At 42.2% G+C, this 288,358-nt stretch overlaps 8 protein-coding genes and 3 long non-coding RNA genes across 20 annotated transcripts in view; 1 reads left to right on the top strand and 10 right to left on the bottom strand.

Moving 5' to 3' along the window:
• LOC311076087 (uncharacterized protein) overlaps window positions 1-10,395 on the bottom strand; it is an 11,481-nt gene extending 1,086 nt beyond the window's left edge. For both annotated transcript variants that reach the window (XM_084103974.1, XM_084103973.1), the window contains exons 1-7: window positions 10,351-10,395; window positions 10,108-10,164; window positions 9,378-9,734; window positions 9,042-9,279; window positions 8,389-8,643; window positions 2,596-2,695; window positions 2,080-2,125 (exon numbers count right to left, since the gene is read on the bottom strand). In XM_084103974.1, the coding sequence (XP_083960100.1) occupies window positions 2,080-2,125; window positions 2,596-2,695; window positions 8,389-8,643; window positions 9,042-9,045 (405 nt within the window). In that variant the 5' untranslated portion in view covers window positions 9,046-9,279; window positions 9,378-9,734; window positions 10,108-10,164; window positions 10,351-10,395. The remainder of the gene's footprint in view (window positions 1-2,079; window positions 2,126-2,595; window positions 2,696-8,388; window positions 8,644-9,041; window positions 9,280-9,377; window positions 9,735-10,107; window positions 10,165-10,350) is intronic.
• Window positions 10,396-20,632: 10,237 nt separating this feature from the next.
• Window positions 20,633-31,819, bottom strand: LOC311076077 (sialic acid-binding Ig-like lectin 13). Of its 3 annotated transcripts, none has more exons than XM_084103957.1 (9): window positions 31,738-31,819; window positions 29,778-29,834; window positions 28,938-29,303; window positions 28,597-28,839; window positions 25,380-25,634; window positions 22,639-22,729; window positions 22,441-22,495; window positions 21,249-21,499; window positions 20,633-21,019 (listed from the first exon to the last, which is right to left on the bottom strand). In XM_084103957.1, the coding sequence occupies exons 2-9, from the start codon at window positions 29,821-29,823 to the stop codon at window positions 20,962-20,964; spliced, it is 1,365 nt and encodes a 454-aa protein (XP_083960083.1). In that variant the 5' UTR covers window positions 29,824-29,834; window positions 31,738-31,819; the 3' UTR covers window positions 20,633-20,961. The 3 variants fall into 3 exon arrangements, with proteins under 3 accessions (XP_083960083.1, XP_083960084.1, XP_083960085.1); XM_084103958.1 differs by having other exon boundaries at window positions 25,380-25,625; XM_084103959.1 differs by having other exon boundaries at window positions 29,765-29,834; window positions 31,738-31,779.
• Window positions 31,820-51,329: 19,510 nt separating this feature from the next.
• LOC311076953 (B-cell receptor CD22-like) lies at window positions 51,330-55,557 on the bottom strand. Its single transcript, XM_084105463.1, has 10 exons — window positions 55,503-55,557; window positions 55,260-55,316; window positions 54,529-54,888; window positions 54,187-54,432; window positions 53,142-53,423; window positions 52,913-53,003; window positions 52,752-52,797; window positions 51,859-51,942; window positions 51,712-51,771; window positions 51,330-51,502 (listed from the first exon to the last, which is right to left on the bottom strand). Exons 2-10 carry the CDS (start codon window positions 55,312-55,314, stop codon window positions 51,476-51,478), a joined length of 1,251 nt encoding a protein of 416 aa, XP_083961589.1. The 5' UTR covers window positions 55,315-55,316; window positions 55,503-55,557; the 3' UTR covers window positions 51,330-51,475.
• Window positions 55,558-57,018: 1,461 nt separating this feature from the next.
• Window positions 57,019-74,121, bottom strand: LOC311076078 (B-cell receptor CD22-like). The gene is made up of 9 exons (XM_084103960.1): window positions 74,014-74,121; window positions 73,682-73,738; window positions 72,762-73,115; window positions 72,417-72,665; window positions 63,253-63,507; window positions 59,029-59,119; window positions 58,831-58,885; window positions 57,625-57,875; window positions 57,019-57,395 (listed from the first exon to the last, which is right to left on the bottom strand). Exons 2-9 carry the CDS (start codon window positions 73,725-73,727, stop codon window positions 57,338-57,340), a joined length of 1,359 nt encoding a protein of 452 aa, XP_083960086.1. The 5' UTR covers window positions 73,728-73,738; window positions 74,014-74,121; the 3' UTR covers window positions 57,019-57,337.
• Window positions 74,122-76,522: 2,401 nt separating this feature from the next.
• On the bottom strand, window positions 76,523-197,942 carry LOC311076070 (cell adhesion molecule CEACAM5-like). 2 transcript variants are annotated; one of them, XM_084103937.1, is made up of 14 exons: window positions 197,849-197,942; window positions 197,606-197,662; window positions 196,880-197,224; window positions 196,541-196,783; window positions 190,536-190,790; window positions 177,228-177,482; window positions 146,920-147,174; window positions 126,038-126,292; window positions 91,726-91,980; window positions 85,994-86,084; window positions 78,646-78,691; window positions 77,142-77,225; window positions 76,995-77,054; window positions 76,523-76,788 (listed from the first exon to the last, which is right to left on the bottom strand). In XM_084103937.1, exons 2-14 carry the CDS (start codon window positions 197,658-197,660, stop codon window positions 76,762-76,764), a joined length of 2,226 nt encoding a protein of 741 aa, XP_083960063.1. In that variant the 5' UTR covers window positions 197,661-197,662; window positions 197,849-197,942; the 3' UTR covers window positions 76,523-76,761. The 2 variants fall into 2 exon arrangements, with proteins under 2 accessions (XP_083960063.1, XP_083960064.1); XM_084103938.1 differs by lacking the exons at window positions 76,523-76,788; window positions 76,995-77,054; window positions 77,142-77,225; ... (2 more) ...; window positions 91,726-91,980; window positions 126,038-126,292 and adding exons at window positions 140,578-140,960; window positions 141,190-141,440; window positions 142,194-142,248; window positions 142,392-142,482 and having other exon boundaries at window positions 197,849-197,936.
• Window positions 87,182-88,929, top strand: LOC311076775. Its single transcript, XR_014604701.1, has 2 exons — window positions 87,182-87,456; window positions 88,111-88,929. It is a non-coding gene; the product is annotated as an uncharacterized lncRNA (long non-coding RNA).
• Window positions 135,784-137,330, bottom strand: LOC311076091. The gene is made up of 3 exons (XR_014604615.1): window positions 136,978-137,330; window positions 136,817-136,862; window positions 135,784-135,832 (listed from the first exon to the last, which is right to left on the bottom strand). It is a non-coding gene; the product is annotated as an uncharacterized lncRNA (long non-coding RNA).
• A 478-nt stretch (window positions 197,943-198,420) lies between the features above and the next one.
• Window positions 198,421-202,173, bottom strand: LOC311076722. Its single transcript, XR_014604696.1, has 3 exons — window positions 202,132-202,173; window positions 201,889-201,945; window positions 198,421-199,071 (listed from the first exon to the last, which is right to left on the bottom strand). It is a non-coding gene; the product is annotated as an uncharacterized lncRNA (long non-coding RNA).
• A 16,643-nt stretch (window positions 202,174-218,816) lies between these two features.
• Window positions 218,817-281,738, bottom strand: LOC311076074 (sialic acid-binding Ig-like lectin 13). 6 transcript variants are annotated; one of them, XM_084103946.1, is made up of 10 exons: window positions 281,695-281,738; window positions 281,452-281,508; window positions 280,390-280,752; window positions 280,048-280,293; window positions 278,342-278,596; window positions 227,071-227,325; window positions 221,765-221,855; window positions 221,567-221,621; window positions 220,378-220,628; window positions 218,818-220,148 (listed from the first exon to the last, which is right to left on the bottom strand). In XM_084103946.1, the coding sequence occupies exons 2-10, from the start codon at window positions 281,504-281,506 to the stop codon at window positions 220,091-220,093; spliced, it is 1,629 nt and encodes a 542-aa protein (XP_083960072.1). In that variant the 5' UTR covers window positions 281,507-281,508; window positions 281,695-281,738; the 3' UTR covers window positions 218,818-220,090. The 6 variants fall into 6 exon arrangements, with proteins under 6 accessions (XP_083960073.1, XP_083960072.1, XP_083960074.1 ...); XM_084103950.1 differs by lacking the exons at window positions 218,818-220,148; window positions 220,378-220,628; window positions 221,567-221,621; window positions 221,765-221,855; window positions 227,071-227,325 and adding exons at window positions 237,709-237,960; window positions 238,167-238,226; window positions 238,314-238,397; window positions 239,493-239,538; window positions 241,963-242,059; XM_084103949.1 differs by lacking the exons at window positions 218,818-220,148; window positions 220,378-220,628; window positions 221,567-221,621; window positions 221,765-221,855; window positions 227,071-227,325 and adding exons at window positions 271,527-271,759; window positions 271,972-272,020; window positions 276,958-277,044; window positions 277,952-277,997; window positions 278,113-278,203.
• On the bottom strand, window positions 260,175-261,898 carry LOC311076597 (sialic acid-binding Ig-like lectin 14; the record flags this gene model as incomplete). The annotated part of the gene is made up of 3 exons (XM_084104933.1): window positions 261,580-261,898; window positions 261,241-261,483; window positions 260,175-260,461 (listed from the first exon to the last, which is right to left on the bottom strand). Exons 1-3 carry the CDS (start codon window positions 261,851-261,853, stop codon window positions 260,175-260,177), a joined length of 804 nt encoding a protein of 267 aa, XP_083961059.1. The 5' UTR covers window positions 261,854-261,898.
• Window positions 281,739-287,840: 6,102 nt separating the features above from the next.
• The window catches only part of LOC311076086 (uncharacterized protein), a 1,990-nt gene continuing 1,472 nt past the window's right edge, over window positions 287,841-288,358 (bottom strand). Inside the window, exon 4 of the mRNA XM_084103972.1 lies at window positions 287,841-288,119. Coding sequence (XP_083960098.1) covers window positions 287,976-288,119 — 144 coding nt within the window. The 3' untranslated portion in view covers window positions 287,841-287,975. The remainder of the gene's footprint in view (window positions 288,120-288,358) is intronic.

Below are 288,358 nucleotides of genomic sequence, written 5' to 3'. Positions count from 1 at the left end.
CTGAGCGTTTGTCTGTTATTCCCGTGTGCTTGGTTTTGATCTCTGCCTGTCCTTGGATTTTCCTTTTTGCCTGTGACCCCTGTGTCCCCTGTGACCCTTGTGACCCTGTGACCCCTGCGACCCTGTTACCCTGTGTCCCCTGTGACCCCTGTGTACCCTGTGACCCCTGTGACCCTATGTTCCTGTGTCCCTGTTACCCTGTGACTCTGTTACCCTTTGACCCCTGCGACCCTGTTACCCCTGCGACCCTTTTACCCTGCGATCCTGTGTCCCTGTAACCCTGTGTCCCTGTTACCCTGTGACCCCTGCGACCCTGTGTCCCTGTGACCCTGTTACCCTGTGACCCCTGTGTCCCTGTAACCCTGTGACCCCTGCAACCCTGTGTCCCTGTTACCCTGTGACCCCTGCGACCCTGTGTCCCTGTTACCCCGTGACCCCTGCGACCCTGTGTCCCTGTTACCCTGTGACCCCTGCGACCCTGTGTCCCTGTGACCATGTTACCTTGTGACCCTGTGTCCCTGTTACCATGTTACCCTGTGACCCCTGCGACCCTGTGTCCCTGTGTCCCTGTGTCCCTGTTACCCTGTGACCCCTGCGACCCTGTGTCCCTGTGACCCTGTGTTCCTGTTACCCTGCGACCCTGTGTTCCTGTTACCCTGCGACCCTGTGTTCCTGTTACCCTGTTACCCTGTGACCCTGTGACCCCTGCGACCCTGTGACCCTGTGTCCCTGTTACCCTGTGACCCCTGCGACCCTGTGTCCCTGTGACCTTGTTACCCTGTGACCCCTGCGACCCTGTGTCCCTGTGACCCTGTGTTCCTGTTACCCTGTTACCCTGTGACCCCTGCGACCCTGTGTTCCTGTGACCTTGTTACCCTGTGACCCCTGCGACCCTGTGACCCTGTGTTCCTGTTACCCTGTTTACCCTGTGACCCCTGCGACCCTGCGACCCTGTGTTCCTGTTACCCTGTTACCCTGTGACCCCTGTGACCCCTGCGACCCTGCGACCCCTGCGACCCTGTGTCCCTGTGACCTTGATACCCTGTGACCCCTGTGACCCTGTGTCCCTGTGACCCTGTGTTCCTGTTACCCTGTTACCCTGTGACCCCTGTTACCCTGCGACCCTGTGTTCCTGTTACCCTGTTACCCTGTGACCCCTGCGACCCTGTGACCCCTGCGACCCTGTGTCCCTGTTACCCCTGCGACCCTGTGTCCCTGTGACCCTGTTACCCTGTGACCCCTGCGACCCTGTGTCCCTGTGAACCTGTGTTCCTGTTACCCTGCGACCCTGTGTTCCTGTTACCCTGTGACCCCTGCGACCCTGCGACCCTGTGACCCTGTGTCCCTGTTACCCTGTTACCCTGTTACCCTGTGACCCCTGTTATCCTGTTACCCCTGTGACCCCTGTGACCCTGTTACCCTGCTACCCTGTGTCCCTGTTACCCTGTGTCCCTGTTACCCTGTGACCCTGTTACCCTGTGACACCTGTGACCCTGTGTCCCTGTGTCCCTGTTACCCTGTTACCCTGTGACCCCTGTTACCCTGTTACCCTGAGACCCCTGTGACCCCTGCGACCCTGTTACCCTGCGACCCTGTGACCCTGTGTCCCTGTGTCCCTGTTACCCTGTTACCCTGCGACCCTGTGACCCCTGTGACCCTGTTACCCTGTGACCCTGTTACCCTGCGACCCTGCGACCCTGTGTCCCTGTTACCCTGTGACCCCTGCGACCCTGTTACCCTGTTACCCTGTTACCCTGTGACCCTGTTACCCTGTGACCCTGTTACCCTGCGACCCTGCGACCCTGTGACCCTGTGTCCCTGTTACCCTGTGACCCCTGCGACCCTGTGTCCCCTGTGACCCCTGCGACCCTGTTATTGTTTGGACTGATTATCCGGTCTTTTTTGACCTCTTGCCTGTTTTCTGGATTGTCTTTGGATTATCCTCTGTTCAAATAAACTGCATTTGGATCCTCAAGCTTCGTGTCTCAGAGCAGTACGTGACAATATATGTGTTCTACATGTACAAAGAAGCTGTAAATGATTTATTAGTATCATTCTGTGGTTCTTTGGCCATCTCACCTCATACTCGTGTATTGCAGATCTACAGTTTATCCTTTTCTTCCGACTGTTAAAAAAAAAACGGAAACAAGTCATTTAATTGTTTTGTGCAATATTCAAATGTACTTTTGCATTAGTCTAAAAGCAAATTATATTACTATTTGTTGATACATTTTTATTTACATTGCATATAGTATGATGGTGATCATGATAGTGAATATTGCACATGCCACTGCGATCATTACCCAGACGAGCAAACCAACATTACTATGATCTGAAAGAGGGAGAAGATCATAATTAAATCTACAAACTATGAATGACACTAAGACATTCTGTGGTGGGTCTAAAGCAGAAATCACAGTCAATGTTTAGAGGATTTAATGTCACAGTTACTGAACCATCATGAACTCACACATGATGCTTGTGACATTTGTGACGTTTATAATGTTTGTGTATAACGGGCATTTCCACCTGCACTAGTCTGGAAGAGAATTGCATTCACTCATGATGAATGCTAATGATTTTAATCAAACTTACATTATAAACAGAATGATGATGATGATGACGATGACGATGAAGAATCCTAAACACGCCACAGTGATCACCAACCCGACGGGCCAGCCATGACCATAATGCACTGAAAGATGAAGAATTTGAGTTCAGATTAACTCTCAAAGCTGCATAACTGTCTTGAACTCTTTATAAAATAAAACCTTCATCTGTGACAGTTACAGCGTCTGATCTCTGAGATGTTGACTGTGAGCTTGACAGCAGAAGCGTCCACTCTGTATTAGGGATGGGAATCTCTAGGCATCTCACGATTCGATCGTGATTCTGAGGACTGCGATGATAAAACGATTATTGATGCATCTTTTTTTTTCTATACAGATTTTCTTTTTTCTTTTTTACACTTTCGAAACATTGCAGCTGCACTGCGAGCACAACTGAGCGCGAGAGCATCATTGGCTGTGCTGCGGCAGCTGCAGGAACCTCTGGTGAGGTGACTCTGATGCGCAAACCAATCGGGACGCTTGGCGCCCTGGTGCGTCATAGCCCGCCAGTATGGGCGTGGTCAGAGGCTATATATTGGCGAGACTCGCCTAGGCACTTCGCTGACCCCCAGAAGCATCTCGCCGCCATCGACACGACATTCAGCGGGACGGAGCTTCTGAGGACGCCGGCTTCTTCGCCACCTTCAGCAAGCCGTGTCGCTGTGCCATCCGACGCGCATATCCTTTTTCACTGCTTAGTGTGAAGCGCAAGAAAAAGCGCCGCTCACAGAGGGAGCCTGAGCGAGCTGAGACGAGCAAGCTCACGCCGGCCCAGTCCCTGCGTGCCTCTGTCTCTCTCCAGCGTTCTCCCTCACCAGTCCTGTTTACACAGGCCGACCAACGCCCCTCTCTGCGAGCGGCGGACCTTGTGTCGTTCGGGGCTTCGGACGAGGAGGAAGAGGATAAGGACAGCCTTTCCCTTGCGGTTTCGGACCGTTTCCGGCCCCCCGCCATCCACACAAGACAGCGTGAGAGCCAGCGTCGACTCTGAACTGCTTCGTGTGCTCACGAAGGCCGTGGCAGACCTCGGGCTGGACTAGTCTCCACCCGAGCAACCATCACACAGCAGGCTCGATGAATGGTTCCTGCAGGGGCGCTGGCAGACCCCCCAGCAGAGACCCGCTCCCTTCTTCCCCGAAGTCCACGATGAGCTGACTAAGTCGTGGAAGGCACCACATTCAGCTCGCATCAAGCCCTCTTTCTCTTCGGCGCTCTCCAATGTCGACGCCGCTAAAGAGAGACGCTACGAGGCGATCCCACCCCTTGAAGAGGCGGTGGCTGCCCACCTTTGCCCGTCTTTGCCGCGGGATGGAAGACCAAAGCTTCACATCCCTCCAAGCCTTGCCGCACTACATCTGCCCTCGCTGGTCGTGCTTACGCCGCCGCCGGGAAAGCAGCGTCGGCGCTTCATACGATGGCTGTGTTACAAGTCTTCCAGGCCAAACTTCTCTGCTCTCTGGATGAGTCTGGACCTGATCCGGACACTTTTAAAGACTTACTCAGCGCCACTGATCTGGCCCTGCGAGCGACGAAGTCCACAGCCCAAGCCATCGGCAGGAGCATGGCCAACCTGACGGTGCTCGAGCGACACCTGTGGTTGAACCTCACAGAGATGAAGGATGCTGACAGAGTTGCTTTCTTGGACTCTCCCATCTCTACTTCCGGTCTCTTCGGCCCGGCTGTCAAGAGCTTTGCTGAGTGCTACACGGAGGCGCAGAAAGCATTGCAGGCGATGCGCCACTTCCCCCCAAAGCACTCCAGCTCGGCGTCGAGTCACCACAGGAGAAATCCTCCTCCTCAGCAGCCCAAGTCAGCGCCGCCGGTCACCCAGCCCCGCCCAGCGGCTGAAGTCTGTCGCCGCTCCCGCTCTGCTAGACGCGCTCTCCGTTCCCTGAGAGGCGGGGTCCCCGACCTAAGATTGTGTTGGACCCTGAGTCGCGAAAGCCATCCTAGCTACGGGGAGAAAAAGCGAGATTTTGAGTCCCACTGAGGCCGGATCGATCGCTCTAAAATTCTCCAGACATTTTCCAGCTCCCTCATAGGCGGCTGGAAATGTACAGTCAGCAGCAAACGAGTCTGCCGCGAAGCATGCTCGCCTGCAACCAAACGCCGTTTTTACAGTGACACAAATGATACAAGAAAAGAGCTCTTTCCCCCATGTGTCATATGTAGGTCATGTGCCCGCTATAAAGTCTGCATACCTGCACATAAGCACGGTCCCCACAGTAACCAATTCGCCACCACATGCTGCGAATTTGACAAATGTAGAAGGTGTGCCCACCACAAGGCCCGCACCTCCACACTCAAACACTGTACATGCAGTCTCAAACACTGTGCATACAGTCTCAAGCCCCCCGCCAGCTCATGCTGCTCATGTAGTTTAGGTGCCCATTATAACATGTGAGCCTCCACACACAAGCACTTCCAATATGGTGTCATCCTTTTCCCCTATTGGGGAAAGAGGGTAATGAACATAGACCGTGTGCCCACTGCTATGAACGCACCGCAATATGTGAAAACCCACACCATAGGCGCTATAGAGGGCTCGCGCTCACTGAGGCGCGCGCCTCTGTGCATGAACGCCGTTCACACGGGCGGGGAAACACTAGACAGTCAGTTGGCCGGGCCCTTATCTCACAGTGCCCCGTGCCCTGTACTCATCCAACCCCTAGCTATGAGGGCCAAAGCCTGGGAGGTTATCCCCGAAATATCAACTTGGGTGTTGAACGTAATAAAACGAGGTTACTCACTCCAGTTTGCTCGCAGACCTCCGCGCTTTCGTGCCAGGGTCGAGACAATGGTCGAACAGGGCGTGGCCCATGTGTCAAAACTGTTGAGAAAAGGAGCTGTTGAAACAGTCCCTATGTCACAGAGTGAGTCGGGCTTTTACAGCCGCTACTTCCTCGTCCCCAAAAAGGATGGCGGCCTCAGACCCATCCTAGATCTCAGACTCCTGAACAAAGCGCTTATGACGCGCCCGTTCAAGATGTTGACAACCAGACAAATTCTCGCGCAAATTGTTTTTTCTCAGTAGATCTGATGGACGCTTATTTTCACATCCAAATAGCGCCCCATCACAGACCCTTCCTGAGGTTCGCATTTGAAGGACAGGCTTATCAGTACACAGTACTACCCTTCGGCCTGTCTCTAGTGCCCCGTACCTTCACGAAGTGTATGGACACGGCGCTCGCTCCCCTGAGACAGCAGGGAGTACGAGTGTTGAACTACCTCGACGATTGGCTCATCTTAGCCCAATCGGAGGAGTTATTAATAACTCACAGAGCCTGGCTCCTCGAGCACTTAGAATGCCTGGGCCTCAGGGTCAATCTTGCCAAGAGCAAACTATCTCCCAGCTGGAAAATCTCCTTTCTGGGTATAGAAATAGCCTCACAGAGGCGCGCGCTGTCTGTTCGATGCCTAGCGTCATCTTTCAAGGCTCGCACCCCCCTCAAGAAATTTCAGAAGATGCTGGGTCTCAGGGCTTCGGCCTCACCAGTACTCCAGCTAGGGCTGCTGCGAATGCGTCTTCTTCAGCGCTGGCTGATACCACGGGTCCCAGCGCACGCGTGGCGATCTGGCCACTTACGAATCAGGGCGAGTCACGGCTGCATCAAAGCCCTAACTCTCTGGAAAGCGACCGACTGGTATCGGTCTGGCATGAGCTTAGGTGTGATATCGAGGAGAAAAACAATCTCGACAGATGCCTCCAGCTTAGGCTGGGGGGCCCTTTACGAGGGCAGGCCCGCCTCTGGTCTGTGGTCAGACCCAGAGAAGCGCCTACATATAAACTGTCTAGAGATGAAGGTGGTAGCCTTAGCTTTAAAAGCTTTTCTCCCATACTTAAAAGACCACCACGTCCTGGTCCAACAGGGCAGTGATGTCGTACATAAATTGCCAGGGTGGTATCAAGTCACGCAACCTTCACTGCATGGCCGAGAATCTCATTCTCTGGTTTCAGCACAACCTGCGCTCGCTAAGGGAGGCGCATGTACCAGGCGTTCTGAACCAGGCTGCTGATATGTTATCCAGACGCAATGTTCTCCCAGGAGAATGGTCTCTTGACCCACAATAGTTTCAGCTGCTATGGGAAGTCTTCGGCAGGGCGGAGGTCGACCTCTTCGCCTCAGAAGACAACGCTCACTGCCTAACATTTTTTACAAAGAGCAGGAACGCGCTCACCCACGACTGGCCGAGCCACCCTCTGTATGCGTTTCCCCCTGTCACGATGCTACCACAGGTCATCAAAAGGATCAGGGAATGCGGGTGTGCAGTGCTGTTAGTAGCCCCCCTCTGGAGAAGCCAGTTTTGGTACCCAGAGCTCTTACAGATGCTGGAAACAGCCCCTTGGCCGATTCCTCTGAGGAGAGACCTCCTCACGCAGGTGAAGCGAACGATTTCGCACCCCCGTCCAGATTTATGGGCCCTCCATGCATGGCCCCTCAACGGGTACCCGGGCATCTCCCGGATAAGGTGCTAAAGACCATTTCAGAGGCAAGAGCGCCCTCAACGAGGCGCTTATACGCTCAGAAATTGGCGGTGTTTGCTGGTTGGTGCACTGCACAAAACGTAGACCCTCAGACATGTGAAGTACCAAGTGTGCTCACATTTTTGCAAGAGCTGCTGGACGCGGGGCGCACCCCCTCCACGCTCAAAGTCTATGTGGCAGCCATAACAGCGCTTCACGCTCAGATGGCCGACAAACCGTTAGGAAGAAACTAACTCATTGTGCGTTTTCTCAAGGGCGCTAGGAGGCTAAACCCTCCGCGCCCACCGCCTGTGCCTATCTGGGACCTCTCCAAGGTTCTGGAATCCATGAAAGGTCCCCCATTCGAGCCACTCTGGTCTGTGGACCTGAAGTCGCTTTCGCTCAAAATTGCTTTTCTGCTGGCGCTTGCCTCAGTCAAGCGGGTAGGTGACCTACAAGCGCTATCCATAAGCACTTCTTGCCTGGAATTCGAGCCAAATGACTCTAAGGTCGTCCTTAAACTGAGGCACAGTTATGTCCTCTCCACTCCATTTAGAGCACAAGTCATTTCCCTAGCGGATCTCTCCTCACAAAATGATGAGAGTGACACGCATTTACTCTGCCCTGTAAAGGCTCTCAGAATTTAAAGGGGTTCCCATAGTGTAAGCTAGCCTTGCGCAATACGAGAGACCTCTCGAAAGGGAACTACTTGGTTACTAACGTAACCTTAGTTCCTTGAGATGAGGGAACGAGTATTGCGTAGTCTGCCGTGCTACTGTGCTTGGATCAGGGGTTCGCTTCAGTCGTTTAAACCTGAAGTGCCTAGGTTAGTCTCGCCAATATATAGCCTCTGACCACGCCCATACTGGCAGGCTATGGCGCCAGGGCGCCAAGCGTCCCGATTGGTTCGCGCGTCAGAGTCGCCTCGCCATAGGTTCCTGCAGTTGCCGCAGCACAGCCAATGACTGCTCTCGCGCTCAGTTGTGCTCGCAGTGCAGCTGCAATGCGTTTCGAAAGTGTAACTTCAGTATTCTCGAGAAAAGGAGGTTTTCCCATAGCGTAAGCTTACGCAATACTCGTCCCCTCATCTCAGGGAACTGAGGTTACGTTAGTAACCAAGTAGTTATCAATTAACATTTAGAAATTCGATTTTTGATTCAGAATCGTCCACGTCCGCATCGCGATGCATCTAAGAATCGACTTAATCAGAGAATCGAATTATCAGAATTTTTTTTTTTTAAATCTTATTACACATTTTTAAAATTACTAATATGGACTGAATTTACAGAAAATTAGGTTTTATCATGAACTCACACATGATGTTTAAAGTCACAGCATCAGAGTATTTCTCTCCATGTTCATTGCTGGACTTGCACTTGTATTCTCCACTGTCATCAGAGCTGATCTTTGAGATGCTGTAGATTCTTCCAGATCCTACAAGCGTTCCTCCTTTAATCCAGCTGATTTCTGCAGGAGGGTTTGAGTCACTGCTGCAGTTCAGAGTCACTGAATCTCCCTCCACTATTACACCAGATGGACTGATGGAGATCACAGGATTCCCTGGAGGATCTACAGGAGAAATATTTGAAATTTCATTTTTAATCTTCAGACTTCAAACCACAGACTTCATACCCGTCTCAGAATAGCTCAGAAGATAAGGACAGATTGTCCTCTTGTAATCTGCAATTGGTGAGTAGCTACTTTTGTGGCTCAAGCCCCTGATTATTGTCAAATGCCCCTGATATTTGTGAAGATTCACTCATATTATAAATGTCAAATAATATAGATTTTAATATAAATTCTTGCACTTAAAATAAATTCTTCACCCTAGTGAAGTGGTGATGAAAAATTGTTGTTAAAAAAAATAGGTTTGTTATCTTGTTATCTATTGATGCATTTAAAAATGTTCTTAGCACCCCCTCTGAACTGTATAATTTTATTATACTCTAAATAAAATAGACACTCACACATGACATTGAGCTGAACAGCAGATGAGAGTGTGTCCGTCTACAGCACAGCTGTATCTGCCTGAATCCTCTCTTCTCACTGGGTTGAGGAGGAGTGTGTTACTGAGGTTAGTTAATATCATCTGTGAGTTTCTGTACCAGATGAATGTGTCTCTGTCAGTCGGAGCGCAGCTGCTTTTACATCTCAGATTGACTGGATCTCCCTCTGTCACTCTCTCAGGAGACTCCACCTGAAGATCTGAACACAACACACACATTATATCTAGTGCTGCAGTCATACACTGATTATTATTCAACATAATGCACAGAAGAAGAGATGAACCTCATCAGAGTCACCTGTGACAGTAAGAGTCACTCCTGGATAACCAGTATATTTTCCATCAGGTTTATCAGTGATGAATCTGAAATAGTACATGTGTGAATCCTTCAGTGTCACATGACTCAGTCTGACGGTGCAGTTCTTCTGTTTATCTCCCAGATACTGAAGCCTCTGACTGTATTCAGGGTCATAGGACAGATCTGGAGGCTCTTCATCATCTATTACCAGTGTTTTGGTCCAGAACACTTTCATGATCTGATGTTCTCTAGGGTATTTATAAATGCAGCACATCATCACTGTTGAGTCCTTTAGTGCACAGATGTGTGACACATATCTGTATCTCACACCCCAATCAGCAACATCACTGAAAACTCCTGAAACACACATTAAAGGGATAGTTCACACAAAAACGATTGTTTCTTAATTACTGACCCCTCGTGTTCATCACATTCTTCTTCTTTTTTTTACACATTAAACACATTAAAAACATTAATATAATCATTATTGATGCACATGTATTTATTATACATTAATCAGAAGAATTTACACATTTATCTAAAGTTATTATTCTTTTTAATTTTAGCTCTGACTGCCTTTATTTTTTTACTTTATTTGGATGATTTTTCTTTCACAGAAATTTGTTTGTGAAAGGGGTTTTAACAGGGGGTGACGCACTCATGATTTGAAAGAAAGACTTTGAAAAGTGACTAAAGAACAATAAAATCTTCTCCAGCATGAGCGACTCACCGTGAATCATGAGCAGAAACACCAGAGGAAGAGGAGGAGCCTTCATCAGTGACATCACTACAAGAACAACAACACAGGATCACACACACAGTGAGCATTATAAAAACAATCTTTAGCTTTAAAAACATTTCCATAAACAATTTTTCATTGAGAATATTTCCTTTTGATTAGGTGAGTGGTTTCTACAACAGTAAATAGACTATAGACTGACTATATTCACTCAGTAACCAGCGTAACTCTTACCGTGTTCTGGCGAGTCTCTCAGGCGTTACACTGATCAAATTCTCATGGTTAACAGTGTTTATTTCGAAATGTTTGCACAGTAAATGTTTCTTCCTCTTTCTTCACTCATGCCCACACAAGCAACTTTAGACATCATGATGCAATGGCATTTATTGATATCTAAAAAGTCATTAAACCCAACATGTTTAACAATATGAAGAAGTTTGTCCACCACTTTGGTTGGTCTAGTACAAAGATTTATTAACATCTAGGACGTATTTACAGTTTCACTTGAATTTCCACATTTTAAGATTAAAGGGATGTTCAGATATAAATGTAATAATAATAAACGTGTTTTTTTTTTGTTTAACTACGTTTTTATAGCCTTTCATCCTGGAAACATTTTCTGAAGAATTATTTAGTAAGACACTCATTATAGGCAGAACTTATATTGAGTAAGACTGGATGTCGATACTTTGACCATATCAAAATTCTCAAGAATATATATACTTAATGTTAGTCGTTGTTAGGACATCTCTCCTCTAGCTAACTTCCCTCTTCATGCTTCTCTCTCCTCCACCCCCCACACCCCCCTTCATGTGCAAGCACACTAACCCCCCACCCCCACCCCCACACCATTCTTGTTGGTTATTGGCTGGAACACCGTTTGTTATGTTTCGTGGTCCAGGCTGAGCCAGTTTGTTTTTGTTGCTGTTTGTGGAGCCTGGGCTGTCTACAGAGACCGCAATTTTTTACAGTGTGTTCAGGGGACAGGCAGCTAGCGTATAGTGAGGAGATGTTTGCTGGATGTGACAAAAAAAGTTTTGGCCTAAAAAAACGTGTGACATCACTTAGAGCACCTTTAATATAATTGAAACGGATGAGTTTTAGTCCCAATGTGTCATGAAGGGCGTGATCAAAAAGGTTCGAGAACCACTGTTTTAGCATCAAGTTTTCCGAATTTCAACTTTCGTTTGACATTGTATGACCTAACAAAGACTCGTTTTCTGAAATCACGGGACTTGGAGAGTTTAATATACACTTTAAAGCCCAGATTTAAAACAGAATGTTGAATTTTCGGAATAAGAGAAAAATCTGTTACGTGGACCCTTTAATACACAGATAAAATGTATAAATTATTACAGAAACAACTCTAAATTAATTTATTAATTACACATTGACTGTTTATTCATGTCACATGAATATAATCCATTACTTTCTGCAAACTGGAAACTCTTAAAATGCGTTTCATTTTTCATTGGTAGTTGTGAGGTGGATGTGTCCAGCGATGGGACAAAAGTTAAAGTTTAGCTTGTGCTTCATCTTACTGTGGCGGCTTGCTGTGGCTACAACAGAAGTAAGACATTTACATAAATCAACACTACAAATGGTACAAATAATCTCAGAAAAAATTATATATTTCTGCCAGTGAAACGACTCATATAATCCATCTTATAACAGAAAGAAAAGACTTTAGAGTTTAGTATCTGTTGAGTTGATTGACTACTGAGGACATTTTTTTATTTGCTGATGAAATTGAGAAGACTTGAGAAACTTACTGACAGATTCTTATATTCAGAAGAGCCTGAGATGGACTGGGATGGTCTGGGATGGACAGTCTATGGCAAAAACACATTGATTATTTATTATCTGACTTTGGAATGCACAAACTCTTTTGCACATGTAGTTCCCTTTCGAGGGAACTCGAACTGCGTCGAATGACACTTTGGGGGAACGCCCCTCAGCGTAGCGCCTCTGAAGAATGAATGAAACTAAGCCAATCTTAATTGGTGTTGCATCATGACGTAACGTGTGACGGCATAAGCGGAAGCTACAAAAGGACGCCAGCACACAATAGAGTTAGGCCGGTGACACACTGGATGCGTGGCGTAAGCGTCTCAGCTGCGTGGCGTGTCCGTTTTTATTTCGGCTCCCATGTTAACAGGTTAGAGTTTGCACACTGCCTGTGTGAGACGCGCGGAAAACGCGTGCATGCTAGAAATAGAACTGACGCCTATTTTCCACGCGACACGCAAGCGTCTTGGAAGCTTTTCCAAGCAAAATTGAATAGGAAAAGATGTTTATATGACATTTTGACACGAATACATATTAATAAATGTCATTTTGATGTTTGAAAGTGTCTAGGGTTTGACATAAATGCAAATATAAATGCAATTTAAAAAAATATTATCGATTTTCAAATACTGTCACCTAGTAGCAGCAGCGCCGCGTCAGACACGCTTCTGGTGTGCAAAGACCAGTGTTGGGGAAGTTACTTTTAAAAAGTAGTGTTTGCTCGTTACTCGTTACTTTTTAAAAAAAGTAATCCGTTACTTTACTTAGTTACCCCGTTTGGAAAGTAACTTTTTACGTTACTCGTTACTTTTACGTTACTTTTATGTTGCTTGACTTTGGGCAGAACCCAATATCTGTTCCTAAATATGTAGACATAAAGTTATACAATGGAGGACATAACAGGTAATTATTTTGTGCTCTTTATTATAAAAAATAGTATCAATTTCGAAAGAAAAAAAGTCCTTCTCATTGGCGCTGCTGTGTGCGGCAACTTTTATTCTCAGCCGACTCTGCATCATGGGGTAGAGTGCGACACTCCGCGATGAGCTGCGCGCCCGCGCCACTTCTCTCCGCTCCGCTCCCCCTATCCACCGAACTTTAAATTTCGGCAACAGCCAATAAAGCGCTCCTGCTCTCTAACACCGGTGCGAATCGCATCTTGATAGCATAGGACAAAATGATATAGAAGACATAAGCTTAGTTTTCAGACATACGACTCACTCTATCAAGGGAGTAGGAGAAAAAAAAGAGATTTTGAGAGAAAAAAATATATTTTGTTTAAAAGTACACATATTCAAGCTTTCTATATATTTCTCAGGTCTGTGAGACAAGTATAGCTTATCTGAGTTTCGGTTCATTTACAGTATGGAGACGAGCTCCAGTTCACGCGCTGGTGCCGTCATGATTATTTTGCATGCCATATTTACTTATTTATTAAATTCAGGCAATTAATTGGTTGGTAAAACATTGATTAAAATTAAGATACAATTAATACAAAACGAAATTCGTTTTAAAGAAAGTCTTTCTACAAAAACAAACTTAATAAAGTGGTCTAAATCATGTCTGCCCACTCCATTTATCTCCCGATATATTGCACAAAATTATGATCTTACTCATGCTTTTCACTTTTCATATAATCAACATAGATTAAATTATTTATTTATTTATTTTATTTAAACATAAATATGAAACTAAATAGTTTTCTTTAATTTACTTCTTATTAAATTCAGGCAATTGGTTGATAAAACATTGATTAAAATTAAGATACAATTAATACAAAACGAAATTCACTTTAAATACAGGTTTTCTACAAAAACAAACTTAATAAAGTGGTCAAAATCATGTCTCCAAACAAAATTTTTATTTTATTTAATTTAAACATAAATATGAAACTAAATCGTTTTCTTCAGTTCTCAACAGTTCTCTTCTCTCAAGCGCGCAGCTGAGGCAGTGTCGCTGTCAAATATATCCATGGGAAAAGTAACGTTGCGCCGAATTGAAAACGGAACTACGTTTCGTTACCAAATTTTTAGTACTTTGTAACGCGTTACACACAACACTGGCAAAGACATGGAAAACGCCACGCACACGCCACGCAACAGAAACGCCACGCTCACGCCACGCAGCCAGTGTGTCACCGGCCTTAGCTTTCTGTTCTTCAGCAAGCGCTCTCTGTTTTGTATGTCTTATGTGGTGCTGTCTGTCAGTTAAACATCCACAATAAGTAAGAATGGCGAGTGAAAATTACAGGTGGTTTGTGCATCCCTGCCCTCGTTATATCACGGGTGGGGACACACACCAAATGTGCGTGCATTGTTTGTGAGTGCAGCACACGCGGGCAGCTCTCGAGGGGGATGCTTGCGAGGATTGTCAGTCGGTGGCGGTGTGGAAACGCTCTTCATGGGGCTTGCAGATGGATCTGACAGAGGATCTTGAGACTGCTGAGGCACATTCTCCGGATTCCTCTGCCAGTTCTGATTGATTAAACTTTATTGTCCTCAAGGGCAATTCTTTGTGTAGACAGCAGTATACACATACACATATAACACCACATATAACAACACAACACACAAATTACAATAAATCATTTAAAAACCTAATTGCAGCAGGTATAAATGAATTTCTATATCTATTTGATTTACACAAGGGGAGTTTAAATCTCCGTCCTGAAGGAAGTAGTTGAAGATCAACACACAATGGATGAGTGACATCGGAAAGGACTAACTGGCCCTTCCTAGTCGTCCTATGCTCATAAATTTGTGCAATAGTCCTTAATTCGATCCCCACTATCTTACTGCACATTATAACTATGCTTGACAACTTCCTCCTATTCTTAACATTAAGATTACCATACCAACAAATAATAGAAAAACTTAAAACCGCTTCGATAAAACAAGTATAAAACATTTTCATCAAAGAAACATCCATGTTGAAGGATCGAAGTTTCCTTAGAAAATACATACGCTGAAGAGCTTTTCCTCTTATAATATCAGTGTTTGCCTCAAATTGTAATTTATCATCAAGTACAGTCCCTAAATATTTGTACTGGGTAACCACTTCTACCTGATGTCCCTTTATAACAGAAGGCAACACAGGTGCAGAGCTCTTCTTACGGAAATCAATTAACATCTCTTTTGTTTTCGAAGCATTAATATTTAAAAATGAAGCATCACACCATTGGATAAAATGATCTGTCACTGGACCAGAATCTGATTCAAACTCATTAAGAAGAGACACAATCACGGAGTCATCCGCAAATTTAACAATGTGTCTCCCATTAAAAATACTACGACAATCGTCAGTATATAAAGAAAACAAAAGAGGGGACAAAACGCAACCCTGTGGGGTACCTGTGGAAGACAATAGTACATTCGACAACACTCCATTGACACGTACTCTTTGGGCTCTATTGGCTAAAAAATCCACCAACCAACGCACAATGTTTAAATCTAAATGAAAATTATCAATCAATTTCTTTGCCAAGATAAAAGGCTGAACACAATTAAAAGCAGAAGAAAAATTTATAAATAGCAAACGTACATGATTCTTTTTTCCTTCCAAATGTCTTAAAATCATATTCAGTAGGGTACAAGTGGCGTCATCAACTCCTCTACCAGATCTATATGCAAACTGCATAGGGTCAAGTGCTGACTGTGTTGAGGCTAAAATCTCCTTCCTTATTATTTTTTCAAAAGATTTCATAACCAAAGAGGTTAATGCAACAGGCCTATAATCTTTAAGAGAAGGAGAATTTCTTTTTTTCGCAATTGGCACCACAATGGCATCTTTCCATAGACGAGGGACTTTCGAAAGTTGTAATGATTCATTGAAAATAAATGAATAAATCCCTGAAAGCTGCTCTGCACAATTCCTCAACAACCTACCACCAATATGATCAGGGCCTGGACTTTTCCCAACCTTAACCTGACCAAAACAACTACGTACATCAGCCTTATTAATTTGAAATTTAACAGTAGTATTCTGAATCACTGAATTCCCACAATACTCAGATAATTCTTTTGAAAAATCATGATTATCAAAACGTGTGTAAAAGGAGTTAAAATTATCAGCTAATTCATGATCAGATTTCCCTCCTAAAGTAATACATTTATTCTTCTGTTTAATTCCAATTATAGACTTTACTCCATCCCAGGCTACATGAGACTTCCCATTTGTAAACATAGTTTCTATCTTTTCCTTATACCGTAATTTTGCTAATTTCACCTCATTTCTAACTAGTTTGTTAGCCTCTTTGTACCGAATACTATCGCCTTGTTTAAAATAAATATTCCTTCGATTAATCGAGTTTTTGACATGTTTAGTGATCCAAGGCTTATTATTCGGGAAAACTATACAAGATTTCTTTTGAATTACCAAATCTTCACAAAATACAATATAATTAGTCACAGTTTCAGTAAGATCGTCTACATCAGTACACTCGGATTTAAACAGTTCCCAATCGGTACATTCAAAGCATCCCCTCAACTCTTCAATTGAGTCTTCAGACCACACAGAAACTAATCTCTTCTCTGTTTTTTCCCTTTTTAAGGTAGGTTTATAAACAGGGGCCAGATAAACAACATTATGGTCAGACTGGCCCAAAGGGGCTCTCAAAGACGACTTATATGCCCCTTAAATAGACCCATAACACAGATCCAAACATTTTCCATATCTGGTAGGACAGTCCACATATTGATCAAAATGGTTAAGTGATGTCTTCATTTTACAATGATTAAAATCTCCCATCACAATATTGGGTGCATCAGGGGAGATGCTTTGCAGCCGGTGCACCACTTTACATAAAATATCTGATGCATTTTCCACATTAGCCTTTGGGTGAATGTATACAACAGAAATGAATATTTGTGGGAACTCTCGGGGCAAGTAAAAGGGGCGAAGTGATATCGACAACAGTTCAATGTCAGGACTGCACACAGATTCTCTCAGAATCACAGACTTGCACCAACGCTGGTTAACATAGATGCATACGCCTCCACCCAAAGATTTTCCAGTCACAGTGGCATCCCTATCCAACCGCACTGGAACACCGAAGCCCTCGATTTCCAGATCAGAGTCTAAGTCATGTTCTTTAAGCCAAGTCTCAGTCAAGGAAATAACACATGCATTCCTATAATCCGAAAGAAACCGAACATTTGCTTGTAATTCGTCCAGTTTATTCCTGAGAGACTGGCAGTTGGCTAAAATTATTGATGGAAGTGGAATGCGATTCAATCCCCGTTTACGCAGTCTCTGACGCAGTCCCCCCTTCTTTCCCCGTTTTCTCACCTTCTGGCTAGTAGTCTTTTCTGTGCCCGCGGTGGAAAACTCAGTCCTTAAAATTTCTGCCGGCCAGTCGCGGATTTGATCCAACGCGCCGTAGTCAAAAACACGGCACTCCATAAGAAAGTCACGACTATAGTGAAGGCGCCCACGCTGTCCTCTCACAAGATATCCAAAGAGTAGGCAAACGATCAGACGATTCACCAACATGCGATATATCATCTTGATGGTTCAGTGTAGACAATGGAGGGAAGAAAAAACTATAAGTAAAAAACAAAAAACAAACAAACAACGAACAAACAACGTTACTACTTCTACGCTACTGCTTCTACTGGTCGCCACAGTGCAGCGCCCCCCGGAGTTGGTATGTTCTCCCTCCTCGCACCGCACTCTACCACACGATGAGGAGAACCCGATGCTCGAGCTGTCTGCTTCTGAGGAAGTAGACGTGCTCAGTACCGAAGGCGGGGATTTTGGGGATGACTCACCTCCCCATGTCCCCACATATGAGGAGCTGGTAGAGGTTGGAACAGCCGCTTGCCACTTATTTATCCCCCGAATCTGCATCATCCCTGAAAACCCCAGTGGTGCCCACTAAACCGTGCAGGGATACATCATCCTTAATGGGCAGAGCTTATATGGCTGCGGGTCGGGCTGGCGCTTGTCTGCACACAATGGCAGTACTCCAAGCATACCAGGCCAACCTTCTTAAAGATATTGATGAGGGCGAGGGTCCAACTCCCGAAGATATTGCGGAGTTGAGGAAGGCTGCAGACCTGTCTCTCCGAGTCACCAAGGAGACGGCCCGTGCTATCCGCCTTTCCATGGCGGCGATGGTGGTTTCGGAGAGACATCTATGGCTTAATTTATCGGGCATCAGGGAGAAAGACAGGGCTTTCCTCCTTGATGCCCCGATTTCGCCTTCTGGCCTGTTCGGCGACGCCGTAAACACTGTTGTCGGCAGGTTTCAGGAGGCGAAGAAGCAGTCTGCAGCCTCTTAACAATACCTCCCTCGCCGTACCAAATCAAAGAAGCCTGCCCTCAGTAGGCAGCCGCAGCCATTCACCAGCTCCCCCGACTACAGACAGGCGCAAAAAGAGAGTGTCGCGTCTAGAGCCCCCCCTCCGCTTGGGGGCATAGACGGCGCTCTCAGGCAAAGCCTCAGCAGAAGAAGGGCGACCTGAGGGCCGTCCTGCAGGCTATAAAAGGCTTCGTCAAAGAGATCCTAGCCAGCCTAGGCCCTCTGCGGGTGGCCCCACCCATGGTGGAGTGATCAAGGTCGCCTCCTCCACAGAGCCCGCAAGAAATCGATGTCAACTTCCCGCCGTCAAGTATGCTTCGGGACGCATCGGGTTCCAGTGAACGCACGCTGCACTGTCCGCCCCACACCCCAGGCAGCAATCGAAGTTTCTGAGGTTCGCTTTCGGGGGCGAAGAGTACCAATATTGGGTTCTTTCGTTCGGCCTAGCTCTCTCCCCTCGCATATTTACCAAATGCATAGATGCAGCTCTAGCACCGCTGAGGCTCCAGGGCATCAGGGTGCTCAACTATATCGACGACTGGCTGATTTTGGCCCAGTCACAAGAGCTGACAGTTCAGCATCGAGATGTCGTCCTCGCCCACATCCAGAGCTTGGGGTTGAGACTCAACATGAAGAAAAGCGTGTTGGCACCAGTCCAGAGAACCACGTTCCTGGGAGTGGTGTGGGACTCGGTAACGATGCGGGCACAATTATCTCCTGCACGGATCGAATCCATCCTGGCCACAGAGTCCAGGATAAAGCTAGGCCAAGCCATCACTGTCAAACACTTCCAGTGAGTGTTAGGTCTCATGGCAACAGCGTCCAATGTCATTCCATTCGGCCTGCTGCACATGAGGGCCCTGCAGTGGTGGTTGAAAACCAAGGGGTTCTCCCCGAAGGGAAACCATTTCCGCATGCTCAGGGTTACGTGTAGATGCCTCCGTTCCCTATCTATGTGGAAGAAAGCTTGGTTTCTGCCCCAAGGCCCCGTGCTGGGAGCGTCATGTCGCCGGAAAGCCGTTTCAACAGACGCCTCCCTCACGGGTCATGGACGGCCGCTTTATGAGAGGCCTATGGCAGGACCATCATTCCTCCTGGCGCATAAAGGCGTTATGCTGATCAAATTCTCATGGTTAACAGTGTTTATTTCCAAATGCTTGCACAGTTTCACTTCAATTACCCATTTTAAGATTAAAGGGATGTTGAGATATAAATGGAATAACTATGTTTTTATAGCCTTTCTTCCTGGAAACATTTTCTGAAGAAATATTGAGTAAGACACTCAATATAGGCGGAACTTATATTGAGTAAGACTGGATGTCGATACTTTGACCACAGACAGACAAGTTATATTTTGACTCAGTTCACACACACATAAGCGCCAGCCCGTAATGAAGAACACATGCACAGCCCAATGTGTCTCAATGTACATCATCGATCAAAATGAATTCTTAGCTAATATTGCTTAATACAAAACCCCTAAAAGGACATGGAGATTCAAAAGTATGAGATGGGGGGAGAAATTATATTTCAATGCTTGCAAAAGTTGCATGCTGGGTAATGCAAAGGATTTGAGAGAAAACGCAAAAGCATAGAAATATAATTTCCACCACCATGTGACTTTAGGGGCTCCGTAAAATGTTATTTTAGTCAAATGGATTAAACCAACATGGCTGACCTCGTCTTAACACACGTACACAGAAGTTGCTCTACAAATAATCATCACTGGAGACTTTAATAGACTGAGGTGTTCATCAAAGCTTTCATTTTATGACACATTTTTTTGCACATTTCCAGAGTTTGTTAGAATAGCCCAAATATTAAAGCTGCTCTGAGCGATGCTGGGTGAAGTCACTTCTTGTTGACGTTCAAAGTATTGTCAAACAAAACGGAGGCTAGCTTGACCCTCCTCCTCCCTTTGGTCGTGTGTCGGCCATATCAGAATTCTCAAGAATGTACATTTTTAACATTAGTTGTTGTCGTTGTCTAGGACATCTCTCCTCTAGCTAACTTCCCTCCTCATGCTTCTCTCTCCTCCACCCCCCACACCCCCCTTCATGTGCACGCGCACTAACCACCCCCCACCCCCACACCCCCACACCCCCACACCCCCACACCATTCTTGTCAGTTATTGGCTGGAACACTGTTTGTTATGTTTCGTGGTCCAGGCTGGGCCAGTTTGTTTTTGTTGCCGTTTGTGGAGCCTGGGCTGTCTACAGAGACCGCGTTTCTTTACAGTGTGTTCAGGGGACAGGCAGCTAGCGGATAGTGAGGAGATGTTTGCTGGATGTGACAAAAACAATTTTGGCCTAAAAAACGTGTGACATCACTTAGAGCACCTTTAATATTAACCCAGCTATCACATTTAGTAGGTTACTCTGAGTTAGGTCTTCAATGACCCAGAAATGACCACACACAAGCATGAATTTGGTAAAACTGATATGGGCTTTTTATTTGCTTACAGAAAACACATAAAGTCAAAAGTTCAAATGATTTTAAGAAACAAATTACCAAGCCAGTCACATCACAAAATGTTTTTAGTCTCAGTAAACAAGTGTTGTTGGTTCTTGGCTCTTTCATTTGTATTCTGCTCTTGTAATGAGAAAAAGATCACAGACACTGCGTTCCTGACGTCTATTTACCTGATTTAATGAATAATAAATAACTGAGTGAATTAGCATGCTAAATTGACAGCCCTACTCTCAGAATATTGTTTCATTGTTTTGGCCTTTGTCTTCATGATGGTCTCGTTCACTCATTTGACGCGGCTGTAGATCACAGACGCCTCTTCCACAGTCTGCACATTTGATCGCCTAAAGAACATCAAATAAAACAACAATCATGTTATGGATCAGATTGCATGATGATAAAAGTCATTAAACAATTCAGATGTTTCTGAAACATCAGTGGGACACACAGTTGTTAAGAAAAAAAATTCCAGATTTAAAGAACTATAAATGCTCCTTTCATCCACATGAGGGTGAGTAGACGGCAAATGTTTTATTTCTGCGTGAACTGTCTCTTTAAACTCGTTCTTCTCACCTCAGGACAGAATCAGGCTGACCAATCCTGATATTGTTGTAGTGGCTTTCATTCTCCTCTGCTCTCTTCGCCTGTTTGTTTCTGTGATGTTGGACAGTTGCGTACTGGATCTCCTCAGTCTCTCTGCGTTCAGGAGCATTTGCGTCTCTTCTGGGTTTGCTGGAAGTTACACTGGCGTACTGAGCGTCATCACAATCGGCTGATTCAGAAACATGAACGTCTCTCCCTGTTACGGTAGAGTACAGATTGTCCTGAAACAGAAGAAAATTAAAGGGGTGGTTGATTATTATTTCACTTTTCTAACTTTAGTTAGTGTGTAATGTTGCTGTTTGAGCATAAACAACATCTGCAAAGTTACGACGCTCAAAGTTCAAAGCAAAGGGAGATATTTTCTTTAACAGAAATGGCTTTTTAAGGACTACAACAAACGGCTGGTAGAGACTACACAACATTCCTCTCGGGTTAGTGACATCACCAACACTAAAATTTACATAAACCCCACCCCCGGAACACGATTTATAGATTATCATGACAGAGTATGCTAATCAATGACTAGAAGATAACTACACATAAGCTACATAAATTCATCAACTAACCATTCAGAAATATCCTGTTGCTTCTACATGTTGTCACTTCTTCTTGAGTCCGGTTTGAACATAAAAGGCTAAAAGTTTTAAAATTTTCAGTGTGTGTCTGTGTGAGGTAAAAGCTCTTGAAGCTCCGCCCCCTGTGCCGGGAGCTGCAGCTCATTTGCATTTAAAAGGACACACACAAAAACGGTGTGTTTTTGCTCACCCTCAAACAGTGACCATTTTAACATGCTATATAAAAATATCTGTGGGGTATTTTGAACTAAACCTTCACACACACACTCTGGGGACATCAGAGACTTATTTTACATCTTGTGAAAAGGGCCTTATACCACCCCTTTAAATATTATTTATTATTCACATTTAAGGGCTGTACACACAGAACACGCTTTTCCATTTCAGTGCTCTACTTTTCATTGTTTTTCTATGTAAACACGGGCTAGACGGACGTGTTTGACCATTATAAACACGGCACTCAAATTAAAAGGCGGTAAACTTTCTTTGTTTTTTTTTGTCTCTCGTTCCACTGACTTGTTTCTCACGTTCTGTGTGAATGGCCCCGTCTAACTAGACTATTTACATGTTGTGTCCAGAAGATTTACCTGTTTTTCAGTGAGGTCAGTGAGGTCTTCAGCTTTAGCAACTCTTCGTTTTCTCCTGATTTAACAGACATTAAATTTGTAAGCTGCATTTTAAAGATTAATTACTAATCACATCACATGAGGCATTTACACCTGCACTAGTCTGAATGTGAATTGCATTCACTCACTGTAATTGAGAATGATTTTAATCAAACTTACATTATAAACAGAATGATGACGATGACGATGAAGAATCCTAAACACGCCACAGTGATCCCCAACCCGACGGGCCAGCCATGACCACGATGCACTGAAAGATGAAGAATTTGAGTTCAGATTAACTCTCAAAGCTGCATAACTGTCTTGAACTCTTTATAAAATAAAACCTTCATCTGTGACAGTTACAGCGTCTGATCTCTGAGATGTTGATTGTGAGCCTGACAGCAGAAGCGTCCACTCTGTATTAGGGATGGGAATCTCTAGGCATCTCACGATTCGATTCGATCGCGATTCTGAGGACTGCGATGATAAAACAATTATCGATGCATCTTTTTTCTCACTGTGTGACTACTTGGTACTTTTAAAACAAAGTATTTGTAATGATCCATAATGAATTTACTTCCAATATATTTTATTAATTAAACAAATGGAAGTGATTTGGGGACACAGTGGGGAACTCCTTTCCTCAGATTATTGAAGCCAACTATGTAAAACGCATTGCAGCTGCACTGCTAACACAGTGAGTGTCTGGCTCACTCATGGGCTGTGCTGCAGCAACTGCACATCCAATGGCGAGGCGCCTCTCGAGACCGCCAAATTGGGCGTGTCTAAGTCTATATTAGAGTCCAAATTCGCCATTATAGCAGATTTTATCTCCTTCAGCGACAACTTCACGTCTCTGTCTCCTCCGAAGCCATCGCCGTAGGAAACAAGCCTTTTTCAGCTAGAACAAGCCATCCACAGCAGACAGCGCTTTTCACTCACCGGAAGCCGCTCCTCTCCTGTCGCCGTTCTCCTGAGGCCATCCGGCGATCATCATATATATCCTTTTTCTGAAAAAGCTAAGCCTTTCAAATGCCTCGCTCTACTTGCGCCACGTGCGGATCCCATCTACACGAGGCCGACGGGCACACGAAGTGCGTCAAATGCCTGGGTACCGCCCATGCTGAGGCTGCACTTTCTGCTGGTGGCTGCTCCATCTGCGAGGGCATGCCTGTCTCCGTGCTCAGGTGGACCAGCGCCCCCCCCCACCCATGTGGTGGGCGTGGTCTCGTTCGGGAGATCGAGAAGTCAGGAAGTCGGCTGGACGGCTGGTCCCTCGTCATAGACCTGCGCCGTTCTTCCCTGAGGTGCACGACTAGAGGCATGGCCTCGTCATGGGCTTGGTCCTCTGGGTTTCCTATTCAGAATATTTGTGCGGCGGCTGGCTGGTCTTCACCTTCCACATTTGTGAGGTTTTATAACATGGAGGTGCCTTCCCTGCAGGCTAAGGTCCTTTCTGTATGATCTAGACCCGACAATGTCCGGCCTTATCTATGTGTTACTGTTCATAAGCACATTATCCCTTATTATGAAACCCATCTCTGGCTTGGTTCTGATATCCCTTTATACATAATCAGACCCGACGGTGTCTGGTCTTATTGGTATAATATATATATTGGGTATGAGCTTATTGACATCACTCTATATATGATCAGACCCGACGGTGTCCGGTCTGTTCGTTATATACTTGGGTTCTGGCTTGTTTCTGTGAGCTCAGTGTCCTGGGCTCTAGTGTGCAACCAGGTACTTATAGTGCGGCGTTTTACATTGCGTACCCACTGTGTATAGCTACGCAATAAAATATGACCATTCTCGAGAGGGAACGTACTCGGTTACTAACGTAACCTCGGTTCCCTGAGAGTAGGGAACGAGTATTGCGTAGCCTGCCGCACTATGGTAACATGGCAAGTTTGTCGCTTCAGTCAATTTAAACCTCCTATAATGGCGAATTTGGGCTCTAATATAGACTTAGCCACGCCCAAATTGGCGGTCTCTGATGTGTGTCGGTGCACTGATAGCTGATTGGCGCATACGTCAGAGGCGCCTCACCATTGGATGTGCAGTTGCTGCAGCACAGCCAATGAGTGAGCCAGACACTCACTCTGCTAGCAGTGCAGCTGCAATGCGTTTTACATAGTTGGCTTCAATAATCTGAGGAAAGGAGTTCCCCACTGCGTATAGCCACGCAATACTCGTTCCCTACTCTCAGGGAACCAAGGTTACGTTAGTAACCGAGTACGTTTCGTTTCACTTTCGTTTCGTTTTGCCGTTTGATGTTTCTCGTATGTAACAGAAGTTGCAGCTCTTATCAACTGCATAACGTGGTGGTCACACCAGTGCGACTTCTTGTCGCCCATTTGGTCGCAGTCTGGATCTCTACTTGCATAAAGTGTGGCTCTTGTCCAGGTCCTTTTTCCTTTCAACTTCATAAAGCCAAAGTTACACTATTTTAACGCAGAGGGCGCCGGTCGGATTTCACCCTCCACCATCACATGTCTCTGTTATGCGCACACCACAGACTGTCCAGGCGCCTTTGCGTTCTGTCAACATTACATTATCAATTAACATTTAGAAATTAGATTTTTGACAATTGTGATTCGATTCAGAATCGTCCACGTCCGCATCGCGATGCATCTAAAAATCGATCCCCACCCCCCACCCCACACACACACACAGTGCACTGAAACTCTGTCCAGACCCAACAGCTGAGGGTTTATTCTCCCTAAACCAGTCACTGAATCTCCCTCCACTATTACACTAGATCCACTTATCAACACTGAGACGCTCCTGGGAGGATCTAATAACAATTATCAGATATATATATATTTTTAATCTTATTACACATTTTTAAAATTACTAATATGGACTGAATTTATCAACACAGAAAATTTGCATCTTATGTTTTATGATGAACTCACACATGACGTTTAAAGTCACAGCATCAGAGTATTTCTCTCCATGTTCATTGCTGGACTTGCACTTGTATTCTCCACTGTCATCAGAGCTGATCTTTGAGATGCTGTAGATTCTTCCAGATCCTACAAGTGTTCCTCCTTTAATCCAGCTGATTTCTGCAGGAGGGTTTGAGTCACTGCTGCAGTTCAGAGTCACTGAATCTCCCTCCACTATTACACCAGATGGACTGATGGAGATCACAGGATTCCCTGGAGGATCTACAGGAGAAATATATAGCATCACTTCTATTTCTGTTCTTACATACAGTTGATACGGGCAGAATTTAGCATAAACAACAGGAATCCATGGATCCTTGTGACAACAGGTCATGTCACTTATTAAGAAATATCCAATACTTTTGTGTGTGTGTGTGGTAGTCAGTAAATCAGTGCTGGACAGATTACTTACAAACTATAGTCAGTTACTGATTCCAAATTACAAATCAAAATTGTAGTTAGTAACATAATTGTTAGGTGTGGCTGTAGAAAGCGCTAGTGATGTTCGGTTCATGAACGAATCGTTCTTTTGAGCCGGTAGGAAGTAACAGGTCGAGCTGGTTCATTAATCAAACTGAATCGAACTTTAGCTCTGGGTTAATGACGCAAAACACACAAGCCAAAGTAGCATGTCCCACTCAAAAAGACCCGAATGAGCCGGTTCAAACCAGCTGTCGAAGTTTGCAGATGATTTTATGTCAAGCAAAATCAAAAGACTGGTTTATTCTTTCTATATACCTTAGACGTAGAAGATATCCGCAGTGTTTCTGCATGTCTGTAATGTGTGCTGTAGGTGCGAAACTTTTAGGAATCTTATCCAAGATCTAGGCTACTCAATATTGGTCAGTCATATCCGACATAAAGGATCCGCAAATTAAACTGACCACAAACACCATTAAGTTCGGTGAATGAAAGGCAATAATCTGCAATATGCATTCACACAAATAACGTTTTATTTGAATGTTTTGATATGCATTGACACAAATGACTTTATTTGAATGTTTTATTGAAATATTATGGCACTGGCGGCGTAGTGCCATCCTGAATTGCCTCTGATGAAGCGGCGGTTCAAGCTTGCGGTGCTCTCTCGCGCTCGGGGACGCGCGCCTAGCGTATCCAGCTGAACGCTGAGCCGAGGACTATCTAGACCTCGCTCTGGGGGGGCTTGAGACCATTTCGGTAGAAGATGCGGCATCATCTTAGACTGTTTCAAGGTCTCGGCGTACTTCTCCGAAAAAGCCTCAACCGCGACGCCAAAAAGACCCAGCGGGCTTACCGGGGCAACCAGGAGCTGCTGCTTCTCTGCATCGTGCATCTCGGTCAGCGTCAGCCACAGATGGTGGTGCAGAATCACAAGGCTGCCCATACTGCCGCCGTGCACAGCTTCCTGAGGGACTCGGGGTCCGGGCCTTCCTCGTCCAGGGACCCTAAGGGTCGAGTTTGGAAGACCTGCAGGATTGCCATCGTGTGGAGGGCAGATGCTGCATGTCCAGCCGAAATATATGTCTTCTCAGCGATGTGGGCAGTGACTCGACATGGCTTTGAAGGCAATGAGGCAGGTTTTCCATCCAGGAGAAGGACACAGGTGGGCCGCGACGGCGTCCTCGACAGGAGGCGGTCGAGGTTAACCCAATTTCTCCACCCCTTCCACTGTCGTCAGCAGCTGGGAACCCTGTGCATGGGCTCGGGCTAAGTGAGGGGAGCGCCATGACCGGGTGAGCTCCTCGTGGAGCTCAAGGAAAAAAGGCGCGGCGAGGAAGGAGCAGTCCATCCACTTCCTAGACGGCTGTTTTTTGGGGGCTGCCCAGTCCAGCTCCAGGTCCGCTACTGCCTCTATGAGGATAGCCATGAGCTCCGCGTCCAGCGAGGCTGGAGTGGCTTCTGAAGGAGCCTCAGACCAAGCTCCAGGGTTGGAGGCACTCGTGGACATGGTGTCGTCCTCACCATATCGGAAAGAGACAATTTCCTGTGCTTCCTTCGGAGGGCGGTAACTAGCCTCAGCGTAGGTGAGAGGTTCTGACACGTGAGGGCGGCGTGGGCGTTGGGCCGACGCTAACTCCTCAACAGAGTCCATTGACGGAGCTTTCTGCAGTCTCCCGGTCCGCGGCTCGACGGCGGTGGGCGGAGGAGAGGCAGGAGACATAAGGCCACTGCTACAGGTAACGGCCAGCCTTGCGCGAAGGATCTTGTTCCTCACAGGCTCGACAACCTGATCCTTCGAGCGACCCAGACACAGCACACACTGCTCGTGTGCGTCCGGGAAGTTGATTGGACCACCACACATGCAGCAAAGAGACTTTTTTTTTTGGTTTCCTAGCAAAAAATCCGCCGGAACGCGAGAGGGGATAATCCACGGCGAAACCAGGCTCCAGGTGAAGAAGAAAGATTCTGAGGCCATTGGCTATTTGCAAGCAAAAGAGTTATTCAAATCAGGCTTCAGCATTTAGAGGAAAATGGATTTCCCCATACGTAATGTTGAGGGACCGACTCGATAAGGGAACTAACAATTACAGGGAACTCATATAAACAGGATCAGAACCAAAACAAAAAAAACTGAACATAACCCCGAACAGTAATCTATTACATTACACACATTACATTGTTTATCACATTAATTTGAATAAGATATGCTTGGTATGAATACATGTAATTAGTTACTACCCAGCTCTGACTGTATTATGCAACACAGTTTTTTTCAAACATTTGTTTCACAATATTAATTACCACACAAAATTAAAAAAGTATTGTATTTTAGTTTTGTATTCTTTAAAAAAGAGGGAAAAAATGGTGAGGAACTTACTATAGATGTGAATGGGAGCTAATTTTGGAGGATTTAAAGGCATAAATGTGAATCTTATTATTTCATAAAAGCATTTACAATCAGTATTTTGTTCAAATGTGTGCATTATTTGAGCTTTAAAGGTGTTTAACCCATTATTTGAACAGCTGTTTTAGTGTGTTGTGTTTATGGCGTGGCGTTGCCATGACAAGAGAGTTCTAAAATTGAATATAACTGAATATAAACATAAAATGTTAAAATTACACATATTGTTCATGTTTTGTGACTGTACTATTGAAACAGTGAGCATTTAAATGTTTTAAAGATTAGCCCCAATTACTATCATTTCTAAAGAAAAGGAGGGACGAGTGAACTCTACTGGCTTTGGAAAGAAAACACACTCACACATGACATTGAGCTGAACAGCAGGAGAGATGAGAGTGTGTCCGTCTACAGCACAGCTGTATCTGCCTGAATCCTCTCTTCTCACTGGGTTGAGGAGGAGTGTGTTACTGAGATTAGTTAATATCATCTGTGAGTTTCTGTACCAGATGAATGTGTCTCTGCCAGTCGGAGCGCAGCTGCTTTTACATCTCAGATTGACTGGATCTCCCTCTGTCACTCTCTCAGGAGACTCCACCTGAAGATCTGAACACAACACACACATTATATCTAGTGCTGCTGTCATACACTGATTATTATTCAACATAATGCACAGAAGAAGAGATGAACCTCATCAGAGTCACCTGTGACAGTAAGACTCACTCCTGGATAACCAGTGTATTTTCCATCAGGTTTATCAGTGATGAATCTGAAATAGTACATGTGTGAATCCTTCAGTGTCACATGACTCAGTCTGACGCTGCAGTTCTTCTGTTTATCTCCCAGATACTGAAGCCTCTGACGGTATTCAGGGTCCTCAGACAGATCTGGAGGCTCTTCATCATGTATTACCAGTGTTTTGGTCCAGAACACTTTCATGATCTGATGTCCTCTAGGGTATTTATAAGTGCATCTCATTGTCACTGATGAGTCCTTTACTGCACAGATGTGTGAAGGACTGTAACTCACACCCCAATCATTATCATCACCCCACTGGCTACAAACGACTCCTGAAACACAACATTCAAAAGGAAACAATGATACAAACACCTATAGACGGACACACATGCCCATCTGAGAGTTAAAGAGGGCCATAAACGTTTATTAAAACCTTTTTTTTCTTTACAAAACTGTTGTTTATAAATGAAGAATTACACTTATGATGTGATATGTGTGTAAATACAGCCATCAGACAGAAGGTGATGAAACACAGGAAGCAGAACATTGAACACTGACCGTGAAAATCATTCTCTAAATGTTAGCAGCTTCAGAGTTAGCATTAGATCAGCAAAAACCTGAATAATACAATTTACTTTGGAAGCAACAAATAAATCACAGAAATTTCCCTACATTATAGTAGATATTTTACCAGTGCTATATTTCCCTGGGGCTAACAGCAGGGCTAACTGATCCATGCTAACTAGCCAAAACCTTGTTCTCTTAGTCAGTGATGAACTGGTGTGTGATTTACAGGAGAGACTGACCTGGAATCAGGAGCAGAAACACCAGAGCAAGAGTTATCAGGGACATCACCACAGGAACTAAATCATTACACAACAGAACAATATGTCATCTTTCATTTCATAAAAACTATAATAACCAGAGGCGGACAGAGTACACAGCTTCATTACTTGAGTAAAAGTACAGATACCCCTTGCTAAATTTTACTCAAGTACAAGTAAAAGTACTACAGTCAGATGTCTACTTAAGTAAAAGTACTTGAGTATCAAGAGTACATTTTCTAAATATTGCATTACTACTGCCACAGTGCTTACATTGGTAAACACAGCAAACACTTGCAGCGAAAATTATCATTAACTTGTTCAGAAAATGTAAATAGTCTGGCGAGGTGTGGCCACGGGTTGGCACATTCCCGGGATGGACTTCATCCATTGTTTCGTCCATGGTTTCGTCCATGGTTTCGTCTCTTATCTAAATCTGACCATGGAGTTGACTTTGGCGGAAAGCTGAAGGTGATTGCTGATAGGCTGTCCCAATCAGTGGCGCCTGCACAATCCAATCACGTTTGAGAGGGAAACAACAAATTGAGGGTTTCCGAGATTTTTTTTTTTTCCTTTTTTTTTTTTTTTTAGAAGAAGTAACGGGTACTCACAGTTATGGATAGAAATGTAGCGGAGTAAAGAGTACAATATTTCCCTCTCAAATGTACTTGAGTAAAGTCATGAGTACTCCCCAAAAAGTACAGATCCCTCAAAATTGTACTTAAGTACTGTACTCAAGTAAATGTACTCCGTTACTGTCCAGCTCTGATAATAACAGCCGTTTATTGCGTTATAAATACTGCAAAAATGATACAAATACTTTACAATCTTCACTGTTAGTAGATTTCCACAGTTAAAACTCATTTAAAGACAACGTTAGGAACACATGAGCTCTGGATGTTGCATTAATGCACACCTCGGGTGTGCATTATTTTTCTAATAATTCAACGGCCTGAAGTCAGTTATTCCGCTTATACTACAGTTACCACACCTCGAAACATTGTTCAGATTATGTATTTCAAGACGTTTGTAAAGTTTTTGTCATTAAAATGCTCTTGTATGTAGGACTAATTTCTTACGCATCTAATCCCATGCCTCCGTTGCTAATTACAAAACGTCATTTTAGAGTTAGTAACGGAGGTTTGAGCCGCTGATAGCAGACTAATGCTGGGACACACGACTAGCTGACACATCCTCTGACTGTTTTCATCGACTGCAGCAGATTTTAAACACCGACTCTGAACACAGACTGAACGCGCTGAACACGCGTTTGGACATGATCAGTCATAAGTATCAAATTACATTCATTATGCAGTTATTAATGCAGTTATTAGAGAGAGATGTTGCAATAATGAGACAGAAAAGCATGTGCGTCAATATTATTATTTATTAATTAATTCAATTCGTTTTAATTAATTCGTTCATTCTTTTTTTTTCTTTTTTTTCACATTATTGACAGATGACAGTAGACTATAGCCAAATAAATGAAACACAAAGCCCTTTTAACAAGTAGGCCTATCAATAATTATTTATTTGTTATATTATCTGCAATAAAAATCCGTGCTGCAGGACTATCCATTTATTTTGCCTATATTCGGTTTAATTTTCTATTGATTATAGATAGGACTATATACTTTATTTATTAAAATTAAACTGCATGTTTCTATTGATTGTGAAGCTAGACATTGAAAATTGCAGATCAAGCGCATGGGGCTAAATGCTTTTTCTTGTTATGAATTGTATCCTATTTTCCGTTATTACAGTTGACTACGCGAAGTGATATGGAACTGTAATGCGGTCTAGACCTGCCTGGAACTACTTTAGCTGTGCGTTTCCCTGAAAATAATGCACACCTTAGAACGTTCGTCAACCAATCAGATTCAAGCATTCAATGGCCCTGTAGTATAAACAATATTAATGACTGAACAAGTGCATCTCTCACCGTTGTGTAGTTTCAGCCGCTGCAAACAGACTCAAGGAGAGTAAACTGCAAATGCACGCTGATAACTATTTTATAGTTTTTTTCCTTCCTCTTTTTAAAGTATAAGAACTGCCCCATGCCGAGACAGGGACAACCCACATGAAACCACTTGCAAATAGAAAAAGATAAAACAGTCTCTCTAAAGGATTGGTTAAAAATATCTAAAAGCATGACCACAGAGCTTACATAACACATATCAAATAATAAATGAATAAATGAAAATAATAAATGAAAGAGAGAAATAATGAAAGAAAATGATGGATGGTGTAACATTGAGGATGGCCAGACTTTACCTCCACTGGCCTGAAGAGGGAGCTGTTATTCAGATCATACATCTGACACTGTTTGTGATTATCCATGTGCACTAGGGATCTCTCTCTCTTTCTCTCTCTCTCTCTCTCTCTCTCTCTCTCTCTCTCTCTCTCTCATATTTTGGCCCAGACTGGCCCGATCATAAACACCACCCATCTTTGCCCGCCTTTGTATATGTTTTTTGTTCAACTCCTATTCATTAAAACCACTAATGCCATGTAATGAGTGAGTAAATAAGTACAAAATTGTAATTTATTAATACAATTGAACTATACTCCACAGTGATGCATCCAAAAAACAAGCTATAAGCTGCATTGGCATAGCAATACCAGTGTTTCTCACAGGAATTTTGGTAAAACTGTGGTGGGTGGACCTCAGTCCTTCTAGGGGGGTTTGGGGGCATGGTCCCCCTAAGAAAATGTTGTGCATTTTAATGTTACATTCATCAATCTGGTGCAGTTTGAGGGTTCAAAATTAAAAGCTCCAACCCATATTAAGTGTGCAAATATAACAAAGAAAAAATCAAACCTCTTTTAGTAACAGTGTCTGTCTATATTACACTACTACATAATAATAGTTATAATATTAATCTCATGACAGTAGCCTAATAGCCATATATTGTAAAACTAATGCACTGAAAAATAAAGAAAACTTTCATAGTTAGTTTTGTACTAATTTCTAAACTTGAAAGAGATAAGCACATCTTTTATTTTGACGGAAACTGCATCAAGCTTTTATTTTGGCGGAAAACATGGATAAAAACGCGTCTCATTAAACTTCTAGTAAATTTCTGTAATCGTCAACTATGCAGATGTGGAAATAATCTGTAACTGGGTTATGGGTTCCTACACTCATAGCCAAAGTGTTTTGAAAGTAGTTCTGCTTACCGCGGAATCTACACTTTCTCATCTCTCTCCTGATCCTCCTCACTATCCTCCTCATCAGCCACTGGAGCTGATGAAGGTCCTGCTGCTGCAGAAAACATATATATCTTGACACATTTTACAGCGTCTGCTTGAAGGGCCTGTATCTATTTTCCACGCTATTTCTCTGCACATTCCTTGCGTTTCTTCTCTATCTCTCAGACTATTTTGACAGATACACACTTGACACTGCACGCTCACTCAAAGCCCAGAGGGTGAGGTGTTTAAAGATGTGATTGGGCCAGCCCAGTGTCAATCAAGAAAACAACCAATGGGCCGCTGATCTACGCGTTTCATGGGCCAGTGGAAAAAAAACTAACGCTTACTTTTTTTTGACCAATGCATTACACTGGCACTAACCCAGCGCCGTCAATTAAACAAAACAAAACGAATGGGCCGCCGATGTACGAGTTTTATGGGCCGTTAAAAAAAAAAGAAAAAAGTATGAGATGCATCAGCCCAAAAGCACGTCGGCCCACCGGGCATTTGCCCGGTATGCCAGATTACCAGTCCAGCCCTGCAACTAAGTGCCTAACCCGACCCCTGACCCTAAACCGACCCTTAACCTCATTATAACCTTATCCCTAAAGCCAAGTCTTGACCCTCATTCAGGCCTTTAAAGGCTCTCAGGAACTGAGGACCGGCCAACATGTCCTCATTTACTCTCTTTGTCCTCACTCCAGTGGTCTAAAACTCAAACTGGTCCTCACAAAGATAGTTGTACAAGTACACACACACACACACACACACACGGTTTGCTTTTCTCAGTCAACTCATAGTGGGTTTGCATCTACAGAGTGTTACTCCAGGTCATGGTGATGGTGGCTTTGGTGTGTGCTGGCGCTCTGCTTTTCGTGTTTCTGTTTCTGTCTCAAGTCCTCAAGCACAGCAGTCGCAGTAACTCAGGTGAGATACAGCGCTAACAGAACATTTATTTTTCTTCAAAACATCTTCTGTTGAAGTTCTGCAAGAGTTCAATAAATCGATAATTAAATCGTTATGTTCTTATCAGGTTCTGCTCCTCACCAAAGGACAATATCAAACCCAGTGCAGCGACGACAGCAAATCTCATTCAGAATTAATAACGTTTTAACATCAGTGTTATTTTAGAATCATTGAGATACTATTTTTATACACATCAGGGCCATATTCCAGGATGACCATATCAAGATTCATCAGGATCTTGTATTGTATTGATGAGTCCAGCACTCTGTAAAGTCTCCTCCAGCACAACCTAAAGACTTTTAAACTCTGGACTCAGAGGAGCCGATCCATGTGTGGAAATGATTCTTCATGCTCCTCCAAACCATTCTTTCACAATCTGAGCCTGATGAATCTTGACATTGTAATCCTGGAATATGGCCATGATGTGTCTTCATACATGTTTAAAAGGAAAAGCTACAAACTCCATCAATTAGGGTTAGAAAAACTGTTGCCAAACATATAACATCCTAGAAACATAATAATCACTGCGATAATGATCCAATCATAGACTCGTAATATATTTGCCTACTTAAATCCAAACAGCGACTTTTTTTTTTTTGGCCAGGCAGTGTATATTATATATTAGCTGTTATCTGCTTACAATTTATAAATTATATTTATTTTATATAGGATGACTACCAGAGAATAAGGCTTCCAGACTCATCCAAAGCTCAGAGTGATAAAGAGGAATTTTACAGACCCATAAACCTGGATTATACAAACACAGAAGCGATCGACACAGACTCCTACTACAGAGATGTTGTTTCAGCACAAACGTCCTGGTTGCGTATGCAACCCACCGTTCCCTGAAGGAGGGAATGGAGGACGTAGTCGACGTCGACTGAATGGGATCACGCTAGGGAGCCTGTCTTCTTCGAGTATGTAGCGTATGGACAACTCGCGGTGACTTGTCATTTTAAGATTCAGAAATGCTTTTAACTATCGACCTCAGAAATGTAAATCACAGCTTAGCGCCGATGAGTCTGAATCAAATTGCCCCTTTGACACGTTGTGGCCGGGTGGAAGTTTAACAGAGACACCTTCAAAGAGATCTTAATCAACTTAAACCCCTCTCTCTCTGCAAGCACGAAATCCAGGTGGCCAGAAAAGACCTCTGAGATGCCATTACACACACACACACACACAAACGTCCTTTATATCTAACTCAGAATATAAATAATTCTGAAATGTATTTGACATATTCCTGTATGCATGCATGTTTTCCCCCTCATATTGGCATAGTTATGATTTCCCTAGTTGTGTAGTTGAACTCTTAAAGCTGCTCTAAGCAATGCCGGGAGACGTAAATTCTTGTTGACATTCGAATTGTTGTCAAACAAAACGGAGGCTAGCTAGACCCTCCCTCCTCCTCATCCCGTCTCCTCCCTCCTCCCCTCCCTTCCGGCATAAAGGAAAGTCAAAGTAGTCACTAACTTACAAACAAAGTTAAGTTTTACTGATACTTCATTCAATGTGTAATGTCACCAAGTTAGATAAATGCTTTTATATATTGCAGAACAGAATGCAGAAAAAGAGAAACATTATCTTAAAATCGTTTCGCCACCTGAGGTTATAACTATAGCTCCCATACAAGGACGCAATAATAACAAGATAACGTTAGCTTTGCGTTTCCCAGTGAGCATAAACAACAGCGGCGTCGTAAACAAATTTAGTCAAAGTTGTCAACAGCCTATAAATGAACAATCAACTTCTTAACAAACAGAGGGTGAAAACAATCATTCACACAAATTGTCTTGAATTTGCTTGATCATTTACAAATTACAATAGAGATGGATCGCTAGCTGCTAGAAACATATGTTGTATTCACCAAAGTTAACGCTGACTGCATAGTTCTAGCTAATTACATCCGTGTTTTGGTTTGGTGAACATGAACGTCAGTTTAGAAAGAAAAATGGATTTACCTGTTCTGCAAAAACAGAGCAACTGAATGTCGGATTGGAAGCCCTTCTGCCGGCGGAGTTCTCGCCACCTTTCGAAGGTTTTTCCGATGTAAATTCGGTACTTTGCGCGTTCCTTATCCTTGTCCCTCTTCTTTGCAATTTGTTCATCGGAACGTCGTCTCTTTGGTCGTGTGTCGGCCATAATTCAAACTTCCCTCTTCATGCTTCTCTCTCCTCCACACCCCCTTCATGTGTACGCGCACTAACCCCCCAAACCCCACCCTCAAATACTTCTTGCCAGTGATTGGCTGGAACACTGTTTGTTGTGTTTCATGGTGCGGGTGAGCCCAGTTTGTTTTTGTTGCTGTTTGTGGAGCCTGTGGTGTCTAGAGAGACCACGTTTTTTTACAGTGTGTTCAGGGGACAGGCAGCTAGCGGATAGTGAGGAGATGTTTGCTGGATGTGACAAAAAATGTTTTGGCCTAAAAAACGCGTGGCATCGCTTAGAGCACCTTTAAGTGCCTATTTTAAAGAATAAGAATGTATCTCTTTGGTTGTATCTTTCAGATATATCAATCTTGGTATCTAATTAAACCTTTCGGTGTGCCTAAGCTAAATATATGTAGTAGGTTATGATAAAATGTATTATACTGTGTTTACCATCATTTGGAGTAGAAATGACAAAATCTTGACACCGTCATAAACCATGCAAATTAAGCTGTCGAGCTGAGACAAAGAAACTCTTCCCCGCTCAGAATGTCTTGATCCGATTGGTCTAACTACCCCAAAAAGGAGTGGGCTCCGAACTCTTTAAAGACGGACGCACACGCCATCGTGCTCTCTTTTTCTTTTACGACTTCTTGTTTGGTCTTGTCTTGTCTGCTCTCCGTTTTGTTTTGTGTTTTACTTTTGCTTCTTAGTTTTTGTATTAGTCGTATCTCCGGCTCCCTGCCTTGTTTTAGTCTCGTGTTCACTCATCTCTACCTACCAGTGAAACGGACTTTAAGCGAAGTTTCTGGCAACTCTTACAAGCAAACCGTTTGAACTTCCCGCGAACTACACGAGCTCCGGAAGAACCGAAAGAACACGTCCAACTAATGGACACACCGAGAACGGACACTCACACACACGCATTCCTGCTCAGCAACAAAAGATCAATGCAAGTATTATTCTTTTTCAAGGTTTAAATGCGTTACGGTTATATACCCCTGCTTAAGGTGGTTTTGATGTTTTTTTGCTGGTTCTCAAAGGTTCATTGTTTGTGATATGTTTGCCATTCTGTAATCTGCTCTTTCTTTCTTTCTTTACTTTCATTATACTACTCATATATGTATTCTTTGTTAGATGTAGTTGTATGTTTATAGTTTCATTTATTAAAAACCCATTATACGCTTGATTGTCTCTGTTTGCTGCTCACAGAACAAAAGCCTCTTAAATGTGTGATCTTAGCTACAAGCTTAAAGTGTGATCAGCCTACAAGTTAATAATCTTATAAAACAAGAAAGTTATTCTCATGGCCAGAGGAATAGCCTCTCTTGAGAGTTTATAAGAAGAATCCTCCTTAAGAGTTGATAAGAAAATCGCATGATTCGTTTGGCAGAAAAACGAATTATTCAATGTGACATTAATTTCGTAGGCATTCACAAATTTGATATATAGCCCATCTGTATATTCATAATTAATTGTAATTCGTTGTGGTTAATTATTTATATATAGAGATACAAATATATGGGCTTTGTATTCCCCTTTTGGGCGATTTAAAATGTGTAGGTAATGGCTTATAACCAGTATGATTAATTATTGATTATGAATGATTAATTATTAATTATACATTCCCCTCATTTGAGCTGTTTTGCTACAGAACGAGCCAATGCAAATTGGCGTGCGTAATTTGCATGACACACTCCGCCCCCGCGGCGGGGGTATAAATAGGGAAGTGGATGCATGCACTAGTTGCTTTACGCCGAGGAGCCGAGAGTAACTCGGAGTCAATGGTGGTCCAGCTATAGTGGCTAAGGGACTACGTCCTCCGTTCCCTCCTTCAAGGAACAGTGGGTTGCATACGCAACCAGGATGTTCCCTTTCAGTCGAGAACGTCAGACGTAGTTGACATCAACTGAATGGGGTCTTATTATGGAAAGCGCCACTAGAGCTGCCACCTTCCAGTGCCAGCCTCCTGACCCTCCGCAACTCTGAGGCGGAGAAGGGCAAGGGCAAGGCTTAGGCCAGGGAAGTCAACTGCTTTTCCACTGGACCACTGGGAAAGCATACCCTGTCAAGGAAGGAAGGGACGCTGCGGAAACCACATCCTGCCCGAAGGGAGGTAACGTGGAAAATACACATATGGACTGGGCGGAAAACCGGGCAGTACAACATATGGAATGTCACTGGGATGACTCCAGCCTATAACAGGGGGGAGGACCAACCGACAGTGACAGCAGAGGGGACACTGCCGAGGAAAGAGACGGGCTCGCCGCAGGGAGCCGTACCGTGGAAGAATACACATATGGGATCGCCGTAGGGATCACAACATATGGACCCAGCCTAACACGGGTTCCACCAGTGCATACGAGTGATAGGCCTGGCTTCGGACGTTCCGCCACGTCCTTTGCCGAAGGGTATGGAGGACCTCAACAGGGTTTAACCCTCTGAGGTCGGCAAACGCGCGGGCGCGTTTTGCTGGATTTTCTCCACATTGTAGCACTATAAACTTAAATTACTCCGTCATTTATGGTCATACAGAAAAAAGAAATATAAAAAAAGTGTGAAGAATTGTTAAGCTCTTAGGGCTAATAAATACCCGGTGGCAACCACTGAAGATTGTCCGATCAGAACAATAAATTATGTCCGTTTGTGAGGAGACAGATGCACACACCACTCATAGACCACTCATTTCAAGCATGAACAGAATTTACTTAAGTGTGGTTCTAGAAAGTGAAACAACAATGAAAAGGTATAAATATACACAATAATAAACATCAATATGTAATAAATACAATCCGTATTTACATAACATTAACACTGGAAATATGTCAATATAGCAATCGTATATGATTAGCATACAGACACGTGCTACTGAATAGCCTATGTGATAATCAGTTCTTTAGAGACGATTTTACATACACAGTGAAAATACACGGTATACTGATGAAAGATTAACTTACTCTTTGATGCACGCACACATGTGATTACTCAAATCGCTGATGAACTGGCATTATCATCTCGTTTGGTCCATTCGCGCTTGTAACAACAATAGCGCTCGCGCTTCCACTGATATTCGTCAGCATACGGGTCCTAAGCATTGTCGGGTCCTAACAATAGGTAAGTGACTGACTGCCTGACTAAAAACAGGAAATTAACTATGACACATATACGATGAACTGTATGGATATAATTAATAAAGGTAAACATTAATGACTACAAACACTTGACTGGCCCTCATTTTAGTACAGCCGCCCCCAAATGTGTTTGCAGATTTGTATCTCGGGCCAGTACTCCCAGTCATTCAGGAAGTGGAGGGAGCTTAATCAGTCTGACAACAGGTCTGAGGTAGGTTCTGTCTTTGACCTGAATTTCTGCAGCTCTTACTTTATTATCGGCTCCAGCAATGACAGTTTTCACAGTCCCGATAGGCCAGAGTGCTCTGGGGAATTGTGGATCAGCAATCATTACTACTGTCCCTACAAGCAGATTTTCTTTATCTTGTTGCCACTTCTGGCGAGCCTGGAGTCCGGGCAGGTAGTTCCGCAAGTAACAGCTCCAGAACTGGTCTGCCAGTACTTGGCTGTGTCTCCATCGTTTGCGGCTGAGCAACTCTGATGCAGGGTAAACTACCTGCGGCAAGGCAGAGTCCAGCCGGCCCATTAAGAGTGAGTTGGGGGTTATTGGGTCCGGATCAGCTACATCCGAAGATGCATATCCCAACGGCTTTGAATTTAAGATTCCCTCAATCTCAACTAAGACAGTCCTCAGCACTTCCTCTGTGACAGTCTGAGCACCAATGGTTGTATACAATGCAGCTTTAACCGATCGTATTTCTCTTTCCCAGGATCCTCCGAAATGCGGGGAGTTTGGTGGATTGTACTGAAAGTTGATCTGTTGTTTGGCGAGTTCCCTTTGCAATTGAGGGTGAATACTGTTGAAGGCCTCCTTAAGCTCACGATCTCCCCCTTTGAAGTTGGTACCCTGATCAGAGCGTAACTCATAAGGTTTTCCCCTACGGGCAATGAAGCGACGTAGAGACATAAGAAATGAGTCTGAGTCAGCTTGAGAGAGAAGGTCAATGTACACTGCCTTTGTGGTCAAACATTTATAAATGATACCCCAGCGTTTTTCATTTCGACGCCCGATTTTGATAGTAAATGGGCCGAAACAGTCCATGCCTGTGGAGTAAAAAGCTGGCTGGAAGAGTCTTAAGCTGGAAGGGGGCAAGTCAGCCATTTTGGGAATATTGGGCTGGCCACGCCACCTTTGACACTCAGCACAGTGGTGCTGAATTGAACGAACAGCTTGACGACCTCTCAAGATCCAGAAGCGTCTTCTGATTTCAGCAAATACCCTTTGGGTACCAGGGTGTTGGAGCTGTTCATCATATTGTTGAATTAGTAGTTTAGTTACTAGATGGACTGGGTCTAGAACGATTGGGTGAAGAATGTCAGGACTCAGCAGTTGACATCTTCGGAGTCGGCCACCCACTCTGATCAGCTGCATGTCAGAATCAAATTCTGGAGCTAACGTTTTTAGACGACTGTTGGAGGAGATAGGTTTTCCTGCTTGTAGTTGAGCATATTCATCAGGAAAACTCTCCATTTGAGACTGTTGGATGATTCTGAGCTCAGCTTTCTTATAGGTTTCAGCTGCTATCGTGTCTGTAGGACTGGCCGCCCCGTGAAGGGATCTGGCTGTTGCGTCTATAAGCTCTTGGAAGTTGTCATATTGAGATGCATTGACTGCCTGATGGTCATCGTGAGTTATAAGAAGGTGGAAGGATATTGGTTTGCGCAGTTCAGAGGTGTCAGCTGGCTTTAGGTTGGGCAATTTAGGCCATGTTGATGGAGGTTTCTGCAGGAATTCTGGGCCGTTCTTCCAGCGGGTAGGTGTGGCTAGCTGAGTCAGTGACAGGCCACGAGTAATGTCATCAGCAGGGTTGTCATGCGAGTAGACATAGGACCATGATTGTGAATCAGTTAACTCTTGAATCTCCGCAACTCTAGTTCCTACGAATACTTTGAAGTGACATGAATCTGATTGCAGCCAATTAAGGACGGTTGTAGAATCGGTCCAGTATTTGAAACTGCTGATGTTTAGTGTGAGTTCCTTTTTCAGAACTGCTGCCAGTTGTGCTCCAGCTAGAGCAGCACATAACTCAAGTCGAGGAATTGTTTGTTGCCTTTTTGGAGCTACTCGTGATCGCGCTGCCAAGAATGACACCTCTATTTGTCCTTTGTTATTTTCAGTGCGGAGATAGGCTACAGCGCCGTACGCTCGCTCTGAGGCATCGCAGAATGTGTGCACACTTCTTGAGCTGTTCAAGGGATTTACCTTTGTAGTGTAGCATCTAGGCAGTGTGACACTGGAAAGTTGTGGAAGCTCGTCTTCCCATGTGAGCCATGCATTTCTAAGGTCTGCGGGCAGTTCAGGGTCATCCCATTCTCTTTTCTTGTCCCAAAGCCTCTGGACTATAATCTTAGCTCTTGTAGTATATGGGGTGATGAATCCCAATGGATCGTACTGGCTGGAAAGGATGCTGTATATGTATCGCATAGTGGGCTCAGTTTTTACGATATGGCCATGTTTATAACCAAGTGTATCAGATCTGCACTGCCACCTAAGTCCCAGTGTGCGCTCCTGAGGATCTGCTCTGTCTGAACTGAACCAAAGCTCATGGCTATCTGACCTGATTTGCTGTGGTAGGTGTTGCAGGAGTTGGGGAGTGTTACTAGCCCATTGCCGCAGATCAAATCCACCCTCAGCCAGGAGCTGGCGCATATCATCCACTAATTTCCTAGCAGTCTCAAGAGAGGGAACACTTTGCAACCAATTGTCAACATAGAAACAATGCTCTATTGATGCTCGTACCTCACTGTCTGGATGGCTGTGATCAATGACATGTTTCTTAAGGGCAAAAGTTGCACAGCATGGGCTGCACGTAGTGCCAAAGGGTAACACTGACCATTGGTATACATCAGGTGGGTTAGATGTGTTCAGGTCTCGCCACAGGAATCGCAAGAATGCTTGGTCTTCTGACAGGAGGCGCACCTGATGAAACATCCCTTTTATGTCGCTGCTGATGGCTACTGGGTACTCACGGAAACGGAGAAGTACTCCCAGCAAGGTCGCACCCAGAGTTGGCCCAGGAAGGAGATATTCATTCAGGCTCAGCCCTTGAAATTTGAAGGAACAATTGAATACGATCCTGTTCTTTCCGTTGTGGTGGACCATGTGGTGTGGAATGTACCATCCTTGAGTCTGTACGACTGTGGATTGGGGGATTTTTTCCACATAGCCTGCTTCTACCAGCTTGCTTATTTCAGACTTGTACACTTGAGATTTCTCAGAACTCTTTGCCAGCTGACTCTCAGTCCTTCGCAACTGAGGCATTACTGCTTCCTTTGGAGCAGCTAGAGGTGGAGGACTGGTTTTCCACAGGAGGGGGGTAGCGTATCTTTGCACACCTTCGATGTCAACCCTCATCGTCTTATCTTCAAGCATGCGCACAGCTTCTGCATCTTGCTTTGACCTTGTCACAAGCCGTTCATTTCGGTAGGGCAAGATGTCCATCTGCCACAACCTTTCAACTTGACTGAATAGATCATTAGGCGGAAGACTTACAGATGTGAACAGGCACTGTTGTGTGTGAGGGATGTGTTCGAGGAACTTTGCCGGACCTTGGAGTGTCCATCCCAAACGAGTTTTTACAGCTGCTGGACCTCCTGGGGGTCCCAAACGAACTGGTTCAATGGGGGTGACTAGTTGTGGGTAATCTGACCCAATGAGCAGTAACGGTCTTGCATGGTCGATTAACTGCAGTGGTAGGCCTCTGAGATGGCGATATCTCTTTTGGAGCGTTTCAATTAGGTAAGAATGAGGTGCTAGTCCAAGCTCCACAGCTGTAAAGGCTTTGTTTATTGCAAAGATGCAGTCTGGTTGCGTGACAGGACTCACTGAGAAGGAGACGGTGGAACCATGAATACTGCGGATATCCTGACGCACTGTGCGAAGAGACAGGTCTTCAGGCTTACCACGAAGATGGAGTTGCTGAGCTGCCTCATGGAGAAGTATAGTTCGCTCCAAACCATCGTCTAGCAATGCATATGTATCTATTGAAAAGTCTCCATTGCGTATGATGACTCTGCACAGTTTCAGTAGTACTCTACTGCCAGTTGGTCGATCAACGTACAGAGTTTCTATTGTAGTGCTGGTAGACTCTGTGATCTCTGCATTTTCTTTAGTAGCATTAGCACTCACTTCGTTATTGGCCTCGTGCAGAATCTCTAGATGCCTCCTGTGACACTTCTTGCATTTCGCCTTAAGAGTACACTGACTGGCTTGGTGATCACGTCCACATTTCCAACATCTACGATTGGACCTGATCCAGGTCACAATCTGTTCTTTGGTTAGCAGCTTGAAGTTTGAACACTGATTGAGATAGTGCTGAGTTGTATTACAAAAGGGACAGTATTTCTTTGGTTTTTCTTGTGATCTCACCTCAGAAACAGCATTTCTGTGAACCGATTCATCTTTGACAACTGACCTTTGCTCACTTCCATGGAAGATGGCAGTAGGCTTGTGAAATACTTTGGGTACTCTTTGCTGGTCTTTGCGGAAACTCTGCCTCTCTCTGCCAGAATCAACACTGAATTGAGTACCGTCCTCTTGCACCCTCACCTCATACTCCAACCATTCTGCAAACTCAAACAAGGTAGGAATAGGTGTCTTGAGCGGATTGACATACCTCTTAAAGCTTGCGCGAAGATCGTGAGGTAATTTAGAGAGGAGTCGGGTAACGTGAGACCCACAAGTCAGTTCGGTATGTCCAGGTCTTCCCAACTGATCCAGCATTCCGACCAGGGCTCGTACCTTTAGTGCAAAGAGTCTGAATGCTCTGGTGTCACCACTTCTTATGCTGGGTCCATCCATCAGGACGGCTATGCGTTGAAGTGCAAGTTGATGGGGCTGCCCATAGAGTTCTGTTAAAGCCTCCATGGTATGACTGTAAGGGTACCTGCTGTTACTGTAAGAGTCAGCAATGAGCAAGGCTTCCTCAAGCTTTAAGTGATCCATCAATATCTGAAACTTAAAGCGCTCTGTTGCGTCGGCGGGCAGGAGATTGTCAAGAGCTACCTTCAACCTGTTGAACTCACGTGGATCCTCTTTAGTAAAGTGAGGAATGGTAGGGGTTGGACCACGATAAGTGTTCTCTTGACTGGGTGGCGATGAGGGACGAAAAGACACGAATGGTATCTCTGGCCTGACTGTAGGGGTGTAATAGTGCGTGGATGGCTGCCTTAAGGGTTGGTAGCGTTCATCTGCGCGCTCATCTCCCTGGGTTCTTGATGCACGTTCTGGTGTTGGAGAAGACGGTCTGGATAGTTTAGAACTTGCCTTCATCTTCTGCAGCTCAAGGATCATCTCATCGATTCTGTCCCGTTGACGTTCTGAGTACAACTTATCCTCACTGTGTCTAACTGACTCATTTCGTTCATAACGTTGATCTCTTTGATCTCTTGTGGACGTTACTCTCGAGGTTGACAGTGAGGTGGAGATTCGTTCCTCCTTATCGCACGTTGAGTGTCTGGGCAAAAATATAGTTGAGATGGAGACATTGGTCTTGGAGAGTTAGCTGCAGAGTGTTCTCTGAGGTCATGTCTGAGTTTACGGTTCTCCTCTTCCAGATCCTTCAGCCGCTTATGCAGAACTTCAGGAGAGACATGTGGATTTCCCTCGTTGACTGGAACGTGATCAATGCTAGGAGTGGGATGTGGTAATGGACCTCCTGTAGCCCCTATTAGCTGTTCTCCCTCGCTGGAGTGGTCTGAGTGTGTGTGCGCTGATCGGTGCTCTGGCACATAATTCACCTCATAATCTTCGAGGTACTTTGGCATTTGCGTTTGGCGACGAGAGCGAACTGGAGCATCACTATTCTCCTCACTAGGTATAGACATTATGTTATTTCAGAAGTTGCCCAATCCGGCTCGAAGGACCATGTGAAGAATTGTTAAGCTCTTAGGGCTAATAAATACCCGGTGGCAACCACTGAAGATTGTCCGATCAGAACAATAAATTATGTCCGTTTGTGAGGAGACAGATGCACACACCACTCATAGACCACTCATTTCAAGCATGAACAGAATTTACTTAAGTGTGGTTCTAGAAAGTGAAACAACAATGAAAAGGTATAAATATACACAATAATAAACATCAATATGTAATAAATACAATCCGTATTTACATAACATTAACACTGGAAATATGTCAATATAGCAATCGTATATGATTAGCATACAGACACGTGCTACTGAATAGCCTATGTGATAATCAGTTCTTTAGAGACGATTTTACATACACAGTGAAAATACACGGTATACTGATGAAAGATTAACTTACTCTTTGATGCACGCACACATGTGATTACTCAAATCGCTGATGAACTGGCATTATCATCTCGTTTGGTCCGTTCGCGCTTGTAACAACAATAGTGCTCGCGCTTCCACTGATATTCGTCAGCATACGGGTCCTAAGCATTGTCGGGTCCTAACAATAGGTAAGTGACTGACTGCCTGACTAAAAACAGGAAATTAACTATGACACATATACGATGAACTGTATGGATATAATTAATAAAGGTAAACATTAATGACTACAAACACTTGACTGGCCCTCATTTTAGTACAAAAAGAATCTGTGATATTTCTACTTTTGTATGTGTCCACTTACAATCAAATAAAAACATTGTGCTTTTGTAAAATAAAGAAAATAAACAGGGTGTGCGTTCTGCCTCTCCGTCGCCTCTCCGTCGAAAAAAAAAAATTTGTTTCTTGAGCACGTCTATAAACTGAAACAAAACTCAGCGAATACTTGTCACTGTCACAGTCACGTTCTTCTGTCTTCATCTGTGTGTGCACTACACTTCCCATCATCCTCCTTGGTACACCTGCACTCATTCAGCCATCATCATTATCACCGTCACCTGTGTCCCATCACCAGCACTCCCCATATATACTCTCAGTCTCCCTTCAATCAGTGTCTGGTCTCGTCTATACCCGTCTTAACATGACCCACAGACTCCCGAACACTTACCTGGATTCCTACCTGCCATTCATCCTCCCCGTTCCGTCCTGCCTGTCATCCTGTTCTGCCTTCAGCCCGAGATCTTCTGCAAAGAGAAAGACATTACCAACCAGCTAAGCATCCACTGTTATTCTGTGTTACTGTTACTCACCATCTGTCTGCATCTCCGCACTTCCTGCAAATAAAACCATTAACCCTACCATCTTGTCTGCATCCTCTGTGATCCCTGACAGAAGACCAGACCCAAAACACGAAGTAATTTCCAACTTCAGAGTTCAGGATGTGTTGGAACCTGATCGCGGCATTGGCTCACTTTTTGAGTTCACTTTAGGATTTTGTTCTTTGGTGGCTGACTGTGGTCTGAGCGATCATATTATCATTGCCTGTTACCGGATCGGGGCTGAGTACGTTGACCCACGTCCACTCCCTGATCTTTCAGGGCTAGACTGGAGGGAGGCGATATCTGTTTGCTGGGACAGCTTTATTCCTGAGAGTGCGTTTTCAACCAACACCACTCATCTCGTCAAACCAGTCACTCCCACCGAGCTTTTCTCCAGAGATAATGATTTCTCCGTTCTCCCTCCTCTCATCGGCCCATCAGATCCAGATCCCGTTCATCCTGCCAGCCCGCCAGAGCCAGAGCCAGTCGCCTGCCCGCCAGAGCCAGAGCCAGTCGCCTGCCCGCCAGAGCCAGTCGCCTGCCCGCCAGAGCCAGAGCCAGTCGCCTGCCCGCTCGAGTCTGTGAGTGTCGTTCTCCCCGAGCCAGAGCCAAAGTTTCCTAAGCCCTCTTCCTCGCTGGTCCCGTCCAGCATAAAGCCCTCTTCGCTGGTCCCGCCCAGCACAAAGCCCTCATCGCTGGATCTGCCCAGCACAAAGCCCTCATCGCTGGATCTGCCCAGCACAAAGCCCTCATCGCTGGATCTGCCCAGCACAAAGCCCTCATCGCTGGATCTGCCCAGCACAAAGCCCTCACCGCTGGATCTGCCCAGCACAAAGCCCTCATCGATGGATCTGCCCAGCACAAAGCCCTCATCGCTGGATCTGCCCAGCACAAAGCCCTCATCGCTGGATCTGCCCAGCACAAAGCCCTCATCGCTGGATCTGCCCAGCACAAAGCCCTCATCGCTGGATCTGCCCAGCACAGAGCCTTCCCCGCTGGTCCCGTCCAGCACAGAGCCTTCCTCACCGCTGGTCCCGTCCAGCACAGAGCCCTCTTCACCGCTGGTCCTGCCCTCAACGCTGCCCAGCACAGAGCCCTCAACGCTGCCCAGCACAGAGCCCTCAACGCTGCCCAGCACAGAGCCCTATTTCCCGCTGGTTCCGCCCAATTCAGAGCCCTATTCCCCGCTGGTTCCGCCCAGCTCAGAGCCCTCTTCGCCGCTGGTTCCGCCCAGTTCAGAGCCCTATTTCCCGCTGGTTCCGCCCAGCTCAGAGCCCTCTTCCCCGCTGGTTCCGCCCAGCTCAGAGCCCTATTCCCCGCTGGTTCCGCCCAGCTCAGAGCCCTCTTCGCCACTGGTCCCATCCAGCTCAGAGCCCTCTTCGCCACTGGTCCCATTCAGCTCAGAGTCCTCTTCGCCGCTGGTCCAGTCCAGCTCAGAGCCCTCTTCGCCGCTGGTCCCATCCAGCTCAGAGCCCTCTTCGCTACTGGTCCCATTCAGCTCAGAGTCCTCTTCGCCGCTGGTCCTGTCCAGTCCAGAGCCGCCTTCATCACTGGTCCTGTCCTGCCCAGAGCCGCTTTCGCCCCCTGCCTCTTCCAGTCCAGTGTTAAAACCTGATATGTCCCCAAAGGAATTTTGGGGGGGGGGCTATTTGTCGTCCCCGCCATGGCCGCCCGAAGGGTCCGCACCGCCATGGCCGCCCGAAGGGTCCGCACCACCATGGTCCCCTGCTCTGCCTGCACCACCATGGTCCCCTGCTCTGCCTGCACCACCATGGTCCCCTGCTCTGCCTGCACCACCATGGTCCCCTGCTCTGCCTGCACCACCATGGTCCCCTGCTCAGCCTGCACCACCATGGTCCCCTGTTCTGTCTGCACCGTCCTGATCACCTCCTCCTTTGTCTGTCCTGCCACCATCCTGGAGTCCGTACTTCTGAACCGGTTCCACCTTCCCGTCACGGACTCCAGGATGCCCACCCCCCCTCCCGTATGCTGCCTTCTTCGGCGCGGGACGCGCCTTACGGGAGGGGGGAGTAATGTCACGGTCACGTTCTTCTGTCTTCATCTGTGTGTGCACTACACTTCCCATCTTCCTCCTTGGCACACCTGCACACCTGCACTCATTCAGCCATCATAATTATCACCGTCACCTGTGTCCCATCACCAGCACTCCCCATATATACTCTCAGTCTCCCTTCATTCAGTGTCTGGTCTCGTCTATACCTGTCTTAACATGACCCACAGACTCCCGAACACTTACCTGGATTCCTACCTGCCATTCATCCTCTCCGTTCCGTCCTGCCTGTCATCCTGTTCTGCCTTCAGCCCGAGATCTTCTGCAAAGAGAAAGACATTACCAACCAGCTAAGCATCCACTGTTATTCTGTGTTACTGTTACTCACCATCTGTCTGCATCTCCGCACTTCCTGCAAATAAAACCATTAACCCTACCATCTTGTCTGCATCCTCTGTGATCCCTGACAGTCACACATTTATGAGCCATACACCTTTATAAACATTTAAGTGTGTAATTTTAAATGATCGGATTCAAACTGAAAACAAATATTCTCTGTTTAAGTAATTTGTATAAAACCAACAAGATGTCCAGCTTCTCAAACGCTTCCTAATTATTTTTAATTTGACCACGCCCACTCACGCAAAAGAGATTCACATGCAAATCTCCACATGGAACGCGATCGCGCTCATTACCTCAAAAACAAAACACCAAAACACTTCACAAGCCTCTGCTTTTAGACGCGCCTGAGCTTACATTGGATTTACCTCAGAAGAAGAAGAACGCGATTTGAAGACAAGAAAGATGCAAGGTAAGAAATTCTTACATATTAGTTTGTTATTGTTGCATAAATTTCACATTGCAGTTGAACTGTTGCTATATATGCAATATATGGTGAATATTATAATATTAAACCCGTTTACTGTTACTGTGTTTGTGGATATCTGCTCAAACGTAGATATGTATATGGTAACCATAACCATAATGTTTAATATTTGAGCGCGATCGCGTTTGAATGTATCATATTTTGGATCGCGATCTCGTTTGAATGTATCATATTTTGGATTGCGATCGCGTTTGAAAAGCAAAACGCACCAAACGGCTTCATGTTTTTACTATTATCTCATTTCATATCATCATAACGAATGGAAACATTTGAAGTAACATGATAATCAATATATTTTTCTCTAGCTTAGTTGTTACTGAAATCTTTTGGAAGATTTATACTGCTATAGGTTATTGTTATTATTATTTTATCCAGCACTGCGCATAGGAGCTTATGCCTACAAGGCACAACAAACCTGGTGTTCATTATATTATATATTGTTGGAAACATTTGTGTGTGTGTGTGTGTGTGTGTGTGTATTCTGTGAATTTTAAAAAGCAATTTTAACCAGAAAAATCTAAAATTTATTCCCAAAATCGTGCAGGCCTTTCTCTTGATATCAGTATGTTCACTTTTTCTTTTTCAGGGCCCAGATGCCACTGAGTCCTGCTGACTTCAACATTCACATGAGTCTCTGTACATGAACATGGTAAAGTGAAAATCAAACACCTTGGAAATGAATGGTATGTACAATGTTTTTAGGAATGGCACAAAGGTCTCTGTCTTTGGATCACTTTTTTCAATAAGTGCTTTTTCGGCATTTGTTGTGTATCTTTGGACTATGTTGTGTTGTAAATAAATCCAAACAATTTAAAAGCAATTATTTTTTAAATCTCCTCATTTACAGTATTGTGCAAGGTTGCTCAGAATGACAGGGCCTGATAGCTCCTAATAGGGCCGTTAGGGGAGGGTCTTTGTCTTTCTCAGGTGTGAAAAGCTTACATATTAATGACCTCCGCATAAAGCTTTCTCACACAAAACACGTCGTAAAATTTTTTAATCAATATATTGTCTTATCTGAATGAGCAGTCAGGGTGATTTTCACATAGTTTTAGAGCAAATATTCTAGGCTACGTGATACAATTTTCAAAAGTCTTGTGAAGAAATAATAAGTATGGGTTTCATGGCCTTATTTCAGTGAGATTTTTTTTTTGTATTTTCACAAACCACGCATAAATGTCATTATCTCAAAACTACAAACTTTTACATACATGCTGCTGATATATTATTGTAGCAGAGTTTGTGCTGAATACAGTGTATTTAGACTTTAGCCATGAAAATGTCACAAGTAACAGAAATAACCACAAATGTCAGAGCATGTCAGAACACCTCCAGGGCCCAGAAAACAGCTCAGACCCCAGAGGGTTAAAAGGGAACTCAACTGGAGCAAAAATTGCACACATATCCAGTCCATAGGAGGGGAATGGCGCAACAAGCCGACACTTCGAACCGTGCTTACAGTGAAACTGGCTTCATGTGAAGGGAGCCCACGGGAAGCCACGGTTCGACATAGACTAGTTCTCTAGCGAACGTATAGGTGTCGCCCAGCCCCCAACTCTATTTAACATCTGTTCAGCAAGGCACTGTTTGTTATGTTTCGTGGTCCAGGCTGGGCCAGTTTGTTTTTGTTGCTGTTTGTGGAGCCGGGGCTGTCTACAGAGGCTGCATTTATTTACAGTGTGTTCAGGGGACAGGCAGCTAGCGGATAGTGAGGAGATGTTTGCTGGATGTGACAAAAAAAGTTTTGGCCTAAAAAACGTGTGACATCGCTTAGAGCACCTTTAATATAATTGAAACGGATGAGTTATACCCCCCCCCCTGAGTTATAATTCAAAGTTTGAATTTCAACTTTCGTTTGACATTGTATGACCTAACAAAGACTCGTTTTCTGAAATCACGTGACTTGGCCAGTTTAATATACACTTAAAAGCCCAGATTTAAAACAGAATGTTGAATCTTTGTACCTTTTTAATCATTTCATGTTTTATTTGAAAAGGAATAAAGAGAAAAATCACGTGGACCCTTTAATACGCAGATAAAATGTATAAATTATTACAGAAACAACTCTAAACTCATTTATTAATTACACATTGACTGTTTATTCATGTCACATGAATATAATCCATTACTTTCTGCAAAATAGAAACTCTTAAAATGCGTTTCATTTTTCATTGGTAGTTGTGAGGTGGATGTGTCCAGCGATGGGACAAAAGTTAAAGTTTAGCTTGTGCTTCATCTTACTGTGGCGGCTTGCTGTGGCTACAACAGAAATAAGACACACATTTACATAAATCAACACTACAAATGGTACAAATAATCTCAGAAAAAAATATATATTTCTGTCAGTGAAACTCATATAATCCATCTTGTAACAGAAAGAAAAGACTGTTTAGTATCTGTTGAGTTGATTGACTACTGAGGACATTTTTTTATTTGCTGATGAAATTGAGAAGACTTGAGAAACTTACTGACAGATTCTCATATTCAGGAGAGCCCGACTGGGGAATAGCAGGTCTGGGATGGACAGTCTATGGCAAAAACCCATTGATTATTTATTATCTGACTTTTGAATGCACAAACTCTTTTGCACATGTAGTTTTTGATATTTCTCTTACAGTGATTGTGTCGTAGAGGTCAGATGATCTGGACTGGTCAAGAGCTGCATATGTGCCTTCACTGGGATCAGGTCTGGGATCGTTCTACAGGGAAACAGAGAGAAGGACTATCACCATTTTAAATTTAGAAAAGAAAAAAAAAATAATGTAAAAGATTTCAAATTGTTACCATGACAATCAAAAGTGTAATCACTCCACAGTCTCTGCTCATAAAACCATGTACAATCCTGAGTATATATATATATATATGTATGTAACAATCACCAGTGAGAGTGCCTGGGATTACCATCAACCAACCCGGATAATCACCACACATCCACAGACTCCATTCCCCATAATCCTCAGTTCAGACTATCATCCATTATCACTTTCACCTGTGTCTCATTACTTTGTTTACTCACCCTATAATAGCCTGGTTTTCACATTCATTCTCTGCAAAGTCTTGTTTAGTGTTTGTACTGCAATTCTGAGCATTTGTCTGTTATTCCCGTGTTCTTGGTTTTGATCTCTGCCTGTCCTTGGATTTTCCTTTTTGCCTGTGACCCCTGCGACCCCTGTGACCCCTGCGACCCCTGTGTCCCCTGTTTCCCCTGCGACCCTGTGACCTAGTGACCCCTGTGACCCCTGCGACCCTGTGACCCCTGCGACCCTGTGACCCTGTGTCCCTGTGACCCTGTGACCCTGTTATTGTTTGGACTGATTATCCAGTCTTTTTTGACCTCTTGCCTGTTTTCTGGATTATGTCTTTGGATTACCCTCTGTTCAAATAAACTGCATTTGGATCCTCAAGCTTCGTGTCTCAGAGCAGTTCATGACAATATATGTGTTCTACATGTGCAAAGAAGCTGTAATTGATTTATTAGTATCATTCTGTGGTTCTTTGGCCATCTCACCTCATACTCGTGTATTGCAGATCTACAGTTTATCCTTTTCTTCCGACTGTTAAAAAGAAACGGAAACAAGTCATTTCATTGTTTTGTGCAATATTCAAATGTACTTTTGCATTAGTGTAAAAGCAAATTATATTACTATTTGTTGATACATTTTTATTTACATTGCATATAGTATGATGGTGATCATGATAGTGAATATTGCACATGCCACTGCGATCATTACCCAGACGAGCAAACCAACATTACTATGATCTGAAAGAGGGAGAAGATCATAATTAAATCTACGAACTAAGAATGACACTAAGACATTCTGTGGTGGGTCTAAAGCAGAAATCACAGTCAATGTTTAGAGGATTTAATGTCACAGTTACTGAACCATCATGAACTCACACATGATGCTTGTGACGTTTGTGACGTTTGTGACGTTTAAAGTCACAGCATCAGAGTATTTCTCTCCATGTTCATTGCTGGACTTGCACTTGTATTCTCCACTGTCATCAGAGCTGATCTTTGAGACGCTGTAGATTCTTCCAGATCCTACAAGCGTTCCTCCTTTAATCCAGCTGATTTCTGCAGGAGGGTTTGAGTCACTGCTGCAGTTCAGAGTCACTGAATCTCCCTCCACTATTACACCAGATGGACTGATGGAGATCACAGGATTCCCTGGAGGATCTACAGGAGAAATATTTGAAATTTCATTTTTAATCTTCAGACTTCATACCCGTCTCAGAATAGCTCAGAAGATAAGGACAGATTGTCCTCTTGTAATCTGCGATTGGTGAGTAGCTACTTTTGTGGCTCAAGCCCCTGATTATTGTCAAATGCCCCTGATATTTGTGAAGATTCACTCATATTATAAATGTCAAATAATATAGATTTTAATATAAATTCTTGCACTTAATATAAATTCTTCACCCTAGTAAAGTGGTGATGAAAAATAGGTTGTTAACAAAAAATAAAAGGTTTATCTAAACATAATGCATTACACAGACATCTTGATGCCTCGTCTGTTTTTCCAGTTTTTTCATCTTGACACGCTGCGCTCTTTTCTATTTTGTTCACAGTTTTAAAAGCACAAACTCGTTCCTTCATTTAGCTCACTGCAGTTTTAAAGCCCTCATTATCTGTTCCATAGACATAATCAATACATAGATGCATATGTCTATGGGATTGTCAGTCTGCAGGTTTCAATAAACCGTTATTGATTCAAAGCACTGATGAGGAAATAACAAAGATGTTCAGAGAGATTGATAACATCTGCCTAATAACTAATTTACAATGTAACATTTTAAATGCATAGCTTTATGGTTTAATGGAAAATACATAAAATGCAATAAATGCAGGGCATTGAAGTTACTGATGCATTTTAAAATGTTCTTAGCAACCCCTCTGAACTGAATTCTTTTATTATACACTAAATAAAATAGACACTCACACATGACATTGAGCTGAACAGCAGGAGAGATGAGAGTGTGTCCGTCTACAGCACAGCTGTATCTGCCTGAATCCTCTCTTCTCACTGGGTTGAGGAGGAGTGTGTTACTGAGTTTTCTCTTAGTTAATGGCTGTGAGTTTCTGTACCAGATGAATGTGTCTCTGTCAGTCGGAGCGCAGCTGCTTTTACATCTCAGATTGACTGGATCTCCCTCTGTCACTCTCTCAGGAGACTCCACCTGAAGATCTGAACACAACACACACATTATATCTAGTGCTGCTGTCATACACTGATTATTATTCAACATAATGCAGAAGAAGAGATGAAACTCATCAGAGTCACCTGTGACAGTAAGAGTCACTCCTGGATCATCAGTGTATTTTCCATCAGGTTTATCAGTGATGAATCTGAAATAGTACATGTGTGAATCCTTCAGTGTCACATCACTCAGTCTGACGTTGCAGTTCTTCTGTTTATCTCCCAGATACTGAAGCCTCTGATGGTATTCAGGGTCCTCAGACAGATCTGGAGGCTCTTCATCATCTATTACCAGTGTTTTGGTCCAGAACACTTTCTTGATCTTATATACAGAAGGGTATGTATAAGTGCATCTCATTATCACTGTTGAGTCCTTTAGTGCACAGATGTGTGAAGGAATGTAACTCACACCCCACTCAACATCAACCCACGGGCTACAAACTCCTGAAACACATTAAAGGGATAGTTCACACAAAAACGATAGTTTCATAATTACTGACCCCTCGTGTTCATTACATTCTTTTTTTTACACATTAAACACATTAAAAACATTAATATAATCATTATAGATTCACATATTTAATATTGTACATTAATTCCAATCAGAAGAATTTAAACATTTATCTAAAGTTATTATTCTTTTTAATTTTAGCTCTGACTGCCTTTATTTTTTAACTTTATTTGGATGATTTTTCTTTCACAGAAATTTGTTTGTGAAAGGGGTTTTAACAGGGGGTCCGCACTCATGATTTGAAAGAAAGACTTTGAAAAGTGACTAAAGAACAATAAAATCTTCTCCAGCATGAGCGACTCACCGTGAATCATGAGCAGAAACACCAGAGGAAGAGGAGGAGCCTTCATCAGTGACATCACTACAAGAACAACAACACAGGATCACACACACAGTGAGCATTATAAAAACAATCTTTAGCTTTAAAAACATTTCCATAAACAATTTTTCATGGAGAATATTTCCTTTTGATTATGTGAGTGGTTTCTACAACAGTAAATAGACTATAGACTGACTATATTCACTCAGTAACCAGCGTAACTCTTACCGTGTTCTGGCGAGTCTCTCAGGCGTTACACTGATCAAATTCTCATGGTTAACAGTGTTTTCAAAATGCTTGCACAAACAGTAAATGTTTCTTCCTCTTTCTTCACTCATGCCCATACAAGCAACTTAAGACAACTTTTCATCATGATCCAATGGCATTTATTGATATCTAAAAAGTAATTAAACTCAACATGTTTAACAATATGAAGAAGTTTGTCCACCACTTTGATTGGTCTAGTACAAAGATTTATTAACATCTAGGACGTATTTACAGTTTCACTTGAATTCACATTTCATTTCATTCACAATCACATTTTAAGATTAAAGGGATGTTCAGATATAAATGGAATAAAAATAAACGTGTTTTTTTTTTTTTTACTACGTTTTTATAGTCTTTCTTCCTGGAAACATTTTCTGAGGAATTATTGAGCAAGACACTCAATATAGGCGGAACTTATATTGAGTAAGACTGGATGTCGATACTTTGACCACAGACAGACAAGTTATATTTTGACATCCTTGAGGGAATTTTTGCCTTCAGTTTATTGGCGAAAAGAATAGCGACAGGAAGTGGTGGGCAGTCGCGGTGGGAGGGACAGGAAATGACCTCATCCAGAATCAGTTCACACACACATAAGCGCCAGCCCGTAATGAAGAACACATGCACAGCCCAATGTGTCTCAATGTACGAATGTGCATTACTTTGCATTGTCTCAAAGTATTATCAAACAAAACGGAGGCTAGCTCGACCCTCTTCCTCATCCCGTCCCCTCCCTCCTCCCTCCTCCCTCCTCCTCCTCCTCCTCATCCCGTCCCCTCCCCCTCCCCCCGGTGCTTCCTGAAACAGTCATGAACAATTTAGAAAAACCAAACTGGATTTACCCTGTCCAGCAGAAACAGAGCCTCCTGAATGTCGGATCGGAAGCCCTTCTGCCAGCGGAGTTCTCGACACCTTTTGAACGCTTTTCCGATGTAAATTCGGGACTTTGTTCCTTATTTTCTCTCTTCTTTGTTATTTGTTCATCGGAACGTCGTCTCTTTGGTCGTGTGTCTGCCGTATCAAAATTCTCAAGAATATACATTTTAATGTTAGTCGTTGTTAGGACATCTCTCCTCTAGCTAACTTCCCTTTTCATGCTTCTCTCTCCTCCACCCCCCACACCCCCCTTCATGTGCACACGCACTAGCCCCCCACCCCCCACATCATTCTTGTCAGTTATTGGCTGGAACACTGTTTGTTATGTTTCGTGGTCCAGGCTGGGCCAGTTTGTTTTTGTTGCCGTTTGTGGAGCCTGGGCTGTCTACAGAGACCGCGTTTATTTACAGTGTGTTCAGGGGACAGGCAGCTAGCGGATAGTGAGGAGATGTTTGCTGGATGTGACAAAAAATCTTTTGGCCTAAAAAACGTGTGACATCGCTTAGAGCACCTTTAATATTAATCCAGCTATCACATTTAGTAGGCTACTCTGAGTTAGGTCTTCAATGACCCAGAAATGACCACACACAAACATGAATTTGGTAAAACTGATATGGGCTTTTTATTTGCTTACAGAGAACACATAAAGTCAAAAGTTCAAATGATTTTAAGAAACAATTACCAAGCCAGTGACATCACAAAATGTTTTTAGTCTCACTAAACACGTGTTGTTGGTTCTTGGCTCTTTCCTTTGTATTCTGCTCTTGTAATGAGAAAAAGACACTGCGTTCACTGACGTCTATTTACCTGATTTAATGAACAATAAATAACTGAGTGAATTAGCATGCTAAATTGACAGCCCTACTCTCAGAATATTGTTTCATTGTTTTGGCCTTTGTCTTCATGATGGTCTCGTTCACTCATTTGACACGGCTGTAGATCACAGGCGCCTCTTCCACAGTCTGCACATTTGATCGCCTAAAGAACAACAAATAAAACAACAATCATGTTATGGATCAGATTGCATGATGATAAAAGTCATTAAACAATTCAGATGTTTCTGAAACATCAGTGGGACACAAAGTTATTAAGAAAAAAAATTCCAGATTTAAAGAACTATAAATGCTCCTTTCATCCACATGAGGGTGAGTAGACGGCAGATGTTTTATTTCTGCGTGAACTGTCTCTTTAAGCTCGTTCTTCTCACCTCAGGACAGAATCAGGCTGACCAATCCTGATATTGTTGTAGTGGCTTTCATTCTCCTCTGCTCTCTTCGTCTGTTTGTTTCTGTGATGTTGGACAGTTGCGTACTGGATCTTCTCAGTCTCTCTGCATTCAGGAGCATTTGCGGCTCTTCTGGGTTTGCTGGAAGTAACACTGGCGTACTGAGCGTCATCACAATCGGCTGATTCAGAAACATGAACGTCTCTCCCTGTTACGGTAGAGTGCAGATTGTCCTGAAACAGAAGAAAATTAAAGGGGTGGTTGATTATTATTTGATTATTATTTCACTTTTCTAACTTTAGTTAGTGTGTAATGTTGCTGTTTGAGCATAAACAACATCTGCAAAGTTACAACGCTCAAAGTTCAAAGCAAAGGGAGATATTTTCTTTAACAGAAATGGCTTTTTAAGGACTACAACAAACGGCTGGTAGAGACTACACCACATTCCTCTCGGGTTAGTGACATCACCAACCCTAAAATTTACATAAACCCCGCCCCCTGAACACCATTTATAGATTATCATGACAGAATATGCTAATCAATGACTAGAAGATAACTACACATAAGCTACATAAACTCATCAACTAACCATTCAGAAATGTCCTGTTGCTTCTACATGTTGTCACTTCTTCTTGAGTCCGGTTTGAACATAAAAGGCTAAAAGTTAAAAAAATTTCAGTGTGTGTCTATGTGAGGTAAAATGACACCAGCTCTTGAAGCTCCGCCCCCTGTGCCGGGAGCTGCAGCTCATTTGCATTTAAAGGGACACACACAAAAACGGTGCGTTTTTGCTCACCCTCAAACAGTGACAATTTTAACATGCGATATAAAGATATCTGTGGGGTATTTTGAGCTAAACCTTCACACACACACTCTGGGGACATCAGAGACTTATTTTACATCTTGTGAAAAGGGCATTATACCACCCCTTTAAATATTATTTATTATTCACATTTAAGGGCTGTACACACAGAACACGTTTTTCCATTTCAGTGCTCTACTTTTCATTGTTTTTCTATGTAAACACGTGCTAGACGGACGTGTTTGACCATAAACACGGCACTCAAATTAAAAGTCGATAAACTTTCTTTGTTTTTTTTTGTCTCGTTCCACTGACTTGTTTCTCACGTTCTGTGTGAATGGCCCCGTCTAACTAGACTATTTACATGTTGTGTCCAGAAGATTTACCTGTTTTTCAGTGAGGTCAGTGAGGTCTTCAGCTTTAGCAACTCTTCGTTTTCTCCTGATTTAACAGACATTAAACATGTAAGCTGCATTTTAAAGATTAATTACTAATCACATCACATGAGGCATTTACACCTGCACTAGTCTGAAAGAGAATTGCATTCACTCACTGTAATTGAGAATGATTTTAATCAAACTTACATTATAAACAGAATGATGATGATGACGATGAAGAATCCTAAACACGCCACAGTGATCCCCAACCCGACGGGCCAGCCATGACCACGATGCACTGAAAGATGAAGAATTTGAGTTCAGATTAACTCTCAAAACTGCATAACTGTCTTGAACTCTTTATAAAATAAAACCTTCATCTGTGACAGTTACAGCGTCTGATCTCTGAGATGTTGATTGTGAGCCTGACAGCAGAAGCGTCCACTCTGTATTAGGGATGGGAATCGCTAGGCATTTCACGATTCGATTCGATCGCGATTCTGAGGACTGCGATGATAAAATAATTATCGATGCATCTTTTTTTTTTCTATACAGATTTTCTTTTTTACTCACTGTGTGACTACTTGGTACTTTTAAAACAAAGTATTTGTAATGATCCATAATGAATTTACTTCCAATATATTTTATTAATTAAACAAATGGAAGTGATTTGGCAATAAATGTTGCAATAGAGTTTGTAATTCGCTATGCGTTTTCCGAGTTGGGTGAAAGCTTCTAAGGCTGTCCTGGTTTTAACATCAGCGCTGTTTGATCTGACATGTGTGGGTTATAATAGAATTTGAATGCTTCCAATTAGATCTCGCTGCGATATTATTAATTCTGCTGTGAATTCGAACACTTTCTCACTGGATCTCCCAGTGCTGTGTAATAACAGTGTCGCGTGATTGCGATCGGCCCACGAGTAAACCTGTTCTGATCTCGCGCTGCGCTAAACGGTCTGCGCGCCACAGCTCAAACGAATAGCCAGTTTCATTTCACTTTTGGTTCGTTTGCCATTTGATGTTTCTCATATGTAACAGAAGTTGCAGTTCTTATCAACTGGACAACGTGGTGGTCACACCAGTGTGACTTCTTGTTGCCATTTGGTCGCAGTCTGGATCTCTACTTGCATAAAGTGTGGCTCTTGTCCAGGTGCTTTTCCCTTCAACTTCATAAAGCCAAAGTTACCCAGCAAGCAAAAAGTCGTCTATTAGACGTTGAATAGACGTAAATCTTCAACGTCTAATTACGGTCCGCTTAAGGTTGAAAATGAAAATTGAAAAGACATCAAATTTGTCCGACTTTTCAACGTTGAAAACAGTCGATGCCTATTGACAATTGTCAATTCTAAAGTCCCAACACATTAACATGCCAAATAACATTTTAGATTAACATATGAATAAAACAAAGCTTTAAAGAGAGAATAGCTTTATTATACTTAAAACAGCACATTTTAAATAGAATATAGTGCAATAAAACACAGATTTCACATTCCAAGAGTCAACACAAAACACAACTCAGAAAATTTACACTACAAATGTTCACACTTTGCGACCTCCACCTCCAGCTCTCCCGGGAGTGTTTAAGTGTCTCAGCCATAGCAGCCGTGATTTCAACTTCTGTAGCAGTTTTACTCCACTTCATTACTGCAGCTGCAAAAGAAAATATATTAGATGGTGCATAAATAAACCAAAGCTGAAATTAATCTGGCTATCTATGATGTAACATAACTAAAAAATAAATCACAAACAGTTAAACCTTAATGGCTTATTAATATCCGCATTTTGGGAATTTCACACAGATAGATAGGTGTGTACACGTGGTAGCTAGCCGCATAATGTCTAGCTAGTACGTTTACACAAAAAAAATTCAGGTTTGGTTGAAATAAGGTAAACGTTTATAATGTTACACTTATTTTGCCATCATAGCTAATTATTTTATCATAGCTACTTACTTTACACAGCTGCTTTCTGGTGTGAAGAGCTTTCTGGCGGTTGGCTTGATGATGGGTGGAAAAATACAGAGCGCGCACTTCCTCTGCTGCATGCATGTTCGCGCGCGCGCCTCATTTGCTTCTTCTTCTTTCGGTTTTATGGCGGTTGGCAACTAACTTTAATGGTGCATTACTGCCGCCAGCTGGGGTGTGGTCATTCTTTCCAAGTATGAATCCTCATTGCACGTAGTTTCAATGTATTTTTTTATAACTTTGACGGAATATGTAAAACTCTTTAAATTTATTTGAGATAATAATGAACATGGTTTGGTAGTTTGTTTTCTCCGTTGTTTTAGCATGTATGTGGCAGGGCTAATGAAATTCTTCCTGCCTGCATGTAGTTGGTTAGTCCACTCGTTGAGTTTCGTCCTATCAGTGGGCTGTAGCAGCATATATAAATGGGCTGGCTATGGTGTCACGAGTCACCGCCCCTTCCCGGGTCGTCATTCGGTCGCCATCCAGGTATGTTGTGTGATGTTAGCTGGGTTGTCTATGGTATAATGTAGCTAACATTAGCCTATTTTCAGAGTGGCGTGCGAGTTTCCTGCGGCTGGCAGTTTATTGAGGTTGTCCCTCCTCTGGTAGGTGAAGTCATATTGGTTTTACACTTTGTATCCACTTTGTATTGTAGCAACATTTTTGTTGTGTACAGTCAAAGGTTGGAGTGAGAAGTACGGCCAGTATGAGTGTTTACACTTCAATATGGAAGTGCTTAGTTTCCGCTGGCACACGCTGTCCTCCCGATCGACTGGACGAGCCCTCAGTCTGCATGTATGCGTTTATCTGCCTAACTGGTTTGGTTCCCAGGGATCGTACCCATAAGGTATGTGATTTAAGTCATTCTCGCCTGTGTCGCGTGGCGATCTTTTGTCGATTTTAGTAATTGTTCGTAGTTAATTCGTCTGATTGTTAACTTGTAATTTTATAGAAGCATCAAGTACGGATTGGTGGCGTCTGCCTGGCCGATTAGCTTTCTTGCGGATGGACTGCGTGGAACTACTGTCCGAAGGCGCTGTTGCTTTGCTGTTGACAATTGGACCGACATCGTTGTCTTTCGTGTTTGTGTATTACGTGTGTGTGTGTGTATGCGCGTGTGTGGTTGTGGTTTATATATTTTTCTTTTGTATTATTTTTTTTGTATTTTGATTTAGAATTTGTAAGGTTTAAATTGAAAAGTGCGAACACCTCGATTCCATTCGTTGTCTCCGTAAAGTGACAATTTTGAGTGCTTCAATTGTGACAATTCTGAGTGTGTTTCAACTGACAATTCTGAGTGTAACTTCATTCTGTCGTTACAGGAGCTGAGTGCGTAAAGCAGGGGCGGATTGCTGGTGGTCTTTCTCACGAGTGCTGTGTCATGAGTGGTGCCATGTGTACTTGTGTGAGTGTGTGTGTGTGCACAGGTGTACGGGAAAGGTGACTTGTCGTGGAGGCCTTATGGGCCCTTTATCCCCTGCTCTGCCTCGGCTCCTCTGTCGCTGACCTCTCAGGTTGCTCTGTGTGTCTTGTTGAATAGTGACATTGTCGTGTCTATAAGTGTTGTTGATTGTGTTTTGTGAATTTTATATAAAGTATTTATCTTATAAAGATAAATCTATCTTTATAAGATAAATACTTATAAAGTATTTAGATTTATCTTTATAAGATAAATCTTATAAAGATAAATCTTTTATTATTTATTTATAATAAAATTTATATATATTTTCGTATCCACGTCTCCTGCCACTTTACTGTGAACGAACCTGTGTTGTCTTAAAGCAGAAATTCCATTGTATTGTCCCTGGCAAGATTCCAGGGTGGCGTAGTCGCTAGTCGATCTCCTCCGATTTCTCGCCCCGCTACATGTATAACAGGCTATCCTAGCTGTCTTAGATTATCAGTTGAAAACATGTCTTGGATGATCAGTTGAAAACAAGTAGTCAAACAGTCCGGCCGAAACTACTTAGTTGAAATCACGTCGTAAACCAGTCCAAGGCGGACCGACTTATTTTCAACCATATTTCAACGTTGAAAGACGGTAATTGTTTACTGGGTACGCTATTTTAACGCAGAGGGCGCCGGCCGGATTTCTCGCTCCACCATCACGCGTCTCTGTTATGCGCACACCACAGACTGTCCGGGCGCCTTTGCGTTCTGTCAATATTACGTTATCAATTAACATTTAGAAATTCAATTTTTGACAATTGTGATTCGATTCAGAATCGTCCGGATCGCGATGCATCTTAGAATCGATTGTCCAACGATTGAAACTCTGTCCAGAGCTGAGGGTTTATTCTCCTTAAACCAGCTGAAGTTCAGAGTCAGCTGGGGATCTAATAACAATTATTAGATTATTATTATTATTATTTTTTATCTTATTACACATTTAAAAAAATACTAATATGGACTGAATTTATCAAAACAGAAAATTTGCATCTAATGTTTTATCATGAACTCACACATGACGTTTAAAGTCACAGTATCAGAGTATTTCTCTCCATGTTCATTGCTGGACTTGCACTTGTATTCTCCACTGTCATCAGAGCTGATCTTTGAGATGCTGTAGATTCTTCCAGATCCTACAAGTGTTCCTCCTTTAATCCAGCTGATTTCTGCAGGAGGGTTTGAGTCACTGCTGCACTTCAGAGTCACTGAATCTCCCTCCACTATTACACCAGATGGACTGATGGAGATCTCAGCATTCCCTGGAGGATCTACAGGAGAAATATATAGCATCACCCGTCACTCACCCCACCAAACACTTCTATTTCTGTTCTTACATACAGTTAATACGGGCAGAATTTAGCATAAACAACAGGAATCCATGGATCCTTGTGACAACAGGTCATGTCACTTATTAGGAAATATCCAAAACAAAATAAACAGTACTTTTGTGTGTGTGTGGTAGTCAGTAAATCAGTGCTGGATAGATTACTTACAACCTATAGTCAGTTACTGATTCCAAATTCCAAATCAAAAATTGTAGTTAGTAACATAATTGTTAGGTGTGGCTATAGAAAGCGCTAGTGATGTTCGGTTCATGAACGAATTGTTCTTTTGAGCCGGTAGGAAGTAACAGGTCGAGCTGGTTCATTAATCAAACTAAACCTGAACTTTAGTTCCGGGTTAATGACGCAAAACACACAAGCCAAAGTAGCATGTCCCACTCAAAAAGACCCAAATGAGCCGGTTCAAAGATTCGGCTAGTTCGAAAGGTGGATCGGACAGCGCACTGAGCACTAACGATAGGTCCCAAACTGGCATCGGAAGAAGGCGGGGAGGATTAAGCCGCCTCGCCCCCCGGAGAAATTCGATATCAGGGGGTGCTTCCCCACTGAATGGCCATCTAGCATGTCACGAAAGGCGGCGATAGCGGCCACGTATACTTTCACTGTAGACGGGGAGCTGCCAGCGTCCAGGCGTTCCTGCAGGAAGGTCAGAATAGTGGAGATATCACAACCCTTTGGGTCTTCCCGTTTGTCAATACACCAGTTAGCAAACACCTTCCATTTCAGAGCGTATAAGCGTCTCATCGAAGGGGCTCTAGCCTCTGCTATTGTCTGCAGCACTCGCTGTGACTCGCATTGCAGGTCCCACAGCTCTGGGCTGGGGTGCCATATGGGGCCCCTCACCTGGGATAAAAGGTCCCTTCTCAGCGGGACTCGCCACGGGGGGAGCTGCGACATGTTCACCAGTTCCGGGAACCATGGCTGGTTGGGCCACTTGGGCGCTACCAGAATCAACGCACATCTCTCTTTCCTGATCTTTTGCAGCACTAGCGGCATTATTTTGACCGGGGGAAATGAATACTTCCGCCCCTTGGCCCAGCGGCTCGACAGTGCATCCCCTCCCAGAGGAGCCGTTGTCAGTGAGAAGTACAGAGGGCAGTGGGCGTTCTCCTCTGAAGCAAAGAGGTCGATCTCCACCTCACCGAAGAGATTCCAGATCATATTTATAGTTTGAGGGTGTAGTCTCCACTCTCCGTGCACAATGCCAACCTTGGACAGCATGTCCGCGCCACAATTCAAACTGCCCAGTACGTGTACTGCTCGGATCGAAAGAAGTAACCAATCAGTCCATGAGAGCACCTGCCTCGCTAAGCCCTGCAGGGATTGCACTCGGTTTTGCAACCAGTGCTGCAGAGGTCTCATGTGCAGCAAGCCCAGTCTGCAAACGGAGGCTGCGGCTGCCATCAGACTAGGGATGTCCAGATCCGATCACGTGGTTTCAGACTCGATCGGAATAGGACGTTACCTCCCGATCAGGACTCGGATATATATGTATATATTCTCATTATTTTTTAACACATCTATAGTTATGCGGTGGCACAGAGTTAGAATCCACACAGAAACAGCAACGCGTGCGGCATGACATCACTTTGTTGCAAAGACGTATGATGTGTAAACTAACCAAGTGAAAGCGCTCACTGTCTCCTTCAAGCGCTTGCTCTCTGTGGCGTCTGTCGTTGCTATGCAATCATGAACTGCGCTCTCCATGATGACAAGGAAGTATCAGCAAAGTAGATTTCTAGCCCTTGCATTAGCTTTACTGCTAGATATATTTATGGAGATGAAAAATAATAAGTCGCCCTGTACAGCTATGATCAGCTGTTCGGCCGAACATTCAATGTTGTTACGCTGTAAGCTGATCAGTTGGTTCGTTGCTGCCGTACTCTATTACTCGCACACCATAAAGAGCAAAAAAAACCTGATCGGGACATCCCTACATCAGACCCAGTAGCATCTGAAATGTTTTCAAGGGGATGGCCCTGCCTTGAATGAAGAGGGCTAGTGTATTGTGAATGGACTGGATCTGGACTGGATCATCGTGCGCGTGTCCAGAATCATACCCAGGAATGTAATCGACTTCCGTGTCACCTGGTGTCAAATGGGCGAGGAGCCTGCGTCTGTGTTCCTCGAGAGCGCTTCTCGTTTGAGCGATGACTAGCTAGTTGTCGAGATAGTTCAGAATGCACATTCCACTGAGTTCAGGGGTGCGAGCACTGCATTCATGCACATTGTAAACACGCGGGGGGCTAGAGCCAGCCCGAACGGCAACACTTTGAATTGGTATGCGACACCTTCGAATGCAAAACGCAGAAAGCGCCTGTGATGCGGGGCTATCTGAATGTGAAAATATGCATCCTTCAGATCCACTGCAATGAAGTAGTCCTCGGGCTGAATATGCGCAAGGATTTGCTTCACCGTAATCATCTTGAACGTGCGTTTCGCAAGCGCTTTGTTCAGTAATCTCAGATCCAAGATGGGACGCATAGCTCCATCCTTTTTCGAGACTAGAAAATAACAGCTGTAAAACCCGCAATTTCTCTGTTCCCCGGGCACTATCTCTACTGCCTGTTTGGCCAGGAGGGAGGAGATTTCTGCCCGTAGCAGTGGAGCGCTCTGTTCTGATACCTCTGACATAATCACGCCGCCGAAGCAGGGTGGTCTGCGAGCGAACTGAAGCATATAGCCGTATTTTACAGTGTTGATTACCCAATCTGACACAGCTGGGAGTGTCAACCACGCGTTCAGGTGACTCGACAGAGGGGGCATTAACCCCCTGGGGTCGACAATCACGCCGCCGTGATTTGCTCGCTTTTTTTCTTATCAGTTCAAACGAGACTCCAAATACTCTGTTGACTTTGATCTTACAAACCAGTTTCATACATCAATCGATCCTGTTAAGTGTGTATTATTTTTGTTTATACTCACAATAAAAACAAAGTGTTGTGCTTTTTGCCAAATAAAGAAAAATAAACATGATGTGAGTTCTGCTTTCTCTCTGTCAGTGAAGTCAATTCTGAAACGCGTCCGAAAATGAACAATAACTCAGCGAATACTCAGTCAAACAGGCATACAGACACACAGGCATGAAGCTTGAATTCTCTTCTTTTAAATGAAGTATTTTTTATAAAAAACAAATATTCTCAGTTTATGTAATCTGTATGAAAAGAGAGAGATGTCAGTCGTTCTCATCTCAGCTCATTATGTTTTAATCTGACCCCACCCACGGAGAGCGCGCGCTATTCAAACGCAAATGACTGAGGCAATCCATGCAAACTGTGAACGCCCCCATATCAGCTCGCGAAAACACATCAAGTTTATTCAGATCATTGTACTTGTTTACACCGTCTCGCGGCGCTATACTATCGTAATAATAATAATGGAAAATGTACCTCAGAAGTGCTGGTATTTCGAGGAGCAAGGGATCCTGAGCTATGGAATACTGTAGTAAGTTTTTTTCATTCTCAAGTGAATCGTGTTTCTGTGTGTGAATGAATGAACGGCAGAGATGCGTTGTTTACCACAACTCGCAAAAAGACAGTTTAAATTTGAATCGCGTTTCTGTGTGTGAATGAATGATCCGCTTTTAGCAAACTGTATTGCTATACTGAGATGAGTAAAAATCGACTGAAATATGTTGAAATAAAATGTATTTGTATAAGCAACGTATTAAACTGCAAATTAACATTTATATTTCTTATATAAACGAAAACTATGTTACAGACATATGAAAGACAACATTTCGTTGACTAGTTTTGGATAGATTGTACATTTTTACTGTAAAATATCTGCCACCTCAAATAAGCTTTTGTTTGCCAATTTTTGCTCATATGTTAAATATAATATGTTTTGTCAAAAATAAAATAATCAAATAATATGTTATAGTGTTTATTCCAATGTAGCCTAGGCTATATTCAAAGTAATGAATCCTTAACTTTGAAATATGTATGATAAAATGTATACTTTAGTTTTTACAAAGAAAGATTACACTTGAATTGTTGTTGTAATTGTAACCTTTTTAACAAAAAAATATATTTACAAGGTAGATGTAAACAAACTATTAAAAGGTAAATATAAGCCTTTTCTTTAAATCATTTTTATTGCGTTTTATTAGTGACAAATTTGGGGAGAGGATACATATTCCAAAACTGAAAATACAGTATGAGAATTAACTGCACAATTACTAGACATGTTTTCCTTGGATATTATACAATTTGCAAGCACAATTTGTGGAAAAATAAAAAAAAATTAGATGCTTCCAACTGTGAACCAATTTGGTAGAATATATATATATATATATATATATATATATATATACACATATATATACATATATATATACATACATACATATTGCTCTTGCATTCTTTCTTGTGGCTCAGTGACACACCTGAATGAATGGCTCATTAAGTATGCGGGCCCCATTGTCTCCTCAGGTGCGAACCACTAAATATGCATGATGGTGTTGGATCGTTGACGCCCACTCGCATATTGCCTTTCCAAACAGAAAGTGTCTTGCAAAATTTAAATCAATGTATTGTTTTATGTGAATGATTAAGCAGGATGATTTTCAGATCATTTTGAAGAAAAAACTCGACAACATCCATTAGTCAAAAGGCGACAACATCCATTAGTCAAAAGTCTTGTGGACACATATTTAGTATGTGTTTTGTGGCCTTATTTCAGAAACTTTATTTTTTATTTTTTTCAATAACCATGCATAAACATTATTCTCTCAAAAATACAAACATGTACATACATGTTGCTCACATATTATGGTAGCCCTGTTTGTGCTAAATAGAGTGTAATTACACCTTTGCCATTAATATGTTTATAAGTAGGGATGGGACGGTATGAAAATTTAATATCACGATTATAGTGACCAAAATTATCGCGATTATCAATATTATCACGGTTTTGTTAAAACGAGATGAAAGTCTTTCAAAAAGAGTTGATCATCACGCTGAAGACATTTCAACAAGTTTTATATTTGAACATCAACAAACAACAAATAAAACAAGCAGCTCTATGCACTTTTTAAAGCAAGATTCTATTATGTGGCATTTCCTTCCTTATAATGACGGTCGTCAATAGCAACGCATTATAACACCACGCACATCCATTGTAATGGCCGCCTAGTGTTAAATAGTGTTCATGACATGAATGTTGATGTGCCTTTAAGATAACTTCTTCTATGGCGTACGTTATTGTATGCATGCTGTTTTTATGTGACCGCGCACGCACAGTGAGAGTGAGATTGCTCGCGCAACGGAAGATGACTTTTAGAGTGTGTTTTATTTTACCTTTTAACATTTGCTCTTCGACATGTATGTGAAGAGTGTGCTTAACTGAGAGAAAACATCTATAAAAGTCTCGTGGAACTACCAGTTCATTTGCACTGTCTTGTATCTGGGCAGTATTCAAACTCTCTGACAGACGTTACACCATGTATCACAATGGACGCGCTCTCTCGTTTCATTCAAATACAACTTGCCGTCTTGCGTCTCAGTTTTTAATTGTATTGAAAATTAAATCAGAGTTGATTTATTGTTTACAGAGTTTGATCATATTGTTGTGATCATCTTGTCTGAACGATTGTATTGTACGATGTACATAATGGATTTATAAACAGCTAAGATTTAAAACATTAATCTCAATTCAATGTCCCCGTAATTATGTGGTAAAAAAAAAAAAAAATCGGTGTAATAAGTGTATAATGAATATAAATTATTATCCCTTAAATGTCACATAGTCTTGTTTGAACTTGTTTGTTCGTCTTTGGCTCAAAGCCACTTGCTGCGAACTTTTCTTTGCGGAAGCTTCACGTTTATTTCAAGTGATTGATATAAAATAGTTCAACTTAAAACAACATTTTATGCCCAATTATTTCCCTGGTATTGAGGTCAAAGTTAACTTGCCTTGCGTTCGCTATACAACAGTGGGTAATGGTCACACAAGACGACTCGGCTACTTTTTCTTGTGCATGTTAGAGCTGACAGGGTGACCATCCTCGATTAAGTTTCCCTCAGGACTTTTTGTTAAAGCCAAAATATGACCACACCTCAGAATTGGTTTAAAATGCTGAAAAATCTCCCGAGCACAGTCACTGCCTTCCGCAATTCCTTCTTGAATAAAAAAAACAACAACATTGCGCGCTGCGCCTGCGTCAGACTGTTGCTGGCTGAACAGGATCTAAAATCGCGATAATCAAACACGGTTTTAATGATAATTAAATTTTAAACGATATTACTAACCGTCAGTACATTTAATCGTGGTTTATAGTGAAACCGGTAATCGTCCCATCCCTATTTATAAGCAACTGAAAAAAGCACAAATGTCAGGGCATGTCAGAAAATCTCAAGGACCCCAAAAACACCTTAGACCCCAGAGGGTTAATGCATTCTGCGGCGGGGGCTGCGCGTCAGCCGGCGGAGAAGCATTGACAGCTATATTAATGGCCAGTGACTCGTCAGTGGCTCTTTGCACGGGGACACACAGTCACATCCTCGGGTTGTCCCGGGCTTCCGCTCTTTGAAGCGTCTCCCGGAGGAGACGGGTAATAGTTAGGGGAGGAAAAGAGCTCTTTTGCTGAGACATGTAATGCTTTTTGTTTATTGAAACAGAACACAGCGGTTTCATAACATTTACACAAACATTCTCTGCTTTCTCCGTTGGTTGCCGAGGGAACTCTGAGCGGGAACAAGCTGTTTTCGCTGCAGGTCCGCTGTCGTGCACGGACCGTGCTCTTTTCCTCCTGGCACGAATATCAGGAACGCTGCTCCTTGTCTGCCGGTCACCCTTGGCTGCTGGAAGCTGGTTTTGCGACGAAGCGGCGGTTCAGGCTCGTGGCGCTCTCTCGCGCTCTGGGACGCGCGTGCGCCTAGCGTATCCAGCTGAACGCTGAGCTGAGGACGATCTAGACCTCGCTCTAGGGGGGGACCGAGACCATTTTGGTTGAAGATGCGGCATTATCTTAGACTGTTTCAAGGTCTCTGCGTACTTCTCCGAAAAAGCCTCAACCGCGATGCCAAAAAGACCCAGCGGGCTTACCGGGGCGTCCAGGAGCTGCTGCTTCTCTGCATAACGCATCTCGGTCAGCGTCAGCCACAGATGGCGGTGCAGAACCACGAGGCTGATCCGCCGCCGTGCACAGCTTCCTGAGGGACTCGGGGTCCGGGCCTTCCTCGTCCAGGGACCCTAAGAGTTTGGAAGATCTGCAGGATTGCCATCGTGTGGAGGGCAGATGCTGCATGTCCAGCCGAAATATATGCCTTCTCAGCGATGTGGGCAGTGGCTCGACATGGCTTTGAAGGCAATGAGGCGGTTTTCCATCCAGGAGAAGGACACAGGTGGGCCGCGACGGCGTCCTCGACGGGAGGCGGTCGAGTGTAACCCAATTTCCCCGCCCCTTCCACTGTCGTCAGCAGCTGGGTACCCTGTGCATGGGCTCGGGCTGAGGGAGGGGAGCGCCATGACCGGGTGAGCTCCTCGTGGAGATGAGGGAAAAACGTCTTCACGGGGTGTCGTCCTCACCATATCTGAAAGAGACAATTTCCCGCGCTTCCTTCGGAGGGCCGTAACTAGCCTCAGCGTAGGGGAGAGGTTCTGACACGTGAGGGCGGCGTGGGCGTTGGGCCGACGCTAACTCCTCAACAGAGTCCATTGACGGAGCTTTCTGCAGTCTCCCGGTCCGCGGCTCGACGGTGGCGGGCGGAGGAGAGGCAGGAGTCATAAGGCCACCGTTACGGGTAACGGCCAGCCTTGCGTGAAGGATCTTGTTCCTCACAGGCTCGACAACCTGATCCTTCGAGCGACCCAGACACAGCACACACTGCTCGTGTGCGTCCGGGAAGTTGATTGGACCACCACACATGCGGCAAAGAGACATTTTTTGTTTTGTTGGTTTCCTAGCAAAAAATCTGCCGGAACGCGAGAGGGGATAATTCCACGTTGTCCACTCTGTTTGTGTGAATCCACAGCGAAATCAGGCTCCAGGTGGAGAAGAAAGATTCTGAGGTTTTTTGGCGCCCGACATCACCTATATTGGAGGCTGCCAGCCAATCAGGTGAGGGCGCGGGTGCCATTGGCTATTTGCAAGCAAAAGAGTTATTCAATTCAGGCTTCAGCATTTAGAGGAAAATGGATTTCCCCATACGAGGGAGCGACTCGATAAGGGAACTAACAATTACAGGGAACTCATATAAACAGGATCAGAACCAAAAAAAAAGAAACTGAACATAACCCCGAACAGTAATCAATCACATTACTCGCATTACATTGTTTATCACATTAATTTGAATAAGATATGCTTGGTATAAAGTTACTACCCAGCTCTGATTGTATTATGCAACACAGTTCTTTTTTCAAACATTTGTTGCATAATACTGATTACCACACACAATTAAAAGTTGTATTATTGTATTGTATTTTAGTTTTGTTTTCTTTAAAAAAGAGAATAAAAAAATGGCAAGGAACTTACAATAGAAGTGAATGGGGGCTAATTTTGGAGGATTTAAAGACATAAATGTGAATCTTAATATTTAAAGCATTTACAATCAGTATTTGAGCTTTAAAGGTGTTTAAACCATTATTTGAACAGCTGTTTTAGTGTGTTGTGTTTATGGCGTGGCGTTGCCATGACAAGGGAGTTGTAAAATTGAATATAACTGAATATAAACATAAAATGTTACAATCAAACATATTGTTCATGTTTTGTGACTGTACTATTGAAACAGTGAGCATTTAAATGTTTTAAAGATTAGCCCCAATTACTATCATTTCTAAAGAAAAGGAGGGACGAGTGAACTCTACTGGCTTTGGAAAGAAAACACACTCACACATGACATTGAGCTGAACAGCAGGAGAGATGAGAGTGTGTCCGTCTACAGCACAGCTGTATCTGCCTGAGTCCTCTCTTCTCACTGGGTTGAGGAGGAGTGTGTTACTGAGTTTTCTCTTAGTTAATATCATCTGTGAGTTTCTGTACCAGACGAATGTGTCTCTGTCAGTCGGAGCGCAGCTGCTTTTACATCTCAGATTGACTGGATCTCCCTCTGTCACTCTCTCAGGAGACTCCACCTGAAGATCTGAACACAACACACACATTATATCTAGTGCTGCTGTCATACACTGATTATTATTCAACATAATGCAGAAGAAGAGATGAAACTCATCAGAGTCACCTGTGACAGTAAGAGTCACTCCTGGATCACCAGTATATTTTCCATCAGGTTTATCAGTGATGAATCTGAAATAGTACATGTGTGAATCCTTCAGTGTCACATGACTCAGTCTGACGGTGCAGTGCTTCTGTTTATCTCCCAGATACTGAAGCCTCTGACTGTATTCAGGGTCCTCAGACAGATCTGGAGGCTCTTCATCATCTATTACAGGTGTTTTGGTCCAGAACACTTTCTTGATCTGATGTCCTCTAGGGTATGTATAAGTGCATCTCATTATCACTGATGAGTCCTTTAGTGCACAGATGTGTGAAGGACTGTATCTCACACCCCAATCATCATCATCACTGAAAACTCCTGAAACATTAAAGGGATAGTTCACACAAAAATGATTGTTTCATAATTACTGACCCCTCGTGTTCACCCCACACGCTACAAACAACTCCTGAAACACAACATTCACAAGGAAATAATGATAGGAAACAAACACCTATAGATGGACACAAATGCCCATCTGAGAGTTAAAGAGGGCCATAAACATTTATTAAAACCTTTTTTTCTTTACAAAACTGTTGTTTATAAATGAAGAATTACACTTATGATGTGATATGTGTGTAAATACAGCCATCAGACAGAAGGTGATGAAACACAGGAAGCAGAACATTGAACACTGACCGTGAAAATCATTCTCTAAATGTTAGCAGCTTCAGAGTTAGCATTAGATCAGCAAAATCCTGAATAATACAATTTACTTTGGAAGCAACAAATAAATCACAGAAATGTCCCTACATTATAGTAGATATTTTACCAGTGCTATATTTTCCTGGGGCTAACAGCAGGGCTAACTGATCCATGCTAACTAGCCAAAACCGTGTTCTCTTAGTCAGTGATGAACTGGTGTGTGATTTACAGGAGAGACTGACCTGAGATCAGGAGCAGAAACACCAGAGCAAGAGTTATCAGGGACATCACCACAGCAACTAAATCATTACACAACAGAGCAATATGTCATCTTTCATTTCATAAAAACTATAATAACAGCCGTTTATTGCGTTATAAACACTGCAAAACTGATAAAAATACTTTACAATCTTCACTGTTAGTATTTCCACAGTTGAAACTCATTTAAAGACAACGTTAGGAACACACAAGCTCTGGATGTTCAGAGGCTTTTAAGAGAGAAAATCTTTACTAAGTTACTAATGTAACTTCATTAGTTAGACAATATTAATGACTGAACAAGTGCATCTCTCACCGTTGTGTAGTTTCAGCCGCTGCAAACAGACTCAAGGAGAGTAAACTGCAAATGCACGCTGATAACTATTTTATAGTTTTTTCCTTCCTCTTTTTAAAGTATAAGAACTGCCCCATGCCGAGACAGGGACAACCCACATGACACCACTTGCAAATAGAAAAAGATAAAACAGTCTCTCTAAAGCAGGGGTGTCCAAACTCAGTCCTGGAGGGCCACTGACCTGCAGAGTTTAGCTCTAGCCTGCCTCAACACACCTACCTGGAAGTTTCTAGAATGCCTTGATTTTCCTTGATTATCTTGTTCAGGTGTATTTAATTGGGGTTGGAGCTAAACTCTGCAGGACAGTGGCCCTCCGGGAGCAGACATCCCTGCTCTAAAGGATTGGTTAAAAAATATCTAAAAGCACGACCACAGAGCGTACATAACACATATCAAATGCAACTTTCAGTGTGAAGGGAAACTTCCTGTCATGGATGATGGATGAAGGGATGAATGAATGAAAGAAAATGATGGATGGTGTAACATTGAGGATGGCCAGACTTTACCTCCACTGGCCTGAAGAGGGAGCTGTTATTCAGATCATACATCTGACACTGTGTTTGTGATTATTTATGTGCACTAGGGACGTGTAACTCTATAAACACACACACACACACACACACACACACTCTGTCTCGCACACACACACACACAATATTTTCTTCAAAACATCTTCTGTTGAAGTTCTGCAAGAGTTCAATAAATCGATAATTAAATCGTTATGTTCTTATCAGGTTCTGCTCCTCACCGAAGGACAATATCAAACCCAGTGCAGCGACGACAGCAAATCTCATTCAGAATTAATAACGTTGTTTTAACATCAGTGTTATTTTAGAATCATTGAGACACTATTTTTATACACATCAGGGCCATATTCCAGGATGACAATATCAAGATTCATCTTGTCTTGTTTGGTGAGGGGGGTCCACCTGAGAGTGGCATTTCCTTCGCTTCATTTACACCTCAAACTCGACGTCAACGCAGAAAGGGTCACAATAAGAAGTCTGTAAATAAGAATGCCACTGATGAACTGTCTGGTTTACTAAAACATATAACCATCTAAAAATATTGTTCTGAATAAAGAAGTTGCTGTCCATCTCTGTCTCTCTCAAATCACATGAGAGAGCAGTGACAAGGGTCATTGTCCACAAATACAAAGGATCTGTTGTGTCGTCGGAGAACCAGCCACTGACTGGACAGAGTCAGGCTTGTACAGGAATAGCAGGACTACACTTGCTGGGATCAGCAGTTGTACATGTGATATTGAAATAAGCAGTCATGTGCCTTACAGTAAATATGATGAAGACGTCTCAATTCAGACTATAAAAGAAGAGACCTGGACAGGACTCACTCCTTGCAATCTCCAATCCGGAACGCCTGCAGTTTTCGGATGCAAGAAGCTTTAAGCCTAGCTAGTATTTCTCTGTTAGATTAGTGCTCATATTATAATCTGTAACAAGTATTCTTTTCATTTTGATTCTTTTAATAAATATTGTTAAACATTTATTATAATCATCTGACTGGAACTTGGATTTTTGAGTACGTGTCACCTTCTTCTATCTGGATCAAGAAGATCCTAACTGGAGGAAAACGACAGGAGGGTGAGCATTCTTTTTTGATATAAGAATAATCACTGTGAGATTTGATTGATTAAAAAGCCTAGCCAAAGAGGCAGCTTACGACAGGGTATTGTTGTATAGCGAACACGGTTGAAGAGTACCTAAAAAGGTAGACTTATACTACGAAGGGGAAATCTATTATCTTTATAATTTATTATCTTTATAATAGAATACGAATTTGTAGAGACTGATCGCCTAACTCTTAAGGCACGACTAAAGGATAGGCTCTTTAGTTACCGCGGGATTATCTATATGTCCTGGATAGGATATAGGATAATTTGGAACGGTATTAATCGTGAAAACCTTTACAATCTCTTAATGGAAATAAATGTTGTGATGTTTTGGTCAGGATCTTGTATTGTATTGTCGAGTCCAGCACTCTGTAAAGTCTCCTCCAGCACAACCTAAAGACTTTTAAACTCTGGACTCAGAGGAGCCGATCCATGTGTGGAAATGATTCTTCATGCTCCTCCAAACCATTCTTTCACAATCTGAGCCTGATGAATCTTGACATTGTAATCCTGGAATATGGCCATGATGTGTCTTCATACATGTTTAAAAGGAAAAGCTACAAACTCCATCAATTAGGGTTAGAAAAACTGTTGCCAAACATATAACATCCTAGAAACATAATAATCACTGCGATAATGATCCAATCATAGACTCGTAATATATTTGCCTACTTAAATTCAAACAGCGACTTTTTTATTTTTTTGCCAGGCAGTGTATATTATATATTAGCTGTTATCTGCTTATAATTCATAAATTATATTTATTTATTTTAGGATGACTACCAGAGAATAAGGCTTGTGTAGAATAATTGTTCTCATTTAATGTTTTATTTGAAAAGGAATAAAAAGAAAAATCTGTAACGTGGATCCTTTAATACACAGATAAAATGTATAAATTATTACAGAAACAACTCTAAACTCATTTATTAATTACACATTGACTGTTTATTCATGTCACATGAATATAATCCATTACTTTCTGCAAAATGGAAACTCTTACAATGCGTTTCATTTTTCATTGGTAGTTGTGAGGTGGATGTGTCCAGCGATGGGACAAAAGTTAAAGTTTAGCTTGTGCTTCATCTTACTGTGGCGGCTTGCTGTGGCTACAACAGAAATAAGACACACATTTACATAAATCAACACTACAAATGGTACAAATAATCTCAGAAAATATATATTTCTGTCAGTGAAACTCATATAATCCATCTTGTAACAGAAAGAAAAGACTGTTTAGTATCTGTTGAGTTGATTGACTACTGAGGACATTTTTTTATTTTCTGATGAAATTGAGAAGACTTGAGAAACTTACTGACAGATTCTCATATTCAGGAGAGCCCGGCTGGGGAATAGCAGGTCTGGGATGGACAGTCTATGGCAAAAACACATTGATTATTTATTATCTGACTTTTGAATGCACAAACTCTTTTGCACATGTAGTTTTTGATATTTCTCTTACTGTGAGTGTGTCGTAGAGGTCAGATGATCTGGACTGGTCAAGAGCTGCATATGTGCCTTCACTAGGATCAGGTCTGGGATCGTTCTACAGGAGAACAGAGAGAAGGATTCACCATTTTAAATTTAGAAAAAAAAAAAAAAAAAGATTGTAAAAGATTTCAAATTGTTACCATGACAATCAAAAGTGTAATCACTCCACAGTCTCTACTCATAAAACCATGTACAATCCTGAATATATATATGTATATGTATATGTATGTATGTAACGATCACTAGTGAGAGTGCCTGGGATTACCATCAACCAACCCGGACAATCACCACACATCCACAGACTCCATTCCCCATAATCCTCAGTTCAGACTATCATCCATTATCACTTTCACCTGTGTCTCATTACCTTGTTTACTCACCCTATAATAGCCTGGTTTTCACATTCATTCTCTGCAAAGTCTTGTTTAGTGTTTGTACTGCAATTCTGAGCGTTTGTCTGTTATTCCCGTATTCTTGGTTTTGATCTCTGCCTGTCCTTGAATTTTCCTTTTTGCCTGTGACCCCTGTGACCCGTGACCCTGTGACCCCTGCGACCCCTGTGTCGCCTGCGACCCTGTGACCCCTGTTACCCTGTGACCTCTGCGACCGTTACCCTGCGACCCTGTGACCCCTGTGACCTCTGCGACCCTGTGACCCCTGCGACCCTGTGACCCCTGTGACCTCTGCGACCCTGTGACCCTGTAACCCCTGTGACCTCTGCGACCCTGTGACCCTGTAACCGCTGTGACCCTGTTATTGTTTGGACTGATTACCTGGTCTTTTTTGACCTCTTGCCTGTTTTCTGGATTATGTCTTTGGATTACCCTCTGTTCAAATAAACTGCATTTGGATCCTCAAGCTTCGTGTCTCAGAGCAGTTCGTGACAATATAAAGCCCCTTTCACACAGAGATTCCGGAAAATACACGGATAAAGTGACCCGGGTTTTGACCCGGGTTCGTTTGATTTTGGTTCATTCACACTGCCAGTGATTTTCCGGAATCAGAGAGTGCGTTCACACACAACCCGTAAAAATCCCGTAAAGACACGTGACATCGATGTGACTTTAATGTCTCGGCAGCGTCTTCAGTTTGCTCATGAGCTGCGATCTCATGAAACCACGCTTGTGCATTTCTTTCTCTGATTCGATCATAAACTTGCGCATTACCTGCCGTTTCACAGCTGGCGAACGATCCCGGCTTCAGCGTCATCACTACGACACGGCATTATTACGGCTTTTGTTCACACAGCGTGCGTTCCGGGACTGAACACGGCAATGTTACTAGGTCCCCAACCCGGCATCAATCCCGGCATCAATCCCGGATCGTGTTTGTGTTCACACAGAAGGCGTTCTGGCAATTTGCCGGCAATTTGCCGGGTTCAAAGCGCTGTGTGAAAGGGGCTTATGTGTTCTACATGTGCAAAGAAGCTGTAAATGATTTATTAGTATCATTCTGTGGTTCTTTGGCCATCTCACCTCATACTCGTGTATTGCAGATCTACAGTTTATCCTTTTCTTCCGACTGTTAAAAAGAAACGCAAACAAGTCATTTCATTGTTTAGTGCAATATTCTATGGAAGTTTTTTCCTAACATAATTAAAATTAAAATTAAAATGCTTAAAAAGATCAAATAATAAATCAAAGTCTCAAAACAACTGTTTAAATGATAAATCAAATGGTCAAAATATTAAATAATAAATCAAACTCTCAAAATGGCTGCACAAATGATAAATCAAATGCTCAAATGCAATTTTATTTCCTCATTCGGATTTGATTTTTAATTTTCATTATCAACCCAGTATAAACCTGTCATAATTAAATCTATAAGTCAATGCTCAAATCATAAATCAAATGCTCAAATGATAAATCAAATGCTCAAACGGAAGCCGGAAATGATAAATCAAATGCAAATGAGGAATGTCAATAAAGTAGCGTGGGCGGAGTTTGAGACAGAACGGGCCGGGTACCTCAGCCGCTATCTGTGTACTTTACTGTGTTTACCTCATCGACGACATCGATTTTTTTTGTATATAAACAGGGTTCGTACAAGGTGCTTAAAGTGCTTTAAGTACTTGAATTTGACTTTTTGAAATTTAAGTCCTGGAAAACAGCCATATTTTTGCCAATCATTTACCACTGACATTCGACTGAACTACAAAACTTTCCACTGATGTATGTTTAAAGTGATGTGCTCGACCAGCTCGCGCATCTGTGCCGGTGCGCGCTCAATCCACTGCGCGTTTTTCTCTTATCAGCTTGCGCACCACAGCTGTGTTACTATACACCTATAGAGCTGGTAAGTCCCGCCCATCCGTAAAACCCCACTGGACCTCTAGGTTGAAAAATCGTCAATGCAAGTGAATGTGATGTAAGAAAAAATGATGTGGACGTCGAAGATCTCAAAAATGAAGTTTATTACAGCATAGCAGTGGCAAGGTACACAAAGCACCTTGGGTTCACCGGCATCAGAATGAACCCCGAACATACCCAATCCTAAACCTTTTATCCTGGTCTTAATGTAAATGAAGTTGCTCTTCTTGCAACAGCTGTGGTCTGTATGTTAATGAAATTGAGACACCCCATGGTCCCTAGTGTCCCACAGAAGGTTCTCTGTTATTCTTTCAAATAAGAACAGTCAAAGGTTAAAGTGATAAGATTGTTTGAAGTCCCTTTAATCAAGATGGTTCTCGATTGCCCTCTGTCACTCCCAAACTATAGGTGACACCTGTGCCTCTGTGATACTATTTTCATATTACTGAGATTGGATGTAATCGTCTCTATATGATAATTAAGCTATTTTAAGTGAAGGAACATTTTGATATATATATATATTGGAGTTGAAGTGGTTTGGAACAGACCATAATTTCTTATAGACCCCCATTTGATGCTCTTGGCCCAAAGTAGCATCACAACCACTCCCTTTTCATAGATAACACCTCCCGAAACCTGGTGGGCAGGTGCCCCAGTGGCGGTGTAGCCCATGGCTTAGGTCGTTCCCATCTATGGCCATCAGAGAATCTTACCCGTCATAGGATCAAACACCTCCTGCACACTGAGTTATGGCTCTACTTCACTTGAGCAGAATTATCATATTTTGTGTTAAGAAAGAAAATCTTTTTTTTTTTTTTAAGAGGTAATCAAAAACCATCATATCCAATTGGAACATTCAATATTGATCATAGAATTATCTTCAATCTTACATCTCAACTTGGAACAAATAACATTATGCATTGGCAAATAATAAGAAAGATACATACAGCCGTTTTAAATGTGACATTCCAAATTAAACCAGAATAGGTCATATCTCAAAGTGTCCATCAAGCATTTGTTTTCTTTCTTCAAGGCCTTGTTGGGCTCTCACAATGTCTCAATCTTTCCTTTGCCTCAGTGATATTAGCATATTGTTTAGTTTTGATAACTCAAACTATCAACAATCAATAGACAATAAAATGTGCGTGTGTGTACTGTGCACGTGTGTGTTTGTGTCCATTTTCTCCGTGTGGAAATCCTTTATCCACTTGTTTTCCCTCTGTGGAAAGACTGTTGTCCATAGTCTCAGAAATGGTTTGTTTCTGAAATCTCCTTTTCTTTCTCTTCTCATTGTCCATTTTTTTCCACTTGGACCATAAGTCCTTCTAGAAGAAGCAGTCACTGGTGTTGTTCGAGTCTGTGCCTCTTCATCAGTTCCATCCATCCCATGGTGGGTTTCAGGGTTTTTAGGTCTTTTAGGCCTGCAGTTCATGATTTTGCAGGTCTGGAAATCTCTGTATTCTGTAATTTTTCATGAGAAAATCCCCTGGCTCCACTGGTTCTACAGTAGGCTACTTCCTTCTCGTCCTTCAAACGACCACGCCATGTTTCTACATGAGGTTACTCCTTTCAGGCAAACATCTTTATGCTTATCTGAAATGATAATCAAAAAGAAGTTGCCCCACCCCACATCAAACATCATAAAATTTCACTTTACAATTGATGTCATTTAAACATTTATAAAAATTATAACTACATATCAATGCTAAAAAAAAAATCATAATGAATCAAAAATCATAAAGAATCAAAGAATCATAAAGAATCATCCCCCTTTTGATAGTAAACCTTTCTCTACAATGTGTTACTATCAAAAACTTATTCTAATTTGCATCAGCATTTGCTTGTGACTGAGCTACAGTCATGTTGCTGGTGCAGTGATATATTTGACAAGGTGTGAATGACTTCTTTATTTCCTTCCAACAGTGCCAACTGGGTTTCTAAATTGCCTATTTTCTTAAGCAAACAACGATAGTCCATCTTTCTTTTGTGTGAAAATTGACACCGTCTTGCCTTGTGCCCCATCATTCCACAAGCAAAACAAACAACCTCCTTATCTTCCTTTCTTATCTCTAAACAGTGCCTTGCAATGTGACCATCCTTTCCACATGCATGACAGACAAAGTTTTGAAGAGGTCTCTCACTGTCTTGACAATGTCTAGCAATGTGACCAGCTTTTCCACATGCATAGCAAAGAATAACACCCTCTGAATTTATTCTTGCAAATCTCCTTGGTCCCTGATAGAAACCATTAGGCAATGTAATAGAACATTCTCTCTCGCCAAAGGCAGAAACTGGATGTCTAGATTTGGCAGCTTTCATTTGACTATTTGCATGAACATTATTGTTGTAAAACTGTCATTTTAGCAATAATGTCATTATATTCAGATAGTGGTGTCACATGCATTGTCACAGCAGACCGGGTGAGTTTGTCACATTTGTTAATCAAGGCAGACTTGAAAGTGACATCATTCTTAGTAATGTCCGGATTGCCACTGAAAGTTTTAAACATCTCCAGTAATCGTTCTGAAAATGCTGCTGGATGCTCCCCTTTCCTCATGTGCATCTCAGATATTTTATCCCAATTAACTGACATCACACCTAAGACTTCAAGCAGTGCCTTTTTCCTCTCCGACTTATTAGCATTTCTGTCCTTTACTTTCTTAGTTAAGGCTCCAGACAAAGTCTCAGGCAAGCACATTCTTAACAAAACGCACGCATCACCATCAGTAAAATTGTACACTTCAGTATATTCCTCCAAGTTTTTCAGAAAATCTAATGGATCTTGTTTGGCAGGATCAAATTTCCCAATATTCTTGATCACAGCATCTAGTTCAGTTGGATTAAATCCTCGGACTATGGTGGTGGTCATTGGTTCCTCCCTTCCTTCTCTAGCAGGCGTAGTCGTAGTAGAATGAACTGGTGCCATCGGAAATCTAACTCTACAGTCAGAGTATTGGCTACTGAATGACTGATAATCTTGTTCCCAACCCACAGCACTGTCTTCCTGCAAATCTGGCATCTCTGGAACTGGGTTACACAACGTGACACCTAACAATGTCTTACCAGGGTTTTTCTCTGTTGAGCCATTCTTTATCATAAACTTACAAGTCGCCTTCGCTTCCTCCAAATTTTTAGACAATGTTTCCACAGATGATTTAAGCATACTATTGTTAGTTCTAAGAAGTGAAATCTCATTCTGCATCTTGACCTTTTCTTCTTTCCATATCGTTTCATTAGCCAGGTCATTTTTTGTAGAAATTACCCCAACACTGAGTCGCTCATTTTCAGCCTCTAACTCATCTACTCTCCTCCTAGTTACTTTGTATGAAGCAAAAAGTGCTTGAAGCGCATTAGCAATTTTCCCATTTTTGTTCTTAGGCATTTTGGGATCATTTTCAAACTTAGAGATAGCCCACTTGTACGGTTTATCAACAATATTCTCTATTCCGTCAAACATTCCCTGAGATCCGTGTTTAACGATGTATTTAACAATCATTTCTTCCATTTTCAAAAGTCTTATCAAGCTTTAAAATATCTCGTGATCTAATAGTTATTCACAAAGTCTGATTTAAATGACTACACATTAACTAGTTCCTTTAAGATATCCGTTAGTCTAATTATTCACAGCTCCAGTACTTAGGACACAAATGATCAAAATAGCCACACTACCTGAGGCTTCTAAACTTAACCACAGCCACAATCCATTGGACCTTAAATTTCATTACGCAAAACAGTTAAGAAATGTAACACTGTCACAGTACGTCGGGCAAAACCACACTGCTTCGGGTTCTTGTTTTAAACTTCACAGAGTCACAGCGCGTCGGACTCACTAGCCTACACTTTAACACACAATCGTTGTGAAATAATTCTGTGACCACACTGCGTCGGGTCTATTCAATTACTTTAGAATTTCCTCAGAATCATTACCACTTCCCAATCGGTTTCAAGTATGTTAGAAACATATACATTTGTTTCAGTTACTTTAGAAACAACCAATCTGAAATAACTCTGCCACCACAGTACTTCGGGTTTATTCAATTACTTTAGAATCTTAACAGAATTATAAGAGACCAACACCAAATTTCAGTTACTTTAGAAACTTTACACTTAAGCACTTTGTTTCAATTACTTTAGAAACAACAATTCCAATATAACTCTGTCACCACACTGCTTCGGGCTTATTCAGTTACGTTAGAATCTTAAACAAAATTGTACGGAATAGGCTTAAAACTCCTCCTGCTAATACTGAATAAACCAAATTCGATCTCTTCTGTCCTTAATTTGTCTTTTCTAGATTTTTTTAAAACGAGGAATTCCTTGACAAAAACTGCATAAATGAAAGAAAACAGCTTTTTCTTACCTTTTCCCTTTTTTGTTGGAAATCCGTCGACTGGGTCTGGCTCGCCAATGTAAGAAAAAATGATGTGGACGTCGAAGATCTCAAAAATGAAGTTTATTACAGCATAGCAGTGGCAAGGTAGACAAAGCACCTTGGGTTCACCGGCATCAGAATGAACCCCGAACATACCCAATCCTAAACCTTTTATCCTGGTCTTAATGTAAATGAAGTTGCTCTTCTTGCAACAGCTGTGGTCTGTATGTTAATGAAATTGAGACACCCCATGGTCCCTAGTGTCCCACAGAAGGTTCTCTGTTATTCTTTCAAATAAGAACAGTCAAAGGTTAAAGTGATAAGATTGTTTGAAGTCCCTTTAATCAAGATGGTTCTCGATTGCCCTCTGTCACTCCCAAACTATAGGTGACACCTGTGCCTCTGTGATACTATTTTCATATTACTGAGATTGGATGTAATCGTCTCTATATGATAATTAAGCTCTTTTAAGTGAAGGAACATTTTGATATATATATATTGGAGTTGAAGTGGTTTGGAACAGACCATAATTTCTTATAGTGAGAAAATAATTATTTTCTGGTCCTGTTTGAATTGTGCCATGAATGTGAACATATGTTGTCTGTGAATTTTTTATATAATTTTTCATGTTACGAGTTTGACAGTATATTGTATGATTCTTTGGCTAGCAGTTGTGGAAAAGACATAACGAGAAAGACTACATGTCGCCTATGTGACGTCACCCCGTAACACATTTTCCCTCCACTTGTCAAATCACGGTGCTAATGCTGCGATCATCTATGGAGACAGATCGAGATGCCTGTGTGTTTTGTACCCAAATGTCACCATTCAAACCAAATGGGCTGTTCTTTCTTCAGATTCCCGTCTGATGTAAAAACTAGTTGTAGTCCACAAAGTGCTCTCACACAGTCTAACCGTATCAAACTTCTACCCGCTAAATTGTAGCATTCTTCACACGAAAAATTATATTAAAAATTCACAGACAAAATATGTTCACATTATGGCAAAATTCAAACGGGACCAGAAAATAATTATTTTCTCACATTCACTTGCATTGACGATTTTTCAACCTAGAGGTCCAGTGGGGTTAGTGGAAGGGGCGGGACTTACCAGCTCTATAGGCCTATCGGTTGTTGGTATATCGGAGCATTTTCACGCGTACGAGTACATGAGCTCGGCATCGATGCATCTCTATTTTTAATAATTCAAGCACTTTTCAAGTACCTCTTCAAAAATATGCCTGTTTTCAAGGGTTTTCCAGGACTTAAATTTCAAAAAGTCAAATTCAAGTACTTCAAGCACTTTAAGCACCTTGTACGAACCCTGTTTATATACAAAAAAATCGATGTCGTCGATGAGGTAAACACAGTAAAGTACACAGATAGCGGCTGAGGTACCCGGCCCGTTCTGTCTCAAACTCCGCCCACGCTACTTTATTGACATTCCTCATTTGCATTTGATTTATCATTTCCGGCTTCCGTTTGAGCATTTGATTTATAATTTATAATTTGAGCATTTGATTTATGATTTGAGCATTGACTTATAGATTTAATTATGACAGGTTTATACTGGGTTGATAATGAAAATTAAAAATCAAATCCGAATGAGGAAATAAAATTGCATTTGATTTGTCATTTGTGCGGCCATTTTGAGAGTTTGATTTATTATTTGATCTTTTTAAGCATTTTAATTTTAATTTTAATTATGTTAGGAAAAAACTTCCATAATATTCACATGTACTTTTGCATTAGTCTAAAAGCAAATTATATTACTCTTTGTTAATACATTTTTATTTACATTGCATATAGTATGATGGTGATCATGATAGTGAATATTGCATATATCACTGCGATCATTACCTAGACGAGCAAACCAACATTACTATGATCTGAAAGAGGGAGAAGATCATAATTAAATCTACAAACTAAGAATGACATTAAGACATTCTGTGGTGGGTCTAAAGCAGAAATCACAGTCAATGTTTAGAGGATTTAATGTCACAGTTACTGAACCATCATGAACTCACACATGACGTTTGTGACGTTTATAACGTTTGTGTATAACGGGCATTTCCACCTGCACTAGTCTGAAAGAGAACTGCATTCACTCACTGCAATTGAGAATGATTTTAATCAAACTTACATTATAAACAGAATGATGATGATGACGATGAAGAATCCTAAACACGCCACAGTGATCCCCAACCCGACGAGCCAGCCATGACCATGATGCACTGAAAGATGAAGAATTTGAGTTCAGATTAACTCTCAAAGCTGCATAACTGTCTTGAACTCTTTATAAAATAAAACCTTAATCTGTGACAGTTACAGCGTCTGATCTCTGAGATGTTGATTGTGAGCCTGACAGCAGAAGCGTCCACTCTGTATTAGGGATGGGAATCTCTAGGCAAACCTTCGATCGCGATTCTGAGGACTGCGATGATAAAAAGATTATCTTTTTTTTCTATACAGATTTTCTTTTTTCTCACTGTGTGACTACTTGGTACTTTTAAAACAAAGTATTTGTAATGATCCATAATGAATTTACTTCCAATATATTTTATTAATTAAACAAATGGAAGTGATTCGGCAATAAATGTTGCGATAGAGTTTGTAATTGGCTATGCCTTTTCCGAGTTGGGTGAAAGCTTAAGGTTGTCCTGGTTTTAACATTAGCGCTGTTTGATCTGACATGTGTGGGTTATAATAGAATTCTGTGCCGAATTTGGATGCTTCCAATTAGATCTTGCTGCGATATTATTAATTCTGCTGTGAATTCGAACAATTTCTCACTGGATCTCCCAGCGCTGTCCCAGCAAACATTGGTCCGACGGCAACGTCGTGTCCCTGGCCAAAAATAGTCGCGGTATGACGGCATAAATCAGTAAAAATATGTAACACAGAACATTTCCTAAAAATGCATTCAGATACATTTGTACATGTCTACAGTTCTGGGATTGCATGTATAATTGTTATTTTGACTTTTAGCTACGTGTAGTTCAATATATAGTGTATCGGGTGAGAGGACGTCACCTGGCGACGTCTTTTACACGTGCATTTATAGTCCATCATGACCCTCTATGAAATCCTTGTGAAATATGCAAAAGCTGTGCTTAATCCTTGCATGGTTAATACTGCAATAATTAATTTAATTGCCCATAGTAGTTTTTAAGAGGTTGTGAAGACGTCCACTGACGTCCTTTACACGTCTAGTCAAGCAAGACAGAGAAAAAAACAAAAAAAAACAGGAATTATCTTTATGAAATACACGATTTGTATACAAAGTAAATATATTTACTTTATCTTGTTTAAATAAATTTTTCAACCTGTTGTACCTGATGTATTCGTTGATATTTATTTATGGAATGTATGCATACATGTAAAACAGAAATATATCCGGTCACCATTTATGTCTGAGTTGGATGTAATTGCCAAAACTGTGCTGCCAAGATGTAACAAAAGATCTCGCGACATTACAAAATCCTGCGATAGGTTAGATTATCTCGCGAGATGTTAACGCGTTCTCCCCATAGACTCACACTTGGGAACATTGAAGTTTGAACAATCACGAGGAGAGGAGGAATATTATTAGAAATCTACTGTTGGGTACGTACATTTTGTATTATTAGATTAACGTGCTAGAGTTTTATTTGTTTGACATGAATGAACCGAAAGAAATGATGCCCACGTTGTCAACTGAAATTGGCTAACTGAGTTTGGCTAAAATTAGCTAGTAGACTTTGAACTTATACAACGGTATACCATAAAGTATGTTTAATGATAGTCAAAGTTATTACTGTAAATTGTTAATGTAGCCTTTTGAGAGTTTCTTTCAGAAAGTAAATGGTCTGCAATAGAATGAAATGTTTAGCTGGATTTGAACATGTTTTCAGTAACTGCTTTAAAAATATTTTGTAATTTTAGAATTGCTAAACATGTCTATTCAGGGGACATCACAGCCCACCTGTCTTTATCAGAAATGTCCTGTTCACTTTCTCACAGTTACACACCTAGTTAAGGGTCTTTCTCAAGGGCACCACAGTGGTATTCAAGAGGCAGGGGACAAATGCTGTTACCCCCACTCCCCAACACCAATTTAAAGCAGAACATCTTTTATACAATAAAATGTAATGCATGTTGATTACCTTTTTCTAATGTTTCATTCATGATTCATTCATCTTGTTCCATGGTTTTGCATGTCATTTACCTAAATTTTTTATCTCAATTTTTTTTAAAAAGAAATATATTCTCTTCCCTTAGATGCTGTGAAGAGGTGGAGCACAAATGCTACAGACACTGAAACTGATGCAGCAATGGCAGAACACCTGAAACACGCTCCAGGAAGAGCTGGGGGTGGTGGATACAAAAAATGAGCCAAACAATGTGTTTAAGGGATAGTTCACCCAAAAATGAAAATTGTCATAATTTACTCAACCTCATGTTTCAAACCTGTATACCTTTCTATGTTATGCTAAACACAAAGATGTTTGGAAGAATGTGTGTAACCAAGCAGATGTTGCTTCCCATTAACTACCATAATAATTTTTTCTCCAATAATGGTAGTCAGTGGTTGCTCTATTTGCTTGGTTACAAATATTCTTCAAAATATCATCTTTTGTGTTCAGCAGAAGAAAGAAACTCATACAGGTTTGGAACATGAGGGTGAGTAAATGACATAATTGTCATTTTTGGGTGAACTATCCCTTTATATAATAATTCAGTATTTTGTAATTGGTATTTTACTTTGGTTAACAAATCGAGAGCTTGGAATTATAAGGTTCTATCTCCGTTTGGGGTAGTTTATTGAGCATCAAAGTTTTTAAACTCAGTTTATTTTTTTTGAGATGGAACCTTTTTATTTTATTAATAACTGCTAACAAAATATTTTTTTTTTTTACAAAAATAACACCACACAGGCATTAATAAACACCTAATGGATCAGATTGTCAAAAACTCAATTTCGACCAAAAGTGGAGATAGAACCTTATAATTCTAAGCTCACGAAATGTTAAACATTGAAAAAAATAAAAGAGAAATTTTGTCTGTTCAAGATCAATAAAATGTTGTGCTAAATCAGAACATGCTTCTTTTTTGCTTATGTCCACAAATAATGTGTTCTTGTTTGTGATGTACACGTGATTAACACGTTTTATTGACATTCAGGTCTGACTAGACCAATTTTGGACCTTTTTCAAGATGTGTAAACCTCAAGACTTGATTGCCTTTCACGATGTTACACAATAGGTGTGTGATTATTTTATATGCAGGCTTATATATACACTTAAATTATGCAGCAACACGTGGACGTGGAATTCACGGCCAGAAAAGACGTGGAATTCACGGCCAGACGACGTCAAAGACGTCGGTTCAACTTCCATTTTGGAACTATTTTTCAACCATGACGGGACGTCTCTGTCGGACGTCTTGTCAACGGTCATTAAACGTCCAAATGTTTGCTGGGGTGTAATAACAGTATCACGTGATTGCGATCAGCCCACAAGTAAACATATGCATATGTACATATGCTTTTTATGAGCATATGTACAGGCTATATGTATATATATGCTGCTTTTCTTTCTTTATTCCGTTGTATATTTTTGATACCTTGGCATTAATAAAAAAATAAAAAATAAAAAGAAATTGAAGAGAAGAGTACTTATAGGCATGCGCAAACGCACGGGACACAGTCTAAGCACATACACGCTAACTTTAAGCGAAGAGGAGAGATTCGCGATTGCACTGAACACGTTTTAAGTGCAGGCATATTCTCTGAGCGAGCCCAGAGAAAATTCTTACAAGAGCAGCGTGTATCTGAGAGAGATTCGCGCTAGGCACATTATATTCCGCGCACGAGCAGAGAGATTCGCGCTCGCGCATTATATTCCGCGCGCGAGCAGAGAGATTCGCGCTCGCGCATTATATTCCGCGCGCGAGCAGAGAGATATATATATATGAGATATATATTATATATATGTTAAATATTTTATTTTGGATGTGTTCATTGTGATTATATTGACTGGGTTTATAAAAGTTTATAAAATTGAAAGGATCTTTGACTGAGCGGAGTTTTGCCGCTGTAGTGGACACACTACAGCGGCAAAACTCCGCTCAGTGCCGCTGGCAACGCTGTAACGTCTCCGCTTTGGGGTGTGTCTGTTGCGAGTGTGTTTAATCTCATTTTTTTTCAACACACGGACAGTATAATCATCAGCGATGCACGCGATTACATTTAGAAATAGACAAGCTTTGTTTCCAAATGCACCAAGCAAAGATCCTTTCAATTTTATAAACTTTTATAAACCCAGCCAATATAATCACAATGAACACATCCAAAATAAAATCTTTAACATATAACAACTGCAAAGCGTCTAATTTGTAAACAAAATGGTTTAAGCACTAAATCCAGCATAAACTCCGGCACAATTTGCATATTTTTAAACTCTCAAAACAGACGTCACATCCCGAACCTCACAGCAATTGGCTGTCGACCGTGTTTTTTGCTTGATATTTGCATAAAGTCGAGAACTGCCCAACCTTTTGTCCACTGGCACGGTGCGAGCGGAGCGGAGCGAGCGTTTTCAATTCATTCCTATGGAAGTCGAGCTTCACGCTCGCGCAGTGCATTTTGGGATTGATAGCGGACCGGAGAAAGCGTTGAGAGCGTCAAAAGGTTGGGCAGTTCTCGACTTTATGCAAATAAAGTCGAGTTTATAAAACTCGAGCAAATAAAAGTTTATAAAATTGAAAGGATCTTTGCTTGGTGCATTTGGAAACAAAGCTTGTCTATTTCTAAATGTAATATAAATGACGTCATTGTGGTGTGGGTGGTCGTGCGCGTTGGGTTCGCAAGACCCAATTTCGCCTGGCGGTGTGCGCGACATTTTTTGTAACAACGCGCGCGGCGCCACATCCGAAGATGAACGACTTCGAGCCTTCTCATGAACGACTTCGACTTCTCACCACACCGGCACCCAGTTTGCACGTCTTTATGAGTTGCTTACATTTAAAAAATGAGCATACAATAGCATACAAAGTATTTTTTAATGAACATAAAGGTCCATGTTTAATAAAAATGTTCACAAATAATTTAGTTATGTTGTATACACATTCTCATATCCATATATTTTGTTTTATTGTCACGAGTAATAATCTCAGGGTTTACTGGGTTTTATACGATTCTTTTTGTAGTGTGGTATTGGTAGTGGTGTACTAAAATAAACATTGTCACGTGTGTATAGCTTTCTTCTTCTCACCGCTGATTCCTGATGGTTTAGAGGACAATTACTCGAGTCGCCCCCTATCGTTTCAAAGAATAGTACAACGGCGAGCGCGTCAAGTATAAACGCCTCGTCCGTTTGGGGAGGTGCGCGCGCAGTCTGCGGAGACTCGCGCTGCGGAGCCAGGCGAAAGTATAAACAAAGCTTTAGCCTATATTAATGTACTTTCGCGCTACAATAATGCGCTCTCGACATTTGACAGGAAAATAACGCCATGTGCCGGTCGGATTTCTCGCTCCACCATCACGCGTCTCTGTTATGCGCACACCACAGACTGTCCGGGCGCCTTTGCGCTCTGTCAACATTACGTTATCAATTAACTTTTAGAAAATCGATTTTTTACATTTGTGATTCGATTCAGAATCGTCCACGTCCGCATCGCGATGCATCTTAGAATCGATTGTCCAACGATTGAAACTCTGTCCAGAGCTGAGGGTTTATTCTCCTTAAACCAGCTGAAGTTCAGAGTCAGCTGGGGATCTAATAACAATTATCAGATTGTTTTTTTTAAATCTTATTACACATTTTTAAAATTACTAATATGGACTGAATTTATCAAAACAGAAAATTTGCATCTTATGTTTTATCATGAACTCACACATGACGTTTAAAGTCACAGCATCAGAGTATTTCTCTCCATGTTCATTGCTGGACTTGCACTTGTATTCTCCACTGTCATCAGAGCTGATCTTTGAGATGCTGTAGATTCTTCCAGATCCTACAAGCGTTCCTCCTTTAATCCAGCTGATTTCTGCAGGAGGGTTTGAGTCACTGCTGCAGTTCAGAGTCACTGAATCTCCCTCCACTATTACACCAGATGGACTGATGGAGATCTCAGCATTCCCTGGAGGATCTACAGGAGAAATATTTGAAATTTCATTTTTAATCTTAAGACTTCACACCATAGTGTTGCTTTCGTCAACGAAAATTATGACTAAATATCGTCGTCAACGAACCTTTATCACGTGACGAAAACGAGACGAAACGCAACGTAAATGCTGGTCATGTGACGATAACTATAATTAAATGTATAATGCAATATTGTTGACGAATAAAAACGAGACTAAATGTGGTTTACAAAATAAAAATAATAAAATGTCTATTCATTTTCGTTGACCAAAACGAGACGAGACGAAATGTTATGACGTTATTCCGTCTCGTTTAGTCGCATTATTATTATCAGAGCCCGTCTACGGAGAGCCTGGCCACTCCCTATTAAGTCCTATTGTACCGAATTTTGGTTGTAGTTCCACCAGAGCTCCACTGGGGGCGATCACCCATGAGTGCAGAATGAATGGGAGTCTATGGGGCTAGACGGCTAAATGTGTCTCTTTCACCCGATTGCCGTTGAGAAATCTCAGATTTGATTGTAGGTTTTGCAAGTTCAACATGGGTTATAGGTCGAAAGCTGAATGAACGAGTACTTATGTCCTTTCGATTTCTTACAGGTTGAGTTGTTGTTGCCCATAACACGCTAGCATTCTGCTAATGAACGCTGATTGGTCAGTGAAGGACTGATTATGACCAGAGATACCGCTTGATGGCATTGTGTCATCCGAAGCGAGACCAGAAACAAACAAAACAAAAACTCTTCTAGCACGTGTGTTTCCCTGTGTCAGCTGTGTTGTGTGTTTCCCTGTGTCGGCTGTGTTGTGTGTTTGCCTGTGTCGGCTGTGTTGTGTGTTTGCCTGTGTCGGCTGTGTTGTGTGTTTGCCTGTGTCGGCTGTGTTGTGTGTTTGCCTGTGTCGGCTGTGTTGTGTGTTTGCCTGTGTCGGCTGTGTTGTGTGTTTGCCTGTGTCGGCTGTGTTGTGTGTTTGCCTGTGTCAGCTGTGTTGTGTGTTTGCCTGTGTCAGCTGTGTTGTGTGTTTGCCTGTGTCAGCTGTGTTGTGTGTTTCCCTGTGTCAGCTGTGTTGTGTGTTTCCCTGTGTCAGCTGTGTTGTGTGTTTGCCTGTGTCAGCTGTGTTGTGTGTTTGCCTGTGTCAGCTGTGTTGTGTGTTTGCCTGTGTCAGCTGTGTTGTGTGTTTGCCTGTGTCAGCTGTGTTGTGTGTTTGCCTGTGTCAGCTGTGTTGTCGATGCCTCGAGTGAAAAGAAAGTGCAGAGCGCGAAAGCATCAAAGCGACTGAAGGATTGCCGTAAAGCAGCATCTCTGGTCGTACGATGTGTGTGACGTCATTGACACTTTAAAAGACTTTTTAAAGCAAATAAGAGACTCTAAAAAATCTAACACCCAGCAATGTGTAATTTCTTTGCATCTCCTTTCGAATACAACATTCAAATTACTAGACAAAAAATTATATCCTGAGAAAAGTGGATTTTGATGTGTATAGCGCCATAGACCTCCATTCATTCTGCACTCGTCCTGTGAGCGCCCTCATGTGGAGCCAGAGTGGAACTGCACTCGTCCTGTGAGTGCCCTCATGTGGAATCAGTGTGGAACTGCAACCAGTTCAGAAGCCGGAAGTGTACTGAGAGTGAAACTTCTCGCCTTATTAGACACTCTGTTATTATTTTGCAGTATTATTTATTGTATTGTATAGTATTATTTGCAAAAAAAAATATTTAAGATGCAGCTGCGGTGAGTTAGCGTAAACGACAACAAACAAAGTTAAGTCTGACGCCCGTTTCACACACACTCCGTGTGCAGTGTGTATGCAGTGCAGGAGCAGCACGCGCTATAGTGCTTTCACATATGCTGCGTTTGCAGTGCGTAACTGATCCGCGGCTCTACCACAAACACATACTCACTATTTTTATTTCAAATCCAGAAGTTATCAGCTACTTTAAAAAAAAAAAAAGTTTTGTCAGTATTGTGATTCTCTTTGTACAGACATACACTCTTTAATAGACGTAATTCACTTTTAAGCTCAATTTAAACAACGTATTATTCAATGCACTATTTCTATATAGATTTATAAGCAAGTGGTAAAATATTTAGCCATGTAGTTATATTAAAATCGCAAACATTTTAAAATGGACAAAAACAGCCAACTCTCATGCCTTTTCTTTTGCATTTAAATTTTAATACAATAAATCTTGGATGTCGCAAAGAACTTGTTTTTCCACCTCCACGAATGAGACGAGTATTACTTTTCTGTTCGCTATTTTTGCTATTTTTCCATAGTGGTACACTATATTGACTGGGTTAAATAGAATTGCATTACTAAAAAGAGACTAAAATACAATTTTCATTGACTAAAACTACACTAAATGTCATCAGTTTTCGTCGACTAAAACTAGACGAAAATAGTCATGGATAATTCTGACTAAAATAAGACTAAAATGCTCAGACTTTTATTCGACTGAAACTTGACTAGACTAAAAAGAGTATGAACGTGACTAAAACTAATAAAAACTAAAATGACAGCTTGACACAAAGACTAGACTAAAACTAAAATTAAAACAGGCCGCCAGTGGCGGAACTAGAGTTTTATACATGGGGTGTCCAGGGGGTGGCCACTGCTACTTTCGGGGGTACACAGTGCACACACACACACAGTGGAAAAGCTTGTGGAAGGAATTGGGTCACTCTGTTTGTGTCTATAAGTGTTGAACATCCAAAATATTTGCAGAAACCAAAGCTGAAGCACCAAGGAGATAAGATACGGCATGTGTCTGTTATGAACTGCTGTGTTTATTTACATTTTTTTTTTTTTAATTAGATATAGCAGGCATCAAGCAGACATGTCCTTGAAAAATGTAAACAATTTTATTGCCCATCAATATAAAATCTTATCCTAGGAAGATTTAATACAACATAATTCTTTCTTTATAATAATTCTTTCTAATTATAATTATTTAATTTATAATTATTATTATTTTTTTGTGTTCATTTTTTAACTATCCTTTTAATGTGGCAAAATCATCTCAACTTAAATTCCTGAATTGGGTATGTGATTGACTGCCTGTGTCTGGTAGATGCTCTGAGCGGTTGATGGTCCTGAAGTCTGACCACACTGACTCTGACCAGAGCCATAGAGAGAAAGAGTTGCGACACTCATTGATGTCGCCGCTATGGCTGTCACGTGGTTCATGTAAGCCGCAATAGTTCCAAAACATACGCTGGCTGTCATGTTCTTCTATGGGACAGACAGCAGCGATTGCATTATTGAACGGTAAATATAAAATAAAACACACACCCAAGTACTTTTTCAGCTGTTATTGCATTATTGCATTTTGTTAATGTCAGTTTTGCATTTGGAGATAAGTTTTAGGCTATATTTTTGGAGGGAAAAGCATAGTGTTCATGTTCGCATGGGTAGTAGCACTGGCTTTAGCGGCTCTAACTTAACTTTTCCATATCATTCATCTGATGATGGACGTCTCATGATATTTATTTTAGCACAACTGGGCTGTATTAGGCTATTGATTCCCGTGATTTTGCTTATAAATTTTGATTCAGCCATTACACCTTCGTGATCACGCAAAGAGGTCTGCCGTGGCCGTCCGTTCAGAGTTCGCTTAAATATTTTTTATTAAACAATGACAGACAACAAAAATGTGTGCTTGTGTGTGAACAAGAAAAACAAAAACCAGGGGCAGGTGATCCATGAAACAGACAGGACTGGTGATCCCATAACAATCCTAGAGGTCCAGCATTGTTCTCACAAGCCGCTTCACTCAAGACAATAAAACATAATGAAAAGTTAGTATATCCCAAAAAATTAAATTAAATAAAAGTTGCTATAAAGGTGGTAGCGATTCATTACCGAACTCTTACTGTCACAGTGACAGCTGACGAAGTCGCGCTAGCTAACTAGCTAGCGCAGTGCTTGAAAATTGGTTGAAACATCCAACATAAAATATAAATAATTACGCTGTGCATGTACAAATGAAGACCAGTATAAGCATCGCAAAGGGCCTCTGATACAATATAGACAGTTGACAATTCAAAAGAGGTCGATATCTCAACAACTTAACTCTGGAACAACTCGACGCGCTGCAATGTAAGTGAATGGTGTCCAACGCCAAAATGACAGTGTTTGGAACTATTCCGATCTTCTAATCCCGGAAGTAGGCGGTTAAAAGCGCCGCCATTGTTTACAACGGAGGTCTATGGGAGTGTCGCAACTCTTTCTCTCTATGGCTCTGACTCTGACTAGCCAGTGGTGATGCAAGGGCTGGGGTCTGATCTGCCTGTTAGTCCAGTCATTTTAAGACAAAATGGGGGTCAACCTTGAACAAATTGCAACAGAAGCAAACTCAACTGATTTTGTATCCTCAATATGTCCTGAGTAAGGAAAAAAAAGTCCCGAAGAATCCCATTTTCCCCACGTTTCGAAAAAGACCCAAATATAGCCTATTCATACGCCTATTCATTCTTTCTCTCACGTGAATGGGGTAAAAATTTTAACCTTTAGATATCACCATGAAAATTACTGAGTTGATTACTTACATCAAGACAAACAAAAAATGTATTCCAAGTTTTTTTTAATTGTTTGTTAAGATGGAAAAACGGTGCATAATCTAATTATGTATGTGCTAATTTGCATAAATACCACAACAGATATAAACATTGGGTATAGCCAGGTGAACATGTCGTGTTGAATCTTGTTGACACATAACAGTAAAATACTTAATGTTAAGGTCTGAATGGAACCCATTTAGGCTACCCATGAGCATTAATACATAGAGGCAGGAAGTACTTTAGAAACCAGCCTTTATTCATTTTTAAGAGATGGGGTTTGGGGGTTGAGTCTGTGGGACTGTTTTTGGGGGACGAGTCTGAAGGAAGAACAGGAGACAAGGGTAAGGAGAATGCAGAAGACAAAAGGCAGGTAAAATAAAAAGTGAATCCCCAGAAACAGTTTTCGAAACTTTCCCCTAATGGGATTCTTCTGGACTTTTTTTCCTTACTCAGGACATATTGAGGATACAAAATTATTTGAGTTTGCTTCTGTTGCAATTTGTTCAACCTTTTTTCATAAAATGACTGGACTATGTTTGTGCTTATTTAAAAAGAACTCTGATACCTCTCACTTTCTTTTTATGTTTTTAATTGACCCTTCGCAGGGAGCTTGATTGACAGGTGATCTGACCAATCATACTTCGCCATCCGCCATTTTGTCCGACAAAGCAGTCAGGAGAGTTAGTAGATTAACATAGGAGGATTTGAACTTGAAAAACGGAGTGTACTGACGCCTTTCTGTGGTTAAAACAACATTCCTTTTTGTGTTTGTTCATGTTTATTTGAGGCTATAAATTAACTAGAAGGAAGAGATGATCGGTTCACGAGCAGCTTTAACTGATGCTCTACAGCGATCTGTCACGGCACATTAAAGAGCAACAAAACGGTATTTATTGTTAAAATTTCTTTTTAAAAATGACCAAATTTGAAAGGTGAGACTTTGTTTAATATGTTTAATATCAAACGTAACCGAAAAGTAACCTGCTCTGTCCTGTCTGTCAGCGTGTTGTCAGTCTCCTCTCTACTCCGCGATGTATTTTTCACTGCATGAGAACATGGTGTGGCATGAGAACGGCGTAGCTTGTCGGACATAGCGACAGTAACTAAGGGGGGCGGGTCTTTGCGAACGGTCAAATTGACCCTGTTCAAAAATATGACAAATTTAAAATATGATTCCAATCATATTTATATTCTAATCATCATCCAATTACCAACATTTTTATCTTAACTATTCTCCCAGTGTAAAAAAAAAGAAAAAAAAAGAAAAAAAAAAGGTGTTTTTGGTCATTTTCACAATTTCATGGTGTTCAACAATTTCAATAATGTTTTATTCTAGCTTCGTGTGTCTTTTTTTATCAACACTTGAATGTTGGCAAGTTTCATAAAAAGAAACATGAGCAAAAAGCTGAGAAAATCGCGTTTTTATCAAAGACTACATCTAGATCAGATTCATAATGATGATCAAAACACAGTAGATCGAGTCCATCAACACCCTACACCCATAAAGCTTCATAGTCCTATAGTGATCGCATTATGATATCGCTTGTTTCTGCTCTTCTTTGCCTGGATGGATCTCCTATCCTCGCATTGGCTTGAACATTTGTATACTGTAACGTACACACGGCAAGTAGCCTACTGTATGCGTGTATTAGGCCTAATGTAGGCTATTCGGAGCAAACCACCCTGATGCTAAACCTTAAAAACTTACTTCAAATATGATGTTTTATTCGGTGAAGTTCGGTAGCCTATCTTGCAACCATCTCTCGTCCTCTGCTCGTCCGTTTGAAAACTGCGCGCGTGCGCTGCGCTGCCGGCGAACGTAATTATTATTTTTTTTAAATCAGCATCAGCAACTGCCAGTAGCAAATAAAATTTTGGGGTGGCACCCGGGGTGGCCAATCACATGTCAGGGGTGTCCAGTGCCACCCCGGACCCCCCTCTGGCTCCGCCACTGCAGGCCGCCAAAAACAACACTTCAGACCACAGACTTCATACCCGTCTCAGAATAGCTCAGTAGTGATGGGCGATACTGCAAATTTCGGTATCGATCCGATACCAAGTAAATACAGGGCCAGTATCGCCGATATCGATACCGATACCAATACTTTTTTATTTTAAAAGCATGCACTTGAACTTGTATGCACTTTCCTGTGCTAGAGCCATGTGTCATGATTTATGAGGTGAATGCATCATTAATATGCTAAATCTGAATACGTTTTCATAACTACTAGCCCTAAATATTTTGTGATTTGTGCTCTCAACTCGCCTGTAATTAGTCAGTGACTTTTACAAAACTACCCTAATTATAGTACTAGCCTACTACTAGCCTACTGTTCAAAAGTTTGGGGTCTGTAAGATTTTTAATTCTCTTCTGCATTTATTTGATCAAAAATAGCCTACAGTAAAAACTGTAATATTACAATTTAACAAAGGCTATCTGTTTTCTATGCCATAGTAAACTGTAATTTATCCATGTGATCAAAGCTGAATTTTCGGCATCGTTAATCCAGTCATGATGATATTTCATTTCAATATGCTGATTTGTTGCTCAGGAAACATTTCTTATTATTATCAATGTTGAAAACAGTTTCATAATTTTGTGGAAACCATGATACATTTATACAGAAATATTTGATGAACAAAGTTGAAAGAACAGCATTTATATGAAGTAGATTTTTTTTTAACAGTCTACCTTGACTGTCACTTTTGATCAAATTAATGCATCGATCCTTGTTGAATAAAAATATTAATTTCATTAAAAAAAATCTTACTGACGTCAACATTTTGAACCGTTATGTACACTTTTGGTTTGTTTATTGCGAAATAACCCGATTGTTTCTCTGTCATCTAAGCAAGGCTTTGTTTCCCAAACGCACTGGGCCTGTGAGCTCAGCGAAGCACCAGCATCGAACGCTCTTTGTGATTGATTGGTTTCGTCTTGTATCCAGATGACTAGGAGAAAAAGTTCTATCCTACACATAGACAGTATATAAATGATCCTACACAATTATCCGCTAACATTCGATTATTTTTCCACTTAGAAGCTTATTTTATGCACTGAATTGCGTGCTAAATTAATAAAAAATTACTGGTAAAAAAACACACATTTGGATCGATATTTTTATGTGAGGATCGATCCTTTTCGATACCACGTCAGTATCGAAGTATCGATACTTAAGGATCGATCCGCCCATCACTATAGCTCAGAAGATAAGGACAGATTGTCCTCTTGTAATCTGCAATTGGTGAGTAGCTACTTTTGTGGCTCAAGCCCCTGATTATTGTCAAATGCCCCTGATATTTGTGAAGATTCACTCATATTATAAATGTCAAATAATATAGATTTTAATATAAATTCTTGCACTTAATATAAATTCTTGAAAAAAAATTCAAATACCTATGAAAAATAGGTTGTTAACAAAAAAAACAAAAAAACAAAAAAAAAAGGTTTATCTAAACATAATGCATTACACAGACATCTTGATGCCTCGTCTGTTTTTCCAGTTTTTTCATCTTGACACGCTGCGCTCTTTTCTATTTTGTTCACAGTTTTAAAAGCACAAACTCGTTCCTTCATTTAGCTCACTGCAGTTTTAAAGCCCTCATTATCTGTTCCATAGACATAATAAATACATAGATGCATATGTCTATGGGATTGTCAGTCTGCATGTTTCAATAAACCGTTATTGATTCAAAGCACTGATGAGGAAATAACAAAGATGTTCAGAGAGATTGATAACATCTGCCTAATAACTAATTTACAATGTAACATTTTAAATGTATAGCTTTATGGTTTAATGGAAAATACATAAAATGCAATAAATGCAGGGTGTTGAAGTTATTGATGCATTTAAAATGTTCTTAGCAACCCCTCTGAACTGTATAATTTTATTATACACTAAATAAAATAGACACTCACACATGACATTGAGCTGAACAGCAGGAGAGATGAGAGTGTGTCCGTCTACAGCACAGCTGTATCTGCCTGAATCCTCTCTTCTCACTGGGTTGAGGACGAGTGTGTTACTGAGGTTAGTTAATATCATCTGTGAGTTTCTGTACCAGATGAATGTGTCTCCGTCAGTCGGAGCGCAGCTGCTTTTACATCTCAGATTGACTGGATCTCCCTCTGTCACTCTCTCAGGAGACTCCACCTGAAGATCTGAACACAACACACACATTATATCTAGTGCTGCTGTCATACACTGATTATTATTCAACATAATGCAGAAGAAGAGATGAAACTCATCAGAGTCACCTGTGACAGTAAGAGTCACTCCTGGATAACCAGTCCATTTTCCATCAGGTTTATTAGTGATGAATCTGAAATAGTACATGTGTGAATCCTTCAGTGTCACATGACTCAGTCTGACGCTGCAGTTCTTCTGTTTATCTCCCAGATACTGAAGCCTCTGATGGTATTCAGGGTCCTCAGACAGATCTAGAGGCTCTTCATCATCTATTACCGGTGTTTTGGTCCAGAACACTTTCTTGATCTGATGTCCTCTAGGGTATGTATAAGTGCATCTCATTATCACTGATGAGTCCTTTAGTGCACAGATGTGTGAAGGACTGTAACTCACACCCCAATCATTATCATCACCCCACTCAACATCAACACTGAAAACTCCTGAAACACAACATTCACAAGGAAACAATGACAGGAAACAAACACTTCTTTTTAATTTTAGCTCTGACTGCCTTTATTTCTTTACTTTATTTGGATGATTTTTCTTTCACAGAAATGTGTTTGTGAAAGGGGTTTTAACAGGGGGTGACGCACTCATGATTTGAAAGAAAGACTTTGAAAAGTGACTAAAGAACAATAAAATCTTCTCCAGCATGAGCGACTCACCGTGAATCATGAGCAGAAACACCAGAGGAAGAGGAGGAGCCTTCATCAGTGACATCACTACAAGAACAACAACACAGGATCACACACACAGTGAGCATTATAAAAACAATCTTTAGCTTTAAAAACATTTCCATAAACAATTTTTCATGGAGAATATTTCCTTTTGATTATGTGAGTGGTTTCTACAACAGTAAATAGACTATAGACTGACTATATTCACTCAGTAACCAGCGTAACTCTTACCGTGTTCTGGCGAGTCTCTCAGGCGTTACACTGATCAAATTCTCATGGTTAACAGTGTTTATTTCCAAATGTTGCACAAACAGTAAATGTTTCTTCCTCTTTCTTCACTCATGCCCACACAAGCAACTTAAGACAACTTTTCATCATGATCCAATGGCATTTATTGATATCTAAAAGGTCATTAAACTCAACATGTTTAACAATATGAAGAAGTTTGTCCACCACTTTGATTGGTCTAGTACAGGGATTTATTAACATCTAGGACGTATTTACAGTTTCACTTGAATTCACATTTCATTTCATTCACAATCACATTTTAAGATTAAAGGGATGTTCAGATATAAATGGAATAAAAATAAACGTGTTTTTTTATTTTTTTTATTACGTTTTTTATAGTCTTTCTTCCTGGAAACATTTTCTGAGGAATTATTGAGTAAGACACTCAATATAGGCGGAACTTATATTGAGTAAGACTGGATGTGGATACTTTGACCGCAGACAGACAAGTTATATTTTGACTCAGTTCACACACACATAAGCGCCAGCCCGTAATGAAGAACACATGCACAGCCCAATGTGTCTCAATGTACGTCATCGATCAAAATGAATTCTTAGCTAATATTGCTTAATACAAAACCCCTAAAAGGACATGGAGATTCAAAAGTATGAGATGGGGGGAGAAATTATATTTCAATGCTCGCAAAAGTTGCATGCATGGGTAATGCAAAGGATTTGAGAGAAAACGCAAAAGCATAGAAATATAATTTCCACCACTATGTGACTTTAGGGGCTCCGTAAAATGTTATTTTAGTCAAATGGATTAAACCAACATGACTGACCTCGTCTAAACACACGTACACAGAAGTTGCTCTACAAATAATCATCACTGGAGACTTTAATAGACTGAGGTGTTCATCAAAGCTTTAATTTTATCCACTGTTGCACATTTCCAGAGTTTGTTAGAAAAGCCCAAATATTAAAGGTGCTCTAAGCCAGGTGTTCTCAAACTATCTGGAGATAGGGACCCCTCATAGGGCAGAAAAAATTCCAAGGACCCCCTCATAACCGCAACACAAATGTAATAGCTAAATCATGTGTGTGTGTGTGTGTGTGTGTGTGTGTGTGTGTGTGTGTGAGAGAGAGAAAGATGGGAAAGGGGCAGGGGCGTTTCTAGGTTTTAAAAACATCAGGGGCTGAGCCCGAAACATCAGGGGCTGGGGGTGGGTTACAAGATAACATGATTCGATACAGAGAATAATATATATTGTAGGTCTATATGCAGGGGGCAGCCACATCAGCCCACATTACCCCACAGACACGCGCATTCAAATGTGAGGTAGTTAGGGGGGTTCAGGGGCATGCTCCCCCGAGAAAATTTGGATTTCTCGGACCTACATATGTGCATTTTAAGGTGTTTGAAGGCCAACATTTTTTGATAACAATAGCTTTAAAAGCATGTCAGTGGGCAGTAGCAGAAATTATTTGTCAAGCAGATAACAGATTCTTAAACATGAGAATGAGAATAAATGTTGAAATGAATGATCCACAGTACAAAATGGAAATGTAGAATGTTTCTGCTTATTGTTGACAATACACAATCACATATTCCAAACAGGAATGGCCTTAAATGAGAAATCTTTTGGGCAATTCCGCGCAAAACTGTCACATCCATAACGCCAACTAAATACCATGGCATTGTGTTGGCGTTATGGATGTGACAGTTTTGCGTGGAATTGCCCTTTTAAGGATTATTTTGCATATAGATGTTACATTTCAATCAAACACCAGTGCAATCTTTTGTTTGTTTATTTTATAAATATATATTTATGCTTATATTTTGCTTATAGTTTCTGTAATTAGCAAAGAACATCTGTGTTAAATAGGAATACACTGTAATAATGTTAATCAAGCTGCCTAAATCACACGACTGTGCAGCAGTTCCAACACACTCACAATAAAAATGCAATATAATAAAAAAAAAAAAAGACAAGCTCATTATACAAAGGAAATAATATTACAGATCTAGACAAATTGGGTTGCTTATAGTTAAAAGAATGTCAAGAAAATGTTAGAATATTAATAATGAAAAATGACGCAATTTTATTCTCCCTTTTGGTTATTTCAATACTTAGCCTAATTGACGACAGAACACGACGTACATGCTTGTAGTTTATGGGATTAATATCCTGCCATGATTCAAAACTGAAAATAAAGTTCTGAAAGGTTGAAACTAAGTGTTCGAAAACTCAAAATCTTACAAAAAAAAGTTTTGCAAGATCGAAAAATAAGTTTTGCAAGCTTGCAAAATGTAAAAAAAATAAAAAATATCTCTGCAAACATTATGTTGTTTTTGAGATTTCCTTCTTCAGAACTGCAACATTTTTTTACGATGTTGCGCAAACAATTTTTCAGAGTTTCAAATTTGTCACTTTTCTCCCAGTGTATAGTTTGTTTTCCAGATTTGAAACCTTGTAAATGGTGATCTGAAAACTGGTGTGCGAATGTGTGAAAAAAAGTTTTGAAACTCTGAAAACAGAGTTTTGCAGGCTTGCAAAGTGGTAAAAAAAATTAAATCTCTGCAAACATAATATTGTGTTTGAGTTTTCCTTCTTCAGAAGTGCAACACTCTTTTTTTACGGTGTTGTGCAATCATTTTTTCAGAGTTTCGAATTTGTCACTGTTCTCCCAGTGTATAGTTTGTTTTCCAGATTTGAAACCTTGTAAATGGTGATCTGAAAACTGGTGTGCGAATAGGCGAAAAAAAGTTTTGAAACTCTGAAAACTGAGGTTCGAAAGGGCGCAACTTATTACATTACATTACATTTGCACTCCTATTGCAGACTATTTTTTCAGAGCTGAGTTTACAACACCCACTTTGCGGAGATACGCCCTCACAGTTGCGAGCTTGCGACTCACGTAATTTGTGGCAGCGTTGTCACGCAGCTCTGCTCTGAAACTCTGAAACTCAGACTGAGCGAAAATGAAGCTTCGCAACTTCGCAACTTAAAAAAAGCCTGGAGGGAGGGCCTTCTGCTATTGGCCAATGCTTTGCTGTCTGCTGACGTACAGTCCAATCACAAGTCGTATTTACTGGAAAGGTGGGATTGACCGCCTGCTCCGCCAATGACGAAAGCGCACAGGATACGCAAACAGGATGCACGGCTTTTTAAAAAGTTTATTTTATAAATTATCTTTAAAATAGAATATTCTGAAAAAGTGACGTTTCCATTTTTGCTGATTCACATTGGTATCAAAATATGTAAAACACATTTCAAAGTTACATACACCATTATGTTTTTGTAAAGATCACATTAGTTAACTGTAGGCCTATAAATTACAATCAGATTATAACAGATTATTATTTGATAACACCATTCAAAAGAATATTCAACATGAATGCCCCATTATGTTTTATGATTATTATTTGTTTTTTAACTACAATTGTATTCATAAGTTTTATTGGCTTTTTTATTGGCCAGCAGCAGTCCTTAAACAAACATAAAATACACATAATATACACTAAATATTTTTATATTTTTGCCCCATGCATTCATGTTGAATATTTGAGTTTTTTTTTTTTTTATGCTTGTTTTGCATATTAAACTTTTTATAAATGCCACCTCTGATGCAGATTCTGTTTTCTCTGCAGTGGAAACAATTTTTTTGTTGTTGATACTAGTCAATTTGATTGGTAAAAGTAGGCTAATATAGTGACTTAAAATGTATAGAATTTGACTTGAAAGATGACAGTTAGGGGGAAATTGCCTTTATAAATGTTTAAAAAAATGCAATGAGAATCAATTTAAGATTATTGGTTCAGAATAAATGACTTTTACAACACAACAATTGAACAGTTTACTTAAATTAGTTATTGCACCAATACAGTACTTGAGATTTTATTATAATATTAGGCCAATGTACATGACTGAGTCGCTCGCTGTGTGAGGAGAATGATTTGCCAGCTGAGGAAAGTGAGTCGCTCGCTGTGTGAGGAGAGTGAGTCGCCAGCTGAGGAAAGTGAGTCGCCAGCTGAGGAAAGTAAGTCGCTCGCTGTGTGAGGAGAGTGAGTCGCCAGCTGAGGAAAGTGAGTCGCCAGCTGAGGAAAGTAAGTCGCTCGCTGTGTGAGCATAGACTGTGTGTGAGGCGAGTGAGCATGAGAATTTCGAGAGTGAGAATTTCGTCATTGGAGATAGGGTTGGTCAATCCCACCTTTCCAGTAAATACGACTTGTGATTGGACTGTACGTCAGCAGACAGCAAAGCATTGGCCAATAGCAGAAGGCCCTCCCTCCAGGCTTTTTTTTAAGTTGCGAAGTTGCGAAGCTTCATTTTCGCTCAGTCTGAGTTTCAGAGTTTCAGAGCAGAGCTGCGTGACAACGCTGCCACAAATTACGTGAGTCGCAAGCTCGCAACTGTGAGGGCGTATCTCCGCAAAGTGGGTGTTGTAAACTCAGCTCTGAAAAAATAGTCTGCAATAGGAGTGCAAATGTAATGTAATGTAATAAGTTGCGCCCTTTCGAACCTCAGTTTTCAGAGTTTCAAAACTTTTTTTCACCTATTCGCACACCAGTTTTCAGATCACCATTTACAAGGTTTCAAATCTGGAAAACAAACTATACACTGGGAGAACAGTGACAAATTCGAAACTCTGAAAAAATGATTGCACAACACCGTAAAAAAGAGTGTTGCACTTCTGAAGAAGGAAAACTCAAACACAATATTATGTTTGCAGAGATTTTTATTTTTTTTACCACTTTGCAAGCCTGCAAAACTCTATTTTCAGAGTTTCAAAACTTTTTTTCACACATTCGCACACCAGTTTTCAGATCACCATTTACAAGGTTTCAAACCTGGAAAACAAACTAATACAGTGGGAGAACACTGACAAATTTGAAACTCTGAAAAATTGTTTGCGCAACATCGTAAATTTTTTTTGCAGTTCTGAAGAAGGAAATCTCAAAAACAACATAATGTTTGCAGAGATATTTTTTATTTTTTTTACATTTTGCAAGCTTGCAAAACTTATTTTTCGATCTTGCAAAACTTTTTTTATAAGATTTTGAGTTTTCGAACACTTAGTTTCAACCTTTCAGAACTTTATTTTCAGTTTTGAATCATGGCAGGGTATTAATCCCATAGTAGTTTATTTTGCGTGATACAGGGCGCGCTGCATTTGCGCTTGATATTGAAGAGTGCGCGCCGCGAGAACACGGCTGATACGAGTCATACGACAGGAAAGTTTTACTGACATATAGCCTGACAACATCTGGTCTGACAGAGGACTGTGCGGCGGTGCTGACTGCGTTATTTATTCTTTTCTTTTTTTAAATTGCTGTGAGATTGTTTGCTGTTGCGCAAATCCTGGAGATATACTAGGATAGGCTGAAATCACTCACGTGGTGCGTCTGCAGAGACAGATTTCAACAATCACTAGTCAGAGACAGCAGCAAAGCCAAAGCACAATGAAATAAGGCAACTTATGATTTCGGGGGTTTACATAGGCTATTGTCCAGTTTCATTTTTGTCAGTCAACTTTTCAAAAAACAATCGGGGCTACACTCAAAACATTCGGGGCTGAAGACCCGGCAAAATCGTTAACGCATGTGCTGAGGGGGTGCTAGATCATTTACAGGGGGAGCTGCGCAATTATATATATATATATATACACTATTAATAAATTAGCAAAACTTGGCCACTAAATATTTAATATTATTTTAATGATCACAATTAAAGTTTTAATTTTATTCAATTGAACAAGCGCAACATTCAGCATTCAATCAAATATTCTAAAAGATGTATTAATTAATAATAATGTTACATAATATGTGTGCGTGCAACAAGCAAGATGTGCATTTGTAAATCCGGTGACGCGTGCATTGATTTTTATTACAGTGTCTGCTGCAAAGATTAAGTTGACGATCGCCATATTCGTAGTGAACGCGCCTATAGAGAGAAATGCACATCGTGGATTACATAATCAGAGAGTAGCCTTTTTCTTTTCGTTTTGAATTATTTCGTTTTAAGACATTTCAAGCTTTGTGTATTTGATGTATTTCTCATGTCTGTGTGAGGCATACACTGAGTTTCGTGAAGTTAGGATGAGATGCGCTCCAGTTAACGTGCAATGTGTAAGCTGCTCATCCTCAAATAAGGGGAGTTGCAATACTGAGAGCGTCCACCGTGTTTCCTCATGACGCGCTGGGGAAAAGAAACACCTGTGTGGCATTAGTAATTGGGAAACATTATAAATGTATGATGTATTGGTTGTTTGGGGGGTTTTTGCTGGTTGTTGCTGCTGAGTTCCTTGCCAAAGCTGCCGTGCCGGGACGTGGGTTTAAGATTGTTGCGCGAACCGTGCGAATCGATCGGGAGGGATATTTTGCTGGGGTTTTCCCCGTTTAAGTTTGGCGGCCGCCGTTGAGTTCCCTGAACGCGGAACCCACGTCCGGTAGCGGGTAAGAAAGCCAGCAGTACATTTTCCTTTTATTATTGTATTGGGTATTAATGTATGTCCTTGCTGTGTTTGCCGGGGAGGCCCTGATGTATGTGTGACCCTAATGGTCCCCCGGCGCTATTTGTGTGTAGAGTGAGCGCGTGTGTAAGGGGGTGGGCAGGTTATCCTTTTCCATATGCCTCCTATACTGTTGACGACGGCTATGTATTTAGCATGAGTATTATTGATGGTTTGTGTTGATTAATATTTGGTATGTATTTATTGGTGTGGTATTTATGACTTTTAGGTTTGCAGTGTAATGAACTTATGCATGAGCGGTGATCACATGAATTTATTTAATGCATGTATTGAATAACTACTGAAATCTTGTGCTGAGCATATCCTGTTTGTTGTTGCCTTATTATTCTTGAAGTTAACATATTGCTGAAATCATTCATTGCATCTTAATTAAATTGAACCTGTCATGACTGCATTAACCTGCTGCCCCCTGGGTTTTAACATTATGATTGTAAACTAATAAAATTATTATCTGATGAGTTTTGGGTATTTGAGTGTTTTCTTGGTTACTGACCCACTGAAAGTATTTAGTCCAGTAGAGAACCTGTAAATCCTGAGTAGAGAGAGTTTGTGGGGGTTACAACTTGGCGTAGTTTTGGCAGACTGGACTGTGGGCAATAACCAGGAGAATGTCAACTACACAACCAGCAGTAGAGCTACCTTCTTCATCTAGTGGGGCGCAGCAGAGAGTAGATGGTGTACCTGATATGGCTCAGAATCAAGCAACAAATGCAAATATGGTTATGTTTCCATTAATGATGGGGTCACCTTGGTGTTAAAAATTTAATGGAGATCAAATGCCGCAGGGAAATAATTTTCAGGATTGGTATAATATGCAGACATCAACGTTCAATATTTACCCTTTTTCGGAAGTGCAAAAAGTATCTGCTGTAATAAGTAATCTTGACGGGGAAGCAAAGAGGGAAGTGTTAGCTTTGCCAGCAGCACAGCGCATGACAGCTGAACAGATATTGTCATTTTTGAAAAGCATTTATGGAGATATAGTCCCCCTTGAAACCCTTCGTGCCCAATTCTTTACCCGTAAACAAAGGACAGATGAAAATGTCAGGCAGTTTGCCTTGGCACTTCAAGAATTGAGTAATCGGTTGGATAATAGGGGTGATGGTACCATTATGGGTAATGTTTTACGTGACCAATTTATTTTGGGACTTTGTGATGCAGGATTGCGTAGGGAACTTCGGGGTATGGTTAGAGGAGCCCCTGATAGCTCTTTTGTAGAAGTTAAAAAAGAAGCAATTCTACGAGCAGAGGAGTTTGGGGAGGTAAGGCAAGCAGTAGCTGCAACAGTACAGTTGAAGCCAGCCCCAGATACAACAAAATTGGTTGAGGAGATTAAACAAGAAGTCTTTTTGCAGTTAAAAGGAGAAATAAAGGAAATGGTTGCTGGAATGATTAAAGAAGTTCGTGAAGGAGTACAGCACTTATTGCCTAGTAGTGATAATGCAAGACCTAGGTATGAGTTAAGGAGGGGTCGAAGAAGCTCAGATCAATTTGACCAGCAGGGAAGACCTATTTGCAGACGGTGCAAACAAGCTGGGCATATTGAAAGACGTTGTGGGGCTGTAGAGGGAGGACAGGGGCCTTTAAACTTTTAGAACCCACTGTACAGGCCCGATCAGTGGGTACATTGGGTAGTGGCCAATCAGAAAAGAAAGATAATTTAATAGGACAATGCCCAGTTGTGGAGGTGGTGATACAGGGGGTTAAAACACCTTGTTTGATTGATACGGGTTCACAAGTAACCACATTAACCGAAAGCTATTTTAAAAAATATTTTGTGACTAAAGGACCAACAGTGTACCCACCAATACAAAAGTTCAATTTGGTAGCTGCTAATGGGTTAATGATTCCATATATAGGATATATTGAGGTGGACTTGAATATATGTGGGAAAGTTATACCAAAAAGGGGAGTGTTGATTGTTAAAGACTCAAATGGATCTTTGTACCCAGGACTAATCGGCATGAATGTGATTAAGGAGTGTAGAGACTTCCTGATGACACAGACTCGGGATAGTTGTGTAGGAGAAGGTGAAGTGCAGGTTAAGGTGTGGCATCAGATGTTTTCGGTTTGTGAAGATCTGTTAAAGTTTGGTGATGAGTCAGGACAGATAAGTTCAATTTACTGGCCGCAGGGAAGACGAAAGACAATTCCAGCACAGTCAGAGGTGGTGATAGAAGCATGTGCACGTTTACGACCTGACAGGAAGGATTATGTGGGCTTAGTAGAACCTTGTAAAGATGTATTGCCGGGCCAGTTGTTGGTAGCTAGATCACTGAGCACAGTTTCAAAGGGAAGAGTTATGGTCCGAATTCTAAATCTTTCTCCAGTTCCAGTGACTCTTTTTCAGCGCTGTCGAATAGGGCAGATTTTTGATGTTGAGTTGTGTCCAAGTCAGCAAGGAGATGTAGTGCTAAGACCATTGGATGATGAGACTGTAGAAGTGGGGGTGAGGCAGAATACGGTGCAGGATGTAGAACAAGAACAGGTGTTTCGGCCAGTGACTGTTCCTTTAGACCCACTACAATTTAGTACTGAACAACAAGAGATGATTGCTAAATTATTATCTAAGCATCAAAAGGTCTTCTCAGAACATGAGGATTATGGGTACACTGATAGGGTGTTGCATGTGATACCAACAAGCGATGCAGCCCCAATTAGAGAACGGTATAATAGAATTCCACCAAAATTGTATCAGGAAATGAGGGGGCTTTTGAGTAATATGCTTGAAAATGATATTATTAGGGCGAGCTATAGCCCCTGGGCAGCGCCTGTAGTGCTCGTCAGAAAGAAGGACGGCACCCTTCGTTTCTGTGTAGACTACAGGAGATTGAATGGTGTTACTCATAAAGATTCTTACCCCCTCCCCAGAATTGAAGAATCATTGGCTTCATTGAAGAAATCTAGAGTTTTTTCAACATTAGATCTAGCGCATGGGTACTGGCAGGTGGGGGTGCATCCAGCTGACAAGGAGAAGACCGCCTTTGTGACCCCCATGGGGCTATATGAATTTAATCGGATGCCGATGGGGCTGTGCAATGCTCCAGGAACATTTCAGAGACTGGTTGAAAGTTGCTTAGGTGACCAAAATTTTGAAACATTGTTGCTCTATTTGGATGATATAATTGTCTTCTCCCCTTCTTTTGAGGCCCACATTGCCCACCTGGACTTGGTTTTCAGTCGCTTGGAGAACTTTGGCTTGAAAGTGAAACCTACTAAGTGCTTTCTCTTCCAGAATGAAGTCCATTATCTAGGCCATGTGATTGCAGAAGGAGGGGTGTCACCAGACCCAGAGAAGTTGCGAGCAGTGGAGACCTGGTCAACTCCTCAGAATATCACCCAGCTGCATGCTTTCCTGGGCTTAGCAGGTTATTATAGACGTTTTGTTAATAACTTTGCCCAAATTGCAGCACCCCTGAACTCTATGATGTGGGGGACATCAAAACGACGCACCCGACCGGCCAGAGGTAAACAAGACTGCTGGGTATGGGGAGAGGCACAGGACATGGCATTTAAAAACTTAAAGGAGAATCTCCTACAAGCACCCATACTGGCTTATGCAGACTTTCAGTTGCCATTTCTGTTGTACACTGATGCCAGTCAGACAGGCTTGGGGGCAGTGCTGGCACAGGTGCAAGAGGGAAAGGAGAGGGTGATCTCCTATGCAAGCAGAAGCCTTCGTCCAGCAGAAAGAAATGATAAAAACTACAGCTCCTTCAAACTAGAACTGTTGGCGTTGAAATGGGCTATAGTGGAAAAGTTTCGGGAATATCTTGCTGTGTCTCCCTTTACTGTTTTCACAGATAACAATCCATTAGCTCACCTGAATACGGCAAATCTGGGTGCAGTGGAACAGCGATGGGCGGCCCAGCTTGCAGGATTTCAGTTTGAGGTGCGATACAGACCGGGGCGGACAAATGGAAATGCTGACGCCCTCTCCAGGTGGCCTGTGAATGAGACCTCTGCCAGGACTATAGAGGATGGGATTGCCCCATGTGGTGATGGTGGCTTTGTAGCATCTGCAGTGGTCCATGCCTGTGTCCACGCTTTTGTTCCAGTGGTTGAAGAGGTCATACTGGAGGAGGGTCAAAAGATGGATGCAGGAGCAGAAACGAGTTGGCCCCAGCCTGCTGGCCGAGTGGGTGAGTGCACAGCGGGGTTGTCCAGTGGTGTCACGACTGTGGGTCTATATGGACAGAGGAAGAGGGCCCGTTCCAAAAGAGCGAGCAGCTGAAGACCGGCCTACCCAAGTGCTGCTACGACAGTGGGCCCGTCTCTGCGTGGATCAAGGACTGCTGTGCAGGGAGGTATGTGACCCAAAGACATTTGACAAATGGAAACAAGTAATTGTACCTCAGTGTCTGCAGAATCAAGTTCTGGGATGGGTGCATGACCGTGCAGGACACCTGGGCGTGGAAAAGACTCTGGGCTTGGCCCGTCGACGTTTCTTCTGGCCAGGTCTGGCGCGAGGAGTGGAGGAGTGGTGCCGCCAATGTGTCCGCTGCAATCTCCATAAGACTCCAGCCAATAAAGTAAGTGCCCCCCTTGTTGCTATACAATCAGAATACCCTCTCCAGATTGTTTCTGTGGACTTTCTGTCATTGGAGCCTGCACGCAGTGGAATGTGCAATATTTTAGTAATGATGGATCACTTCACTCGCTATGCAGTCGCAGTGCCAACTCTGGACCAAACAGCAGTGACAACCGCCAGAGTGTTGTGGGGACACTTTATACAGCCCTTTGGGGGGTTTGATCAACTGCACTCCGACCAAGGCCCCAATTTTGAATCAAAAGTCATCAAAGAATTATGTTCATTGTACAACATCCATAAGTCGCATACCACTCCCTATCACCCAGCAGGAAATGGACAATGTGAGCGTTTTAATCGGACATTGCTGAGTATGTTGGGGACATTAAGGGATGACCAGAAGGAGAACTGGGATCAGCATGTGGCGGAGTTGGTACAGGCGTACAATAATTCACCCCATCCCTCTATCGGATATACCCCTTATTTCTTAATGTTTGGCCGACATGCGAAATTGCCCATTGATGTGATGCTGGGCCGGGGAAATGAATTCTCAGGCACCGCTGGCAGCTGGGTGTACCACCACCATGAAAAACTATCGACTGCCTATAATCAAGCCAGAAAGCAAGTTCAGAAGGCTCAAGTTCATCAAAAGAGGGGGTTTGACCGTAGGGTCAAGGGGGAACCGTTGTTGGCGGGTCAGAGAGTCATGGTATTAAATAAGAGAGCCAGGGGGCAGGGTAAATTGGACGATAAATGGGAATGGAATGTATATATAGTTACATCACAACCTAATCTTGATATTCCCGTTTATGTGGTTAAGAGGGAGAGGGGTGATGGTGGCGAGAGAGTGTTGCACCGCAATATGTTAAGCCCATGTAAGTTTGAAATGTCCTTGCCCTTAGAGGAGAGAGAAAAAGAGGTTTTACATTCTAATTCTGGTGTTAATCCCATGAACAGTAATTGGTGTGTGTATCCTTGGGTGGGGGGCTGTCTTACAGGTCGGCCGGGACCCACACAGAAGGATGGAGAGACTGTTTGTAATGTGGACATTGAGGAAGCAACATTACAGACCCCACAGGAGGAAAGCCCCTCTTGTTTGAACACTTTACCGGTCAAATGTTCCGAATCCAGACGGTCCACTCGGGCCACGAGGGGCCTGTTGCCTCAACGTTATAGAATGTGAGATATTCGAGTAGGAATGTGCGGACACATTTACAGTAGGGGGGGTGGATGTAAGCTGCTCATCCTCAAATAAGGGGAGTTGCAATACTGAGAGCGTCCACCGTGTTTCCTCATGACGCGCTGGGGAAAAGAAACACCTGTGTGGCGTTAGTAATTAGAGGGAAACATTATAAATGTATGATGTATTGGTTGTTTGGGGTTTTTTTGCTGGTTGTTTCTGCTGAGTTCCTTGCCAAAGCTGCCGTGCCGGGACGTGGGTTTAAGATTGTTGCGCGAACCGTGCGAATCAATCAGGAGGGATATTTTGCTGGGGTTTTCCCCGTTTAAGTTTGGCGGCCGCCGTTGAGTTCCCTGAACGCGGAACCCACGTCCGGTAGCGGGTAAGAAAGCCAGCAGTACATTTTCCTTTTATTATTGTATTGGGTATTAATGTATGTCCTTGCTGTGTTTGCCGGGGAGGCCCTGATGTATGTGTGACCCTAATGGTCCCCCGGCGCTATTTGTGTGTAGAGTGAGCGCGTGTGTAAGGGGGTGGGCAGGTTATCCTTTTCCATATGCCTCCTATACTGTTGACGACGGCTATGTATTTAGCATGAGTATTATTGATGGTTTGTGTTGATTAATATTTGGTATGTATTTATTGGTGTGGTATTTATGACTTTTAGGTTTGCAGTGTAATGAACTTATGCATGAGCGGTGATCACATGAATTTATTTAATGCATGTATTGAATAACTACTGAAATCTTGTGCTGAGCATATCCTGTTTGTTGTTGCCTTATTATTCTTGAAGTTAACATATTGCTGAAATCATTCATTGCATCTTAATTAAATTGAACCTGTCATGACTGCATTAACCTGCTGCCCCCTGGGTTTTAACATTATGATTGTAAACTAATAAAATTATTATCTGATGAGTTTTGGGTATTTGAGTGTTTTCTTGGTTACTGACCCACTGAAAGTATTTAGTCCAGTAGAGAACCTGTAAATCCTGAGTAGAGAGAGTTTGTGGGGGTTACAAATGCAAGTGACCGCGCGGGCGCCTCCATGATTATTGTCTGTTATATTTGCTTCTTATTCATTAATTAAAGTTTAGTGCACAGATGTGTGAAGGACTGTAACTCACACCCCAATCATTAACATCACTCTGACTACAAACTCCTGAAACACAACATTCACAAGGAAACAATGATAGGAAACAAACACCTATAAATGGACACACATGCCCATCTGAGAGTTAAAGAGGGCCATAAACGTTAATTAAAACTAGTTTTTTCTTTACAAAACTGTTGTTTATAAATGAAGAATTACACTTATGATGTGATATGTGTGTAAAACCTACAGCCATCAGACAGAAGGTGATGAAACCAAGTCTTGACCCTCAAACAGGTCTTTAAAGGGCTCTCAGAAACTGAGGAGCGGCCAAAATGTCCTTTACTCTCTTTGTCCAGTGGTCTAAAACTCAAACTGGTCCTCACAAAGATAGTTGTCACTATCTTTGTGAGGCAAGTACACACTCTGTCTCTCTCACACACACACACACATGTGGTTTGCTTTTCTCAGTCAACTCATAGTGGGTTTGCATCTACAGAGTGTTACTCCAGGTCATGGTGATGGTGGCTTTGGTGTGTGCTGGCGCTCTGCTTTTCGTGTTTCTGTCTCAAGTCCTCAAGCACAGCAGTCGCAGTAACTCAGGTGAGATACAGCGCTAACAGAACATGTCTTTTTCTTCAAAACATCTTCTGTTGAAGTTCTGCAAGAGTTCAATAAATCGATAATTAAATCGTTATGTTCTTATCAGGTTCTGCTCCTCACCGAAGGACAATATCAAACCCAGTGCAGCGACGACAGCAAATCTCATTCAGAATTAATAACGTTGTTTTAACATCAGTGTTATTTTAGAATCATTGAGATACTATTTTTATACACATCAGGGCCATATTCCAGGATGACAATATCAAGATTCATCTCTTAATGGAAATAAATGTTGTGATGTTTTGGTCAGGATCTTGTATTGTATTGACGAGTCCAGCACTCTGTAAAGTCTCCTCCAGCACAACCTAAAGACTTTTAAACTCTGGACTCAGAGGAGCCGATCCATGTGTGGAAATGATTCTTCATGCTCCTCCAAACCATTCTTTCACAATCTGAGCCTGATGAATCTTGTGTCAGGATTAGTACAGAGGACCCAAAAGCAGAGGTGAATGCAATAATAGAGTTTATTCTCCGTAACTTGTAACAAAGGAGACTGCCGTCAGCAGACGCAGATCTGTATTCAACACAAAATAATAATGCTTGACTGAAGAACAGCAGGAGCGGAGAATCCAGTGTAAGTGAAGCAGCAACAGTGCACAGTCCCCGAGCCAGGTGGGAGAAACTCTCAGGTGGCTGGTAAGGTGGAGGACCACAAACAGCGGATGAACTGGGCAGAGAACAATGTTAATGCTCCAACAAATAACTCACGACAAGACAAGACAAGACAGGACAGGACAGGACAGGACGAAGTAACTTCTCGTGAGAGATGGTACAGGTGAAATAGCCAACGAAGAGACAGAGCGAAGGCTCAACGTTCAACAATAATCTGGCAAGGAAGCAGAGAAAACTAGAAATAGTAGCAGAGTGAATTAGGGGAAAGAGGGAACAGGTGAGGAAAGGATCAGCTTAAGTGCTGATTACTATGAGGAACAGCTGCGGGTAGAGTGAGCGAGAGAAAACATGAATGGGAGTGAGTATGTGTGTCTGTGCGCAGCGCAAGCGCTGAGATGATGAGGATCAGCTGAGTGTGTGTGTGTGTGTGTGTGCGCGTGTGTGAAAGATGAGGAGGAAAACAGAGAGAAAGAAACCCGGATCATGACATCTTGACACTGTAATCCTGGAATATGGCCATGATGTGTCTTCCTACATGTTTAAAAAAAGGAAAAGCTGCACACTCCATCAATTAGGGTTAGAAAAACTGTTGTCAAACATATAACATCCTAGAAACATAATAATCACTGCGATAATGATCCAATCATAGACTCTTAATATATTTGCCTATAGGCTTAGGGTTAGGGTTAGCCTATAGGCAAATATATTAAGAGTCTATGATTGGATAATTTTTGCAGATTTAAATCCAAATAGTGACGTTTTTTTTTTTTTTTTTTTGACCAGGCAGTGTATATTATATATTAGACATTATCTGCTTATTAAACACAAAGGGACGCACAGCAGCACACAAACATGCCAAATATTTTAAATAAAACCCGCCATGGGCGAGCACAACTGGCATTTAAAGGGAATGGGAGATGAGACTCTGATTGGTTTAACGCACGTAAATCTCAAAACACACCCATTACTCATTAAGAAAATAGGGACAACCCTTTTAGACCATGCGCTGGAGCGCAGACCATTTTTCCCATCGTTAAACTAGCAAAAGTGGATCGTTAAAATAGGGCCCATAATGTTATTCTATGTAGTAGTTTGTTGTCTGTATGAGACTAGCAGTAAGCTAGATCAACATTAGAATAACATAGTGATCATATTCTAACATTTCATCATGCTAAGCTATATAACATTGATTAATTGTATGTACATTTGTTCACCTGTCAAATAAAGCACATGCAGGAGCAGCATCTCTGTCCAGTCGAAGCTAGTCGCGAAGCTCTCGGCATCTCGAAAATGCCACACTGATATTGATCCTCATTTTATTTCTCCTTTTGTCCCAAATTCTGCTTGCCATGGAACAACAACAGCGTGAGCGTGCCGCTAGACGTAATGCAGTTGTCCACGTCTGTTGCCATGGTTACTATGGCAGTATGAGTGGAAACCAGGGATAACGTGGATATTACATTATTAACAGGCGACAAGTTACAAGGGACAGGCACTATTTAAAATTGTGAATTTTTCTGAATTTACAAACTCTTGGAAAAATGTAGGATATTGTAAGTACACAACTGAACTAATATATATAACACTGTGTAAGTGGTTTTTGGATATTTAAATACAAAAATCGTACATATTGTTCCTTTAATATAGAACAGAAAAATTTTAGAATGCGAAAAAGAAAAAGAAAAAAACTCATCTTGAGATGGTATTTAAATGATTGAATTTAATACAGAAATCACTCACATTTGTCTCAGGTATATAGTTTTGAGAAGCAGTAACAGCCTAATAGCTTGTTTACGATATCCAAACAAGAAGTTGGTGAAGCTGGGGACGTTCCATGCAGTATTAGTTTTATTTATATACTTAAGTTCTCTTTTTGGTTTATATCTTATTTGTATGTTATACATGCCAACATCTTACACATTACTGACAAAACCCACAGCATTTTCAGTCAGGATAGGGGATGAGGAGGGGTAACAGCCAAGGTAACATCGTTCGTGTGTTGGTGGTTGGCCCTCTGCCTCTTAAGCGTTAAAAGTCATCGCAAATAAACTGCTATTGTGAACTTGCTGCCCCCCTTCAACAGCGACACTAACACGTGTTCAAACGTCGCTTTGCACTCATAGACTGTAAAAAAAAATATGGAGGTAGTGTCCGCAATGTCACCCGTAGTTTTCTGAAGAGCATTTTTGAAGCCCAAAGTGGGCCGTCGCCATCTTGGCACCGCAATAACCGAAAATGTGCAGCGAGGCGAATTAGCTGAGATGACGTGAAGCTAACACACAGCAGACAAACGGCTAGTAGTGACATTAGCAGCAATCCACCTGTCACTCAAGTGGCCACGCCCTTAATTATGCAGAACTTTAAGGCTTAAAGCGATGCTGGGTGACGTCACTTCTTGTTGACGTTCAAAGTATTGTCAAACAAAACGGAGGCTAGCTCGACCCTCCCTCTTCCTAATTCCATTCCCTCCCGTGCTTCCTGAAACAGTCGTGAACCATTTAGAAAAAACAAACTGGATTTACCCTGTCCAGCAGAAACAGAGTCTCCTGAATGTTGGATCGGAAGCCCTTCTGCCAGCGGAGTTCTCGCCACCTTTTGAACGCTCATGTTGTTTCAAACCTGTATGAATTTATTTCTTCTGCTGAACAGAAAGGAAGATATTTAGAAGAATGGCAGTAACCAGACAGTTTCTGGTATCATTGGCTTCCATATTAGGAAAAAAAAATACTATGGAAGTCAATGGTACCAGAAACTGTCTGGTTACTGACATTCTTCTAAATATCTTCCTTTCTGTTCAGCAGAAGAAATAAATTCATACAGGTTTGAAACAACATGAGGGTGAGTATATGATGACAGAATTTTCATTTTAAAGTGGAGTATCCCTTTAAAACAGGATGTTGAATCTTCGTAATTTTTTTTCATTTAATGTTTTATTTGAAAAGGAATAAAGAGAAAAATCACGTGGACCCTTTAATACACAGATAAAATGTATAAATTATTACAGAAACAACTCTAAATTCATTTATTAATTACACAATGACTGTTTATTCATGTCACATGAATATAATCCATTACTTTCTGCAAAATGGAAACTCTTACAATGCGTTTTATTTTTAATTGGTAGTTGTGAGGTGGATGTGTCCAGTGATGGGACAAAAGTTCAAGTTTAGCTTGTGCTTCATCTTACTGTGGCGGCTTGCTGTGGCTACAACAGAAATAAGACACACATTTACATAAATCAACACTACAAATGGTACAAATAATCTCAGAAAATATATATTTCTGTCAGTGAAACGACTCATATAATCCATCTTGCAACAGAAAGAAAAGACTGTTTAGTATCTGTTGAGTTGATTGACTACTGAGGACATTTTTTATTTGCTGATGAAATTGAGAAGACTTGAGAAACTTACTGACAGATTCTTATATTCAGAAGAGCCCGAATAGCAGATCTGGGATGGACAGTCTATGGCAAAAACACATTGATTATTTATTATCTGACTTTGGAATGCACAAACTCTTTTGCACATGTAGTTCCCTTTCGAGGGAACTCGAACTGCGTCGAATGACACTCACCCTCAGCGTAGCGCCTCTGAAGTATGAATGAAACTAAGCCAGTCTTGATTGGTGTTGCGTCATGACGTAACGTGTGACGGCATAAGCGGAAGCTACAAAAGACGCCGGCACACAACAGAGTTAGCTTTCTGTTCTTCAGCAAGCGCTCTCTGTTTTGTATGTCTTATGTGGTGTTGTCTGTCAGTTACACAACCACAATAAGAAAGAATGGCGAGTGCAAATGACAGGCGGTGTGTGCATCCCTGCCCTCGTTATATCACGGGTGGGGACACACACCAATTGTGCATGCATTGTTTGTGAGTGCAGCACCCGCGGGCAGCTCTCGAGGGGGATGCTTGCGAGGATTGTCAGTCTCTATCGATCCATGTGCTTCACTCCCGCCTGGCCATTTTCAATGAGGATGGCCAGGCTCGCGAGCCCCGTGGTTCGGGACCCGCGTTCGCCGAGGCGGCGCGGAAACGCTCTTCATGGGGCTCGCAGATGGATCTGACAGAGGATCTCGAGACTGCTGAGGCATATTCTCGGGATTCCTCTGCCAGTTCTGATGTTCTCCCTCCTCGCGCAGAAGCCCACTCCACGGCTTCTACTGCACGAGTGGACTACCCGATGCTCGAGCTGTCTGCTTCTGAGGAAGTAGACGTGCTCAGTTTCGAAGGCGGGGATTTTGGGGATGACTCACCTCCTCATGTCCCCGCATATGAGGAGCTGGTAGTAGAGCTCCAGCAGTGTTCAGTCCCGCTCCCGCCCGCTCCCGCAAAGATTTGTCATTTTTAGTCCCGCTCCCGCCCGCATCTGTGATATTATGTCCCGCTCCCGCCCGCAAATGCCCGCAAGATGGCAGGCAGGATGTATGTTCACTTTCTGTCTCACGAAAGGTCTTGGAAAAAAAATGCGATTTGTGTCCGTTGTATGTTAACACCTTTTGGCATTTATCGCAGCAGGCAAAAGGTAGTTGATTCCCCTCTCCATCATGCACAACCGAAAAAGACTGCCAAATGTCTGATTTGAGGTTTCGTGATTTTTTTTTGTGGTAAATGTGCCTTTCTTTAGAGAAGTGCTTACATCTGAAGCGCTTAGGCCTATATCTGAAGCACTAGAGGTGCTCTTTTCCTTGTCCATGCTGTCTATTTTGAACTTGAAGCTTTTGAATTCGAACACGGAGCAGCGGGAAGGAATTGTCTCTAAACAAGTGTGCGTGAGATTAGGCCCCGCCCTACCCCAAACGACAACATCCAAGTTTAGGCTGCTTAAAACGTTTTTATTGCTGCCAAACAGAATCTCCCTCACAACTACAAATTATGTACGCTACTTTAATCATTTATATATTTTACTTTACACTCATATTTAATTTGCGGGAGTGCAGCGTATCATCCCCCCCGCCCGCACCCGCAAGTGCACCTTCATCATCCCGCCCGCTCCCGCAATGACCTTTCAAAATTTGTCCCGCGCCGTTCTGTTTTGCGTCGGGTCCCGCGGGAGTGCAGAACTCTAGCTGGTAGAGGTTGTGTCTACTGCATCATCTGCATCATCCCTGAAAACCCCAGTGGTGCCCACTAAACCGTGCAGGGATACATCATCCTTAATGGGCAGAGCTTATATGGCTGCGGGTCGGGCTGGCGCTTGTCTGCACACAATGGCAGTACTCCAAGCATACCAGGCCGACCTTCTTAAAGATATTGATGAGGGCGAGGGTCCAACTCCCGAAGATATTGCGGAGTTGACGAAGGCTGGAGACCTGTCTCTCCGAGTCACCAAGGAGACGGCCGTTCCATGGCGGCGATGGTGGTCTCGGAGAGACATCTATGGCTTAATTTATCGGGCATCAGGGAGAAAGACAGGGCTTTCCTCCTTGATGCCCCGATTTCGCCTTCTGGCCTGTTCGACGACGCCGTAAACACCACCGTTGGCAGGTTTCAGGAGGCAAAGAAGCAGTCTGCAGCCTTCAAACAATACCTCCCTCGCCGTACCAAATCAAAGGAGCCTGCCCCCAGTAGGCAGCCGCAGCCATTCACCAGCTCCCCCGACTACAGACAGGCGCAAAAAGAGAGCATCGCGTCTAGAGCCCCCCCTCAAGGAGCTGTCTGCCCCACAGGCCTGCGGCCAGGCAGCAATCGCGTCCGCCCATCGAGAATCATTTTCGGTCGAACCCTGCTGGAGATCCGCTTCAGGGGGTCGAAAACGAAACACGATTGATACCCGAGATACTCAAGAGGCTGGTTCCCTTGGTAAAATATTTAGATGCATGGAAAAATTTCACGAATATTTCTCCTTGGGCCCTGCACATCATTCAAAACGGGTACAGACTGCAGTTCGGTTTCCGCCCACCGAAGTTCAACGGGGTGGTCTGGACTGTAGTCGACCCAGAGCAGGGTCGGGTATTGGAACAAGAAGTAAACTCCCTGTTGGTAAAGGAGGCTATAGAACGTATTCCTCCACCAGACTTCAACTTCATAGTTCCTCCACCAGACTCCAACTTCATAGTTCCCGAGAAGAATGGGGGGTTGTGTCCAATAATAGATCTCAGGTACTTGAACCGGTCTCTGAGGAGGTTCAGGTTCAAGATGCTCACCATTCCTATCATCGTGAACCAAAATCAATCCAAGGATTGGTTTGTCACGATAGATCTAAAGGACACATACTTCCACATTTCCTTACTTCCAACTCACAGGAAGTTCCTGAGGTTCGCTTTCAGGGGCGAAGAGTACCAATATCGGGTTCTTCTATTCGGCCTAGCTCTCTCCCCTCGCATATTTACCAAATGCATGGATGCAGCTCTAGCACCGCTGAGGCTCCAGGGCATCAGGGTGCTCAACTATATTGACGACTGGCTGATTTTGGCCCAGTCACAAGAGCTGGCAGTTCAGCATCGAGATGTCGTCCTCGCCCACATCCAGAGCTTGGGGTTGAGACTCAACACAAAGAAAAGTGTGTTGGCACCAGCCCAGAGAACCACGTTCCTTGGAGTGGTGTGGGACTCGGTCACGATGCGGGCACAATTATCTCCTGCATGGATCGAATCCATCCTGGCCACGGAGTCCAGGATAAAGCTAGGCCAAGCCATCACTGTCAAACACTTTGGTTCGGCCCAGTGGAAGTGGATCTATTTGTGTCTCAAGAGACGACCCACTGTCCGCTGTGGTTCTCCCTCACACATCCAGCCCCGCTGCGTCTGTACACATTTCCCCCGATTGCTCTGCTCCTGGGAGTTCTAGAGAGGGACCGTCGCGATGGGATCAGTCTACTATTGGTAGCCCCGTTGTGGCCGGCCCAAGTATAGTTCTCAGACATAATATCGCTCCTGGACGGCCCTCCATGGGAGATTCCCATCAGGAGGGACCTGCTGACACAGGCAGAGGGCTCAATATTTCACCCTCGGCCGGAACTATGGAAACTGTGGGTCTGGCCCCTGAGAGGGCACAGTACCGAGAGGCTGGCCTGTCAGCAGGAGTAGTGGAGACCATACTCAGCTCTAGAGCTCCCTCCACAAGGAAGTTGTACGGCCCAAAATGTTAAGTTTTGACCGTATGGTGTAGAGAGCGTGAGGTGGACCCAGTTAACTGCCCAGTGGCTTCAGTGCTGGAGTTCCTCCAAGATCACTTCTCGGCTGGTCTTACCCCATCCACACCCAAGGTGTATGTGGCTGCCATTTCGCCTTTCCACGCTCCTCTGGGTGATGTGCCTCTGGGGAGACAGCAGTTGGTCGTACGTTTCCTCCGTGGGGCTTGGAGGATGAGACCTGTGGCTTGTACCAGAGTTCCCACTTGGGACCTGGCGGTGGTTCTCGAAGGGTTGGTTTGAGGCCCCCTTCGAACCTCTGGGCTCGGCTGACGCCAAGAACCTTTCCCTAAGATGGCTGTTTTGTTGCCCATTACTTCTCTAGGAGAGTAGGAGATCTTCAGGCGCTCTCTAAATCCAATGGGTGCCTGGAGTTTGCTCCAGGCGACATTAAAACCATCCTACATCCCAGGCCGGGCTATTTGCCTAAGGTGCCATCGAATGTGGCATGGCCTACGGTCCTGCAGGCTTTTCATCCTCCACCTCACGTGATGGCGGATGAGGAGAGACTTCATCTGCTCTGCCCTGTCAGAGCTCTTTAATTATATATTCAGAGGAAGTCAGACCAGTTGCTAGTGTGTTTCGGGTTGCCCAAGCAACTGGATTGTTCAAGCTATATCTATGGCCTACCAGGTGCGCAATTTGCCTTCACCTTTGGCCGTGAGGGCTCATTCGACCAGAGGCATGGCGTCCTCTAGAGCCCTCCTCTCAGGGGCCCCGATCCAAGAAGTCTGCAATGCAGCAGGATGGGCCACCCCTCACACTTTCATTATATTTTATAGCCTGGACATTCCATCTACACCTGGCACCCTTGTGCTCTCGTCCTAAGTGTGCCTGTGCGCAGCTTCACACTGGGACAGTCAGGGCTCGTTGTGGCATAGTGGGTACTCGTTCCCCCAAAACGTCATCTGACGCAGTTTGAGTTCCCTCGAAAGGGAACGTCTCGGGTTACGACTGTAATCCTTGTTCCCTGAGAAAGGGAACGAGAACTGCGTCCCTTCGCCACGCCTTCCCCTGCCTGGGAGCGCTTGCTTCATCACAGAAGCTAACTCTGTTGTGTGCCGGCGTCCTTTTGTAGCTTCCGCTTATGCCGTCACACGTTACGTCATGACGCAACACCAATGGCGCTACGCTGAGGGCATTCCCCCAAAGTGTCATTCGACGCAGTTCTCGTTCCCTTTCTCAGGGAACAAAGGTTACAGTCGTAACCCGAGATGTTTTTGATATTTCTCTTACTGTGAGCGTGTCATAGAGGTCAGATGATCTGGACTTGAGGTCAAGAGCAGCATATGTGCCTTCACTGGGATCAGGTCTGGGATCGTTCTACAGGAGAACAGAGAGAAGGACTATCACCAAAAAAAGATTGTAAAAGATTTTAAATTGTTAACATGATAATCAAAAGTGTAATCACCCCACAGTCTCTACTCATAAAACCATGTACAATCCTGATTATATACATATATATATATAATATGTATGTAACGATCACTAGTGAGAGTGCCTGGGATTACCATCAACAAACCCGGACAATCACCACACATCCACAGACTCCATTCCCCATAATCCTCAGTTCAGACTATCATCCATTATCACTTTCACCTGTGTCTCATTACCTTGTTTACTCACCCTATAATAGCCTGGTTTTCACATTCATTCTCTGCAAAGTCTTGTTTAGTGTTTGTACTGCAATTCTCAGCGTTTGTCTTTTATTCCCGTGTTCTTGGTTTTGATCTCTGCCTGTCCTTGGATTTTCCTTTTTGCCTGTGACCCCTGTGTCCCCTGTGAACCTGTGTCCCTGTTACCCTGTGGCCCCTGTTACCCCGTGGCCCCTGCGACCCTGCAACCCTATGTCCCTGTTACCCTGTGGCCCCTGTGACCCTGTTACCCCGCGACCCTGTGTCCCCTGTGACCCTGTGACCCTGTTACCCTGTGACCCCTGCGACCCTGCAACCCTGTGTCCCTGTTACCCTGCGACCCTGTGACCCCTGTGACCCCTGCGACCCTGCAACCCTGTGACCCCTGTGACCCTGTGACCCCTGTGACCCCTGCGACCCTGTGACCCTGTGTCCCTGTTTTTGTTTGGACTGATTACCTGGTCTTTTTTGACCTCTTGCCTGTTTTCTGGATTATGTCTTTGGATTACCCTCTGTTCAAATAAACTGCATTTGGATCCTCAAGCTTCGTGTCTCAGAGCAGTACGTGACAATATATGTGTTCTACATGTACAAAGAAGCTGTAATTGATTTATTAGTATCATTCTGTGGTTCTTTGGCCATCTCACCTCATACTCGTGTATTGCAGATCTACAGTTTATCCTTTTCTTCCGACTGTTAAAAAGAAACGGAAACAAGCCATTTCATTGTTTAGTGCAATATTCAAATGTACTTTCGCATTAGTGTAAAAGCAAATTATATTACTCTTTGTTGATACATTTTTATTTACATTGCATATAGTATGATGGTGATCATGATAGTGAATATTGCACATGCCACTGCGATCATTACCCAGACGAGCAAACCAACATTACTATGATCTGAAAGAGGGAGAAGATCATAATTAAATCTACAAACTAAGAATGACACTAAGACATTCTGTGGTGGGTCTAAAGCAGAAATCACAGTCAATGTTTAGAGGATTTAATGTCACAGTTACTGAACCATCATGAACTCACACATGACGTTTAAAGTCACAGCATCAGAGTATTTCTCTCCATGTTCATTGCTGGACTTGCACTTGTATTCTCCACTGTCATCAGAGCTGATCTTTGAGATGCTGTAGATTCTTCCAGATCCTACAAGCGTTCCTCCTTTAATCCAGCTGATTTCTGCAGGAGGGTTTGAGTCACTGCTGCAGTTCAGAGTCACTGAATCTCCCTCCACTATTACACCAGATGGACTGATGGAGATCACAGGATTCCCTGGAGGATCTACAGGAGAAATATTTGAAATTTCATTTTTAATCTTCAGACTTCAGACCACAGACTTCAGACCACAGACTTCATACCCGTCTCAGAACAGCTCAGAAGATAAGGACAGATTGTCCTCTTGTAATCTGCAATTGGTGAGTAGCTACTTTTGTGGCTCAAGCCCCTGATTATTGTCTAATGCTCCTGATATTTGTGAAGATTCACTCATATTATAAATGTCAAATAATATAGATTTTAATATAAATTCTTGCACTTAATATAAATTCTTCACCCTAGTGAAGTGGTGATGAAAAATAGGTTAACAAAAAAAAAAGAAAAAAAAAAAAGGTTTATCTAAACATAATGCATTACACAGACATCTTGATGCCTCGTCTGTTTTTCTAGTTTTTTCATCTTGACACGCTGCGCTCTTTTGTATTTTGTTCACAGTTTTAAAAGCACAAACTCGTTCCTTCATTTAGCTCACTGCAGTTTTAAAGCCCTCATTATCTGTTCCATAGACATAATAAATACATAGATGCATATGTCTATGGGATTGTCAGTCTGCAGGTTTCAATAAACCGTTATTGATTCAAAGCACTGATGAGGAAATAACAAAGATGTTCAGAGAGATTGATAACATCTGCCTAATAACTAATTTACAATGTAACATTTTAAATGTATAGCTTTATGGTTTAATCATGGAAAATACATAAAATACAATAAATGCAGGGTGTTGAAGTTATTGATGCATTTAAAAATGTTCTTAGCAACCCCTCTGAACTGTACAATTTTATTATACACTAAATAAAATAGACACTCTGTGATGATGAACTAGGTTAATGACATCATCACTAGAGTGCCAGCCTAGTGCTAGCCAGAAAGTACCATTTTGTTAAGAGGGAAAGAGCCATAAGTGCAATGAGGTGTTAAATGTTTGAATGTGTGTTTGTATGTTATGCATGTTTGTATTATGATTATTGCATGTCAGAAATGAGTTCTTGATTATTTAGGTGCCAATGTTTTGCTGTGTAATTGAGTGTTGAGTGTCACGGGGAAAGGTTCCACCCCGTGACAATGGTTCGTCCCACTGGTGTTTGGCGGGAGACCTGTATATTTAAACCATTGTCTGAGCATGTTTGGGGGAGGTTGCCTCTTGTATATACTGTGCAAATGTTTGAACCTGTCTGAGGTGAGACATATCGATATTTTGTGGATGTGCCACTAGGCATTGTGTAGTGCCAGTTTTGCTGCTCACAGCATTTTTGCTTTATGCTTTTAGCACCCGTGTCTGTTGCATTTAGTGTTTTTTTTGTTTTTTTGTACTTTGTGTACTGCACATTGAGAAATGCTGCTTCTAAAATAAACCACAACTGGCATTTTGAAAACCACTCCTTTGTACTGAGCCTTCCTAAGCTTCTCTCAAGCCTCTCGACAACACTCTACATGACACACTCACACATGACATTGAGCTGAACAGCAGGAGAGATGAGAGTGTGTCCGTCTACAGCACAGCTGTATCTGCCTGAATCCTCTCTTCTCACTGGGTTGAGGAGGAGTGTGTTACTGAGTTTTCTCTTAGTTAATGGCTGTGAGTTTCTGTACCAGATGAATGTGTCTCTGTCAGTCGGAGCGCAGCTGCTTTTACATCTCAGATTGACTGGATCTCCCTCTGTCACTCTCTCAGGAGACTCCACCTGAAGATCTGAACACAACACACACATTATATCTAGTGCTGCTGTCATACACTGATTATTATTCAACATAATGCAGAAGAAGAGATGAAACTCATCAGAGTCACCTGTGACAGTAAGAGTCACTCCTGGATCACCAGTATATTTTCCATCAGGTTTATCAGTGATGAATCTGAAATAGTACATGTGTGAATCCTTCAGTGTCACATGATGCAGTCTGACGTTGCAGTGCTGGTGTTTATCTCCCAGATACCGAAGCCTCTGACGGTATTCAGGGTCCTCAGACAGATCATCATCTATTACCAGTGTTTTGGTCCAGAACACTTTCTTGATCTGATGTCCTCTAGGGTATGTATAAGTGCAGCTCATTGTCACTGATGAGTCCTTTACTGCACAGATGTGTGAACGACTGTAACTCACACCCCAATCATTATCAACACCCCACGGGCTACAAACTCCTGAAACACACATTAAAGGGATAGTTCACACAAAAACGATTGTTTCATAATTACTGACCCCTCTTGTTCATTACATTCTTTTTTTTTAACCTATTAAACACATTAAAAACATTAATATAATCATTATAGATTAACATATTTAATATTGTACATTAATTCCAATCAGAAGAATTTAAACATTTATCTAAAGTTATTATTGAAAGTGAAAGTGAAAGTGACACGTGACGGCCAAGTATGGTAACCCATACTTGGAATTTGACCTCTGCATTTAACCCATCCAAGTTAATGCACACACATTAGGAGCAGAGTAGTGAGTAGTTAACACACACACTGCAAACGTGGATACACACACCCAGAGCAGCGGGCAGCCTTTGTGTGGCGCCCGGGGAGCGATTAGGGGTTAGGTGCCTTGCTCAAGAGCACCTCAGTCATTTCCCACCGGTTCTGGTTCCCACTGGTTCAGCAATCTTTGGGTTACCAGTTCAACTCCCTAACCACTAGGCCATGACTGCCCCTAGTAGTAGTATAATAAAATTATTCTTTTTAATTTTATCTCAATTTTTTTTGGATGAATTTTTTTTTCACAGAAATTTGTTTGTGAAAGGGGTTTTAACAGGGGGTCTGCACTCATGATTTGAAAGAAAGACTTTGAAAAGTGACTAAAGAACAATAAAATCTTCTCCAGCATGAGCGACTCACCGTGAATCATGAGCAGAAACACCAGAGGAAGAGGAGGAGCCTTCATCAGTGACATCACTACAAGAACAACAACACAGGATCACACACACAGTGAGCATTATAAAAACAATCTTTAGCTTTAAAAACATTTCCATAAACAATTTTTCATGGAGAATATTTCCTTTTGATTAGGTGAGTGGTTTCTACAACAGTAAATAGACTATAGACTGACTATATTCACTCAGTAACCAGCGTAACTCTTACCGTGTTCTGGCGAGTCTCTCAGGCGTTACACTGATCAAATTCTCATGGTTAACAGTGTTTTCAAAATGTTTGCACAGTAAATGTTTCTTCCTCTTTCTTCACTCATGCCCACACAAGCTGAAGCAACTTTAGACATCATGATCCAATGGCATTTATTGATATCTAAAAAGTCATTAAACTCAACATGTTTAACAATATGAAGAAGTTTGTCCACCACTTTGATTGGTCTAGTACAAAGATTTATTAACATCTAGGACGTATTTACAGTTTCACTAGAATTTCCACATTTTAAGATTAAAGGGATGTTCAGATATAAATGGAATAAAAATAAACGTGTGTTTGTTTGTTTTTTACTACATTTTTATAGCCTTTTTACCTGGAAACATTTTCTGAAGAATTATTGAGCAAGACACTCAATATAGGCGGAACTTATACTGAGTAAGACTGGATGTCGATACTTTGACCGCAGACAGACAAGTTATATTTTGACATCCTTGAGGGAATTTTTGCCTTCAGTTTATTGGCGAAAAGAATAGCGACAGGAAGTGATGGGCAGTCAAGGTGGGAGGGACAGGAAATGACCTCATCCAGAATCAGTTCACACACACATAAGCGCCAGCCCGTAATGAAGAACACATGCACAGCCCAATGTGTCTCAATGTACGTCATCGATCAAAATGAATTCTTAGCTAATATTGCTTAATACAAAACCCCTAAAAGGACATGGAGATTCAAAAGTATGAGATGGGGGAGAAATTATATTTCAGTGCTCGCAAAAGTTGCATGCATGGGTAATGCAAAGGATTTGAGAGGAAACGCAAAAGCATAGAAATATAATTTCCACCACCATGTGACTTTAGGGGCTCCGTAAAATGTTATTTTAGTCAAACGGATTAAACCAACATGACTGACCTCGTCTTAACACACGTACACAGAAGTTGCTCTACAAATAATCATCACTGGAGACTTTAATAGACTGAGGTGTTCATCAAAGCTTTCATTTTATCCACTGTTGCATATTTCCAGAGTTTGTTAGAAAAGCCCAAATATTAAAGCTGCTCTAAGTGATGCTGGGTGACGTCACTTCTTTTTGACGTTCAAAGCGGAGGCTAGCTCGACCCTCCCTCCTCCTCATCCCGTCCCCTCCTCCCCCTCCATCTCCTCCCCCTCCCTCCTCCTCCTCATCCCGTCCCCTCCCTCTCCCTCCTCCTCCTCCTCCTCCTCATCCTCCCTCTCCCTCCTCCTCCTCATCCCCTCCTCCTCCCTCCTCCTCCCTCCTCCCGTCCCCTCCCTCCTCCCTCCCCCTCCCCCTCTCCCCAAATTTGTCACTAATAAAACACAATAAAAATTATTTAAAGAAAAGGCTTATATTTACCTTTTAATAGTTTGTTTACATCTACCTTGTAAATATTATTTGTTTTATTAAAAAGGTTACAATTACAACAACAATTCAAGTGTAATCTTTCTTTGTAAAAACTAAAGTATACATTTTATCATACATATTTCAAAGTTAAGGATTCATTACTTGAATATAGCCTAGGCTACATTGGAATAAACACTATAACATATTATTTGATTACTTTATTTTTGACAAAACATACTATATTTAACATATGAGCAAAAAATGGCAAACAAAAGCTTATTTGAGGTGGCAGATATTTTACAGTAAAAATGTATTATCTATCCAAAACTAATCAACGAAATGTTGTCTTTCATATGTCTGTAACATAGTATCTTTCGTTTTTATTATAAGAAATATAAATGTTAATTTGCAGTTTAATATTGCTTACACAAATACATTTTATTTCAACATATTTCAGTAGATTTTTACTCAGTATAGCAATATATAGCAATACAGTTTGCTAAAAGCGAAACATTCATTCACACACGTACAGAAATGCGATTCAAATTTAAACCGTCTTTTGCCAGACTTGCAACAACGCATCTCTGCCGTTCATTCATTCACACACAGAAACGCGATTCACTTGAGAATGAAAAAAAACTTACTACAGTATTCCATAGCTCAGGATCTGTTAAAAAATTTTGATCTCCTCGAAATACCAGCACTTCTGAGGTACATTTTCCATTATAGTATTATTCCTCACAGCGCTGCGAGACTGTGTAAACAAGTACAATGATCTGAATAAGCTTGATGTGTTTTCTCGCGCTGATATGGGGGCGTTCACAGGTTGCATGGATTGCCTCAGTCATTTGAATAGCGCGCGCTCTCCGTGGGCGGGGTCACATTAAAAATAATTAGCTGAGATGAGAACGACTGACATCTCGCTCTTTTCATACAGATTGCATAAACTGAGAATATTTGTTTTTTATAAAAATTACTTCATTTAAAAGAAGAGAATTCAAGCTTCATGCCTGTGTGTCTGTATGCCTGTGTGTCTGTATGCCTGTTTGACTGAGTATTCGCTGAGTTATGGTTCATTTTCGGACGCGTTTCAGAATGGACTTCACTGACAGAGAGGAGGCAGAACTCGCTTCGTGTTTATTTTTCTTTATTTGGCAAAAAGCACAACACTTTGTTTTTATTATGAGTATACACAAAAAAAATACACACTTAACAGGATCGATTGATGTATAACACAAGCATATAAGATAAAAATTAATATTAGTATTTTGATTAATTTTTGCACTGATAAGGAAAAAAACGAGCCTATCGCGCCGGCGCGATAGCCGACCTCAGGGGGTTAACAATACCTCCCTCGCCGTACCAACTCAAAGGAGCCTGCCCTCAGTAGGCAGCCGCAGCCATTCACCAGCTCCCCCGCCTACAGACAGGTGCAAAAAGAGAGCGTCACGTCTACAGCCCCCCCTCAACGAGCTTGGGGGCATAGACGGCGCTCTCAGGCAAAGCCTCAGCAGATGAAGGGCGACCTGAGGACCGTCCTGCAGACTAAAAAAGGCTTCGTCAAAGAGATCCTAGCCAGCCTAGGCTCTCTGTGGGTGGCCCCACCCATGGTGGAGTGATCAAGGTCGCCTCCTCCACAGAGCCCGCAAGAAATCGATGTCGACTTCCCACCGTCAAGTACGCTTCGGGCCGCATCGGGTTCCAGTGAACGCACGCTGCACTGTCTGCCCCACAGGCCTGCGGCCAGGCAGCAATCGCGTCCGCCCATCGAGAATCATTTTCGGTCGAACCCTGCCGGAGATCCGCTTCAGGGGGTCGAGAATGAATCCTGATTGATACCCGAAGCCAGCCTCAAGAGGCTGGTTCCCTTGGTAAAATATTTCGATGTGTGGAAAAATCTCATGAATATTTCTCCTTGGACCCTGCGCACCATTCAAAACGGGTACAGAGTGCAGTTCGGTTTCCGCCCACCGAAGTTTAACGGGGTGGTCTGGACTGTAGTCGACCCAGAGCAGGGTCGGGTATTGAAACAAGAAGTAAACTCCTTGTTGGTAAAGGAGGCTATAGAACGTATTCCTCCACCAGACAGGGAGTCCGGGTTTTACAGCCGCTACTTCATAGTTCCCAAGAAGAATGGGGGGTTGCGTCCAATAATAGATCTCAGGCACTTGAACCGGTCTCTGTGGAGGTTCAGGTTCAAGATGCTCACCATTCCTATCATCGTGAACCAAATTCAATCCGAGGATTGGTTTGTCACCATAGATCTAAAGGACACATACTTCCACATTTTCATCCTTCCATCTCACAGCAAGTTCCTGAGGTTCACTTTCGGGGGTGAAGCGTACCAATATTGGGTTCTTCCCAATACCAAATGCCTAGCTCTCTCTCGCATTTACCAAATGCATGGATGCAGCTCTAGCACCGCTGAGGCTCCAGGGCATCAGGGTGCTCAGCTATATCGACGACTGGCTGATTTTGGCCCAGTCACAAGAGCTGGCAGTTCGGCATCGAGATGTCGTCCTCGCCCACATCCAGAGTTTGGGGTTGAGACTCAACACAAAGAAAAGCGTGTTGGCACCAGCCCAGAGAACCACGTTCCTGGGAGTGGTGTGGGACTCGGTCACGATGCGGGCACAATTATCTCCTGCACGGATCGAATCCATCCTGGCCACGGAGTCCAGGATAAAGCTAGGCCAAGCCATCACTGTCAAACACTTCCAGTGAGTGTTAGGTCTCATGGCAGCAGCGTCCAATGTCATTCCATTCGGCCTGCTGCACATGAGGGCTATGCAGTGGTGGTTGAAAACCAAGGGGTTCAAACCCATTCCACATGATCAGGGTTACGCACAGATGCCTTCGTTCCCTATCTATGTGGAAGAAAGCTTGGTTTCTGTCCCAAGGCCCCATGTCGCCGGAAAGCCGTTTCAACAGACGCCTCCCTCACGGGCTGGGGTGCGGTCATGGACGGCCACTTCATGAGAGGCCTATGGCAGGACCATCATTCCTCCTGGCACATAAATTGCCTGGAAATGTTGGTGGTGTGAGGAGCTTCCTGCCAGACCTCAAAGGTCATCATGTCCTTGTGAGGTCAGACAGTATGTCAGTGGTGGCCTATATAAACCATCAGGGGGGTCTGAGGTCTCGCCCTCTATGCAGACTGGCGCATCAGATCCTCCTGTGGTCCCAAGGGAAACTGTTGTCTCTCAGAGCAACATACATCCCGGGGAATCAGAATCAGGGAGCAGACATCCTGTCAAGGCAGGGGCTGAGGCCCAGAGAATGGAGACTCCATCCCGACGTGGTGGAGTCGATATGTCAGAGGTTCGGCCCAGTGGAAGTGGATCTATTTGCATCTCAAGAGACGACCCACTGTCCGCTGTGGTTCTCCCTCACACATCCAGCCCCGCTGGGGTTGGATGCCATGGTACAGACGTGGCCAAGGCTGCGTCTGTACACATTTCCCCCGATTGCTCTGCTCCTGGGAGTTCTAGAGAGGGTCCCCGTTGTGGCCGGCCCGAGTATAGTTCTCAGACATAATATCGCTCCTGGACGGCCCTCCATGGGAGATTCCCATCAGGATGGACCTGCTGACACAGGCAGAGGGCTCAATATTTCACCCTCGGCCGGAACTATGGAAACTGTGGGTCTGGCCCCTGAGGGGGCACAGTACCGAGAGGCTGGCCTGTCAGCAGGAGTAGTGGAGACCATATTCATCTCTAGAGCTCCCTCCACGAGGAAGTTGTATGGCCTAAAATGGAATGTTTTCACCGTATGGTGTAGAGAGCGTGAGGTGGACCCAGTTAACTGCCCAGTGGCTTCAGTGCTGGAGTTCCTCCAAGATCGCTTCTCGGCTGGTCTTACCCCGTCCACACCCAAGGTGCACGTGGCTGCCATTTCGGCTTTCCACGCTCCTCTGGGTTATGGGCCTCTGGGGAGACAGCAGTTGGTTGTACATTTCCTCCGTGGGGCTTGGAGGATGAGACCTGTGGCTCGTTCCAGGGTTCCCACTTGGGACCTGGTGGTGGTTCTCGAAGGGTTGGTTGAGGCCCCCTTCGAACCTCTGGGCTCAGCTGATGCCAAGAACCTTTCCCTAAGATGGCTTTTTTGTTGCCCATTACTTCTCTAGGAGAGTAGGAGATCTTCAGGCGCTCTCTATATCCAATGGGTGCCTGGAGTTTGCTCCAGGCGACATTAAAGTCATCCTACATCCCAGGCCGGGCTATTTGCCTAAGGTGCCATCGAATGTGGCACGGCCTACGGTTCTGCAGGCTTTTCATCCTCCACCTCACGTGACGGCGGATGAGGAGAGACTTCATCTGCTCTGCCCTGTTAGAGCTCTTAAATTATATATTCAGATGAAGTCAGACCAGTTGCTAGTGTGTTTCGGGTTGCCCAAGCAACTGGATTGTTCAAGCTATATCTAAGGCCTACCAGGTGCGCAATTTGCCTTCACCTTTGGCCGTGAGGGCTCATTCGACCAGAGGCATGGCGTCCTCTAGAGCCCTCCTCTCAGGGGCCCTGATCCAAGAAGTCTGCAATGCAGCAGGATGGGCCACCCCTCACACTTTCATTAGATTTTATAGCCTGGACATTCCATCTACACCTGGCACCCTTGTGCTCTCGTCCTAAGTGTGCCTGTGCGCAGCTTCACACTGGGACAGGCAGGGCTCGCTGTGGCATAGTGGGTACTCGTTCCCCCAAAGTGTCATTCAACGCAGTTCGAGTTCCCTCAAAAGGGAACGTCTAGGGTTACGACTGTAATCTTGTTCCCTGAAAAAGGGAATGAGAACTGCGTTGGTTCCCTTCGCCACGCCTTCCCCTGCCTGGGAGTGCTTGCTTCATCACAGAAGCTAACTCTGTTGTGTGCCGGCGTCCTTTTGTAGCTTCCACTTATGCCGTCACACGTTACGTCATGACTCAACACCAATGGCGCTACGCTGAGGGGCATTCCCCCAAAGTGTCATTCGACGCAGTTCTGTTCAGTCGTAACCCGAGACGTTTTTGATATTTCTCTTACTGTGAGTGTGTCATAGAGGTCAGATGATCTGGACTTGAGGTCAAGAGCAGCATATGTGCCTTCACTGGGATCAGGTCTGGGATCGTTCTACAGGAGAACAGAGAGAAGGACTATTACCATTTAAAATTTTGAAGAAAAAAAAATGATTGTAAAAGATTTTAAATTGTTACCATGATAATCAAAAGTGTAATCACTCAACAGTCTCTACTCATAAAACCATGTACAATCCTGAGTGTATATATATATGCATGTAAGGATCACTAGTGAGAGTGCCTGGGATTACCATCAACCAACCCGGACAATCACCACACATCCACAGACTCCATTCCCCATAATCCTCAGTTCAGACTATCATCCATTATCACTTTCACCTGTGTCTCATTTCCTTGTTTACTCACCCTATAATAGCCTGGTTTTCACATTAATTCTCTGCAAAGTCTTGTTTAGTGTTTGTACTGCAATTCTGAGCATTTGTCTGTTATTCCCGTGTTCTTGGTTTTGATCTCTGCCTGTCCTTGAATTTTCCTTTTTGTCTGTGACCCCTGTGACCCTGTGACCCTGTGACCCTGTGACCTAGTGACCCCTGCGACCCCTGTGTCCCCTGTGACCCTGTGACCTAGTGACCCCTGCGACCCCTGTGTCCCCTGTGACCCTTGTGACCCTGCGACCCCTGTGACCCCTGTGACCCCGTGTCCCCTGCGACCCCTGTGTCCCCTGTTACCCTGTGACCCTGTGACCCCTGTGACCCTGTTACCCTGTGACCCTGTTACCCTGCGACCCTGCGACCCTGCGACCCTGTGACCCTGTGTCCCTGTTACCCTGTGACCCCTGTGACCCTGTGACCCCTGCGACCCTGTGACCCTGTTATGGTTTGGACTGATTATCCGGTCTTTTTTGACCTCTTGCCTGTTTTCTGGATTGTCTTTGGATTACCCTCTGTTCAAATAAACTGCATTTGGATCCTCAAGCTTCGTGTCTCAGAGCAGTACGTGACAATATATGTGTTCTACATGTGCAAAGAAGCTGTAATTGATTTATTAGTATCATTCTGTGGTTCTTTGGCCATCTCACCTCATACTCGTGTATTGCAGATCTACAGTTTATCCTTTTCTTCCGACTGTTAAAAAGAAACGGAAACAAGCCATTTCATTGTTTTCTGCAATATTCACATGTACTTTTGCATTAGTCTAAAAGCAAATTATATTACTCTTTGTTGATACATTTTTATTTACATTGCATATAGTATGATGGTGATCATGATAGTGAATATTGCACATGCCACTGCGATCATTACCCAGACGAGCAAACCAGCACCACTATGATCTGAAAGAGGGAGAAGATCATAATTAAATCTACAAACTAAGAATGACACTAAGACATTCTGTGGTGGGTCTAAAGCAGAAATCACAGTCAATGTTTAGAGGATTTAATGTCACAGTTACTGAACCATCATGAACTCACACATGATGTTTGTGACGTTTGTGACGTTTAAAGTCACAGCATCAGAGTATTTCTCTCCATGTTCATTGCTGGACTTGCACTTGTATTCTCCACTGTCATCAGAGCTGATCTTTGAGATGCTGTAGATTCTTCCAGATCCTACAAGCGTTCCTCCTTTAATCCAGCTGATTTCTGCAGGAGGGTTTGAGTCACTGCTGCAGTTCAGAGTCATTGAATCTCCCTCCACTATTACACCAGATGGACTGATGGAGATCTCAGGATTCCCTGGAGGATGAATGCCAAGTTAAAGCTTTAACTCGTCTTGACATGCTGCGCTTTTTAAAATTTTGTTCACATTTTTAAAAGCACAAACATAGATAAATGTGTTTGAATGGTTTCAATAAACCGTTATTGATTCAAAGCACTGATGAGGAAATAACAAAGATGTTCAGAGAGATTGATAACATCTGCCAAATAACTAATTTACAATGTAACATTTTAAATGTATAGCTTTATGGTTTAATGGAAAATACATAAAATGCAATAAATGCAGGGTGTTGAAGTTATTGATGCATTTAAAATGTTCTTAGCACCCCCTCTGAACTGTATAATTTTATTATACACTAAATAAAATAGACACTCACACATGACATTGAGCTGAACAGCAGGAGAGATGAGAGTGTGTCCGTCTACAGCACAGCTGTATCTGCCTGAATCCTCTCTTCTCACTGGGTTGAGGAGGAGTGTGTTACTGAGGTCAGTTAATATCATCTGTGAGTTTCTGTACCAGATGAATGTGTCTCCGTCAGTCGGAGCGCAGCTGCTTTTACATCTCAGATTGACTGGATCTCCCTCTGTCACTCTCTCAGCAGACTCCACCTGAAGATCTGAACACAACACACACATTATATCTAGTGCTGCTGTCATACACTGATTATTATTCAACATAATGCAGAAGAAGAGATGAAACTCATCAGAGTCACCTGTGACAGTAAGAGTCACTCCTGGATCACCAATGTATTTTGCATCAGGTTTATCAGTGATGAATCTGAAATAGTACATGTGTGAATCCTTCAGTGTCACATGACTCAGTCTGACGCTGCAGTTCTTCTGTTTATCTCCCAGATACTGAAGCCTCTGACGGTATTCAGGGTCCTCAGACAGATCTAGAGGCTCTTCATCATCTATTACCGGTGTTTTGGTCCAGAACACTTTCATGATCTGATGTCCTCTAGGGTATTTATAAGTGCATCTCATTATCACTGATGAGTCCTTTACTGCACAGATGTGTGAAGGCCTGTAACTCACACCCCAATCATCATCATCACCCACGGGCTACAAACTCCTGAAACACACATTAAAGGGATAGTTCACACAAAAACGATAGTTTCATAATTACTGACCCCTCGTGTTCATTACATTCTTTTTTCTTTCTTTTTTTTAACACATTAAACACATTAAAAACATTAATATAATCATTATTGATGCACATATTTAATATTGTACATTAATTCTAATCAGAAGAATTTAAACATTTTTTAATTTTAGCTCTGACTGCCTTTATTTTTTTACTTTATTTGGATGATTTTTCTTTCACAGAAATTTGTTTGTGAAAGGGGTTTTAACAGGGGGTCCGCACTCATGATTTGAAAGAAAGACTTTGAAAAGTGACTAAAGAACAATAAAATCTTCTCCAGCATGAGCGACTCACCGTGAATCATGAGCAGAAACACCAGAGGAAGAGGAGGAGCCTTCATCAGTGACATCACTACAAGAACAACAACACAGGATCACACACACAGTGAGCATTATAAAAACAATCTTTAGCTTTAAAAACATTTCCATAAACAATTTTTCATGGAGAATATTTCCTTTTGATTAGGTGAGTGGTTTCTACAACAGTAAATAGACTATAGACTGACTATATTCACTCAGTAACCAGCGTAACTCTTACCGTGTTCTGGCGAGTCTCTCAGGCGTTACACTGATCAAATTCTCATGGTTAACAGTGTTTATTTCCAAATGCGTGCACAGTTTCACTTCAATTACCCATTTTAAGATTAAAGGGATGTTGAGATATAAATGGAATAAAAATAAACATGGGTTTTTATAGTCTTTCTTCCTGGAAACATTTTCTGAGGAATTATTGAGCAAGACACTCAATATAGGCGGAACTTATATTGAGTAAGACTGGATGTCGATACTTTGACCGCAGACAGACAAGTTATATTTTGACATCCTTGAAGGAATTTTTGCCTTCAGTTTATTGGCGAAAAGAATAGCGACAGGAAGTGGTGGGCAGTCGAGGTGGGAGGGACAGGAAATGACCTCATCCAGAATCAGTTCACACACATATAAGCGCCAGCCCGTAATGAAGAACACATGCACAGCCCAATGTGTCTCAATGTACGTCATCGATCAAAATGAATTCTTAGCTAATATTGCTTAATACAAAACCCCTAAAAGGACATGGAGATTCAAAAGTATGAGATGGGGGGAGAAATTATATTTCAGTGCTCGCAAAAGTTGCATGCATGGGTAATGCAAAGGATTTGAGAGGAAACGCGAAAGCATAGAAATATAATTTCCACCACCATGTGATTTTAGGGGCTCCGTAAAATGTTATTTTAGTCAAACGGATTAAACCAACATGACTGACCTCGTCTTAACACACGTACACAGAAGTTGCTCTACAAATAATCATCACTGGAGACTTTAATAGATTGAGGTGTTCATCAAAGCTTTCATTTTATCCACTGTTGCACATTTCCAGAGTTTGTTAGAATAGCCCAAATATTAAAGCTGCTCTAAGCGATGCTGGGTGACGTCACTTCTTGTTGACGTTCAAAGTATTGTCAAACAAAACGGAGGCTAGCTCGACCCTCCTCCTCCTTCTCCCGTCTCCTCCTCATCCCGTCCCCTCCCCCCTCCCTCCCGTGCCTCCTGAAATAGTCATGAACCATTTAGAAAAACCAAACTGGATTTACCCTGTCCAGCAGAAACAGAGCCTCCTGAATGTCGGATTGGAAGCCCTTCTGCCAGCGGAGTTCTCGCCACCTTTTGAACGCTTTTCCGATGTAAATTCGGGACTTCGTGCGTTCCTTCTCCTTTTCCCTCTTCTTTGTTCCTTCCAGGCTGGGCCAGTTTGTTTTTGTTGCTGTTTGTGGAGCCTGGGCTGTCTACAGAGACCGCGTTTCTTTACAGTGTGTTCAGGGGACAGGCAGCTAGCGGATAGTGAGGAGATGTTTGCTGGATGTGACAAAAAATCTTTTGGCCTAAAAAACGTGTGACATCGCTTAGAGCACCTTTAATATTAACCCAGCTATCACATTTAGTAGGTTACTCTGAGTTAGGTCTTCAATGACCCAGAAATGACCACACACAAGCTTGAATTTGGTAAAACTGATATGGGCTTTTTATTTGCTTACAGAAAACATATAAAGTCAAAAGTTCAAATGATTTTAAGAAACAAATTACCAAGCCAGTGACATCACAAAATGTTTTTAGTCTCACTAAACACGTGTTGTTGGTTCTTGGCTCTTTCCTTTGTATTCTGCTCTTGTAATGAGAAAAAGATCACAGACACTGCGTTCCTGACGTCTATTTACCTGATTTAATGAATAATAAATGAGTGAATTAGCACGCTAAACTGACAGCCCTACTCTCAGAATATTGTTTCATTGTTTTGGCCTTTGTCTTCATGATGGTCTCGTTCACTCATTTGACACGGCTGTAGATCACAGACGCCTCTTCCACAGTCTGCACATTTGATCGCCTAAAGAACATCAAATAAAACAACAATCATGTTATGGATCAGATTGCATGATGATAAAAGTCATTAAACAATTCAGATGTTTCTGAAACATCAGTGGGACACAAAGTTATTAAGAAAAAAACTTCCAGATTTAAAGAACTATAAATGCTCCTTTCATCCACATGAGGGTGAGTAGACGGCAAATGTTTTATTTCTGCGTGAACTGTCTCTTTAAGCTCGTTCTTCTCACCTCAGGACAGAATCAGGCTGACCAATCCTGATATTGTTGTAGTGGCTTTCATTCTCCTCTGCTCTCTTCGTCTGTTTGTTTCTGTGATGTTGGACAGTTGCGTACTGGATCTTCTCAGTCTCTCTGCATTCAGGAGCATTTGCGTCTCTTCTGGGTTTGCTGGAAGTTACACTGGCGTTCTGAGCGTCATCACAATCGGCTGATTCAGAAACATGAACGTCTCTCCCTGTTACGGTAGAGTACAGATTGTCCTGAAACAGAAGAAAATTAAAGGGGTGGTTGATTATTATTTGATTATTATTTAACTTCTCTAACTTTAGTTAGTGTGTAATGTTGCTGCTTGAGCATAAACAACATCTGCAAAGTTACGACACTCAAAGTTCAAAGCAAAGGGAGATATTTTCTTTAACAGAAATGGCTTTTTAAGGACTACAACAAACGGCTGGTAGAGACTACACAACATTCCTCTCGGGTTAGTGACATCACCAACCCTAAAATTTACATAAACCCCGCCCCCTGAACACCATTTATAGATTATCATGACAGAGTATGCTAATCAATGACTAGAAGATAATGTAGCACAGTTGTCTAAGTCACTCAGATTTAGCTCTTGAAGCTCCGTCCCCTGTGCCTGTGTAAAAATATCTGTGGGGTATTTTGAGCTAAACCTTCACACACACACACTCTGGGGACATCAGAGACTTATTTTACATCTTGCGAAAAGGGCATTATACCACCCCTTTAAATATTATTTATTATTCACATTTAAGGGCTGTACACACAGAACACGTTTTTCCATTTCAGTGCTCTACTTTTCATTGTTTTTCTATGTAAACACGGGCTAGACGGACGTGTTTGACCGTTATAAACACGGCACTCAAATTAAAAGTCGATAAACTTTCTTTGGGTTTTTTTGTCTCTCGTTCCACTGACTTGTCTCTCACGTTCTGTGTGAATGGCCCCGTCTAACTAGACTATTCACATGTTGTGTCCAGAAGATTTACCTGTTTTTCAGTGAGGTCAGTGAGGTCTTCAGCTTTAGCAACTCTTCGTTTTCTCCTGATTTAACAGACATTAAACTTGTAAGCTGCATTTTAAAGATTAATTACTAATCACATCACATGAGGCATTTACACCTGCACTAGTCTGAAAGAGAATTGCATTCACTCACTGTAATTGAGAATGATTTTAATCAAACTTACATTATAAACAGAATGATGACGATGACGATGAAGAATCCTAAACACGCCACAGTGATCCCCAACCCGACGGGCCAGCCATGACCAGGATGAGCTGAAAGATGAAGAATTTGAGTTCAGATTAACTCTCAAAGCTGCATAACTGTCTTGAACTCTTTATAAAATAAAACCTTCATCTGTGACAGTTACAGCGTCTGATCTCTGAGATGTTGATTGTGAGCCTGACAGTAGAAGCGTCCACTCTGTATTAGGGATGGGAATCGCTAGGCATCTCACGATTCGATTCGATCGCGATTCTGAGGACTGTGATGATAAAACAATTATCGATGCATCTTTTTTTTTCTATACAGATTTTCTTTTTTCTCACTGTGTGACTACTTGGTACTTTTAAAACAAAGTATTTGTAATGATCCATAATGAATTTACTTCCAATATATTTTATTAATTAAACAAATGGAAGTGATTTGGCAATAAATGTTGCGATAGAGTTTGTAATTCGCTATGCGTTTTCCGAGTTGGGTGAAAGCTTCTAATGCTGTCCTGGTTTTAACATCAGCGCTGTTTGATCTGACATGTGTAGGTTATAATAGAATTTGAATGCTTCCAATTAGATCTCGCTGCGATATTATTAATTCTGCTGTGAATTCGAACACTTTCTCACTTGATCTCCCAGCGCTGTGTAATAACAGTGTCACGTGATTGCGATCGGCCCACGAGTAAACCTGTTCTGAGCTCGCGCTGCGCTAAACGGTCCGCGCGCCACAGCTCAAACGAATAGCCAGTTTCGTTTCACTTTCGTTTTGTTTGCCGTTTGATGTTTCTCGTATGTAACAGAAGTTGCAGCTCTTATCAATTGCACAACGTGGTGGTCACACCAGTGCGGCTTCTTTTTGCCATTTGGTCGCAGTCTGGATCTCTACTTGCATAAAGTGTGGCCAAGGCCGCATTAATGCACGGGCTTACCTGGGCTGAAGCCCAGGGGCCTCCCAAGTTCAGGGGCCTCCCATGTTCAGGTTCATGATGAGCTGAAAAGGTCATATTGTTTTAACTTGTCAGATTTTGTCGCTGTATGTCGCTAGTCGCTTGTGGACGTTGCTGTCGCTATAATGTTATTGTTATGGTGCGTTCACACCAAACGCGAATAGAGCGTCTGGCGCGAGTGATTTCAATGTTAAGTCAATGTAAAGACGCGTTTACGCGCGTCTAGAGGTCCCGCGGCGCGAATGAGGCGGACGGTGCGTGTCCACTACAGCGGCAAAAGTCCGCTCAGTGCCGCTGGCAACGCTGTAACGTCTCCGTCTCCGCTTTGGGGTGTGTCTGTTGCGAGTGTGTTTAATCTAAGTTTTTTTCAACGTAAATCAGCAGCGATGCACGCGATTACATTTAGAAATAGACAATCTTTGTTTCCAAATGCACCAAGCAATGATCCTTTCAATTTTATAAACTTTTACAAACCCAGCCAATATAATCACAATGAACACATCCAAAATAAAATCTTTAACGTATATAACAACTGCAAAGCGTCTAATTTGTAAACAAAATGATTTACGCACTAAATCCAGCATAAACTCACTGAGACTGTCGACAGTTTCTTTTCCATGCATCATTTTATTATATCCATGTTTGTGATTAGTTACATATAAAACAGTGAAATCGCCCTCGAACTCTTCTGTCTCCTGCACTCGAGACGGTGACGGGAGCTGAGCTCCACTGAAAGGCTTCTTTCCTATTGGTTGTCGCTCGCGAAAATCGCTTCTCATTTTATAAAGTTGAAATTTAGTTGCTGTGTGTGGTTGTTAAATAAAGTGTCTTGTGTTTATGTGCTCAGTGATATGTTAATAACAATATTAAAATTGAAAACAATATTAAAAAACTCACTGTTGTAGGTCTCGAAAGAAATTAATGCATTCTGTGATGTAGATTTCCTAGATATTACACTTTTTTAAAATGAGACTCTGTAAACCGAGGGGATGGGGGGCCTACAAAACCTCTCAGCCCCAGGGCCTAACATTAGGTTAAGGCGGCTCTGAGTGTGGCTCTTGTCCAGGTCCGTTTTCCCTTTCAACTTCATAAAGCCAAAGTTACACTATTTTAACGCAGAGGGCGCCGGTCGGATTTCACCCTCCACCATCACGTGTCTCTGTTATGCGCACACCACAGACTGTCCGGGCGCCTTTGCGTTCTGTCAACATTACGTTATCAATTAACATTTAGAAAATCGATTTTTGACATTTGTGATTTGATTCAGAATCGTCCACGTCCGCATCGCGATGCATCTAAGAATCGAGTCACTGAATCTCCCTCCACTATTACACCAGATCCACTATTAAATCCAGATGAAACATTGATTCAAATTAAGATACAATTAATAAAAAAACGAAATTCACTTTAAAGAAAGGCTTTGTGCTTTCTGTTTGAGGTCTCTGTGAAAGTCGCTTTCAGTCATGTCCGTAATGGAGAACTGAGCCCGTAACATTTTTTTTTTTTTTTTTCACTCACATAAATGCGAACACGAAAAATAAAATAAAAATAATATTTTATGTTCTGTGGAGGCCGATCTTTATTCATCCGGTGGGTATATATCTTTTGGTTTGCACAGTGTAATTTATAGCCTAGAATTAGGCTACTAAAAAATATTTTGCCACCTAAAAGTTAAAGATTTTTTGTGTCACGTCACATGTGTGTATTTCCCTCATATTAAATATAAAACGCATGTGTAGACTGATATTTTTCTAATGTCTTGACTCCTTTCAGACGTTTCAAAATATTGGTATTAAATGCATTTTCTGAGAATTTATATTTCAAGTTTTGACTGCAAATGTCACGTCCATAACACTGGAATCGCCCAATTTTAACGAATTTACTATTTAGTTTTTGTGGTGTAGGTCTACGTATTTTATTCTGTTAACTTAAATTGCTTTAAACAGGGATGCAAACACATGTATGGTAAAAAAAAAGAGAGAGGTTATCGAAGCCCTCGCCCCGCGGCAAATATCCAGATACTTACATAATTGTGATTAATCCTTTTATCATTTTGCAGTGTAAGATTACCGTTAACACCTTTAAATATTACATAAATGTATTATGTATTTTTATTAAACTAAGTGAGTATATAAATCAGCATCAAAGAGTAATTCTTGAAAAAATCTGCACAGTAATTTGATAAAATCTAAACATGTTAATAAAAACAAATTACTATTAGTAGGCTACTCTTATAAAATTCAATCAGGCAATCATACATTTCACAATTTTATATTTATATATGAATGTCAAGAATTCAGAAGGCTATATATAAATAATATACAATTAAATTATTGTGCAGGCTAGGTATAAAAAATATATGCTTTTAAAAATCTTTCAGTGCGCAAAACCATGATAATATGAAACGCTTCAAAACAGAGCGCACAGAGCGCGTATGTGCATCTGCGCGGGTGCAGAATGATGTGCTCAAAGCAACATGGAGTCACAGTGTGCTGCACAGCAGCACAAGTGCGCATTTAAAAGTTCACTGCACAAAGCGAAGAATGTCGAGCGCGGAAATCCTAGAGTACGTTATATCTGTCCAACAGTTTTTTGATCATTTGTTTCTTCACAGTTTTAAATTACAGTTATTGTGAGTTTGATGCCGATTTATAGTCCTTGTGATGTGTGTGATCTAACAGGCACACGCGAGTCGTTTAACAACAGCAACAAACGTAAAATACAAATACACAAAATAAAGTTATTTTATGCAAATCCAAATTGGAGAGAGTTTTACCGTGCATCCTGTTGTAACCGGACGAGGCGCGCGCGCTGTTTGAATACTGAATGGAGAATGATTGACAGCGCAGAGGGAAAACGAGTTTCCGTAAACTTTAATTTAATGATGTAAATAGACTTCTGTACCTCACATTAAGCTATGGAATGGCTTCAGATGACTTTGTCAAATTATAATCAGACCCTCTCTGACCCAAGTCACCCAAACTGACGTGAAAAAAGCGCGAGGCGCCGAAAAGCGCGCTGTTTGCATCCTTGTTTAAAGCTTTGCCGGGTAAAAATTTCATTGGCATTCTGTTCTGACATGATGCACTTTTTTTTTAAGCGCGAACTGAAGTGCGCACGCACTGTCAAACAGCGCCAAACTGGATTTTAGTTGGGTCAGACCCATCTGATATCGAAGGGGGGCTGATAACGCGAGATCAACATGGAGCTAAATGGAAAAAAATAGCACCAAACAAGCCACTTTCAAATGTTGCTTTTTTCATGAATATAAAAGTTGGGTGACCCTCCCCCTAGACTAAAAAAAGTTGGATGACCCTCCCCTCAACAAAGAATTAAAAGACATGACCCTCCCCTATTTTCCTCCGGTGGCCCCTTCCATAAATACCGAACGGTCCCTTATCAACACTGAGATGCTCCTGGGAGGATCTAATAACAATTATCAGATGTATATATATATATTTTAATCTTATTACACATTTTTAAAATTACTAATATGGACTGAATTTATCAAAACAGAAAATTTGCATCTAATGTTTTATCATGAACTCACACATGACGTTTAAAGTCACAGCATCAGAGTATTTCTCTCCATGTTCATTGTTGGACTTGCACTTGTATTCTCCACTGTCATCAGAGCTGATCTTTGAGATGCTGTAGATTCTTCCAGATCCTACAAGCGTTCCTCCTTTAATCCAGCTGATTTCTGCAGGAGGGTTTGAGTCACTGCTGCACTTCAGAGTCACTGAATCTCCCTCCACTATTACACCAGATGGACTGATGGAGATCACAGCATTCCCTGGAGGATCTACAGGAGAAATATATAGCATCACCCGTCACTCACCCCACCAAACACTTCTATTTCTGTTCTTACATACAGTTGATACGGGCAGAATTTAGCATAAACAACAGGAATCCATGGATCCTTGTGTCAAAAGGTCATGTCACTTATTAGGAAATATCCCAAACGAAATAAACAGTACTTTTGTGTGTGTGTGGTAGTCAGTAAATCAGTGCTGGATAGATTACTTACAAACTATAGTCAGTTACTGATTCCATATTACAAGACAAAATTTGTAGTTAGTAACATAATTGTTAGCTGTGGCTGTAGAAAGCGCTAGTGATGTTCGGTTCATGAACGAATTGTTCTTTTGAGCCGGTAGGAAGTAACAGGTCGAGCTGGTTCATTAATCAAACTAAACCTGAACTTTAGTTCCGGGTTAATGACGCAAAACACACAAGCCAAAGTAGCATGTCCCACTCAAAAAGACCCGAATGAGCCGGTTCAAACCAGCTGTCGAAGTTTGCAGATGATTTTATGTCAAGCAAAATCAAAAGACTGGTTTATTCTTTAGACATGTAGAAACATTAACCACAAACACCATTAACTTCCGTGAATGAAAGGCAATATTCTGCAATATGCATTCACACAAATAACGTTTTATTTGAATGTTTCGATATGCATTGACACAAATGACTTTATTTGAATGTTTTATTGAAATATTATGGCACTGGCGGCGTAGTGCCATCACTGCTTGATGACGTAAGGAACAGATTCATCGTTTTTTTTTTTAAACGAACTGTCCGAATGAACCGGCTCGCGGAAATGACTAGAAAAATGACTTTTCTTTACAAGTAAGAAAATGACTTTTCTTTACAAGTAAGCGCACGACGCAGGAGATTCGGAGAAATAAACAGTCTAGAGAGAAATAAAGCTAGCGCAAGTTCTGCCAGGGAGACTCAATCATTTACGTCACTAATTGCCTCTTCAACTACCCATTCATTTTCTTGCTGTAGCATAAAAGGGCAGCACTTACTCATATCTGAGTCCGCAGATGCTGTTGCTCCAGCCAATCCAGTTGTTAGCACCAGCAGCAGACCTAACCATGTCTCAAGACACGCAATCCATTTGCAATTACTCTGATTCAGATGATGCCGTTCAGCCATCCCCTTCAGTTACACGCCGCAGTACCCGTATTCAAAGCCGATCTTCTGCTTGGACCAGCCGGTCTTCTGAATACATCTTTAACGCTCTAGGAGACGCGGGCATTCCCGTAAGCGATGATATCCAAAGGGAGGATCTATTACTGTTGGCCCAGAACACGCTGGGTAACCCAACAACTTCCACTCCTCCACACTCCAACATCGCCCCAGCTCCTGCACAACCGAAGAAAGCCGGCAGGAAAAGAGCAGCAAAATCTTCACCTCGCCCAGCCAAAAGAACACCGGCACCGACAACACCTCATACACAACTTGCCGATCCTTCGGACACTTCTCAGCTGCTCTTTTCTGCAGTCCAAAATCTAACCCAGACCGTTCAAGGATTACAGGCTAAAATGACGAAAATCGAAAACTCTTTCGTCAACCCCAACTCCAGCTCAGATCACTTCTCAGCTCAACATTCCACCACTAGTAATTTTCCAGCGAACTTACCTTCTACTTCAACCTCATTGCCAGTCTCCACGCTGATGTCTCAGTCACCATTTCAAAGTGTCCCCGCTCCACCGGCTTCTCCTATCTTTAACCTCACCACGGCAACACCAGCTCAAGCATTCGGTAGGCGTTTTGTTCCACCCGTCGCAGCTACAGTATCACCACATCTCAGATCTAATATTATTCAAGGTAAGGACATTAACCTGGCTTCCTTACTCCTCCCTTCACCGGCCGCCGATAGGAAAATGGTGGATTGTGGTGACGTGGCGGTCCTACTCAAAACTTCAGACCCACGCCTGCTTCGCAGTCTTTCGTTCGGCGAGTTCGTTATCGCATTTAGCGTTTATAGGGACACGCTATGCCAAGTTTTTCCAGAAAGGAGGGAAGAACTAGACCTCTATCTTTCAATGATGGCAGACTTTAATCAAAGGTATGGGGGAACCTTATTTTATGAGTATCACAAATCCTTCTCAGCTAAAGCAGCGTCTTACATCACTCTCTATAATTCAAGACTGGACTGGGCTGTCACTGATACCGAATTGTTAGTTCGTCATTTCGGTGGACAAAGAAGCCTGTCGTGTTCTATCTGCAGCGCTCACGGACATTCAGCTGCTTTCTGCCCGAAAGCTTTCTCTAGCAACAGCTTGGGTGCTGTCCGCGGTCCTGAAAATGTAAGACGGAGCTCCTACAGCAGAGGTCGCCCCGCCGCAGAACTTAACGAAAGTCCTATTTGCAATTTGTTTAATGAAGCTGTATGTACCATTAATAATTGCCGTTTTGCTCACATTTGTAGCTTGTGCAAGGATCCACACCCAAAATCAGTCTGCCCACGCCGGTACAAATTTCAAACCAAAAGGAAAGCCCCTTTTCAGAGGAAATTCTAAGCAATCATCCATCTACTCCCATCAACATTTCAAACCTATCCAGCTACCTCTCTTCTCACCCCGATCCATCATTTGTTGACTATCTAATCCCAAGGGTTTCGGGTGGGGATACTTTCACACCTTACTTCATCCTTCTCAGCAAAAAACCTGCAATCAGCCATGATCGAACCCGACGTTGTCTCATTACTGCTTGAGAAAGAAGTTAATAAAGGCTATGTTATCGGACCCTTCGCTTCCCCCCCTTTCTCTCCTTTTAGGATTAACTCTATCGGAGTTGCTACTCGTAAATACTCCGGCAAAAAACGCCTGATATTCGACATGTCCTCTCCCCATTCAAGTAAAATAGCAAGCGTTAATGAATGCATTCCGCTCGAACCTTTTTCCCTTCATTACGCTTCGGTAGACAACGCTATTCATTTAATCAAACTCGCAGGTCAAGGAGCTTGGCTGGCTAAAGCGGATATAACTGACGCGTTCAAAACCATGCCAATACACCCTACCGACTGGCCACTTTTTGGCGTTAAATGGGATTCACAATACTACTTTGCAGTGAGGCTCACCTTCGGGTGTAGAAGCAGCCCCCATATTTTCAACAATCTCTCGGAAGCTCTGTGCTGGATCCTGCTGAACGTCTGCAAGCTTCCATTCGTTTTGCACTTACTCGATGATTTCTTATTAATCGATTTTCCTTCACCCCATTCCCCCGTCCTCGACATATTAAAACAGGTCTTTAACGACGTCGGCGTTCCCCTCTCCCATGAGAAAACTCTCGGCCCCTCCACTAATCTCGAATTCTTAGGTATCTCCCTCGATACGGTCAAAATGCAGGCCTCTCTTCCGCTCGAAAAGCTCATTAGAATCCGATCTTTTCTGGATAATTTTTCCTCAATTCATGTCGTTTCTAAGCGCGATTTATTGTCTCTGCTGGGCCACCTAAATTTCGCTATGAGCATCATCCCGCAAGGCAGAGCTTTCATATCTCGTCTCCTTACGTCGGCTCATTCTGTGCCCGATTTATGTAATCCGGTCCAGTTAGACGAAGGCTGTTGGTCTGACATTTCGTTTTGGTCTCGCTTACTAAATGATTGGAACGGTATTTCTTTCTTTTATAACGAGGCTTTCGAATCTTCCGCCGATTTACAATTATTCACTGACGCAGCTCCGTCCGTTGGCTTCGGGGGTTATTTCCAAGGGCATTGGTTCGCAGAAAGATGGTCGAGCGAATTTCCTAAATCAACATCTAAATCGCTCTCTTCAGCGCTATATGAACTCTATCCCCTAGTCGTCGCTAGTGTAATCTGGGGTCCAGATTGGTCGAGGAAACGCATTCTCATGTTCTGCGACAACGAAGCCGTCGTAGCTATTATTAATAAAGGCAGATCATCTTGCCCAATGATTATGCCTTTTTTGCGTCGGCTAATCTGGCAATCCGTCACCCACAACTTCATCATTAAAGCTGCTCATATTCCGGGGCACTACAATGTTATTGCTGACGCACTCTCTCGCTTTCGCTTTCAGACATTCAGACGGCTCTGCCCAACAGCCGACAAGGATTCAACGCCCTGCCCCCCCCTGTCAGCCACAACATTATACTAGGAGATTTACTTCGTTCAGCCAGATATTACATGTCTAAAGGCGTTGCTTCATCCACTCTTAAAGCTTATACTTCTGCCTGGTATTCATTTTCAATGTTTTGTTTTTCTTTACAAATTCCGTTATTTCCTATTTTAATTTCGACCGTTTGCTCGTTTCTCGTTTTTAATTATGACAAACGTCATCAAAAAATTTCTTCAATTCGTAGACTGCTCGCAGGCATTCAGTTTTATGCCAAATATCACAACCCCGATTTCCCTAGCCTATTCACCGCTTCTCCTATTCGATTAATGATCAAAGGTATAGCTAAATCCTCCGTAGCGGTCCCCGACAAAAGGCTGCCTTTGACGCTACCCTTAATTCATAGGCTAATCATTTCTGTTCGCAATGGCCTTTTTTCCACGTATGTTAACACCTTGCTAGAAGCAGTATTTTTAACAGCTTTCTACGGTTTCATGCGCCCAGGAGAATTCACCTCTCCAACATGCCAATTTGATCCAGCCCGCGGTCTTTCCTTTTCAGACGTAAAATTTTTTCCAAAATTCTTCACTCTTTTTCTCAAACATTCTAAGAACGACTCCAAAGGATCCGGTACTACCTTGACTATTTCAAAAATTAGTAGCGATTTTTGCCCATTTTCCTCTATGCTCAATTTTCTTAAAATTCGCCCTAGACTCCCCGCTATTTCTCCCCTTTTCATCCTTCCAAACGGAGCACCTATCTCCCAAACCTGGTTCAGGTCTCATCTCACTTCCGCTCTTAAAAGCTGCAGCCTATCTCCCTCTCAGTTCACTGGGCATTCCTTCAGGATAGGAGCCGCTACCACAGCGGCCGAGCGAGGTATCTCTCCAGCAGCCATCAAAATCCTGGGCAGATGGTCCTCTTCAGCATTCGAGTCCTACATAAGACCAGATCTTAAATTCATCCTCGAAGCTCAGCAAGCTCTCCAGTAACTGTTAAGGTAAATCCTTATCTAACTTCTGGTGGTGGTGTTGTTGCCTCATGGCTTGATACATCTAAATAGCATAATCTCGTTTATAGCCAGATGGCTAAGTGTCTGCCAAATTCAGGCGTTGTATGCTGTAAATTTAAGCAGATACAGCCCAAACCGCCCGTCCCGCCAAAGCGCTATCTAAGATTACCATAGGCTTCCGTTCCGCTAAAGATGGCCTGTGGCCTATATGTCTGCATTAAAAGATGGCCTGTGGCCATGTGTCTGTATCAAAAGATGGCCTGTGGCCCATGTGTCCGTATCAAAAGATGGCCTGTGGCCCATGTGTCCGTATCAAAAGATGGCCTGTGGCCCATGTGTCCGTATCAAAAGATGGCCTGTGGTCCTCGCGTCCGTATCAAAAGATGGCCTGTGGCCCATGTGTCCGTATCAAAAGATGGCCTGTGGCCCATGTGTCCGTATCAAAAGATGGCCTGTGGCCCATGTGTCCGTATCTAAAGATGGCCTGTGGCCCATGTGTCCGTATCAAAAGTTGGCCTGCGGCCCATGCGTCCGTATTATAAGATGTTCTGCGGCCTATATAACTATAAGCGACGGTAGCTATAAACCTTACGTCCAAAATCGCGATAGCTGATGGTCCGTTCACGTCTCTGCCCAAATAGTTTTCAGGATTCAGGACTGGTAAGTCTCCTCATCAAACCGTTTTTGGGGGGCCCCGTTCTGACGGATCCTCCATCCACCTATTTTTGGGGGTGAGCGGCGCCCCTGCCTTCATCTTCAGTCAGCAGTCGCTGATTCAATACCCCTGGAATTCGAGTCATGAACGGGGCCTCCGCCAAAGAATTTGATTGCTTGCTGAGCTCATTAATAAATGTCTATGCTACAGCATTAATTCTCCCGAGTCTTTCTGGCAGAAATAAAGCTAGCGCAAGTTCTGCCTGGGAGACTCAATCATTTACGTCACTAATTGCCTCTTCAACTACCCATTCATTTTCTTGCTGTAGCATAAAAGGGCAGCACTTACTCATATCTGAGTCCGCAGATGCTGTTGCTCCAGCCACCACCTTCCTCCCCACCACCACTAAGACGGATCTTCTCCTCCATCCCCCCCCATCACGACCACCCAGGTGTCCACCATCACCATCCCCAACATCACTAAATGGGCTCTCCTCTCCAACCTGAAGTCTTCAAGACGCCCTCCCTTCCATCCACCCCACCACCACCAGATGGCCCCCTTCATCGCCTCGGGGGTGAGCGGCGCCCCTGCCTTCATCTTCAGTCAGCAGTCGCTGATTCAATACCCCTGGAATTCGAGTCATGAACGGGGCCTCCGCCAAAGAATTTGATTGCTTGCTGAGCTCATTAATAAATGTCTATGCTACAGCATTAATTCTCCCGAGTCTTTCTGGCAGAACACATCTACATTAAAACATAGACAATACCAGAAAAAGAACTGAATGAGCTGAAGGCTTAAATACACAAGGGAGTAAAATCAACAGAACAGAGAACAGGTGTTTAACTAATTAACAACTATGGAAACGTCTCTGGTTACCTACGTAACCGTAGTTCCCTGAGAGGAGGGAACGAGACATTACGTATGGGGAAATCCATTTTCCTTGAAATGCTGAAGCCTGAATTGAATAACTCTTTTGTTTGCAAATAGCCAATGGCGCCCCAGCCCTCACCTGATTGGCTGGCAGCCTCCAACTTACGTGACGTCGGGCGCCAAAAAAACTCAGAATCTTTCGACTGAACGAGAGCTATTGAGGCTGAAAAGCTTTTCACACGGCAGTTTACATAATGTCTCGTTCCCTCCTCTCAGGGAACTACGGTTACGTGAGTAACCAGAGACGTTCCCTTATTGAGTCGGTTCCTCGACATGTGGAACGTATAAAACCCCCGCCGTGTGAAAAATGGTCTGCCCAGTTCGCAGCACAAGCCCCTGTAGAGCACAAGCACTAAGCCCTCAGACTATAGTACATTAGCTATATGTCAGGTACCGGACCTGGTTGAACACCCCAGGGCCGGCGATTGCTATAGGCGAACTAGGCGGTTGCCTAGGGCGACAAATGTGTTGGGGGCGCGGACGCACTCTAGTGTCGCCCTAGACCTACTTCCCATTAATCATAGAATTAGAACGAAACGCGAAATAAAACATGTTTATTAAACATGTTCATCATAGGGCGCCCCCTCAGCCACACGTTTAATTACTTGTCAACCTGATTATTAGATTGAATTTATGATTTTTGTCAACCATTTCTGGATGGGGGGGCGGGACGGTTGCGTTACGTTACGTTAGGGAAGTGCTCAGCTGCTGGCGCATTGATCGAAAATGAAGCGGTCTAAACCTCTGGTGCACAGGGACGAAAACGGAGAAAGGAAGAAGATAAAAAATAAAGCTCAGTATATAGTAAGTCTTCTCATCTCAGCCATTAAGGTGTCAAATGAAATAAATTTACTTAGTATTGTAGCCTACCTAATATTGGACGTTTCATTGCTGTCACTAAGCTATCACTAGCTAGCTATTTACTTTGAAGGTGAATAGAAATGGCAGAAACAACTGTTCATCTTTTATTATTTGAGATAGTGATAGAACTAAAATAACTTAAATCTTTTAACTTTGTAATGGTACGTACATTATCCATAATAGCACATTTGTTTGTAGAGTATAGTTACTAGAGTAGAGTATAGTAAGCCATTACTATTGTAACTCGTGCTGTCTATACGACCTGGTTGAAACCATGTTAGAACACGCGCCAGTCGGGGCGGATCTCCATGTGACTTAGTCACCCAATGGCTGCTCAGCTCTCTCCTCCTGCACTGACAGAACGTGTGTAAAATCGCGCAGTTATAAAATCTCGCAAACGTGTTGTGAGATGACCAGCCCGCTGTGATGTCCTGAATAGACATGCCTTTCACCCAAGCCCATGACGACGCCAAACTCCTTATGGAGTGAGCGCGCACCCCCATTGGGGTAACCCATAAACTAGTCGCACAGCTTCCATAATCCAGTGTGATAGCCTCTGTTTCGACAGCGCGCTGCCCTTCTTGGTGCCCGCGTAGCAGATGAAAAGCTGCTCCGAAGTTCGAAATTGGCTAGTCCTGTTCACATAAGCATGCAGAGCGCGCATGGGACATAAAGCACACTTCTGTGACACTGAATTAGTGTCTAGTTCAGCGGGGCAAAACGCTTGAATTGTAACCACCTGAGCTCTGAACAGAGTGAACACCTTTGGCGTGTAGCCGCGTCTGGGAACGAGTCTGACCATGCAATCGTCCAGTGCGAACTGCATACACGCACTGTTCACTGACAGGGCATGCAAGTCTCCTACTCATTTCCCGCAGGCTAGCGCGAGCCATAGCGGCGTCTTAACTGGGAGCACTTTAACCCCCTGAGGTCGGAGGTATCGCCGGCGATACCAGCTCGCTTATTTTTTATCAGTGTAAAAGAGACTCATAAATACTCTGTTGACTTTGATTTTCCATAGGAGTTTCATACATCAATCGATTCTGTTAAATGTGTATTATTTTTGTGTATACTCACAATAAAAACAAAGTGTTGTGCTTTTTGCCAAATAAAGAAAAATAAACATGAAGCGAGTTCTGCCTTCTCTCTGCCAGTGAAGTCCATTCTGAAACGCGTCCGAAAATGAACAATAACTAAGCGAATACTCAGTCAAACAGGCATACAGACACACAGGCGTGAAGCTTGAATTCTCTTCTTTTAAATGAAGTAATTTATATAAAAAACAAATATTCTCATCTTGTGAAATCTGTATTAAAAGAGAGCGATTCCAGTCGAGCTCATTACAGCTCATTCAAATGTAATGTGACACGCCCACGGAGAGCGCGCGCTATTCAAACGCAAATGTCTGAGGCAATCCACGCAAACCTGTGAACGCCCCCATATCAGCTCGAGAAAACACAAGTTTATTCAGATCATTACTTGTTTACACCGTCTCGCAGCGCTGTGAGGAATAATAATAATGAAAAATGTCCCTCTGACAGTGGTGGTTCTACATTGAATTACACCCTGGGCGAGACCCCCTTCGAGCGCCCCCCCCTTTTATTAAAAATAAATTTTTATTTATTTCCCCAGAAAACAAGACTTAATATCTTATGTCATTTTACTACTTTAAATAGTAAAATAATGTTATGCATCTTTATTTAAGAAATGTTTCATATTTTGACTGAAAACAAGACAAAAATACTAAGTAAGAAAGCATTTTTGCAGTGTAATAACTGAACTTGTAACAGTTTTGTTGCAAAGCACAATATTATGGTGAAATTAGATCTCGAGTTTGAGTTAAAACCTAATTATTGTTAAGCATAGCAAGCAAAAAGGCTAACAAATAAGAGTTAACTTATACCCACCAATTAATATTGCCCCTTCATTCATGACATGGATACCGTAATCATACAGAGAAAACATAGTTGCATACCTTTATCTTTCGCTCGTTTCTAAATTGGGCACCTGATGGCTTTGACCTTTCTTGTCCATCTCTTATTTGGCACTCGACATCGACAATCAACAGATTTCCCCTGATCCCCATATCAACTGTCACTCACGACGAGTCACGACCAGAAGTCAAGACTAAACCAATTCACCTTGGGGGTGGTGACCAAGTAATCGTTTTGTATTACCTATTTTTATTAGCCATTCAGACAATTCAGAAAAACAAAAATATGTAGGAAATATAGAGGCCTGTATTTATAATATTCTGAATGAAATGTGCATTATTTGAAAGAAAGTCGAGGTGTGACTGACTTAGATAACTATATGGATCCCCCGTCCCCCCCCTGTCCGTTCCATTTGGGAGAGACCCAGGTGAACTGTCATCCGCGCCCGCGCCTCCGCCAATTCCCCACACAGTGAAATGATAGATAATAGAAAACCGCTTCGCGGCGCCGATTTATTTATTTATTTATTTTTTTTGCTCGTGCCGGCGGCTTGACTAGATTTGGGTACAGTTTTTACTGTAGAATATACTGCCACATCAAATAAGCTTTTGTTTAGCAATTTCTATATATATATAAAATACTATTTTTGTCAAAAATAAAGTCATCAACTAAGATGTTAGCTGTTCCAATGTTGGCTATATTCAAACTAATGAATACATAGATAAAATGTAGGCCTATAATCTTTTTTTTTTACAAAGAAAGAGTACACTTGAAATATTGTTGAAATTGTAAATATTGTTGTAATTGTAACCTTTTTAATAAAATAGCAAAACATATTTACAAGATAGATGTAAGCAAAATCTTAAATGGTCAATATAAGTCTTCTTCTAAATATATCTTTTGTCCTTGCATTGTGGCTCAGTCAGTGTCACACCTGAATGAATGGCTCATTATGCAGAGTGGGTGGGACATTGTATTCTCAGGTGTAAACCACTCCTCGTTCACGCCCCCCTTGCATATTGGCTTTCCAAGCAAAACCTGTTTTACATCAATTTAAATCAATGTATTGTTTTATGTGAACGATAAAGCAAGACTATTTTCACATAATTTTGAAGCCAGAACTCGAAGCGACAACATCCATCAGTCAAAAGTCTTATTGACACATATTTATTATGAGTTTTGTGGTCTTATTTCAGCAACTTTCATTTTTATTTTTTTCAATAACCACGCAAAAACATTATTCTCCTAAAAATTCAAAAATATACATGCATGGTGATCACATATTTTGGTAGCCCTGTTTGTGCTATATAGAGTGAATTTACACCTTTGCCATTAACATGTTTATAAATAACTGAAAAAAGCACAAATGTCAGAGCATGTCAGAACACCTCCAGGGCCCAGAAAACCGCTCAGACTCCAGAGGGTTAAGGTCGCTAGATTCGGCTGGTTTGAAAGGTGGATCGGACAGCGCACTGAGCACTAACGATAGGTCCCAAACTGGCATCTGACGAAGCCGTCTCACCCCCTGGAGAAAACTCGATTTCAGGGGGTGCTTCCCCACCGAATGGCCATCTAGCATGTATACTTTCGGTGTAGACGGGGAGCTGCCAGGGTCCAGACGTTCCTGCAGGAAGGTCAGAATAGTGGAGATATCACAACCCTTTGGGTCTTGCCGTTTGTCAATACACCAGTTAGCAAACACCTTTCATTTCAGAGCGTATAAGTGTCTCGTCGAAGGGGTTCTACCCTCTGCTATCGTCTGCAGCACTCGCTGTGACACTCCGCATTGATCTGCCACACATGCAGGTCCCACAGCTCCGGGCTGGGGTGCCATATGGTGCCCCTCACCTGGGATAAAAGGTCCCTTCTCAGCGGGTCTCACCACGGGGGGAGCTGCGACATGTTCACCAGTTCCGGGAACCACGGCTGGTTGGGCCACTTGGGCGCTACCAGAATCAACGCACATCTCTCTTCCCTGATATTTTGCAGCACCAGCGGCATTATTTTGACCGGGGGAAATGAATACTTCCGCCCCTTGGCCCAGCGGCTCGACAGCGCGTCCCCTCCCAGAGGAGCCGTTGTCAGTGAGAAGTACAGCGGGCAGTGGGCGTTCTCCTCTGAAGCAAAGAGATCTCCGCCTCGCCAAAGAGATTCCAGATCATATTTATAGTTTGAGAGTGTAGTCTCCACTCTCCGTGCAAAATGCCATCCCTAGACAGCATGTCCGCGCCGCAATTCAAACTGCCGGTAGGTGTACTGCTCTGTTTGAAAGAAGTAGCTGATCTGTCCACAACAGCAGCTGCCTCGCTAAGCCCTGCAGGGATCGCAACCCTCCCTGGCAATTGATGTACGCCACCACCGCCGTGTTATAAGTTCTGATGAGAACATGACGGTCTTTCACGAATGGAAAGAAGCTCTGCAGAGCTAGATGAACCGCTTCCATATCCAAGCAGTTTATATGCCAGCGCTTCTGGTCCCCCGCCCACGTACCGAACGCTGGTCTGCCACGGCAGAGGGCTGATAGAGATGCATCCGTAGTGACCACTACCCACCTGACCACTCTGCCCATAGCAGCACCCTGTTCGTACGTGGTCGTGCCGGACCAAGGTGCCAGAGTCTTGAGACATGAACGCGTTATGATAAAGGCCTTCTGACTAGAGGTCTGCATTCCCGCGGCTGTCCCGCGGTACCCGGTACTACATTTTTATTTTCTCTGTGAAAATGTACATGTGAAATTCTGGGAGATCTATATTAAGCGGGATGGTCGGGTCGGGAAGAAAATTATTCTAAGCAGACAGCGGGTGAACAAATAGTGTATATATAGCGGGAACGGGTGGGTGCGGGATATAACCCCAGCTGGAGCGGGCGGGAGCGGGATTTAAAAAACAGTCCCGCGCAGACCTCTAGTTCTGACCACACCTGCGGCTGCACTCGGTTTTGCAACCAGTGCTGCAGCGGTCTCATGTGCAGCAAGCCCAGTCTGCAAACAGAGGCTGCGGCTGCCATCAGACCCAGTAGCATCTGAAACGTTTTCAAGGGGATGGCTCTGCTTTGAACGCAGGGCTAGTGTATTGTGAATGTACTGGATCCTCGGCTCTGATAAGCGCGCGATCATCGTGCGCGAGTCCAGAACCATACCCAGGAATGTAATCGACTGACACGGCTGAAGCGTGCTCTTCTGTATGTTCACAGACAGTCCCAGGCATGTCAAATGGGCGAGGAGCCTGCGTCTGTGTTCCTCAAGAGCGCTTCTAGTTTGAGCGATGACTTGCCAGTTGTAGAGATAGTTGTAGATAATGCACAGTCCACTGAGCTTCAGGGGTGCGAGTGCTGCATTCATGCACATTGTAAAAACGCGGGGGGCTAGAGCCAGCCCGAATGGCAACAATTTGAATTGGTATGCGACACCTTCGAATACAAAACGCGGAAAGCACCTGTGATGCGGTGCTATCTGAATGTGAAAATATGCATCCTTCAGATTCACTGCAATGAAATAGTCCTTGGGCTGAATATGCGCGAGGATTAGCTTTACCGTAATCATCTTGAACGTGCGTTTCGCTAGCGCTTTGTTCAGTAATCTCAGATCCAAGGTGGGCCGCATACCTCCGTCCTTTATCGGGACTAGAAAATAACGGCTGTAAAACCCGCAATTTCTCTGTTCCCCGGGCACCATCTCTGCTGCCTGTTTGGCCAGGAGGAAGGAGATTTCTGCCCGTAGCAGTGGAGCGCTCTGTTCTGATACCTCTGACATAATCACGCCGCCGAAGCGGGGTGGTCTGCGAGTGAACTGAAGCGTATAGCCGCATTTTACAATGTTGATTACCCAATCTGACGCCGCTGGGAGCGTCGACCACTCGCTCAGGTGACTCGACAGAGGGGCCATTAATGGATTCTGCGGCGGGGGCTGCGCGTCAGCCGGCGGAGAAGCAATGACAGCTATATGAATGGCCAGTGACTCGTTTTGCTAAGACATGTAATGCTTTTTGTTTATTGAAACAGAACACAGCGGTTTCATAACATTTACACAAACATTCTCAGCTTTCTCTGTTGGTTGCTGAGGGAACTCTGAGCGGGAACAAGCTCTTTTCGCCGCAGGTCCGCTGTCGTGCACGGACGTGCTCTTAATTGCCTCTAATGAAGCGGCGGTTCAGGCTCGCGGCGCTCTCTCGCGCTCGGGGACGCGCACCTAGCGTATCCAGCTTGCCGCCATACATATGTCTTGCAAGGAAATCCCGCTAGACCAAGCCCACGAAGAGGCGATGCCTCTCGTGGAGTGCGCTCTGACACCCAACGGGCACTGTAAGCCCTTGGCAGTGTACGCCAGCGCTATGGCGTCAACTATCCATCTGGATAGGCTCTGTTTCGAAACAGCCAGTCCCTTGGAACGTCCACTGAACGAAACAAATAGCTGCTCTGTTTGTCTGAAAACAGACGAGCGAGACACATAAGCTCTTAGCGCCCTTACTGGACAAAGAAAGCTTGCGTCCCCTTCCTCGCCTGACACCGGCAGGGCGGACAGGGAGATGACCTGAGCCCGAAACGGCGTGTTGAGGGATTTTGGAACGTAACCATGTCTAGGTTTGAGTATGACTCTTGAGTCGCTTGGTCCAAACTCTAAGCACGTCGCGCTCACCGAGAGCACGTGCAGATCACCTACGCGCTTCACTGAAGCGAGAGCCAACAAAAACACTGTTTTGAAAGACAAGTGTTTGAGGCTAATCGATTGGATAGGCTCGAAAGGGTCACCTTTCATGGCTTCCAAAACCGTAGAGAGGTCCCACATAGGGACCGAAGGAGGTCTGGGAGGATTCAGCCTCCTAGCTCCCCTGAGGAAGCGGATGACTAAATCGTTCCTTCCTATTTACTGGTCGAGCGTTGACTTAGAAAACGCTGCAATAGCCGCCACATAGACTTTGAGCGTGGAGGGGGCTCTGCCCTTATCCAGCAGCTCTTGCAGGAAGGAGAGAACCTCCGTCACCCCACAGTCGAAGGGTGAAAAACCCCGAGCTGTGCACCAGCCGGAGAATACCGACCACTTCGAGGCATACAGCCGTCTGGTAGACGGAGCTCTAGCCTGAGTGATAGTATTTAGCACTCCCACTGAGAGGTCAGCGGGTACCCGTTGAGCGCCCACACATGAAGGGACCACAACTCCGGGTGAGGATGCCAAATCGAACCCCTGGCCTGAGAGACGAGGTCCCTCCTCAAAGGCACTGGCCATGGGGCAGTGTCTGCTAACTGCATCAGAACTGGGAACCACGGTTGGTTCTTCCAGAGCGGTGCTACGAGCAGCACTGAGCATTTTATTTCCCTGATACGTTCTATCACCTGAGGCAGGAGAGAGACGGGGGGAAACGCATAGAGCGGGCAGCGCGGCCACGTTTGGGACAGCGTGCTCTCGCTCTTGGAAAAGAACACAGGGCAGTGAGCGTTTTCGTGAGACGCGAACAGGTCTACTTATGCTCTGCCGAATCTCTCCCACAAGAGCTGGACTGTTTGTGGGTGTAGAGACCATTCGCTCGCCGGAATGTTGTTCCTGGACAGTCTGTCTGGCCCCAAATTCTGAAGCCCAGGCACGTGCACTGCTCTCAGCGAGCGCAGGTTGCGCTGAGCCCATACCAGGAGGCGTTCCGCCAACCTGTATAATTTTCGGGATCTGAGACCGCCTTGGCGATTTATGTAGGACATAACACTGACATGTTGTCCGAGCGGACTAAGACGTGGTGGCCCTTTATTTGAGGACGAAAACGCGTCAGTGCGTTGTCCACTGCCAACATTTCCAGGCAGTTGATATGTTGAAGCTTCTCCCGTTCTGACCACTGGCCGAAGAACGGTCTGCCCTCGAGCAGCGCTCCCCATCCCGAGGTGGAGGCATCTGTCGACACCACTTTCACTCTCGAGGAAGTCCCCAGGCTTACACCTGATTGGCACCGCTTGCTTTCCAAGGTTTCAGAGCTGCAGCGCAACTCTGATCGACCCTGAGACGCAGCTGACCGGATGCCCACGCTCTGCGCGGTACTCGTGCTTTCAACCAGAACTGCAGAGGGCGCATACGGAGCAGGCCCAGCTGAAGAACTGATGATGCTGAGGCCATAAGACCGAGCATCCTTTGAAATTTCCTGAGAGGGACGCTCGCTGCGCGCTGAATGTCTAGCACACGCTGTGATGACAGCCGCGCTATCATAGACTGCGAGTCCAGAACTGTGCCCAGAAACGATATCGTTTGACTGGGGTTCAGAGAGCTCTTCGCCCAATTGACTCTGAGACCAAGATTCTCGAGGTGATCGAGTAAAATGGTCCTGTGCTCCACGAGCTCTGATCGTGATTGAGCTAGAATCAGCCAGTCGTCCAAATAGTTCAGCACTCGCATGCCTCGGAGTCTGAGAGGTGCGAGCGCTGCATCCATGCACCTCGTAAATGTACGGGGCGCTAGGGACAAACCGAATGGTAGGACTGTGTACTGATATGCCTGGCCCTCGAAGGCGAATCTCAAGTATCGCCTGTGACGTGACGCTATCTGTATTTGAAAATATGCGTCCTTCAGATCTATCGACATAAACCAGTCTCCTCTGCGAATGTGCGCGAGGATTTTTCTGGTCGTGAGCATTTTGAAACTGCGTTTCTCCAATGCTTTGTTCAGCTGTCTTAGATCCAGTATGGGTCTGAGACCCCCGTCTTTTTTCGGTACCAGGAAATATCTGCTGTACAGCCCCCCTTCGCTTTGAGCTTGAGATAAAGGCTCTATAGCCCCCTTTGCTCAACAGTTTTGATATTTCGGCTCGAATTAGGTGTGCTACTTCTGAATTCACCGTAGTTTCGACGCGCGCTGTGAAGCGGCGAGGGCGTCCACAAAACTGTAGCGAGTAGCCTCTCTTTATAATGTCTAGCACCCATTCCGAAACCGAGCGAGCACACACACACACACAAAGAACAGTTTTTTTGTAAAGGATATAGGCGCCGGATAGTGCAGCGGGAGCGGCGGTAGAAGGCGGCGTGGCCAGCAGCTTCAGATGATGGCTCGTCCCGCTGAAAAGCTTCTTCAGACGGCGTGGATTCTCTCGGGATCCAACGATGCGTGAGCTTCGCTGAAGAGATGAAAAATCAGGGGATCAGCTGTCCCGAGCCTTCCTTTATAGGGCTAAGCCACGCCCGTTTCGGCGGGACGTGACGCGGAGGGCACAAAGCGCCCTCATTGGCCTTACGTCACCTCAGGCCTCGCTCGATAGGCTGATGCAGTTGCCGCAGAGCAGCCAATGGGAGCGCGAGCTGTCTCGCCCATGGCCGCGTGCTGCTGCAACGCGTTTTGCAATAATTCAAAATTATAAGGATAATTTTTTGGCTTCAATATCTCGTGGAAAAGAGGTTTTCCCCTAGCGCAAAATATCTTACGCAGTACGAGAGACCTCTCGTAAGAGAACTGAATATAACTGAGTATAACATAAAATATTACAATCAAAACATATTGTTCATGTTTTGTGACTGTACTACTGAAACAGTGAGCATTTAAATGTTTTAAAGATTAGCCTCAATTACTATCATTTCTAAAGAAAAGGAGGGACGAGTGAACTCTACTGGCTTTGGAAAGAAAACACACTCACACATGACATTGAGCTGAACAGCAGGAGAGATGAGAGTGTGTCCGTCTACAGCACAGCTGTATCTGCCTGAGTCCTCTCTTCTCACTGGGTTGAGGAGGAGTGTGTTACTGAGATTTCTCTTAGTTAATATCATCTGTGAGTTTCTGTACCAGATGAATGTGTCTCTGTCAGTCGGAGCGCAGCTGCTTTTACATCTCAGATTGACTGGATCTCCCTCTGTCACTCTCTCAGGAGACTCCACCTGAAGATCTGAACACAACACACACATTATATCTAGTGCTGCTGTCATACACTGATTATTATTCAACATAATGCAGAAGAAGAGATGAAACTCATCAGAGTCACCTGTGACAGTAAGAGTCACTCCTGGATAACCAGTGTATTTTCCACCAGGTTTATCAGTGATGAATCTGAAATAGTACATGTGTGAATCCTTCAGTGTCACATAACTCAGTCTGACGGTGCAGTGCTTCTGTTCATCTCCCATATACCGAAGCCTCTGACGGTATTCAGGGTCATCAGACAGATCTGGAGGCTCTTTATTATCTTTTACAGGTGTTTTGGTCCAGAACACTTTCTTGATCTTATGTTCATCAGGGTATGTAAAAGTGCAGCTCATTATCACTGTTGAGTTCTTTACTGCACAGATGTGTGAAAGACTGTATCTCACACCCCAACCATCATCATCAACCCACCAGCTACAAACAACTCCTGAAACACAACATTCACAAGGAAACAATGATAGGAAACAAACACATATAGATGGACACACATGCCCATCTGAGAGTTAAAGAGGGCCATAAACAAAGCATTTCTTTACAAAACTGTTGTTTATAAATGAAGAATTACACTTATGATGTGATATGTGTGTAAATACAGCCATCAGACAGGAGGTGATGAAACACAGGAAGCAGAACATTGAACACTGACCGTGAAAACCATTCTCTAAATGTTAGCAGCTTCAGAGTTAGCATTAGATCAGCAAAATCCTGAATAATACAATTTACTTTGGAAGCAACAAATAAATCACAGACATTTCCCTACATTATAGTAGATATTTTACCAGTGCTATATTTTCCTGGGGCTAACAGCAGGGCTAACTGATCCATGCTAACTAGCCAAAACCTTGTTCTTTTAGTCAGTGATGAAGTGGTGTGTGATTTACAGGAGAGACTGACCTGGGATCAGGAGCAGAAACACCAGAGCAAGAGTTATCAGTGACATCACCACAGCAACTAAATCATTACACAACAGAACAATATGTCATCTTTCATTTCATAAAAACTATAATAACAGCCGTTTATTGCGTTATAAACACTGCAAAACTGATACAAATACTTTACAATCTTCACTGTTAGTAGATTTCCACGGTTGAAACTCATTTAAAGACAACGTTAGGAACACACGAGCTCTGGATGTTCAGAGGTTTTTAAGAGAGAAAATCTTTACTAAGTTACTAATATAACTTCATTAGTTAGACAATATTAATGACTGAACAAGTGCATCTCTCACCGTTGTGTAGTTTCAGCCGCTTCAAACAGACTCAAGGGGCCCTATTTTAACGATCTGAAACGCAAGTGTCAAAGCGCAAAGCGCAAGTAACTTTGTGGGCGGGTCTTGGCGCTGTTGCTATTTTCCCAGCGGGATAAATGACTCTTGCGCCAGGCGCAAATCTAAAATGGGTTGGTCTGAAGTAGCTTCATTATTCATAGGTGTGGTTTGGGCGTATCGTGAAATAAACCAATCAGAGCGACATCTCACATTCCCTTTAAGAGCAGGCGCGCTTTGTTCTAAAGCGGATTCCTATTATAACGGCGGATTTGCCAGACGCGCGCCAGGAGCGGTTCACAGCCGAGGAGAGCAACGCTCTTGTCAGGGACGTTGGGGATGGAGAAACCCACCCAAATTAACTTCGGTTAAAAAGGCGTATGATAATTTGGGTAAATGTGTAAGCTAGATGTATGCTTTTATAACAAATTGTCTATCTATATTTCTATCTATCTATCTATCTATCTATCTATCTATCTATCTATCTATCTATCTATCTATCTATCGTAATAATATATGATTTGCAAAAATGAAAACTGCTGCTTCTGTGTAGATGAGAGAATCATAAACATTGATTATGGCCAAGCATGCGCCCTTAAAATAGCATATGAATAACATGCGCAACCCGCCACTGACTTTAAACTATTTTTTCCTGGTTAGTGGCGCAATTGTTTTCTAAACCTGCAAAATAGCATGAAGGAACGTTTGCGCCGGAACACGCCTCCTTTTTTGCGCTGAACCGCCCAGGGAGCGCAAGTTCATTCCCTAGTTTAGCGACGTGCTTTTGTGGAGGGAAAAGCGCGCTGTGCACGGTTGCAAAATAGGAATGATACATGCGTCGGTGTACAAAGTCAATTGCGCTGGGTGCAAGATAGGGCCCATGGAGAGTAAACTGCAAATGCACGCTGATAACTATCTGATAACTATCTTATAGTTTTTTTCCTTCCTGTTTTTAAAGTATAAGAACTGCCTCATGCCAAGACAGAGACAACCCACAAAACCACTTGCAAATAGATAAAGATAAAAGAGTCTCTCTAAAGGATTGGTTAAAAAATATCTAAAAGCACGACCACAGAGCTTACATAACACATATCAAATGCAACTTTCAGTGTGAAGGGAAACATTCATTGACACAATGCGATCTCTAGCCGCTTACCCTAACCTTACCCATCACAACTAAGTGCCTAACCCGACCCCTGACCCTAAACCGACCCTTAACCTCATTATAACCTTATCCCTAAAACCAAGTCTTGACCCTCAAACAGGCCTTTAAAGGCTCTCAGAAACTGAGGACTGGCCAACATGTCCTCACTTTACTCTCTCTGTCCTCACTCCACTGGTCTAAAACTCAAACTGGTCCTCACAGAGATAGTTGTACAAGTACACACACACACACACACACACACACACACAAATGTGGTTTGCTTTTCTCAGTCAACTCATAGTGGGTTTGCATCTACAGAGTGTTTCTCCAGGTCATGGTGATGGTGGCTTTGGTGTGTGCTGGCGCTCTGCTTTTCGTGTTTCTGTTTCAAGTCCTCAAGCACAGCAGTCGCAGTAACTCAGGTGAGATACAGCGCTAACACAACATGTCTTTTTCTTCAAAACATCTTCTGTTGAAGTTCTGCAAGAGTTCAATAAATCGATAATTAAATCGTTATGTTCTTATCAGGTTCTGCTCCTCACCGAAGGACAATATCAAACCCAGTGCAGCGACGACAGCAAATCTCATTCATAATTAATAACGTTTTAACATCAGTGTTATTTTAGAATCATTGAGATACTATTTTTATACACATCAGGGCCATATTCCAGGATGACCATATCAAGATTCATCAGGATCTTGTATTGTATTGTCGAGTCCAGCACTCTATAAAGTCTCCTCCAGCACAACCTAAAGACTCTTAAACTCTGGACTCAGAGGAGCCGATCCATGTGTGGAAATGATTCTTCATGCTCCTCCAAACCATTCTTTCACAATCTGAGCCTGATGAATCTTGACACTGTAATCCTGGAATATGGCCATGATGTGTCTTCCTACATGTTTAAAAAAAGAAAAAGCTACAAACTCCATCAATTAGGGTTAGAAAAACTGTCGCCAAACATATAACATCCTAGAAACATAATAATCACTGCGATAATGATCCAATCATAGACTCGTAATATATTTGCCTACTTAAATCCAAACAGCGACTTTTTTTTTTTTTGCCAGGCAGTGTATATTATATTACCCGTTATCTGCTTATAATTTATAAATTATATGTATTTATTTTAGGATGACTACCAGAGAATAAGGCTTGTGTAGAATAATTTTTCTCATTTAATGTTTTATTTGAAAAGGAATAAAGAGAAAAATATGTCACATGGACCTTTAATACACAGATAAAATGTATAAATTATTACAAAAACAACTCTAAACTCATTTATTAATTACACATTGACTGTTTATTCATGTCACATGAATATAATCCATTACTTTCTGCAAAATGGAAACTCTTACAATGCGTTTCATTGTTCATTGGTAGTTGTGAGGTGGATGTGTCCAGCGATGGGACAAAAGTTAAAGTTTAGCTTGTGTAAGCTCGCGCTCGATCGGCCCAGAACCGGCATCCGACCAGCGCGGAAGGTCTTTGCGTGTTACTGTTACTGTGTTACCATTTGCCAGGAGATTACCTTCCTTTGTATGTCAGTAATCTTTAAACTCTTAAAAACCTTATTACCTTTTGTTTTACTTATTTAGAAATGAGACATTTGTACCAGTCGCACTGTGACATTTTAAATGATACCAAACCAAAAAAGTATGATAATCATTCACATTAAACTATACATTTTCTTGGGTGAATTCTGAGAGATTCTGAGAGAGAGGGGGTGAGAGAAGGGGGAAAGAGATGTAGATTAGGATGACTCGGAGGTGAGACTTTGCCTCACAAATGGTGAGTTTAAATGCTAATTTCCAGAGAGGTCCTTTGTCCTCTCTCAGGGTCTGGTCGCTCTTCAACCAGACTGTCCGGCATTTCCTAATTGATCAATTCTTACACTTGTGCTTCATCTTACTGTGGCGTCTTGCTGTGGCTACAACAGAAATAAGACATTTACATAAATCAACACTACAAATGGTACAAATAATCTCAGAAAAAATATATATTTTTCTGTCAGTGAAACAACTCATATAATCCATCTTGTAACAGAAAGAAAAGACTGTTTAGTATCTGTTGACTAGTTGATTGACTACTGAGGATATTTTTTTTATTTGCTGATGAAATTGAGAAGACTTGAGAAACTTACTGACAGATTCTCATATTCAGAAGAGCCCGACTGGGGAATAGCAGGTCTGGGATGGACAGTCTATGGCAAAAACACATTGATTATTTATTATCTGACTTTTGAATGCAGAAACTCGTTTGCACATGTAGTTTTTGATATTTCTCTTACTGTGAGTGTGTCGTAGACGTCAGATGATCTGGACTTGAGGTCAAGAGCTGCATATGTGCCTTCACTGGGATCAGGTCTGGGATCGCTCTACAGTACAACAGAGAGAAGGACTATCACCATTTAAAATTTTGGGAAAAAAGGGGAAAAAAATTCATGTTAAAAATGATAAATTGTTACCATGACAATGAAAAGTGTAATCACTCCACAGTCTCTACTCATCAAACTATGTACAATCCTGAGTATATGTATATATATACTCGACCTCATTGCTGCATTTGACACTGTCGATCATAACATACTTCTTGACAGGCTGGAAAACTGGGTGGGGCTTTCTGGGATAGTCCTAAAATGGTTCAGGTCATACTTAGATGGGAGAGGTTATTATGTGAGTATAGGAGATAATAAGTCTGAGTGGACATCCATGACATGCGGAGTCCCTCAAGGCTCAATTCTTGCGCCACTCCTGTTCAACCTGTATATGCTCCCAATGAGCCAAATAATGAGAAAGAACCAAATTGCTTACCACAGCTATGCAGACGACACACAGATCTACTTAGCCCTATCGCCTAACGATTACAGCCCCATTGACTCCCTGTGCCAATGCATTGATGAAGTCAACAGTTGGATGTGTCAAAACTTTCTTCAGTTAAACAAAGACAAAACTGAAGTCATTGCGTTTGGAAACAAAGATGAAGTTCTCAAGGTGAACGCATACCTTCACTCTAGGGGTCAAACAACTAAAAATCAAGTCAGGAATCTTGGTGTGACACTAGAGTCAGACCTTAGTTTCAGTAGTCATGTCAAAGCAATAACTAAATCAGCATACTATCATCTGAAAAATATTTTGCAGCTCAACAGTTGCAGCTCATACAGACCGCTGCCGCCAGGATTCTGAGCAGAACCAGAAAATATGAACATATCACACCAGTCTTCAGGTCTTTACACTGGCTCCCAGTTAAATTTAGGATTGATTTTAAAGTATTATTACTGGTATATAAATCATTCAATGGCCTAGGACCTCAATACATTGCAGATATGCTCACTGAATATAAACCCAACAGATCACTCAGATCACTAGGATCATATCAGCTGGAAATACCAAGGGGTCACTCTAAGCATGGCGAGTCCGCTTTTAGCTATTATGCCAGCCGCAGCTGGAACCAGCTTCCAGAAGAGATCAGACGTGCTCCTACAGTAGTCACTTTCAAATCCAGACTCAAAACACATCTGTTTAGCTGTGCATTTAATGAATGAGCACTGTGCCAATGTTCGTCCGACTGTTTGTACTGTACTGTATTTTATTTTTTATTTTTCTAAACTGTTTTAATTATTCTTATTTCTTTTTATTATTTTAATTTCTTCTATGTAAAGCACTTTGAATTGCCATTGTGTATGAAATGTGCTATATAAATAAACTTGCCTTGCCTTGCCTATATATAACGATCACCAGTGAGAGTGCCTGGGATTACCATCAACCAACCCGGACAATCACCACACATCCACAGACTCCATTCCCCATAATCATCATCCATTATCACTTTCACCTGTGTCTCATTACCTTGTTTACTCACCCTATAATAGCCTGGTTTTCACATTCATTCTCTGCAAAGTCTTGTTTAGTGTTTGACCTGCAATTCTGAGCATTTGTCTGTTATTCCCGTGTTCTTGGTTTTGATCTCTGCCTGTCCTTGGATTTTCCTTTTTGCCTGTGTCCCCTGTGACCCTGTTACCCTGTGTCCCTGTTACCCTGTGACCCTGTGACCCTGTTACCCTGTGACCCTGTTACCCCTGTGACCCTGCGACCCCTTTGACCCTGTGTCCCTGTGACCCCTGTGTCCCCTGTGACCCTGTTACCCATTACCCTGTGTCCCTGTTACCCTGTGACCCTGCGACCCCTGTGACCCTGTGACCCTGTGTCCCTGTTACCCTGTGACCTCTGTGAACCCTGTGACCCTGTGACCCTGTTATTGTTTGGACTGATTACCTGGTCTTTTTTTACCTCTTGCCTGTTTTCTGGATTACGTCTTTGGATTACCCTCTGTTCAAATAAACTGCATTTGGATCCTCAAGCTTCGTGTCTCAGAGCAGTACGCAACAATATATGTGTTCTACATGTACAAAGAAGCTGTGATTGATTTATTAGTATCATTCTGTGGTTCTTTGGCCATCTCACCTCATACTCGTGTATTGCAGATCTACAGTTTATCCTTTTCTTCTGACTGTTAAAAAGAAATGGAAACAAGTCATTTAATTGTTTTGTGCAATATTCAAATGTACTTGTAATGGTCATCAGCTGGAGTGCCCTTGAGAGCCACCTGAGGGCATTCCACTTCAGACTATCATTATTCACTCACAACTACATTTCCCATAATTCACTGCCCGGACTCATCATCCCTGATTATCATATTCACCTGTGTCTCATTATATTGTTTAGTTCACCCCATATAAGCCCGGTTCACCTCATCATTCCCTGCAAAGTCTTATACGTTATTCCACTGCATTTCTGAGCATTTCCTTTGTTGTCATTGTTCCTGGTTCTTGATCTCTGCCCGTGTCCTGGTTTTCCCGTTCCTGCCTCACCCTCCTGGACTGTTTTCCTGAGGAGCGTCTGGAATCCGCTCCTTAAAGGGGTTGGGGGTATGGGGGGGGGCTATGTCATGATTCCTGTCTTGTGTTCCTCTTGTCTTGTGTGGACTTGTTATTTCCTGTTCTGTGCCATGTTTTGTAGTCCTTTGTAACTTTTCTTGTTTATTAGTCTTCCCAGGTGTTTCTAATTAGCCACACCCCCTTGCTTTCCTGTTTAGCTTGTTTGCCTGTGTATTTAAGCCCTGTGTCTAGTCTCAGTCTTTGTGAGTTCTTGTTATTGTATGTTGGCTGTTTGGTTCCTGTGTCCTGTTTCCCTAGTCTGAGTTTGTCTAGTTTTGGGTTTATTTAATAAAGTTTGCTGCACGTGGATCCTGCTTCCTCCTATCATTCAACCACAGCGTTACAGAAGACTTCGTCAACATGGATCTAGCAGTTTGTCTCTTCCACCTCCGCCAAGGTAACCGTCCGATTGAGGATTTTGTCAAAGAGTTTTGTGAGCTAGCCATGGGGTTAACTTTAATGATGCTGTCTTAAAGGTTGCATTGCATGGATTATTTTATTATTTTAGAATGTTTCCTGGGGTGCCCTTATAATGTTAGTATGTTTTTTAGATCAAAAGCTGTTATAATTTAGAAATAAAAGGCATATTTCCTAGCCTGATTTTAGCCTCTGATTTGAACGCTCTGTTTGAAGGGGCGTGTCTGTGTGAGACTTCAGTGAAAACGCCCACTGCTGTGATTGGCTGACATGCTTGCATATGAAATATCTCGCATTACATGTGGAACTCTCTCGAAAACTTTTACTATTACAACTATTATACGTTTTTACTAAAACAACTATCGGGATTAATGAATCGTGAGAAGTTTTTAAGTATTTAGATCTATTCCCATCACATAAAAGGTTGCAGTGATGAGCACTGAGCAGATGACAGTCTGTTGATCATGTGAATGAAGATCTTATCATTGCAACGCAGTTTCTGCACTCTCACTAATGATTTCACCAATGCAAACATGAGGTAAGTACAGTAAGAGCTTCATTGTGCAGAGTAACAGCGTCATTGATTTCATAACGAGTTTTGGAAAGTGTCCAGATAAACTGCCGCTGTGTGATTAACAGCTTGGGCGATTGGAAAGGGATTTTTCTTTGATCGCTTTCTCTATATAATTTAATCACAGTTTAAATAAGATTATTTTCATCCTACTAAGAGAAACGACGTGAAGTTGATCGTTTAGTCACTGGCTTGATTTACTGATGCATAAACAGTATTGAACGACTTTGAGAGAAAGATTATCTTTCTGAACTTGAACAATTACACATCAGACATTCCCATAACCCACTGGTTCTTCAGAGGCTCGGACGAAGGAACTAAAACAATACTTTTGTGTTCATTTGTACATCCAAACACTGAGCAACTGCCATGATCCGCTCGTTTGCAAGCCATGATGTCTCTCGAGGAAAAACCAATATCGCGCTTGCGTATATTCTCATTTTCTCAAGGGCGGGCCAAATACTCTTTGCGGGCAAAGAAGAGAAAGGGGAGGTGACCTTTCACCTTATGACGACATAAAGGGAAGATTCTAGATTCGCCCGTCTGAGCTTTCATTTTCTCAAAAATACCCAGGGCTTGGTTTACACCCATCAGAACGTCTAGCCACTGGGGGACCACAGGCAGTCTAGGGGAACTCATATTAAGGTTAAAAAACCTCATAAAGTGGAATTTTCATGCAATGGGACCTTTAAAGGACATTTTTCGCCATGGACTTAATGACCTTCTTAACTACCTCATGCCTGACAATACCCCTCACTGGACTCTAGCTCAATATATTGACCTTGTCCTTTTGCTGAGTGGCTCATCATTTACTGTGGGCTTTACGGATGAGGAGCCTTGCAAACCCACGGTATCCTCTAATAAGCCTGAGCCACTTCACATCCATGTCACACCAGAGCCTCACCCCGCCATGGCCGCTGCCGAGCCTGAGCTTCTTCACGTCAGTCCTGCCGATCCAGAGTCTATTCACGTCACGTCCACCGAGCCAGTGTCTCCGGACAAGATGGCGTCTGCCGAGCCAGTGTCTCCGGACAAGATGTAGTCTGCCGAGCCAGTGTCTCCGGATAAGATGGCCGCCGACAAGCCAGTGTCTCCGGACAAGATGGCCGCCGCCACGCTGTCGGGCTCCTGTTCCTGAGCCGGTGCCTGTTCCTGAGCATAACCCCATAGCTGCCCTCAAGAAAATTGTTGTGGGGGGCAATGTGTACCTTGATAGGGTCATGGAGGCCGTGCCTCAATGGCCACCTGCACTGCCTGCTTCGCCCTGGCCTTCAGTCCTGCCGCAGTCTCCAGGTCCTCTTCCACTCCACGGGCCTGGCCCTCCATCCCGCCCTTGGGTCCGCCTCCGCTCCACCCTCCTGGAAAATTTTAGGAGCATCTGGAAGCTGCTCCTTTGAGGGGGGGCTATGTAATGGTCATCAGCTGGAGTGCCCTTAAGAGCCACCTGAGGGCACTCCACTTCAGACTATCAATATTCACTCACAATTACATTTCCCATAATTCACTGCCCGGACTCATCATCCCTGATTATCACATTCACCTGTGTCTCATTATATTGTTTAGTTCACCCCATATAAGCCTGGTTCACCTCATCATTCCCTGCGAAGTCTTGTACGTTATTCCACTGCATTTCTGAGCGTTTCCTTTGTTGTCATTGTTCCTGGTTCTTGATCTCTGCCCGTGTCCTGGTTTTCCCGTTCCTGCCTCACCCTCTGGGTTTGTCTGTTTGTTTGGATTGCCTGCCTGTGTATGACCTTTGCCTGGATTCTGATTACGATTTTGATTTACTTTAATAAAACTACATTTGGATCCTCAACCTTCCTGTCTCGGAGCAGTTCATAACAGTACTTTTGCATTAGACTAAAAGCAAATTATATTACTCTTTGTTGATACATTTTTATTTCACTGCGATCACTACCCAGACGAGTTATTACAACTCTATCACAACATTTATTGCCAAATCACTTCCATTTGTTTAATTAATAAAATATATTGGAAGTAAATTTATTATGTATCATTACAAATACTTTGTTTTAAAAGTACCAAGTAGTCACACAGTGAGAAAAAAGAAAATCTGTATAGAAAAAAAAAAGACGCATCGATAATCGTTTTATCATCGCAGTCCACAGAATCGCGAGCGAATCGAATCGTGAGATGCCTAGAGATTCCCAGCCCTAATACAGAGTGGACGCTTCTGCTGTCAGGCTCACAGTCAACATCTCAGAGATCAGACGCTGTAACTGTCACAGATTAAGGTTTTATTTTATTAAGAGTTCAAGACAGTTATGCAGCTTTGAGAGTTAATCTGAACTCAAATTCTTCATCTTTCAGTGCATCATGGTCATGGCCGGCTCGTCGGGTTGGGGATCATTGTGGCGTGTTTAGGACTCTTCATCGTCATCATCATTCTGTTTATAATGTAAGTTTGATTAAAATCATTCTCAATTACAGTGAGTGAATGCAGTTCTCTTTCAGACTAGTGCAGGTGTAAATGCCCGTTATACACAACTTTATAAACGTCACAAACGTCATGTGTGAGTTCATGATGGTTCAGTAACTGTGACATTAAATCCTCTAAACATTGACTGTGATTTCTGCTTTAGACCCACCACAGAATGTCTTAGTGTCATTCATAGTTTGTAGATTTAATTATGATCTTCTCCCTCTTTCAGATCATAGTAACGTTGGTTTGCTCGTCTGGGTAGTGATCGCAGTGAAATAAAAATGTATCAACAAAGAGTAATATAATTTGCTTTTAGTCTAATGCAAAAGTACTGTTATGAACTGCTCCGAGACAGGAAGGTTGAGGATCCAAATGTAGTTTTATTAAAGTAAATCAAAATCGTAATCAGAATCCAGGCAAAGGTCATACACAGGCAGGCAATCCAAACAAACAGACAAACCCAGAGGGTGAGGCAGGAACGGGAAAACCAGGACACGGGCAGAGATCAAGAACCAGGAACAATGACAACAAAGGAAACGCTCAGAAATGCAGTGGAATAACGTACAAGACTTCGCAGGGAATGATGAGGTGAACCGGGCTTATATGGGGTGAACTAAACAATATAATGAGACACAGGTGAATGTGATAATCAGGGATGATGAGTCCGGGCAGTGAATTATGGGAAATGTAATTGTGAGTGAATATTGATAGTCTGAAGTGGAGTGCCCTCAGGTGGCTCTTAAGGGCACTCCAGCTGATGACCATTACATAGCCCCCCCTCAAAGGAGCAGCTTCCAGATGCTCCTAAAATTTTCCAGGAGGGTGGTGGAGCGGAGGCGGACCCAAGGGCGGGATGGAGGGCCAGGCCCGTGGAGTGGAAGAGGACCTGGAGACTGCGGCAGGACTGAAGGCCAGGGCGAAGCAGGCAGTGCAGGTGGCCATTGAGGCACGGCCTCCATGACCCTATCAAGGTACACATTGCCCCCCACAACAATTTTCTTGAGGGCCGCTATGGGGTTATGCTCACAAGTAATAATCTCAGGGTTTACTGGGTGTTACACGATTCTTTTTGAAGTGTGGTATTGGTGGTGGTGTACTAAAATAAACATTGTCACGTGTGTATAGCTTTCTTCTTCTCACCGCCGTTGTACTATTCTTTGAAACGACAGGGGGCAACTCGAGTAATTGTCCTCTAAACCACCAGGAATCAGCGGTGAGAAGAAGAAAGCTATACACACGTGACAATGTTTATTTTAGTACACCACCACCAATACCACACTTCAAAAAGAATCGTATAAAACCCAGTAAACCCTGAGATTATTACTTGTGACAATAAAACAAAATATATGGATATGAGAATGTGTTTACAACATAACTAAATTAACGATCTCTTACATATTTTCTAATTTCACTAAACATTTCATTAAGTTTCGTGAACATTTTTATTAAACATGGACCTTTATGTTCATTAAAAATACTTTTTATGCTATTGTATGCTCATTTTTTAAATGTGGTATTGGTGGCGTACTAAAATAAACATTGTCACGTGTGTATAGCTTTCTTCTTCTCACCTCTGATTCCTGATGGTTTAGAGGACAATTACTCGAGTCGCCCCCTGTCGTTTCAAAGAATAGTACAACGGCGAGCGCGTCAAGTATAAACGCCTCGTCCATTTGGGGAGGTGCGCGCACAGTCTGCCGAGACAGGCGAAAGTATAAACAAGGCTTTACGCTATTTTAATGCAGTGCACTGAAACTCTGTCCAGATCCAACAGCTGAGGGTTTATTCTCCTTAAACCAGCTGAATTTCAGAGTCAGCTCGAGGATCTAATAACAATTATCAGATTTTTTTTTTAAATCTCTTACACATTTTTTTAAATTACTAATATGGACTGAATTGATCAAAACAGAAAATTTGCATCTTATGTTTTATCATGAACTCACACATGACGTTTAAAGTCACAGCATCAGAGTATTTCTCTCCATGTTCATTGCTGGACTTGCACTTGTATTCTCCACTGTCATCAGAGCTGATCTTTGAGATGCTGTAGATTCTTCCAGATCCTACAAGTGTTCCTCCTTTAATCCAGCTGATTTCTGCAGGAGGGTTTGAGTCACTGCTGCACTTCAGAGTCACTGAATCTCCCTCCACTATTACACCAGATGGACTGATGGAGATCACAGGATTCCCTGGAGGATCTACAGGAGAAATATTTGAAATTTCATTTTTAATCTTCAGACTTCAGACCCGTCTCAGAATAGCTCAGAAGATAAGGACAGATTGTCCTCTTGTAATCTGCGATTGGTGAGTAGCTACTTTTGTGGCTCAAGCCCCTGATTATTGTCAAATGCCCCTGATATTTGTGAAGATTCACTCATATTATAAACGTCAAATAATACAGATTTTAATATAAATTCTTGCACTTAATATAAATTCTTCACCCTAGTAAAGTGGTGATGAAAAATAGGTTGTTAAAAAATAAATAAAAGGTTTATCTAAACATAATGCATTACACAGACATCTTGATGCCTCGTCTGTTTTTTCAGTTTTTTCATCTTGACACGCTGCGCTCTTTTCTATTTTGTTCACAGTTTTAAAAGCAGAAACTCCTTCATTTAGCTCACTGCAGTTTTAAAGCCCTCATTATCTGTTCCATAGACATAATAAATACATAGATGCATATGTCTATGGGATTGTCAGTCTGCAGGTTTCAATAAACCGTTATTGATTCAAAGCACTGATGAGGAAATAACAAAGATGGAAAATACATAAAATGCAATAAATGTAGGGTGTTAAAGTTATTGATGCATTTAAAATGTTCTTAGCACCCCCTCTGAACAGTATAATTTTATTATACACTAAATAAAATAGACACTCACACATGACATTGAGCTGAACAGCAGGAGAGATGAGAGTGTGTCCGTCTACAGCACAGCTGTATCTGCCTGAATCCTCTCTTCTCACTGGGTTGAGGAGGAGTGTGTTACTGAGGTCAGTTAATATCATCTGTGAGTTTCTGTACCAGATGAATGTGTCAGTCGGAGCGCAGCTGCTTTTACATCTCAGATTGACTGGATCTCCCTCTGTCACTCTCTCAGGAGACTCCACCTGAAGATCTGAACACAACACACACATTATATCTAGTGCTGCTGTCATGCACTGATTATTATTCAACATAATGCAGAAGAAGAGATAAAACTCATCAGAGTCACCTGTGACAGTAAGAGTCACTCCTGGATAACCAATGTATTTCCCATCAGGTTTATCAGTGATGAATCTGAAATAGTACATGCGTGAATCCTTCAGTGTCACATGATGCAGTCTGACGTTGCAGTGCTGGTGTTTATCTCCCAGATACTGAAGCCTCTGACGGTATTCAGGGTCCTCAGACAGATCTTCATTATCTATTACTGGTGTTTTGGTCCAGAACACTTTCTTGATCTTATATACAGGAGGGTATGTATAAGTGCATCTCATAATGACTGTTGAGTCCTTTAGTGCACAGATGTGTGAAGGACTGTATCTCACACCCCAATCATCATCATCATTCCACTGGCTACAAACTCCTGAAACACACATTAAAGGGATAGTTCACACAAAAACGACAGTTTCATAATTACTGACCCCTCGTGTTCATTACATTCTTTTTTTTTACACATTAAACACATTAAAAACATGAATATAATCATTATTTGATGCACATATTAAATATTGTACATTAATTCCAATCAGAAGAATTTAAACATTTATCTAAAGTTATTATTCTTTTTAATTTTAGCTCTGACTGGCTTTATTTTTTTACTTTATTTGGATGATTTTTCTTTCACAGAAATTTGTTTGTGAAAGGGGTTTTAACAGGGGGTCCGCACTCATGATTTGAAAGAAAGACTTTGAAAAGTGACTAAAGAACAATAAAATCTTCTCCAGCATGAGCGACTCACCGTGAATCATGAGCAGAAACACCAGAGGAAGAGGAGGAGCCATCATCAGTGACATCACTACAAGAACAACAACACAGGATCACACACACAGTGAGCATTATAAAAACAATCTTTAGCTTTAAAAACATTTCCATAAACAATTTTTCATTGAGAATATTTCCTTTTGATTAGGTGAGTGGTTTCTACAACAGTAAATAGACTATAGACTGACTATATTCACTCAGTAACCAGCGTAACTCTTACCGTGTTCTGGCGAGTCTCTCAGGCGTTATACTGATCAAACTGATCATTACTTTGACCGCAGACAGACAAGTTATATTTTGACATCCTTGAGAGAATTTTTGCATTCAGTTTATTGGCGAAAAGAATAGCGACAGGAAGTGGTGGGCAGTCGAGGTGGGAGGGACAGGAAATGACCTCATCCAGAATCATTTATAATTTCCACCACCATGTGACTTTAGGGGCTCCGTAAAATGTTATTTTAGTCAAACGGATTAAACCAACATGACTGACCTCGTCTTAACACACGTACACAGAAGTTGCTCTACAAATAATCATCACTGGAGACTTTAATAGACTGAGGTGTTCATCAAAGCTTTCATTTTATCCACTGTTGCACATTTCCAGAGTTTGTTAATAGCCCAAATAGACTTAGACTTTACTTTATTGTCATTTTCACAACACGGATGAGGGGAACGAAATAAGAACTCAGGTCTCGGTGTTGACCAACTACTTCAGTGATTAATAAATACTTTAAAAAAATTAAATAAAAAACATTTCCTTCATAAACCCTGTCATACTTAAGACATCTCCAATTAAAATAAAATAATTTACAAAGACAATATCAAAATAGCAGCAAGTTAATAAATAAAGTGCAGTGCAGGGGGGTAGCAGTGCCCTTCTCAGGAAAATCCAGTATTCAGAATGAGGTTGTTCTCCTTGCACCACAGCTCTACTACATCCACCTCCTGCCTGTATGCTAACTCGTTCCCTTTAGTGATGAGCCCAACCACCGCAGTGTCGTCTGCAAACTTCACTATGAGGTTGCTGTCGTAGTGAGCTCTGCAGTCATGCGTGAGCAGTGTGTAGAGCAACGGGCTGAGGATGCAGCCCTGGGGGGAGCCAGTGTTGAGGATGATGTATGATGATGTAATATTATTAACTCTTACAGACTGGGGTCTGTTGGTCAAGAAGTCCAAAATCCAGTTGCAGACTGATGGAGCTAGACCTAGTGCTGCCAGTTTTTTCACCTGTGTCTGTGGAATGATTGTGTTAAATGCAGAACTAAAGTCCAAGACGAGCAACCTCACATAGGAATCCTTGTTCTCCAGGTGTGTGAGGGACTTGTGGACCACAGCAGCGATGGCGTCAGCCGGCGAGCCGTTTCCCCGTAGGCATCCTGGTGATGGTCAGCTGTTACGTTGATGGACTTTTTTATGTGTGACATAACCAGCATCTCAAAGCACTTCATTGCAATTGGTGTGAGAGCAATCGGGCGGTAGTCATTTAGACAGGACACTGTGGCGGCCTTTGGCACTGGGACGATGGTAGATGTCTTCAAGCATGTTGGTACTGTGGTACTGTGGAGAGTGAGATGTTGAAAATATCCGTCATGACGCAAGAGAACTCGCCCCTCAAGCTGGCAGACGGAGTCCGGGATGTTGCTATGGAGCCAGGTCTCTGTCAATACAAAGACACAGCAATTCCTCATCTCCCTCTGGCACAGTCTCAGTTTTAGTATGTCCATCTTGTTATCCAACGCTCGAACATTGGACAAGAAGAGTAATGGGATGGCCGGTCTGATGGTCTTCTTTAACTTAGCAAGCAGCTCCGCTCTTTTTTCCCTCTTCTGTTTCCTTGTACACCGCCTCCTCTTTCCCATGTAGTGGAGTAGTCTGTTCCTCCATGCACTGCCATCTTTGAAAGTGGCGAAAAGACCACTTAAAGAAGTCACTTCTTGTTGATGTTCATAGTATTGTCAAACAAAACAGAGGCCCCCCCCCGTGCTTCCTGAAACAGTCGTGAACCATTTAGAAAAAACAAACTGGATTTACCCTGTCCAGCAGAAACAGAGCCTCCTGAATGTCGGATCGGAAGCCCTTCTGCCGGCGGAGTTCTCGCCACCTTTTGATTGCTTTTCCGATGTAAATTTGGGACTTCGCATGTTCCTTCTGCTTTTCTTTCTTCTTTGTTATTTGTTCATCGGAACGTCGTCTCTTTGGTCGTGTGTCGGCCATTTCAAAATTCACAAGAATATACATTTTAAGGTTAGTTGTTGTCATTGTCTAGGACATCTCTCCTCTAGCTAACTTCCCTCTTCATGCTTCTCTCTCCTCCACCCCCCACCCCCCCTTCATGTGCACGCGCACTAATCCTAAAACTTTGGTAATCGGTAACTTACTCCTCTGCTTTTCATCAAGTTTGGAAGACTGTTGTGTGCTGTGCTGTGCTGTTTCACTTGGATTTACCTCAGAAGAATTAGAAGAACGCGATTTGAAGATGTGAAGATTTTTAAGGTAAGACATGTTAAACTGGTGGTGCCAGATTATGTTATGTATGTTATGAAATGAGATTGAAGTAAAAACATGAACTAAGCCTAATATCGTACATGTATATGTATCTATAAATAGACAACATGTTGAAATGTGAACTAGACTGCTAGGCAATACATGTCCGACACAAGGATGTTTTTATATTCTATAATAAAACACAGCATGATAAAAGTAGGCTAGTATGAGTGTATACTATGGTGAATATTATAATGTTTAGAACCGTGTTTACTGTTAAATACTGTGTTTATGGATATCTGCTGAAACGGTCACTGTGATTTTGCCAAGTAAGACATGTTCCTGGATCAACATATTTTGTTGATCCTGGATTAACATTCCTGCCCCAAAATTTAGTCCTAACCCTATCCCTACCCCTAAACCTAACCCTACCCAAACTTTTCCCTAAAATCTGAGGGAAATGACAGGTGAATAACACTGATGTTGAAGCACCTCACCCTGGTTTTAAGTCTAAACTTGACATAAACTGTAAACTTGTTCCTCAAATCTGATTGGTTGATTGGAAAGTTGTTCCAGGATCAACAAAGATGTTGATCCAGGAACATGTAGTACTTGGTGAAATCACGTTCACCCTGCTGAAACATAGATGTAACAATAATTAGTTTAATAGTTTTGAGCGGCTTGATCGCTTCAGTAAATGTTCTCTGCACACGTTTGGAAAGCAAAATGCGCCAAACAGTCGGCATCATTTTTTTTTTACTCCAAATGTTTATTTTCGTTATGACATTATGAAATGAGATTGAAGTAACATTTGATTATCAATATATGTTTCTCTAGTGCAGTGAAGTGTTGAAGTGTTCCTTTTTAACGATTTATAGGCTATTGTTATTATTATTTTATGCAGCACAGTAGGTTACATAGCTTATGCCTACAAGGCACAACAAACCTGGTGTTCATTTTATATATATACTGTATATGTGTGTGTGTGTGTGTGTGTGTGTGTGTGTATGTGTGTTCTGTACAAAAGAACTGTTTAAAAAGCAATTTTAACCTGAAAAATCTAAAATGTATTCCCCAAATCATGTTTATGGATATCTGCTCAAACGTAGATATATGGTAACCATAATGTTTTATATTTGAGTGCGATCGCGTTTGAATGTATCATATTTTGGATCGCGATCGCGTTTGAAAAGCAAAAAACACCAAACGGCTTCATGTTTTTACTATTATATCATTTCATATCATCATAACGAATGGAAACATTTGAAGTAACATGATAATCAATATATTTTTCTCTAGCTTAGTTGTTACTGAAATCTTTTGGAAGATTTATATATGCTATAGGTTATTGTTATTATTATTTTATCCAGCACTGCGCATAGCCTATGCCTACAAGGCACAACAAACCTGGTGTTCATTATATTATATATTGTTGGAAACATTTGTGTGTGTGTGTATTCTGTGAATTTTAAAAAGCAATTTTAACCAGAAAAATGTAAAATTTATTCCCAAAAACGTGCAGGCCTTACTCTTGATGTCAGTATGTTCTTTTTTTTTTCTTTCAGGGCCCACTGCCACTGAGTCCAGCTGACTTCAACATTCACATGAGTCTCTGTACATGAACATGGTAGTGAAAATCAAACACCTTGGAAATGAAAGGTATGTACAATGTTTTTAGGAATGGCACAAAGTAGTGAACAGATGAACTGTCTTTGGATCATTTTTTTCAATAAGTGCTTTTTTGTCATTTGTTGTGTATCTTTGGATTATGTTGTGTTGTAAATAAATCCAAACCATCTAAAAGCCATTCTTTTTTAAATCTCCTCATTCTTTGTGCAAGGTTGCTCAGAATGACAGGGCCTTATAGCTCCTAATAGGGCCGTTAGGGGAGGGTCTTTGTCTTTCTCAGGTGTGAAAAGCTTACATATTAATGACCTTCCGCATAAAGCTTTCTCACACAAAACACGTCGTAAAATTTTTAAATCAATATATTGTCTTATCTGAATGAGCAGTCAGAGTGATTTTCACATAGTTTTAGAGCAAATATTCTAGGCTACGTGATACAATTTTCAAAAGTCTTGTGAAGAAATAATCAGTATGGGTTTCATGGCCTTATTTCAGTGAGAATTTTTTTTTGTATTTTCACAAACCACGCATAAATGTCATTATCTCAAAACTACAAACTTTTACATACATGCTGCTGATATATTATTGTAGCAGAGTTTGTGCTGAATACAGTGTAATTAGACTTTAGCCATGGAAATGTCACAAGTAACAGAAATAACCACAAATGTCAGAGCATGTCAGAACACCTCCAGGGCCCAGAAAACAGCTCAGACCCCAGAGGGTTAATGTTTTATTTATATAGAGAGAAAAATCTGTCACGTGGACCCTTTAATACACAGATAAAATGTATAAATTATTACAGAAACAATTCTAAACTCATTTATTAATTACACATTGACTGTTTATTGTAGCAAATTAGCAAATTAATATTTGGATCAGTTAATATAATTAACTTAATGTCGTAAATTAATATTACAATCAATTAACCTGTTTGTCCCGTGAACACTCAGGATTAATTGTTTATTAACTCTAAGAAATGTACATTTCCGGGGCATGGGAAATGTCTTTCTTAATTTACAGTACTACTAAGAGCAGTAGCCAAAATCTATATGATTAGTGACTCCAGTTATGAGCTTGAGACACGGACAACTTTATGTGTGACATGAACTAAACACTTAAACTACTCTAACATACACACACACATGCATACAGTTTACCAAGGGAAAGAGAGCTGAAGCAGAATACAGGAAAGCAAGAAGTTATAGCAATGTTTGAAATTCAGCAGATCAACAGCCTTGAGCAAACCATCAGTTTAGTCCTAACACGCCCTTCTTTAAAGGGGTAAGGATACTTAATGTATCAAATAATGAGACTAGTTAGATACTTGCATGTCTCGCCCATTTGAATTAAACTGTCCTGATGCAATTTGTTGAGGCTCCAGTTGATCTTTGCTGATGTGGTCTTGATGAGAGAGAACCAGTGGTAGTCAGAGTATCTTTGGTGAATGGAAAGACAAGGCCGCAGCTTGGCACACGCTTGGGGGTCCTAAGAAACTTCTAGTTCAGCATCATCTTCACGTCAGCATTCCAGAAAAATAAGAGAGAGTTGATCTTGTGATCAGTGACTTTTAAAGCGTGAAGATGTCACACCCTCTGGAGGTGTAAGAGCCAATAAGACGTGTTTTCCTTTGGAGGGAAATTCTTTTACGACCCATTGTTCAAGGAGGCCTTTGAACATGTAATTTGATTGGATGTTTAACACAAGAATCTTTAAGATGCTTATAATACTAATGCGTCACAAAGTTAGCAAAATGTAATGTAAATTAACAAATGGGAAACGAATATTGGAGTTTATAGAGACCAAACATGCCACACATATGATTTTAGTTCATATGTAACCCAATAGAGTTTACAAGAATACAAAAGCCAAACCACATAAAAGAAAAATCATGAGGTGGGAAAATTAGATACATGTTTACACATTTCTCAAGTGGTTATATATAGAATATATAGGATTAACAGGGTTTATTTATCCTTCTCAGTGAGAATTAAGTAAGAGTCACAGCTCTCTGGAATTTTCTTTTGGGGTCATAAAACTCTTATCAGTCTCAGTGTGTTCTGTAACAAAACACTGCATTCTGCCAGTGTGTTAGCTTCATTTGGGATGTTAGTTTTTGCGGGAAGTTTCACAGGCCTTTGTTGGGAGAGTGAGTTTGCTGGATTATTCATAAAAAAAAAAAGAATAATTTGTGTGTGTCTGATTGGTCCAGACGCTACATTATTCAAGTCACATGAATATAATCCATTACTTTCTGCAAAATACAAACGCTTACAATGCATTTCATTTTTCATTGGTAGTTGTGAGGTGGATGTGTCCAGCGATGGGACAAAAGTTAAAGTTTAGCTTGTGCTTCATCTTACTGTGGCGTCTTGCTGTGGCTACAACAGAAATAAGACACACATTTACATAAATCAACACTACAAATGGTACAAATAATCTCAGAAAAAAATATATATTTCTGTCATTTAATCCATCTTGTAACAGAAAGAAAAGACTGTTTAGTATCTGTTGACTAGTTGATTGACTACTGAGGACATTTTTTTATTTGCTGATGAAATTGAGAAACTTACTGACTGATTCTCATATTCAGAAGAGCCCGACTGGGGAATAGCAGGTCAGGGGTGGACAGTCTATGGCAAAAACACATTTATTATTTATTATCTGACTTTTGAATGCACAAACTCTTTTGGACATGTAGTTTTTGATATTTCTCTTACTGTGAGTGTGTCGTAGAGGTCAGATGATCTGGACTTGTGGTCAAGAGCTGCATATGTGCCTTCACTGGGATCAGGTCTGGTTTCGTTCTACAGGGAAACAGAGAGAAGGATTCACCATTTTAAATTTAGAAAAAAAATGCATGTAAAAGATTTCAAATAGTTAACATGACAATCAAAAGTGTAATCACTCCACAGTCTCTATTCATAAAACCATGTACAATCCTGAGTATATATGTATATATATATGTATGTAACGATCACCAGTGAGAGTGCCTGGGATTACCATCAACCAACATCCACAGACTCCATTCCCCATAATCCTCAGCTCAGACTATCATCCATTATCACTTTCACTTGTGTCTCATTACCTTGTTTACTCACCATATAATAGCCTGGTTTTCACATTCATTCTCTGCAAAGTCTTGTTTAGTGTTTGTACTGCAATTTGTCTTTTATTCCCGTGTTCTTGGATTTGATCTCTGCCTGTCCTTGGATTTTCCTTTTTGCCTGTGTCCCCTGTGACCCCTGCGACCCCTGCGACACTGTGACCCTGTGTTCCTGTTATCCTGTGACCCCTGCGACCCCTGTGACCCCTGTGTCCCTGTGACCCTGTGACCCCTGTGACCCCTGCGACCTCTGTGATCCCTGCGACCCTGTGTCCGTCACCCTGTGACCCCTGCAACCCTGTTAACCTGCGACCCATGCAACCCTGTTACCCTGTGTCTCCTGTGTCCCTGTTACCCTGTGACCCCTGTGGACCCTGCGACCCTGCAACACTGTGTCCCTGTTACCCTGTGACCCTGCAACTATGTGTCCCTGTTACCCTGTGGACCCTGTGACCCTGTGACCCTGCAATCCTGCAACCCTGTGACCCTGCAACCCTGTGAGCCCTGCAACCCCATGTGACCCCTGTTACCGTGATTCCTGTTACCCTGCGACCCTGTGTCCCATGACCCTGTGTCCCTGTTACTCTGTGACCCTGTTACCCTGTGACCCCTGCGACCCTGCAACCCACTGTCCCTGTTACCCTGCGACCCTGTGACCCTCTGTCCCTGTTATCCTGTGACCCCTGTGTCCCCTGTGACCCTTGCGACCCCTGTGACCCCTGCGACACTGTGACCCTGTGTTCCTGTTACCCTGTGACCCTGTGTCCCCTGTGACCCCTGTGACCCTGTTACCCTGCAACCCTGTGTCCCTGTTATCCTGTGACCCCTGCAACCCCTGCGACCCTGTGTCCCTGTTACCTTTTGACCCTGTGTCCCCTGCGACCTCTGTGATCCCTGCGACCCTGTGTCCGTCACCCTGTGACCCCTGCAACCCTGTTAACCTGCGACCCTGTGACCCATGCGACCCTGTTACCCTGTGTCTCCTGTGTCCCTGTTACCCTGTGACCCTTGTGGACCCTGCGACACTGTGTCCCTGTTACCCTGTGACCCTGCAACTCTGTGTCCCTGTTACCCTGTGGACCCTGTGACCCTGCAATCCTGCAACACTGTGACCCCTGTGACCCTGCAACCCTGTGAGCCCTGCAACCCCTGTTACCGTGATTCCTGTTACCGTGGTTCCTGCATTTGGATCCTCAAGCTCCGTGTCTCAGAGCAGTCCGTGACAATATATGTGTTCTACATGTACAAAGAAGCTGTAATTGATTTATTAGTATCATTCTGGGGAATAGCAGGTCTGGGATGGACAGTCTATGGCAAAAACACATTGATTATTTATTATCTGACTTTTGAATGCACAAACTCTTTTGCACATGTAGTTTTTGATATTTCTCTTACTGTGAGTGTGTCGTAGAGGTCAGATGATCTGGACTGGTCTAGAGCTGCATATGTGCCTTCACTGGGATCAGGTCTGGGATTGTTCTACAGGGAAACAGAGAGAAGGATTCACCATTTTAAATTTAGAAAAAAAAAATGTATGTAAAAGATTTCAAATAGTTACCATGACAATCAAAAGTGTAATCACTCCACAGTCTCTACTCACAAAACCATGTACAATCCTTAGTATATATGTATATATGTATGTATGTAACGATCACCAGTGAGAGTGCCTGGGATTACCATCAACCAACCTGGACAATCGCCACACATCCACAGACTCCATTCCCCATAATCATCATCCATTATCACTTTCACCTGTGTCTCATTACCTTGTTTACTCACCCTATAATAGCCTGGTTTTCACATTCATTCTCTGCAAAGTCTCGTTTAGAGTTTGACCTGCAATTCTGAGCGTTTGTCTGTTATTCCTGTGTTCTTGGATTTGATCTCTGCCTGTCCTTGGATTTTCCTTTTTGCCTGTGTCCCCTTTGACCCCTGCGACCCCTGCGGCCCTGTGACCCCTGCGACCCCTGTGATCCCTACGGCCCTGTGACCCTTGCGACCCCTGTGACCCCTGCGGCCCTGTGACCCCTGCGACCCTGTGTCCCCTGCGACCCTGTGACCCCTGCGGCCCTGTTATTGTTTGGACTGATTACCCAGTCTTTTTTGACCTCTTGTCTGTTTTCTGGATTATGTCTTTGGATTACCCTCTGTTCAAATAAACTGCATTTGGATCCTCAAGCTTCGTGTCTCAGAGCAGTACATGACAATATATGTGTTCTACATGTACAAAGAAGCTGTAATTGATTTATTAGTATCATTCTGTGGTTCTTTGGCCATCTCACCTCATACTCGTGTATTGCAGATCTACAGTTTATCCTTTTCTTCCGACTGTTAAAAAGAAATGGAAACAAGTCATTTAATTGTTTAGTGCAATATTCACATGTACTTTTGCATTAGTCTAAAAGCAAATTATATTACTCTTTGTTGATACATTTTTATTTACATTGCATATAGTATGATGGTGATCATGATAGTGAATATTGCATACATCACTGCGATCATTACCCAGACGAGCAAACCAACATTACTATGATCTGAAAGAGGCAGAATATCATAATTAAATCTACAAACTAAGAATGACACTAAGACATTCTGTGGTGGGTCTAAAGCAGAAATCACAGTCAATGTTTAGAGGATTTAATGTCACAGTTACTGAACCATCATGAACTCACACATGATGCTTGTGACGTTTATAATGTTTGTGTATAACGGGCATTTCCACCTGCACTAGTCGGAAAGTGAATTGCATTCACTCACTGCAATTGAGAATGATTTTAATCAAACTTACATTATAAACAGAATGATGATGATGACGATGACGATGAAGAATCCTAAACACGCCACAGTGATCCCCAACCCGACGGGCCAGCCATGACCATGATGCACTGAAAGATGAAGAATTTGAGTTCAGATTAACTCTCAAAGCTGCATAACTGTCTTGAACTCTTTATAAAATAAAACCTTCATCTGTGACAGTTACAGCGTCTGATCTCTGAGATGTTGATTATGAGCCTGACAGCAGAAGCGTCCACTCTGTATTAGGGCTGGGAATCTCTAGGCATCTCACGATTCGATTCGATCGCGATTCTGTGGACTGTGGTGACTACTTGGTACTTTTAAAACAAAGTATTTGTAATGATCCATAATGAATTTACTTCCAATATATTTTATTAATTAAACAAATGGAAGTGTTTTGGCAATAAATGTTGTGATAGAGTTGGGTGAAAGCTTCTAAGGTTGTCCTGGTTTTAACATCAGCGCTGTTTGATCTGACATGTGTGGGTAATAATAGAATTCTGTGCCTAGTTTGAATGCTTCCAATTAGATCTATCTGCGATATTATTAATTCTGCTGTGAATTCCAACACTTTCTCACTGGATCTCCCAGCGCTGTGTAATAACAGTGTCACGTGATTGCGATCGGCCCACGAGTAAACCTGTTCTGAGGTTGCGCTGCGCTAAACGGTCTGTGCGCCACAGCTCAAACGAATAGCGCAGTTTCGTTTCGTTTGCCGTTTGATGTTTCTCGTATGTAACAGAAGTTGCAGCTCTTATCAACTGGACAACGTGGTGGTCACACCTCTTGTCGCCCATTTGGTTGCAGTCTGGATCTCTACTTGCATAAAGTGTGACTCTTGTCCAGGTCCGTTTTCCCTTCATCTTCATAAAGCCAAAGTTAAGCTATTTTAAGGGTGCTGGTCGGATTTCTCGCTCGACCATCATATGTGTCTCTGTTATGCGCACACCACAGACTGTCCAGGCGCCTTTGCACTCTGTCAACATTACGTTATCAATTAACTTTTAGAAAATCAATTTTTTACATTTGTGATTCGATTCAGAATCGTCCATGTCCGCATCGCGATGCATCTAAGAATCGATTGTCCAATGATTGAAACTCTGTCCAGAGCAGAGGGTTTATTCTCCTTAAACCAGCTGCAGTTCAGAGTCAGCTGGGGATCTTATAACAATTATCAAATTGTTTTTTAAAATCTTATTACACATTTTTAAAATGACTAATATGGACTGAATTTATCAAAACAGAAAATTTGCATCTTATGTTTTATCATGAACTCACACATGACGTTTAAAGTCACAGCATCAGAGTATTTCTCTCCATGTTCATTGCTGGACTTGCACTTGTATTCTCCACTGTCATCAGAGCTGATCTTTGAGATGCTGTAGATTCTTCCAGATCCTACAAACGTTCCTTCTTTAATCCAGCTGATTTCTGCAGGAGGGTTTGAGTCACTGCTGCACTTCAGAGTCACTGAATCTCCCTCCACTATTACACCAGATGGACTGATGGAGATCACAGGATTCCCTGGAGGATCTACAGGAGAAATATTTGAAATTTCATTTTTCTTCAAACTTCAGACTAGTGTTGCTTTCGTCAACGAAAATTATGACTAAATATCGTCGTCAACGAACCTTTATCACGTGACGAAAACGAGACGAGATGCAACGTAAATGCTGGTCATGTGACGATAACTATTATTAAATGTATAATGCAATAATGTTGACGAATAAAAACGAGACTAAATGTGGTTTACAAAATAAAAATAATAAAATGTCTCTTCATTTTCGTTGACCAAAACGAGACAAGACAAAATGTTATGACGTTATTCCGTCTCGTTTAGTCGCATTATTATTATTTTGCAGTATTTCTGTTCCCGTGTCTCACTTCAGGGGCTGCATCAGGTCGCACTGCGCAGTGCGCATTACCACTCGTGCATTAAAGCCCCACTCGTGGCATTATTTAAGATGCAGCTGCGGTGAGTTAGCGTATACGACAAAAAACAAAGTTAAGTCTGACACCCGTTTCACACACTCCGTGTGCAGTGTGTATGCAGTGCAGGAGCAGCTCGCGCTTTAGTGCTTTCACATATGCTGCGTTTGCAGTGCGTAACTGATCCACGGCTGTACCACAAACACATACTCACTATTTTTATTTCAAATCCAGAAGTTATCAGCTACTTTAAAAAAAAAAGTAGCATTGTTTTGTCAGCATTGCAATTCTCTTTGTACACATATACACTCTTTAATAGACGTAATTCACTTTTAAGCACAATTTAAACAACGTATTATTAAATGCACTACTTCTATATAGATTTATAAGCAAGTGGTAAAATATTTAGCCATGTAGTTATATTAAAATCCCCGTGAACCGTAAGTTGCAAACGACTTTTCTCCAGTGTTGTGACGTATTTCCCAGTGAAACAGAATATTGAACAGAGGGCAGGGTTTTACTCTAGCGCTCCTCCTCTCCATCTCTCGCTCATTACAGACTAACGGTTTGAGGGGAGTGGTTAAGCGTTTCCCAAACCAAGCCATCAAACCTACATCATCAGAGAAGGAACGCCATTCCAGACCGGAAGTAACTTTTCAGACTTTGATTAAAGATTACGACGGCAAACAATTTTTTTCTGTGTATTAATTTGCATGGATAAATTTCTCACCACAAGACTAGTAATATGCTCCACGAATGAGACGAGTGTTACTGTCAGGGTTCACATGAGGAAGCAGACAAGATGGTAAGTTTAACTCTTTTATTGCAGAATGAACGGAGATGCAACACAGATAATCAGAGAAAGCTTAGCTGGTTGGTAAAGTCTCTCTTTCTTTCCTTCTTGTAGGTGACAAAGGATGGAAGATTGAAGAAGATGGCAGGCTGGCAGATGGATGGTGATGCATCTTGGGGAAGAATCCAGGTAAGTGATCAGGGAGTCTGTGAGTCATGAAATGACGGGTATAGACGAGACCAGACAAGGAGTGAAGGGAGAGTGCTGAATATAAAGGGTGAGACTGATGAGGGGGTGCAGGTGATGCAGTAGATTAGTGATTGCGTGAGTGAGTGCAGGTGTGCGCCACGGAGGATTCTGGGGAATGAAGTGCACACACAGATGAAGGCAGAAGAACGTGACCGTGACATAACTCCCCCCTCCCGCAAGGTGCGTCCCGCGCCGTAAACGGCAGAGTACGGGAGGGGGGGTGGGCATCCTGGAGTCCGAGACTGGAGGATGAACAGGAAGACGGACTCCAGGATGGCTCAGGTGACCTAGGTGGAGCTGGCTGAGGAGGTGGCCACGGCGGAGAGGACCCTTCGGGCGGCCATGGCGGAGAGGACCCTTCGGGCGGCCATGGCGGTGAGGACCCGTCGGGCGGCCATGGCGGAGAGGACCCTTCGGGCGGCCATGGCGGTGAGGACCCTTCGGGCGGCCATGGCGGTGAGGACCCTTCGGGCGGCCATGGCGGTGAGGACCCTTCGGGCGGCCATGGCGGGGACGACTGATAGCCCCCCCCCCAAAATTCCTTTGGGGAAATATCAGGCTTTAACACTGGACTGGAAGAGGCAGGGGGCGAAAGCGGCTCTGGGCTGGACAGGACCAGTGATGAAGGCGGCTCTGGACTGGACAGGACCAGCGGCGAAGAGGACTCTGAGCTGGACAAGACCAGCGGCGAAGAGGGCTTTGAGCTGTGCGGGACCATTGGCGAAGAGGGCTCAGAGCTGGACTGGACCAGCGGCGAAGAGGGCTTTGAGCTGTGCGGGACCATCGGCGAAGAGGGCTCGGAGCTGGACTGGACCAGCGGCGAGGAGGGCTCTGAGCTGGGCGGAACCAGCGGCGAAGAGGGCTCTGAGCTGGGCGGAACCAGCGGCGAAGAGGGCTCTGAGCTGGGCGGAACCAGCGGCGAAGAGGGCTCTGAGCTGGGCAGCGACGAGGGCTCTGTGCTGGGCAGCGACGAGGTCTCTGTGCTGGGCAGCGACGAGGGTTCTGTGCTGGGCAGCGACGAGGGCTCTGCGCTGGGCAGCGACGAGGGCTCTGTGCTGGGCAGAACCAGCTGTGAAGAGGGCGTTGAGCTGGACAGGACCAGCTGTGAAGAGGGCGTTGAGCTGAACGGGACCAACGGTGAAGGCTCTGTGCTGGACGGGATCAGCGGTGAAGAGGGCTCTGTGCTGGACGGAACCAGAGGTGAAGGGGGCTCAGTGCTGGACGGGACCAGCGGTGAAGAAGGCTCTGTGCTGGACGGGACCAGCGGTGAAGAAGGCTCTGTGCTGGACGGGACCAGCGGTGAAGAGGGCTCTGTGCTGGACGGGACCAGCGGTGAAGAGGGCTCTGTACTGGACGGAACCAGCGGTGAAGGGGGCTCAGTGCTGGACGGGACCAGCGGTGAAGAAGGCTCTGTGCTGGACGGGACCAGAGGTGAAGAAGACTCTGTGCTGGACGGAACCAGCGGTGAAGAGGGCTCTGTACTGGACGGAACCAGCGGTGAAGGGGGCTCAGTGCTGGACGGGACCAGCGGTGAAGAAGGCTCTGTGCTGGACGGGACCAGAGGTGAAGAAGACTCTGTGCTGGACGGAACCAGCGGTGAAGAGGGCTCTGTGCTGGACGGGACCAGTGGTGAAGAGGGCTCTGTGCTGGACGGGACCAGCGGTGAAGAGGAGTCTGTGCTGGATGGGACCAGCGGTGAAGAGGGCTCTGTACTGGACGGAACCAGCGGTGAAGGGGGCTCAGTGCTGGACGGGACCAGCGGTGAAGAAGGCTCTGTGCAGGATGGGACCAGCGGTGAAGAAGGCTCTGTGCTGGACGGGACCAGCGGTGAAGAGGGCTCTGTGCTGGACGGGACCAGCGGTGAAGAGGAGTCTGTGCTGGACGGGACCAGCGGCGAAGAGGGCTCTGTGCTGGACGGGACCAGCGGTGAAGAGGAGTCTGTGCTGGACGGGACCAGCGGCGAAGAAGGCTCTGTGCTGGACGGGACCAGCGGCGAAGAAGGCTCTGTGCTGAACGGGACCAGCGGTGAAGAGGGCTCTTTGCTGGACGGGACCAGCGGTGAAGAGGGCTCTGTGCTGGACGGAACCAGCGGTGAAGAGGGCTCTGTGCTGGACGGGACCAGCGGTGAAGAGGGCTCTGTACTGGACGGAACCAGCGGTGAAGGGGGCTCAGTGCTGGACGGAACCAGCGGTGAAGAGGGCTCTGTGCTGGACGGGACCAGCGGTGAAGAGGAGTCTGTGCTGGACAGGACCAGCGGTGAAGAGGAGTCTGTGCTGGACGGGACTAGCGGTGAAGAGGGCTCTGTACTGGATGGAACCAGCGGTGAAGGGGGCTCAGTGCTGGACGGGACCAGCGGTGAAGAAGGCTCTGTGCTGGATGGGACCAGCGGTGAAGAAGGCTCTGTGCTGGACGGGACCAGCTGTGAAGAAGGCTCTGTGCTGGACGGGACCAGTGGTGAAGAAGGCTCTGTGCTGGACGGGACCAGCGGTGAAGAGGGCTTAGTGCTGGATGGGACCAGCGATGAAGAGGGCTTTGAAAACTTTGGCTCTGGCTCGGGGAGAACGACACTCACAGACTCGAGCGGGCAGGCGACTGGCTCTGGCTCTGGCGGGCAGGCGACTGGCTCTGGCTCTGGCTCTGGCGGGCAGGCGACTGGCTCTGGCTCTGGCTCTGGCTCTGGCTCTGGCTCTGGCGGGCTGGCAGGATGCCTGGCCGGCTGTCCTGAGCCAGCGCCGCGATCAGGTTCCAACACATCCTGGGCACTGAAGCTGGATATTACTATGTGTGTGGTCTGGTCTTCTGTCAGGGTTCACAGAGGAAGCAGACAAGATGGTAAGTTTAACTCTTTAATTGCAGAATGAACGGAGATGCAGATAAATGGTGAGTATCAGCAACACAGATAATCAGAGAAAGCTTAGCTGGTTGGTAAAGTCTCTCTTTCTTTCCTTCTTGTAGGTGATGAAGGATGGAAGATTGAAGAAGATGGCAGGCTGGCAGATGGATGGTGATGCGTCGTAGGTAAGAATCCAGGTAAGTGATCAGGGAGTCTGTGAGTCATGAAATGACGGGTATAGACGAGACCAGACAAGGAGTGAAGGGAGAGTGCTGAATATAAAGGGTGAGACTGATGAGGGGGTGCAGGTGATGCAGTAGATTAGTGATTGCGTGAGTGAGTGCAGGTGTGCGCCACGGAGGATTCTGGGGAATGAAGTGCACACACAGATGAAGGCAGAAGAACGTGATCGTGACAGTTACTTTTCTGTTCGCTATTTTTGCTATTTTTCCATAGGCTACACTATATTGACTGGGTTAAATAGAATTGCATTACTAAATAGAGACTAAAATACAATTTTCATTGACTAAAACTAGACTAAATGTCATCAGTTTTCATTGACTAAAACTAGACGAAAATAGTCATGGATAATTCTGACTAAAATAAGACTAAAACGCTCAGACTTTTAGTTGACTGAAACTTGGCTAGACTAAAAAGAGTATGAACGTGACTAAAACTAATAAAAACTAAAATGACAGCTTGACACAAAGAATAGACTAAAACTCAAATTAAAACAGGCCGCCAAAAACAACACTTCAGACCACAGACTTCATACCATCTCAGAATAGCTCAGAAGATAAGGACAGATTGTCCTCTTGTAATCTGCAATTGGTGAGTAGCTACTTTTGTGGCTCAAGCCCCTGATTATTGTCAAATGCTCCTGATATTTGTGAAGATTCACTCGTATTATAAATGTCAAATAATACAGATTTTAATATAAATTCTTGCACTTAATATAAATTTTTCACCCTAGTGAAGTGGTGATGAAAAATAGGTTGTTAACAAAAAAAAAAAAAAGGCAACATAATGCATTACACACACATCTTGATGCCTCGTCTGTTTTTTCAGTTTTTTCATCTTGACACGCTGCGCTCTTTTCCATTTTGTTCACAGTTTTAAAAGCAGAAACTCCTTCATTTAGCTCACTGCAGTTTTAAAGCCCTCATTATCTGTTCCATAGACATAATAAATACATAGATGCATATGTCTATGGGATTGTCAGTCTGCAGGTTTCAATAAACCGTTATTGATTCAAAGCACTGATGAGGAAATAACAAAGATGTTCAGAGAGATTGATAACATCTGCCTAATAACTAATTTACAATGTAACATTTTAAATGTATAGCTTTATGGTTTAATGGAAAATACATAAAATGCAATAAATGCAGGGTGTTGAAGTTATTGATGCATTTAAAATGTTCTTAGCAACCCCTCTGAACTGTACAATTTTATTATACACTAAATAAAATAGACACTCACACGTGACATTGAGCTGAACAGCAGGAGAGATGAGAGTGTGTCCGTTTACAGCACAGCTGTATCTGCCTGAATCCTCTCTTCTCACTGGGTTGAGGAGGAGTGTGTTACTGAGGTTAGTTAATATCATCTGTGAGTTTCTGTACCAGATGAATGTGTCTCTGTCAGTCGGAGCGCAGCTGCTTTTACATCTCAGATTGACTGGATCTCCCTCTGTCACTCTCTCAGGAGACTCCACCTGAAGATCTGAACACAACACACACATTATATCTAGTGCTGCTGTCATACACTGATTATTATTCAACATAATGCAGAAGAAGAGATGAAACTCATCAGAGTCACCTGTGACAGTAAGAGTCACTCCTGGATCACCAGTCCATCTTCCAAAAGGTCTATCAGTGATGAATCTGAAATAGTACATGTGTGAATCCTTCAGTGTCACATGACTCAGTCTGACGTTGCAGTTCTTCTGTTTATCTCCCAGATACTGAAGCCTCTGACGGTATTCAGGGTCCTCAGACAGATCTTCATTATCTATTACCGGTGTTTCGGTCCAGAACACTTTCTTGATCTTATGTTCATCAGGGTATGTATAAGTGCATCTCATAATCACTGGTGAGTCCTTTAGTGCACAGATGTGTGAAGGAATGTAACTCACACCCCAATCATTATCAACACTGAAAACTCCTGAAACACACATTAAAGGGATAGTTCACACAAAAACGATAGTTTCATATTTACTGACCCCTCGTGTTCATCACATTATTTATTTTTTACACATTAAACACATTAAAAACATGAATATAATCATAATTGATGCACATATTTAATATTGTACATTAATTAATTCTAATCAGAAGAATTTAAACATTTATCTAAAGTTATTATTCTTTTTAATTTTAGCTCTGACTGCCTTTATTTTTTTACTTTATTTGTATGATTTTTTTTTTCCACAGAAATGTGTTTGTGAAAGGGGTTTTAACAGGGGGTCCGCACTCATGATTTGAAAGAAAGACTTTGAAAAGTGACTAAAGAACAATAAAATCTTCTCCAGCATGAGCGACTCACCGTGAATCATGAGCAGAAACACCAGAGGAAGAGGAGGAGCCTTCATCAGTGACATCACTACAAGAACAACAACACAGGATCACACACACAGTGAACATTATAAAAACAATCTTTAGCTTTAAAAACATTTCCATAAACAATTTTTCATTGAGAATATTTCCTTTTGATTAGGTGAGTGGTTTCTACAACAGTAAATAGACTATAGACTGACTATATTCACTCAGTAACCAGCGTAACTCTTACCGTGTTCTGGCGAGTCTCTCAGGCGTTACACTGATCAAATTCTCATGGTTAACAGTGTTTATTTCCAAATGTTGCACAAACAGTAAATGTTTCTTCCTCTTTCTTCACTCGTGCCCACGCAAGCAATTTTTCTTCATGATTGTGGTTTTTGGTTATACAGTTTTCAACAACAAAAAGTAGAATAAGGCACTTATCTCATCACTGTCCAAAAGTGGTTATTTGATGTTAATAGATTATATTCGTTAACATTCTCTCTTGCCACATATCGGACTTTCTGAATTTTGTTTTTTAAAATACATTATGGGGATTTTTTTTTTTTTTAAGACACAGACATCAAGAATCAGCATATGACTATTATTATTTTTCTTATTAACAGTTCAGACATTTAAATAAATGACAGAATGCTAGCTATGTTTTGTGGGTACTTAGTATAAATATTAATTGGTTGTCTAGCCTTGACTAAAGAACAGTGTAATCACAAATCTTAATGTAATCAATCAAACGCCTTAATTCATATAATAATATTTTATTTTAAAGAAATAACATTTTTAGGTATGTTTTGTGACTAAGTTATTTGTTATTAAGCAATAGGGCATAATTATTATTTTTTATTACAAGCATGTCATTTGTGTACTAATGCATATGATTTATGTCATAATTAATTCTTAAAACAGAACATCATACAATAACATTTAATGTAATAAAATTAGTGAACCAAAACTTATATAAAAATGTAATTAAATTACACAATACAATACATAATGAATTCAACTGAATTATGAGATGTAATATATTACATTTTTATTAACAAGCAAAATGCACATAGTTTTAGGACATTTATAGAGCTTTTTAAAATACACAACAATATAAAGCAGCTTTAAACAGACATACTCTAATATGTCTTTACTCTCCTAAATGCTTTTGTGATATTCCTCTGGCTATTCATTGTGAAGATTAAAAAACAATTAATGTTGAGTTAGCTGTGTTAAAATGAACTGTAAGGTTAAAGTTTTTTGAGAGCTAATGAGACACAAATACAAGCAGTGTCTTTTGCTGTATGTAAAGTCAAATCTTTAGTTTGAAGTAAATTCATGTTGTATGTGCAGTCAATTCTTTGTGGAACCAAGATGATGCAGTCAGTCAATTTCCCCTTTGCATGGTGTGGTCGTGACCTGGTAGGCGAGGAGGCTGGACTTGGTGTCATGGACTGGCTTGAGGGAACTCTGCAAAAACACACAAACATGCTGCAACACGTCACGTGCAACTGTACACTTGCAAAGTCTTTAGTGCTATGGAACATCACTCACTGTTTTTACTTTGATGGGCAAACTAGAAGGCGCAACGCAGCAGACGTTGGTAGCTCGTTGAACCTGGGATGTTGTGGCATTAAAAGGCTATTTTAATGACACACACTCCACAATATACAGTGAGGAAAATAAGTATTTGAACACCCTGCTATTTTGCAAGTTCTCCCACTTGGAAATCATGGAGGGGTCTGAAATTGTCATCGTAGGTGCATGTCCACAGTGAGAGACATAATCTAAAAAAAAAAATCCAGAAATCACAATATATGATTTTTTAACTATTTATTTGTATGATACAGCTGCAAATAAGTATTTGAACACCTGTCTATCAGCTGGAATTCTGACCCTCAAAGACCTGTAAGTCTGCCTTTAAAATGTCCACCTCCACTCCATTTATTATCCTAAATTAGATGCACCTGTTTGAGGTCGTTAGCTGCATAAAGACACCTGTCCACCCCATACAATCAGTAAGAATCCAACTACTAACATGGCCAAGACCAAAGAGCTGTCCAAAGACAAAATTGTACACCACCACAAGGCTGGAAAGGGCTACGGGGAAATTGCCAAGCAGCTTGGTGAAAAAAGGTCCACTGTTGGAGCAATCATTAGAAAATGGAAGAAGCTAAACATGACTGTCAATCTCCCTCGGACTGGGGCTCCATGCAAGATCTCACCTCGTGGGGTCTCAATGATCCTAAGAAAGGTGAGAAATCAGCCCAGAACTACACGGGAGGAGCTGGTCAATGACCTGAAAAGAGCTGGGACCACCGTTTCCAAGGTTACTGTTGGTAATACACTAAGACGTCATGGTTTGAAATCATGCATGGCACGAAAGGTTCCCCTGCTTAAACCAGCACATGTCAAGGCCCGTCTTAAGTTTGCCAATGACCATTTGGATGATCCAGAGGAGTCATGGGAGAAAGTCATGTGGTCAGATGAGACCAAAATAGAACTTTTTGGTCATAATTCCACTAAACGTGTTTGGAGGAAGAAGAATGATGAGTACCATCCCAAGAACACCATCCCTACTGTGAAGCATGGGGGTGGTAGCATCATGCTTTGGGGGTGTTTTTCTGCACATGGGACAGGGCGACTGCACTGTATTAAGGAGAGGATGACCGGGGCCATGTATTGCGAGATTTTGGGGAACAACCTCATTCCCTCAGTTAGAGCATTGAAGATGGGTCGAGGCTGGGTCTTCCAACATGACAATGACCCGAAGCACACAGCCAGGATAACCAAGGAGTGGCTCTGTAAGAAGCATATCAAGGTTCTGGCGTGGCCTAGCCAGTCTCCAGACCTAAACCCAATAGAGAATCTTTGGAGGGAGCTCAAACTCCGCAAACAAAGGCTACTGTACCAAATATTAACATTGATTTTCTCAGGTGTTCAAATACTTATTTGCAGCTGGTCCCAGCTCTTTTCAGGTCATTGACCAGCTCCTCCCGTGTAGTTCTGGGCTGATTTCTCACCTTTCTTAGGATCATTGAGACCCCACGAGGTGAGATCTTGCATGGAGCCCCAGTCCGAGGGAGATTGACAGTCATGTTTAGCTTCTTCCATTTTCTAATGATTGCTCCAACAGTGGACCTTTTTTCACCAAGCTGCTTGGCAATTTCCCCGTAGCCCTTTCCAGCCTTGTGGAGGTGTACAATTTTGTCTTTGGACAGCTCTTTGGTCTTGGCCATGTTAGTAGTTGGATTCTTACTGATTGTATGGGGTGGACAGGTGTCTTTATGCAGCTAACGACCTCAAACAGGTGCATCTAATTTAGGATAATAAATGGAGTGGAGGTGGACATTTTAAAGGCAGACTAACAGGTCTTTGAGGGTCAGAATTCTAGCTGATAGACAGGTGTTTAAATACTTATTTGCAGCTGTATTATACAAATAAATAGTTCAAAAATATATATTGTGATTTCTGGATTTTTTTTTTTAGATTATGTCTCTCACAGTGGACATGCACCTACGATGACAATTTCAGACCCCTCCATGATTTCCAAGTGGGAGAACTTGCAAAATAGCAGGGTGTTCAAATACTTATTTTCCTCACTGTACCTACAAAATGAAGTGGTTTCCCTTTTCAGGGCTCTGTCCACCAACAATACTTGGAATAAGGACTGTGTCATTCTCATCAAGGTCCTTTAAAATATTTATAAGTAAATAAGTAAATGTGTCCCCTGGCCCTGAAATTTATTTAATAGATTTTCATTTACCTTCAGACAAGAAATGTCTTAGATTTATTACTAATTGTAAAGCTCGCAGCCACCACTGTGAGCTGTACTCTCGTGTAGGGTGGTCTGCTTTGGCCACACGGAGGCTTTGTCATTGGTACACATTTATATATAAGGCTATTCTTGGTGTGCTTCCATCCTATTTATGTTCACTTCTTATGAAAAAAAGTGCTGGTCATTACTCTCTCCGTTCTCAGGCTGTTGTCTTGCTTTCTGTCCCACATGTCAGTACTGAGCTGGGTAAAAAGGCCTTTGTTTATTCTGCTCCCTTTACATGGAATTTGCTGCAGAACAACTTAAAACTTAGTAAATTGATTCCTTTGAGTGTTTTTAAGTTAAGAATGCGATGTTTTGAGTTGGACTCCCTCACATGTCAATGTTTTTAATTGAGATTTCATTGTAAGTACATAATTGGCTTTCAAACTGTTTCTATTAATTTATTTGTCTTTATTTTCATGTTTTTGTGTGTCTTTGTACGTATGTAATGATGTGATGTAATTCACCGTGAATCATGAGCAGAAACACCAGAGGAAGAGGAGGAGCCATCATCAGTGACATCACTACAAGAACAACAACACAGGATCACACACACAGTGAACATTATAAAAACAATCTTTAGCTTTAAAAACATTTCCATAAACAATTTTTCATTGAGAATATTTCCTTTTGATTAGGTGAGTGGTTTCTACAACAGTAAATAGACTATAGACTGACTATATTCACTCAGTAACCAGCGTAACTCTTACCGTGTTCTGGCGAGTCTCTCAGGCGTTACACTGATCAAATTCTCATGGTTAACAGTGTTTATTTCCAAATGTTGCACAAACAGTAAATGTTTCTTCCTCTTTCTTCACTCGTGCCCACGCAAGCAATTTTTCTTCATGATTGTGGTTTTTGGTTATACAGTTTTCAACAACAAAAAGTAGAATAAGGCACTTATCTTATCACTGTCCAAAAGTGGTTATTTGATGTTAATAGATTATATTCGTTAACATTCTCTCTTGCCACATATCGGACTTTCTGAATTTTGTTTTTTAAAATACATTATGGGGATTTTTTTTTTTTTTAAGACACAGACATCAAGAATCAGCATATGACTATTATTATTTTTCTTATTAACAGTTCAGACATTTAAATAAATGACAGAATGCTAGCTATGTTTTGTGGGTACTTAGTATAAATATTAATTGGTTGTCTAGCCTTGACTAAAGAACAGTGTAATCACAAATCTTAATGTAATCAATCAAACGCCTTAATTCATATAATAATATTTTATTTTAAAGAAATAACATTTTTAGGTATGTTTTGTGACTAAGTTATTTGTTATTAAGCAATAGGGCATAATTATTATTTTTTATTACAAGCATGTCATTTGTGTACTAATGCATATGATTTATGTCATAATTAATTCTTAAAACAGAACATCATACAATAACATTTAATGTAATAAAATTAGTGAACCAAAACTTATATAAAAATGTAATTAAATTACACAATACAATACATAATGAATTCAACTGAATTATGAGATGTAATATATTACATTTTTATTAACAAGCAAAATGCACATAGTTTTAGGACATTTATAGAGCTTTTTAAAATACACAACAATATAAAGCAGCTTTAAACAGACATACTCTAATATGTCTTTACTCTCCTAAATGCTTTTGTGATATTCCTCTGGCTATTCATTGTGAAGATTAAAAAACAATTAATGTTGAGTTAGCTGTGTTAAAATGAACTGTAAGGTTAAAGTTTTTTGAGAGCTAATGAGACACAAATACAAGCAGTGTCTTTTGCTGTATGTAAAGTCAAATCTTTAGTTTGAAGTAAATTCATGTTGTATGTGCAGTCAATTCTTTGTGGAACCAAGATGATGCAGTCAGTCAATTTCCCCTTTGCATGGTGTGGTCGTGACCTGGTAGGCGAGGAGGCTGGACTTGGTGTCATGGACTGGCTTGAGGGAACTCTGCAAAAACACACAAACATGTTGCAACACGTCACGTGCAACTGTACACTTGCAAAGTCTTTAGTGCTATGGAACATCACTCACTGTTTTTACTTTGATGGGCAAACTAGAAGGCGCAACGCAGCAGACGTTGGTAGCTCGTTGAACCTGGGATGTTGTGGCATTAAAAGGCTATTTTAATGACACACACTCCACAATATACAGTGAGGAAAATAAGTATTTGAACACCCTGCTATTTTGCAAGTTCTCCCACTTGGAAATCATGGAGGGGTCTGAAATTGTCATCGTAGGTGCATGTCCACAGTGAGAGACATAATCTAAAAAAAAAAATCCAGAAATCACAATATATGATTTTTTAACTATTTATTTGTATGATACAGCTGCAAATAAGTATTTGAACACCTGTCTATCAGCTGGAATTCTGACCCTCAAAGACCTGTTAGTCTGCCTTTAAAATGTCCACCTCCACTCCATTTATTATCCTAAATTAGATGCACCTGTTTGAGGTAGTTAGCTGCATAAAGACACCTGTCCACCCCATACAATCAGTAAGAATCCAACTACTAACATGGCCAAGACCAAAGAGCTGTCCAAAGACAAAATTGTACACCTCCACAAGGCTGGAAAGGGCTACGGGGAAATTGCCAAGCAGCTTGGTGAAAAAAGGTCCACTGTTGGAGCAATCATTAGAAAATGGAAGAAGCTAAACATGACTGTCAATCTCCCTCGGACTGGGGCTCCATGCAAGATCTCACCTCGTGGGGTCTCAATGATCCTAAGAAAGGTGAGAAATCAGCCCAGAACTACACGGGAGGAGCTGGTCAATGACCTGAAAAGAGCTGGGACCACCGTTTCCAAGGTTACTGTTGGTAATACACTAAGACGTCATGGTTTGAAATCATGCATGGCACGGAAGGTTCCCCTGCTTAAACCAGCACATGTCAAGGCCCGTCTTAAGTTTGCCAATGACCATTTGGATGATCCAGAGGAGTCATGGGAGAAAGTCATGTGGTCAGATGAGACCAAAATAGAACTTTTTGGTCATAATTCCACTAAACGTGTTTGGAGGAAGAAGAATGATGAGTACCATCCCAAGAACACCATCCCTACTGTGAAGCATGGGGGTGGTAGCATCATGCTTTGGGGGTGTTTTTCTACACATGGGACAGGGCGACTGCACTGTATTAAGGAGAGGATGACCGGGGCCATGTATTGCGAGATTTTGTGGAACAACCTCCTTCCCTCAGTTAGAGCATTGAAGATGGGTCGAGGCTGGGTCTTCCAACATGACAATGACCCGAAGCACACAGCCAGGATAACCAAGTGGCTCCGTAAGAAGCATATCAAGGTTCTGGCGTGGCCTAGCCAGTCTCCAGACCTAAACCCAATAGAGAATCTTTGGAGGGAGCTCAAACTCCGTGTTTCTCAGCGACAGCCCAGAAACCTGACTGATCTAGAGAAGATCTGTGTGGAGGAGTGGGCCAAAATCCCTCCTGCAGTGTGTGCAAACCTGGTGAAAAACTACAGGAAACGTTTTGACCTATGTAATTGCAAACAAAGGCTACTGTACCAAATATTAACATTGATTTTCAAGTATTTGAACACCCTGCTATTTTGCAAGTTCTCCCACTTAGAAATCATGGAGGGGTCTGAAATTGTCATCGTAGGTGCATGTCCACTGTGAGAGACATAATCTAAAAAAAAAAATCCAGAAATCACAATGTATGATTTTTTTAACTATTTATTTGTAGGATACAGCTGCAAATAAGTATTTGAACACCTGAGAAAATCAATGTTAATATTTGGTACAGTAGCCTTTGTTTGCGGAGTTTGAGCTCCCTCCAAAGATTCTCTATTGGGTTTAGGTCTGGAGACTGGCTAGGCCACGCCAGAACCTTGATATGCTTCTCACGGAGCCACTCCTTGGTTATCCTGGCTGTGTGCTTCGGGTCATTGTCATGTTGGAAGACCCAGCCTCGACCCATCTTCAATGCTCTAACTGAGGGAAGGAGGTTGTTCCCCAAAATCTCGCAATACATGGCCCCGGTCATCCTCTCCTTAATACAGTGCAGTCGCCCTGTCCCATGTGCAGAAAAACACCCCCAAAGCATGATGCTACCACCCCCATGCTTCACAGTAGGGATGGTGTTCTTGGGATGGTACTCATCATTCTTCTTCCTCCAAACACGTTTAGTGGAATTATGACCAAAAAGTTCTATTTTGGTCTCATCTGACCACATGACTTTCTCCCATGACTCCTCTGGATCATCCAAATGGTCATTGGCAAACTTAAGACGGGCCTTGACATGTGCTGGTTTAAGCAGGGGAACCTTCCGTGCCATGCATGATTTCAAACCATGACGTCTTAGTGTATTACCAACAGTAACCTTGGAAACGGTGGTCCCAGCTCTTTTCAGGTCATTGACCAGCTCCTCCCGTGTAGTTCTGGGCTGATTTCTCACCTTTCTTAGGATCATTGAGACCCCACGAGGTGAGATCTTGCATGGAGCCCCAGTCCGAGGGAGATTGACAGTCATGTTTAGCTTCTTCCATTTTCTAATGATTGCTCCAACAGTGGACCTTTTTTCACCAAGCTGCTTGGCAATTTCCCCGTAGCCCTTTCCAGCCTTGTGGAGGTGTACAATTTTGTCTTTGGACAGCTCTTTGGTCTTGGCCATGTTAGTAGTTGGATTCTTACTGATTGTATGGGGTGGACAGGTGTCTTTATGCAGCTAACGACCTCAAACAGGTGCATCTAATTTAGGATAATAAATGGAGCGGAGGTGGACATTTTAAAGGCAGACTAACAGGTCTTTGAGGGTCAGAATTCTAGCTGATAGACAGGTGTTTAAATACTTATTTGCAGCTGTATCATACAAATAAATAGTTCAAAAATATATATATATTTTTTTTTAGATTATGTCTCTCACAGTGGACATGCACCTACGATGACAATTTCAGACCCCTCCATGATTTCCAAGTGGGAGAACTTGCAAAATAGCAGGGTGTTCAAATACTTATTTTCCTCACTGTACCTACAAAATGAAGTGGTTTCCCTTTTCAGGGCTCTGTCCACCAACAATACTTGTAATAAGGACTGTGTCATTCTCATCAAGGTCCTTTAAAATATTTATAAGTAAATAAGTAAATGTGTCCCCTGGCCCTGAAATTTATTTAATAGATTTTCATTTACCTTCAGACAAGAAATGTCTTAGATTTATTACTAATTGTAAAGCTCGCAGCCACCACTGTGAGCTGTACTCTCGTGAAGGGTGGTCTGCTTTGGCCACACGGAGGCTTTGTCATTGGTACACATTTATATATAAGGCTATTCTTGGTGTGCTTCCATCCTATTTATGTTCACTTCTTATGAAAAAAAGTGCTGGTCATTACTCTCTCCGTTCTCAGGCTGTTGTCTTGCTTTCTGTCCCACATGTCAGTACTGAGCTGGGTAAAAAGGCCTTTGTTTATTCTGCTCCCTTTACATGGAATTTGCTGCAGAACAACTTAAAACTTAGTAAATTGATTCCTTTGAGTGTTTTTAAGTTAAGAATGCGATGTTTTGAGTTGGACTCCCTCACATGTCAATGTTTTTAATTGAGATTTCATTGTAAGTGCATAATTGGCTTTCAAACTGTTTCTATTAATTTATTTGTCTTTATTTTCATGTTTTTGTGTGTCTTTGTACGTATGTAATGATGTGATGTAATTCAGCTGCCTATCTTGGCCAGGTCTCCCTTGCAAAAGAGATTTTTAATCTCAATGGGCTTCTCCTGGTTAAATAAAGGATAAATAAAAAAAAATAAAAAAAAATAAAAAATGTGACTCTCATCCACATGTTTCTTGATAGTGTAGGATCGCCACCAGAGAACGAACGTGTGCACCTGTAAAGCAGTTCCACCATGTGCTTTACAGAGCTGTGCAATCCTTGTGTCAAGAATCTAAAAGAAATAGTAGATTTCAATAAAATGTTGTTGAATAATATAAGTACATATAGGAGGTTCGTGTACAAACGCCCATACAAATAAGCTGCCATTGGACGCATATGGAGGGCTCGCCTGAGTCCGTAGCACTAAGTTTCATCCCAAAATTCCTCCAATCATGCAATCATGTCTATGTCTCAGCACCCTCTAACAGAATCCAAGGTTTCGAGAATATCCGAGAAACTTTATTTTTCGACCCAAAAAATCTATAAGGTATGTTGTTACTGAGACATAGACATGATTGCAAGATTGGAGGCTCTAGAGCCTTCCAGAGCTGAGATATGGAGATCCCACAAAGCATTTATTCCATTGTGGCAAATAGAGACTCGCAGACAGTGAAATTTTGGGATGAAACTTGGCGCTTTTTCAGCTTTTTGTTTGGATGTTTTCTGGAAACCGGGACTAACTAGAGATATTACAAATATGTCTCAAAAATTTTATCAAATTGAAATTCTAACGTCGTCATTCAGCTATGGGAAACTTTTCTTCTGTGGACAAAGTGTCTCAAAATCTTCAACTGTGGCCTGGCATCTCGAAAACTGAATGAGTGGCCGCTTTCTGTCGGTTTCCTCACTCAAAATTCTCATATACATTTCCTAGAAAAAAAATAATGCTTTGTAATTGTCTTACATATATAATATAATATAATATAATATAATATAATATATAACAGACTTCCTTTAATTTGACATCTTACCTCTTTTAGCTCCAAGATTTGAAAGCGATTCACTGAAAACTGAACAATTTCTGTAAACACGTTTGGATCAGTCACAAATCTTTGCCAAAGTTACTTATTGTACATGTTTACATATAAATAAGAAATGCACAAATTTAACTCTAATATCAAAATCAAATAAAGCATACCTGTGCATGATGCATCAAACTCCTGCCATGTCTGTGTGTCTTCAGGCAGTAATAATCATGGTCATCATGAATATTCACTGAAAAAGGTTGTATATGTAATATTTTAAATTTGCCATAAACATTCACTTTAAAAAGTGGACCATCTACTGTAATGTACTGCCTTTCTCACCACCCAGGTTACTGTCACGCCGCAGGAATGGTTTGAGTTGGGACACATTGGTTTTCTGGTCTCCTTTTGAGCCTTTGCCAGTGATGCTTGATTTCTTTCAAGACAACATACTCTGAAATACTTCCAATCCCATACATGAAAAAAAAATACATGACGTGTTGGTGATATCATATTTTATATATATTAAAATATTCTTACATAGGCTATATAAAATAAAATGACACAACCCTGTCTATTTTTGTTAAATTTCAGTTTTATTGATCAATAATAGCCATTATAAAAGTATAAGTAGCCTAAAAGGTGTAAGAAGCTATACAAGTCAAGAAATAAAGTAAGTTAAACGATTCAGTCAAACATAAGTCAGCAGGCTACAACATTAAAGATAAATTGCCTAATAATTTATATAAAGTTATGAAACTAAACTTTGCCCTCAGCCAAAACGATTTGCCAGGGAACAAATTATAGATTAATGAGATGACGAATTATATCTCATGTTTAACCACTAGACTAGAGACATCAGAGGCAGCGGCAAACGTCAGCAGCACTAGCCGAGGTAAGGCTGTTCCAGGCGGGGTACATGAGTGCTGAGCGCCCGGTGATCGCCTGGATCTCACAACTCCGAAAACATCAGATCAAAATTTGAAATAGGTGCTATCTGTATAAATAAACAACATATTTGACCTTCAAACAACTACACTCTTGACTGAAAAACTCTTAAAACTACATTTCGTGACACAATAACAGTATTTTTTTTAATTTTCGCGGGTTTTCTCCTCTGCTATTGACACAACTTGAGATTTTAAATATTAGCTATAGAATATACACAATTTACATATACAATATACAATTTAATTACCTTGCATATAGCAGCAGGATTTAGCATTCTACATAAAGCTACCACATAATAACACTAAAACGGTCAGGTCACAGATTTAGATCAGGTATACTACTGGCATACAAATGGGGTCCTAAGCTCGGACTCATCTCTTCAATCGGACTCAATTGTTCACCACACCGGTGCGATGGTGGACCCAAGCAATCCGATTGGTTCAAAGCACGTTTTATGGGTAATCGCTTTAGTGCCTGGTTACAAATCATACAAAGTGTATTTTTAATGTATTTTAAATTATACGTTTCATATACTAGTATTTAACCGAAGCTATAGATTGTGAAATTAAACATTTCTCGTTGTTAGTGTGTTTTTTAGCTAGCTTAGATAGTAGCATAGCATACAGCTAACGTTATCCGATGATCGTGCTATGAGTGTCACATGCCTGTCCTGTCTTGTGCTGCACATGGGTGTTTTGTTATTTTGGGCCATGTGCTCAGGTCATTGTCTGATCCCTCCCCCTTGTTATCTGATTATTGTTTGAGTTCTTCCACCTGTTCCCTTCTGATTAGTTTCCCTTTATAAGTCCCTTCTTGTTTGCAGTCTGTGTTGGTACGTTGTCTAATGTTTCTTGTTCACTGTGATCCTCCAGAAAGTTCTTGTGCTGTGCTGTGCTGTGCTGTGCTGTGCTGTGCTGTGCTGTGCTGTGCTGTGCTGTGCTGTGCTGTGCTGTGCTGGTATTTATTAGTTATGTTTTCCCCCTCGTGGGTTTTGTTTTGGGTTTAGTGTTTCTTTTATAAATAAACTTAATTTCTCTGCACTTGAGTCCTCGCACTTTTTTGCATTTATCCCACCGTGACATAACGTACCGACCACATGAGGACTCAGCAGAGAGAAGCATTTGATTGGGTTAGTTTTGGGGCAATGGTGGATGATTTCATTCGCGATCGGGAGAGAATTGCCAGGGAGGTGGTCCCAGTTCCGGTGGTCCCGAGTCCGGTGGTCCCGAGTCCGGTGGTCCCAGGTCCGGTGGTCCCAGTTCCGGTGGTCCCGAGTCCAGTGGTCCCGAGTCTGGTGGTCCCAGTTCCGGTGGTCCCGAGTACGGTGGTCTCAGGTCCGGTGGTCCCGAGTACGGTGGTCCCAGTTCCGGTGGTCCGAGTTCCGGTGGTCCCGAAACGGAGGAGGAGAAGGAAGACTCCCTCCGTGACTGTGCCGGTGGTCCCAGTTCCGGTGGTCCAGAGTCTGGTGATCTCGAGTCCGGTGCCCGCGCCACCCAGGCGCCCTACCCTGCCGGCTCCGCCCGAGCTGCTCGCCCTGCCGGCGCCACCCCAGCGACCTGGCACGTCTGTCGATCCAGAGACTGTTCACGTCACGTCCGCCGAGCCTGTGTCTCCGGACAAGATGGCCGCCGCCGAGCTTTGCGAGCCGCCCTGGTCTCCCGAACCCTGCGGGCCGTTCTGGCGTCCCAAATGTTTTTCTCCTGTCCCGCCCGTCCTGTCCCGTCAAGCCCTGGTCTTATGGAGCGTCTGGTAGCCGCTCCGTAGGGAGGGGGTAATGTCACATGCCTGTCCTGTCTTGTGCTGCACATGGGTGTTTTGTTATTTTGGGCCATGTGCTCAGGTCATTGTCTGATCCCTCCCACTTGTTATCTGATTATTGTTTGAGTTCTTCCACCTGTTCCCTTCTGATTAGTTTCCCTTTATAAGTCCCTTCTTGTTTGCAGTCTGTGTCGGTACGTTGTCTAATGTTTCTTGTTCACCGTGATCCTCCAGAAAGTTCTTGTTCTGTTCTGTTTTGGTTTGGTATTTATTAGTTATGTTTTCCCCCTCGTGGGTTTTGTTTTGGGTTTAGTGTTTCTTTTATAAATAAACTTCATTTCTCTGCACTTGAGTCCTCGCACCTTTTTGCATTTATCCCACCGTGACAATGAGCTTTACCTGATATTACTGCACTGATACTGCCTTACTGTATCGCGAGAACAGATTTAGATCAGGCATACTACTGGCATACTAATTGGGTCCTAAGCCCGGACTCATCTCTTCAGCCGGACCCGATTGTTCACCACACCGGTAATGCGTTCCAGTTGCAGTGCATACCATAGATATCATATATGAATGATAGATGTCTCGTCCGCGCTGCTGGCCAATAGAGGTCGACGTACGCACGTGGCGGCCATCTTGCCACAGTGTGCTCGCTCACTCGTTTAATGGTGCATGTACTTTTAAATAACCAGAACTTGCTCAATTTGCTACCGATTTTCAAACGGTTTGGTTTGTTATAAACGTCAGAGATGTAGTTATGACACTGCATACATATGAATAATTGTAACATACATGTTCAAGCATTCGGAATTATAGCCACATTAATAACGTTTGTAAGAAACCAAACCGTTTGTAAATCCGTCAAGATTTCAGCGAGATAAGAGGATTTGTGTGCGTGCTGATCACTCACCTTAATTCACAGCTTCACTGTGACAAGATGGCCGCCGGTGATGCCGGAAGTGACTCCGCCATAATGCTGCGTTCACACCAAACGCGAATATGCGTCTGGCGCGAGTGATTTCAATGTTAAGTCAATGGTAAGACGCGTTTACGCGCGTCTGGAGGTCTTGCGGCGCGAATGAGGCGTTTAGCGCGGCGCGGTAGACGCGAATTCGCCTCATTCGCGCGAACTAGACGCGAATTGAGCGTCTGGCGCGTTTCGCGCGTTAAGCGCGGATTGTGCTTTTTGTGCATCACGCGTTTGACGCGAATTCGCGTCTGCCGCCCGAGTTGAAAAATCTGAACTTCTGCGTCAATTCGCGCCGCGTTAACCAATCAGGAGCCTGCCTGCTTGCTGCTGTCACGTGGTGAACTGACAGTTTAATGTTATTTTATGTTTGGCCTCAATAAATTATTTTGTAATATGACTAAAATGCACAACAAAGCAAATCTTTCACATAAAAACTCGATTTCAATATGAGAGATAGCCTACTCATTTGTATTGAATGCTATTTATTCCATATCTATTCTAGATTAGCCTATATGAAACTTTATTAATCTAATGTAAAGACACCAAACACAATTAAGTGTATAAAAACTTTTCAAAAAAAATAACAGGACAGGTTTCACTTTTGGAGGCTGCCTCCATTTATTATCAAAACAAAAATAAATGACAGATTAGGTGCGGGAGAGGGTGAACCTCGCGCCGGGCTTTACAGCGCGGGCTCGTCAGGCAGCGACCACTCGAGGCCGAGGCTTTATACGGCCTACGCTGTCCTCGTCAGCGTCCTCACCGTTAGGTCCACCAAACCTACCTCCTGGAGCAAATTGTGAAACTCCTGAAACCCTCCGGAGGTTTTGGTGGACCCGAGTACAGCGACGATGTCCCCTACGCAGCTGTTTCTGCTCTTCAGATCATATAAGAGCGGTGACTCTCTCGATTAATGCTATTGCTAATGCTCGATAAACATCTAAAAAAGATGGCCGCCAACAGCTTAGAAACTTTCGCCTTTGACGCGCGTAAATTTCGCTTCAAACTTTTGATTTTACGCGCGTCAATTTCACTCTTGACGCGCGAATGCACACAAAGTGGTCACGCGTATAACTAGACGCGGCAGGCGCGAATTTTGACGCAGATTCGCGTTTGGTGTGAACGCAGCATTAGACATCTAGCGTTTATATATGATATCTATGGTGCGTATGCAGTGATCGTTTCCACACGAGTCTATTTCTGCTGTGCTGCACGCGCTGAATTAAAGTTGACAGCGCATGGTTCGTGGTCAAAATGAACACAGATTGACATGAAATATAATAATCTCACCATAAATGCATTTAATTAAATAAAATTTAGTAATTTCACCATAAATGTATTTAATCAAATACTACTATTTTTCACAGTCATCTTTTTACTTTGAGACCGGGGTAAAAAAGTAAGGAAAACTACAATTTACCTCAACAAGGCAACATAATGAACAACACTTGTCTCATTCTTGGAGGTGGAAAAACAAGTTCTTTGTGACATATAATATTGTATTAAAATTTAAATGCAAAAGAAAAGGCATGAGAATCAGCTGTTTTTGTAAATTTTAAGTTTTAATTTAAAATGTTTGCAATTTTAATATAAGTACATGGTTAAATATTTGACCACTTGCTTGAGCAACGAAGTAATGCATTGAATAATAGGCCTACGTTGTTTAAATTGTGTTTAAACGTGAACACGTCTATTAAAGGAGAACTCCGGTCAATTTTAACATTGAGCTAATTTTTTTGTCAATTTGGAGTGCTGTCAATACAGAGAACAACGACAAAAATCGGTGTTGCCTACACCGTGTTATTCTTTTTTTAAAATTTGCACCCTGTTGACTTCAATGGGGCAATATTTAAACCTGCTTTTAGCCTCTTAACATCCTTGATGTGTCATTAGAAGTGCACAGCCAATGTGAGTGATTCCTTCAGAGTGAACACGAGTGAATCTGACTGCAGTAGATGTGAAAGATATGGATAAAAATGAAGTTATTTAAGCCAGCGCAAATACCTGTATTTACATCCTGTTTTCGGTTGAAGTCCAAAGTAGTCGATTGCCGAGTTCACGCGCGTGATCATAGGTAACTAAACTAAACCCAAACCTCAAATCATAAATCAAATGCTCAAATGATAAATCAAATGCTCAAACGGAAGCCGGAAATGATAAATCAAATGCAAATGAGGAATGTCAATAAAGTAGCGTGGGCGGAGTTTTGAGACAGAACGGGCCGGGTACCTCAGCCGCTATCTGTGTACTTTACTGTGTTTACCTCATCGACGACATCGATTTTTTTTGTATATAAACAGGGTTCGTACAAGGTGCTTAAAGTGCTTGAAGTACTTGAATTTGACTTTTTGAAATTTAAGTCCTGGAAAACCCTTGAAAACAGCCATATTTTTGAAGAGGTACTTGAAAAGTGCTTGAATTATTAAAAATAGGGATGCATCGATGCCGAGCTCATGTACTCGTACGCGTGAAAATGCTCCGATATACCAACAACCGATAGGCCTATAGAGCTGGTAAGTCCCGCCCCTTCCGCTAACCCCACTGGACCTCTAGGTTGAAAAATCGTCAATGCAAGTGAATGTGAGAAAATAATTATTTTCTGGTCCCGTTTGAATTTTGCCATGAATGTGAACATATTTTGTCTGTGAATTTTTAATATAATTTTTCGTGTGAAGAATGCTACAATTTAGCGGGTAGAAGTTTGATACGGTTAGACTTTGTGTGAGAGCACTTTGTGGACTACAACTAGTTTTTACATCAGACGGGAATCTGAAGAGAGAACAGCCCATTTGGTTTGAATGGTGACATTTGGGTACAAAACACACAGGCATCTCGATCTGTCTCCATAGATGATCGCAGCATTAGCACTGTGATTTGACAAGTGGAGGGAAAATGTGTTATGGGGTGACGTCACATAGGCGACATGTAGTCTTTCTCGTTATGTCTTTTCCACAACTGCTAGCCAAAGAATCATACAATATACTGTCAAACTCGTAACATGAAAAATTATATAAAAAATTCACAGACAACATTATGTTCACATTCATGGCACAATTCAAACGGGACCAGAAAATAATTATTTTCTCACTATAAGAAATTATGGTCTGTTCCAAACCACTTCAACTCCAATATATATATATCAAAATGTTCCTTCACTTAAAAGAGCTTAATTATCATATAGAGACGATTACATCCAATCTCAGTAATATGAAAATAGTATCACAGAGGCACAGGTGTCACCTATAGTTTGGGAGTGACAGAGGGCAATCGAGAACCATCTTGATTAAAGGGACTTCAAACAATCTTATCACTTTAACCTTTGACTGTTCTTATTTGAAAGAATAACAGAGAACCTTCTGTGGGACACTAGGGACCATGGGGTGTCTCAATTTCATTAACATACAGACCACAGCTGTTGCAAGAAGAGCAACTTCATTTACATTAAGACCAGGATAAAAGGTTTAGGATTGGGTATGTTCGGGGTTCATTCTGACGCCGGTGAACCCAAGGTGCTTTGTGTACCTTGCTGTGTTGTGTGTTTACCTGTGTCAGCTGTGTTGTGTGTTTGCCTGTGTCAGCTGTGTTGTGTGTTTACCTGTGTCAGCTGTGTTGTGTGTCAGCTGTGTTGTGTGTTTGCCTGTGTCAGCTGTGTTGTGTGTTTCCCTGTGTCGGCTGTATTGTGTGTTTGCCTGTGTCAGCTGTGTTGTGTGTTTGCCTGTGTCAGCTGTGTTGTGTGTTTGCCTGTGTCAGCTGTGTTGTGTGTTTGCCTGTGTCAGCTGTGTTGTGTGTTTGCCTGTGTCAGCTGTGTTGTGTGTTTGCCTGTGTCAGCTGTGTTGTCGATGCCTCGAGAGAAAAGAAAGTGCAGAGCGCGAAAGCATCAAAGCGACTGAAGGATTGCCGTAAAGCAGTATCTCTGGTCATACGATGTGTATGACGTCATTGACACTTTAAAAGACTTTTTAAAGCAAATAAGTGACTCTAAAAAATCTAACACCCAGCAATGTGCAATTTCTTTGCATCTCCTTTCGAATATAACATTCAAATTACTAGACAAAAAATTATATCCTGAGAAAAGTGGATTTTGATGTGTATAGCGCCATAGACCTCCATTCATTCTGCACTCGTCCTGTGAGCGCCCTCATGTGGAGCCAGAGTGGAACTGCACTCGTCCTGTGAGCGCCCTCATGTGGAGCCAGAGTGGAACTGCACTCGTCCTGTGAGCGCCCTCATGTGGAATCAGAGTGGAACTGCAACCAGTTCAGAAGCCGGAAGTGTACTGAGAGTGAAACTTCTCGCCTTATTAGACACTCTGTTATTATTTTGCAGTATTATTTATTGTATTGTATAGTATTATTTGCAAAAAAAATTATTTAAGATGCAGCTGCGGTGAGTTAGCGTAAACGACAACAAACAAAGTTAAGTCTGACGCCCGTTTCACACACACTCCGTGTGCAGTGTGTATGCAGTGCAGGAGCAGCACGCGCTATAGTGCTTTCACATATGCTGCGTTTGCAGTGCGTAACTGATCCGCGGCTCTACCACAAACACATACTCACTATTTTTATTTCAAATCCAGAAGTTATCAGCTACTTTAAAAAAAAAAAAGTTTTGTCAGTATTGTGATTCTCTTTGTACACACATACACTCTTTAATAGACGTAATTCACTTTTAAGCTCAATTTAAACAACGTATTATTCAATGCACTACTTCTATATAGATTTATAAGCAAGTGGTAAAATATTTAGCCATGTAGTTATATTAAAATCGCAAACATTTTAAAATTGACAAAAACAGCCAACTCTCATGCCTTTTCTTTTGCATTTAAATTTTAATACAATAAATCTTGGATGTCGCAAAGAACTTGTTTTTCCACCTCCACGAATGAGACGAGTATTACTTTTCTGTTCGCTATTTTTGCTATTTTTCCATAGTGGTACACTATATTGACTGGGTTAAATAGAATTGCATTACTAAAAAGAGACTAAAATACAATTTTCATTGACTAAAACTAGACTAAATGTCATCAGTTTTCGTCGACTAAAACTAGACGAAAATAGTCATGGATAATTCTGACTAAAATAAGACTAAAATGCTCAGACTTTTAGTTGACTGAAACTTGACTAGACTAAAACGAGTATGAACGTGACTAAAACTAATAAAAACTAAAATGACAGCTTGACACAAAGAATAGACTAAAACTCAAATTAAAACAGGCCGCCAAAAACAACACTTCAGACCACAGACTTCATACCATCTCAGAATAGCTCAGAAGATAAGGACAGATTGTCCTCTTGTAATCTGCAATTGGTGAGTAGCTACTTTTGTGGCTCAAGCCCCTGATTATTGTCAAATGCCCCTGATATTTGTGAAGATTCACTCATATTATAAATGTCAAATAATATAGATTTTAATATAAATTCTTGCACTTAATATACATTTTTCACCCTAGTGAAGTGGTGATGAAAAATAGGTTGTTAACAAAAAAAAAGAACAAAAAAACATTAGGTTTGTTATCTAAACATAATGCATTACACACACATCTTGATGCCTCGTCTGTTTTTTCAGTTTTTTCATCTTGACACGCTGCGCTCTTTTCCATTTTGTTCACAGTTTTAAAAGCACAAACTCGTTCCTTCATTTAGCTCACTGCAGTTTTAAAGCCCTCATTATCTGTTCCATAGACATAATAAATACATAGATGCATATGTCTATGGGATTGTCAGTCTGCAGGTTTCAATAAACCGTTATTGATTCAAAGCACTGATGAGGAAATAATAAAGATGTTCAGAGAGATTGATAACATCTGCCTAATAACTAATTTACAATGTAACATTTTAAATGCATAGCTTTATGGTTTAATGGAAAATACATAAAATGCAATAAATGCAGGGTGTTGAAGTTATTGATGCATTTTAAAATGTTCTTAGCACCCCCTCTGAACTGAATAATTTTATTATACACTAAACAAAATAGACACTCACACATGACATTGAGCTGAACAGCAGGAGAGATGAGAGTGTGTCCGTCTACAGCACAGCTGTATCTGCCTGAATCCTCTCTTCTCACTGGGTTGAGGAGGAGTGTGTTACTGAGGTCAGTTAATATCATCTGTGAGTTTCTGTACCAGATGAATGTGTCTCTGTCAGTCGGAGCGCAGCTGCTTTTACATCTCAGATTGACTGGATCTCCCTCTGTCACTCTCTCAGGAGACTCCACCTGAAGATCTGAACACAACACACACATTATATCTAGTGCTGCTGTCATACACTGGTTATTATTCAACATAATGCAGAAGAAGAGATGAAACTCATCAGAGTCACCTGTGACAGTAAGACTCACTCACAATGTATTTTCCACCATCAGTGATGAATCTGAAATAGTACATGTGTGAATCCTTCAGTGTCACATGACTCAGTCTGACGGTGCAGTTCTTCTGTTTATCTCCCAGATAATGAAGCCTCTGACTGTGGCCCTCCAGGACCGAAGTTGCCCATCCCTGGTCTAGTACAAAGATTTTTTATCATCTAGGACGTATTTACAGTTTCACTTGAATTCACATTTCATTTCATTCACAATCACATTTTAAGATTAAAGGGATGTTCAGATATAAATGGAATAAAAATAAACGTGTTTTTTTTCTTTTCTTTTTTTTTACTACGTTTTTATAGTCTTTCTTCCTGGAAACATTTTCTGAGGAATTATTGAGCAAGACACTCAATATAGGCGGAACTTATATTGAGTAAGACTGGATGTCGATACTTTGACCACAGACAGACAAGTTATATTTTGACTCAGTTCACACACACATAAGCGCCAGCCCGTAATGAAGAACACATGCACAGCCCAATGTGTCTCAATGTACGTCATCGATCAAAATGAATTCTTAGCTAATATTGCTTAATACAAAACCCCTAAAAGGACATGGAGATTCAAAAGTATGAGATGGGGGAGAAATTATATTTCAATGCTCGCAAAAGTTGCATGCATGGGTAATGCAAAGGATTTGAGAGGAAACGCAAAAGCATCGTGGAAATATAATTTCCACCACCATGTGACTTTAGGGGCTCTGTACAATATTTGGTGTTTGGCTGGTTAAGGATGAGTGCTACCAGAATGGTGTGTCGATTAGAACACAGGAATGAGTCCAGAAGTTACTTCTCAATTGATTTATTGCCATTTGCTTTCTTTCTTTATTGTCCCATTTCATTAATGTGGCTTTACAATTGCTGCATATTGCTGGTGTCTACAATCAAACAAAGTTAACTTTACTGATACAAATCATTATAATAATAAGTATACATTCACATAACCATAAAGAAAATCTTTAACCAAATTAAACAAATCAACAGTTATCAAATTAATATCAATACAAAAGGTTTAAATAAATTTACAAAGTCATAGACGCAGCAAACACATGCAGCAAGCAGAGGAGCAAACAGTCAGCACAAAGAGAGGCACACTAGTGAGGCTGATTGGTAATTATCCTCAGGTGAAGAAAGTTCCAGGAAGTGGGCGTGTCTCCCAATATGAGTGACAGGAGAGTGACTAATTGGGATTTTTAACAGCCGCCCCCAAATATGACAACATATTTGTCCAAAGAAATCCCACTCATACAGTAGGATTAGTGGGAAAGGCAGGAAGAACGATTAATCGGCTAACTGGATGGATAAATTGTTTGCCATTTATGATGATCTCAGCCACTCAAATGCGGCCATCAGAACTGGGCAGGACCTTAGTGACTGTCCCTATGGGCCAGGAACTACGAGGGAGCTGGGGAACCATCACCATGACAACAGCAAAAGTTGCATGCATGGGTAATGTCAGAATAAATTCGGGACATTGCGCGTTCCTTCTCCTTTTCCCTCTTCTTTGTTATTTGTTCATCGGAACGTCGTCTCTTTGGTCGTGTGTCGGCCATATCAAAATTCTCAAGAATATACATTTTTAATGTTAGTTGTTGTCATTGTCTAGGACATCTCTCCTCTAGCTAACTTCCCTCTTCATGCTTCTCTCTCCTCCACCCCCACACCCCCCTTCATGTGCACACGCACTATAATAATGAATTTGGTAAAACTGATATGGTCTTTTTATTTGCTTACAGAAAACAAATAAAGTCAAAAGTTCAAATGATTTTAAGAAACAATTACCAAGCCAGTCACATCACAAAATGTTTTTAGTCTCACTAAACACGTGTTGTTGGTTCTTGGCTCTTTCCTTTGTATTCTGCTCTTGTAATGAGAAAAAGACACTGCGTTCCTGACGTCTATTTACCTGATTTAATGAATAATAAATGAGTGAATTAGCATGCTAAACTGACAGCCCTACTCTCAGAATATTGTTTCATTGTTTTGGCCTTTGTCTTCATGATGGTCTCGTTCACTCATTTGACACGGCTGTAGATCACAGACGCCTCTTCCACAGTCTGCACATTTGATCGCCTAAAGAACATCAAATAAAACAACAATCATGTTATGGATCAGATTGCATGATGATAAAAGTCATTAAACAATTCAGATGTTTCTGAAACATCAGTGGGACACAAAGTTATTAAGAAAAAAACTTCCAGATTTAAAGAACTATAAATGCTCCTTTCATCCACATGAGGGTGAGTAGACGGCAAATGTTTTATTTCTGCGTGAACTGTCTCTTTAAGCTCGTTCTTCTCACCTCAGGACAGAATCAGGCTGACCAATCCTGATATTGTTGTAGTGGCTTTCATTCTCCTCTGCTCTCTTCGTCTGTTTGTTTCTGTGATGTTGGACAGTTGCGTACTGGATCTTCTCAGTCTCTCTGCATTCAGGAGCATTTGCGTCTCTTCTGGGTTTGCTGGAAGTAACACTGGCGTACTGAGCGTCATCACAATCGGCTGATTCAGAAACATGAACGTCTCTCCCTGTTACGGTAGAGTGCAGATTGTCCTGAAACAGAAGAAAATTAAAGGGGTGGTTGATTATTATTTAACTTTTCTAACTTTAGTTAGTGTGTAATGTTGCTGTTTGAGCATAAACAACATCTGCAAAGTTACAACGCTCAAAGTTCAAAGCAAAGGGAGATATTTTCTTTAACAGAAATGGCTTTTTAAGGACTGCAACAAACGGCTCTCGGGTTAGTGACATCACCAACCCTAAAATTTACATAAACCCCACCCCCTGAACACCATTTATAGATTATCATGACAGAATATGCTAATCAATGACTAGAAGATAACTACACATCAGCTACATAAACTCATCAACTAACCATTCAGAAATGTCCTGTTGCTTCTACATGTTGTCACTTCTTCTTGAGTCTCTCCATCATTGTCTGACTCCGGTTTGAACATAAAAGGCTAAAAGTTGTAAAATTTTCAGTGTGTGTCTGTGTGAGGTAAAAGCTCTTGAAGCTCCGCCCCCTGTGCCGGGAGCTGCAGCTCATTTGCATTTAAAGGGACACACACAAAAACGGTGCGTTTTTGCTCACCCTCAAACAGTGACAATTTTAACATGCTATATAAAAATATCTGTGGGGTATTTTGAGCTAAACCTTCACACACACACTCTGGGGACATCAGTGACTTATTTTACATCTTGTGAAAAGGGCATTATACCACCCCTTTAAATATTATTTATTATTCACATTTAAGGGCTGTACACACAGAACACGTTTTTCCATTTCAGTGCTCTACTTTTCATTGTTTTTCTATGTAAACACGTGCTAGACGGTCGTGTTTGACCATTATAAACACGGCACTCAAATTAAAAGTCGATAAACTTTCTTTGGGTTTTTTTGCCTCTCGTTCCACTGACTTGTCTCTCACGTTCTGTGTGAATGGCCCCGTCTAACTAGAGTATTCACATGTTGTGTCCGGAAGATTTACCTGTTTTTCAGTGAGGTCAGTGAGGTCTTCAGCTTTAGCAACTCTTCGTTTTCTCCTGATTTAACAGACATTAAACTTGTAAGCTGCATTTTAAAGATTAATTACTAATCACATCACATGAGGCATTTACACCTGCACTAGTCTGAAAGTGAATTGCATTCACTCACTGTAATTGAGAATGATTTTAATCAAACTTACATTATAAACAGAATGATGACGATGACGATGAAGAATCCTAAACACGCCACAGTGATCCCCAACCCGACGGGCCAGCCATGATCAGGATGCACTGAAAGATGAAGAATTTGAGTTCAGATTAACTCTCAAAGCTGCATAACTGTCTTGAACTCTTTATAAAATAAAACCTTCATCTGTGACAGTTACAGCGTCTGATCTCTGAGATGTTGATTGTGAGCCTGACAGCAGAAGCGTCCACTCTGTATTAGGGATGGGAATCGCTAGGCATCTCACGATTCGATTCGATCGCGATTCTGAGGACTGCGATGATAAAATAATTATCGATGCATCTTTTTTTTTTCTATACAGATTTTCTTTTTTCTCACTGTGTGACTACTTGGTACTTTTAAAACAAAGTATTTGTAATGATCCATAATGAATTTACTTCCAATATATTTTATTAATTAAACAAATGGAAGTGATTTGGCAATAAATGTTGCAATAGAGTTTGTAATTCGCTGTAATTCCGAGTTGGGTGAAAGCTTCTAAGGCTGTCCTGGTTTTAACATCAGCGCTGTTTGATCTGACATGTGTGGGTTATAGAATTTGGATGCTTCCAATTAGATCTCGCTGCGATATTATTAATTCTGCTGTGAATTCGAACACTTTCTCACTGGATCTCCCAGCGCTGTGTAATAACAGTATCACATGATTGAGATCGGCCCACGAGTAAACCTGTTCTGAGCTTGCGCTGCGCTAAACGGTCTGCGCGCCACAGCTCAAACAAATAGCCAGTTTCGTTTCACTTTTGATCGTTTGCCATTTGATGTTTCTCGTATGTAACAGAAGTTGCAGCTCTTATCAACTGCATAACGTGGTGGTCACACCAGTGCGGCTTCTTGTTGCCATTTGGTCGCAGTCTGGATCTCTACTTGCATAAAGTGTGGCTCTTGTCCAGGTGCTTTTCCCCTTCAACTTCATAAAGCCAAAGTTACCCAGCAAGCAAAAAGTCGTCTATTAGACGTTGAATAGACGTAAATCTTCAACGTCTAATTACGGTCCACTGAAGGTTGAAAATGAAAATTGAAAAGACGTCAAATTTGTCCGACTTTTCAACGTTAAAACAGTTGATGCCTATTGACAATTGTCAATTCTAAAGTCCCAACACATTAACATGCCAAATAACATTTTAGATTAACATATGAATAAAACAAAGCTTTAAAGAGAGAATAGCTTTATTATACTTAAAACAGCACATTTTAAATAAAATATAGTGCAATAAAACACAGATTTCACATTCCAAGAGTCAACACAAAACACAACTCAGAAAATCTACACTACAAATGTTCACACTTTGCGACCTCCACCTCCAGCTCTCCCGGGAGTGTTTAAGTGTCTCAGCCATAGCAGCCGTGATTTCAACTTCTGTAGCAGTTTTACTCCACTTCATTACTGCAGCTGCAAAAGAAAATATATTAGATGGTGCATAAATAAACCAAAGCTGAAATTAATCTGGCTATCTACGATGTACCATAACTAAAAAATAAATCACAAACAGTTAAACCTTAATGGCTTATTAATATCCGCATTTTGGGAATTTCACACAGATAGATAGGTGTGTACACGTGGTAGCTAGCCGCATAATGTCTAGCTAGTACGTTTACAACAAAAAAAAGTCAGGTTTGGTTGAAATAAGGTAAACGTTTATAATGTTACACTTATTTTGCCATCATAGCTAATTATTTTATCATAGCTACTTACTTTACACAGCTGCTTTCTGGTGTGAAGAGCTTTCTGGCGGTTGGCTTGATGATGGGTGGAAAAATACAGAGCGCGCACTTCCTCTGCTGCATGCATGTTCGCGCGCGCGCCTCATTTGCTTCTTCTTCTTTCGGTTTTATGGCGGTTGGCAACTAACTTTAATGGTGCATTACTGCCGCCAGCTGGGGTGTGGTCATTCTTTCCAAGTATGATGCTCATTGCACGTACAGTTTCAATGTATTTTTTTATAACTTTGACGGAATATGTAAAACTCTTTAAATTTATTTGAGATAATAATGAACATGGTTTGGTAGTTTGTTTTCTCCGTTGTTTTAGCATGTATGTGGCAGGGCTAATGAAATTCTTCCTGCCTGCATGTAGTTGGTTAGTCCACTCGTTGAGTTTCGTCCTATCAGTGGGCTGTAGCAGCATATATAAACGGGCTGGCTATGGTGTCACGAGTCACCGCCCCTTCCCGGGTCGTCATTCGGTCGCCATCCAGGTATGTTGTGTGATGTTAGCTGGGTTGTCTATGGTATAATGTAGCTAACATTAGCCTATTTTCAGAGTGGCGTGCGAGTTTCCTGCGGCTGGCAGTTTATTGAGGTTGTCCCTCCTCTGGTAGGTGAAGTCATATTGGTTTTACACTTTGTATCCACTTGTATTGTAGCGACATTTTTGTTGTGTACAGTCAAAGGTTGGAGTGAGAAGTACGGCCAGTATGAGTGTTTACACTTCAATATGGAAGTGCTTAGTTTCCACTGGCACACGCTGTCCTCCCGATCGACTGGACGAGCCCTCAGTCTGCATGTATGCGTTTATCCAGGGGCGTCATGCAAGCCAAAATTCTGGGGGGGGGCACAATCTGAGACGTTGAAATTGTTTTCTGACGGGTGATATGGATCATGTTCGGAGGGGTCAGGGGGTTTCTCCCCCTGAAAATTTTTAAATTCTGGCTGCTAAACATACCATTTCAATGCAGTTTGGGAGGGACAGAAATACCTTAACGGAGCTAGCAGCAACCCTCCTCTATCTGAGGACTAAGTTAAAGTATCTATTTTGTAAGTTTCTGTAAAAGACAGGTTGATGAAAGAACTGTAAGCTCAAATTCAAAAGCTTTTGAAGTCTACTTCATTAAAGCATGTTTACACACACACTTACTGTACACTTAGGCCTACTACACATGATTTTAAAAACAGTACCATTGCAGTTTTTATGTTATGATTTTAAATTGGTATGTGACCTAAGAACGATCTTACATTAAAGGTACATAAAGGTGCTGAGGTCTGACTTTGTGGTGCTCTGAAATTAAGTTATTTTAATATTAATATGTGATGAAGGACTTTGAAAGAAGTTTGACAGATTTCAGTGCTGAATAAGGTTAACACTACCCCGTTTATTTGAAAATGGTTAATATTTGACAGAAATGTAAAAAAGTAATCAAATCAAATGTAATATGTAACATTACTTTAGTAAAATCATTGAAATACTGTAGTTACACTGCTCATTATTATATTTTATAATAACACAACTTAAGTTAATGCTCTGAATTCGCAGCTAATATCAAATCCACAACTTTTTGATCAAGTTAAAATTTCCAGGTCAACCACAAATAATCCCACTACCTTTTAATATCATCCGATAACTAATTCAATGCCGATTTGTTGCTTTGCCCACTTACCACTTCAAGACCATCTGTAAAACATTGCCAGCTCAACGTGCGAGACGAGTGAGTTGCTTGAACATACACAGCAAAGATTCTAGAGCGCTACGCGCGTAGCGCTCTAGATTTGATATACACAGACACCATATTAGGAAAAAGGGGCGGGCTGATGCTGACCGATTTATTACACATCCAGAAGAATACATTTGAGTCGTTATAGGCTCTGGTATATTATGGAGCATAATAGGAATAAAGTTGTGACAAAAAAAATATCAGGGAGGAAAAATCTGAGGGGGCACGTGCCCCCTCACTTTGAATGGGCATGACGCCACTGCGTTTATCTGCCTAACTGGTTTGGTTCCCAGGGATCGTACCCATAAGGTATGTGATTTAAGTCATTCTCGCCTGTGTCGCGTGGCGATCTTTTGTCGATTTTAGTAATTGTTCGTAGTTAATTCGTCTGATTGTTAACTTGTAATTTTATAGATGCATCAAGTACGGATTGGTGGCGTCTGCCTGGCCGATTAGCTTTCTTGCGGATGGACTGCGTGGAACTACTGTCCGAAGGCGCTGTTGCTTTGCTGTTGACAATTGGACGGACATCGTTGTCTTTCGTGTTTGTGTATTACGTGTGTGTGTGTGTATGCGCGTGTGTGGTTGTGGTTTATATATTTTTCTTTTGTATTATTTTTTTTGTATTTTGATTTAGAATTTGTAAGGTTTAAATTGAAAAGTGCGAACACCTCGATTCCATTCGTTGTCTCCATAAAGTGACAATTTTGAGTGCTTCAATTGTGACAATTCTGAGTGTGTTTCAACTGACAATTCTGAGTGTAACTTCATTCTGTCGTTACAGGAGCTGAGTGCGTAAAGCAGGGGCGGATTGCTGGTGGTGGTCTTTCTCACGAGTGCTGTGTCATGAGTGGTGCCATGTGTACTTGTGTGAGTGTGTGTGTGTGTGTGCACAGGTGTACGGGAAAGGTGACTTGTCGTGGAGGCCTTATGGGCCCTTTATCCCCTGCTCTGCCTCAGCTCCTCTGTCGCTGACCTCTCAGGTTGCTCTGTGTGTCTTGTTGAATAGTGACATTGTCGTGTCTATAAGTGTTGTTGATTGTGTTTTGTGAATTTTATATAAAGTATTTATCTTGAATAAAATTTATATATATTTTCGTATCCACGTCTCCTGCCACTTTACTGTGAACGAACCTGTGTTGTCTTAAAGCAGAAATTCCATTGTATTGTCCCTGGCAAGATTCCAGGGTGGCGTAGTCGCTAGTCGATCTCCTCCGATTTCTCGCCCCGCTACATGTATAACAGGCTATCCTAGCTGTCTTAGATTATCAGTTGAAAACATGTCTTGGATGATCAGTTGAAAACATGTAGTCAAACAGTCCGGCCGAAACTACTTAGTTGAAATCACGTCGTAAACCAGTCCAAGGCGGACCGACTTATTTTCAACCATATTTCAACGTTGAAAGACGGTAATTGTTTACTGGGTACGCTATTTTAACGCAGAGGGCGCCGGCCGGATTTCTCGCTCCACCATCACGCGTCTCTGTTATGCGCACACCACAGACTGTCCGGGCGCCTTTGCGTTCTGTCAATATTACGTTATCAATTAACATTTAGAAATTCGATTTTTGACAATTGTGATTCGATTCAGAATCGTCCGCATCGCGATGCATCTTAGAATCGATTGTCCAACGATTGAAACTCTGTCCAGAGCTGAGGGTTTATTCTGCTTAAACCAGCTGAAGTTCAGAGTCAGCTGGGGATCTAATAACAATTATCAGATTATTATTTTATTTTATTTTTTATCTTATTACACATTTAAAAAAATACTAATATGGACTGAATTTATCAAAACAGAAAATTTGCATCTAATGTTTTATCATGAACTCACACATGATGTTTAAAGTCACAGCATCAGAGTATTTCTCTCCATGTTCATTGCTGGACTTGCACTTGTATTCTCCACTGTCATCAGAGCTGATCTTTGAGATGCTGTAGATTCTTCCAGATCCTACAAGCGTTCCTCCTTTAATCCAGCTGATTTCTGCAGGAGGGTTTGAGTCACTGCTGCAGTTCAGAGTCACTGAATCTCCCTCCACTATTACACCAGATGGACTGATGGAGATCACAGCATTCCCTGGAGGATCTACAGGAGAAATATATAGCATCACCCGTCACTCACCTACCAAACACTTCTATTTCTGTTCTTACATACAGTTAATACGGGCAGAATTTAGCATAAACAACAGGAATCCATGGATCCTTGTGACAACAGGTCATGTCACTTATTAGGAAATATCCAAAACAAAATAAACAGTACTTTTGTGTGTGTGTGGTAGTCAGTAAATCAGTGCTGGATAGATTACTTACAACCTATAGTCAGTTACTGATTCCAAATTCCAAATCAAAAATTGTAGTTAGTAACATAATTGTTAGCTGTGGCTGTAGAAAGCGCTAATGATGTTCGGTTCATGAACGAATTGTTCTTTTGAGCCGGTAGGAAGTAACAGGTCGAGCTGGTTCATTAATCAAACTAAATCGAACTATAGTTCCGGGTTAATGACGCAAAACACACAAGCCAAAGTAGCATGTCCCACTCAAAAAGACCCAAATGAGCCGGTTCAAAGATTCGGCTGGTTCGAAAGGTGTATCGGACAGAGCACTGAGCACTAACGATAGGTCCCAAACTGGCATCGGAAGAAGGCGGGGAGAATTAAGCCGCCTCGCCCCCCGGAGAAATTCGATATCAGGGTGTGCTTCCCCACTGAATGGCCATCTAGCATGTCACGAAAGGCGGCGATAGCGACCACGTATACTTTCACTGTAGACGGGGAGCTGCCAGCGTCCAGGCGTTCCTGCAGGAAGGTCAGAATAGTGGAGATATCACAACCCTTTGGGTCTTCCCGTTTGTCAATACACAAGTTAGCAAACACCTTCCATTTCAGAGCGTATAAGCGTCTCATCGAAGGGGTCTAGCCTCTGCTATTGTCTGCAGCACTCGCTGTGACTTGCATTGCAGGTCCCACAGCTCCGGGCTGGGGTGCCATATGGGGCCCCTCACCTGGGATAAAAGGTCCCTTCTCAGCGAGACTCGCCACGGGGGGAGCTGCGACATCTTCACCAGTTCCGGGAACCATGGCTGGTTGGGCCACTTGGGCGCTACCAGAATCAACGCACATCTCTCTTTCCTGATCTTTTGCAGCACTAGCGGCATTATTTTGACCGGGGGAAATGAATACTTCCGCCCCTTGGCCCAGCGGCTCGACAGCGCATCCCCTCCCAGAGGAGCCGTTGTCAATGAGAAGTACAGCGGGCAGTGGGCGTTCTCCTCTGAAGCAAAGAGGTCGATCTCCACCTCACCGAAAAGATTCCAGATCATATTTATAGTTTGAGGGTGTAGTCTCCACTCTCCGTGCACAATGCCATCCTTGGACAGCATGTCCGCGCCACAATTCAAACTGCCCGGTAAGTGTACTGCTCGGATCGAAAGAAGTAACCAATCAGTCCATGAGAGCACCTGCCTCGCTAAGCCCTGCAGGGATTGCACTCGGTTTTGCAACCAGTGCTGCAGCGGTCTCATGTGCAGCAAGCCCAGTCTGCAAACGGAGGCTGCGGCTGCCATCAGACCCAGTAGCATCTGAAATGTTTTCAAGGGGATGGCTCTGCCTTGAATGAAGAGGGCTAGTGTATTGTGAATGGACTGGATCTGGACTGGATCATCGTGCGCGTGTCCAGAATCATACCCAGGAATGTAATCGACTGACACGGCTGAAGCGTGCTCTTCTGTATGTTCACAGACAGTCCCAGGCATGTCAAATGGGCGAGGAGCCTGCGTCTGTGTTCCTCAAGAGCGCTTCTCGTTTGAGCGATGACTAGCTAGTTGTCGAGATAGTTCAGAATGCACATTCCACTGAGTTCAGGGGTGCGAGCGCTACATTCATGCACATTGTAAACACGCGGGGGGCTAGAGCCAGCCCGAACGGCAACACTTTGAATTGGTATGCGACACCTTCGAATGCAAAACGCAGAAAGCGCCTGTGATGCGGGGCTATCTGAATGTGAAAATATGCATCCATCAGATCCACTGCAATGAAGTAGTCCTCGGGCTGAATATGCGCAAGGATTTGCTTCACCGTAATCATCTTGAACGTGCGTTTCGCAAGCGCTTTGTTCAGTAATCTCAGATCCAAGATGGCGCATACCTACGTCCTTTTTCGAGACTAGAAAATAACAGCTGTAAAACCCGCAATTTCTCTGTTCCCCGGGCACTATCTCTACTGCCTGTTTGGCCAGGAGGGAGGAGATTTCTGCCCGTAGCAGTGGAGCGCTCTGTTCTGATACCTCTGACATAATCACGCCGCCGAAGCAGGGTGGTCTGCGAGCGAACTGAAGCATATAGCCGTATTTTACAGTGTTGATTAACCAATCTGACGCAGCTGGGAGTGTCAACCACGCGTTCAGGTGACTCGACAGAGGGGGCATTAACCCCCTGGGGTCGACAATCACGCCGGCGTGATTTGCTCGCTTTTTTTCTTATAAGTTCAAACGAGACTCCAAATACTCTGTTGACTTTGATCTTACAAACCAGTTTCATACATCAATCGATCCTGTTAAGTGTGTATTATTTTTGTGTATACTCACAATAAAAACAAAGTGTTGTGCTTTTTGCCAAATAAAGAAAAATAAACATGATGTGAGTTCTGCTTTCTCTCTGTCAGTGAAGTCAATTCTGAAACGCGTCCGAAAATGAACAATAACTCAGCGAATACTCAGTCAAACAGGCATACAGACACACAGGCATGAAGCTTGAATTCTCTTCTTTTAAATGAAGTATTTTTTATAAAAAACAAATATTCTCAGTTTATGTAATCTGTATGAAAAGAGAGAGATGTCAGTCGTTCTCATCTCAGCTCATTATGTTTTAATCTGACCCCACCCACGGAGAGCGCGCGCTATTCAAATGCAAATGACTGAGGCAATCCATGCAAACTGTGAACGCCCCCATATCAGCTCGCGAAAACACATCAAGTTTATTCAGATCATTGTACTTGTTTACACCGTCTCGCGGCGCTATACTATCGTAATAATAATAATGGAAAATGTACCTCAGAAGTGCTGGTATTTCGAGGAGCAAGGGATCCTGAGCTATGGAATACTGTAGTAAGTTTTTTTCATTCTCAAGTGAATCGTGTTTCTGTGTGTGAATGAATGAACGGCAGAGATGCGTTGTTTACCACAACTCGCAAAAAGACAGTTTAAATTTGAATCGCGTTTCTGTACGTGTGAATGAATGATCCGCTTTTAGCAAACTGTATTGCTATACTGAGTAAAAATCGACTGAAATATGTTGAAATAAAATGTATTTGTATAAGCAACGTATTAAACTGCAAATTAACATTTATATTTCTTATATAAACGAAAACTATGTTACAGACATATGAAAGACAACATTTCGTTGACTAGTTTTGGATAGATTGTACATTTTTACTGTAAAATATCTGCCACCTCAAATAAGCTTTTGTTTGCCAATTTTTGCTCATATGTTAAATATAATATGTTTTGTCAAAAATAAAGTAATCAAATAATATGTTATAGTGTTTATTCCAATGTAGCCTAGGCTATATTCAAAGTAATGAATCCTTAACTTTGAAATATGTATGATAAAATGTATACTTTAGTTTTTACAAAGAAAGATTACACTTGAATTGTTGTTGTAATTGTAACCTTTTTAACAAAAAAATATATTTACAAGGTAGATGTAAACAAACTATTAAAAGGTAAATATAAGCCTTTTCTTTAAATAATTTTTATTGTGTTTTATTAGTGACAAATTTGGGGAGAGGATACATATTCCAAAACTGAAAATACAGTATGAGAATTAACTGCACAATTACTAGACATGTTTTCCTTGGATATTATACAATTTGTGAAAAAAAAAAAAAAAAATGAGATGCTTCCAACTGTGAACCAATTTGGTAGAATATATATATATATATATATATATATATATATATATATACATACATACATATTGCTCTTGCATTCTTTCTTGTGGCTCAGTGACACACCTGAATGAATGGCTCATTAAGTATGCGGCCCCATTGTCTCTTCAGGTGCGAACCACTAAATATGCATGATGGTGTTGGATCGTTGACGCCCACTCGCATATTGCCTTTCCAAACAGAAAGTGTCTTGCAAAATTTAAATCAATGTATTGTGTTAAGTGAATGATTAAGCAGGATGATTTTCAGATCATTTTGAAGAAAAAACTCTAGGCGACAACATCCATTAGTCAAAAGTCTTGTGGACACATATTTAGTATGTGTTTTGTGGCCTTATTTCAGAAACTTTATTTTTTATTTTTTTCAATATCCATGCATAAACATTATTCTCTCAAAAATACAAACATGTACATTAGGGGTGTCCCCGACTATGGATTTTCATAGTCGAATCAGAATCGTCATGTCTTGCTTATGGTCGACTAATAGTCGAATCATGTGTATGGGGGCGGGGCTTTAACATTTCAAAGCCGCGATGTACAGAAAAATCACACAAAGATATAGAAGAAAATGTATAAAAACATTTTGGATCAATAAAACTAAGAAATAACATAAATAACTCCAGAAAGGCCACAGACAGGATTTGCATTTCACATACAAATCAAATTAAATCGGCTCTATACACCACAACATGATAAACCGAAAAAATAAACAATTAATTTACTAAATTAAATTAGAACAGAATATACCTTTCTAATAAATAAAAATACAAAACGAAATAAATAAGAATCAAGTCACAAGATGAGCAAATGTGTGCAAAATGCCTAAAGTGCAGGGGAACATATATTCAAAACACAAGCCACAAATAGTTAGATTAGATAACCCTGACAGATCAATAAATAAAATAAAAATAAATAAATGATTAAAATAACGACAGTAGCCAATTTTCAACTTTGTCTTTTTAACTGCAGAAACAACAATAAATGCTAAACTGGAGTGGCAGTCTTTTTAGCTAAAAATGTTCACACTCACAGCATCTAAAAATCAAATTAGAACTGTCTGAAAAGTTTTGAAATCACTTGTAGCCTACCCTACCTGATCGAGAGAACAAATCCAGTCTTTCACTCTGTCTGTGTCCGTTGGAGTCTTTTCAAATTGTGCGCGCGGATAAAATACATTCTAACGTGAAACTTGTTAAAGTTGGCCGGCAGAAGTGCGATCATGGTTTTCCTGATGCTAAATCCAGCCTTGGAGAATATCCTTTCTGACGGTGTACATCCACACTTTATATTTTCTTATCCCAGACATTGTTATTTTAAAGATTTAAATCCTTGCCGCCAAGACGCTCCTCTGTCGGTTACGGATTGAAAGTGAAACTTAAATCTGTCACGTGGACGCGGGGTGTTTGGATTTATTCAGGCACGTTAAAAAATATTTATTAAAAGCTTATTTCTTTGCACATTTTTATATACAGCATTATCATAATAGGCTGAATATTAACATATTGACAGAAAACCGGTAGTTCTATGTGAAGTCAGACATTGAGCGCCCTCATATTGCCAAAGTGGCATGATCCTCGTTTCATAACACCTCTGCGAAGATTCGACCATGAGATCGGTAGTCGAATCAGGCTCCTCCAATCGAAGCATCGAATCTTCGACTATTTGGGGTCACCCCTAATGTACATACATGTTGCTCACATATTATGGTAGCCCTGTTTGTGCTAAATAGAGTGTAATTACACCTTTGCCATGTTTATAAGCAACTGAAAAAAGCACAAATGTCAGGGCATGTCAGAAAATCTCAAGGACCCCAAAAACACCTTAGACCCCAGAGGGTTAATTCATTCTGCGGCGGGGGCTGCGCGTCAGCCGGCGGAGAAGCATTGACAGCTATATTAATGGCCAGTGACTCGTCAGTGGCTCTTTGCACGGGGACACACATAGTCACATCCTCGGGTTGTCCCGGGCTTCCGCTCTTTGAAGCGTCTCCCGGAGGAGAGGTTTCGCTTATGTCGCGGGTAATAGTTAGGGGAGGAAAAGAGCTCTTTTGCTGAGACATGTAATGCTTTTTGTTTATTGAAACAGAACACAGCGGTTTCATAACATTTACACAAACATTCTCTGCTTTCTCTGTTGGTTGCCGAGGGAACTCTGAGCGGGAACAAGCTGTTTTCGAAGCTGCTTTGAACCCTGTGCATGGGCTCGGGCTGAGGGAGGGGAGCGCCATGACCGGGTGAGCTCCTCGTGGAGATGAGGGAAAAACGTCCTCACGGGGTGTCGTCCTCACCATATCCGAGAGAGACAATTTCCCGCGCTTCCTTCGGAGGGCCATAACTAGCCTCAGCGTAGGGGAGAGGTTCTGACACGTGAGGGCGGCGTGGGCGTTGGGCCGACACTAACTCCTCAACAGAGTCCATTGACGGAGCTTTCTGCAGTCTCCCGGTCCGCGGCTCGACGGTGGCGGGCGGAGGAGAGGCAGGAGTCATAAGGCCACCGTTACGGGTAACGGCCAGCCTTGCGTGAAGGATCTTGTTCCTCACAGGCTCGACAACCTGATCCTTAGAGCGACCCAGACACAGCACACACTGCTCGTGTGTGTCCGGGAAGTCGATTGGACCACCACACATGCAGCAAAGAGACATTTTTTGTTTTGTTGGTTTCCTAGCAAAAAATCCGCCGGAACGCGAGAGGGGATAATTCCACCTTGTCCACTCTGTTTGCGTGAATCCACAGCGAAATCAGGCTCCAGGTGGAGAAGAAAGATTCTGAGGTATTTTGGCGCCCGACGTCACCTATATTGGAGGCTGCCAGCCAATCAGCATTTAGAGGAAAATGGATTTCCCCATAAGTAATGTCGAGGGACCGACTCGATAAGGGAACTAACAATTACAGGGAACTCAGATAAACAGGATCAGAACCAAAAAAAAAAAAACTGAACATAACCCCGAACAGTAATTATTACATTACACACATTACATTGTTTATCACATTAATTTGAATAAGATATGCTTGGTATAAAGTTACTACCCAGCTCTGATTGTATTATGCAACACAGTTCTTTTTTCAAACATTTGTTGCATAATACTGATTACCACACACAATTAAAAGTATTGTATTTTAGTTTTGTTTTCTTTAAAAAAGAGAATAAAAAAATGGCAAGGAACTTACAATAGAAGTGAATGGGGGCTAATTTTGGAGGATTTAAAGACATAAATGTGAATCTTATTATTTAAAGCATTTACAATCAGTATTTGAGCTTTAAAGGTGTTTAACCCATTATTTGAACAGCTGTTTTAGTGTGTTGTGTTTATGGCGTGGCGTTGCCATGACAAGGGAGTTGTAAAATTGAATATATCTGAATATAAACATAAAATGTTACAATCAAACATATTGTTCATGTTTTGTGACTGAACTATTGAAACAGTGAGCATTTAAATGTTTTAAAGATTAGCCCCAATTACTATCATTTCTAAAGAAAAGGAGGGACGAGTGAACTCTACTGGCTTTGGAAAGAAAACACACTCACACGTGACATTGAGCTGAACAGCAGGAGAGATGAGAGTGTATCCGTTTACAGCACAGCTGTATCTGCCTGAATCCTTTCTTCTCACTGGGTTGAGGAGGAGTGTGTTACTGAGTGTGTTACTCACAGCCCCTGTTAATGGCTGTGAGTTTCTGTACCAGACGAATGTGTCTCTGTCAGTCGGAGCGCAGCTGCTTTTACATCTCAGATTGACTGGATCTCCCTCTGTCACTCTCTCAGGAGACTCCACCTGAAGATCTGAACACAACACACACATTATATCTAGTGCTGCTGTCATACACTGATTATTATTCAACATAATGCAGAAGAAGAGATGAAACTCATCAGAGTCACCTGTGACAGTAAGAGTCACTCCTGGATCACCAATGTATTTTCCATCAGGTTTATCAGTGATGAATCTGAAATAGTACATGTGTGAATCCTTCAGTGTCACATGACTCAGTCTGACGTTGCAGTGATGGTGTTTATCTCCCATATACTGAAGCCTCTGACTGTATTCAGGGTCCTCAGACAGATCTGGAGGCTCTTCATCATCTATTACAGGTGTTTTGGTCCAGAACTCTTTCTTGATCTGATGTCCTCTAGGGTATTTATAAGTGCATCTCATTATCACTGATGAGTCCTTTACTGCACAGATGTGTGAACGACTGTAACTCACACCCCAATCATTATCATCACCCCACTGGCTACAAACAACTCCTGAAACACAACATTCAAAAGGAAACAATGATACAAACACCTATAGACGGACACACATGCCCATCTGAGAGTTAAAGAGGGTCATAAACATTTATTAAAACCTTTTTTTCTTTACAAAACTGTTGTTTATAAATGAAGAATTACACTTATGATGTGATATGTGTGTAAATACAGCCATCAGACAGAAGGTGATGAAACACAGGAAGCAGAACATTGAACACTGACCGTGAAAATCATTCTCTAAATGTTAGCAGCTTCAGAGTTAGCATTAGATCAGCAAAATCCTGAATAATACAATTTACTTTGGAAGCAACAAATAAATCACAGAAATGTCCCTACATTATAGTAGATATTTTACCAGTGCTATATTTCCCTGGGGCTAACAGCAGGGCTAACTGATCCATGCTAACTAGCCAAAACCTTGTTCTCTTAGTCAGTGATGAACTGGTGTGTGATTTACAGGAGAGACTGACCTGGAATCAGGAGCAGAAACACCAGAGCAAGAGTTATCAGGGACATCACCACAGGAACTAAATCATTACACAACAGAACAATATTTCATCTTTCATTCCATAAAAACTATAATAACAGCCGTTTATTGCGTTATAAACACTGCAAAACTGATAAAAATACTTTACAATCTTCACTGTTAGTAGATTTCCACGGTTGAAACTCATTTAAAGACAACATTAGGAACACATGAGCTCTGGATGTTCAGAGGCTTTTAAGAGAGAAAATGTTTACTAAGTTACTAATATAACTTCATTAGTTAGACAATATTAATGACTGAACAAGTGCATCTCTCACCGTTGTGTAGTTTCAGCCGCTGCAAACAAACTCAAGGAGAGTAAACTGCAAATGCACGCTGATAACTATTTTATAGTTTTATCCTTCCTCTTTTTAAAGTATAAGAACTGCCCCATGCCGAGACAGGGACAACCCACATGACACCACTTGCAAATAGAAAAAGATAAAACAGTCTCTCTAAAGCAGGGGTGTCCAAACTCAGTCCTGGAGGGCCACTGACCTGCAGAGTTTAGCTCTAGCCTGCCTCAACACACCTACCTGGAAGTTTCTAGAATGCCTTGATTATCCTTGATTACCTTGATTATCTTGTTCAGGTGTATTTAATTGGGGTTGGAGCTAAACTCTGCAGGACAGTGGCCCTCCGGGAGCAGACATCCCTGCTCTAAAGGATTGGTTAAAAAATATCTAAAAGCACGACCACAGAGCGTACATAACACATATCAAATGCAACTTTCAGTGTGAAGGGAAACTTCCTGTCATGGATGATGGATGAAGGGATGAATGAATAAATGAAAGAAAATGATGTAACATTGAGGATGGCCAGACTTTACCTCCACTGGCCTGAAGAGGGAGCTGTTATTCAGATCATACATCTGACACTGTGTTTGTGATTATTTATGTGCACTAAGGACGTGTAACTCTATAAACACACACACACACACACACACAGACACACAATATTTTCTTCAAAACATCTTCTGTTGAAGTTCTGCAAGAGTTCAATAAATCGATAATTAAATCGTTATGTTCTTATCAGGTTCTGCTCCTCACCGAAGGACAATATCAAACCCAGTGCAGCGACGACAGCAAATCTCATTCAGAATTAATAACGTTGTTTTAACATCAGTGTTATTTTAGAATCATTGAGATACTATTTTTATACACATCAGGGCCATATTCCAGGATGATCATATCAAGATTCATCTCTTAATGGAAATAAATGTTGTGATGTTTTGGTCAGGATCTTGTATTGTATTGACGAGTCCAGCACTCTGTAAAGTCTCCTCCAGCACAACCTAAAGACTTTTAAACTCTGGACTCAGAGGAGCCGATCCATGTGTGGAAATGATTCTTCATGCTCCTCCAAACCATTCTTTCACAATCTGAGCCTGATGAATCTTGACACTGTAATCCTGGAATTTGGCCATGATGTGTCTTCATACATGTTTAAAAGGAAAAGCTACAAACTCCATCAATTAGGGTTAGAAAAACTGTTGCCAAACATATAACATCCTAGAAACATAATAATCACTGCGATAATGATCCAATCATAGACTCGTAATATATTTGCCTACTTAAATCCAAACAGCGACTTTTTTTTTTTTTTTGCCAGGCAGTGTATATTATATATTAGCTGTTATCTGCTTATAATTCATAAATTATATTTATTTATTTTAGGATGACTACCAGAGAATAAGGCTTGTGTAGAATAATTTTTCTCATTTAATGTTTTATTTGAAAAGGAATAAAGAGAAAAATCTGTCACGTGGACCCTTTAATACACAGATAAAATGTATAAATTATTACAGAAACAACTCTAAACTCATTTATTAATTACACATTGACTGTTTATTCATGTCACATGAATATAATCCATTACTTTCTGCAAAATGGAAACTCTTACAATGCGTTTCATTTTTCATTGGTAGTTGTGAGGTGGATGTGTCCAGCGATGGGACAAAAGTTCAAGTTTAGCTTGTGCTTCATCTTACTGTGGCGGCTTGCTGTGGCTACAACAGAAATAAGACACACATTTACATAAATCAACACTACAAATGGTACAAATAATCTCAGAAAATATATATTTCTGTCAGTGAAACTCATATAATCCATCTTGTAACAGAAAGAAAAGACTGTTTAGTATCTGTTGAGTTGATTGACTACTGAGGACATTTTTTTATTTTCTGATGAAATTGAGAAGACTTGAGAAACTTACTGACAGATTCTCATATTCAGGAGAGCCCGGCTGGGGAATAGCAGGTCTGGGATGGACAGTCTATGGCAAAAACACATTGATTATTTATTATCTGACTTTTGAATGCACAAACTCTTTTGCACATGTAGTTTTTGATATTTCTCTTACTGTGAGTGTGTCGTAGAGGTCAGATGATCTGGACTGGTCAAGAGCTGCATATGTGCCTTCACTGGGATCAGGTCTGGGATCGTTCTACAGGAGAACAGAGAGAAGGATTCACCATTTTAAATTTAGAAAAAAAGAAAAAAAAAAGATTGTAAAAGATTTCAAATTGTTACCATGACAATCAAAAGTGTAATCACTCCACAGTCTCTACTCATAAAACCATGTACAATCCTGAGTATATATATATATGTAATGATAACCAGTGAGAGTGCCTAGGATTACCATCAACCAACCCAGACAATCACCACACATCCACAGACTCCATTCCCCATAATCCTCAGTTCAGACTATCATCCATTATCACTTTCACCTGTGTCTCATTTCCTTGTTTACTCACCCTATAATAGCCTGGTTTTCACATTCATTCTCTGCAAAGTCTTGTTTAGTGTTTGTACTGCAATTCTGAGCGTTTGTCTGTTATTCCCGTGTTCTTGGTTTTGATCTCTGCCTGTCCTTGGATTTTCCTTTTTGCCTGTGACCCCTGTGACCCTGTGACCCCTGTGACCCCTGCGACCCCTGTGTCCCCTGCGACCCTGTGTCCCTGTTACCCTGCGACCCTGCAACCCCTGTGACCCTGTAACCCCTGTGACCCTGTGTCCCCTGTGACCCTGTGTCCCCTGTGACCCTGTAACCCCTGTGACCCCTGTTACCCTGTGACCCCTGTGTCCCCTGTGACCCCTGTGACCCTGTGTCCCCTGTAACCTCTGCGACCCTGTTACCCTGCGACCCTGTGACCCCTGTGTCCCCTGTGACCCCTGTGTCCCCTGCGACCCCTGTTACCCTGTGACCCCTGCGACCCTGTGACCCTGCGACCCCTGTGACCCTGTAACCCCTGTGACCCCTGTGTCCCCTGTGACCTCTGCGACCCTGTGACCCTGTAACCCCTGTGACCCTGTGACCCTGTGTCCCCTGTGACCCTGTTATTGTTTGGACTGATTATCCGGTCTTTTTTGACCTGTTTTCTGGATTACGTCTTTGGATTACCCTCTGTTCAAATAAACTGCATTTGGATCCTCAAGCTTCGTGTCTCAGAGCAGTACGTGACAATATATGTGTTCTACATGTACAAAGAAGCTGTAAATGATTTATTAGTATCATTCTGTGGTTCTTTGGCCATCTCACCTCATACTCGTGTATTGCAGATCTACAGTTTATCCTTTTCTTCCGACTGTTAAAAAAAAACGCAAACAAGCCATTTCATTGTTTAGTGCAATATTCTATGGAAGTTTTTTCCTAACATAATTAAAATTAAAATTAAAATGCTTAAAAAGATCAAATAATAAATCAAAGTCTCAAAACAACTGTTTAAATGATAAATCAAATGGTCAAAATATTAAATAATAAATCAAACTCTCAAAATGGCTGCACAAATGATAAATCAAATGCTCAAATGCAATTTTATTTCCTCATTCGGATTTGATTTTTAATTTTCATTATCAACCCAGTATAAACCTGTCATAATTAAATCTATAAGTCAATGCTCAAATCATAAATCAAATGCTCAAATTATAAATTATAAATCAAATGCTCAAACGGAAGCCGGAAATGATAAATCAAATGCAAATGAGGAATGTCAATAAAGTAGCGTGGGCGGAGTTTGAGACAGAACGGGCCGGGTACCTCAGCCGCTATCTGTGTACTTTACTGTGTTTACCTCATCGACGACATCGATTTTTTTGTATATAAACAGGGTTCGTACAAGGTGCTTAAAGTGCTTGAAGTACTTGAATTTGACTTTTTGAAATTTAAGTCCTGGAAAACAGCCATATTTTTGCCAATCATTTACCACTGACATTCGACTGAACTACAAAACTTTCCACTGATGTATGTTTAAAGTGATGTGCTCGACCAGCTCGCGCATCTGTGCCGGTGCGCGCTCAATCCACTGCGCGTTTTTCTCTTATCAGCTTGCGCACCACAGCAATGTGTTCTAGACCTATAGAGCTGGTAAGTCCCGCCCATCCGTAAAACCCCACTGGACCTCTAGGTTGAAAAATCGTCAATGCAAGTGAATGTGAGAAAATAATTATTTTCTGGTCCCGTTTGAATTGTGCCATGAATGTGAACATACGTTGTCTGTGAATTTTTTATATAATTTTTCATGTTACGAGTTTGACAGTATATTGTATGATTCTTTGGCTAGCAGTTGTGGAAAAGACATAACGAGAAAGACTACATGTTGCCTATGTGACGTCACCCCATAACACATTTTCCCTCCACTTGTCAAATCACGGTGCTAATGCTGCGATCATCTATGGAGACAGATCGAGATGCCTGTGTGTTTTGTACCCAAATGTCACCATTCAAACCAAATGGGCTGTTCTTTCTTCAGATTCCCGTCTGATGTAAAAACTAGTTGTAGTCCACAAAGTGCTCTCACACAAAGTCTAACCGTATCAAACTTCTACCCGCTAAATTGTAGCAGTCTTCACACGAAAAATTATATTAAAAATTCACAGACAAAATATGTTCACATTCATGGCAAAATTCAAACGGGACCAGAAAATAATTATTTTCTCACATTCACTTGCATTGACGATTTTTCAACCTAGAGGTCCAGTGGGGTTAGCGGAAGGGGCGGGACTTACCAGCTCTATAGGCCTATCGGTTGTTGGTATATCGGAGCATTTTCACGCGTACGAGTACATGAGCTCGGCATCGATGCATCCCTATTTTTAATAATTCAAGCACTTTTCAAGTACCTCTTCAAAAATATGCCTGTTTTCAAGGGTTTTCCAGGACTTAAATTTCAAAAAGTCAAATTCAAGTACTTCAAGCACTTTAAGCACCTTGTACGAACCCTGTTTATATACAAAAAAATCGATGTCGTCGATGAGGTAAACACAGTAAAGTACACAGATAGCGGCTGAGGTACCCGGCCCGTTCTGTCTCAAACTCCGCCCACGCTACTTTATTGACATTCCTCATTTGCATTTGATTTATCATTTCCGGCTTCCGTTTGAGCATTTGATTTATAATTTATAATTTGAGCATTTGATTTATGATTTGAGCATTGACTTATAGATTTAATTATGACAGGTTTATACTGGGTTGATAATGAAAATTAAAAATCAAATCCGAATGAGGAAATAAAATTGCATTTGAGCATTTGATTTATCATTTGTGCAGCCATTTTGAGACTTTGATTTATTATTTGATCTTTTTAAGCATTTTAATTTTAAGCATGACTAATTTCTTTTGCATTAGTCTAAAAGCAAATTATATTACTCTTTGTTAATATATTTTTATTTACATTGCATATAGTATGATGGTGATCATGATAGTGAATATTGCACATGCCACTGCGATCATTACCCAGACGAGCAAACCAACATTACTATGATCTGAAAGAGGGAGAAGATCATAATTAAATCTACAAACTAAGAATGACATTAAGACATTCTGTGGTGGGTCTAAAGCAGAAATCACAGTCAATGTTTAGAGGATTTAATGTCACAGTTACTGAACCATCATGAACTCACACGTGACGTTTGTGACGTTTATAACGTTTGTGTATAACGGGCATTTCCACCTGCACTAAAGAGAACTGCATTCACTCACTGCAATTGAGAATGATTTAAATCAAACTTACATTATAAACAGAATGATGATGATGATGATGACGATGAAGAATCCTAAACACGCCACAGTGATCACCAACCCGACGAGCCAGCCATGACCATGATGCACTGAAAGATGAAGAATTTGACTTCAGATTAACTCTCAAAGCTGCATAACTGTCTTGAACTCTTAATAAAATAAAACCTTCATCTGTGACAGTTACAGCGTCTGATCTCTGAGATGTTGATTGTGAGCCTGACAGCAGAAGCGTCCACTCTATAGCCTATAGCCCCTTTCACACAGAGATTCCGGAAAATACACGGATAAAGTGACCCGGGATTTGACCCGGGTTCGTTTGATTTTGGTTCATTCACACTGCCAGTGATTTTCCGGAATCAGAGAGTGCGTTCACACACAACCCGTAAAAATCCCGTAAAGACACGTGACATCGATGTGACTTTAATGTCTCGGCAGCGTCTTCAGTTTGCTCATGAGCTGCGATCTCATGAAACCACGCTTGTGCATTTCTTTCTCTGATTCGATCATAAACTTGCGCATTACCTGCCGTTTCACAGCTGGCGAACGATCCCGGCTTCAGCGTCATCACTACGACACGGCAATGTTACTAGGTCCCCAACACGGCATCAATCCCGGCATCAATCCCGGGTCGTGTTTGCGTTCACACAGAAGGCGTTCTGGCAATTTGCCGGGTTCAAAGCGCTGTGTGAAAGGGGCTTATTAGGGCTGGGAATCTCTAGGCAAACCTTCGATCACGATTCTGAGGACTGCGATGATAAAAAGATGATCTTTTTTTTCTATACAGATTTTCTTTTTTCTCACTGTGTGACTACTTGGTACTTTTAAAACAAAGTATTTGTAATGATCCATAATGAATTTACTTCCAATATATTTTATTAATTAAACAAATGGAAGTGATTCGGCAATAAATGTTGCGATAGAGTTTGTAATTGGCTTTGCCTTTTCCGAGTTGGGTGAAAGCTTAAGGTTGTCCTGGTTTAAACATCAGCGCTGTTTGATCTGACATGTGTGGGTTATAATAGAATTCTGTGCCGAATTTGGATGCTTCCAATTAGATCTTGCTGCGATATTATTAATTCTGCTGTGAATTCGAACAATTTCTCACTGGATCTCCCAGCGCTGTGTAATAACAGTATCACGTGATTGCGATCAGCCCACGAGTAAACATATGCATATGTAGTACATATGCTTTTTATGAGCATATGTACAGGCTATATGTATATATATGCTGCTTTGCTTTCTTTATTCCGTTGTATATTTTTGATACCTTGGCATTAATAAAAAAATTTAAATAAAAAGAAATTGAAGAGAAGAGTACTTAGGCATGCGCGAACGCACGGGACACAGTCTAAGCACATACACGCTAACTTTAAGCAAAGAGGAGAGATTCACGATTGCACTGAACACGTTTTAAGTGCAGGCATATTCTCTGAGCGAGCCCAGAGAAAAGTCTTACAAGAGCAGCGTGTATCTGAGAGAGATTCGCGCTAGGCACATTATATTCCGCGCGCGAGCAGAGAGATTCGCGCTCGCGCATTATATTAATGTACTTTCGCGCTACAATAATGCGCTCTCGACATTTGACAGGAAAATAACGCCATATGCCGGTCGGATTTCTCGCTCCACCATCAGGCGGCTCTGTTATGCGCACACCACAGACTGTCCGGGCGCCTTTGCGCTCTGTCAACATTACGTTAACTTTTAGAAAATCGATTTTTTACATTTGTGATTCGATTCAGAATCGTCCACATCCTTATAGTGCTTTCACATATGCTGCGTTTGCAGTGCGTAACTGATCCGCGGCTCTACCACAAACACATACTCACTATTTTTATTTCAAATCCAGAAGTTATCAGCTACTTTAAAAAAAAAAAAAAGTTTTGTCAGTATTGTGATTCTCTTTGTACACACATACACTCTTTAATAGACGTAATTCACTTTTAAGCTCAATTTAAACAATGTATTATTCAATGCACTACTTCTATATAGATTTTTAAGCAAGTGGTAAAATATTTAGCCATGTAGTTATATTAAAATAGCAAACATTTTAAATTAAAACTTAAAATTGACAAAAACAGCCAACTCTCATGCCTTTTCTTTTGCATTTAAATTTTAATACAATAAATCTTGGATGTCGCAAAGAACTTGTTTTTCCACCTCCACGAATGAGACGAGTATTACTTTTCTGTTCGCTATTTTTTGCTATTTTTCCATAGTGGTACACTATATTGACTGGGTTAAATAGAATTGCATTACTAAAAAGAAACTAAAATACAATTTTCATTGACTAAAACTAGACTAAATGTCATCAGTTTTCGTCGACTAAAACTAGACGAAAATAGTCATGGATAATTCTGACTAAAATAAGACTAAAATGCTCAGACTTTTAGTTGACTGAAACTTGAATAGACTAAAAAGAGTATGAACGTGACTAAAACTAATAAAAACTAAAATGACAGCTTGACACAAAGACTAGACTAAAACTAAAATTAAAACAGGCCGCCAAAAACAACACTTCAGACCACAGACTTCATACCCGTCTCAGAATAGCTCAGAAGATAAGGACAGATTGTCCTCTTGTAATCTGCAATTGGTGAGTAGCTACTTTTGTGGCTCAAGCCCCTGATTATTGTCAAATGCCCCTGATATTTGTGAAGATTCACTCATATTTTAAATGTCAAATAATATAGATTTTAATATAAATTCTTGCACTTAATATACATTTTTCACCCTAGTGAAGTGGTGATGAAAAATAGGTTGTTAACAAAAAAAAAGAACAAAAAAACATTAGGTTTGTTTTCTAAACATAATGCATTACACACACATCTTGATGCCTCGTCTGTTTTTTCAGTTTTTTCATCTTGACACGCTGCGCTCTTTTCCATTTTGTTCACAGTTTTAAAAGCACAAACTCGTTCCTTCATTTAGCTCACTGCAGTTTTAAAGCCCTCATTATCTGTTCCATAGACATAATCAATACATAGATGCATATGTCTATGGGATTGTCAGTCTGCAGGTTTCAATAAACCGTTATTGATTCAAAGCACTGATGAGGAAATAACAAAGATGTTCAGAGAGATTGATAACATCTGCCTAATAACTAATTTACAATGTAACATTTTAAATGTATAGCTTTATGGTTTAATGGAAAATACATAAAATGCAATAAATGCAGGGTGTTGAAGTTATTGATGCATTTTAAAATGTTCTTAGCACCCCCTCTGAACTGAATAATTTTATTATACACTAAATAAAATAGACACTCACACATGACATTGAGCTGAACAGCAGGAGAGATGAGAGTGTGTCCGTCTACAGCACAGCTGTATCTGCCTGAATCCTCTCTTCTCACTGGGTTGAGGAGGAGTGTGTTACTGAGGTCAGTTAATATCATCTGTGAGTTTCTGTACCAGATGAATGTGTCTCTGTCAGTCGGAGCGCAGCTGCTTTTACATCTCAGATTGACTGGATCTCCCTCTGTCACTCTCTCAGGAGACTCCACCTGAAGATCTGAACACAACACACACATTATATCTAGTGCTGCTGTCATACACTGATTATTATTCAACATAATGCAGAAGAAGAGATGAACCTCATCAGAGTCACCTGTGACAGTAAGAGTCACTCCTGGATAACCAGTATATTTTCCATCAGGTTTATCAGTGATGAATCTGAAATAGTACATGTGTGAATCCTTCAGTGTCACATGACTCAGTCTGACGTTGCAGTGCTGGTGTTTATCTCCCAGATAATGAAGCCTATGACTGTATTCAGGGTCCTCAGACAGATCTGGAGGCTCTTCATCATCTATTACCGGTGTTTTGGTCCAGAACACTTTCATGATCTGATGTCCTCTAGGGTATGTATAAGTGCATCTCATTATCACTGATGAGTCCTTTACTGCACAGATGTGTGAAGGACTGTAACTCACACCCCACTCAACATCAACACTGAAAACTCCTGAAACACAACATTCACAAGGAAACAATGATAGGAAACAAACACCTATATTATTCTTTTTAATTTTAGCTCTGAATGCCTTTATTTTTTTACTTTATTTGGATGATTTTTCTTTCACAGAAATTTGTTTGTGAAAGGGGTTTTAACAGGGGGTCCGCACTCATGATTTGAAAGAAAGACTTTGAAAAGTGACTAAAGAACAATCTGTAATTCTCCAGCATGAGCGACTCACCGTGAATCATGAGCAGAAACACCAGAGGAAGAGGAGGAGCCTTCATCAGTGACATCACTACAAGAACAACAACACAGGATCACACACACAGTGAGCATTATAAAAACAATCTTCAGCTTTAAAAACATTTCCATAAACAATTTTTCATTGAGAATATTTCCTTTTGATTATGTGAGTGGTTTCTACAACAGTAAATAGACTATAGACTGACTATATTCACTCAGTAACCAGCGTAACTCTTACCGTGTTCTGGCGAGTCTCTCAGGCGTTACACTGATCAAATTCTCATGGTTAACAGTGTTTTCAAAATGTTTGCACAAACAGTAAATGTTTCTTCCTCTTTCTTCACTCATGTCCACGCAAGCTGAAGCAACTTTAGACATCATGATCCAATGGCATTTATTGATATCTAAAAAGTCATTAAACTCAACATGTTTAACAATATGAAGAAGTTTGTCCACCACTTTGATTGGTCTAGTACAAAGATTTATTAACATCTAGGACGTTTTACAGTTTCACTTGAATTCACATTTCATTTAATTCACAATCACATTTTAAGATTAAAGGGATGTTCAGATATAAATGGAATAAAAATAAACGTGTTTTTTTGTTTTTTTTACTACGTTTTTTATAGTCTTTCTTCCTGGAAACATTTTCTGAGGAATTATTGAGTAAGACACTCAATATAGGCAGAACTTATATTGAGTAAGACTGGATGTCGATACTTTGACCACAGACAGACAAGTTATATTTTGACTCAGTTCACACACACATAAGCGCCAGCCCGTAATGAAGAACACATGCACAGCCCAATGTGTCTCAATGTACGTCATCGATCAAAATGAATTCTTAGCTAATATTGCTTAATACAAAACCCCTAAAAGGACATGGAGATTCAAAAGTATGAGATGGGGAGAGAAATTATATTTCAATGCTTGCAAAAGTTGCATGCATGGGTAATGCAAAGGATTTGAGAGGAAACGCAAAAGCATAGAAATATAATTTCCACCACTATGTGACTTTAGGGGCTCCGTAAAATGTTATTTTAGTCAAACGGATTAAACCAACATGATTGACCTCGCCTTAACACACGTACACAGAAGTTGCTCTACAAATAATCATCACTGGAGACTTTAATAGACTGAGGTGTTCATCAAAGCTTTCATTTTATGCACTGTTGCACATTTCCAGAGTTTGTTAGAAAAGTGCTTTCTTCTAGCACTAGGGTGGATTTAAATGCGCATGTCCAAGATGGCCGCATGTGTTTGTCTCTATTCATTTGTCTAAGTTTGCCATAGTCGTTATTGGTGTTTATACTTTTATATTTTTGGTTTTTACTTAATTAACCCTAGACCATCCCATGCTGTAAAAATGTGGGTATATATGCCGTTATGCCTACTTTGTTCCGTGGTATGGAAGTTGCCTATGGTTGGTGTGAGCGACGTATCGTCTGCTGTCGAGCAGGAGGGACGTTCATCTGCGCCGTATCTGTGGGCTGCGTGTGCTGATGCCGCTGTCGGGCGGATTGGGGAGCCGTTCGCGGTTGGTGTGGATGTCGTGTCGTTTGTTGGCGGTTGGGAAAGACACACACCTGGATTATGTCTGTGGGCTTCGTGTGCTGAGACGGCTGTGGAACAGACCGGAGTTTGGGTTGTGTCATCATTGAGGGGTCTTGACATTTCCTCTTGGTGGTCTGTTTGGTTACGAGATTCACCACAGAGGTTTTATTGCCTACTGGTAAGAGGAAATGGAAAACTGACTCATCATGCTACATCTATTTGCGACGACAGCAATCCGAGTCGCGGTGTGGCGAGGAGAAAGTGGTTCGTGCTTCTGCTGTTGCTTTCAGGTATTCACCCCAACCCAGGCCCAGAGTTGGCCCAGCTTCAAACACCAGAGGAACTTAAATCAAGTAATGGCATACGATTCTTTCATCTTAATGTGAGAAGTTTGGTAAATAAGATGGATACAGTGCGAATCTGGGTAGATTCGACTGATGCTGACATCATAATTCTCACGGAGACTTGGCTGAAAAAATCAATTACAGATGATATGATACACATTAATGGATATAATGTTTTTAGAGCTGATCGTAGTAAAAAAGGAGGAGGGGTTGCAGTTTACACTAAAGTAAATATGAATTGTGTTTGTAGTCAGTCAGTTAGTTTCTTAAAGTGTTTTGAACTGTTAGCTATTAAAGTATCTTTACCTAATGGGTCTGATATGATGGTGGTCGGTTGTTACCGCCCACCTTCAGCTTCAAGTGAGGCAACTTCATTGCTTACGGATATGCTTCACAATTGGACTAACTGTGATTTAGTCATAATGGGGGACTTAAACTGGGACTGGTTGTCTCCGTCATCAGATTATTTTAAGGATGTTTGTAATTCTTTTTGTTTAGAGCAATTGATAAATTCACCAACTCGCCTAAATGGAAAGGATATGAGTAAATCATCATTGATTGATGTTATTTTAACTAATATACCCCATGTTTTCTCTGCAATAGGAATTTTTTGTAATGATGTTAGTGATCATTGTGCAATATCTTGTGTGAGAAATTTTAAGATGCCTAAGAGTTCACCCAGATTTATATTTAAACGTCAATTTAAAAACTTTAATGTACAAGCTTTTTTGCATGATGTATATAATAGCGATTTACAACTAGTTTCAATTATACCTGATGTGGTTGATGCTTGGGATTATTTCAAATCTATCTTTCTAGAAATTTGTGATAAACATGCTCCGTTACGTAGATTTCGGGTGAGAGGAAGAAATAATCCTTGGTTTAATGAATCCGTCTCTAATCTTATTAAGCAAAGAAATATGGCTTGGTCTAAAGCAAAGAAAACAAATGGTGAGGAGGATTGGTCTCAATATAGATTATTACGAAATAAGTGTACAAAATTGATAAAAAGTGCGAAGAGTCAGTATTATTTAAATTTGATTAATGATAATGTGAATGATCCTTCTAAATTTTGGAAATTAACGAAATCTCTTATTGGATTAAAAACATCTACTAATTTTCCAAAAGCTTTAAAACTGAACCAAAGATTAATTACAGATAAGGTTGATATTATTAATATGTTTAATAGTCATTTTATTTCAGCTAGCTCGATAACAGACAACTCACTGGTCATTGATGAACAGGGAACTGATGAGTTGACTAATAGTGAATCAGATCTGTTTTCCTTTGCCCCTGTATTGCCGCCCCAAGTTCATAAACTACTTTTAAATTTAGACTGTAAGAAATCAGGCGGGTCAGATAAAATTGAACCAATTTTTTTAAAAGTCGCTGCAGATATTATTGCTGAACCTATTGCATCTATTTTTAATTTAAGTCTATCGACTAATGTAATTCCGCCAACTTGGAAATCGGCTATGGTTATGCCATTACTAAAAGGAGGCGATCCTTCCGATTTGAATAATTATCGTCCTATTTCTAAATTACCGGTTGTAGCAAAAGTTTTTGAATCGATTATAAATGATCAAATGAAAGAGTATCTTCTTAGTCATAATATTCTAAACGCATTTCAGTCAGGATTTAGAGCGGGCCATAGTACGATAACAGCTACTACTTTAGTTACTAATGATTTAATCACTGCTCTCGATAAGAGACAGCACTGTGCGGCCTTATTTGTTGATTTGACAAAAGCGTTTGACTTGGTAGATCATGCCCTGTTGTTGCAGAGGCTTAGAAGTATAGGCTTCGGTAATTCGGCTGTGAGTTGGTTTAAAAACTATTTATCAAATAGAACACAATGTGTTGCTGTAGAAAATTACACCTCAGCCTTGGTAATAGTTAAGAAGGGTGTCCCGCAAGGTTCTTTACTGGCACCACTTCTTTTTTCTATTTTTATTAATGAATTGGGGCAGGGAATACAATCGGCAAAGCTACATTTTTATGCTGACGATACAATTATTTATTCCACTGCATCCTCTGTGTCTCAGGCTATTGAAATTCTTAAGGATTCTTTTTATACTTTTCAGCTTGCTTTGCTAAAATTGAAATTAGTCTTAAATGTAAATAAAACAAAGTATATTATTTTTACACGCAGCCGTTCTATGTCCACTGTCCCGCCTATTCTGACTATTGAAGACTTACATATAGAAAGAGTACCAACTTATAAATATTTAGGAATATGGCTTGATGAGAAGTTAGCCTTTGATGTTCATATTAATTACTTGGTGAAAAGGCTTAAACCAAGATTGGGTTTTCTTTTTCGGGAAAAAAAATGTTTTTCCTTTACAGCTAGAAAGAGAATTATACAGAGTACTTTGTTACCTATTTTAGATTATGGTGATATTGTTTATATGCACGCTTCTACATATTTATTGAAAAGACTGGATGGTGTTTATCATGCTGCATTGCGTTTTATAACCAATTCTTGTTCACGTACTCATCATTGTTTGTTGTACAACTATTTGGGTTGGTCCTCTTTATTTCAAAGGAGGAAATCACATATGTTAGTATTTATTGTAAAGACATTGATGGGTATGCTTCCAAATTACATCACTAGTCTTCTATGTTTATGTAGAAAGAACTATAGCACCAGATCATCTAATGGGATTAAATTAGTAGTACCTAGGGTACATTCAGAGCATGGAAAATCATCTTTCGCTTACTATGCCCCATGGCTGTGGAATGAATTTCAAGCTATTGTTCCATTAGAAACAATTCCTCCTTTGAATATATTTAAAAATTTACTGCAGTCTAAAATGAATGAATCATGTTGCTGTTTTACTTAATTTATTGATTTATGATGAATGTTGTACTTTGACTGTCTAGAATGTTTTATGTGTCATATGTTTGTAAATGTGTGACTTGTAGTATGGCCATCTTGGCCAGGACTCCCTGGAGGAAGAGATTTCTTTAATCTCAATGGGACCTTCCTGGAAAAATAAAGGATAATAAATAATAAAAAAAGCCCAAATATTAAAGCTGCTCTAAGCGATGCTGGGTGACGTCACTTCTTGTTGACGTTCAAAGCGGAGGCTAGCTCGACCCTCCCTCCTCCTCATCCCGTCCCCTCCCTCCTCCCTCCTCCCTCCTCCCTCCTCCCTCCTCCCTCCTCCCTCCTCCCTCCTCATCCCGTCCCCTCCCCCTCCCCCTCCCTCCTCCATCTCCTCCATCTCCTCCATCTCCTCCCCCTCCCTCCTTCCTCCTCCTCATCCCGTCCCCTCCCTCTCCCGCTCAGGATCTGTTGCTCCTCGAAATACCAGCACTTCTGAGGTACATTTTCCATTATAGTATTATTCCTCACAGCGCTTCTTGTTGACGTTCAAAGTATTGTCAAACAAAACTCCCTCCTGTCCCCTCCTCCTCCCTCCTCCTCCCTCCTCCTCCCTCCTCCTCCCTCCTCCTCCTCCTCCTCCTCCTCCTCCTCCTCCTCCTCCTCATCCCGTCCCCTCCCCCCCGTGCCTCCTGAAATAGTCGTGAACCATTTAGAAAAACCAAACTGGATTTACCCTGTCGTTTCTTTGGTCGTGTGTCGGCCATATCAAAATTCTCAAGAATATACATTTTTAATGTTAGTTGTTGTCATTGTCTAGGACATCTCTTCTCTAGCTAACTTCCCTCTTCATGCTTCTCTCTCCTCCACCCCCCCCCCGCCCCCCCCCCCCCTTCATGTGCACGTGCACTAACCTGAAATCACGTGACTTGGTCAGTTTAATATACACTTTAAAGCACAGATTTAAAGGGATACTCCACTTTAAAATGAAAATTCTGTCATCATATACTCACCCTCATGTTGTTTCAAACCTGTATGAATTTCTTTCTTCTGCTGAACAGAAAGGAAGATATTTAGAAGAATGTCAGTAACCAGACAGTTTCTGGTACCATTGACTTCGATAGTATATATTTTTTCCTACTATGGAAGTCAATGGTACCAGAAACTGTCTGGTTACTGACATTCTTCTAAATGTCTTCCTTTCTGTTCATCAGAAGAAAGAAATTCATGACAGAATTTTCATTTTAAAGTGGAGTATCCCTTTAAAACAGAATGTTGAATCTTCGTAATTTTTTATCATTTAATGTTTTATTTGAAAAGGAATAAAGAGAAAAATCACGTGGACCCTTTAATACACAGATAAAATGTATAAATTATTACAGAAACAACTCTAAATTCATTTATTAATTACACATTGACTGTTTATTCATGTCACATGAATATAATCCATTACTTTCTGCAAAATGGAAACTCTTAAAATGCGTTTCATTTTTCATTGGTAGTTGTGAGGTGGATGTGTCCAGCGATGGGACAAAAGTTAAAGTTTAGCTTGTGCTTCATCTTACTGTGGCGGCTTGCTGTGGCTACAACAGAAATAAGACACACATTTACATAAATCAACACTACAAATGGTACAAATAATCTCAGAAAAAATATATTTCTGTCAGTGAAACGACTCATATAATCCATCTTGTAGCAGAAAGAAAAGACTGTTTAGTATCTGTTGAGTTGATTGACTACTGAGGACATTTTTTTATTTTCTGATGAAATTGAGAAGACTTGAGAAACTTACTGACAGATTCTTATATTCAGGAGAGCCCGAATAGCAGGTCTGGGATGGACAGTCTATGGCAAAAACACATTGATTATTTATTATCTTGACTTTTATATGCACAAACTCTTTTGCACATGTAGTTCCCTTTCGAGGGAACTCGAACTGCATGGAATGACACTTTGGGGGAACGCCCCTCAGCGTAGCGCCTCTGAAGTATGCATGAAACTAAGCCAATCTTGATTGGTGTTGCGTCATGAAGCTACAAAAGGACGCCGGCACACAACAGAGTTAGCTTTCTGTTCTTCAGCAAGCGCTCTCTGTTTTGTATGTCTTATTTGGTGTTGTCTGTCAGTTACACAACCACAATAAGTAAGAATGGCGAGTGCAAATTACAGGTGGTGTGTGCATCCCTGCCCTCGTTATATCACGGGTGGGGACACACACCAAATGTGCGTGCATTGTTTGGGAGTGAAGAAAACGGTTATGGGATGATGCCTCGTGTGGAACCACTTATTTATCCCCCGAATCTGCATCATCCCTGAAAACCCCAGTGCTGCCCACTAAACCGTGCAGGGATACATCATCCTTAATGGGCAGAGCTTATATGACTGCGGGTCGGGCTGGCGCTTGTCTGCACACAATGGCAGTACTCCAAGCATACCAGGCCGACCTTCTGAAAGATATTGATGAGGGCGAGGGTCCAACTCCCGAAGATATTACGGAGTTGAGGAAGGCTGCAGACCTGTCTCTCCGAGTCACCAAGGAGACGGCCCGTGCTATCGGCCGTTCCATGGCGGCGATGGTGGTCTCGGAGAGACATATATGGCTTAATTTATCGGGCATCAGGGAGAAAGACAGGGCTTTCCTCCTTGATGCCCTCATTTCGCCTTCTGGCCTGTTCGGCAACGCCGTAAACACCGTCGTCGGCAGGTTTCAGGAGGCGAAGAAGCAGTCTGCAGCCTCTTAACAATACCTCCCTCGCCGTACCAACTCAAAGAAGCCTGCCCCCAGTAGGCAGCCGCAGCCATTCACCAGCTCCCCCGACTACAGACAGGCGCAAAAAGAGAGCGTCACGTCTACAGCCCCCCCTCAACGATCTTGGGGGCATAGACGGCGCTCTCAGGCAAAGCCTCAGCAGAAGAAGGGTGACCTGAGGGCCGTCCTGCAGACTAAAAAAGGCTTCGTCAAAGAGATCCTAGCCAGCCTAGGCTCTCTGTGGGCGGCCCCACCCGTGGCGGGTGAACGTATTCCTCCACCAGACGGGGAGTCCGGGTTTTATAGCCGCTACTTCATAGTTCCCGAGAAGGATGGGGGGTTGCGTCCAATAATAGATCTCAGGCACTTGAACTGGTCTCTGAGGAGGTTCAGGTTCAAGATGCTCACCATTCCTATCATCGTGAACCAAATTCAATCCGAGGATTGTTTTGTCACGATAGATCTAAAGGACACATACTTCCACATTTCCATCCATCCATCTCACAGGAAGTTCCTGAGGTTCGCTTTCGGGGGCAAAGCGTACCAGTATCGGGTTCTTCCGTTCGGCCTAGCTCTCTCCCCTCACACATTTACCAAATGCATAGATGCAGCTCTAGCACCGCTGAGGCTCCAGGGCATCAGGGTGCTCAACTATATCGACGATTGGCTGATTTTGGCCCAGTCACAAGAGCTGGCAGTTTGGCATCGAGATGTCGTCCTCGCCCACATCCAGAGCTTGGGGTTGAGAGCTGGGAGTGGTATGGGACTCGGTCACGATGCAGGCACAATTATCTCCTGCATGGATCGAATCCATCCTGGCCACGGAGTCCAGGATAAAGCTAGGCCAAGCCATCACTGTCAAACACTTCCAGAGAGTGTTAGGTCTCATAGCAGCAGCGTCCAATGTCATTCCATTCGGCCTGCTGCACATGAGGGCCCTGCAGTGGTGGTTGAAAACCAAGGGGTTCTCCCGAAGGGAAACCATTTCCGCATGCTCAGGGTTATGTGCAGATGCCTCCGTTCCCTATTTATGTGGAATAAAGCTTGGTTTCTGTCCCAGGTCACCGTGCTGGGAGCGTCATGTCGCCGGAAAGCCATTTCAACAGACGCCTCCCCCAGGGGCTGAGGCCCAGGGAATGGAGACTCCATCCCGACATGGTGGAGTCAATATGTCAGAGGTTCGGCCCAGTGGAAGTGGATCTATTTGCGTCTCAAGAGACGACCCACTGTCCGCTGTGGTTCTCCCTCACACATCCAGCCCCGCTGGGGTTGGATGCCATGGTACAGACGTGGCCAAGGCTGCGTCTGTACACATTTCCCCCGATCGCTCTGCTCCTGGGAGTTCTAGAGAGGGTCCGTCACGACGGGATCAGTCTACTGTTGGTAGTCCCGTTGTGGCCGGCCTGAGTATAGTTCTCAGACATAATATCGCTCCTGGACGGCCCTCCATGGGAGATTCCCATCAGGAGGGACCTGCTGACACAGGCAGAGGGCTCAATATTTCACCCTCGGCCGGAACTATGGAAACTGTGGGTCTGGCCCCTGAGGGGGCACAGTACCGAGAGGCTGGCCTGTCAGCAGGAGTAGTGGAGACCATACTCAGCTCTAGAGCTCCCTCCACAAGGAAGTTGTACGGCCTAAAATGGAATGTTTTCACCGTATGGTGTAGAGACCGTGAGGTGGACCCAGTTAACTGCCCAGTGGCTTCAGTGCTGGAATTCCTCCAAGACTGCTTCTCGGCTGGTCTTACCCCGTCCACACCCAAGGTGTACGTGGCTTTCCATGCTCCTCTGGGTGATGGGCCTCTGGGGAGACAGCAGTTGGTCGTACGTTTCCTCCGTGGGGCTTGGAGGATGAGACTTGCGGCTCGTACCTCTTCATGGCGGAAGTCAGACCAGTTGCTAGTGTGTTTTCGGGTCGCCCAAGAAGGGGCTTCCCGCTTCCAAACAGACCATTAGCAACTGGATTGTTCAAGCTATATCTATGGCCTACCAGGTGCGCAATTAGCCTTCACCTTTGGCCGTGAGGGCTCATTCGACCAGAGGCATGGCGTCCTCTAGAGCCCTCCTCTCAGGGGCCCCGATCCAAGAAGTCTGCAATGCAGCAGGATGGGCCACCCCTCATACTTTCATTAGATTTTATAGCCTGGACATTCCATCTACACCTGGTACCCTTGTGCTCTCGTGTCTCCTGTCCCAGCTTCACACTGGGACAGGCAGGGCTCGTTGTGGCATAGTGGGTACTCGTTCCCCCAAAGTGTCATTCGATGCAGTTCTCGTTCCCTTTCTCAGGGAACAAGGGTTACAGTCGTAACCCGAGACGTTTTTGATATTTTTCTTACTGTGAGTGTGTCGTAGAGGTCAGATGATCTGGACTTGAGGTCAAGAGCTGCATATGTGCCTTCACTGGGATCAGGTCTGGGATCGTTCTACAGGAGAACAGAGAGAAGGACTATCACCATTTAAGATAAAAAATATTGTAAAAGATTTGAAATTGTTACCATGACAATCAAAAGTGTAATCACTCCACAGTCTCTACTCATAAAACCATGTACAATCCTGAGTATATATATATATACATATATATATATACATATATATATATATATATATATATATATATATATATATATATATATATGTATGTAACGATCACCAGTGAGAGTGCCTGGGATTACCATCAACCAACCCGGACAATCACCACACATCCACAGACTCCATTCCCCATAATCCTCAGTTCAGACTATCATCCATTATCACTTTCACCTGTGTCTCATTGCTTTGTTTACTCACCCTATAATAGCCTGGTTTTCACATTCATTCTCTGCAAAGTCTTGTTTAGTGTTTGTACTGCAATTCTGAGCGCTTGTCTGTTATTCCCATGTTCTTGGTTTTGATCTCTGCCTGTCCTTGGATTTTCCTTTTTGCTTGTGTCCCCTGTGGTCCCTGTTACCCTGTGACCCTTGCAACCCTGTTACCCTGCGACCCCTGTGACCCCTGCGACCCTGTGTCCCTGTTACTCTGTGACCCCTGTGACCCTGCGACCCTGTTATGGTTTGGACTGATTACCGGTCTTTTTTAACCTCTTGCCTGTTTTCTGGATTACGTCTTTGGATTACCCTCTGTTCAAATAAACTGCATTTGGATCCTCAAGCTTCGTGTCTCAGAGCAGTACGTGACAATATATGTGTTTGTGACGAGTCTTTCTATTTTTCCTGCTGCAGCCGGCTGGTGGGTGTGGCTAGGAGACTCATCAAGGGAACGATGTCCACCTGTTCATCCCTCTATAAAAGTTTAGGCTGACTAGTGTTGAGGGGGTGTTCTTTCTCTGCATTACTTTGAGTTGGCTCTGGTTTGTTTTTGGGTTAAACTTGCTTTTGTTATTTGGTTTAGTATTTTGTTTTCTGTGATTGATACACTTACATTCATGCACCTGACAGACATTACAGATGACCATGTTGTTTTGTTTATATTTTCCTATTTATGTTAATAAATGTTTCTTTCTGCAAACCAATCTCTATGTCCTCCATTTCATTTGCCACGGCTTTGAGCCGGTCGTGACATGTTCTACATGTACAAAGAAGCTGTAATTGATTTATTAGTATCATTCTGTGGTTCTTTGGCCATCTCACCTCATACTCGTGTATTGCAGATCTACAGTTTATCCTTTTCTTCCGACTGTTAAAAAGAAATGGAAACAAGTCATTTCATTGTTTTGTGCAATATTCAAATGTACTTTTGCATTAGTCTAAAATCAAATTATATTACTCTTTGTTGATACATTTTTATTTACATTGCATATAGTATGATGGTGATCATGATAGTGAATATTGCACATGCCACTGCGATCACTACCCAGACGAGCAAACCAGGGCTTAATTTGAGCCGGAACATGTTCCGTCACCTCCGACATTGGATCCGGAACCTTTTTTATTGGATCCGGCACCTCCTGTGTCACTATGGAAAATGAATTGCCTAAATGAAAAAAATTAAATTACTGTTTGTGTAGTGTTCAATGTTTGTGACGCATGACTTGCGCGCTTGTTGTACTAGTTGATATTGCTCTTAGCCTCGATCGTTTCACTCAGGGGAAAAATGTCAAAAAGACAGAAAAGTTTGCTTAACTTTTTCAAATACGCTGGCCAGTCAGATCCCAAACAAGCGAAAATCGTTTCCGCTGATCAAGAATGTGGAGACCACGGTGGACACAGCAGTTGCCTATCGACATAATATCTCGTTATTTCGACAAAATAAGGGGACATTCTAATCTGCATTAAGCCACATTAAGCGTTCTTATAATGGTTTTCTATGGGAGGAAAATGCTTAACGTGTAATTGCGTTCATATTCATGGGCTCATCTGATTTTTTGTACATAGCATAGCCTACTTTGTTATGATTTTAGTAATGATTAATAAATGCACGCACAATTATCCGTGAACTTGATTTGAACAAATGCCTTTCAACTTGTGTGTGCAAAATTCAGAATTAAATGAATGTGCAGCAATTTGTACAAATAGAGAGTCTGTAGGCCTACTATACTGTTGTAGCCATTAAAAAAGCGCATTTAGTTTCGTATTTGTTAAAATATTATAATGTTTTTTTTTTGTTTTTTTTTTATTTATGTTGATTTATGAAAAGTGAACAGCACGAGTAAGATAGGATGCGCAATATGAGACATGGAGCGGGTCAGACATGATTTTGACCACTTCATCAAGTTTTGTTTTGTAGAAAACCTTTCTTTAAAGTGAATTTCGTTTTGTATAAATTGTATCTTAATTTTAATCAATTTTTCATCAACCAATTGCCAGTGTAACCCCTCTCGGTTCGTGTGTTCTTTCATTTCAATAATGACCACGCGAAAACAAATTTGCTGAGCACATTCACTTTAGTGTTTACTGCAACTGAGAAAATCTGGAAAAGACACGAGCATCAAACAGACACTAAATACTGCTGGTCCGGTCATAAAACATCCTTCTCAACAGCTCGCGTGAACTGAGAAGATGAACCTTTTTTTTTTTTTGTTACATACAAATATGACTCAGTCTCTTTTTCTTTTATAAATATAGAACAAAAATTGCACAGAAGGAAAGTAATACATCATACCTGGAAAAGACACGAAGAGCATCAAACAGACAATAAATACTGCTGGTCCGGTCATAAAACTGTCAGAAAATAATAAACAAAATAATCAATCAAATATACCAAATGAAATAAAAAGCGGACGCCATTAGCACATGGCATGCTGCGTGCACAACCACCTGTAAGGCATGTAAAACCCTGCTACACACTAATTTACCATTCTGAACAGGAAATACAGAATAAAGTTCTCTCAAACACATTTCTAGACAAATGTAATTGACTATTTTTTCACTATTGACTATTTACTTCCAACATTTTCTTAACCGATCGACCAGAGACTTTTTCACCTACCATCCTTCTCAACAGCTCGCGTGAACTGAGAAGATGGCTGATTCAACCCATTGTACACCCTTCTTGCCTGTAGATGTCTCCCTCTTTCCAAGATGCATTATTTAAATAACCAATGAACAGGATTGATTGAACAAGAACAAATATTTTATAACTAAAATAAGCATTTTGGCACTATTCACACTTAGTTTCTGTTTTTCCTTTCTTTACTCTGTTACACCAGGATTTAATGAATAAGAAGCAAATATAACAGACAATCATGGAGGCGCCCGCGTGATCACTTGCATTGCACGTGAACTGGAGCGCATCTCATCCTAACTTAACGAAACTCAATGTATGCCTCACACAGACATGAGAAATACATCAAATACACAAAGCTTGAAATGTCTTTAAACGAAATAATTCAAAACGAAAAAAGAATGTAATCCATTTAGGCCTATTTATGTGCATTTCTCTAGGCGCGTTCACACGGAGATGGCGATCGTCAACTTCATCTTTGCAGCCGAGTCGACACTGTCAGAGAAAACACTTGTTTATTAATAAAAATCAATACACGCGTCACCGGATTTACAAATGCACATCTTGCTTGTTGCACGCACACATATTATGTCGAAATAACGAGATGTTGAAATAACATTATTATTAATAATAGCCTACATCTTTTAGAATATTTGATTGAATGCTGAATGTTGCGCTTGTTCAATTTAAAATTAAAACTTTAATTGTGATCATTAACATAACTGAATATTAAATATTTAGTGGCCAGGTTTTGCGCAGCTCCCCCCGTCAATGATCTAGCACCCCCTCAGCACATGCGTTAAAAATTCTCTGGCGCCGCCCCTGCACAGAAGCTATGTAGGCAGTGTAATTATTATTTTTTTTGTTCCTTACCTCCAACCCCCGTTTTGAGTCGCCGGATCCAGCCCCCCTCTGTGCTCCGGGACCTCATACTTTACAAATTAAGCACTGGAGCAAACCAACATTACTATGATCTGAAAGAGGGAGAAGATCATAATTAAATCTACAAACTAAGAATGACACTAAGACATTCTGTGGTGGGTCTAAAGCAGAAATCACAGTCAATGTTTAGAGGATTTAATGTCACAGTTACTGAACCATCATGAACTCACACATGACGTTTGTGACGTTTAAAGTCACAGCATCAGAGTATTTCTCTCCATGTTCATTGCTGGACTTGCACTTGTATTCTCCACTGTCATCAGAGCTGATCTTTGAGATGCTGTAGATTCTTCCAGATCCTACAAGTGTTCCTCCTTTAATCCAGCTGATTTCTGCAGGAGGGTTTGAGTCAGTGCTGCAGTTCAGAGTCACTGAATCTCCCTCCACTATTACACCAGATGGACTGATGGAGATCTCAGGATTCCCTGGAGGATCTACAGCAGAAATATTTGAAATTTCATTTTTAATCTTCAGACTTCAGACCACAGACTTCATACCCGTCTCAGAATAGCTCAGAAGATAAGGACAGATTGTCCTCTTGTAATCTGCAATTGGTGAGTAGCTACTTTTGTGGCTCAAGCCCCTGATTATTGTCAAATGCCCCTGATATTTGTGAAGATTCACTCATATTATAAATGTCAAATAATATAGATTTTAATATAAATCCTTGCACTTAATATAAATTCTTCACCCTAGTGAAGTGGTGATGAAAAATAGGTTGTAAAAAAAAAAAAAAAGGTTTGATACTAAACATAATGCATTACACAGACATCTTGATGCCTCGTCTGTTTTTTCTGTTTTTTCATCTTGACACGCTGCGCTCTTTTGTATTTTGTTCACAGTTTTAAAAGCACAAACTCGTTCCTTCATTTAGCTCACTGCAGTTTTAAAGCCCTCATTATCTGTTCCATAGACATAATAAATACATAGATGCATATGTCTATGGGATTGTCAGTCTGCAGGTTTCAATAAACCGTTATTGATTCAAAGCACTGATGAGGAAATAACAAAGATGTTCAGAGAGATTGATAACATCTGCCTAATAACTAATTTACAATGTAACATTTTAAATGTATAGCTTTATGGTTTAATGGAAAATACATAAAATGCAATAAATGCAGGCTGTTGAAGTTATTGATGCATTTTAAAATGTTCTTAGCACCCCCTCTGAACTGAATAATTTTATTATACACTAAATAAAATAGACACTCACACATGACATTGAGCTGAACAGCAGGAGAGATGAGAGTGTGTCCGTCTACAGCACAGCTGTATCTGCCTGAGTCCTCTCTTCTCACTGGGTTGAGGAGGAGTGTGTTACTGAGGTCAGTTAATATCATCTGTGAGTTTCTGTACCAGATGAATGTGTCTCTGTCAGTCGGAGCGCAGCTGCTTTTACATCTCAGATTGACTGGATCTCCCTCTGTCACTCTCTCAGGAGACTCCACCTGAAGATCTGAACACAACACACACATTATATCTAGTGCTGCTGTCATACACTGATTATTATTCAACATAATGCAGAAGAAGAGATGAACCTCATCAGAGTCACCTGTGACAGTAAGATTCACTCCTGGATAACCAGTATATTTTCCATCAGGTTTATCAGTGATGAATCTGAAATAGTACATGTGTGAATCCTTCAGTGTCACATGACTCAGTCTGACGCTGCAGTTCTTCTGTTTATCTCCCAGATAATGAAGCCTCTGACTGTATTCAGGGTCCTCAGACAGATCTGGAGGCTCTTCATCATCTATTACAGGTGTTTTGGTCCAGAACACTTTCTTGATCTGATGTCCTCTAGGGTATGTATAAGTGAATCTCATTATCACTGATGAGTCCTTTAGTGCACAGATGTGTGAAGGACTGTAACTCACACCCCACTCATTAACATCACTCTGACTACAAACTCCTGAAACACAACATTCACAAGGAAACAATGATAGGAAACAAACACCTATAAATGGACACACATGCCCATCTGAGAGTTAAAGAGGGCCATAAACGTTAAAGGGGCTATATGCTTTTTTCTGAAATTTAAACTCGCGACTGACACCTGTGGCCAAAAAACGGAACTGCTCTTCCTTTCTGCTCGCTCTCGTACGTGCACACTTCACAAGTCATCCGCTGCAAAGAAGTCAACATTATGTTTACAGAGGTAAGAACAGTCAAATACATATATTGTTTGAGAAACTAAGTTTGTTTGCTGACTAGCGGTGGTGGCAGAGTGATCTGAAACGTTTAACATGAACGCGCTTGACGTCACATCCGCAGACAGCGGGCGAAAAATCCGACCCGACAGAAAATAGGAAAAATAGGATACAGGCTTATAGGTGCACCCACTGTGAGCTGACAAGGTGTCAGTATGCTCATCAGGAGATGTTTGAGTCATACATGGTCAAATAAAAAGGCTATTGTTACGTTTATTTTGGGGAAACAGTTGCATATAGCCCCTTTAATTAAAACTAGTTTTTCTTTACAAAACTGTTGTTTATAAATGAAGAATTACACTTATGATGTGATATGTGTGTAAAACCTACAGCCATCAGACAGAAGGTGATGAAACCAAGTCTTGACCCTCAAACAGGTCTTTAAAGGGCTCTCAGAAACTGAGGAGTGGCCAAAATGTCCTTTACTCTCTTTATCCAATGGTCTAAAACTCAAACTGGTCCTCACAAAGATAGTTGTACAAGTACACACTCTGTCTCTCACACACACACACACACACACACACACGTGGTTTGCTTTTCTCAGTCAACTCATAGTGGGTTTGCATCTACAGAGTGTTACTCCAGGTCATGGTGATGGTGGCTTTGGTGTGTGCTGGCGCTCTGCTTTTCGTGTTTCTGTTTCAAGTCCTCAAGCACAGCAGTCGCAGTAACTCAGGTGAGATACAGCGCTAACAGAACATGTCTTTTTCTTCAAAACATCTTCTGTTGAAGTTCTGCAAGAGTTCAATAAATCGATAATTAAATCGTTATGTTCTTATCAGGTTCTGCTCCTCACCGAAGGACAATATCAAACCCAGTGCAGCGACGACAGCAAATCTCATTCAGAATTAATAACGTTGTTTTAACATCAGTGTTATTTTAGAATCATTGAGATACTATTTTTATACACATCATGGCCATATTCCAGGATGACAATATCAAGATTCATCTCTTAATGGATATAAATGTTGTGATGTTTTGGTCAGGATCTTGTATTGTATTGTCGAGTCCAGCACTCTGTAAAGTCTCCTCCAGCACAACCTAAAGACTCTTAAACTCTGGACTCAGAGGAGCCGATCCATGTGTGGAAATGATTCTTCATGCTCCTCCAAACCATTCTTTCACAATCTGAGCCTGATGAATCTTGTGTCAGGATTAGTACAGAGGACCCAAAAGCAGAGGTGAATGCAATAATAGAGTTTATTCTCCGTAACTTGTAACAAAGGAGACTGCCGTCAGCAGATGCAGATCTGTATTCAACAGAAAATAATAATGCTTGACTGAAGAACAGCAGGAGCGGAGAATCCAGTGTAAGTGAAGTAGCGAGCAGCAACAGAGCACAGTCCCCGAGCCAGGTGGGAGAAACTCTCTGGTGGCTGGTAAGGTGGAGGACCACAAACAGCGGATGAACTGGGCAGAGAACAATGTTAATGCTCCAACAAATAACTCACGACAAGACAGGACAGGACAGGACAGGACGAAGTAACTTCTCGTGAGAGATGGTACAGGTGAGATAGCCAACGAAAAGACAGAGCGAAGGCTCAACGTTCAACAATAATCTGGCAAGGAAGCAGAGAAAACTAGAAGTAGTAGCAGAGTGAATTAGGGGAAAGAGGGAACAGGTGAGGAAAGCAAAGGATCAGCGTAAGTGCTGATTACTATGAGGAACAGCTGCGGGTAGAGTGAGCGAGAGAAAACATGAATGGGAGTGAGTATGTGTGTGCGCAGCGCAAGCGCTGAGATGATGAGGATCAGCTGAGTGTGTGTGTGTGTGTGTGTGTGTGTGTGTGTGTGTGTGTGTGTGTGTGTGTGTGTGTGTGTGTGTGTGAAAGATGAGGAGGAAAACAGAGAGAAAGAAACCCGGATCATGACATCTTCACACTGTAATCCTGGAATATGGCCATGATGTGTCTTCCTACATGTTTAAAAAAAGGAAAAGCTACAAACTCCATCAATTAGGGTTAGAAAAACTGTTGTCAAACATATAACATCCTAGAAACATAATAATCACTGCGATAATGATCCAATCATAGACTCTTAATATATTTGCCTATAGGCTTAGGGTTAGGGTTAGCCTATAGGCAAATATATTAAGAGTCTATGATTGGATCATTTTTGCAGATTTAAATCCAAATAGTGACGTTTTTTTTTTTTTTTTTTGCCAGGCAGTGTATATTATATATTAGCCATTATCTGCTTATTAAACACAAAGGGACGCACAGCAGCACACAAACATGCCAAATATTTTAAATAAAAGGATTACAATGTAAAAGATTATTATTGTGTACATAAAGATATGGTGGAATCCGGCTTGTCCCGTAGATGTTCTGCTTGCGCACTTTTACCTCACACACGAGCAGATCCGGTTGCGCTCTGGAGACGCGTTCTGTCTTTCCACTATCAAATCCCGTCATGTCAATAGCGAATCCGCCATGGGCGAGCACAACTGGCATTTAAAGGGAATGGGAGATGAGACTCTGATTGGTTTAACGCACGTAAATCTCAAAACACACCCATTACTCATTAAGAAAATAGGGACAACCCTTTTAAGTCAAGTCAGTCAAGTCAAGTGTATTTATATAGCGCTTTTCACAATACAGATTGCATCAAAGCAGCTTCACAGCATTAAACCAAAATAACACAACAAGGTTGTTTCTAGTGTAAATTTATTGATTGATAAAATTAAATTAATATCCCCAAAATATCCCCAACTGAGCAAGCCAAAGGCAACAGTGGCAAGGAACCGAAAACTCCATCAAGTGACCTAATGGTGTCCTAAAACTCCATCAGGTGACCCAATGGAGAAAAAAAACCTTGGGAGAACCCAGGCTCAGTCGGGGGCCAGTTCTCCTCTGGCATTTATGAACTAGAGGCCAGATTGTAGTTTGAACAGTAAGATTTAAAATGTTATATGAATGCCTGGCTGAAGAGATGCGTCTTTAATCTAGTTTTAAACTGGGAGAGCGAGTCTGAGCAACGAACAGTATCAGGAAGGCTATTCCAGAGTTTCGGAGCTAAATGTGAAAATGCTCTCCCTCCTTTGGTGGATCTGGATATCCTAGGTATGACCAAAAGCCTCGAATTTAGTGATCTTAAAGAGCGCGATGGATTATAGGACGATAGAAGATCCGTTAAATAGACTGGAGCTAAGCCGTTTAGGGCTTTATAAGTCAGTAGCAATACCTTGTAATTGATACGGAACTTTATAGGTAACCAATGCAGTGATGATAAAATCGGTGTTATATGATCATATTTTCTTGATCTAGTAAGAACTCTAGCGGCTGCATTTTGGACTAACTGTAGCTTGTTTATTGAGGATGCAGGACAACCAGCTAATAAAGCATTACAGTAATCTAGTCTCGAGGTCATGAATGCATGAACTAACTTTTCTGCATCAGAAACTGATAGCATATTACGTAGCTTAGCAATGTTTCTAAGGTGGAAAAAGGCTGTTCTTGTAACATATGAAATATGATTTTCAAAAGACAGGTTGCAATCGAGTATAACACCCAGGTCTTTTACTGTCGAGGATAAAGTAACAGGACATCCTACGATGTTAAAATTGTATTGTGAGAGGTTTTGTGGGCGGTTTTTTGAACCGATAAGTATTACCTCTGTCTTGTCTGGATTTAATAAAAGAAAATTACGCGTCATCCAATCTTTGATATCTTTAACACATTCTGTCAATTTGGATAATTTAGCGTTTTCATCCGGCCGTGATGAAATATATATTTGAGTGTCATCAGCATAACAATGGAAACTAATTCCATGTTTCCTTATAATATTTCCAAGTGGCAGCATATATATTGAGAATAACAGAGGGCCTAACACAGATCCCTGCGGCACTCCATAGTTTACTGGAGTTATGATCGATTTTTCTCCATTTAAAGAGACAAAATGGTAGCGGTCAGATAGGTATGATTTGAACCAGCTTAATGCTTGTCCTTGAACACCAGTATAATTTTGTAGTCGATCTAAGAGTATTGTGTGATCTATAGTATCGAACGCAGCACTTAGATCAAATAAAACTAGTATTGAGATGCAGCCTTGGTCAGAAGCTAAGAGTAAATCATTTGTGATTTTAACGAGCGCAGTTTCAGTGCTATGATGCGGTCTGAATCCTGACTGAAACTTTTCATAGATATCATTTTCTTGCAAGAAAGAGCCCAGTTGAGCGGACACCACTTTTTCTAATATTTTAGACATAAATGGAAGATTTGAAATGGGTCTATAATTTGCTAGATTATTAAGATCTAATTGTGGTTTCTTAATGAGAGGTTTTATAACTGCCAGTTTAAATGTTCTAGGAACATGACCTAAAGATAAAGATGAGTTAATAATATTGAGGAGAGGCTCTTCCACTACAGGTAACACTTCTTTCAGTAATTTAGTTGGTATAGGATCTAATAAACATGTTGTTGTTTTAGATGAAGTGATAAGTTTATTTAACTCTTTTTGTTCTATAGTTGTAAAGCATTGTAATTGTTCTTGAGGGGTGATAATTGAGGCTGAATTATAAGGCGCGATTGAAGATTGAACGTTTACAATTGTGGTTCTGATGTTTTCTATTTTTTCAGTTCATGAAATAATTACTACTGAACTGTAACGGGATATTTTGTTCGGGTGACTTCTGTTTATTTGTTAGTCTAGCCACGGTGTTAAATAAAAACCTAGGATTATTTTGATTATTTTCTATTAGTTTGCGGAGGTGCTCGGCCCTGGCCGCTTTTAGGGCCTTTTTATAACGTGACATACTGTCTTTCCACGCGATTCTAAAGACCTCTAAATTAGTTTTTTTCCATTTACGCTCTAAATTACGTGTTTCTCTCTTTAGAACATGCGTAGTATTGTTGTACCATGGTGCTTTCATTTTCTCTCTGACCTTTTTTAATTTAATAGGTGCAACAACATCCAATGTTCTAGAGAGAATGGTGCTCATAGTGCTAGTTAGTTCTTCTAGTTCATCTGTTTGTTTGGGTTCAGGCAGCAGATGAGACAGATTAGATAAGCAATTTGAAAAATTATCTATGGTGGATGGAAGGATTGTTCTGCCTGGTTGATAACGCGGCGCCGCATGACATATTACAGCAGTACGTAATATGCAAGTTACCATGTAATGGTCAGTGACATCATCACTTTGTGGAATGATATCTATATCGGTTGGATCGGTTCCATATGATATAATTAAATCGAGTGTATGATTAAGACGATGAGTTGGTCCGGTGACGTTTTGCTTGACCCCAAAGGAGTTTAATAAATCTGTAAACGCAGCCCCTAACGCATCATTTGGATTGTCTACATGTATGTTAAAATCTCCAACAATTAATGCTTTATCGACATTGACTAATAGGTCTGAGAGAAAATCTGCAAACTCTTTTAGGAAATCAGCGTAAGGCCCAGGCGGTCTATATACGGTAGCCAAGGCTAGAGATAATAGGGATGTTTTTCTAACATCTAAGAGCGTAACATTTAGTACAAGTACTTCAAACGAAATAAACTTATAACCCGTTTTCTGAGTAACATTGAGAATATCTCTATAGATTGTTGCAACACCGCCGCCTCGACCAATCAGACGGGGCTTGTGCTTATAGGAGTATCCAGATGGAGTAGACTCATTTAGACCGAAATAATCATTTGGTTTAAGCCAGGTTTCAGTAAGGCAAAGTACATCGAAGCTATTATCTGTGACTATTTCATTCACAATAACTGCCTTAGGTGCGAGTGATCTAATGTTTAGAAGACCTAGCTTTAAAAATTGTTTTTGTTTACTAATAGCAACATTTTCTGGTTTAATAACAATTAGATTGTTCCTAGATCCTGCAGTAGATTTATTAATTGGTCTCACTAAACGAGGAATAGACACAGTTTCTATGCAATGTTCAACACTAGTATTTATATCAGTTAAATTGGTTAAATTGGTGCAGCAGAGACTATGATTTGGACTTTTGGTTACTAGTCAAAAGGTATTTAACATTTTGGAGATGTTATCCGACAAAAGATCTGCTCCGAATCTGCTTGGGTGTAAGCCATCAGCACGGAAAAGCCTAGGACGCTCCAAAAACAGATTCCAATTATTTAGAAAGAGCAGTTTCTGCTCACTGCACCATGACATTAACCATTCATTTAGCGCGAACAATCTACTAAACTTTTCATGTCCTAGTTCGGTACGTGGGAAGCGGTCCTGACACAATAATCGTTGTTTCGGGCGATGTGCTGCGTACCGTATCGATCAGATTCCTTGTCTTTTTTCAGAATCTCCGTCTGACGCAGCCTGATGTCGTTCACTCCCGCGTGCAGGACCACAGTTCCGACGCGCTCGTCATCGTTCAGAATCTCGGGAACGCGAGCAGCGATTTCAGAAACACGAGCACCAGGAAAGCAGTGACTGTGCACCTTACTTTTACCTAACGTAGCATGTACGTGCCGAACGATGGAATCGCCGATGATCAAAGCATCGCGTTCTGTTTCGCGGAGAGGGGAGAAGCGGTTCTGTGTGGATAGCTCGAAAACCGGGAGGGTCGGAGAGAGTTTTGGTCTGGGCCTGACTCGCGTCTTCCGCTGCGGAACCACCCAGGCTTCGTGGTGGCGTGTTGGAGCCGGAGTGAACGAGACCATGGCTGATCGCGGCCTCGGCGCTCGGGACCGATGTTGAGAAACGCACGGAGTAGACGAGGTCGGAGTCAGCAGGTTAGTAACGTTAGTCACTGATTTGTGTGCATCGGCGCGTGATGTTTCAAGAGCCAAACGCCGGTCTATCAGCTCGGCCTGTCTTACTAAAAGGTCGTGGATCTGTTTCTCAACAGCTTCCAGCTCAGACTGCAATGCGTGCAGTTCAAATGTATCTTCACCTGCACCAAAGGGTAGACTACTTACATCTGATATATTCGCCATTTTAACAGATGGACAGTAAGTTAGCAACGACGCTACCAGTGATGCTATCAATATTAATACTAATTTATGACTGAAGTCTTGGATATAATCCGTCTTTTTAGTGGTGCGCGGGTGTAGAGTAGACGCACGATAGGCGAAAAAGAATGTTTGTTTGTAAATGAGAGTAGAGAAGACCCGTTCAGCCGTGATCCACGGACGTAACCTATAAGAGTATCCAGCGTTGGATCACAAAAAGGCTTGAGACGTGTCTGCTCAACAGTCCGCGTTGTAACTATGAGGTGTGAGCAGTAGTGCTTCTCAGTGAGGAAAAGTAGAAAATGTTCGTTTTAAGTGAGTTTAAAGAGAAAATCAAGAATTATAAATCAATCGATAGAGCTCCAAAGACAACAACACGTTCAGACGCGACGCATGCGCATTCGTAGACCATGAGCCGGGAGCGCAGACCATTTTTCCCATCATTAAACTAGCAAAAGTGGATCGTTAAAATAGGGCCCATAATGTTATTCTATGTAGTAGTTTGTTGTCTGTATGAGACTAGCAGTAAGCTAGATCAACATTAGAATAACATAGTGATCATATTCTAACATTTCATCATGCTAAGCTATATAACATTGATTAATTGTATGTACATTTGTTCACCTGTCAAATAAAGCACATGCAGGAGCAGCATCTCTGTCCAGTCGAAGCTAGTCGCGAAGCTCTCGGCATCTCGAAAATGCCACACTGATATTGATCCTCATTTTATTTCTCCTTTTGTCCCAAATTCTGCTTGCCATGGAACAACAACAGCGTGAGCGTGCCGCTAGACATAATGCAGTTGTCCACGTCTGTTGCCATGGTTACTATGGCAGTATGAGTGGAAACCAGGGATAACGTGGATATTACATCATTAACAGGCGACAAGTTACAAGGGACAGGCACTATTTAAAATTGTGAATTTTTCTGAATTTACAAACTCTTGGAAAAATGTAGGATATTGTAAGTACACAACTGAACTAATATATATAACACTGTGTAAGTGGTTTTTGGATATTTAAATACAAAAATCGTACATATTGTTCCTTTAATATAGAACAGAAAAATTTTAGAATGCGAAAAAGAAAAAGAAAAAAACTCATCTTGAGATGGTATTTAAATGATTGAATTTAATACAGAAATCACTCACATTTGTCTCAGGTATATAGTTTTGAGAAGCAGTAACAGCCTAATAGCTTGTTTACGATATCCAAACAAGAAGTTGGTGAAGCTGGGGACGTTCCATGCAGTATTAGTTTTATTTATATACTTAAGTTCTCTTTTTGGTTTATATCTTATTTGTATGTTATACATGTCAACATCTTACACATTACTGACAAAACCCACAGCATTTTCAGTCAGGATAGGGGATGAGGAGGGGTAACAGCCAAGGTAACAGCGTTCGTGTGTTGGTGGTTGGCCCTCTGCCTCTTAAGCGTTAAAAGTCATCGCAAATAAACTGCTATTGTGAACTTGCTGCCCCCCTTCAACAGCGACACTAACACGTGTTCAAACGTCGCTTTGCACTCATAGACTGTAAAAAAAAATCTGGAGGTAGTGTCCGCAATGTCACCCGTAGTTTTCTGAAGAGCATTTTTGAAGCCCAAAGTGGGCCATCGCCATCTTGGCACCGCAATAACCGAAAATGTGCAGCGAGGCGAATTAGCTGAGATGACGTGAAGCTAACACACAGCAGACAAACGGCTAGTAGTGACATTAGCAGCAATCCACCTGTCACTCAAGTGGCCACGCCCTTAATTATGCAGAACTTTAAGGCTTAAAGCGATGCTGGGTGACGTCACTTCTTGTTGACGTTCAAAGTATTGTCAAACAAAACGGAGGCTAGCTCGACCCTCCCTCTTCCTAATTCCATTCCCTCCCGTGCTTCCTGAAACAGTCGTGAACCATTTAGAAAAAACAAACTGGATTTACCCTGTCCAGCAGAAACAGAGTCTCCTGAATGTTGGATCGGAAGCCCTTCTGCCAGCGGAGTTCTCGCCACCTTTTGAACGCTCATGTTGTTTCAAACCTGTATGAATTTATTTCTTCTGCTGAACAGAAAGGAAGATATTTAGAAGAATGGCAGTAACCAGACAGTTTCTGGTATCATTGGCTTCCATATTAGGAAAAAAAAAATACTATGGAAGTCAATGGTACCAGAAACTGTCTGGTTACTGACATTCTTCTAAATATCTTCCTTTCTGTTCAGCAGAAGAAATAAATTCATACAGGTTTGAAACAACATGAGGGTGAGTATATGATGACAGAATTTTCATTTTAAAGTGGAGTATCCCTTTAAAACAGGATGTTGAATCTTCGTAATTTTTTATCATTTAATGTTTTATTTGAAAAGGAATAAAGAGAAAAATCACGTGGACCCTTTAATACACAGATAAAATGTATAAATTATTACAGAAACAACTCTAAATTCATTTATTAATTACACAATGACTGTTTATTCATGTCACATGAATATAATCCATTACTTTCTGCAAAATGGAAACTCTTACAATGCGTTTTATTTTTCATTGGTAGTTGTGAGGTGGATGTGTCCAGTGATGGGACAAAAGTTCAAGTTTAGCTTGTGCTTCATCTTACTGTGGCGGCTTGCTGTGGCTACAACAGAAATAAGACACACATTTACATAAATCAACACTACAAATGGTACAAATAATCTCAGAAAATATATATTTCTGTCAGTGAAACGACTCATATAATCCATCTTGCAACAGAAAGAAAAGACTGTTTAGTATCTGTTGAGTTGATTGACTACTGAGGACATTTTTTATTTGCTGATGAAATTGAGAAGACTTGAGAAACTTACTGACAGATTCTTATATTCAGAAGAGCCCGAATAGCAGATCTGGGATGGACAGTCTATGGCAAAAACACATTGATTATTTATTATCTGACTTTGGAATGCACAAACTCTTTTGCACATGTAGTTCCCTTTCGAGGGAACTCGAACTGCGTCGAATGACACTCACCCTCAGCGTAGCGCCTCTGAAGTATGAATGAAACTAAGCCAGTCTTGATTGGTGTTGCGTCATGACGTAACGTGTGACGGCATAAGCGGAAGCTACAAAAGACGCCGGCACACAACAGAGTTAGCTTTCTGTTCTTCAGCAAGCGCTCTCTGTTTTGTATGTCTTATGTGGTGTTGTCTGTCAGTTACACAACCACAATAAGAAAGAATGGCGAGTGCAAATGACAGGCGGTGTGTGCATCCCTGCCCTCGTTATATCACGGGTGGGGACACACACCAATTGTGCATGCATTGTTTGTGAGTGCAGCACCCGCGGGCAGCTCTCGAGGGGGATGCTTGCGAGGATTGTCAGTCTCTATCGATCCATGTGCTTCACTCCCGCCTGGCCATTTTCAATGAGGATGGCCAGGCTCGCGAGCCCCGTGGTTCGGGACCCGCGTTCGCCGAGGCGGCGCGGAAACGCTCTTCATGGGGCTCGCAGATGGATCTGACAGAGGATCTCGAGACTGCTGAGGCATATTCTCGGGATTCCTCTGCCAGTTCTGATGTTCTCCCTCCTCGCGCGGAAGCCCACTCCACGGCTTCTACTGCACGAGTGGAGAACCCGATGCTCGAGCTGTCTGCTTCTGAGGAAGTAGACGTGCTCAGTTTCGAAGGCGGGGATTTTGGGGATGACTCACCTCCTCATGTCCCCGCATATGAGGAGCTGGTAGTAGAGCTCCAGCAGTGTTCAGTCCCGCTCCCGCCCGCTCCCGCAAAGATTTGTCATTTTTAGTCCCGCTCCCGCCCACATCTGTGATATTATGTCCCGCTCCCGCCCGCAAATGCCCGCAAGACGGCAGGCAGGATGTATGTTCACTTTCTGTCTCACGAAAGGTCTTGGAAAAAAAATGCGATTTGTGTCCGTTGTATGTTAACACCTTTTGGCATTTATCGCAGCAGGCAAAAGGTAGTTGATTCCCCTCTCCATCATGCACAACCGAAAAAGACTGCCAAATGTCTGATTTGAGGTTTCGTGATTTTTTTTTGTGGTAAATGTGCCTTTCTTTAGAGAAGTGCTTACATCTGAAGCGCTTAGGCCTATATCTGAAGCACTAGAGGTGCTCTTTTCCTTGTCCATGCTGTCTATTTTGAACTTGAAGCTTTTGAATTCGAACACGGAGCAGCGGGAAGGAATTGTCTCTAAACAAGTGTGCGTGAGATTAGGCCCCGCCCTACCCCAAACGACAACATCCAAGTTTAGGCTGCTTAAAACGTTTTTATTGCTGCCAAACAGAATCTCCCTCACAACTACAAATTATGTACGCTACTTTAATCATTTATATATTTTACTTTACACTCATATTTAATTTGCGGGAGTGCAGCGTATCATCCCCCCCGCCCGCACCCGCAAGTGCACCTTCATCATCCCGCCCGCTCCCGCAATGACCTTTCAAAATTTGTCCCGCGCCGTTCTGTTTTGCGTCGGGTCCCGCGGGAGTGCAGAACTCTAGCTGGTAGAGGTTGTGTCTACTGCATCATCTGCATCATCCCTGAAAACCCCAGTGGTGCCCACTAAACCGTGCAGGGATACATCATCCTTAATGGGCAGAGCTTATATGGCTGCGGGTCGGGCTGGCGCTTGTCTGCACACAATGGCAGTACTCCAAGCATACCAGGCCGACCTTCTTAAAGATATTGATGAGGGCGAGGGTCCAACTCCCGAAGATATTGCGGAGTTGACGAAGGCTGGAGACCTGTCTCTCCGAGTCACCAAGGAGACGGCCGTTCCATGGCGGCGATGGTGGTCTCGGAGAGACATCTATGGCTTAATTTATCGGGCATCAGGGAGAAAGACAGGGCTTTCCTCCTTGATGCCCCGATTTCGCCTTCTGGCCTGTTCGACGACGCCGTAAACACCACCGTTGGCAGGTTTCAGGAGGCAAAGAAGCAGTCTGCAGCCTTCAAACAATACCTCCCTCGCCGTACCAAATCAAAGGAGCCTGCCCCCAGTAGGCAGCCGCAGCCATTCACCAGCTCCCCCGACTACAGACAGGCGCAAAAAGAGAGCATCGCGTCTAGAGCCCCCCCTCAAGGAGCTGTCTGCCCCACAGGCCTGCGGCCAGGCAGCAATCGCGTCCGCCCATCGAGAATCATTTTCGGTCGAACCCTGCTGGAGATCCGCTTCAGGGGGTCGAAAACGAAACACGATTGATACCCGAGATACTCAAGAGGCTGGTTCCCTTGGTAAAATATTTAGATGCATGGAAAAATTTCACGAATATTTCTCCTTGGGCCCTGCGCATCATTCAAAACGGGTACAGACTGCAGTTCGGTTTCCGCCCACCGAAGTTCAACGGGGTGGTCTGGACTGTAGTCGACCCAGAGCAGGGTCGGGTATTGGAACAAGAAGTAAACTCCCTGTTGGTAAAGGAGGCTATAGAACGTATTCCTCCACCAGACTTCAACTTCATAGTTCCTCCACCAGACTCCAACTTCATAGTTCCCGAGAAGAATGGGGGGTTGTGTCCAATAATAGATCTCAGGTACTTGAACCGGTCTCTGAGGAGGTTCAGGTTCAAGATGCTCACCATTCCTATCATCGTGAACCAAAATCAATCCAAGGATTGGTTTGTCACGATAGATCTAAAGGACACATACTTCCACATTTCCTTACTTCCAACTCACAGGAAGTTCCTGAGGTTCGCTTTCGGGGGCGAAGAGTACCAATATCGGGTTCTTCTATTCGGCCTAGCTCTCTCCCCTCGCATATTTACCAAATGCATGGATGCAGCTCTAGCACCGCTGAGGCTCCAGGGCATCAGGGTGCTCAACTATATTGACGACTGGCTGATTTTGGCCCAGTCACAAGAGCTGGCAGTTCAGCATCGAGATGTCGTCCTCGCCCACATCCAGAGCTTGGGGTTGAGACTCAACACAAAGAAAAGTGTGTTGGCACCAGCCCAGAGAACCACGTTCCTTGGAGTGGTGTGGGACTCGGTCACGATGCGGGCACAATTATCTCCTGCATGGATCGAATCCATCCTGGCCACGGAGTCCAGGATAAAGCTAGGCCAAGCCATCACTGTCAAACACTTTGGTTCGGCCCAGTGGAAGTGGATCTATTTGTGTCTCAAGAGACGACCCACTGTCCGCTGTGGTTCTCCCTCACACATCCAGCCCCGCTGGGGTTGGATGCCATGGTACAGACGTGGCCAAGGCTGCGTCTGTACACATTTCCCCCGATTGCTCTGCTCCTGGGAGTTCTAGAGAGGGACCGTCGCGATGGGATCAGTCTACTATTGGTAGCCCCGTTGTGGCCGGCCCAAGTATAGTTCTCAGACATAATATCGCTCCTGGACGGCCCTCCATGGGAGATTCCCATCAGGAGGGACCTGCTGACACAGGCAGAGGGCTCAATATTTCACCCTCGGCCGGAACTATGGAAACTGTGGGTCTGGCCCCTGAGAGGGCACAGTACCGAGAGGCTGGCCTGTCAGCAGGAGTAGTGGAGACCATACTCAGCTCTAGAGCTCCCTCCACGAGGAAGTTGTACGGCCCAAAATGTTAAGTTTTCACCGTATGGTGTAGAGAGCGTGAGGTGGACCCAGTTAACTGCCCAGTGGCTTCAGTGCTGGAGTTCCTCCAAGATCGCTTCTCGGCTGGTCTTACCCCATCCACACCCAAGGTGTATGTGGCTGCCATTTCGCCTTTCCACGCTCTTCTGGGTGATGTGCCTCTGGGGAGACAGCAGTTGGTCGTACGTTTCCTCCGTGGGGCTTGGAGGATAAGACCTGTGGCTTGTACCAGGGTTCCCACTTGGGACCTGGCGGTGGTTCTCGAAGGGTTGGTTTGAGGCCCCCTTCGAACCTCTGGGCTCGGCTGACGCCAAGAACCTTTCCCTAAGATGGCTGTTTTGTTGCCCATTACTTCTCTAGGAGAGTAGGAGATCTTCAGGCGCTCTCTATATCCAATGGGTGCCTGGAGTTTGCTCCAGGCGACATTAAAACCATCCTACATCCCAGGCCGGGCTATTTGCCTAAGGTGCCATCGAATGTGGCACGGCCTACGGTCCTGCAGGCTTTTCATCCTCCACCTCACGTGATGGCGGATGAGGAGAGACTTCATCTGCTCTGCCCTGTCAGAGCTCTTAAATTATATATTCAGAGGAAGTCAGACCAGTTGCTAGTGTGTTTCGGGTTGCCCAAGCAACTGGATTGTTCAAGCTATATCTATGGCCTACCAGGTGCGCAATTTGCCTTCACCTTTGGCCGTGAGGGCTCATTCGACCAGAGGCATGGCGTCCTCTAGAGCCCTCCTCTCAGGGGCCCCGATCCAAGAAGTCTGCAATGCAGCAGGATGGGCCACCCCTCACACTTTCATTATATTTTATAGCCTGGACATTCCATCTACACCTGGCACCCTTGTGCTCTCGTCCTAAGTGTGCCTGTGCGCAGCTTCACACTGGGACAGTCAGGGCTCGTTGTGGCATAGTGGGTACTCGTTCCCCCAAAACGTCATCTGACGCAGTTTGAGTTCCCTCGAAAGGGAACGTCTCGGGTTACGACTGTAATCCTTGTTCCCTGAGAAAGGGAACGAGAACTGCGTCCCTTCGCCACGCCTTCCCCTGCCTGGGAGCGCTTGCTTCATCACAGAAGCTAACTCTGTTGTGTGCCGGCGTCCTTTTGTAGCTTCCGCTTATGCCGTCACACGTTACGTCATGACGCAACACCAATGGCGCTACGCTGAGGGCATTCCCCCAAAGTGTCATTCGACGCAGTTCTCGTTCCCTTTCTCAGGGAACAAAGGTTACAGTCGTAACCCAAGATGTTTTTGATATTTCTCTTACTGTGAGCGTGTCATAGAGGTCAGATGATCTGGACTTGAGGTCAAGAGCAGCATATGTGCCTTCACTGGGATCAGGTCTGGGATCGTTCTACAGGAGAACAGAGAGAAGGACTATCACCAAAAAAAGATTGTAAAAGATTTTAAATTGTTAACATGATAATCAAAAATGTAATCACCCCACAGTCTCTACTCATAAAACCATGTACAATCCTGAGTATATATATATATATATATAATATGTATGTAACGATCACTAGTGAGAGTGCCTGGGATTACCATCAACAAACCCGGACAATCACCACACATCCACAGACTCCATTCCCCATAATCCTCAGTTCAGACTATCATCCATTATCACTTTCACCTGTGTCTCATTACCTTGTTTACTCACCCTATAATAGCCTGGTTTTCACATTCATTCTCTGCAAAGTCTTGTTTAGTGTTTGTACTGCAATTCTCAGCGTTTGTCTTTTATTCCCGTGTTCTTGGTTTTGATCTCTGCCTGTCCTTGGATTTTCCTTTTTGCCTGTGACCCCTGTGTCCCCTGTGAACCTGTGTCCCTGTTACCCTGTGGCCCCTGTTACCCCGTGGCCCCTGCGACCCTGCAACCCTATGTCCCTGTTACCCTGTGGCCCTGTTACCCCGCGACCCTGTGTCCCCTGTGACCCTGTGACCCCTGCGACCCTGCAACCCTGTGTCCCTCTTACCCTGCGACCCTGTGACCCTGCAACCCTGTGACCCCTGTGACCCCTGTGACCCCTGCGACCCTGTGACCCTGTGTCCCTGTTTTTGTTTGGACTGATTACCTGGTCTTTTTTGACCTCTTGCCTGTTTTCTGGATTATGTCTTTGGATTACCCTCTGTTCAAATAAACTGCATTTGGATCCTCAAGCTTCGTGTCTCAGAGCAGTACGTGACAATATATGTGTTCTACATGTACAAAGAAGCTGTAATTGATTTATTAGTATCATTCTGTGGTTCTTTGGCCATCTCACCTCATACTCGTGTATTGCAGATCTACAGTTTATCCTTTTCTTCCGACTGTTAAAAAGAAACGGAAACAAGCCATTTCATTGTTTAGTGCAATATTCAAATGTACTTTCGCATTAGTGTAAAAGCAAATTATATTACTCTTTGTTGATACATTTTTATTTACATTGCATATAGTATGATGGTGATCATGATAGTGAATATTGCACATGCCACTGCGATCATTACCCAGACGAGCAAACCAACATTACTATGATCTGAAAGAGGGAGAAGATCATAATTAAATCTACAAACTAAGAATGACACTAAGACATTCTGTGGTGGGTCTAAAGCAGAAATCACAGTCAATGTTTAGAGGATTTAATGTCACAGTTACTGAACCATCATGAACTCACACATGACGTTTAAAGTCACAGCATCAGAGTATTTCTCTCCATGTTCATTGCTGGACTTGCACTTGTATTCTCCACTGTCATCAGAGCTGATCTTTGAGATGCTGTAGATTCTTCCAGATCCTACAAGCGTTCCTCCTTTAATCCAGCTGATTTCTGCAGGAGGGTTTGAGTCACTGCTGCAGTTCAGAGTCACTGAATCTCCCTCCACTATTACACCAGATGGACTGATGGAGATCACAGGATTCCCTGGAGGATCTACAGGAGAAATATTTGAAATTTCATTTTTAATCTTCAGACTTCAGACCACAGACTTCAGACCACAGACTTCAGACCACAGACTTCATACCCGTCTCAGAATAGCTCAGAAGATAAGGACAGATTGTCCTCTTGTAATCTGCAATTGGTGAGTAGCTACTTTTGTGGCTCAAGCCCCTGATTATTGTCTAATGCTCCTGATATTTGTGAAGATTCACTCATATTATAAATGTCAAATAATATAGATTTTAATATAAATTCTTGCACTTAATATAAATTCTTCACCCTAGTGAAGTGGTGATGAAAAATAGGTTAACAAAAAAAAAAAAAAAAAAAAAAAGGTTTATCTAAACATAATGCATTACACAGACATCTTGATGCCTCGTCTGTTTTTCTAGTTTTTTCATCTTGACACGCTGCGCTCTTTTGTATTTTGTTCACAGTTTTAAAAGCACAAACTCGTTCCTTCATTTAGCTCACTGCAGTTTTAAAGCCCTCATTATCTGTTCCATAGACATAATAAATACATAGATGCATATGTCTATGGGATTGTCAGTCTGCAGGTTTCAATAAACCGTTATTGATTCAAAGCACTGATGAGGAAATAACAAAGATGTTCAGAGAGATTGATAACATCTGCCTAATAACTAATTTACAATGTAACATTTTAAATGTATAGCTTTATGGTTTAATCATGGAAAATACATAAAATACAATAAATGTAGGGTGTTGAAGTTATTGATGCATTTAAAAATGTTCTTAGCAACCCCTCTGAACTGTACAATTTTATTATACACTAAATAAAATAGACACTCTGTGATGATGAACTAGGTTAATGACATCATCACTAGAGTGCCAGCCTAGTGCTAGCCAGAAAGTACCATTTTGTTAAGAGGGAAAGAGCCATAAGTGCAATGAGGTGTTAAATGTTTGAATGTGTGTTTGTATGTTATGCATGTTTGTATTATGATTATTGCATGTCAGAAATGAGTTCTTGATTATTTAGGTGCCAATGTTTTGCTGTGTAATTGAGTGTTGAGTGTCACGGGGAAAGGTTCCACCCCGTGACAATGGTTCGTCCCACTGGTGTTTGGCGGGAGACCTGTATATTTAAACCATTGTCTGAGCATGTTTGGGGGAGGTTGCCTCTTGTATATATTGTGCAAATGTTTGAACCTGTCTGAGGTGAGACATATCGATATTTTGTGGATGTGCCACTAGGCATTGTGTAGTGCCAGTTTTGCTGCTCACAGCATCTTTGCTTTATGCTTTTAGCACCAGTGTCTGTTGCATTTAGTGTTTTTTTTGTTTTTTTTACTTTGTGTACTGCACATTGAGAAATGCTGCTTCTAAAATAAACCACAACTGGCATTTTGAAAACCACTCCTTTGTACTGAGCCTTCCTAAGCTTCTCTCAAGCCTCTCGACAACACTCTACATGACACACTCACACATGACATTGAGCTGAACAGCAGGAGAGATGAGAGTGTGTCCGTCTACAGCACAGCTGTATCTGCCTGAATCCTCTCTTCTCACTGGGTTGAGGAGGAGTGTGTTACTGAGTTTTCTCTTAGTTAATGGCTGTGAGTTTCTGTACCAGATGAATGTGTCTCTGTCAGTCGGAGCGCAGCTGCTTTTACATCTCAGATTGACTGGATCTCCCTCTGTCACTCTCTCAGGAGACTCCACCTGAAGATCTGAACACAACACACACATTATATCTAGTGCTGCTGTCATACACTGATTATTATTCAACATAATGCAGAAGAAGAGATGAAACTCATCAGAGTCACCTGTGACAGTAAGAGTCACTCCTGGATCACCAGTATATTTTCCATCAGGTTTATCAGTGATGAAGCTGAAATAGTACATGTGTGAATCCTTCAGTGTCACATGATGCAGTCTGACGTTGCAGTGCTGGTGTTTATCTCCCAGATACCGAAGCCTCTGACGGTATTCAGGGTCCTCAGACAGATCTGGAGGCTCTTCATCATCTATTACCGGTGTTTTGGTCCAGAACACTTTCTTGATCTGATGTCCTCTAGGGTATGTATAAGTGCAGCTCATTGTCACTGATGAGTCCTTTACTGCACAGATGTGTGAAGGACTGTAACTCACACCCCAATCATTATCAACACCCCACGGGCTACAAACTCCTGAAACACACATTAAAGGGATAGTTCACACAAAAACGATTGTTTCATAATTACTGACCCCTCTTGTTCATTACATTCTTTTTTTTTAACCTATTAAACACATTAAAAACATTAATATAATCATTATAGATTAACATATTTAATATTGTACATTAATTCCAATCAGAAGAATTTAAACATTTATCTAAAGTTATTATTGAAAGTGAAAGTGAAAGTGACACGTGACGGCCAAGTATGGTAACCCATACTTGGAATTTGACCTCTGCATTTAACCCATCCAAGTTAATGCACACACATTAGGAGCAGAGTAGTGAGTAGTTAACACACACACTGCAAACGTGGATACACACACCCAGAGCAGCGGGCAGCCTTTGTGTGGCGCCCGGGGAGCGATTAGGGGTTAGGTGCCTTGCTCAAGAGCACCTCAGTCATTTCCCACTGGTTCTGGTTCCCACTGGTTCAGCAATCTTTGGGTTACCAGTTCAACTCCCTAACCACTAGGCCATGACTGCCCCTAGTAGTAGTATAATAAAATTATTCTTTTTAATTTTATCTCAATTTTTTTTGGATGAATTTTTTTTTCACAGAAATTTGTTTGTGAAAGGGGTTTTAACAGGGGGTCTGCACTCATGATTTGAAAGAAAGACTTTGAAAAGTGACTAAAGAACAATAAAATCTTCTCCAGCATGAGCGACTCACCGTGAATCATGAGCAGAAACACCAGAGGAAGAGGAGGAGCCTTCATCAGTGACATCACTACAAGAACAACAACACAGGATCACACACACAGTGAGCATTATAAAAACAATCTTTAGCTTTAAAAACATTTCCATAAACAATTTTTCATGGAGAATATTTCCTTTTGATTATGTGAGTGGTTTCTACAACAGTAAATAGACTATAGACTGACTATATTCACTCAGTAACCAGCGTAACTCTTACCGTGTTCTGGCGAGTCTCTCAGGCGTTACACTGATCAAATTCTCATGGTTAACAGTGTTTTCAAAATGTTTGCACAAACAGTAAATGTTTCTTCCTCTTTCTTCACTCATGCCCACACAAGCAACTTAAGACAACTTTTCATCATGATCCAATGGCATTTATTGATATCTAAAAAGTCATTAAACTCAACATGTTTAACAATATGAAGAAGTTTGTCCACCACTTTGATTGGTCTAGTACAAAGATTTATTAACATCTAGGACGTATTTACAGTTTCACTTGAATTCACATTTCATTTCATTCACAATCACATTTTAAGATTAAAGGGATGTTCAGATATAAATGGAATAAAAATAAACGTGTGTTTGTTTGTTTTTTACTACATTTTTATAGCCTTTTTACCTGGAAACATTTTCTGAAGAATTATTGAGCAAGACACTCAATATAGGCAGAACTTATATTGAGTAAGACTGGATGTCGATACATTGACCGCAGACAGACAAGTTATATTTTGACATCTTTGAGGGAATTTTTGCCTTCAGTTTATTGGCGAAAAGAATAGCGACAGGAAGTGGTGGGCAGTCAAGGTGGGAGGGACAGGAAATGACCTCATCCAGAATCAGTCAACACACACATAAGCGCCAGCCCGTAATGAAGAACACATGCACAGCCCAATGTGTCTCAATGTACGTCATCGATCAAAATGAATTCTTAGCTAATATTGCTTAATACAAAACCCCTAAAAGGACATGGAGATTCAAAAGTATGAGATGGGGGGAGAAATTATATTTCAGTGCTCGCAAAAGTTGCATGCATGGGTAATGCAAAGGATTTGAGAGAAAACGCAAAAGCATAGAAATATAATTTCCACCACCATGTGACTTTAGGGGCTCCGTAAAATGTTATTTTAGTCAAACGGATTAAACCAACATGACTGACCTCGCCTTAACACACGTACACAGAAGTTGCTCTACAAATAATCATCACTGGAGACTTTAATAGACTGAGGTGTTCATCAAAGCTTTAATTTTATCCACTGTTGCATATTTCCAGAGTTTGTTAGAAAAGCCCAAATATTAAAGCTGCTCTAAGCGATGCTGGGTGACGTCACTTCTTTTTGACGTTCAAAGCGGAGGCTAGCTCGACCCTCCCTCCTCCTCATCCCGTCCCCTCCTCCTCCTCCCTCCTCCCTCCTCCCTCCTCATCCCGTCCCCTCCCCCTCCCTCCTCCATCTCCTCCCCCTCCCTCCTCCTCCTCATCCCGTCCCCTCCCTCTCCCTCTCCCTCTCCCTCCTCCTCTTCCCTCTCCCTCCTCCTCCTCATCCTCCCTCTCCCTCCTCCTCCTCATCCTCCCTCTCCCTCCTCCTCATCCTCCCTCTCCCTCCTCCTCCTCATCCTCCCTCTCCCTCCTCCTCCTCATCCCCTCCCCCTCCCTCCTCCTCCTCCCTCCCTCCCCCTCCCTCCTCCTCCCTCCTCCTCCCTCCTCCCGTCCCCTCCCTCCTCCCTCCTCCCTCCCCCTCTCCCCAAATTTGTCACTAATAAAACACAATAAAAATTATTTAAAGAAAAGGCTTATATTTACCTTTTAATAGTTTGTTTACATCTACCTTGTAAATATTATTTGTTTTATTAAAAAGGTTACAATTACAACAACAATTCAAGTGTAATCTTTCTTTGTAAAAACTAAAGTATACATTTTATCATACATATTTCAAAGTTAAGGATTCATTACTTGAATATAGCCTAGGCTACATTGGAATAAACACTATAACATATTATTTGATTACTTTATTTTTGACAAAACATACTATATTTAACATATGAGCAAAAAATGGCAAACAAAAGCTTATTTGAGGTGGCAGATATTTTACAGTAAAAATGTATAATCTATCCAAAACTAATCAATGAAATGTTGTCTTTCATATGTCTGTAACATAGTATCTTTCGTTTTTATTATAAGAAATATAAATGTTAATTTGCAGTTTAATATTGCTTACACAAATACATTTTATTTCAACATATTTCAGTCGATTTTTACTCAGTATAGCAATACAGTTTGCTAAAAGCGAAACATTCATTCACACACGTACAGAAACGCGATTCAAATTTAAACCGTCTTTTGCCAGTTGTGGTAAACAACGCATCTCTGCCATTCATTCATTCATTATGGGGGCGTTCACAGGTTGCATGGATTGCCTCAGTCATTTGAATAGCGCGCGCTCTCCGTGGGCGGGGTCACATTAAAAATAATTAGCTGAGATGAGAACGACTGACATCTCGCTCTTTTCATACAGATTGCATAAACTGAGAATATTTGTTTTTTATAAAAATTACTTCATTTAAAAGAAGAGAATTCAAGCTTCATGCCTGTGTGTCTGTATGCCTGTTTGACTGAGTATTCGCTGAGTTATGTTTCATTTTCGGACGCGTTTCAGAATGGACTTCACTGACAGAGAGGAGGCAGAACTCGCTTCGTGTTTATTTTTCTTTATTTGGCAAAAAGCACAACACTTTGTTTTTATTATGAGTATACACAAAAAAAATACACACTTAACAGGATCGATTGATGTATAACACAAGCATATAAGATAAAAATTAATATTAGTATTTTGATTAATTTTTGCACTGATAAGGAAAAAAACGAGCCCATCGCGCCGGCGCGATAGCCGACCTCAGGGGGTTAACAATACCTCCCTCGCCGTACCAACTCAAAGGAGCCTGCCCTCAGTAGGCAGCCGCAGCCATTCACCAGCTCCCCCGCCTACAGACAGGTGCAAAAAGAGAGCGTCACGTCTACAGCCCCCCCTCAACGAGCTTGGGGGCATAGACGGCGCTCTCAGGCAAAGCCTCAGCAGATGAAGGGCGACCTGAGGACCGTCCTGCAGACTAAAAAAGGCTTCGTCAAAGAGATCCTAGCCAGCCTAGGCTCTCTGTGGGTGGCCCCACCCATGTTGGAGTGATCAAGGTCGCCTCCTCCACAGAGCCCGCAAGAAATCGATGTCGACTTCCCACCGTCAATTACGCTTCGGGCCGCATCGGGTTCCAGTGAACGCACGCTGCACTGTCTGCCCCACAGGCCTGCGGCCAGGCAGCAATCGCGTCCGCCCATCGAGAATCATTTTCGGTCGAACCCTGCCGGAGATCCGCTTCAGGGGGTCGAGAATGAATCCTGATTGATACCCGAAGCCAGCCTCAAGAGGCTGGTTCCCTTGGTAAAATATTTCGATGTGTGGAAAAATCTCATGAATATTTCTCCTTGGACCCTGTGCACCATTCAAAACGGGTACAGAGTGCAGTTCGGTTTCCGCCCACCGAAGTTTAACGGGGTGGTCTGGACTGTAGTCGACCCAGAGCAGGGTCGGGTATTGAAACAAGAAGTAAACTCCTTGTTGGTAAAGGAGGCTATAGAACGTATTCCTCCACCAGACAGGGAGTCCGGGTTTTACAGCCGCTACTTCATAGTTCCCAAGAAGAATGGGGGGTTGCGTCCAATAATAGATCTCAGGCACTTGAACCGGTCTCTGTGGAGGTTCAGGTTCAAGATGCTCACCATTCCTATCATCGTGAACCAAATTCAATTCGAGGATTGGTTCGTCACCATAGATCTAAAGGACACATACTTCCACATTTTCATCCTTCCATCTCACAGCAAGTTCCTGAGGTTCGCTTTCGGGGGTGAAGCGTACCAATATTGGGTTCTTCCCAATACCAAATGCCTAGCTCTCTCTCGCATTTACCAAATGCATGGATGCAGCTCTAGCACCGCTGAGGCTCCAGGGCATCAGGGTGCTCAGCTATATCGACGACTGGCTGATTTTGGCCCAGTCACAAGAGCTGACAGTTCGGCATCGAGATGTCGTCCTCGCCCACATCCAGAGCTTGGGGTTGAGACTCAACACAAAGAAAAGCGTGTTGGCACCAGCCCAGAGAACCACGTTCCTGGGAGTGGTGTGGGACTCGGTCACGATGCGGGCACAATTATCTCCTGCATGGATCGAATCCATCCTGGCCACGGAGTCCAGGATAAAGCTAGGCCAAGCCATCACTGTCAAACACTTCCAGTGAGTGTTAGGTCTCATGGCAGCAGCGTCCAATGTCATTCCATTCGGCCTGCTGCACATGAGGGCTATGCAGTGGTGGTTGAAAACCAAGGGGTTCAAACCCATTCCACATGATCAGGGTTACGCACAGATGCCTTCGTTCCCTATCTATGTGGAAGAAAGCTTGGTTTCTGTCCCAAGGCCCCATGTCGCCGGAAAGCCGTTTCAACAGACGCCTCCCTCACGGGCTGGGGCGCGGTCATGGACGGCCGCTTTATGAGAGGCCTATGGCAGGACCATCATTCCTCCTGGCACATAAATTGCCTGGAAATGTTGGTGGTGTGAGGAGCTTCCTGCCAGACCTCAAAGGTCATCATGTCCTTGTGAGGTCAGACAGTATGTCAGTGGTGGCCTATATAAACCTCCTGTGGTCCCAAGGGAAACTGTTGTCTCTCAGAGCAACATACATCCCGGGGAATCAGAATCAGGGAGCAGACATCCTGTCAAGGCAGGGGCTGAGGCCCAGAGAATGGAGACTCCATCCCGACGTGGTGGAGTCGATATGTCAGAGGTTCGGCCCAGTGGAAGTGGATCTATTTGCATCTCAAGAGACAACCCACTGTCCGCTGTGGTTCTCCCTCACACATCCAGCCCCGCTGGGGTTGGATGCCATGGTACAGACGTGGCCAAGGCTGCGTCTGTACACATTTCCCCCGATTGCTCTGCTCCTGGGAGTTCTAGAGAGGGTCCGTCGCGACTGGATCAGTCTACTGTTGGTAGCCCCGTTGTGGCCGGCCCGAGTATAGTTCTCAGACATAATATCGCTCCTGGACGGCCCTCCATGGGAGATTCCCATCAGGAGGGACCTGCTGACACAGGCAGAGGGCTCAATATTTCACCCTCGGCCGGAACTATGGAAACTGTGGGTCTGGCCCCTGAGGGGGCACAGTACCGAGAGGCTGGCCTGTCAGCAGGAGTAGTGGAGACCATATTCATCTCTAGAGCTCCCTCCACGAGGAAGTTGTATGGCCTAAAATTGAATGTTTTCACCGTATGGTGTAGAGAGCGTGAGGTGGACCCAGTTAACTGCCCAGTGGCTTCAGTGCTGGAGTTCCTCCAAGATCGCTTCTCGGCTGGTCTTACCCCGTCCACACCCAAGGTGCACGTGGCTGCCATTTCGGCTTTCCACGCTCCTCTGGGTTATGGGCCTCTGGGGAGACAGCAGTTGGTTGTACATTTCCTCCGTGGGGCTTGGAGGATGAGACCTGTGGCTCGTTCCAGGGTTCCCACTTGGGACCTGGTGGTGGTTCTCGAAGGGTTGGTTGAGGCCCCCTTCGAACCTCTGGGCTCAGCTGACGCCAAGAACCTTTCCCTAAGATGGCTTTTTTGTTGCCCATTACTTCTCTAGGAGAGTAGGAGATCTTCAGGCGCTCTCTATATCCAATGGGTGCCTGGAGTTTGCTCCAGGCGACATTAAAGTCATCCTACATCCCAGGCCGGGCTATTTGCCTAAGGTGCCATCGAATGTGGCACAGCCTACGGTTCTGCAGGCTTTTCATCCTCCACCTCACGTGACGGCGGATGAGGAGAGACTTCATCTGCTCTGCCCTGTTAGAGCTCTTAAATTATATATTCAGAGGAAGTCAGACCAGTTGCTAGTGTGTTTCGGGTTGCCCAAGCAACTGTATTGTTCAAGCTATATCTATGGCCTACCAGGTGCGCAATTTGCCTTCACCTTTGGCCGTGAGGGCTCATTCGACCAGAGGCATGGCGTCCTCTAGAGCCCTCCTCTCAGGGGCCCTGATCCAAGCAGTCTGCAATGCAGCAGGATGGGCCACCCCTCACACTTTCATTAGATTTTATAGCCTGGACATTCCATCTACACCTGGCACCCGTGTGCTCTCGTCCTAAGTGTGCCTGTGCGCAGCTTCACACTGGGACAGGCAGGGCTCGCTGTGGCATAGTGGGTACTCGTTCCCCCAAAGTGTCATTCAACGCAGTTCGAGTTCCCTCGAAAGGGAACGTCTAGGGTTACGACTGTAATCTTGTTCCCTGAAAAAGGGAATGAGAACTGCGTTGGTTCCCTTCGCCACGCCTTCCCCTGCCTGGGAGCGCTTGCTTCATCACAGAAGCTAACTCTGTTGTGTGCCGGCGTCCTTTTGTAGCTTCCGCTTATGCCGTCACACGTTACGTCATGACTCAACACCAATGGCGCTACGCTGAGGGGCATTCCCCCAAAGTGTCATTCGACGCAGTTCTGTTCAGTCGTAACCCGAGACGTTTTTGATATTTCTCTTACTGTGAGTGTGTCATAGAGGTCAGATGATCTGGACTTGAGGTCAAGAGCTGCATATGTGCCTTCACTGGGATCAGGTCTGGGATCGTTCTACATTAGAACAGAGAGAAGGACTATTACCATTTAAAATTTTGAAGAAAAAAAAAATGATTGTAAAAGATTTTAAATTGTTACCATGATAATCAAAAGTGTAATCACTCAACAGTCTCTACTCATAAAACCATGTACAATCCTGAGTGTATATATATATGCATGTAACGATCACTAGTTAGAGTGCCTGGGATTACCATCAACCAACCCGGACAATCACCACACATCCACAGACTCCA

Source organism: Abramis brama (genome assembly GCF_963993115.1).
Source record: "Abramis brama genome assembly, chromosome: 25".
NCBI lineage: Eukaryota > Metazoa > Chordata > Actinopteri > Cypriniformes > Leuciscidae > Abramis > Abramis brama.
Note: the sequence above shows the minus strand (reverse complement) of the source record. Positions and strands in the feature narration are given on the sequence as shown.

Bases quoted from the DNA above. Each gene is read 5' to 3' on its own strand.
- LOC311076074 (XM_084103946.1), bottom strand. From the start codon at position 281,506: ATGTCACTGATGAAGGCTCCTCCTCTTCCTCTGGTGTTTCTGCTCATG. The intron at 280,753-281,451 runs GTGAGTCGCTCA...TGTGTGTTTCAG, and splicing joins GTTTCTGCTCATGATTCACG to GAGTTTGTAGCCCGTGGGGT. The intron at 278,597-280,047 runs GTGAGTGTGTCA...TTTCTCCTGTAG, and splicing joins TGTTCAGCTCAATGTCATGT to ATCCTCCAGGGAATCCTGTG.
- LOC311076078 (XM_084103960.1), bottom strand. From the start codon at position 73,727: ATGTCCCTGATAACTCTTGCTCTGGTGTTTCTGCTCCTGATCTCAG. The intron at 72,666-72,761 runs GTGACTCTGATG...TGTTGTGTTCAG, and splicing joins AGTGACTCTTACTGTCACAG to ATCTTCAGGTGGAGTCTCCT. The intron at 63,508-72,416 runs GTGAGTGTGTTT...TTTCTCCTGTAG, and splicing joins TGTTCAGCTCAATGTCATGT to ATCCTCCAGGGAATGCTGAG.
- LOC311076077 (XM_084103957.1), bottom strand. From the start codon at position 29,823: ATGTCCCTGATAACTCTTGCTCTGGTGTTTCTGCTCCTGATTCCAG. The intron at 21,500-22,440 runs GTAAATCTTCTG...CTTCTGTTTCAG, and splicing joins CTGACCTCACTGAAAAACAG to GACAATCTGTACTCTACCGT. The intron at 21,020-21,248 runs GTGAGAAGAACG...GATGTTCTTTAG, and splicing joins CAGCCTGATTCTGTCCTGAG to GCGATCAAATGTGCAGACTG.
- LOC311076070 (XM_084103937.1), bottom strand. From the start codon at position 197,660: ATGTCACTGATGAAGGCTCCTCCTCTTCCTCTGGTGTTTCTGCTCATG. The intron at 77,226-78,645 runs GTGAGATGGCCA...GTTCTCCTGTAG, and splicing joins CTGCAATACACGAGTATGAG to AACGATCCCAGACCTGATCC. The intron at 76,789-76,994 runs GTAAGTTTCTCA...TTTCTGTTGTAG, and splicing joins CTGAATATGAGAATCTGTCA to CCACAGCAAGCCGCCACAGT.
- LOC311076953 (XM_084105463.1), bottom strand. From the start codon at position 55,314: ATGTCACTGATGAAGGCTCCTCCTCTTCCTCTGGTGTTTCTGCTCATG. The intron at 54,889-55,259 runs GTGAGTCGCTCA...AATGTGTTTCAG, and splicing joins GTTTCTGCTCATGATTCACG to GAGTTTGTAGCCCGTGGGTT. The intron at 51,503-51,711 runs GTAAGTTTCTCA...TTTCTGTTGTAG, and splicing joins CTGAATATGAGAATCTGTCA to CCACAGCAAGCCGCCACAGT.